This window comes from Toxorhynchites rutilus, chromosome 2 (genome assembly GCF_029784135.1).
Source record: "Toxorhynchites rutilus septentrionalis strain SRP chromosome 2, ASM2978413v1, whole genome shotgun sequence".
NCBI classification, from domain to species: domain Eukaryota; kingdom Metazoa; phylum Arthropoda; class Insecta; order Diptera; family Culicidae; genus Toxorhynchites; species Toxorhynchites rutilus.
In genome coordinates, this window is record NC_073745.1 from 4,824,534 (window position 1) to 5,085,148 (window position 260,615).

At 39.7% G+C, this 260,615-nt stretch overlaps 4 protein-coding genes across 36 annotated transcripts; all 4 read right to left on the minus strand.

Moving 5' to 3' along the window:
* Positions 1–31,275: 31,275 nt before the first annotated feature.
* On the minus strand, positions 31,276–239,899 carry LOC129766172 (plasma membrane calcium-transporting ATPase 1). 29 transcript variants are annotated; one of them, XM_055766668.1, is made up of 7 exons: positions 239,566–239,899; positions 239,378–239,487; positions 237,442–238,277; positions 182,142–182,171; positions 63,290–67,419; positions 62,984–63,082; positions 31,276–31,679 (listed from the first exon to the last, which is right to left on the minus strand). In XM_055766668.1, exons 5-7 carry the CDS (start codon positions 66,537–66,539, stop codon positions 31,642–31,644), a joined length of 3,387 nt encoding a protein of 1,128 aa, XP_055622643.1. In that variant the 5' UTR covers positions 66,540–67,419; positions 182,142–182,171; positions 237,442–238,277; positions 239,378–239,487; positions 239,566–239,899; the 3' UTR covers positions 31,276–31,641. The 29 variants fall into 29 exon arrangements, with proteins under 29 accessions (XP_055622643.1, XP_055622640.1, XP_055622626.1 ...); XM_055766665.1 differs by having other exon boundaries at positions 63,143–67,419; XM_055766667.1 differs by lacking the exon at positions 31,276–31,679 and adding an exon at positions 57,316–62,090 and having other exon boundaries at positions 63,143–67,419.
* On the minus strand, positions 183,839–184,948 carry LOC129764302 (uncharacterized). Its single transcript, XM_055763260.1, has one exon. It carries the CDS (start codon positions 184,946–184,948, stop codon positions 183,839–183,841), a length of 1,110 nt encoding a protein of 369 aa, XP_055619235.1.
* Positions 218,193–228,246, minus strand: LOC129766174 (uncharacterized). Of its 4 annotated transcripts, none has more exons than XM_055766676.1 (4): positions 222,172–228,246; positions 222,032–222,106; positions 221,810–221,977; positions 218,193–221,755 (listed from the first exon to the last, which is right to left on the minus strand). In XM_055766676.1, the coding sequence occupies exons 3-4, from the start codon at positions 221,951–221,953 to the stop codon at positions 218,426–218,428; spliced, it is 3,474 nt and encodes a 1,157-aa protein (XP_055622651.1). In that variant the 5' UTR covers positions 221,954–221,977; positions 222,032–222,106; positions 222,172–228,246; the 3' UTR covers positions 218,193–218,425. The 4 variants fall into 4 exon arrangements, with proteins under 4 accessions (XP_055622651.1, XP_055622650.1, XP_055622649.1 ...); XM_055766675.1 differs by having other exon boundaries at positions 221,810–221,980; XM_055766674.1 differs by having other exon boundaries at positions 222,032–228,246.
* A 3,449-nt stretch (positions 239,900–243,348) lies between the features above and the next one.
* On the minus strand, positions 243,349–244,341 carry LOC129771270 (nuclear pore complex protein Nup98-Nup96-like). 2 transcript variants are annotated; one of them, XM_055774757.1, is made up of 3 exons: positions 244,221–244,341; positions 244,041–244,153; positions 243,349–243,969 (listed from the first exon to the last, which is right to left on the minus strand). In XM_055774757.1, exons 2-3 carry the CDS (start codon positions 244,044–244,046, stop codon positions 243,694–243,696), a joined length of 282 nt encoding a protein of 93 aa, XP_055630732.1. In that variant the 5' UTR covers positions 244,047–244,153; positions 244,221–244,341; the 3' UTR covers positions 243,349–243,693. The 2 variants fall into 2 exon arrangements, with proteins under 2 accessions (XP_055630732.1, XP_055630733.1); XM_055774758.1 differs by having other exon boundaries at positions 244,217–244,299.
* Between the last annotated feature and the right edge of the window lie 16,274 nt (positions 244,342–260,615).

Here is a 260,615-nt window from a genome sequence, read left to right on the forward strand (position 1 = left end):
CAACAGAAACCACCGCTTATAAAATGTGTAGTAGGCTATAAATATTGTGGCGCGGTATTGTATTTCAAAACAAGAATTAACCGGGCAAACGTATCGCCCCAGGCAAACGTAACGCCCCGGGCAGACGTATACCGTCCGACGCTCGCTAGAGCTCGGTCGGACATTGCTAAAGGATCGTATCCTATGTTTCAAACTAACCGGGCAATCAGTGGATCCCAGGTTTGCGTGCGAGACACCGCCGCTTCCGACGGCGGGTCGGCGGTGGACTCGGATTGCGTCATCTTGGCGGCATGGGCCGCCTCGATTCCTTATCCTCGCCAAATGGGGACTTCGTCCCCATTACATTGTCCTCAGAATAAATTTCGAAAAACGAGAACAAGAGAATAAATTTATAATAGAAATGTGAGGCACATGATGTTTTTCCCGCGCCAAATATTTCTAGCCTACTACACTTTTTCTAAGCGGTTGTTTCTGTTGCAGTTGTTTACTGTGGCGATTTATTCCGGTCACCGTTGATCTCGTGACGTGACGACAGGTTCCGCATTGAGGTGTCTGCGTCGAAGATCTCTTGGGCCACGCAGCGAAGCCGTTGCATACGAAAGAGAGCATCTATCACAGATTTGTAGTAGGAAGTAGAGTTAGGGCAGATAGAATCAAATCTTCTAGGGGTGTTGACATTGGCGGGTCCGAAGCTGGCCTACTGCGATTCCGTCACCCCTCCGTCACTGGAGAAAAAAGGGGGCTTAATTTGTGGGAAAGTAACCATCGTCTTTGTTGTTGATTAATTTTGCACCTGGGTGAGTAAGTTTCTACCGGCGTTTTGGTATATATTCACTAGGTAATAATTTTTTTTTTTCCCTCTAAGGATTCATTATTCTGTCATGTTATTTTAGTTCCTTTATACACTAATTGCTCTTTACTAGACTGTATAGATCTTCTGCGGTTCGCCATCCCTCTGCCACTGGCTCTATTATACTGATTTTACTAGGTATTACCATTTTGGTTTATTTTCTGCGCTTAAATTAGAATGTCATCTCATTACTTTACTTTGGTATTTATAACACGAAACTTGCTCCAGTTTTCCTTCCACTATTTCCTTAAAGTTCTTCGATTTCAATAAACGCTGTATATTCCTACATATTAATCTGTAATTACGATGTTTGTCTCTAACTTTACTTGACTTTATTTTGTTTTGTTTTTTTTTTCACAATATCTTAAATAAATATTTTACCACCGTAATTTTTATTTTCGCTAACTTTGCTCCACTCGCAAAGGGATGTTTCGATTTTTTTGGTTGTTTTGGTTTCTTCTTGAAATGGTAACAGTAAAAATATCTTTCCCTTAGTGTAAAAATGTGTGTTCTTTTTTTTTTGTTATTGCGTAAATATCTCGACCACCGTGTTTATTTTTTTTTGGTTTAGATTTGTTGTTTATTAAATATACGTTTTTATGTTACAAGAAATCGCTTCCGCGTCGCGCTCTACTCAGCGTTTTCGCATTACGGTTTTTTTTTCTCTCTCTTTTAAGTGCTTGGTCATATTAGCGCGTATTTTTGATTATTTTATTTTCGCTTCCTACTCACTATTGGCGAGATTATTAGATAGTTTTTTTTTTATTTTTTTGTCCATTGAACAGAAACGTAAACACACTAACTGGATTGTGGTTTGGTTTGCTGTCCGGGGGAATGGCTAACACGTGTATGACGGTTGTGGGTCTTACCGGGCATTGCAGCGTTCTGTTCGGATTCTGTGCAACCACCGTTGGAACCACTATTTTCTGAACTGTGGGAGTCATGCCCATGCTTAAGTCAAGTGACGAGATCATTTTGGAGAAGTGATAATAAAATTCTCCGTATTGTTTGAAAGTAAGAACTGGAACTGATACCTTCACTGATGTGTTCTACAAAAAGTACTTTGATTTTTTTTTTTGTGATTTTGAAGGTTTGTAACTTTGTGGGAAACGGTCGTATTTAAATTGAAAACGCAAAACGAACTAAACATTAAATCTCACAAAAACTAGTTTTGTGACTTTCTTTTTAATTTTCTATGCAACGTTTATCAAGAGACCAGAAGAAATATTCGTAGGCAATACGGTAACATAATTCCTAAAACACTACTATCTTATTAACATATCAATTTAAGTTCAACGTTCATAGTTTGTGTGTTTCATCACCCTTTGAGGCGACTGATGGATTCATAGGCTGATGCACCGTGGTTTTCCTGAATACATACAGATGTGAAACTTCTACTCACTACAACAGTGAAGTTTTTACAGCATAAGGGTCATTAAATCTCGAGCTTCCCATTGATCAACATGGGGCAACAATTGATTCCGTCCAAAAGTGCACCGAACAAGATTGCGTATTGCAAAAAGAGAATCTAATGAAGTGAACCACTCTTGCTTTATTCCAGATGTGGTCCAAAATGACAGATCGTTATTTCAAATATCCGTCTGTCAGTGGAAAAACACCACGTCATTTGCCCATATTAGTGCTGCCTAAAAAATTCACCCAATTTAAAATTGGTATTGGCTTATTTTGTCCAGTATTGCGCTCCCAGTGGTCGGTACTGAAGTCTTTGACAGCAGTTTGTTAGCAAAATTTGCAAAAATTGTGAAAAAAGTTGGAGTTTTCTCAAAACCCTGCGATGAAAACCAAAAAGACTGAATTGATTCTGCACAAAAGTTATGAAAATCTGTTATCGTCGCGTACAAGGACCGTAAATGAGTTGAAAATGCTCAACATCACCTTCTGAGGAATGCTAAAACGTTTCAAAGAACGATCGTCTGCTTCAAGGTTTCAATCGAGGCTACGAAGCGGTACAGTTGACTGGAAACTGTGTCAGAACTTCAAACAGGTTCCAGGGTAGTGGTATTTTTTTGGTAGTCACGAGTCACGATGATGTTCCTAGGAAACATAAATTTGTTTTATTTGTGTTTTTTGCGGGCAAGTTTACCGGTAAGCTGAAAAACTGCACCTGTGATCAGAAGACGCCAGTTTTCATCACAATCAACAATATGAACGGAGAGTTATACATCAATGAATGCCTGAAAACACGTGTATTATCGTCAAGTTTTGGTCGGATTTGACGATTTGCCACTACACCGAGAAAGAACTGAACCCCCAAACCGCCCGAAATTCCGCCCAATCGAAATCAATTGGGGTATCATGCTACTTCAATTGCCTAATATTGGGAAAAAGCGCCCGATGAGGTTGACCAGCGGCTTGTTCCAAAGTTGAAGGCAAGTATCAAGCTCAAAGTTCGGATTTTCATTTGAGAGAGTTGAAAATGGCACCAAATACGAAACTGATTCTAAATTGGCACTGCTTTATCAGGTTCCAACCAAGATGAATCGGAGTAACACACCGGATGAGCTCAAACGCTTAAATAACTCTGCCGCAATTTTGAAAGTTTAATATGTTTAATGGTAAACATAACACAATATTCTTTTACATAGATTGTGCGATTTGTGCAATACGACCCTTGCAACCGTTTCATCTTTTTCTTTACGCAAAACTTATATCTTCTAATATAGTGCAGTAGAGACTCGATAATCCACGCTCGCAAATTCCATTTCAATTCTATAGACCTTCCTGATATTTGTCAGCAAGGTGTTACTTTTTTATTTTGTTCATGGTTTTCACACTTGTCTTTACAAAAGGATAGTTTAATAATTTCGTTATCAGTAAAATACAATGCCGAATTTTTTTTTCTGTTTATACCTCATTTTTAGTTCTTTATCGCGTTATTTGTGATTTCGTTTTCCGATGTGATCTTGCCACTCAATTCTGCAGATACTCGGGGTTCTACTGTACTTATCACATCAAAATACCACTCAAATTACTGAGAGAATGGAAAATATTAGACATCATTTGAACAACTCGACAACCAAATGTTTTGACGTAGAACCACGTCTTTCAGGAAGGGTGCCAAATCAGAAAGCAGGTCACGTTTTTATGAAATAAAGTTAACGTAAATAACTACTTTCACTGTGAGTGAATTCTCATGATTTGCATACCAATCGAATCGGACATTCTCTGAGATTCGTTTGATATGCTATACATTACAATTTGCTAATCTCTAAACGGTTTAAATTCATGAAAACTGGAAGAACTTCCTTTTTCCCCATACATTTGTTCTGCCGATTTGTGTGCTAACCCTTCCCGTATTTCGAATACTTATAACTCGAACACTTATTAACAGACCGGAAAGATGTTTGCATCACTTGATAGGAAATATTTCTACGCGTCTATCACAATTAATAAAATGTTATTTTTCATGAGATGAACAATTGAATAACTGTCAAATGGTCAGCGTTATCTAAACGCCCTAACTGTCAAGTTTTGATTGGCCCGATTTACGGTTTCCCCAACACAGACTTCATGCAAGTCGGGGGTATTTTTTTTCCCACCGAAATGTGTTTCCCTACGAATGATTTCAAAACTAAGATGCCTGAGGGGAATCCGCTTTGCAAATATACATGCAAGTCGGGGGTATTTTTGTTCCCACTGAGCTGTGTTTCCCTAACACGGACTTCAAAATTAATGTGTGTGGGGGTATTTTTTGGTGTTGAGTACTTTTGTTCTCGCTTGTCGTTGTGCAGTACGGAATATGTTTCCCTAAAACGTACTTTTCAACTGAGAAGACTGGGAAAATTGTCATTTCAGATACTAGAGGTGAATGAGCGTTCGCGGTTCATGAACTACGTAAACATGAGATGTGAAATAATTTCAGAGGGAAATGTTAAATACAATGATTGTTTGACAATTCTTCCGTTCACATATTTTGGTAGTCCCAGGCATCATCTCAAACGTAAAAGGACGTTCATCAAATTTATTTGTCACGAAGAACATAATAAATATTACCAAAATTTCGACGCATTCTTAAATAATATTTGAAATAGTAAACAAGTGGATTGCATAATATAATTGCGTAGTTCTATGTCGAAAATATACGGTCGTGTCCTAGATACAACCCCTTACAATTTCTCGTTACTGTTCTTGAATTATGTTCTGCCATTGATAAACCAGTCAAACAGAACATTACAAACTGAAACATCTGAAATCACTCAAGTTCTGAGAGAAACTAGAAAACTGCATCATTAATCGAAAGATATATGCCAAGAACAATAAATAAAGTGAATGAAACAATTTGCTGTCATTTTTATGTGGAGCTTGTGAAGCACATTGTGGAGCGGTTGATTCAAAAATGATGTTTCGAAAAATGCTGCATTGATGGCCGTTGCAAGAATTCAAGAGTTTTTTTTTCGAAAAATTTGAATCGATAGGAGCTGGAAAACGAATTCCAAAAGTTGAAAACAAAGATATTATGCAAAGCCGTAGGAAATGAATGTAACTGAAAAAAAAAACTTATCCGGTTAACTTATATGTAAGTAAGATAAGGAACAAAAAGCTGTCCATATCCAGTTTGCAATCAGTTTGATCATTGTAATTTTGGCGCTACCTTTTCATTCTTATTTTTTTTCAGTTCTCATGTTTATCAGAAATAGGGAAAAAGGGGGGAATTTGGACCACTTAAGCAAATCGCCTAATTTTTCCAAACCAACACGGTCTAAATAAAAAATGTCACCTTGAACTCTGAGCTACACTTGTTTTCTCTAAATCAATAATGTTTAATCATTATAAGAAGCTTTAAACTACCAAATGTATCATAAAATAAAAGACATGATTTTTGGAGAATTTTGATGCGGGGTGATTTGGACCACTGTGTGTTTCATCGAAAAAACATACTTATGTTTCTGTAAAGTATTTTGGGATAATGTTACAATCAGTAACAGTATTCTGGGATCGATACCAGATGCCTTGGCCAGATTCTAGACCAGAAAAATTGTATTGAGACCATCTCGAATTCTGTATGGATCGAGCATTTTCAAACCCATTCGATGCTTGGTCGAAGAAAATCCGTTCTTGATGGCCTGTGTTGCTCTTTCAAGCTCCTCCTTCTTCCAACGTTGTTTGCCATCCTCTTTTTGTAATTCAGCGGCATCTGGAATCAATTAGACCAAAGAAAAGCCTCAAACCTGTAGGACCAATTCACCCCACAGAAACGTGTCCATGTCACCCCACACAGCATGCAAAAAATAAAATGCAATTAAGGTGAAGGTGGAAGCTAGCCACAAATGGCTGCCACAATGGCGCTCATTTCATTCATCTCCCTCCCTCACCTCTCGCCCGAAAATCAATAATTTTGCGAAACAGTGTTAAGAAAATGATCGTTTTCGCACACTTCCCATCAAGTAATATCAACCAAACTCTAATCGATTACTCACAAGATATTAAATTTTCATCTGCTTTCGCACCGTATAGTGAAGAACGTCGGAAAACTCGAGCAAATGCTCTGAAAGTTAAATTTTCGTTTTTCAATCTTCTGCAATGGTTTTGTTTGTATTGGTGGAAGCATCGTTATTTTTTCGACACTGATGCCAAACAACATCATCGAAACAGCTATAAAAACCACTCAATAAAATGTTATTCCGGAGTCATAGCGTCCCATGTCATGAAAATCAATAGAATAAATTGTGTTGATATCAATACAATTATTATTTTTACGTTTAATGGGTCTATAATGTAAGTTTTAGCAACTTTAACATTGGGTAAGAAAATTGTATTGCAGAGCTCGGAACACTGCCACGGCTGCCTATCCTTTCAAAAACAGTAAACGGAAAAGTATTAAATTCAATCTAAATGCCTCGGCCAACGAAGAGAAGGGTTAAGGCTTTCCAACGTGAATATGTGAAAACAATACGATCAACGAAGGAAAATATTAAGGAATTATCAACAGCGAGTTACTATGTGGAAGAACTTGTTAATACCAAAAGTGCCCCAATTCGCATGTGTTATAAACTTGCTCATGTTACGCTCGCGTATAATCAGAATCATATGCAAATGCACCTTCTATATATATATTTATATTTGCAATTGTTCATCACAACATATCGTTCATACATTTTACTTTAGTATTGAATTGTTATTTGTTTTTTTTTCAAATGTATTCAAAGACTCGTGTCAATGAAGCGCCACACAGTCTGATAAGTGAATTGATCTATTTACGTGTGCTTTGCTCTTCTCTCACAAACACTATTACCCCATTTTTACACGAGGGTTTACCTATACTACTACAATGGCTAGCTTCCACCTTCACCTTAATTCCATTTATTGTTATCAAACTGACTGTTTCGCTGCATCAAATTGTTCCTCTTCTGTAGACGAAAAGAACTTTACCGCACAATACACAAAAAGTTCGATAATCAGCGGGGGAAACCTTAAAACCACGATCGGAAAACTCACATTTTTTGACAATCAAAGTGCTCGTTGTGTTCATGCTACCGTTTCCTTCCACCTGTCGAATTATACCAACGTTTTTTTACGTTAGGTACACAGGGTTCAACAATAAAAGGAGATGACATTATAAAAAATCCAACTTGAGTCGTACTTTTTGAGATAAAGGGGTATTCCAATGTCCTGGAAAAAAAGGTAATGAAGATGGTCGAGTTTCGAGTGACATAGCATGCGCTGCCATAACTATTTCGCAAATAGTGACGTCAGTCGTTGTGATTATCTTTGATTGTCCACCGCATTCATGCAAAAATGCTATTTTCAGGAAGTAATTTATCAATTAAAAACGTATATTTTTGTAGAGCTCCCGTTGAATGTGAGGCTAATGTGACAGCGTGGAGTGAATATTTGTGAAACCCCGTCGAAAAAGACGGATAAAAATGATATTTCCATGTGGCATTTTCACTCCCCCACGTTCATAGAAACAAACAAAGTTTCATTATTTTACCGTTATGAAGTTAATGTTTCGAAGGCTCTCAATGTCGGTGTGTATGTTGTGAGATAATAATCGCCAATTAATCAAAATTTCACCGAAAATGTTACTGCTTTCGAGAACTAAGCATACGACTGCTCTCTGAACCTTTTTACCCCATGAATATTTGAAATATGCCAAGATACCATTATCATCTGTTAAAAAACAACCAGTTGAATGATTTCATGAGAATTTTGGCTCAAATTATCATGCAACCGTGAGTACTTTCCACATTGTTTTGTTTCTTCCATATGCATTCCATATTGAATGCAAATAATTACAACACGATATTTTGCTTGCCAATACCGATACACTTCGCCTACTGCTCCACCTCTATATGTACCTCATTGGGGGTAGTCCAAATCACCACGTATATCCAACTCACCCCGTGTTACCTTATATCCTAATAGAGATATTAGGCCGTATGAATAAAAACAAACTTCACCTTTACTTTACTTCATTCGAGCAGTCGAGCAGTGAGATTAAGTTTTTACTACGTTTGGTATGAATAAAAGAAACAACAAAGTATTTACTTTTCGATAATGGATGTTTAGCTGATTTCGTATGAATAAAACAGCATTCATCAAGTATTTACTTCGTTATTATCAAGTATGCTCATGAGCATACTTTGGATCTGAAAACACTATCATTCGTTTTGATGTCATATCCGATTAATGTTTAATGCTGCTATCTTGCGCTTGAAGTTGAACAAGTTAACGATCCGCATTGATGGCATTGAGCTTCGTTTACTAATTTAGGGGAGCGTTTTACGTTTTTAAATTTTAATTATGAATGAAAAATAACCTTTCCGTACCAATTTGGCATTCAGTTTAAATGAAAAACACTTTTGTTTGCAGGTGGTGAAAAAATCTTGTGCGAATATTGTTTTTGAAGACAACTTTATATTATAGTGAAAAGTTTCAATAATGATGTTGGAAACGTATAGACAAAGGGTTAAATAAAAGTCGAAAAAAAGTGTTTTATTCAAGTTTTAACATTTGAAAACTGGCTTCGTGTCTTCTAATATGATAGGTATTACACTAACGAGATAGGGACCCAAACTATGGTCCCTAATTGAAAGTCGCCACCAGACGTCGACACTATTCCTTTTTCATCGCGAATTCACGCTTTGTCCAAAAAAAAAAAAAAAACGTTTTGAAACGAAACCTAAACAATCAGCTGATAGATGTTTGACAAAGTAAACACTATGTTCGAATTCGAAAATCAAATTAGTAAAGTAAACCTTCATTCATACGGATTCGAGTAAATACTAGGAAAGTTTACTTTACTTGGAAACGGGCAGAATAAGTAAATACTTTTTTTTATTCATACGACCTATTGAAGCAGTGTGGCGTGAACCTACACTCTTAGAAAAAAATGGTATATATGTCGTATTTTTGGATAGATACTACCAATTGGTAGTCATTTTTTTGGCAGATGAATTATCCGTACATATTACGCGATAAAAATTGTAAACAAATGTCAAACCGGCAGTATAAGCCGTCGGTTCGTCGTTAGTTTAACATATACTCTAAACATATTTGAAGATGTTTGAAAATAATTTGCCCTTATATATTGTTGCATTCCACAGAGTTACTAATACCGTGTACTAATCATTGGTAAGGATGTGTATTGCACCTGACAATCATTTTACATACGGTTGGTAATATTTGCATTACCAAAGATTTGGTAGCTTCTTTTACCAAGGATTTTTATGGGTGTAGTAACCTTTCATTGCACCTCAATGAAGCAGATTATACACTACAGCATATCGGGGCTTATTTCCGTATACACCTCACGGTGAAAACGAAATGAACGGCACGTCATTAAACTTCGTTTTACAAGTTATTGAAGCATTAAAGACAATAATTAGAGATGAAACGGATATCCGGCCTATCCGGCCTATGTTAGCTACCCAGCCGGATACCGGATATTAGAAAAAAAAATCAATAATTTCTCGTTAATACCAGATGGATTATAACAAAATAGTTCATCAACATCATTCATACATAATACAGAACTAGGTTTGATTACTGAAATGCGAGATTTTTTTTCAAAATTGAATTAATGTCAACTCAAAACATTAATTTATTAACAGTATTACATTTATTAGTAATTTATTAACAACACTCAGAATTAAACAGTGGTAAATTATGATGGAGTCATAATAAATTTTCAGCAGTTGATGGTAACAACCGATTTCGCTTTGCTTCGTACACCTGGCCAACTTCAGCAAACTATAACAGGTGGTGGTACTGGATCTGGATGTTAGGATCGTGATATCGATCGATTCGAAATGTTTACATATAACAGTCATTTTCCTTAGCAACGGGATTTTTTTTCCCTGAACGCGACCCTTACTTTTATTTTAATTTGCCACTTCGTTGAACGCGGTCTCAAAAGGTGTCGTGAGCTTCGCATGTACCGTTTGATTCAGTTACATCTCTTTCGATTCGTTTAATAGGTATTGGAGACGGCGATGAGCTGTTACTCTCAGAAGATACATCGTGACATATTATGGCATCTGATTTTCTGTCGGTATGTTTCCATCTCGAGATCCAAAAGGGTTGCAATAAAATAAATTGGATCTTCTTCCAAGGAATTAAAATGATTTACCAATCCAGCGTTTGAAGGAAATGTTATCCTTTATTTGGTTCATGCAGTTTCTCCCAGCTTCGTGTTCGCTAATAAAGAACCGGCCGAATATCCGACCTCGAAGCATGCCGGATAACCGGTGAATGAGATTAGTCTGCCTTGTCAAAAACTAACTTCGCATCCAGATGTCGACACCGTACCGTTGCTATCGCGGATACACGTCATTCCGTTTTCACCGTGAAGTGTATACGGAGTAAGGCTCATCTTCAGCATGGAGGCAAATCAAAGATTCAACACCCAATGGGTAATGTAACGTTGAGTCGCTTTAAAGGTGTAGAAAAATGTGGAACTGACAGGAAAACTTCACAGGAAAAAAAGTCAGAGTGGTTAACGAATCCACAGCTAAGATTACCCTCAAAGGAGAAAAATTGCTCTGTTGTCGTGTTATATTCCATAAGCGAAAATGACACTTGCGTGAGGAAGTAATTGTCATTAAGCTGCCGATAGGCACAGCAAATTATGTGTACACGTGTCACAAGCGAAAGCATTGTACAGGGTGGGCCAGTTAAAGTGGAAGCATCTGGCAACCCCATAACTTTTGACAGAGATGTCAGATTAACAAATGTCATACCGCGTTGGAAGCGTCATTTCAGTACAATTTTAACCATGGAACAATACACACCTAAACAACGCGCTGAAATTGTTCAGCTGTACATTCAAAATAACTTCTCAATTGTGTTAACTAAACGTGCGTGGAAAAATAAAAATAAAGTTAAAACATCGCCTGGAGACAACACTATACGTCGATTTTATGCCAAATTTATATCGTCTGGTAGTGTTGGTAATGCCAGTCATCTGTCCAGACAACGACCAAGACGTTTCGACGAGAATATTGATGCCGTGCGAGCCAGTGTTGCAGAGACTCCATCGACATCAGGTCGCCATCGTTCGCAAGAGTTAGGCATCTTTTTATTGCCATTTGTTCGTGAAAATGAATTGGACAATTACTGGTTCCAACAGGACGGCGCTACATGCCATACAGCGGCTGCCACGACCAAATTATTGCGCGAAATGTTCCCCGGAAGATTAATATCGAAAAACGGCGATTATGACTGGCCACCGAGATCACCTGATTTGATGCCTCCTGACTTTTTTTTTATGGGGATATTTAAAATCCAAGGTATACACTGGTGAACCAAGGACCCTGGCTGCGCTGAAAGACAATATCCGACAAGAAATTGCTGCCATATCGGCCGAAACATTGGGCAAAGTGATGGAAAATGCCGAAAAAAGGGCACATTTTGCGGTCAAGGCCAGAGGCGGTCATTTACGAGATATCATGATCAAAAAGTAGTTAGAACAAATCTCCTTGGACCAAAATAAATGAATTTCAAAATTTTTTTTTTAAATTCCACTTCTTTACTTTGCTATTGCAAAAACAAATCCTTCCACTTTAAATGGCCCACCCTGTAGAATCGTAGTAAATTATACGATTCAATGTTTCGCGTTCGAAATCTTTTCATTCTGGGAAATGAAGTGATTTTTGTCTGCTATTTTTCATTGAATGCAGCATGATGGTTGATAATCAGACAAGTTGTTTGCTGTGGAAAGTAAAGTCTGCCATAAGTGTTACCAACCTGAAAAATCGCTGCCTGATTTGATTTATGACTGGCAGTCATATGAACAGAAATGTTTGTGGAGCAGCCATTTCTGGACGATTATGACATATTCTATAAACTATGAGCTATGAGCCTCAACAAACACATTGAGCATCACATTTGACACATTAGTGATTTTGTTTTGGCATCGTATACATTTGTTGTGTGGAAATGAATGATTTTGTGCCAAACAATCGTCATCTTTCATTCGAAAAAAAAAAACGGTTTATGAAGCGCATCGAGGGTTCCAAAAAGTTTAGGAAGATGCTGCTCCGAGTGGAACAATTTGCCGATAATAAAACATTATTACATTACAGGAATCCAAGAAAATGAAGGCATGGGCCAAGAAAATCAAGTCAAGTCCTGCTTCTACGATGTCGGCTCGATCAAATAGTCCCACTGTGTGAACATCGGACCGATTCTGTTGACGGCAACTTCTGATAGATTTCCAGTTCCTCTCGTAAATATTGGCCCTTGAAGCTAGACTATGTGAGGAGAGGTTATTCCAGTACTCTTTGGTTAGTCGTTCAGGGCGATGAACGAGTCGATTCTGGTTACTATGTGGTAATATTCCTATACAATATACAATATACAAGTATTCCTTGAAGATGTAACAGAAAAAAATCATATTGAATAGAGAGATAAGGGGAATATCTGCTGGAAATACGTAACAGAAATGAGTTGTGATTCGCGATCGATTTGAAAACTCTCGGAAAACTTGCTATAAAGTGAGTGGAAGCTTTGTCTACATGCGTCAATTTATGAAGTCTAAGGCCGCGGTGACCAGAGATGCTAACCTTCCTGATTTTTCAGGATTTCCCAGACTTTTTAGCACGCTCCCTGATATCCTGACGAACACTCAATTTATCTTGATTTTTCTGAAATGATCCTGATATTTGTACTCTTTACATTATTTGTAATAAATATACTGGTTTCCATGCCAAAGTTTTCTGTCATGATAGTTCTCCGGTTCGCACTTGTATATATCATACATTAAGTTAAATTCTCTAGACGCAAATCTGTACTTAACTTTTTTTATCTCTACCCTCAATTGTTTCATGGTTTTCCAAAATTACTTAAGAGAAAATTTTTGAATCCACAGTCAACATAAAAAGATTTTATTTATAATTTGTTCATCTGATTCAAAGTAGAATCAACTTTAATGATGGGACTATTGTAAATATATCTATAACAGTACTAAATATCATAAAAATTAGGAAAAGTTGAACAAGTCTTCCACTGCTGATATGCTTTCCTCATTTGTCGAGTAAGGATTCATTAATTTGAATTCAATGAAAATTTGAATATTGATTTCTCTGCAACTCTGCACTGTAGTGATGCTGTAGGCTTTCCGAAAAAAATAAACGATCAAAAAGTCAAGTGAAACACTAGCATTTCCGCTTATGCGAGGATTTATACCATGCTTATTAATTCTTTTACATAACCGGTTTTCGCCCGAAGGAAGATATACTCTATTTCTGGTGAGATTTGGAATGGATTCTGTCTTATGAGCTACTGCCAAGCAACCTGTTTCTCATATGTATGGCTCGCAGCAGTCTTCGACGAGGAAGCAAACATGTTCTGGGAGGATAGAATATTCAAGCTGTATGAAAGATGGCGAAAGATTGTGAAACAGAACTTTGGATTTAAAATTTAATTATAATGCTTTGATTAAAAATGATCTCTTTGTTTTTCAAAAATCGACATTTACTTTTCGGACAACCCAATTTGAGCTATCCTGATGATCCTGATTTTTATTTTCATTCTCCCTGATTTTTTAAAGTTATAGTTGGCAACCCTGGCGGTGACATTGCATCGAAGTACGCACGAAAATTTGATTGTACGATCACAGACAAAAACCCGCCTGATTTTCTCGTAAGTCAGCAGGAATAGAAATGCAATGGATATTGGCAATCGTGCTAGTCAATGGTAGAATCCTACCATGCAAATTTTACATTTGTAGCATGCTTTAACAAAAATAAGAAAAATAATTTTCTTTGGAAGCGATTTTCGATGTAATTTTCCACATCATTTCTATAAGGTTTTTGTTGCTTGAAACCGATTCAGAGGCGATAACTGTTCCCAGTGAATATCTCAGACGAAGAAAATGGTAAGAAAGGATTCTTTTCTTTCTCAATTTGATATTTTCCGCATCAGCTTACCATCGGGCAGTATGGCATACCCTCGATCGGGGCAATTTGCTCGCTTTCGGCCGTAAGCATTCTCACGAGAGAAATAGCTTGTATGTGAGGGATGCCCGATGATTTTTTCAAATATCTCTGCATGACACGAACAAATGCCTTCAAATGTAATCATAATGAACAAAAATGAGCAAATCATCACGATGTTTCTAAATCATGTTCGATAAATCACACAAACAATTGTTTTCACATACTTTGAAATGACCTCAGTATGTTTTCACAAAATGAAATGTCCTCAAAACGAAAACATGTCTTCACATCTGGCACCTATATTATGTGCTCAGAAATTGCAGGAAAACAAGAGCGCGGACTGGAGAATTAATGCACGAATACTGGGAGAACACGATCACCGGAGGAACGGTTTCTTCCCTTCGCTGGTGGGCATGAAGGGAATAGATTGATGGAATCTCTCATCCATACAAGCTGTTTCTCTGAGCTTTATAGTCTCTGGGAGAAACAACTCATGGCCATTTAACACCATATGATTGGAAATTTAGAATTTGGACGCCTTACAGAATAAAATTCGTAGCTCTTTTGTTATTCAGTATCTAAAATACAGAACGAGTACAGATGACTGAGGGTTAACTAATCTACGTACTGACGTAGTTGTTACCTTAAATTTTGAGAGCACGGTCAAGATAAACCCATTCTCGCTTAGGGGGTGCGTATTACACACTTCTCCTATAGTTGTTTCATTCTCATGATTGCACGGGTTTCGTGCAGCCACATTTTCGTAAGAAGCTGCAGGCAGTGTCACCGCGGCCTAAGCTGTATTTTGACAGGAAAGATGAAGATTCATGTATGATCAGCACTGATGTTGCTGAACACTCGTTCAAATAAGCTGCGTTTTAGAATAGACAGTAAAATATTTCGAAATTTGCTTCCTGGCAATGAATCACTCAGTCAGCAAAGACTAAAATGTCTACGATTACGAATTGTACAGCACTTCGGCACGAATTAAATCAGCATGAACACGTTTACGTTGGATTTACAACCAGATGGCGCATCGAGTAAAATGAGGATGTTTTGTTTCTTTGGTATGAAATTCGTTCAAATTTTCTAGAAAAATCAGAATTTATCTTCAAATTTCCCGGTTTCATGTATTCTTTCCACGCTGAAAAGGTTAGAAAATCATCATTTTACAGTGTGCTATGTACATTACGAGGAATGGCTTGTTATAAGTATTGTAACTTTAATTTTTTTTCAACTAGGTAAAGGATGAACAGGGCGTTTAAAATACGCTAAAAATACTGCAAATTCTTCTCGTATCGGCCCCTACATAATCAATGATATCAGCCAATTTGATGTGATATCGAATTCATCGCAGTTATCCATAGTATCAATAACCGGTATGCATCATCAAACATAAAATTTTCGAAGACTATCTATGACTTTGGTCAAAGCGCGTGTTGAAACCATCGTAAATATACAAAACTCCAAGTTTTTTTACCATATACTGACGACATACAATGGCTGAAATTAATCTAAATTGAAATAAAATGAATAATCACCACCGAAATGAATCTTGCTTTTCAGTGCGTGAAATAAACAAACACCCTCACGTTTGTGGTTCTGAGCTCTAATGTAGATGTCGCATGAGCTGATTCAGCTTTGCGTAAATTCGTCAATTCCCAGGAAATATTTTGCATCGAGCATAACTCCGCTTTACATTAGATTCACAACCAGATGGCGCAGCGAGTGAAATGATGGTGTTTTGTTTTTTTTTTTTTTTGTTTGAAATTTGTTAAAAAATCTGCATCTTTCGTTAAAATTCCCGGTTTCAAGTATTTTTTTCTACGCTAAAAAAATTAGAAAATCATCATTTTACAATGTGGTATATATATTATGAAGAATGGCTTGGTATAAGTGTTGTAACTTTTTTTCCAACTAGGTAAACGACGAGTGGCATGTGTTGCGCTAAAAATGCTGCAAATCCTTCTCGTATCGGCCTCTACATGATCAATGATATCATCTAACTTAATATGATATCGATTTCATCGCCATTACCCACAGTATTCATAACCTGTGTGCATTATCAAACTTGAAGTTTTCGAAGATTATCTATGACTTTGGTCCAATCGCGTGTTGAAACCATCGTAAATATACAAAACATCAACTTTCTTACCATATACTGACGACATTCAATGGTTGAAATGAATCTAAATTGAAAAAAAAAATAATAATCCCGATCGAATCCGAATCTAGAATAAACAAACATCATCATTTTTGTGGTTCTGAGCTCTAATGTAGGTGTCGCATGAGCTGATTAAGCTTGGCGTAAATTCGTCAAACGGTTTGATTCTGGTTGAATTCTGATCTTGCTAGGATGTCAGCAGTGCCTTTGCAATATTTTGCTATTTTGTTCACCACTTTCCATTTGAGCTGGAAAAAAAAGCTAAGCATAAAGGGTGTATTGCTGGTAGGTTCAAATTTGTTTACGCAGATGAATTTGCCCGTAAGTTGATGATTTAGCAAGGGATCTGTAGTTGTGGAGAGGAGACAAAGGTTTTCATCACTGGGGAAATAATTATTGGAAAGGTTTACAAGCAGGAGTGTCTTCAAAACAGGATTGTGCCATTCATTCGATCACACAGAGCTCCGGTGAAGTTCTGGCCTGACTTGGCAAGCTGCCATTACACCCGTGATGTTGTCAAGTGGTATAAGGTAAACTGACCGGACGTCCCGCATTTCAACAAAATGTTCCGCGTAAAGTTCCGTCCCGCGAAACGTCCAGCATTTGGCAAAAGAAACGAAAATGTCCCGCGATATCAATATATTTCAATATCACAATTTGATCATGTTGATTTTCTTCAATGGATGAACCTCAAAAAAAAAAACTTTTATTTGGTAGACTGTTCGAGAGCGCTTCCAATGCATTCAAAGATTAATACGTTGAGCTGGTTTCATCGCACCGACAGTGGACTTTAGAGAGTTTAGAGGGTGTCAACTGGAAACGACAGTCACAAAATTCCCTGATTCCCTTTTTTGTGGCTCCTATTGATCCGCAGGGACCAACGTGAGTCAGACGAAAAGTTCATCTTTGGTCCCCTAGCTCGGTCAGGGCTTAACGTTTTAAATAAGCCGGAAGAACTAGTGTATACTCGACAGGAAGAGGCAGAGTTGTTTGATGAAGTATCGTAAATGAAGCGCTGGGCGGTCCTACGGAAGTTGGCCGGAACCTGAACCATGGCCGATGAAGAGATGTATATCGGCGTGTTATTTTACCTTTTCGTGGCTTTGGTGGCCGTCTGTCTCTCTATTTTGGCCATTCGCCCAAAAGTTTTCTATTGGTCGCAGCTGGGGAATGTTGGGAAGGTTGGTGGTCTTCGCGACAATGTTTATCTCTAGCCGATCCATCCTCCAGTGATCTTTTGGCATAATGGGCTGATCCCAGATTAGGCATAAAGACCACATCACCTTCCCAACTCCGACAAGTACTTCGTACTATATATCTCCCCGTTCACCATATGACTCGGAAGAAGAGCGGCTTGGACATTCCCTTCACGTCTGTCAGAGAAGGACCTTCTTCGAGAACTTGATGTGAATGATATACTCGACGTCTTCGCTTACCGGGGGAACGTAAATTACCCGGTCCCCTGCCATTCGTTGAATTCTAGCATCAAGCACGTCTCGTCTTCCATTATGAGCACGAAACGAAGTTTTTCAATTCTTTCGCCGGAAAGAAGTTTTTCATCGGCATCTCAAGCTACTTCTTCCGGGTGATTGCCTGCTGCTCAGATACGGCCGGTCTCGTCTGACGCTTCCGCATAAAAATGTCCATTTTGGCCAGATTCTTCTCCACCGTTTGGCCGGTTGCTTCGATCTCCCGGCTTGAGGAGCGGCTAAGAGATGATATTGTAAATACCAGATAAGTATCTGGCGGACACTAAGTGCCTAAGGATGTCCAACTCCTTCGCTGTGGGGTGGAGCGTGCAGTATGGAAAAATCATAAAGTTGCATGACAGTACTGCTGATGCGAATCAACAGCTTTGAATCATTTTTGTTGTAGACTTATTAAACGTAAGATTTAAGGAAAATTTGTTCCCATAAATTATCTTTCATCGCCATCCGAAATTAGTTCATTTTTTGAATGCATACATTAACATTAAAATCGACGAAAAATGAATTGGAATTCTCGAGCATTCCATTCCGGTAATTTGAAGAAAATTGTAGAATTTGAATCGTGCTTGCCAGGCGTAAATTCTCTGATTGAGTGAGTGATTTTCGGGCGTAAACAAAATCTAAACCACCGAAAAATCACAACTGAGTGCCGATACTCAGAAAGAAATAAAACTGATCAGTTTAAACTCGCTAAACTATGGTTTATGTTCACATACCGTATATACATAACGTTTTGTTTTGCGTGTCCCGCGTTAGACCTTAGTATAAAGAGAACAAAATCGCATTCTTTGAAAAAACTATCAATCCACCAAATTGTCCCATCGAGAGATATTGGGCAATTATCGAAGGCAAACTAAAGTAATGTGGCAGAACTAGCAAAACTCTAGCTCAAATGGAAAAGTGGAGGAACAAGATAGCAAATACGGTTACCAGCAGAACAGTGCAGAAAATGGGTGGGTGGTAACACACGAAAAACTCATCCGAACAGCTGACGATTAATGTTCATGTATTTTCCCTTGAAGTTCATTGAAAAACCTACAAAATGGCATCCTTTTCTTTTTTGTACGTTATTTTTATGCTGAGAAATGTCCTACTTTGAGCGACCACATTATAACTGAAACAGACTTTAAGTGCCCGTGTACGATTTATTCGATCAATTTTATCGGTAATCATAATAGCTAGAATAGAGTAAAATTCTGTTCGACAAAAATTGTATAATCGTCCCGTTGTTCAATAGAATGGTTATGATTCCCCCGAATATATCCTCAGAAAAGATTCCACAAAACAAACAACATCCAAGAATTGAAAAAAAATTATAGGAGGTTGTGTCCAAGATACGACCGCATTGTTGCCGTAGAACTACACTGTTATGTTATATACGTCGCCATACATTGGTGGCTTGAAACTACTAGGAATATAAACACTTCTTTGCGCTCGAAAAAAGTTGCATTACTTTCTCATGCTCGAGAGAAGCGCAGCTGTCACCCTTAGTGGAGGAAGTTTTGCTACTGGCAAGCGAAACCTAATTACATACAAAATTCCAGAACGACATTTACTTCTTGGTGACTAAACAAGCGAAATAAACTCTTTTTGGTAATAACCTCGAAAACAGTAGCAATGCTTCATTATGATCAATATTAGCGCAAATGCAATCCTATTTTTTTTTCTCTCTCTCTTTATTATAGTGATTTTCAACACATTTCGGCTGGTTCGTCACTTTAACTTCCATTTTTGGAAGAATGTCGGGAGTGAGAATTAAACTCGTGATCTCTGCGTGAGAGGTATGGACGTTACCTCTCACGCAGAGATCACGAGTTCAATTCTCACTCCCGACATTCTTCCAAAAATGGAAGTTAAAGTGACGAACCAGCCGAAATGTGCTGAAAATCACTATAATAAAGAGAGAAAAAAAATAGGATTGCATTTGCGCTAATATTGATCATAATGAAGCAATATTAGCACAAATGCAATCCTAGTTGAAGGCAGTTTTGCGCCTGGTACGCGAACCCAAATAATTCCAATAAGACATTCAAGATTAGGTGCTCCCGTGGCCGAGTGGATAGCGTGCCACACTATCATGCCGGGGGTTCGGGTTCGATTCCCGTTCTGGCCGGGGTATTTTTCGTCAAAGAAAATTTTTCCGGCTTGCACTGTGGTCACGCGTATTCTAGAGCTTTGCCACTCCAGAGTACATTTAAGGCGTGTTATTCGGCATAGAAATCTCAAACAAGTATTACTAATAAAAATGACGCAAGTAATGCTACGTTGAGAAGGCAAAAGTTCCACTGGAACGTTAGAACCATCCAAGAAGAAGAAGAAGAAGACATTCTAGATGCTTGGTATTCCCCAAATAATTTTTCTGGCGCACAAACTTATCGCCTGCTTCGCCATAATGTCAGTTTAATGCATTGATGATGCATTCTCAAAGGCACCAACGAAGCTCTTATGATGACGGAAAACAAACGATGTTAACAGCTTGGAAAAAAACTGAACTATGCCACACAGCTTGTACACTGCTGTAACACCCATCGATGCGAATTCGTTGATAAGTTTGTCAAGAGCGACCGCCTTCACCACCAGCGGGGGGATCTTGATTTTGGTTGCTGCCTGGGTAACGGCGTTTACATTTTCGACAGACGCGACGAAATCGCCTACTTCGCTGTTGTTCGATGCGGCGTCACACTCGCGAAGGCTCGGTTCAGTGCGAGCGCTTTTCACTGCACCAACATCGCGTGCATCATCAGATGACGCTTGCTTCGAAATTTTATTGTCCCTGGCAATGCGATCGTTTTTAGCCTGCCTTCCTCTTCTCCTTGCTCATCACACATTACGCGAAGCGTCCAATTTATAACGCGGAAAGAAAAACTCCCGATACGAATAACGCGAAAAACGAACAGAAAAACCAAACGACGATATCCAAGTTGGATTACCACTGGTGGGGTCCAATCTTAGATCGAAGCGCAGCGAAAGCAAAGTGAACTGGATTGCTCAACAGTCCGATGCCGAATGAAAGTTTTCCTCAGCGAGATCCACTGTTTATACTCTAGGCAAGTATTCCCCTTCATTCTTCTACTTTTCCTTTGTTCACGGAGCTTTAAATCCTACGATGTCCCCTCCGTTGGTCGTCGATAAGTTGCTCGTTATTGACAACTCTGTTCGGGAAAGCACACAAATGGACAGAACAAATGTATGGGAAAATAGAAACGCTTGAAGTTTTCATGAATTCTAACCATTTACAAACCAGGGGATTCTTATGTATAGCATATTAAACAAATCTTACGGAATTTCCGATTCGTTTAGTATGTAAATCGCCAAAATCAGTTTGCGACAAAAATAGTTATTAACGTTAACTTTATTTCATAAAAACGTGACCTGTTTTCTGATTTGACACCCTTAATGAAAGACGTAGTTCTACGTCAAAAAGTTGTTCAACGTCTTCACCTATAAATCTTTGGTTGAGTTCGTGACTTCAAAGTGCGTGTGTTGAATGTTTATATTTGTTCCGTCCATGCAGAGGGAGACAAATGCTATGTTCCATCTAGAACTTTTTCTGTTTTTTTTTCTACTCAAAGTTCTGCTAGTATTTTGAACAACGCGTTTAACACGATAACTGAATTCAGTCAAAAGACTCTTTCCAATGTAAAATATTCTGAAATCGATAGGTGTTAGATGATTCATTTTTAGGAAAGTTCCCACGAAATATCTTGAAGTGGTCGATCCTTGAATGTGAACATTTAGTGAATGGATCAGATAATATTAAGATCAATTTGTATCCACTATGTATCCTTTTCACATCGATATAGCACGAGTGTTGCTCGATGTTGTAGGTGCTTACACTGTCTAATCGCAACGAGTGTGGTTCGACGAATACGTGATGGGGTTAAGATCGTAGGACCAGTTTATTAGAATATAACACAAACTGTGGAAATAAGATCAACAGTACACATTTCACTCCAGAACGGATTGTCAGTAAACAAGATAGAACAATAAAGAAAAGTCGGCCAATGGATCAACATAGTGATGGAGGCGCAATGTAGTCTGTAAGCATTGTCCGATTCAATGAACTTTCCCAGCAGCCATGGGTTTGAAGATTATCGAACTCCGACAGATAGCGCAAAGAGTTTCATTTCATCTGTCATTTTTCCGCGTACGATTCCATACCTGGCAAATGGGGATTGAATAGGAAATTCATTCTTTGAAATCCACAAAATACAACCCCGGGGAAATCAACGGAGCGTTCGATGGGCGTTTAATCGTGAAAAAAAACGTCACACTCGAAACGGTGACTAAATAGAGATACAGAAGCCAATTATTCTCTTTGAATACACACCCTCGCATTGAAGATCTACGAGTTTCGAGCTGTAAAGGGATCGTCGAGAATATAAACATATATGTATTCCAGTCATTTTGAAAGTAGTAATTAAATAGAAGGATACAAGATGTCGATTTATTATCTGCATATTTAATACACATTTTTTTTTTCAAGAACAGTACTAACTCTAAACAATACTTCTGCGCGATGTTGAACTCTGTCGTTGTCGCAGAATGTGTCTCTCTCTCTGTAAAACTTGCTATTTACAAATGATTTTTTGTTTATTCTCTCAGTTATGTTTGCTGCTTACGACTGTCGATATTGCTTATCAGTGCTGTCATCATACAGACCAGCTCGGCTGCAGACCCTTTCGTGTCGTTGCATAACAATCCACACACCTAAAATTTAGCCTTGCCTAGTTTGGAAGTGTCTGCGTTATCCGCGGCTTAGATATCATTGTCTCAACTGATCACCATGGTATCCTTTTTTTTTTTCTTTGGTTAGAATTAGAAACGATTATGATAGTTGATGAATCGATGAGTATGTAGTGTGTATGTATTCTTGATGAAACTGTCTAGCGGAAATGATTTTAGAATTTTTACTCTCTGGGCTTTGGTTTGAAAATCGTGTTGCTTTGGTGGAAACTTTTTCTAGAACAAGTACCCTAATGCAAGTATAATGAAGAACAAATATTCGAAATATTCGAATTTCCCTGTTAGCCGCTCTTCATCACATTAATCAGAACAAATAGTGGTCCCGGACGCTGTGGTTTCAATCCCCCTTTTGAAACGAGGTTAACGAAAACAGTAAACAACTCGTACACGCTTCTCCCGTACATACTTTGCCCCCTTTCCAAGCACACGGTTTGCTTCGCCCTTCCCTAGTTGCAAAGATGTGTCGCGCTCCTCCGGTAGCTACTAGAATGAGCTAAAAAGCGGTAAAACAACTCGTAGCCTCAAAGTATGAATCTTCAGAGCGTGGTGGAACGCACATCCTTGTTTGTGTTTAAACTTTAAAATTTCCCCCTTGCTTTGGTTTGCGTTTTGCCACGCTTTTTTATTTGCGCGCGCTTTCGGTTTCCCAGGTCTTCACCCACCCACCACTTTTTGTTTCCCCTTATGGTGGTTTGTTTTTCTCTTATCTCACTCCGAAATCACTCGCTATCAAATGGCTGCCCGACGACCCACCGATCGGTGCGTTTACCTGCGCTTCCACCCAAAACTTTCGTCGTCCCACATGACGACGACGCAAAGAGCGGGGCACGAAGAAGAGCGCGGGGGTTCTCGAGGAGCACGATGCTGCACGATCTCTGCTGCCTTCTTGCTTTGCCTGTCTACCATAAGCTGTCTTTTGATATTTACTAATTGCTCTTAATTTTGGATTTTTTTTTTCTTTGTTTTTGTGGTCTGCAAGGTGCTTCACCTCTACTAGGTCGTTTCAAGACTTTGTCACTTTCCATTCGTTCTTAACTATAAGGCAGAAAAACAGTACTTTAAACATTGTTTTTTTTTTGTGTATTTACTATATACGATTATTTCTAAACTCCAACGTTATTTTTTTGGTTGCTTTCTTGTTTGTCAAGGAGGAACGTAGAAGGTAAAACAATTGGACAGAGAACGAAACAGAAACAGGGCTTACTTGCGTAGGGTTTTTTTCTTCCTCTTCAATAAATACGCCGACTTAATTCCTACTAATAAATTAACGATAAATGCCGCTGCAATCATTCCTCCAATCATAATATTAGACTTAAACTCACATTGTTTTACCTGAAAACTAACGCTTTTTACTTCGTGTTTTATATCTGTCTAACTCATGATTGAACTATCATCATTTCCCTATTGTTTTGTAACATCCGCTAATATTATGTGTTTGTGTTTACAAAATAAAGAACAAACAGTACCCTGAAGCTTTCCGATTTACCGATTGCAAAGCTTTATATTAGCTGTTTTCTTCCGGATGCTCTCTCTTTCTGCATCTGTCTTGTTTGTCTGCTAGAAAATGTGGGTATCATTCCCTTCCGTATGGATTTGTAGAAAACATACAGAACCGAGGTGGAGCAGTAGTGACGGTACCAAATTGGATTGAACCGAATTGAAACGAGCAATGTTGCTTTTCGTGAACAGGCTGTCGATAATTTTCTATTGCAAGAATGTCCCAGAATGCTTCCTTGAATATATACAAAAAGAGTATCGACTTAACTATTGTGAAATGTTCTCCCGTATTCTGTTGAAAAGATTTAGTCTGTTTATATGAATTACCTTTTCAAGAGGAATCGACGACTTATCAAATATTTGCTATTATACAGTTTCGGGATCGCGTACGGTTGGATAAAACGAATTCACTCCTTCCTTCCTTGTTTGGTTTATAGAGAATTGAATCTTTTGAAGTTCATTCGTCTCTAGCCTTGAGAAGGGCCCTTGTGGAAAGAAAACTACTCCATTACTCCTCCTTCAACTGTCTTATGGAAGACAATCCATTCCCGCTCGACGCACACCGGCAACGATATTGCTCGGATGACCACCAAACGAGAAGTGATGAATTCACTCGCAACTGCTCTACATAACGTAGTGGGTATGATAGCGTCAGCATTCCAATAAAGCCCTACCAAATCCGGTTGGCTACAGAGCTGATCTAACGTTCCAAGAAACTTTTAACGTTTTTAGGCTTTTTTTGGTGGTATTCTTTACATTCAATCGTCCCGTAAAAAAAAAAAATGGCGTACACTTGGACGCAAAGAAGCTACAGATCAACCCCATTAAGGTACAGTATGGGGATTATGGATAGCGAGCAATTCGGCCGGATGATCGGAGTGGAAGTTCTCGATATATGAGGAACAATTTTTGGAGCAATTTGGTTCGCTTGATGCATCCCTTTATTTGACTTTCAAAAACATTGCAATACTCAATTCGCTGGCATTCGAGTAAGGGTGTCGTTTCGATCCGAATCAATCGAATACCGTCACGCAGAATTTCACTTTATTGCGATAGTAATAGGAATCGAATCAGTCAAGCTGTGATGTCGACCAGAACAGTAATGGATGCGTGGAAGCCTATCGAATATTGGAATAGAATCAACTGCATCATGATGATTCGTGTTGACAAACTAAATTCTAAATTCTAAATGAATACAATATATTTGAGGGGCTTGAAAGGAAAAGGGGAGCAAGTGACATGTTGAATTTTTTCTCCATCGACTCTCTCTTTTGGTCGTTAATGCAAACACATTCCTAGCTGTATTTGACATTTTGGACGATAGGAAAGAACCTCATCTATCGGTTTCTATAGTAAACTCAAATTGGAACGTTTTTGCAGCAGAGTTATTAACGAAAGAAAAAGTTGATGATGCGCGCCAGAGAAAGAAGTAGAAATTTTATTGCTAGCAATTAGCCAAATGGTTCCCACTCGAACCTTTTTCGTGGGAAGCATGTGCTGACCACGCCTTTAGAATAAACATAGAATAGTCGTTTACATAGGAACAAGAACATGAATAAAACAGAGGAGCTGGACTCTTGTCGGCCAGTCTCTAAACAGTCTTACAACGACGTCTTTCATTAAGCGCGATATTACCATATGGCGACCGTGACAGGACATGCTGAACAGTGTTGTTCGTCTGTCTGGCTATTAAACCAATCCACGAGTATTTGGCAGGCCAAGTCGTTTATGATCAAGTATAGTGCAAAAGTATCCTTATCTTTCGCAGAAATGTCGACCGTGCTAGCCCATATCGAAGTGATCCTGAACTCGCGTTCGATCACCCCGCTGTCGGATGATCCGGAAGACTTCGAGACCTTGACTCCAGGGTATTTTCTCAATCTAAGGCCGCTGAGCGCTGTCGCTCAAGTTGTGATTCAAGCACATCACCCAAATCGTCCAACACATTTGGAGTCGTTGGCATTTCGAGTATACCTGACGTCGCCACAAGAAAGGTACATGTGGCGCAAGAAGATCATCGTCAAGCTTGGACAACTTGTGGTGGTTAAAAAGAAGAACCTGCCAGTGCAGAAATGGTTACTCGGTCGTATCATCGAAACGTTCCCTGGTGCCGATGGAGCCAGAGTCGTCAACATCAAAACACAAACTGGAGTGCTCAGAAGACCTGTCTCGAAGCTGAGTTTCCTTCCAAACGACCCGACGCATAATGTTCGAAGGCACACCTTTCAACGAGTTTCAACGCTACGTGTGATCGTCGCCGGCAGAGCAATATAAAGAAGAAGGGGTAAATAAAATATATACCACTTCTCGTTTGGCGGTCCAGGAGCAACATCGTTGCCGGCGAGCGTCGAGCGGGAATTGATATTCTTTCTTAAGACAGGTTATGGAAGAGTAATGGAGTAATTTTCTTTCCACAAGGACCCTTCTTAGGGCTAGAGACGAATCAACTGCAAAAGTTTAATGTTTCTATAAACCAAACAAGGAAGGAAGGAAATATATACCATTACATGTATAGAACTGGAGCTTAGAAGAGAAAACTGTGGGCACAAATAAAATTAGTAATCAGTTGTTGTTAGTCCGTTAAGAACATTGGACGTTTATCAATTACTGATCCGAAGAAGAACAGTTTTATTCGAAGTGAATTCGCGTTTCTCGAGACCGAGCGGAAATTTAGAACCGGCCTCGGGTTCCGCCAGGTATGGAACCGGATCGTGTCTACTTTCGTACACAGAAACTGTATCTGAACTCGTTCATTTGCATTAACCAGGGGATTCACCGAAAATAGCTTGCATGAAAAGATCTCCTGCCTTCGCTACAGGCCCACGGTTTTCTGACGAGCGTCGAACGATAATGAAATGTCTTTCTCAAGACAGATAAAGGAGGCGCATGGAGAAGAGTTCTTTCCACAAGGGCCTTTAGTGCTAGAGGCAAATGAACTGAAGAAGTTTAATGCTTTTGAAAACCAAGTATAGAATGAAATGGAATCAACTTATTTACGATCGATCACTAATCTATCACTAATAATTGCCTCGCACTGTTCGGAGAACAATGTAAGCATTGGTATTGCCGACTTCGGATACGGGCTGACAATGAGCAGTTTAGACGCGATCAATTTCAAGTGAGTAGCGATCAGCATCAGTAAGGCCACCGTAGCCCTATGGGTATGTTCTAAAATCATAGGCATAACATAGGGCCTCAAACCAAGAATGCGCGGCCTAGGATAGCCTATGCCTCATTGGTATGGTGGCCAAAGACTAAGGAGACTGGCATGCGTTGCAATCACTGGAACAATGTCAAGCACACCCTCAAAGACATTGGAAGCAGAGAAAAGTGCTCTAAATATGAAGGAAAAATAAGACAGGGACAAACCTGACCACTTGAGCACCCTCAATTTGCTGAAACCCGTTGGATCATCCTAAAAGATGAACAGTGATTGGGTGGAATCTAGGACTAATTTTTACATTCCATACAGAGTGATCGAACTTCCTCGTTCAGTATGGGATGGAGGTGGTCCCAGTGTTCGTAGTGGTTCAATCATGTTCTACACTGATGGGTCGAAAATGGGTATCAGAACGGATGTTGAAGTGTATGGTCCTAGGATAAAGAACTCTATAGCTATGGGGTAGTTGACCAACAGTTTTTCAGACCGAAATAGAAAAAAATAAATCATAAGAAACTATAGACATGCATAGACATCTGCATCTTCTCAGACAGTCAAGCGGCACTTAAAGCCCTTAATACTTTCAAGTGCTCTTCAACAGATGTCCGGGAATGCCTTTTATTTATTTATTTATTTATTTATTTATTTACTAAGTCAGATAAGTTCGGTACAACTGTACTGGATTCCTGGCCATTGCGTCATAAAGGGAAATGAACAAGCAGATGAACTTGCAAGATGCGGCTCAAGCTCACCCTTCACTGGTCCGGAACCATTCTGTGGAATTTCTGATTGCGTGTTGAAGAGTGAGCTGAAGGAATGGGAAGACCGAGAAGTGCTCTGCAATTGCGGAGCTCTAACAAGATGCAGACTTGAACACATTGATAAGGCTATTCTGGAGCCCAAGGTTTGGTTTGGGCCACCGATTAGGATTATGAATTTCATCAGACAGATTCGTGCATTGGCACCAATCTCGCTATGGCCTTCAATCTAGCCCTTCATCAATGGGTAGTAGATAAGCTTGAAGCGTAATAGAAAAAAATGGGTCATACCACAATAGTGGTTGGTTCACACCAAAGAGCGAGAAAAAAAAGTGAGTAGCGATCAAGCAATCCAATGTGTTCATCAATGTTCTAATCTAAGGTATCGAAACCAGCATTCAATCGATCAGTTCTAAAATAGCGGATCCTCAGCGGACTCAGGGTAGTATTGAAGGAATGGTAACCCAAGTGCAAATAGAGAAGAAAGAAAGTTCAAAATGAAATCGATATGCTTTCTCTCAACGTGTCAGGATTGATGATCAGCGCAAGGTAATGTGCACTGAGCCACTTCAGCTAATAACAGATATTTTTAAATAACCGAACCATATATCGAGTTCAGGGAACACTACCGACAACAGAGATGAGGTAGGGTCTTGTTCTGAAATTGGTGACTGATCAACCTGCGACGACACTGATGACCGTCGTACAGAACTTCGGCAAATACGTTCCCAAGCGAGGGGGATCAGCGATTCCATGGAAGTCCTGTGTGATCAAGACTACGGGCTGTGGTGGCTAGAACGTGATACAGAATCGTTACGATGGATCAGGTTTACGTTGAAACGTTTAGGGAAATATGGAGGCACTGCGAGTGATTCACTTAGATACGCAGTTGTGCCGTTAGTCGCAATGGAGCATGGTGGTATCATGATTACTCACACAGGTAACAACTGTGTAAAACGCTTGCGCTCACTTTAGCATCATAGTAACCCATGAGTTTTCAAACTAAATTTGACAGTTGAACTGTTGAAGTTATGGCGAAAATAGGTAAAGTAACTGCGCACCATGGTTTGTGCACACTGAGAGTTCCAGCCCGTTGTGAAGGAAGTGCACATCATCGATTACTTTGAATCCGCGAGATACGCCCGTTCCGGTATCTATAATATCCTTACGCTTATGGAGAACAATGAGAGCATTGAACGGAACCCTAAAGCAGAAGACGGTCTTTGGACCGGGAGGTCGGAGCAATGAGTCAAACAATGAAAAATACCTAGCGGAGATGAACATCATCATGCGGAAACGTAAGTCAAGACAGGCAGTGTCGGAAAAGCAAGCTGTGACCCAGGCACAAAGGCAGAAAAGGATGGAGAGTGAAATTCTACCGGTGAAGCGAGCCGTCACGGTCGTCATGGACGACGAGACGTATTTAACCCTTTCAATACGGCAGTGTGCTCCGTCGAAGTGCTACCGCTGTATGCACATCGCGCTGGTGAGATCGATGTGCAGTATGACTTTCATGTCGTCTAAAGACGACGCTCGTACACACAGCTCATCGCGCGGATATCGACTATAGACGACGCTCGTAGCGAAAGGGTTCAGGTTGGATGGCAACGACTGGCAGAAAACCAACTACTTTACGTCTCCCACCAAGGGGGTAAGTTCCGACGTGAAGATGCTTCTGCGACTAACTATCAGTGAAATAGGGAACACACAGCCGCTCTTCTTCCGCTTGGGACTTGCGGTGAACGGGGAGATTTAAAGAACAAAGTGCCTGCCGGAAGTTACCGAATGTGGCGTTTTGGTCAGACATGGCCTCCATCTATTACGCGGAGAAGGAGATGAACCACTCGAAGATAGATGTTGTTCCGAAGTCCGCCAACCCTCCGAATATCCCCTGCAGCGTCCAATTGGGAATTTCTGGGGAAACCTGGAGCGGAAGATCTACTCCAACAATTTTGTGGTGAAAAGGGAAGAGGAACTAATAATTAAAGCAAGGAAAGAATCGCAAAAACATGCCAACAAGTGTGTTTTCGACAGCAATAGCGAGAGTTCTGATCAACAACCGAAAGGCCGCTCGACAGGCCATCATAAATATTTAGATGATTCCTCTGCGATTCCATTTATTTATGGGAAAAATTTCTCGGTTCTATAGAATCTTCGAAAGAGATTGCTCGGCGAACTTGGTATCATGCGAGAAGGTTAGGAGTTTTGGAGCTTTGTTTGTTGTACTTTCCATTTGGAAGTGGGTTATTCAGATATGGAGAATAACTTACTTCTAACCACAGCCTTCCAGACACTGAAATGAACCGCTTCGTTTGATAAAACCCAGGTTCTGAGCTGCTCACAGGAATGGATCGTTTTACCCATCTATAATTCAAATATCCATGACGACGGTTTCGAAAAGACTAGAATAAAATAAGGAATAGTTGATAACAGTTTAGTTCAAATTAGATCATTGTTCCAACATTGCTCATTGGAACACAAGAAGCGGAACGTAATGAGCAACCATTGACAAGTTCGATGCTCAGTTCTCAATATATAAAAATATTTCACACAATAACAATTTCCGTACGACAATTGTGATTCGCGTGAATGACGCACATGCATTCGAAAAACAAGCTTTGAAGGCATGAAATGCACAAATTGTATCGTTTCGATTGGCAAAAAAATCCCTTTTTTTTGTGTCGAAAATTGCACACTAATTCGAATCCACCTATTTGTGAATGCAAATGCTCTGATCTCTACGGCTCGTTTCAATTGGTACCACAGACTACTCTTCAAGAATTCCACACCTCTATTCTGCGAGAACTCTGTGTCTGTGTGAGTGTCACGAGTATGGGATGCATATGGAAAGAATGTGAATGTGAATGTGGGTGGCTTTGCCAATGAATAATGTAACGCGTCTCGTGCGCTACCGTCGATCGTGATTGCAGCTTATCTGTTTGTGGTTTGTGTACGCGGAAGGGTGAATACGGGGGGTTCTGTCGTAGGTAATCTCTCTTCAAACTCTTATTTTTAACCATTAGCTTGTTTGTAATACTCATTTCTGTATTCGCGTGTCGTGTACTAATTCATACTACGGCTAAACCCACTAAACGCGACTCAAAGTGATTTCTCCTGCTGCTCTCGTGTCGCTCATATCATATACACACATTTCGAATTGTCCAGCAATTTGTAGCAAGCTGTGACCTGTTTCATTTCCTTTTTTGTTCCATGTTTGTTTTGTTTTGTTGGTTTTTTTTTGCTTTGTGACTGTTTACGTTTCGAATTGTTTTCTTCCTTATTATGTGTTTTTGTTTGTTTGTTTGTTTGTTCGTCTACTCTAGATGACCTACTTCGCTGTAATACCCAACAACAGTTTCAAGGTTAGCTAAACTTCACTGAAACGAAATGCACGCTGTTTTGGTTTGATCGGGTCAGATTGCGCTTGGTATGTGTGTTTTTGTAGCTTAACTTTCCTTATTTTCTCTGTCTCTGTCTATTCTGCTTCAACTATAAGTATTGCTCTCTAAAGCACATTAGAAGGAAATTAATAAACCGCGCCGCGAGATCTTCCCTCTTCAATTGTATATTCAAAGGAATTTATACTGTTGTCGATTTTGTCCAAACCGCGAATTTCTCTGTAAAAAATTGAAGAAAGTAAATTTAAGAATTTAAGAATTTGAATTATAACATAGATGGTAGAATTTTTTTTTGTGGTTAAATTTAGAAAGTTGCTTTTTTCTCACAGAGATTAAATAATAAACACAACAGCTGGATAGAGTTTATTTTTTGTTTCATAAGAATACGCATGCAATTTTATTTCAACCGAAACAAAGTCTCATTTATTTAATCTATCATATACAAATATTTAGCGATACACAGTAGTGAACAGTGTTGAGATCGACTGTCAGAAACTTGGCGCGAGTGTTTCCACATACGATTGGGTTCTGTACAAAATGGCATTTGCGCGATCGATGAATATGTCCACTTTGGTCGGGGATTTCGTGGGGGCGGGGGCGAAATCAGCCAATCAATACGCAAATAGAAGCATCCCATTTTGTGCCCGCCAGCTTCGCTAGCATCCAGGAGCTTCCATCATTTATCCAGAGGATTCACAATGCAAAAAAAAAAATCACCGAGAAAAGAAAAACAACACAAAGAGCTTAGCGGCGAGAGGTTCATATATGATGCCAGTGGGCAACCAAATACAGGTCAACCGCATTTCGAATTGCATTTAATCGATCTGTCCCCCCCGCTGTACTTCGTCTCGCAATCAGCTATACACCTACACCTATTTTGCTTCGTTTGCTTTTCAAGAAGAGGCTTCTTCTTCCGCCGGGCAAATGATATCACAATTACATCGTGTGTTGGTATTCGACTTAGCTGGCACCGGCACACGGCTACGAGACAGTGCCAAGCCGTGCGTTGATTCAATTTTCGATACCACCGGGCACATTTATTGCATAACTTGCGGGTGTGTATGGAAACGTGGAAAACCCCTAAACAAGGACGAATGCAGGTTTGTCATTGATGCTCTCTGGTATTTAGGGCACAATGCTCTTTCAACGTCGTTGTTCGTTGAACCGAAAAGAGGTGCTACTGTTATTAACCATTCAACCAACGATTTAATTTTCAACAGCGCAAACCAGCTTCGCCACCCTATAATTTTCGAACGGGATGAACTCTATTTTGAGAAATGGAAAGTGGAATAAAGCTAGTAATAGCTCAACCTGAATGCTCGTGAATTAATTTCTTCAATAGTTAGTTATACTGAGGTTCTTTTCGAGTAGTGACGTATCTTCAATGTGAAAATTAGAATAAATTTGAGGTTCGCTCCGTGAGTCTTGCGACTTGATAACACTGGTGTGGCTAGTTAAAAACTAAACTGACCGTCCAAAACTTCGATGCTGTGCGTGTCCTGATCAGGGCTCGGCATAGCCATAGTCAACTGAGGATAGTCAGCTGCCTATCTGACTGACTATATCCGTATTCAGTTGGAAATGACTTTTAGCTTCTTCAGGCAGTTTTTCCGCCAAAACTACCAAACAGTCAGTCGGGCGTTTAGTCGCTTTCCCCCTCTACGACTGGACTATCTCATTTAATTCGTCCCAGTCAAATTGTCTTCATTGCATTTTGAAGTGACTTCCTCCAAAACGAATTTGTTCCTCTCTTTCCCATGTATCACGAATGCATGCATCGATGTTTGAGTTCAACGTGGTTTGACATTCGCTACAGGTTAGCTAGCTTTTTTTGTATCGTACACGAAAATTACTCACACGTATAAAATAGCATGCAGTGTGTGTGTGCAGTTTTGCACGCTATTTGATAATACTAACGCGAGGACCTTTATGGTATACCTGATAACTGTCTAAGTTCGTTGGTTTGAGTTCACGATTGGTAGACAATAAACCGTCCATGGGTTAACTACTTTTTTGCATCAGATATCGAGTTTTCGTTCCTCTTATAGTAAAAATATAGTTGAAAAAAAAAGATTGCGTACGTTCAATTTCGTTCGTAGTGGGGGGGGGGGTTTAGTTAAATGTGGTTTTTGAAGTCAGTTGAATGAAGAGGCAGATTTGTATTCATTAGTTGCGTCAGTTAGAATAACCACTGACAGGACCAGTTCATCAGTCATCCTCGCTAGTCAACGATAGTCAATTCAATTTCTTGTCAATTCATTTCACTTATTGTTGACGGCGACTGCCGAAGCAGTTCTAGTCGAAGCGAAGCTACTGAGAGTAGAGTCGGTCTTCATTTTTCACCTTCGAATATTTTGGGCCCTGGTACTGATAATGCAAGATCGACATGTGATATACCGTGAGATTCCATAATTTGACAATTGCTCCAAGAAAAGGATCCTATAAATTGATGTTAAAACCTTCGAAGAAATTCAAATGCCTTGTGTGACCTCTATACGGTCGATTATAAAGGGTGTGTCAAATCAAATTGCATCACTGAAAAAACGCTGTAGAAATTTAATTTTTAGGAATTATATCTACAGCTTTCGCTTATAATCAGATAAGAGTGTATAGATCACGTTGGCCACGCTTCACTGTCAATTTTTCGTAAATTTGGAAAAATGTCGTCGAACAAAAAAGAGCGTCGTGTATTAATCCTGTGCACTCATCTCGAGAATCCGGAGTTGTCACATCGGGACATCGGTAAGATGCTGGGAATCGTCCAATCCACCAGCGGACTTTCGTCAGCTGCCGGGCCTGTTGTTCTTCTCCGCAGAGGACAAATTCAGCGTTCCGGAGGAGATTCGCACGCAGAAACTATCCAAGTTTGCCAAAAAGTACATGGTGTGGCAAGCGATCTGTTCTTGCGGAAAGCGGAGCGCCCCCTTCATGATGACCGGCACGGTAAACGGGCAGGTTTACCTTAAGGAGTGCCTACAGAAGCGCTTACTACCACTATTGAAGCAGCACGAGGGCCCGACCATCTTCTGGCCGGATCTCGCTTCGTGCCACTATTCAAAGGACGTGTTGGAGTGGGACGAAGCCAACGGGGTCACCTTCGTGCCAAAGGAAATGAACCCGCCCAACGCGCCGGAGCATCGCCCAATAGAGAAATATTGGGCGATTATGAAGCAGGCCCTCCGGAAGAACCCAAAAGTTGTCAAATCGGAGGCGGACTTCAAGAGAAAATGGATTTCTGTTAAAAAAAAAAAACTACAACCTGACGTTGTACAGAACCTTATGGACGGGGTAAAGAGGAAGGTGCGAGCATACGGGCTTGGGCTCGAAGTATGAATAAAAAGAAAATGCCAAAAGTTGTTTAATAGTTTTTATTTTACTGTCTAAAATTTTCAAAAGGATCGGTCTACTGGGCGAATTTCTACAGCGTTTTTTTCCGTGATGCAATGTGATGTGACACACCCTTTAGTGAGTATTTCCTTACTTAACCTTACCCAATAAAAGTTGGTCGCATTTTGGGCACTTCCAAAGAAATGGTCGCCTGTTTTCCAGAAAAAACGCCATGTGGCAAGAATACCCTTAGAGAAGCGTGGAATGCACAATTCTGTCAGGAGTCTTAAAGCCTGTTACAGTTATAATAGTGTCGCATACAGTAGGACATTTCGCGGCCTAGAAATAAAGTACAAAACATGTAAAGAGCCAAACGTATAGGGAGTGTTGCGGGTGGGTTCAAATTCGTTTACGCAGATAAATTTGCCCGTAAGATGACGATTTGGCAAGGGATCTGTAGCTGTGGAGAGAAGACATAGGTTTTCATCACTGGTACCACAATGAATGGAAAAGATTGCAAGAAGGTGTGTCATCAGAGCAAGATTTTGTCCCTTCATTCGACCCCACAATGCTCCTGCCATAACAGCCAAGATATAGTCAAGTGGTATAAGAAGAAAAAGATCGATTTCATGGAAAAAACTATCAATCCACCAAATTGTCCGAATTTTCGTCCCATCGGAAGATATTGGGCAGTTATCAAAGACAAACTGAAGAAATGTAGCAGAGCCTTAAAAAAACAGCTACAATGGAAAAGTGGTGGAACAAGGTTAACAAATACGGTTACCAGCACTACTTTGCAGAAAATGATGGGTTGTATCACACGAAAAGCTCGAAAATTGATCCGAACAGCTGACGAATAATTTGTATTTTTGTATGTATTTTTCGTTTGAAGTTCATTAAAAACCTACAAAATAGCATTCTTGTCTTTTTGTACGTTATTTCTATGCTGAGAAATGTCCTTCTTTATACGAAACAGGTTTTAGACCAAATAAGTAAAAACGACTCAAAACGACGAATCATCCTTCATTATGACAATGCGAGCTCTAACACATGGCTCAAACAACCGCCTACGTGACCGGTGAAATCATCGATTTAAAGCAGTTCATATTTGGCATCCAAAGACTTCTTTTCGTTCCCATCAAAAACATCAAGAATACATTGCGTGGTCAACGATTCTCGATGCCAGGAGATGTGATTGAAGCGTTTAAAACACATGTTTTGGAGGCACCACTTTCAGAGTGGCATGGATGCCACAATGAATGGGTTGAGCGAATGCTAAAATATATCAATCATCACGGAGAATACTTTGAAAAACAATCAAGCCATTTTCAATGGCAAATTATCATGTTTTTCTTACTAGTCGCAAATTATACGAAGCAGTCCTCGGGTCGGATCGGTCGAGGTTTGATCAATCTTGACTCGATAGATTTACCACGAGAGGCTCGATTATAGGTTGTGAGGCTCAAGAGATTTTTACTAAGGGTTTTCTCTAAGGCCGCTGAGATTTAAAAAAATATATGAATTGAATACCAGATAGCTGCGTTTTTTAGCAATTGGTAGATTAATATTTTACCTCACTCTAAATGGAGCCATAGTAAACGGCTTGACCAGGTTCACAGTGCAGATTGACCATTTAACCCTCAGTTGGATCATGGCCTTATGCTGACAGAGAAGAGGGGCTGCTCTCCACATTGAAAGAAACCATTCTGAGCGTCTGTTTACTATATGGATGTGGCTCGAAACAACATAGGTTCCTCATGTTCCTCAGGTCGTGTTGGCGTGGGGTCCTAAACAAAACTGTGCGGGGGATTGGTGCAGCCCTGCCAGTCATCTGTTAAAAAAGTGAACATAGGAAAATTCACACAGAAATTAGAGGCACGACAATCGGGCCCTAGCATAACCGCAGAGAATCGCGGAAATTGTTCAAGATCGCACAAAGAGTACAACATTTTATCTCACATCCTCTTCCGACATGGTATGCTATGACAGATATAAAGAAACATGAACGAACGCGGCTTTCCTAAAAAAGCTGACCAGACTTATTCAGGCAATGATGAACGATGTGCGGTGTAGTGGGCGAACGTCAGATGATCGATCGAAACCGTCAGAGGTTTACAGGGGACATCGACAATGAGATGGACTCTCCTGTCTGCTTTTTAATGTGGAGCAGAAAGATTGTATGCTTTGAATGTCAGAAAACAGTCCCGCAGAGAAGGTGTTCATATAGTATCAGGTGGAGCCAAAGAGGAAAGAAGCCCAGCTAGCGAATTGATGAACAGCACTGAATCAGTTCTACACAATTTGATCGAAAAACATTCAATGGATCACATCACAACATGCGACTCGCTTCATAAACACAACGAGAACACGCCGTTTTTGCTGATGAAAAAAGAATCATTCACAACCATCATTGTTCATCATCTTCAAGCGAAAAAAAAATTTGGGTGAGCGAAACGAATCACCACTCCCAAAGCCAGTCTTACCCCAAAGAATCTCATTTCTGATTAGATTGGAGAGAAATTCTGTATGCTGAACTTCCAATAAGCAGTCAGTCGACGATTCCCAAAGAGTTCTGCTTGAAACTGCACGCATTTAAAAGCAGCGATCCAGGACAAATATCAGTCCACATGTGCACATTTTGAAAAAACCCGGCAACATGCAGTTTGGCTGGGATTTGCTACTTTGTGCTCATCAGATTGCAATCAGACTTGGCGTAGGAATATGGGAAAGATCACAAACGCTGAAAATGGAATAATCTCGGCTCCAAGACTGTACTTTGCGTTCAAGCAGAGTATCTAAAGACTAATGGTTACAATACAACGAAACCCACAATTGAGTGATTTTACAGCATGAAAATACTGGACACATCACTTACTCATTTTTTCCAGGGATATAAATATGAAACATAGATTATACTAGTAATGTAAAAGATTAAAAGCCATACCGATAGTGATTTTCATATTTTTGCCATCTGTCATCAATAGACAATTCTAAATCTAGGAAGTTTCATGCAACCACATCTGTTGTGTTGATGGATTTTAGAAATGTGGATTTTGTCCCAACCAACTACGACCTGTGGCCATCACTTATTTTTTTTGCTGGTGGGAGCTTGTGGCAAACAAGCTTTCGGCAATTCACAATGTTATGGTTGGTTCAAAAGTTAAAAAGAAAAAGAAACATTGATGTGAGGAACGAGGACGATGGAAATCACCGTTAGCCGTTTTCGAGGACATCGATGAAACTGCCAAAACGGAACGCTGTCGAAAACAATTGATCGAATCGAACCATACTCTGTTCCAAAAACGACCGGAACGCCAGAAAACGGAACACAAAGTAATTTTTAATGATGACAAGGCCTCGTCACACCGAACAAGTCCGGCCAGATAAACGGTTGAGTTACTCAGTTAGAATCAACTACTGCATGCGGCTTATTCGCCAGACCTGACTCTCACTGAGATATGCTTCGACTGTTATGAAAATGTTAGAAAATTGCTCGATGACATGTTTGGCTCAAAAAACCAATATTTTTTTTGGCGATGTATTCACGAATTGCATGACAAACGGGAAAATGCGCAGATTTCAATTGAATAAAATATTTTCAACCATTTCAGAACAATAAACGTGTATTTTTAATGGAATAATCCTGTTTCATATTTATACAGCTGGTATCGCCACATTCAATAATCTGTGCACTACAAATAATATACGAGGGTCGTTCAAAAAATAAGTTTCAGTGCCTCAGAAATCGCGGAAAAATTAAGTTAGGACAAAAAAAACTAGATGATTTTCGTAATCTACGTTTTATTTTCTATTTTTCTACATAATCGCCGTAACGTTCGAGGCATTTTTCATAACGTGGCACGAGTTTTTCTATCCCGAACGCAAAGTGCGTAGCGTCCAACTTTATGAAGTACGATGTAACTGCGTCACGAATTTCATCAGTGTTATCGAATTGTCGACCGCCGAAACCCTGTTTCATCACCGGGAGTAAGTGATAATCGCTAGGGGCGAGGTCTGGGGAGTAAGCAGGAGTTACGCGAGCAGAATGGGGCCGCACATTATCGTGGATGAGGAACACTTCTTTCGTCAATAAACCTGGCCTTTTGTTCTTAATCGCGGTTCTTAATCGGTCCAAAACTTCACAATAGTACGGTGATGAAACAGGCGTTCTCGCGGTCAACGATTCGATAACACTGAAGAAATTCGTGACGCAGTTACATCGTACTTAAAAAAAAATGGACGCTACGCATTCCGCGCTCGTGGCACGAGTTTTTCTATTCCGAGAAAAATACCTCGAACGTTACGGCGATTATGTAGAAAAATAGAAAAAAAATTGTCCTAACTTTATTTTTCTGCGATTTCTGAGGCACTGAAACTAATTTTTTGAGCGACCCTCGTACTAAAAATTAGCCAAAAACTAGGTACAGATAATGCAGACTTTTTGGAAAAATTAGGATGAAAACTTTGTTTGGAAAGAATATTTCATTTTGGCAACCCTGTCCCGACTCCTTTTTGTGAATGTGGTCGAGACATATTCGGAAACGGAGTGTCCATGGCATCGAGTTCTCAAAACGCTGCTTCCTTCGATCATTACGATTAATGGTCTTATTGAGATGTGGAAAAACGGTATCGAATCGTTAATGGAAAGAGGACAAGTTTTTGAATGAAAGATTCGTAAACTGCCCGAAAAATAACGAAAAGAGTAATCTGTAGCAAAATAATGGAATATCACCAGTGTCTAGAATAGCTACAAATTTTCAGGGGTAACGAACAAGATATTATTTCAGTGTAAATTATATACGAGGTATGTTCAAAAAGTATCACGTATTTCGAATTTTTGCGGGTTACGTATATTCGAATTTCGATTATTTAGTGGCTTTATGTTGGTACTCGTGTCTCTCACTTATGCCGACAAGTTCGACCATTTTGAATGCTCAGTTAATTGTTGACAGCTGCTTTGTTTGCCCGTGTTTTGGCTCGTCTTCGATTTTTACCTATTCCAAAAAATGGATCAAAGAACCTGTATCAAATTTTGTGTGAAAAACGAAATTACGAGGGCGGTCCGATAAGTACTTAGCCTCATCGCCCGATGGTGTCAGTATCACAGGAGAGATTACTATCGTGTAATACATTCTCGTAAACGGCTACTGTCAAAATTTCAGCCGAATCAGACTCCTAGTTTTGTTTTGACCGTGTGTGTAAGCGGGTTTTAGAAAAATGGAAAAAGAGCAATATCGGTCGGTCATTCGATTCTTGTTTTGGAAGGGAAATCGCGCAGCGAAATTAAAGAGCGCTTGGATGTTGCATACGGTGACTTGACGACCGTCAAACATTGGTTTAACGAGTTTCAACGTGGTCGCACGTCGGTTTTTGATGAGCTACGCCCAGGGGTCCCGAAAACGGCTACCACGGAGGATAACGTGAAAAAATCCACGATCTCGTATTGGCAGACCGCCAATTGAAGGTACGCGAGATAGCTGAAACAGTAGGCATCTCAAAAGACCGCGTGGGTCATATCCTGCATGAAATTTTGGGCATGAGAAAGCTGTCGGCGCGATGGGTGCCGCGTTTGCTCACTCCAGACAACAAGCGCAACCGTGAGACCACTTCAGAGCAGTGTTTGACTTTTTAAGCAATCCGAAGGAGTTTCTGCGTCGTTTCGTGACCGTCGACGGAACATGGATCCACTGGTACACACCAGATACCAATGAACAGTCGAAACAGTGGACTTCACCCCGCGAACGTGCTCCGAAGAAGGCGAAGACTGTCCTATCGGTCGGAAAGGTGATGGCCACCGTTTTCTGGGATTCACAAGGTGTGATCTACATCGACTACCTGGAGAAGGGCAAAACGATCACATGAATCTACTATGCCGAATTATTAGGCCGATTCGACGCCGAATTGCAGAAAAAACAGCCCCATTTGGCGAAGAAAAAAAGTGCTCTTCCACTATGACAACGTACCGGCTCACACCTCCACCGTCGCCACGGCCAAATTGCACTACGAACTGCTGTCCCATCCACCGTGTTCTCCAGATTTGGCCCCGTGTGACTTTGACACTTGAAAAAGTCACTCGCCTACCTTACAGAACTCGAGAAAACGTATTTTTCAGATAGACTAAAGAAGTTGAAGCATCGCAGGGTCAAGTGTATCGAGCTAAAAGGAGACTATGTTGAGAAATAAATCGCCACTTTTCCAAAAATTTAGTTTTTTTTGTAGGCTAAGTACTTATCGGACTGCCCTTGTAATTAGTTATTGGATGCATATTTTTTCGATATGTTCTTCGAGCCTATCGGTACATGGTACAATATTTCAGTCAGTTTTTTTCCATATTCGATGTTGACATTGTTTGCCACTGTTGATAGTTGAGGAGTGGCAAACAAAATAGTGTTTGTACATATTTCAAACCAAACTTTATCTGTCAAAAAGTGTCCAATAATTGACTTTCAAACAAACAGTGTACGGTCACCTTAAGATTGGACAACGAAGTGCCTAAAATATAATATGGAGTATACATTTTTTCATATCGTTTTTCGACTGCATTAACCCTTTCCCGTTGTGCTCCCGTGGCCGAGTGGTTAGCGTCATAACTAACATGCCGGGTGTTCGGGTTCGATTCCCGTTCTGGTCGGGGGAATTTTTCGTCAAAGAAATTTCCTCCGACTTGCACTGTGATCACGCGTATTCTAGAGCTTGCCACTCAGAATGCATTCAAGGCGTGTTATTTGGCATAGAAATCTCAACTAAGTACTAATAAAAATGACGCAAGTAATACTACGTTGAGACGGTGAAGTTCCTCTAGGAACGTTAGTGTCATTGAAGAAGAAGAAGAAGAAGAACCCTTTCCCGTACAACATCGAGTCCCACTCGTGATGTACTTGAATGAAATAGGCACTAGAATGCTCAGCAGAGTAGTGAAAGCACTTGATGTGTGACGTATTAAATAATACGGGAAGGGGTTAATATTATTTCTACGCTAATAACACATCTCAATTATATCCTATGTGCTCACTTCGAGAATAAGCGTATACCGGTGCAAGGTGGATGAAAATATCTTTGACAAAAAATCTCCCGGCGAGAACGGGAATCGAACCCGAAGCTCGCAACATGATAAGCAGTGTATCGAAAAGTAGTCTTAAACATTTAACACGTTATTACACACAAACGGGTGACCTTTTTTTGTCGTGTAATCAGAGCACGCTTTGTTTACATGTCAAAAATCGAAATACAAGTCATTTAGTCGCGGTCAAAAAGTTGTTCTCGTAATTGATTTGCAAACTAAAATGAAACTTCTGCACAATTTGTGCACCGAAAAGGGTGTTACACATTATGCCAAATCAACTCTACAATGGTTTTCGGAAAACAACATCATGTTCGTCGAAGAAGACCTCAACCCACCTAACTGTCCCCAGCTGCGGCCAATTGAACGTTACTGGGTAATTGTCAAGGCCAGGTTCAAGATGGAAGGTACAGTGTCTAAAAATATGTCAGAGTTCAAGAAGAATTGGTCTGCAGCTTCCAGAGAGTGCCCAATGACTACTGTGCAGAATTTGATGAGTGGAGTTAAATCTTTTCATTGCTATGTAAACTTAATATTCTTTAATAAAATTCACATTTGTAGAAACTTTCTGAACGTTTGATGTACGTTTAGTAGTTTAAGACAACTTTTCGATACACTCATTAAGTGTGTTGCTAACAATATAGCCACGAAAGCCGCCACGTTCACGTTATAAACTATTCGAACTCGATGGAAGAAGTATAAGAAAATTGGAAATAAAACATGACAAGAAACAAAGTAGGAATCTCCTAAATCTAGGGTCTTCTTTGTTCGCTGCTTTGTTAGATCATTTGACCATAATGAGTCGTCTCAAGTTCATTCGAGATATTTATTTACTAAAGTTTACCTTTATTCCTTTAATAGTAAATAATTCAATTTGAATATCTCCTCCTGGAATGACTCTGATGTTCCTAGAGAACTCGTGTAGAGAACAAGACGGTTGTGTTTGGAGCAAGGGAGAGAGACTGTGACCTGTATATACAGGAGCAATTTCGATATGCTATTTTGTGTATATACTTCTCCGCTAAAATGATAATAAATTGAATTTTCCCAATCAATGCAAGAGTATAAATCAGGAGGATACTTCAGCGAATTATCACCCTGCGTCTCCATAGACTGTCGTTACGGAGGAGTTCCAACCTGAAAGAAAAATCCGGTGGAGACACATTATACACCCAAACACAATTGCCAATTGTGGTGAACACCATTCGAAGGTAGTATTTACAGACGACCACAAGTTTCGTTTTTATTCATTTTTGTCATCTTAACACTGTTCGGGTTTCTGTACAATTAAATTATAATTATCAAGAGCTTTACACAAAAACTAATATTTGCCTGGTGGTGGTAAGTGGTAAGTACAGTAATGGGAAAACCGAAAATAAATTTAGAAAAAATAAATTCCACGACAATATATTCATCAACACTAAAATAGTTCAACTAGTATATGTACTCCAATGCAACCGAAGGGAGGAAGTGGAAGAAGAAGAAGAAGAAGTAGATAACACTGACGTTAACACAAAGTTTCATCAGGCGGTAAGTGTAGCGACTATTCAACAAAACCGAGGTGTCGATGTGTGAGTGTTTGTAGCTAAATGAACAAAAGATAAACAATAAAAAACCAGATGTAGAGTATGCAAAAATTTGGCTAATTCTGGAGAAAACAGAACAACTAAATAATCATCAGAACACAAGGCAAAACAATAACGTGTTACACAGAACGGTACAATATCAGGAAACTTCAAATTTCACTGTCCGAATTTTTTTTTTACTTTCTCTCACTTTTTTTTTTTTGATTCGCTTCGATATATATTTTTTTGTCGCTGTTGTTGTTGCTTTTCTTTAATCTTTAATCAAACTTAAAAAATGAAATGAAAACAAAGACAATCTGCGGGACTCTTTGGGGGTTGGTTTGGTGGTTGTTATTACTGCTGTTGCTATTTTAATAAGTCCGATCCGAGGAGTGGGCGGTGGGTTTTCTATTGCGGGAAAAGCACTCTAAACTAACTAAGCGACAAAACGGCAAAATTAATGCTAGCAAACGCCACACACGGACAGAGGACACATCCTTATCAGGTAATTGTACCAGATTATGATAGAGAAATAAAAAGTTGCATCGGTTGCAGAAAAAAATAGATAAATAAACAAAACCAACAACAGATCATTTACTGAGAGCACTCCCAACTGAGAAATTCGGCAAATTTGTTTGTAACACGGTGTGAACTCTCACACAATTGGAAATGCTCTAACGGTTACGATATTCCATTCGTGTTACAGATTAGTTAATCCAAATTAATCACATTCCTTTCCGGTGGTGGGGGTAGTAGATATAGTGGTGGGATGGTCTCGAGAGCTAGGTAGCAATCAATCGCAACGGTACTCTAACGCGTTAGTTCGCTCGGTCTTTTGCTACTCAAATTAAACGGCTGTTCAAATCAGTGCCTACACTGACGCCAAGAAATGAGTAAACAAAAAAAAAAGGATTTCATGTTATGAACATAATAAATCGGCCAGCAATAATAGATATGGACGGGCAACACAGCGTGTGTACAGAAATCTAACGAAAACTAACAACGTACCAGTAACAATTAAACAACATCATTCGAAAGGAACAAGCATATGGAGGAATTATGTTATTTGTGGGGGTGGCCCGGGTCGGATGAGTGTAGAAATGGAGAAGAGAAGGGTTGTGTTGTGAGGTCTCCAACTATCAGACAGATCTCTATTTTGTGTGACATCGGACAAATCGAAGAAGGACTACCAGAGAGGTTTGCAAAGTGCGCCAGATGAGTCGCTACTATTGTTGTTTGTTGTAGCTTGTTTAGTTGCTGTTTGTGTGCGTGCAGATGTGTTGGTGATTGTGTCGCAATTGTATCCTGCTCATTTGATTTATCGAAGAGCATAGGGCGGACACATTCCGTCGACATAATCTGTGAAACAAGTAAATTTGGACTATTTGCGTCCGTCTTGTCTTTTCTTTGTTTCTCTCATTGCACACTACATTGTTTTTACATAATTCTAGATAATGTTGCTGCTACTGTTTGCTATATATTGTTTTGTATTTATTGCTATGGCCTAAGACAGCTGAAGCTTCTCGGATAATATACACAACTTCTAGTCATAGCCAAGGATGCAGTGAAAACACTAACGTTTCGATTATTTGGATGATGCAACCGAAAGGCTGGCTCCGGTTGTTTTATGAAGTTCAATGATGCGAATGAAGAGAAATGACAATGGATGGGACGGCAAAACGAGAGAGAGAGAGAGAGCGGAAAATGTTCTACAATGAAGGTCGAATTGAAAATACAGCTAAGTAATCACAATTAGGTTATGTCTAAATATATAGAATATATAGTATGCATATGGACATGACAGCAAAATACTAAACAGCGCTCGGAGCGTGAGGCTGCCACTTCTAATAACAATAAAACAAGTAGTATGCACTAGTGAACCAGGAACAGAGAAGAGGATGATGAAACCAAAAGGACTCTAAAGTGAAGGATGACAATATAATGGGCTGCATTATGGTGGTGTGAGACATGGGTGGTATTCACAACTTGGTGACAATTTTCTCGGTACGATATACTCATTTGTTTTTTTTTACTTTTTACTTCAAAGTTGTTCTTTTTTCAATTGGCGCAAACTTCTAGGTATTAAGGTGACACATGGTGATCGGTATTACTATGCCGTTAAAAAGGTGGATAAGGCTGTTACTCAGTGTGCTAGAGACTGTACCGACTTGGCTGCTGTTACTAAACTTTCCTAGAGGCACTGAACTAACTTTACTCTGCATGAAACACACTAAATGACGACTGACATTCGAGAATACGGTTCATATTACTTGTTTGACTTTTTGCTACATAACAGAAAAAAAAACTTCTAGATTAGGGTTCAATCTAGTAAAATTCAACATAAACGAAACGGGGAAGTTTTAAAGAGTGAAACACAATCAATAGTATAAAACAGGAGAAAGCGTTAACTAAAGAAGGAGAGGAACAGCAACTTTTCGTTTATGATGTCAGTTAGTCAGTATGACCAGGAACGATTCGATGTAAATTTCATGCTGTTTCATATTTATGTGGGGTATGGTATGTGTTTGTAAATTGTGTGTTTTCGTTATGTCTCTGTTATTTTTATCTTTTTTTTTCTTTCTAATAAATCAAATAAATTACGAGAGCAAAAAAATTTGGAAGTCTTTTTCTTTTTTCTGAGAAAAATTGTTTGGAGAAAATCTATCAGAAAAATTTACTACCCTTGATCAACAAGCATAATAATCTTGCAATCTCTTGCTTCCTGCCATTATTGTAAGGATGATCTGGAAACAATCAATATCACATGTGAAGCAATATAAATGAATCCACCAAACTACCCTAAAATTTGCCCTATCGAAACATTCTGAAAGGGTTACACATGAAACCAGCGGGCAGTGTTGAAGAATTGGCCTAAATTGGTAAAAATGGTTAGAAAAGCCTTTGTGCAGAAGCTTATGCACAGAGAGAAGATAATCCGCCTACTGTACGAAAATAATGCAACTTGAAATAATTTATAATTATGGAGTATTTTTGAGGAAAAAAATCATCGAAAAATCGGTTTCTTTTATTTAAGAAAGAATAAAGGATGTCCCACATCAAACTGCATCATGGAGAAAACGCTGTAGAAAATTACCCATTGGATGTTTTCTCTTGAAAATTTTGGTAGAAATAATTTAGAGTGCATTGTTTACACTGTATTTTTATCGCTGTCAGTTTTTCGAAAATTGGAGAAAATGGCGTCACCAGAAAAGCAACGTCGCGAATTGATTTCGCGCAAGCACCTGGAAAATCCTCAACTCTCATCGAGGCATCGGAAAACAACTCGGAATTGTGCATCGATCGTAAGGAAAAATGCGGTCAGAATGGATGTTCTATTAGTGATCAGGACACTAGTTTGATGTCCTGGAGGTAGTAGGGAAGCAGAAACTTTCAAAGTTTGCCAAGAAATACATGATTTGGCAAGTGATCTGTTCATGTGGTAAACGGAGTGCGCCGTTCGTGACTACCGGGACTGTGGACGGGCAGATCTACCTCAAGAAGTGTCTACAGAAGCTTCTGCTTTTTCTGTTAAAGCAACACGAGGGCCCGCTTCTGGCCGGATCTAAAGGGTGTGTCACATCAAATTGCATCACGGAAAAAACGCTGTAGAAATTTAATTTTTAGGAATTATATCTTCAGCTTTCGCTTATAATCAGATAAGAGTGTATAGATCACGTTGGCCATGCTTCACTGTCAATTTTTCGTAAATTTGGAAAAATGTCGTCGAACGAAAAAGAGCGTCGTGAATTAATCCTGTGCACTCATTTCGAGAATCCGGAGTTGTCACATCGGGACATCGGTAAGATGCTGGGAATCGTCCAATCCACGGTCAGCAGAGTACTAAAACGATACTTCGAGAACCTAACCATCGACCGGAAGGTGAAGAACGGCAAAAATGGATGCTCCGTCAGTGAAAAAGATCACAAGCGCGTAGTTAAGCAGTTTAGACGTGATCCGAGAAGTTCGGTCCGGGATGTCGCCAATAAGCTGAATTTGTCAAGTTCATTCGTCCAGCGGACCAAGCAGCGGGAGGGCCTGCGTACATACAAGGTTCAGAAGGCTCCTAACCGCGACGAAAGGCAAAACATGGTGGGGAAGACGCGAGCCCGGAAGCTGTACACCGAAATGCTGACGAAGCCGCATTGCCTGGTAATGGACGACGAAACCTACGTCAAAGCGGACTTTCGTCAGCTGCCGGGCCTGTTGTTCTTCTCCGCAGAGGACAAATTCAGCGTTCCGGAGGAGATTCGCAAGCAGAAACTATCCAAGTTTGCCAAAAAGTACATGGTGTGGCAAGCGATCTGCTCTTGCGGAAAGCGGAGCGCCCCCTTCGTGATGACCGGCACGGTAAACGGGCAGGTTTACCTTGAGGAGTGCCTACAGAAGCGCTTACTACCACTATTGAAGCAGCACGAGGGCCCGACCATCTTCTGGCCGGATCTCGCTTCGTGCCACTATTCAAATGACGTGTTGGAGTGGTACGAAGCCAACGGGGTCACCTTCGTGCCAAAGGAAATGAACCCGCCAAACGCCCCGGAGCTTCGCCCAATAGAGAAATATTGGGCGATTATGAAGCAGGCCCTCCGGAAGAACCCAAAAGTTGTCAAATCGGAGGCGGACTTCAAGAGAAAATGGATTTCTGTTCAAAAAAAACTACAATCTGACGTTGTACAGAACCTTATGGACGGGGTAAAGAGGAAGGTGCGAGCATACGGGCTTGGGCTCGAAGTATGAATAAAAAGAAAATGCCAAAAGTTGTTTAATAGTTTTTATTTTTACTGTCTAAAATTTTCAAAAGGATCGGTCTACTGGGAGAATTTCTACAGCGTTTTTTCCGTGATGCAATTTGATGTGACACACCCTTTAGCTTCGGCCATTATCCAAAGGATGTCCTGGAGTGGTACGAATCAACGTTGTCTCTTTCGTACCCAAGAACAAAAGTACCCTTCTAAAAGTCGTTTAGGTTCACGGCTTAGAGGATCATTTGGGTGAATCGGCGGTTTGCAGCAAAACAACACTTCTATCCACGTTGTACGACAAACCAATACCTGTTTTACCGAAATGGACATCACTTGACTGGTCACACTTGTAATCCGATCGAGGATGTCGAGACCAAATCTCTATCAATACTCCATGAAAATTTGTAAACAACTAAGAAACAAGGAGAATATTATCCAACTCAGAAAATTTTTACTTCTACTGCCATGATTTGAGATGCGTCTAATCGAATGCTTCGGATTATTTTTAATTTTTGGCGTTTTTGAATTCTGTCAACTGAACTCATTTCGAAGAAATTATGTTGTTTAGTTGATTGTTATGAATGATTATCTGGGATGACAGTCAAATTTCAATTCGTCTTGGAAAACATGTGAAAAAAAATGGACGCCCATTCTCGTCGCATCGAATGAGAATGCGATACGAAATTGGGATATCGCTTCATCAAATTTTGTCAAATTTCACTATTTTAGCAATATACTGCGGAAAATTCATTTAAACGCAAGCTAATTTTTGTTAGAAGTCCTAGTTTAGACCTAAAATCATTCAATTTGAAAGTTGCGTACGAGGTATGTTCAAAAAGTATCGCCAATTTTGAATTTTCGCGAATTTTTCGAATTTTCATTAATTAGTGGCGTTATGTTGGTACTCATGTCTTCCGTGGAGGCAATCTGGCGTAGTGGTAACATCCATACCTCTCACGCAGAGATCACGAGTTCAATTCTCACTCCCGACATTCTTCCAAAAATGAAAGTAAAAGTGACGAACCAGCCGAAATGTGTTGAAAGTCACTATAATAGAGAAGCAAAAAAATCGAGGGGTTGTATCCGAGATACGACCGCTTAGGACGTAGGACTACACAATCTTTTTTTTTAATTTTTGTTGGTTCATCATTTCGGATATCATTTGCATACGAAGCAATCCGCCAGAAACGCCCGGATTTTTGTGGAAGAACAAAAATTGGCTTTTGCACCACGATAACGCCCCTGCTCAAACATCGTTGCTTGTGCGCGACTTTTTGGCCAAAAATAACACACTTATGATGCCACCGTATTCCCCAGATCTGGCCCCCTGTGAGTTTTTCTTGTTCCAGAAACTGAAGAGGCCCATGAAAGAACGACGCTACTATTGACGAGATAAAGACGGCATCGAAGGAGGAGCTGAACAAGATAAAAAATGATTTTCGAAGTACTTCGAAGATTGGAAAAAAACGTTGGCACAAGTGTATATCTTATGGGGATTACTTTGAAGGGGACAAAATAGATATTCATGAATAAATAAATTTTTTTTTTTTAAAACACAAAATTCGCGATTACTGCGATCACACCTCGTATTACTGCGATCAAATAAATTTTGTTTAGAATTTTTTTCAATCAAGTCCAATCAACGTAACGCCAACGCCTTGCAATCATGACTGAGATGAAATTTCAAGCAGGTACCCATATTTGTAGGTTTTTGTGATTACAATACTTTGTTGTTGTTGAATTGTTGAATTATAGAGACTTGAAACTTCTTCAGTTCATTCGATTCTATCAATAGTTTGCTTTTAGGCATAGATATCGTAGACATTTTATTACTCGAATGAAGTGATAATAATGTCACTGTCGCATTTGATGTGATTTACAAGGTTAAGGGGAAACTATCACAATCGTTACCCAAGATATCTACTCAAAATTAGAAGCTCAAATGTAAAACTTCAATCGATCTAGGTCAATTCCCTATTTTGAAGCCATCGTTGGTGAACTGCGAAATCAAATCATAGCTATGGAATCAATTGTTTGTACACCTGAAATTAATTTTTAGTACATGTTTTGGCATCCTGATTTATTACTTTAAATGAGCTTAAAAATCACAGAAAATGTGCTGCTCTCCCATACTAGTACAGCATTTGTATAATATTAGGCCGTCAAAAAAGTCCTGCGGTATTTCCGCGAGGTGTCGTTGCAAGCGCGTATTTCTAGTTGTATTCATTGTATCGAGTCATACTATAGCTTGTTGGAAAGGTATTTTTGCGCGCTATAATATAGTCTTTGACAGTGTTTTGTTTGGTTAAGTCGTTCGTGAGTTATAGTGTCGCAAATATGGAGCAAAATAAAGAGAAAATCCGACATATTTTACAGTACTACTATGACAAAGGCAAAAATGCATCTCAAGCTGCCAATAAAATTTGTGCAGTTTATGTACCCGATACAGTTTCCATTTCCACCGCACAACGATGGTTTCAACGTTTTCGTTCTGGTGTAGAGGTCGTCGAAGATGCGCCACGCTCCGGAAGGCCTGTCGTCGAAAATTGCGACAAAATCGCTGAATTAGCCGAGAAAGACCGGCATAGTAGCAGCCGTAGCATCGGCCAAGAGCTGGGGATAAGTCATCAAACCGTTATTAAACATTTGAAGAAGCTTGGATTCACAAAGAAGCTCGATGTATGGGTGCCACACACGTTGACGCAAAAAAACATCTTTGACCGTATCGACGCATGTGAATCGCTGCTGAATCGCAACAAAATCGACCCGTTTCTGAAGCGGATGGTGACTGGCGATGAAAAGTGGGTCACTTACGACAACGTGAAGCGCAAACGGTCGTGGTCGAAGCCCGCTGAAGCGGCTCAGACGGTGGCCAAGCCTTCATTAACGGCCAGGAAGGTTCTGCTGTGTGTTTGGTGTGATTATCAAGGAATAATCTATTATGAGCTGCTTCCCTATGGCCAAACGCTCAATTCGGACCTGTACTGCCAACAACTGGACCGCTTGAAGGTAGCACTCATGAAGAAGAGGCCATCTTTGATAAACAGAGGCCGCATTGTCTTCCATCAGGACAACGCCAGGCCACACACTTCTTTGGTGACGCGCCAGAAGCTCCGGGAGCTCGGATGGGAGGTTCTTTTGCATCCGCCGTATAGTCCGGACCTTGCACCAAGTGACTACCACCTGTTTTTGTCCATGGCGAACGAGCTAGGTAGTCAGAAGTTAGCCACAAAAGAGGCCTGTGAAAATTGGCTATCCGAGTTTTTTGCCAATAAGGAAGCGAGCTTCTATAACAGGGGTATTATGAAGTGGGCATCTCGTTGGGAACAAGTCATCGAACAAAACGGCGCATATTTGACTTAAAACAGATGATTGTAACTAATTTCATGAACAAATTAAAATTCAAAAAAAATACCGCAGGACTTTTTTGACAGCCTAATAAATATATGCCGGAGCTACACTCTGTCCAACTTCTATAAGACCAGGTGGTAATCTTGCTGCTTTGTGCCATTATAAATAAGCAATGCTTCAACTTATATTCTAGTGTGTTGGTATTGGTGAATACCATACACTACATGATTTTCATATGTGTGTGTGCAAGCGCTGAGCATAAAACAAAGGTTTTGTATTTTTCTAGTGTCAAGTTTCTATAAGACCAGTTACATTTTTCCGTTGTTTTAGTTGTTTTGATCAATAAATCTGGAAAAAGCCGAAGGGAAAAGTGCTCACGAAGAGAAAAGAAAGACAAATCGGTGTATTTCACCGAGAAAATGTTGGTACCGTCATCCGGGGGCTAATTGATCACCGGGGTGAAATTGATCAAGCGTATGACTGAAAACAAACATAAATTTTCAGAGGTATTATGCAATTTAATTTTAATTTTTTTGAATCTGACATGTTCAATAATTATCTGAAGGTTCTTTTTGTTAATGGCTCTCAACGAATTACTCATTTTATTCTATTGTATATTTATCTATTGTAAAGAAACATATTTTCAACACATCAAAACAATATTTATAGACGCTAAACCTATTAATTCACTTCTAGCCGATACTTGATGAGTTGAATAAGTAATCAAATACTTATAATTACAATTCAAACAAGTGAGAAAAAACTATTTTACAAAAAAGCACCACGAATAACCAGAACCGAATCCCATCATGCGATATATCGAACGTCTTGGTTCATTAAAACTAGCTCATTTGTGTCCATTTCAAGGGTTTTTGGCCACCTGAGGATAACCCGAATGGTTTCCGGATGACCTGCAGATCAGTGCTTTAAACGAGTTATGGAAAGACATGACCACACCTTTAGGTAGATTGAATCAGGGTTTGTATCCTCAAACCCTTGAATTAGCATTTTAATGACTTCAGGTGAAGGAATAATTGATCTCCTATACATTTCTGTGCATATGACACTAGAAAATCCTGAAAAACATAGATTGATCAATTTTACCCCGCAGCTACATTTTGAAATTTTCCGCTAAAAATTTTCCAAATCAACGCCTCAATATATTTTTGAACAAAATTTTCCATAACGTTTTGTGGCCTTAGCACCAGTACTGATTTTAAAAATAGTTTGGAATAAATCTAACAAAAACACTCGGGAATATTCACATTTTTCAGAAAATTGTGATCAATTTGCCCCCGGTTTACGGAATCAGAGAAATTTCTTGTCGGACTGGACGATCTCATCAAGTTCAAGCTCAATTATTTGACGAATGCTCAAGGATACGGTAAAAAAAGAGAGCTCCACGTAAATCGAAGCTCTCTGACCGGGATAAGCGGAAAAAAGTTAGAACAGATTCGAATACCTCAAAATTCCTTATGCAAATAAAGCAATATTTCAATTTCAATGTTACTCGGGTGACAATTCGTCAAGTTTTGGTAAAAAATCCTCACATAAAGAGGGTTTAAAAGGTTAAAGCTCCTCATCTTATATCATCTCACATCGGAAGACGTCTGAGTTTTGCCAGAGCTCACATGAACCGACAGTGGGACATGTTATGTTGTGACAAAGAATTCTTCCGATATGGTACATTTGCTATATACCATAAAGAAAAATTCTTCAATGTATAGGTTATCTTCACTGACGAAAAAAAGTTCAATTAGGATGGTCTTGATGGTTTCAACGGGTACGTGACGTGACGTGATTTACGGAAGAAGGAACTGTATTTTTCAACCAGGAATTTTAGTGGAGCCTCGTGCATGGTTTGGGCGGGATTCTGTGCAACCGGAAGGCTCAAGACAGCTTTCATACCATTCAAGGATTACATACATGTTCTGGAATCCTCTTTACTACCGTTTTTGCGTAGATATCGTCACAAAAAAAATCACATTCCACCAAATAATACTACAATATCAGCGAGGAAACTAAGATAATGATTAACGACCAAAAATTTAATTTTTTGGACTGGTCGGCTCACTCTAGGTTTGAATCCTGTTGAAAATCTAAGGAGGATCCTTGTACGCAGAATCTACACTGAGGAGAAACGGTACACCACGATTGACGAGCTCAAGGTCGCAATTTCGGAAACATGGGAAAATATCGAGAAAATTCGTTCAGCAGCATTTGGTAAATAGTATTCCAACACGAATTTTCCAGGTTATTAGCCGAAATGGCAAGGTTGCCAATTATTGACATGTAAATCAGCCGATCGTTTTGAATATTCCATTGATAATTCTTATGAATTTTGAAGTGGTCTTATAGAAACTGGACAGATGAAATTATCATATTTAAGCACAATAAATAAGCAAACAACTCTTTTGATCGCAATTGAAGTTAAATATACTTTATTCTAAGTATTCAACAATGTATGAATGTATCTTGTTGAAATTCTAACTGCTTGTGTTGCAACGAAATAAAATCAGGGTGGTCTTATAGAAGTTGGACAGAGCGTATAAAAGAGCAATATGAGCGAGCGAAGCAAGAGACATTACAAGTATGCACGCATTAAAGTTTTTCGTATACTTTGCCACGTACATGGCCCAGACCGAAAAGGATATAAGTTCATGTTTTTGTTCTCCTTTTTACTCTTAGAAAACACTTTCCAATTTATTTTTTTAATGTGGTGTAATTATCACGCATTTATGGAACAACCAGCCACTGGTATTGTTGCATAAATGAGAATAGCTTAATCGTGTAAGACAGCCTTGCATTCCAACCGGTCTTGGTTCAATCCCCGCTTGATATCGTTTGGATTTTTTTGGGTACAAGCCCAAGCTGACGTTCAGTCTGAACGAAAGAAAAGTCTGCTTCCATACACACAAACATTGAAAAACTTTTAAAAAGAGTTCTCTTATTTGCTCATTTCACTCTTCAGCACACGAAAAAGCATTTTTTGTGCCGAAAAAGATATGTTTTCTGCCAAAGCTTGTTTGGGTGTAGTTCATCCAGCTTGAACTGGACGAAATTACCGTCATAAAACGTGGCCGACTACGATTTATACGATTGAGCCCTTTTATGGAAAATCAGCAACTAGATACAGGTACACATAGGTACACAGATTTTTTTTTAAACAAACCTCAAAGCAATGAGAAATTATGCAGGTATCTCGAATGCTGTTATGAATCAATAAAAGATCATCTTTGTTATTTTACACGAATTAGCAAAATGGGTCTCTATTCAACTGTTCTGTTCTGTTCTTATTTTGAAGGTCGTATTCCGAAGGTCGTTCGTCCCTATTTCTATTCAACGCACTCGACTACTGTTCATGACTATTTTTTATCCTGCTCGCTGACTGAAAAAGTCAGCATTAGAAGAAAATTCTCATCGGGCTGGTCTCTCAAAAATATCAAATCGAATCGTATGAACATACTCGTCAAAGAACTTCAAAGAAAAGGCTTTCCGCATATCGAGAGACCGTGACCGTGTCATTTCCAGAAGATTGCAATCTAGCGTAAGAAAGTCTCATACACTGCGTTTAACTGATCAAAACCCTATCAAGAGCTTACGAGGAGTGATCTCACGAATAGTAGACGCAGCTTACAAGCAGTATGAATGAGTTGAAGAGCTTAAACGAGCAGTATCCTCTGCGTAGAACGAGATACACACTACAATATGGCGCAACTTGGTCAAAACCACCCCGAATGGGTTATTTGATCTGATTGAGCACTAAAGATGACCTATGATTTAGAAACTTTTTGAAATTCATGTGAAATTGACGTTAATTTAGTAAAGGAGTGAGAGTTTTTCCATCTGGTTCTATAGTTATGAAACAGTAGAATTTTAATTTTTTGAATGTTTCACGCCTGAACACAAAAATGAAGTTCAATTGACCAGTCTTTTAAATGAAAATAGTTATTATATCCTACACTATATACTTCAATTCAACCGACTTCTTACATATCTCTGGAAACTCAGAGAAAATGAGTGGTTCTATAGTTGTGAAACGCAGTGTAGTAAAATTTCATTTTGTGCTTCACTAGAATTCATTCTTCCTCACCGAGTAAATCACTGCAACTGGAATTAAAATTGGCTAGATACGCTGAGGAATTCTCGTTACACAGTATTTTCACCACCTGAACCTAACCCTGCCTAAATCCCTGATGATCTGTAACGCACGTAACGATTGTGGGAGACGAACCCGGAATCGCGAGACGTTTCAAGGCGGACGCTAAGGGGGGTGACGACAGCCACCCGATTGAAAAGATTCTGATGCGTTAACAATGAATCACGGCGGTGTCGTCAGGAGGCGCTATACGACGCGAAAAAAAGTCTGTCTTGCTTCCCATGAAACATAATCCGTTCAAAATTGGCTTCTCTCAGTGCATTGGACAATACGAAAAACACAAACAATCACGCGTCCTCTAAACCTGAACAATATTTATTTTCCATAGATCACGACCTTCTGCCCTAAAACGCCGACGGGTCTCCTCTTTTTTTTTTTTTTTTAAATAAAAAAGGCTTTTGTTTAATATTAACTCTCTCGTTTATTCAAACTTAACGATAACAGAAACAATAACACAACCCCAACAGCTACAGTATCGAAACAAAAGAAGATGGGACGTTGGATAAACATCCGAGTGATATAATTTTGATTACCTTCTGGCCCTCTTCGATTATTCACCTAACGAACGAAATTTATTCGGCTCTATCTTTTTTTTTACCGAGTTCCTGTTTCAAGTTTCCCTGGGTAACCGGCGAACACTAGCTCTAGCGCAAGGAGTAAGGGAGGGCAAGAGTGATGAGTCAAGGGAAGCACGCGATCGCAACACGTGTGTGTGGGCTACACGAAAAAGCGTAGCATAATATCACATGTTCCTCGACATCCCATCCGTTTCTATCTAATCTATGTGTGTGTATGTGTGAATATATGAAAGTATATTCAATATCGTCCTGCCGCTCGTCCTACATGATTCACATTCACCCTCCGAGGGGGTGGGGGGGGGTGGTATGGGTGATAATTTTTTCTGTGTGTTTTGTTGTGTAGATCCGAAAACGCACACAACGGAGGTGCGGTGATAGGAAGAGAGCAGTGGAGGGGGGTGGTAGTTGGGTGTTGGCTCATACGGGTTGGGTTACTGGCAACTATTTGCGTAGCTGAGTGGGAAAGTGATGGTGGGTGCTTTCAAAAGTTAGAAGAAAACATAAAGGTTGGTTGGTTGGGCTATTGGAACACATTACATGCAAAAATACATCCTAGCTTCCAATCGCAAAGATAGCTTCATCGTAATCATCGTCGGGCTTGATGGTCACACAGGTGGTCACTCTCAACATTTGCTTTCATTTTCTGTATTGATTAAAACGGAGGGGGGATGGGCCGGTTCACTCGAAACTGGTTTTGGCTCAAAGGTTGGTCTATTTTTACTAACGTTCCTCCTAAAACTAGTGTTCTCGTCGAGAAAACTAAAGAACGAGGTGTTCAGTTACAACCAAAGGTAAAATAAACAATGGAAAGATATATATGTATAAAAAACGAAAAAGCATACAGGAAGGAAAATGAAAACTATCCGTTTGTCATTTTGAAAACACATTTTCATTCAATCGGTTAGGTGTCAGAATAAAATTATCGATGAGAAACAAACATCATTCGAAGGCAACAACAGAAATTATTAAAAAATGCTTCACGAGCATGGCAAAACAGGGTATTGGGGGAGCCGTTCTTGTTAGTACACTTTGGGTCACTTACGACTAAATGGTTAAAACAAATCAAACTGTATTGGTTTTATGTTTATCTAGTAGTAGTGAAGTACTCTACTTGATCCTTTTATTAAACGTCGTTAATCACTTAGTGGCGAAAAGGTAAAATATTACAAATAAATAAAAAATAACAACAGTTATATCCTCTGTGCTCCTCTTACTTATCTTCTCGGTTTTATCTCTAAATGTAAACTTCTTTAATTGTAGGTAATAGCTAACATCTTTTATCAATTAACTTTTATCATCTAATACGCAAATATGCCTTAACACGAATTAAGTTGGTCAACGTTTTTTGTTTTGTTTTAACTTGTATTTAGTTCACTTTTATGGCGCGCGATTCAGAATTAGATCGCGTCGTGTATTGGTTCGTGTCTTTGATTCTCTCAAATCTATGTGTTGGGGCTTTGGGAGGGGTAGGGGATAACATTCCCCACTGCTGGACGCGGCCATTTCTACAAAACAAAAGAGCTGATTTTACGCCCGCTCAAAATACTCGAGAAGGTGCTCTTGGTTCGCTGTTAGTATGACGATTTGTTCTATTACATGTTGTCCTCCTAAGCTCCTGAATATGTGTATGAGACGTAAGCAAAGGTTATGTCGCTTGGAAAAGCTAAACGAAACGCGACTAAACACGGGTTAATGGTTCGAATTTTTTTTTGCGATGAACTGGGATATAGAGGTCGTCTTTCGATGGGTGGATGTACAACAAAACAGGGGTAGAGTTTTCAGAAAAAAAATGCTGAAATACTCACTTTGACGGCGGCTTGCGGTTTGGAATTTCGAAAATGCAAATATAAAGCTCACACATTCACCGACTGAATAACAAACATGAATGCAATCGGGTTGCTGCGATTGATGAGCTTTCGATTTCAAACCCGTTTGTCAAGGTTTCAATTCTGTTTCATCAGGAGAAAACAAAAACTTCCTCTTTGGAAATGGGTGTTTCTTCTTCTGTTTTGTTTTAGGGGTTTTTAAGGTTTCTAGTCTAGAAATTTGAAAAAAAAATCGATTTTTTTTTCTTCATATTTATGAAGTTCAGACATGAAAGCATATACATTAGAAACGGCTTTTCGAGATTATTCACCGAGTTTAGCCATATCAGTGATGCGGTGTCTAATCTAGTATGTCCTTGACAACAAAGTTTGTGAACGAAGAGAAAGTGAACCACGATGTCGAAATGGAAAACAACACCAGCATGAAGGCCGTAGCAAAGGGTACTGTCGTGTTGAATAGCGACGATTGGTACATTCCGACCTCTGCGTTCCAGTAGAGGTTCAATCGCTGGATGGAAGCCGTTATTTTATGACATGTTTGAACGACGCGATTTGTTTTTTGAAGCACAAAAACCAAGAAGGTGGGGCGTTCGAATCGTTCAAGGCCAGGATATTCTTCTCCAGTTTGGTAGAATGGCGTCGAATCAAGTGGAAGTAAGCAGCAAAATCCAACACTGTCGGTACGCGATCTCGCCAAAAAGTACCGTGTATAGTGTGTGCAAATCGTTTGACCAGCGCTTAATTGTGGATCGAAAGGTTTGAAGCGGAACAAATCGAAAAGTATGCTCCCGACAGATGGACCGAAAGGTACAAAAAATGAAGCAGAGGCATGGATTGAAGGCGCACAAAGTAAAAAAGGTACCCAATCGTGATGATAAGCAAAATTTCACTGCAAAAAGCCGTGCTAAGGTGCTCTACACCCAGTTTTTACAAAAATGATGACATTCTTGCTGCTGTAAAAAAGCGCTATCTGTCGCAGACTTTGAATTTATTAAATTCTCGGCATAGTACGATAAAATTCACGGTCGAAAAGGAGTCGGATGGAAAACTCCCTTTCTTGGATCTAATGATCACAAGAAAAGAGGACAACACTCTGAAATTTGGCGTTTACCAAAAGCCGACCTCCACGGATCGGTACATAACATCCGACTCCAACCATTTTGGACCACAGAAGCAAGCCGCCTTCCATTCAATGTCCCACCGCCTATTTAACGTTCCAATGGAAAAAGCCAAATTCGAAGCAGAAAGGAACAAAATCCACGAGGCTGCCTTTCTGAACGGTTATAACGAAGGGTTCATAAATAAGATCCTCCGGAAACATGAGAGAAAGAAACACCGCTAAAACGCAACCACGCTTCAGTCACAAAAAGAGGACATACAAAGAATTAGTCTCCCGCTTTTCCCGAAAGTGACGAATGCCATTCGAGGGATACAGAATAAACACGGCTTTCAGAGCGTCCATAGGCTGAACGATCTCCTGTGTTCCCCCAAGGACAAGATCCCGTCGGATGAAAAGTCCGCTATCTACGAGATACCGTGCATATCTTGCCCGGCTGTGTATATTGGCCAAACCCGTCGGAAGCTGAAAGTGCGATTGAGAGAGCACAGAAACGCCGTGGAAAATAAGCGACCTAACGAATCGAGTGTGGCAGCTCACTCTACGGGACTGAATCATCAAATTGCCTGGGACAACGCGAAACTCAAGAAGTGTGTCAGAAAGGCTTCCCATCTTAATGCATGGGAATCCATGTTCATTCACACTGCTGAGTCGCCACTAATGAATGAATTTGAAGCTCCGATTACATCATCTTTATTCAAGTTGACGAAACAGAACATCCAATAACCTGACTTCTCTTCGATGCGTACTACACCAGTACATAGCTGTTTTTCTTTTTGTTGGAATTCAGTCGGACATCGTCCTGAAGATGGCCAGCATCGAGCCCGAAACCGGTCGACTAAAAAGGTAAATTTAACATCCTTTTTACGTTTGTAAGAACAATAAGTGTTGTGTCCTGCCGCGCCCCGCGTATAGTGTTGTGCACCATAATGGACGATGAAACTTATGTTCTCGAAGACTTCAAACAGCTTCCGGGTCTCGCTTTTTATGCTGCAATGCGAAGGAATTCCGTAGCCGAGTGTATCCGGAGCAAGAAGCAGTCTAAATTCCCCAAAAATTGCTTGGTTTGGCAGGCCATATGCAGTTGGGGCCGAAAATCCAAATCTTTCGTCTCTACCGGCACTATCAACAAAGATGTCTCCGAGAATGAATGTCTCCAGAAGCGTTCTTCCTGGTATACAGCCTTCAGAATGCAACGCAGTGCTGATGTGCAACAAGTTTTCCTCACTCAATTGAACTTTCACTCGTTGTCTATACAGTCAACCCTCCTATAACGCGGTACTCTTATAGCGCGGTTCCCGTTCAAGAACGTCCCATCAGTTCTTTCCGTGCACCCAATGCATGATTTTAACTTGATATGTTTATATAAACATTCAAGTTTATCTCTTTGCCGTTTGCGACATCGGTTTCAGGCTAGAGGCTGCAATATGTGCTGCAAAATTAGCTGTCATTGCCAATCCTATCAAGCTACTCGGTGAGCTCAAGGCAGATCTATGGAAAAAGATGGTTTATTTTTTTTATCATTTCCTTTTATGATCTCTTCGGTTCAATAAAAATTTTTTTTTCATTTTTTTCAAATTCGCGGTACGAATGAGGCATTTTGTACTCATTCCGTTTTATTATAGCGCGGTACGCACTCTCCGCGTTATAGAAGGGTTGACTGTACATGCGCTCTGGCGAATAAACACGCACCGAAACATAAATAATATGTTTCCTACACTGCTTGCTTCAAGGTTTACACCATGTTCGCGTACCGTTGTTATATTCCTTCTTTCTAAACCGCGCTTGAATCTGGTTTGTCTGCTTTGCTTTCTCTGTTAATTTGTTCTTCTTCACACAAGCGCATACGGTTGGTATGGATCCAGCGCTGTTGTTTTTATGCTTGGCTTAGAACGACCGATGACAAAATGGGGCACCATTTTGCGATGTGAGCCTCATCGCAAGGGTAAACTTCAAAGTTCACCAATTACTCATGCAGACCAAATAAGTAATGCTAATTTGTTTGATAATTTGACGATATACATATAAATAAAATAGAATTGTTTCATGGATTACACTTCTAGCAAATTTGTTTTATTCCAAAATTGAGGTGTCCAGATTTTGTCTGGACACCTAAAAAAAAATGAATAATGGAATAATGGATAGTATAAATATTCATTGTTTTATTTGTTCATAGCTCGAAAAAAAACTTCGAAACTCGTGCCTCTACACTAGAATATCTCCTTAAGAGGCTTCAAACTTTGTAGTGCAGTTCATTCGCATCTAAAAAAATTATGCCAGAGTAAAAAAAAAATAAGAAAAAATCGATAAAAACAAAACGCGTTGACGTTCAATTCTGTTTATCCATTTATTCATCAACGCAATTTGAACAGTGGATCATATAAAAGGTCATATTCTATCTCGAATTGAGATTTGAGCTACAACAATAGTGTTTAATGAGCTTACATCGATTTGATAACAACAAAATTCAGAGATTCATTGGATCTTGAAACAATTCTTTATCTTAATCATTCAAAAATTAGTCTGATAATTCCGCAACCTAAGTTTTGAAACGCTCATTCCAAGCCACATTCGCGTCCGGATAAATATTTTCAAGCTTCTTTTTAATCTCTCACAAATCCACCCTTCGTTTCCTCTATTTCCAAGCTCATCTGTTGGTTTCCCGAATTATCAATAAGTTGTTTATTCGCGTGCCGAAATTTCCCGCATCCAAATTGAATATAATGAACTCGCATCCATCGCATCTCCAAGGCGGACTCCCTCCTCTCCCTCTCTCTCATGTGTTTGTGTATGTGTCTTTTATGTTTGCGTGTAGGAGCGCGCTATGTGTTTGAGTGTCTTTTTGTGTGTGTTGTGTTTCTCATCCTACACAGCCTAGCCTAGTTTTTCAAGCTGATGTCTTCCGCTCCTAAAATACGGGTGAGAAACAATCGACAAAAAAACAACAGGAAAGAAAGAAAAACAAATTAAAGACTTACTATCTCAACTAATTCAAGGAAAAAAAAAAGACTAACACAAGTGGTTAAACGTAGGAATTAAACAACTATAAGTTAATCGCTCGCTTAGGCTTCAACAAAATGGGTTCTTGCTTGCTTACACAATTGTTAAAATCAGCATCGTCATATCAACACACGCACACACAATCAAAAAACAAATGGTAAGAGTACAGTAGTAGTAGTAGTGGTGGTGGTAATTGTAATAGTAGTAGTAGTATTAATTAATTGTAGAAGGGGTGGCGGTTAACATAACTAAACAGAGAAACGAAATACGGTGTGAAATAATCAAAGACTACGCTTCTGTTCTGTTGGTTTACTAATCATCTTGGTTGGCTGAGGGTTGACGGGACGGGAAAATTAAAACTGCACAGCGACGAACATATACGGAATGAAAACGTAAACGTAAATGTACGCAGAGATATCGAAAAATGTGTAACGAAGATGTAATGAAACACAATGAAAAAAAAGTAAACACAAAGAAACAGATGTCAGAAAAAAAATCAACCGAATAATGCACGAGTCTCAAAATTCAACGAAGTTACGTAAAAGAACAAAGAAATGCTTAATCAATCAATCAAAGTAATATGTACTTGCTAGAGTATATGCTTGCTTTTGCAATTCAATTGTTTGCGATTTTGTCAGAAAAAACGTTATAAAAAAAATTTCCGTTTAGTTTGAAGTTCCTATATTGTTTTTTTTTTTTTTGTTCAATCGAATACGAATTTCCAAATATATAGAATACATATGCGTGTGTGGTAATATATAAATCAAATTTATATACTGTATTCTACTTTATTGTTTATACCTATAATATGCTGATTATTATGAAGTCTTTGATCTTCATCAATATACTTAAGATCGCCAACATTAGTACCTATTAGCCGGCCGGTTGGGATGTTGGAACCTGGTGGATATAAGAGATTTGAGAGACCTTGACTAGTCATTGTACCACTCGTGCTCATGCCTCCGGGATGACTGCGTGAACTTCTAAGACTATGCAAGCTATGAATGGAACGACGTTCTTCTAAATCTTCTAATGTGGATCGAAATGCACGTACAACACGAAGCTGGGTCTGCAGCCTGGTAAGGCCACGGATCCATAATATCTGACCTGCACGGGGTTTTTTGTCATTATCCATCGAGTCGTAGCGCTCCTCGCCGAGTCGCATCGCTTCGGCATACTCGGCGTCGCCACGGCCCCAGGCCATCTTCTTGGGCATCTTGCGGGTGGGGATGGACGTGACCACCTGGCCCCAGATTAGCGTACCCAGGCCAAAGAACACGCTCCACAACCACTGTTCGACGTTGAGCGCCTTGGTTGAGAACGCCACCTTACCGAACTGGATGATGAAGATTTGCGACACCAGCGTGACGATCCAGATGCTGTAGAAGATTGGATTCGTGAACAGACCTTCGAAAATGTTCCGTTGGCCGTGAATTTTGCGAGCGTTCAGCTCATTAAACAGTGTCATAAATACAAATACGTTGAATATGATGGTGAAATGCTGTGTCGAATCGGAATTCAGCGGTTGACCCCGGCCCGACTCAATGTCGAGGAATCTGTCGCCCACAAACAGAAAGCCGAACACGATCAGCAGCTGGTAGACGGCCTGGCCCAGGATATTCTTCATCATTGTGCGTGAAATCAGTGGTTTCGTTCGACCGTACGGCTTACGCAACAACAGATCCGCCGTTGGCATTTCGGTGGCCAGCGCAAGCGAAGCCAACGTGTCCATGATCAAATTCATCCACAACATTTGTACGGCCTTGAGAGGGGAATCCTGAACGGCGCAAGCACCGATGAAAGCAACAATCACAGCCACCACATTCACCGTCAGCTGGAACTGCAAAAACTTGGCAATCGAATCGTACACATTGCGGCCCCACATAACGGCTTTCACGATACTGCTGAAATTGTCATCGGTTAGAATAATATCGGAAGCTTCCTTCGCCACATCGGTGCCGGCAATTCCCATAGCGAATCCAACGTCAGCCTTCTTCAGCGCAGGTCCGTCGTTTGTTCCATCGCCCGTTACGGCCACCACCTCCCGATTGTCGGTTACCTTACTGTCAATAATACCTTTCACCAGGTTGTACTTATCCGTAGGCGACGATCTGGCCAACACTCGCAGCTTCGGCCATACCTTATCCAGCAGGTGCTGCTGGATGTCCCCGTTGCTGTCACGAATGCGTCGGTTGAACTCCTTACCCTCGAGAACCAGGAAGTCATCTTGGGGTCGAATGATGCCACACTTGGTGGCGATCGACCGCGCCGTGTTGATGTTGTCTCCGGTAACCATTCGCACCGTAATTCCCGCCCGTTGACACTTTCGGATGGCGTCCGGTACCTCCGGCCGGACAGGATCTTCGATACCAACGACACACAAGCACGTCAGATTGCACACAATGTTTTCCTCGTCGTCCCAGTTCGGTTCCCCCTCGCAGTGCACCTGATTGATCTCCGCCTTGCCAGGAACAAAGTCTCGGAACGCAATACAAATCGTTCGCAGGCCGTCGCACGCCATCGGTTCGATCACTTGATGCAGCAATCGCTCTTGCATGTCCCGGGTAAACTTCTCCAGCACACCATCCTGACCGTAGATGAACGAACACTTCTTCAGAACAATCTCCGAGGCACCCTTGCTGTACACGCGATAGCCACCGGCCGGACGTGGGATAACGGTACTCATGCTCTTTCGGACCGAGTTAAAGGTGTACACCCGTGTGAACGAATCCTCCGGATGAACATCCCGGATCGCTTGGTAGCTCTTTCCCAAGCCCTGCACGAAGCCAAGCAGCGCACACTCCGTTTTGTTGCCAACCTGCTGCAGTGGATCGCCCGGATTGACGCCCGGCATCAAACATGTCGTATAGGCCGAATTGAGCGAAATTCCTTCGACGACGGCTTCGCCCACTATGTGCGGTATGTCGGAGTATTTCGGCGTAACTTTGCACAGTTTCTCACAGATGTACGACTGAACCACGGTCATTCGGTTGGTTGTCAGCGTTCCGGTCTTGTCCGAACAGATGGCAGTGGCATTTCCCATCGTTTCGCAAGCATCCAAATGTCGCACAAGATTATTGTCCTTCATCATTTTCTTCACCGAGTAGGCAAGCGACAGAGTGACCGCCAACGGGAGACCTTCGGGCACGGCCACAACCAACACGGTAACACCGATGATGAAATGCTTCACCAGGTTGTTGGCATACGAGTTGCGCCATGGTTTCTGTTCGATGACAAAGGTTTGGATGCAGAACTGGATGATCAGGATGATGACGGTCAGCACCGCAATGGTGGAACCAGCGTAACCAATCTGGATGGCTAGTTTGGTGAGTTTAGCCTGGAGGACGGATTTTTCCTTTCCGTGGCTACCGCCACCGCCTCCGCCGCCTCCCTTCGCGTCCGCATCATCCGAAGTGATCGAATCAACCGTTGCTTGAGACTTCAGTCCCGGATGGTGGCTGTTGTTGGTAATCTCGTCCCCGTCTTTCAGTTTCTTCGCCTTTTTGGCGTCCTTTTTCTTCTGCTTGGCAGCCGCTTCATGCTCATCTACGGCAGCTCCCAGCAGCGTGAAAATGATACCAGCTTGCGAGTTGACACCGACCGCCGTTACCACCATTTTGCCGCTACCTTCCATCACGTGAGTTCCGGAGAGAACCATCGGATCCGTAGACTCATTCTTCTTCACATGATCCGACTCGCCCGTCAGCGAGGATTCGTCAATCTTCAGATCATTGCTCTGGATGAGTATACCGTCGGCCGGCAGCAGATCACCGTACTTGATCTGACAGATGTCTCCCACCACAATCTCACCGATGTTTATCTGAACCGCATCGCCGCCTCGTATGACAGAAAACTTGTGCTCGCCCTCGATCCGTGACTGCAGCCCTCGGAACTGTTTCTCCTTCGAGTAATCGTTGAAGGCCGTCACAACCACGACCACAAACACCGAAACCAGGATGGCGAGACCTTCGATCCATGCGTAGTGCTCCTCTTCCTCCTCGAGGGGTTCCTCTTCGTCCGCCGGCTGGTAGAACGATAACAGTAACGATATGATGGCAGCAATTTCCAGAATGATTAGCGTCACGTCCTGAAGCGCTTCCCACACCAGCGTGAGGAACGACTTCGGTGGTTTGGGGGGAATCGTATTCGAACCGAAGGTCTCTCGCCGATGCTCGATGTCCGCTTTCGAGCCGCTCAGACCATCGTTCGCGGAGGTGTACAGCTTCCGGCAGATCTCGTGCACCCCGCCGTACTCGTTCACCATCGCCACCCCTTCCCGGCCCCGGTGCTCCATGATCTCGCGCAGATTCTTCAGCGTGATCTGATACTGCGCCGGTCGCCCGTCTATCGTCGCCATTTTTGCTAAGTTATTTTATTTGCTAGACTCGATTTAACCTAATGAATAATCTGTTTTTTTTTTCTCTGTTCAAGAACTCCGTGTTTCCTTTTCTTAAAGCGTGAGGGGGCGCGCGTTAGTAAATCTTGTTTACGAATTCCTTAACAAACTAATCGTCTTCTCTCTCGCACACTATTTTAGCGTTATGCAGTAGTAGTGGTAGTAGTAATAGTAGTTGTGATAATATTTCAGTGAGTGTCAAATGTAGTTTTCTGTTGTGGGGCTTTTGGTAATATTCTCCTTCCGCCTTTTCGCCTCGCTCTCTTCTCCTCGGTTAATCCTAGGGTTTCGCTGCTATCGCGCGTATCGAAGGTGGCCCGTGTTTCGCGCCTCGCACGAGCACACGCTCCCAGACACACACACAAACACGCGCGCGCACAAACACCAGCGGAGGCTACTGCAGTTGTCCTTCCTGCCGCCGCTGTTGCTGCTGCTGCTGTTGCTTCGTCGAACAACAACTCACAACAACAAATGGTCACTTCTAACTAGCTGCCATTGTTCTCGGTTTTCTCGGTCGTATTTTTCGTTAGCAAATCATTAACACCACCACCACCACACCACAGGATGAAGCACCACCGTCTCTGCGCGGACACTATAACAGCATTTCACTCTCCGTTCCTGTGTTGTCCCAACGGGTTTTGTTGCTCTTTTGGGGGATGATCGATTTGCCGAATCGTCTTTTCTATTGGAGAAACGCAGCTTTTTCCGTCGCCGCCACCGCTCGCACCGGAACCGCCCGATGACCCCGGTTATTGTTTCGATTTGTCGGACAACTCTCGGATGTTGCTCTCGTGGTGCTCTTCCACATGTAAAACACGGATCGGTCGATTAATTTTGGTTTCTGGAAATGAGACGGAGAGGAAGAAAAATTGTTAGATCGCTTGAATATAAACAGTCGTATATAAAACGGGATTGAGTCACAATCGTCGATCAAAGCAAACATCGTGTACATCTAAAATCATAGGGGGTAAGACCGGCAACCCTTGAATTCTACAATAAACCTTCAATTAACTATGTTTTTGAACACGGTACATGTTAGTGATTATTATTTTAGACGTTTTAAATCACATCGAACCCACCGTGATCCGTCAAACGTCAAAATATTAATGAAAACGAACGCGTGTGCCGTTGTTGCACTACCGGATGTAATTTTTCGGTAGTGGAGTTCAACCTTTTATTCTTGAACGAGATTTCAAATCCTTTTCGTTGTTTGTTAACTGTTAACGTTATCCCCTGCACTGTTAACTGTCACTGAGATACGACTTGTGGTAAGTTGAAGCAATAAATTAATAGAAACAAATATGTGCTGTTGGGGTAAGATCGTCACCCTTTAAGTGGGGTATGCCCGGCATGATTTGCGGTTAGTTGAAGACTATCGAGCCATATTTTTCATCTATTTCAGATGCTTCGCAGCGACCAAAGGAAATCGAATCGTGGGAGTTGGAGAACCAGGAGAACCTTACGCATGCAGAAGAGGCTATCGCTGGTGGAGTTTCTGTTATAGTGCTTCCAAGACTTTTGTAATACCCAGGATTACATTACAGGATCACGTTTGGGGAAGGTGGTAAAATCGAAACTAGGACCAATAAAGTCCATATTTATGGCGGAACAGGAAGCTGAGCTAATACAGCACCTACTTGATCCAGAAAACCGATTTTATGGCATCGCGAAGGTTTACGTACGGAAGCAATCTCTGGTAAACAAACTAGGATTTCACTTCGAAAGATGTTTCCCAGAAGTGTACTTTCTCTTTTCTCCGTGGACCGTAAAACTTCATCTGCAATTGGTCATTCTATCTTACTAAGGCGGAAAATCAGACTTCTTCATTCCAGAAATAAACTTTCCAGGTGTCAGTTCTTCAACCCGAAGTGTTTTAGTGAGGTTGAACGGTTGAAACAGTAGCTTCTCCAGATCGATCGCTTTGTTCCACTGATTCTCGGTTAGGGAAGTATTCTCATTATCCAGATCACTGATGAAACTTCCAAGTTAAATCAATTGTTGAATCGTGAGATATGTACTCCCTCAGCGAGTAGCCTGATCTTAAACTGCTTCTTTCCCTGCTCTTTTTCTATGAATTATATCCGTTTTCGGGGTTCTAGCAGCTATAGTAACTTGCCTCAATTTGCTAATCAAGGTAGTATCAGAACGATCATTCAGTCCGGCACGAATCGTCAACTGAGTGTGTGAATGGGGCAACGTATGTGGAAGATCTTGAACATATCGGCAACTTTATCTATTACTGTATCAAATTAATTTCAACGAATTCAAATCGGATTTGCGCAAGTCCACTTTTCCACCACAATCACAATTAAACTGATGCTTTGGTTTTGAAGATAAATTCCAAGTTTTTATGCCATTTCCCCGTTTAAAGCCATGAAAGATGAAAAGCTGGTTGTGACAAAAATTTCTGAGGGATACTGTTTTCCACGACCATATCCACAATCTTTTTCTGGCGCATTTCAGCAGTCATGCCAACCGCTATCATTTCGTTTATAAAGAACGTAAAAAGCTTTGGTTGACCAACACGAAGACGTGTTGAGAAGGATGAATATCCCTTCGGACCGTGTACTTAATGCCGACGGCTGTTTCCAATGTATGTCAATGTTAAAAGATTTGCAGAATGCATCTGATCGTTTGTGTTCCATTCCAAACAGTTACCAATGAGAAGACTGCTGTCCGCAAAGGCACATGGGACGGAAGTGTTCAAATATAAAAAAAAAACATTTTAAACGGGATTTTTTTCTTCAAACGGCCACCATTTTTTCAAAAAACATGTTTTTGACTTGTCCAAGGTTCATGCTATAGCTGTTCGATTTGTTTGTTTCAGATAACCAGAAGGGCTGGAATGGTGTGCGCCATGGAACATTTTTTTTCGGAGATCGATAGAACGTCCGAAATTCGTGCCTCTACACTAGAATGCTCTTTTAAAAAAGTGCATCCTTAAAATAAGGTTCACAATGAAAACGGCTACGAATTCTTTCTGCCACTATTATGATGTAGAACTACGTCTTTCATATCTATACTGGGGTGTCGGAGCAACAAGATTTTGAGCGTTATTACCCCCTAACCAACTGAACGAAATGGTATGATAACCACTTCATTCGAAAAATAAAAACTTGTTTCAATAGTTCAAAAATTGCTTTGAAATCATAACAATCTAACTCATTGACGATGCTTGCTTTTGTGGTTATGGGAATGTGTTCCCGAACACGGACGTGAAATCAATGCGCTTAAGGAAATGGTCATAGCAGATACATACAAGCTGAGTACTTTTGTACTCGATTGAATTTTTGATGAACGGAATATATGTTCCCGAACACGGGCGCATAATCAAGGCGCTTCGGTTCTTTTCAGGACCACCAACAAGTTCAAAGGAGTTGAATTCCATGTGTATCTCTGTATAAATGAATCCATATTTTTACTCATTCATTCACACACTAACAAGAACAAAATTTCAGTGTTTTTAAAAATATTGATCATTTATTCATTGGGAATTAAGAGACGAATGAGTCCCTTAAAAATAAGAACAGAACATTATTGAGAATTGATTCAGATGGAACTTCAAACAAAAAGTTACCATTCAACGTGCAAATAAGCAAAGGAAAAATACACCGAAGACAACAATCCATACTCATTTTGAGTTTTTTATCATTTAAAATATGCAAATATACTTTTTAATCTCATCTTACATATTACAGTCAACGCTCCCTAACTCCCTTGCATGGCACCTTTGATTTATTTTATATACATTCTTCTCTCCATAACTCGATACTTCCCTAACTCAATGTCCCTTGGATATCGAATTAGCGAGAGCTGACTGTACATGAAAATTCTTGCAAATTCAAAAGTTAGTTGGCTGTAAAAATTATCTACATAGTGCGTGGTACAAATGTTTTTGTTGTTTTGGACAGGAAAAAACAACTCAAAATCTAATTCCGAAGAAACTGAAGAAGCAGAAGCAGTATCTTGAGTCTAATTTCAGTTTCGCAGTAGAAGCTGTAGGCTCAAAGGTGCTGACGTCGACGCTACTAAACATTTCGGTGTACCCGAATGGAACACTGCATTTTCGAATCAGTTCAAAGTGGTCCGGAAAAATACGCCGTATGTTGGATCAAAGAGATAGACCTGCTTCGACGCCAATATGCAATGTATAAGCCTCTCATAATCTAGCTACTACGTCCACGCAACAATCTTCAAGTGATGGTGATCCCAGCCTCTCACGTCACATACGGTCTGCTGCATCGGTAATTGGTGCTAATAATAACACAACAATGGAAGCCTCATATCAGTGATACCGCTGTGTATGGTCCAACTGTGAACATTCGAACAATAGGAATATTCTTACGCCGAAAAATGCGAAAAAAATAGAGTAAGATAAAAATGTACACGAATAAATTCGACTCTGTTACAGCTGATTGCTAAGTGCTAAAAGTGAGCTCACTAAAAAATAAACAGATGGAATAAATAAAAAACCTCTGACAATCGACCACTTTGGAAGTGCACTGGAAAAAGCAATTAAAACCGGTGTAAAATCATCCGAGCAGGTTTCAGAAAATGTGGACTTATTCCATTTGATGATGATGCCGTTGTTTGCAAGGATATCTGTTGTCCAATCAGCGTCACATAGTTTCATAGTCCCAGTTGCTCCAAGAGAAACAAGCATACAAGATGTTCCAAAAAAAACAAGAAACAAGCACAGATACGTGATCGGCATTGTTGCCATCTGCTCCTCGACTAAGTTCTACTCATCGAACACTGTCAGCTTCCTCATATGTACGAGATTTTTTTACTGATGCCACCATCTTCAATTTGTTCTCAAGCTCCAACCGAATCGCCTCTGTAAGATGCTTTGTTTACATCGAATTCTATGTTTGTGCCATCAGTTTCTGAAGTTCTGGATTCTACATTCATACCTCACCATTCCGGCAGGAGTTGTCACCAATTCCAGATTCTCCGTCAATCGTAGTCAAAATATCAATTTCCAATGATCCTCCGAACTTGGATTCATCAATACTGGAACAATCAACAATTGATGGGCCGGCAAGAAGCCATCGCAATGAGAGCAGTTGTAAAAGCAAACATCGGAAAATAGAAGCAAGAGCGGAAAATGTTATTGGAGCAACGACGGATCATGAAGACAGCTGGAAACGAGTTGAAGAATGAGCAGAGGGAAGGATGGACAAAATGAAGACTTGAGAATGACGATGCATCCAGGAAGACAAGTGGAAACCGGAGCAGATTCACCATTAATTATTCGACAAGAAACGTGTTCTTTGGAGAAGAAGGAATAAAAAGCCAAAAATTGGAAGGGAAATCAGAAAAATGTTTTCAGACAAATGATCAAAAATTGTTTAGAATTGAGATAGTTCCTATGAATTTTCTGGGTTATCATTTCAAATAAAATTTCCTTTCTCGTTTGATCCATGACAGCGCGGTTCGCGCTCAAACGAAACCCATCCCAGGTTCCACCATTCACCGAAGGCCTCCCAATCCATGGTGGGATAGCCAATGTTCAAAGCTTTATGTAGAAAAATCGAATGCATTTAAAGCTTTTCGGAAACGAGGAACCATTGACAATTTTCAAACGTATTTAGACCTTGAAAATCAATTTAAAAACTTGATCAAAGGTAAAAAACGTGCTTATTGGCGAAATTTCGTGGGAGGTTTGTCACGAGAAACGTCAATGAAAAAATTATGGAAAGTGGCTCGAAACATGAGAAATCGCTCTTCATCGAATGAAAGCGAGGAACATTCACATCGATGGATTTTTAATTTTGCGCGAAAGGTTTGTCCCGATTTCGCTCCCGTGCAAAGAATTGTTCGAGATATACCACAAGATAGGTGCGATCTTGATTCCGAGTTTTCGATGGTAGAATTCTCTCTTGCTCTGCTTTCATGTAACAATTCTGCTCCGGGATCGGATAGAATTAAGTTCAACTTGCTGAAAAACCTCCCTGATGTGGCGAAACATCGCTTGTTGAACTTATTCAATCGGTTTCTGGAGAATAATATTGTTCCAGATGATTGGAGACAAGTACGAGTTATAGCTATTCAAAAACCCGGAAAACCCGCGTCCGACTTCAATTCGTACCGCCCAATAGCAATGCTGTCTTGTATACGGAAATTGTTGGGGAAAATGATCTTGTTTCGCCTTGATCGATGGGTTGAAACGAATGGCCTACTCTCAGATACACAATATGGGTTCCGCAGGGGCAAGGGGACGAATGATTGTCTTGCGTTGCTTTCTTCAGAAATTCAAATGGCTTACGCCGAAAAAAAACAAATGGCTTCAGTATTCTTGGACATAAAGGGGGCCTTTGATTCTGTTTCAATAGAGGTTTTGTCAGACAAATTACACTCTCGGGGTCTGCCGCCTCTATTGAATAATATGTTATATAACTTGCTTTGTGAGAAACATTTGAATTTTTCTCACGGGGATTCGACAGTAAGTCGGGTCTCCTACATGGGACTCCCCCAGGGCTCATGTTTAAGCCCCCTTTTGTACAACTTCTATGTAAGCGACATCGACAATTGCCTTACACAAAATTGCAGCCTAAGACAACTTGCAGATGATGGAGTGGTGTCTGTCGTAGGATCAAACGAATCCGACCTGCAAGGACCCTTACAAGATACTTTGAACAATTTTTCAACCTGGGCCATTGGGCTAGGGATCGAATTCTCCACGGAGAAAACAGAGATGGTGGTTTTTTCTAGGAAGCATAGACCAGCAAAACCAAAGCTTCAACTTTTGGGTAAACCGATCACTCATACTATGTCTTTCAAGTATCTTGGGGTCTGGTTCGACTCCAAATGTACTTGGGGGGCCCATATTAGGTATCTGAGTAAAAAATGTCAACAAAGAATAAACTTTCTCCGTACAATTACCGGCACCTGGTGGGGAGCCGATCCCGAAGATCTTATAATGTTGTATCGAACAACTATTCTCTCAGTGATTGAGTATGGCAGTTTCTGTTTTCAATCAGCTGCCAAAACACACCTCATTAAACTCGAGCGAATTCAGTATCTTTGTCTCCGTATCGCGTTGGAATGTATGCCCTCAACGCATACCATGAGCCTCAAGGTTTTGGCAGGCGTACTCCCACTAAAAGATCGCTTCAATTTAATATCTCTTCGGTTCCTCATCCGGTGTAAGGTTATGAACCCATTGGTGATCGGAAATTTTGAGCAGCTGATCGAGCTAAATTTTCACTCCGGATTCATGAGTTCATATCATGAATTCATCTCCATGCAGGTTGATCCTTCTTCGAAAATTCCCAACCGTGTTTGTTTTCCTGACTATATCAATTCCTCTGTACATTTTGATCTGTTCATGAAGAAGAAAATCCATGGAATTCCAGATTATCATCGATCGGGGATCGTTCCTACGATCTTCAATGCAAAGTATGGGCGTGTCAATTGTGATAATATGTACTTTACTGATGGGTCCTCTATGAATGATTCCACAGGATTTGGAGTGTTCAACGAAATTTTTAGCACCTCCCACAGTCTTCAGAATCCTTGCTCAGTGTATATTGCTGAATTGGCAGCAATTCATTGGGCTCTGGACAGCGTCGCCTCACGACCTGTTGAACACTATTACATTGTAACGGATAGTCTTAGCTCTGTCGAAGCTATTCGTTCAGTGAGGCCGGAAAAGCACTCGCCGTACTTCCTTGAGAGAATACGAGAAATTTTGAGTGCTTTATCCAGACGCTGTTATGTCATTACCTTTGTCTGGGTCCCTTCACATTGCTCAATTCCGGGTAATGAGAGGGCTGACTCATTAGCAAAGGTAGGTGCGATTGAAGGCGACATTTACCAGCGTCAAATCGCCTTCAATGAATTTTTTTCTTTAGTCCGTAAAAATACCTTCGCTAACTGGCAACGCAAATGGAACGAAGATGAATTGGGCCGGTGGTTTCACTCGATTATCCCTAAGGTTAGCCTCAAACCGTGGTTCAAAAGTCTGGACTTGAGTCGGGACTTTATTCGCACCTTCTCCCGACTCATGTCCAATTACTGTTCGTTAGATGCGCTTCTCTTTCGTTTCAATCTTGCCAGCATCAATCTCTGCGTCTGTGGTCAAGGTTATCACGACATCGAGCATGTTGTTTGGTCGTGCGACGTGTATCTTGTCGCCAGATCGAATTTAGAAAACTCCCTTCGGGCCCGAGGAAGACAGCCCAATGTGCCGGTGAGAGATGTGTTGGCTCGGTAGGACCTTGATTACCCAAATATACGTTTTCCTTAAAGCTATCGATCTTCGTGTGTGATTGTACCTATGTCCTTATACCCTCCTTTTCATCCATTGCGAGCGATTGGCCCCCTTGGTATAAACAGCAAAATAAGTTGAAATGTAAATATACAATAGATATACGAATAGATTTAAGAATCGAGTGTGATCATCAACATTGTAACAATTCCCTTATATCCCATCCCTTTCCTGAAAGAATATTTCACCCTCTAAACTCGAGTAAACCGCGAGTAATCGGTTTTCCACCTTACTAACCATAGTGTTAGGAAAATTATTTATGTATAGTTTTAAAACATATATTTCAGAATTCGGCTCCTTTAAACTAATGTAACTGAGCCTGTAAAAATAAACGATTTATATAAAAAAAAAATTTCAAATAAATGAAACAAAGTATATAATAAGAGAAATCAGTAACCAGGAATGACTTTTCCGATTACATCTCTATGTACGAGTTTTACTGCTCCAGCATTATATTTCAGATAGCGGCGCGAATAGTTTGTATTCCTACAAACATAAATATTTTCATATATAGAAATGGTGATTCGTGAGGTTATAAATGTAATTATAACCTCACAAATATTGGTATTTTCTATATCTGTAATAAATCGTATATTCGTATGACAATAGTCGTATAAGACAAATACATCAATGGTATATTTATCCAAACTAGTTAGGCGCATAATATACCACCAAAAATTTGGGATATTTGATAATGTATATGCGCTAGTTATGCGATATGATGTTTGCTGGCTAGAGTGTGCCATTGGCGATTGACATAATGCGGTTTGTGAATCGTTTACTCTTTTTAGCACCTCGCTTCGACAATTATTCGGCTATAATTAGCAGCGAGTGGAGTTATTACCCATTATGTTACGGGTGCTGAGCGAAGCTGGGAGCACTTGGAGTTGGAAAAAGTGTGTCATAGCAAAAACGCCGGAGAGTGTCCGGTGAATTTCGACAGATGCAATCAAATAATAGCGCATAATTGCGAAAGCGAAGTTACCCCGAGTTTATTTGTGGTCTATAATTACCAACGAAACGGACAAAAAAACTACTTCGATATCTAAAATTAATGCTTATTGTGTTTCTTTTGATCTACCATGGCGAGTTTCAGTACCAGTATTTTCATCAGCCTTGACATGAGAATGAAAAACCAAAGAACACATTTGATCTTTTTTTTTTTTGCAGTACGAATATTCGCAATTAGGAACAAATTTCATTATCCAAGAAAATGCCCTATTTTTTATTCCCAACGGTTTGCACGCTGTCTCTCGTGTTTGTGGGCGGTTTCAGACTCCTGTTATATGTATGCTAATATGCCGATTTTCGCACAGAGTAGCTCTTTTGCCAGAACACAAAAGCAGGTTTTGTGCGTCTGCCCCCTCTCGCTCTTTTCCTCTTTTGTAGGTTTGTACTCCTTTGATCTCTCTCTCGTAATACATCCACCTGCAAAATGTGTTCCGAATTTTCATTCCCTTCGTCAGTGGAGCTTAAAACTCACCCTGCGCGCTTCTCTCGCTCGCTCACACCATCCCACGTTTAAGCAGCTTCAAGTAGAGATCCGACGCCCACCTGGCACCCACCCATATCACTTTCAATGCATTAGGAGGAATGTATACACTGAGCAAACACTGAAACAGAGCACTATACGCGTAGTACTTGTTACTAATGGGGTTTCAATATCACAATCATTCACTTAACTAATCTCATTGATGAAACTTAAAAATAGTCAACACATACACCGCCAGCTGATCGATCACATCGGCATTAATCGGCATTGAGTTGTCGAATTGATGAATTACCTTCCACTTTCCGTACTGACGCGGGCGGACTGACCGAGTGACGGGGTCACAAACGGATATGGATGGGCGAGGAGTTATGCCACCAAGAATGCCGACACGATACTACTGTTGGGAGAGACAAAAGAACTCAGACGGACCTGCGATTGCTTATCGTAAGTGTGCACCGATGGTACAAAAACTGGAAATCCTCACCCGGTTTTATTTATAATGTGTCATGTACCCGCCATCGCCACCGACCACCGGCTGCCCTCCCGCTGTCCAGATAACAGAAACCCTCGGTATCGGGGGCAAAGGGAGACACGGATGAAAATATACTGCAATGTGTAATACAATAATAGGCTAGCACAAGCTGGTCGTATAGTTCGGGCTGCATCAGCAACACTGCCGCAACTGATAGTGTTATCGGGGTAGGTCCTTATCAGTCGCCTCCTTCGCCCGTTTTTGACAACAACTATATGTGCGATATTTTATCTCATTCTGCCGGTTTACATTGTGGAGCGGGGGAACACGGAATAGTAATACTCTACATCATTCACTGTTCTTCCTCTTCTTTCTTTCGGTTGTTTTACGACTCACGATGATGATGCTTCTCCCAGCGCGGTACATCCGTCTGGCGTGTTGTCGGAGGATTCTTATTATAAGATTTTTGGCAAACATTTACTTGCCATCTTTGGTCATACAAAAGAACCGAATCGGACGAGAAAAACAGTATCTTGGGCTGTTGTGCAATTTAGCTGCAAATAAGCACAATAACGAACCCCATTCATGAAATATCTCTGCCGGTATAATAATAATAATATCCTAGACAACAGGTTGTATTCAAATCGTTGTATTCATCATTCCAAGTGTCACCACTTTGTTTGAATTTTTTCTGTCATAAAGGGTGTGTCACATCAAATTGCATCACGGAAAAAACGCTGTAGAAATTCGTCCAGTAGACCGATCCTTTTGAAAATTTTAGACAGTAAAATAAAAACTATTAAACAACTTTTGGCATTTTCTTTTTATTCATACTTCGAGCCCAAGCCCGTATGCTCGCACCTTCCTCTTTACCCCGTCCATAAGGTTCTATACAACGTCAGGTTGTAGTTTTTTTTTTAACAGAAATCCATTTTCTCTTGAAGTCCGCCTCCGATTTGACAACTTTTGGGTTCTTCCGGAGGGCCTGCTTCATAATCGCCCAATATTTCTCTATTGGGCGAAGCTCCGGCGCGTTGGGCGGGTTCATTTCCTTTGGCACGAAGGTGACCCCGTTGGCTTCGTACCACTCCAACACGTCATTTGAATAGTGGCACGAAGCGAGATCCGGCCAGAAGATGGTCGGGCCCTCGTGCTGCTTCAATAGTGGTAGTAAGCGCTTCTGTAGGCACTCCTTAAGGTAAACCTGCCCGTTTACCGTGCCGGTCATCACGAAGGGAGCGCTCCGCTTTCCGCAAGAGCAGATCGCTTGCCACACCATGTACTTTTTGGCAAACTTGGATAGTTTCTTGGACAGCTTCCGGGCTCGCGTCTTCCCCACCATGTTTTGCCTTTCGTCGCGGTTAGGAGCCTTCTGAACCTTGTATGTACGCAGGCCCTCCCGCTGCTTGATCCGCTGGACGAATGAACTTGACAAATTCAGCTTATTGGCGACATCCCGGACCGAACTTCTCGGATCACGTCTAAACTGCTTAACTACGCGCTTGTGATCTTTTTCACTGACGGAGCATCCATTTTTGCCGTTCTTCACCTTCCGGTCGATGGTTAGGTTCTCGAAGTATCGTTTTAGTACTCTGCTGACCGTGGATTGGACGATTCCCAGCATCTTACCGATGTCCCGATGTGACAACTCCGGATTCTCGAAATGAGTGCACAGGATTAATTCACGACGCTCTTTTTCGTTCGACGACATTTTTCCAAATTTACGATAAATTGACAGTGAAGCGTGGCCAACGTGATCTATACACTCTTATCTGATTATAAGCGAAAGCTGAAGATATAATTCCTAAAAATTAAATTTCTACAGCGTTTTTTCAGTGATGCAATTTGATTTGACACACCCTTTATTTTTATTTTTCCTTTGAATTTTAACCCTCCTGTACTCGCGCGCAAAATTATAACTCGTGTACTCGCGCAAGATGTCTCAGGCTGTACGTGTCTCCGTAATATTGCTATCGACGAATTTCATGCCAACTCGACTGGCCGTTGGTAGCACCTTCTCAGATAGCAGTGAAACTTTGTAGGTGTAAAGACATGGGCCATTTAAGCAACTTTGCATACTTGAAATATTCGAAAAATAATTAGACAACTTTTTGGAAAAAGCCGAATTTTTTTTTCTTGAATTTTTACAAAAATTTATAACTTAACTATGATACCTACAAAATTCATGTAAAAGAATGAAATGTAGGAAATTGTTTACGAAAAAATACCAAAAATTTTTTCAAAAAAAATTTCATCAAAAAAAGTTATTTTTAAAATTAAAATTCATTTTTCTCAAAAACGTATTTTTTTAAAATTCCCAAAAATATATATATGAATAGCCCTTAAAATTTCCAAGAAAGTCGTCCATACACCGGAAGATGGGTACTTTTACAGAGAAAAAGTTTTTCTAACAACTAACAACATTTCATCCTTTTGCATAAATTTTGTAGGTATCATAGTTTTTAAGTTATTAAGCTTAAATGACCCATGTCTTTACACCCACAACGTTTCACTACTATCTGAGATGGTGCGACGACGAGTTGGCATGAAATTCGTCTATCGTGTATTTTAGGCGTTATTGGTATTTATTTCAAGAAAAAGATATAATTGAATGAAAAAACTCCCGAAACTATGCTTTCTTCATCTTCGTTCAATTTCAATAGTGAGTTGACTCAGGCTTCTCAAAATAAAATGATTGACATTCGGTCTGTGAGATTTTTTTTTCTCAACATTTTCTCGCTAATGTAAAAAAAAATGATACAATCTTCTCATATTAGGATTCATTAAGGCAACACAATGTAAACACAATTTAAGAAATAACAGTTTATTTTCCAGCGAGTACGGGTTCCTACTAAGCGGGTACTGTTCCCTTAGGGAACATTCAATTCAATAAATTCAAGTTAATTGAACTGTAAAAGCAATCCAAACGTGATTCTGATGGACCTTGAATATTCAAGGATAAAAACGATTTAAAAAAAATCCACATCTTTAAGAACCAGATTGTACGTCAGCCAACTAATACCATATTTAGTCATAGAGTCATTTGAATCAGAAATTTTAAGAATACAATTGAAACTTACTCCAAAGTTTCTCTTTATATTTGTACTTGCACGCCCTACACATACAAACTGGACGTCAAACATCGTGGTATGCGTGCGTTCTTCGATCTCTGATTAGGTATCGGTTAAGCTGTGTATACATAGGCGCTATGAACCCCATCTTGTAACGATTTCTCTTCAAACGCGTTTTGGCATAAAGGACGTTTTCCACGTTTTCGATTTCAGAACAAGATGCAATTCATCGGAGAAGAATTGTTGACAACAGCTATCGATCGACGTATTCACGTTTTATCTGCGTGTAAAACTCAACTATATCAAAAAATTTGATCTAGAATGTTGATATCGAAAATATCTATCAGCCGTTTCTTCACATCATTCAAAAAATGTTGTCCTAGCGATCAAAAATGATGCATCATCGATCAATTGCTGTATATTTGATTTAGCGCCACGTACTTACAGAGTTACAATTTCATGACCCAAGTCTCAGAAACAAGAACGTGTGGCAACTGTCGCGATGTTTAAATGCGAGAAGACGGCGAAGCAGATCTAAGAGCTGCTCAAGATGCGTTCTTAATCTTGTTCCGTACACTACAAAGAAACAGCTGATGTAGAAGATAGACCCAGAGAGGGAAGTCCGAGGTCGGTACGGCTGCACAATGTCATCCATGTTGCTCGTGAACTCGTTCGCTGCAATCCTCTTCGATACTTTCGGCTTGGTGTATATGAGCGTTGTTTGAGCCATTAATTGAAACAAATACGATAAACGATGCAAATAAACTCATAAAACGGTTTAAAAGCTACGGCCACCGTTGCATCTTTTTTTTTCTGATGGAAAAATCTTCACGTTTGAAGCTGATGAAAAGTCCCTCGTGTCGCAAAATAGATGCAAGCTACCAAAAATACATAAAACATCGAGATCTGGATCAAAAAAAAATTGGACGAAAATCGACCTTCTGGGACTCGACCATCATTGTCTGAGTGCAGTGAAAGTATGGAAAACATAATTATTAAATTTGAAGAACCGACCATGTACATTTTGTTTATTGGCCCAAAAAACGTACTTATGCAAAATTTCAGCTCAATCCGACATGATTTAGGCGTGCCTCAAAGTACTCGGCCATTTTTGGCCAAAATTTTTTTTTTCCGAGATAACACCATATCTCGATGTTTCATACAATTTGAAGATATTTGGCATCAAAATATATTTTTTTAAAACCTCGATTTCTACATGTGGCGTTATTTTTCCCTGAATTTTTAAGAGCATATGCGAGACACTAAAATAATTTCTGCATTATTATTTTTATTTTCCTGAAATCCATTATTTTATTGTATTCGTGATTTTCAATTGTAAGATTAAAATAAAAAAAATAATAAAAATTTTGATTTTTTAAGTGTTCTTCTCATTAATCCGAATGATCTTTCCCCAAGTCAAATTTAGCTTAAAGGAATAATTTATCCTAAATTGAAGTATATTACTGTTATCACATATTTCACATAAAGATTGCAAGTGTCAGAAGTGTCTTTTATCTTCAATCATCAAGGGCCAATGCTTCTTGACGATGTTTACTTTCCTCACCTGCTCAATTTCTCTTTCGGATGAATTGAAACTGAATGTTGACTCATGATGTTGTTTTCAAAGTTACAATATAGAGCTAGTATGAATAATCGATTGTACTCGAAACGATAGGGGTGAGAGATATCAAATGTGTTTCTTTGACGTTTATGGACAGTCGAACTCCCGCAGCGTCCATCAAATTTTGATTTGGCACTGAGTATACAGTCGCGGAAGAGGTGAGGACCCAAGCGTGATGGTAAAGCTATGTGTACATCTGTTAGACATGCACTTTGATATATAACTTGTTATTACTTAATCGTAGCGCCCGTATACACTGGAGCATGCATGATTGATATTGTGAATATTTATGCATTATGAAATTAGGGTAGATCTACAGTCAACTTAAGTTAATTCACACTAGTGAGAAATTGATTAATGTTTACGTCTAGTCTACTGAATAAATTTTCTCTATCGTAGATATTGTTCATTTGTTTCATTGTTCACTATCAATTTCACCACATTTTATGCTCATCTGATTAGAACTGTCTTAGTAAAATATTCAGTTCATCAACTTTCTCGACTAAGATTAAGATTATCTTTGCAATCTTTTTTAAAAAAATGAGTGGGCGTACCAAAATCGAACGAGACAGATTCAAAAAAGCGCATTATTACACAAGTAGTCTGGTTAGATCCATGAAGAGTGCGATGAAAACTCGGATACATCAGATACCGCTGTCTCAGCATCCTAATTAAAACGGAAGTCAACAAGCGTTATGAAATTGGGACTCTTAACGTGTATCATGTGCCTCCGTGTCTCGGTTCAAGACCATGCAATTGATGCTGGTCTCTAGATCCGTCACTTGAGGTACTCTGTAAAAAATCATATTGTCGATGTTGTAATTGAAAATTATTGGATTCAAGGAAGGATATAAAGAACCTGACATTTTTCTATGCTCACAACAAGTAAAGAACAACACCAATGAACAATCGTTCGGCCACGGAGCCCAATACTGATGATTAGTAATAACTGTTAGGTTAATTGTCCTGGCAACGTCCTTCCAACTGCTAAGGAAAGGGAAGGAATGTTAGATCGACATTTACTTAAGAGAGATGCAGAGAACTGTACGACCTTTCATAAATATATCGGGAATTTATTAATGTGTTAGTAAGAAAGGTAAGCCATAGGATACACTCAGCCGGTGTTACTGGCTGTATTGATTTTCAGTGCTGACTAGCTGACCCGGCAAACCTCGTCCCGCGCCCAAAATTTATTTTGAGTTATCACATCCACGTTTTCTTACTAAGCGCACATTCATGGGTCCAATCGCAGAACTGTTCATTGATTGATCTTCTAATCTACCCTTTAAAATGTATGTTTTACTATGAAATTTCAATACTTCTACCAACTCGACATTACCCCCCTTCACCCTTTGAGAGAGGGGAGGGTTCTCGAAGTATCATAAGAATCTTCCTCGGCCCCAAAAACCCCTTCATACCAATTTTCATGTCTTTCGGTTCAGTAGTTTCCGAGTCCATAAGAATCAGACAGACAGATAGAAAGAAATCCGTTTTTACATATATAGATAGAATATAAAGGGTGTGTCACATCAAATTGCATCACGGAAAAAACGCTGTAGAAATTTAATTTTTAGGAATTATATCTTCAGCTTTCGCTTATAATCAGATAAGAGTGTATAGATCACGTTGGCCATGATTCACTGTCAATTTTGCGTAAATTTGGAAAAATGTCGTCGAACGAAAAAGAGCGTCGTGAATTAATCCTGTGCACTCATTTCGAGAATCCGGAGTTGTCACATCGGGACATCGGTAAGATGCTGGGAATCGTCCAATCCACGGTCAGCAGAGTACTAAAACGATACTTCGAGAACCTAACCATCGACCGGAAGGTGAAGATCGGCAAAAATGGATGCTCCGTCAGTGAAAAAGATCACAAGCGCGTAGTTAAGCAGTTTAGACGTGATCCGAGAAGTTCGGTCCGGGATGTCGCCAATAAGCTGAATTTGTCAAGTTCATTCGTCCAGCGGACCACGCAGCGGGAGGGCCTGCGTACATACAAGGTTCAGAAGGCTCCTAACCGCGACGAAAGGCAAAACATGGTGGGGAAGACGCGAGCCCGGAAGCTGTACACCGAAATGCTGACGAAGCCGCATTGCCTGGTAATGGACGACGAAACCTACGTCAAAGCGGACTTTCGTCAGCGGCCGGGCCTGTTGTTCTTCTCCGCAGAGGACAAATTCAGCGTTCCGGAGGAGATTCGCAAGCAGAAACTATCCAAGTTTGCCAAAAAGTACATGGTGTGGCAAGTGATCTGCTCTTGCGGAAAGCGAAGCGCCCCCTTCGTGATGACCGGCACGGTAAACGGGCAGGTTTACCTTAAGGAGTGCCTACAGAGGCGCTTACTACCACTATTGAAGCAGCACGAGGGCCCGACTATCTTCTGGCCGGATCTCGCTTCGTGCCACTATTCAAAGGACGTGTTGGAGTGGTACGAAGCCAACGGGGTCACCTTCGTGCCAAAGGAAATGAACCCGCCCAACGCGCCGGAGCTTCGCCCAATAGAGAAATATTGGGCGATTATGAAGCAGGCCCTCCGGAAGAACCCAAAAGTTGTCAAATCATAGGCGGACTTCAAGAGAAAATGGATTTCTGTTCAAAAAAAACTACAACCTGACGTTGTAGAGAACCTTATGGACGGGGTAAAGAGGAAGGTGCGAGCATACGGGCTTGGGCTCGAAGTATGAATAAAAAGAAAATGCCAAAAGTTGTTTAATAGTTTTTATTTTACTGTTTAAAATTTTCAAAAGTATCGGTCTACTGGGCGAATTTCCACAGCGTTTTTTCCGTGATGCAATTTGATGTGACACACCCTTTAGATAGATAGATAACAAAGGATACGAATGGTACGAAAAAACTAGTTCGTAAAAAGATTAAACGAACGGTCTTTAATACAAAAGGGTAGTTAGCCATACGAACTTATTACTGATTACGAGCGAACTGTTTGGGAACGAATGATGTGCAGCTGAACTGAATACATGTGCAAAGCAGATTGCGTTGTTCGGAACGGATGAATATAACGAGAACGGTTGAAGAAAACTATAAAAGATACCGATATTGTCATTCACAAGAAAAATGCATGTAACATGTAACACATTTGCCGATAGCGAGCACTTATCAGATTCAAAGAAGAGCAGGTAACTTGGAAGATTCGGAAAAATCAAATGAACTAAAGGCGAGCGTTTTATCGATAAGGATTTTTATGGAGATGTTCATAAATCGATACAAGAAAGCCAGAGAATGTCGATTGTTTCGTTATAATGTTAGAATATCTATCTGAATTTCTTTTCAAAAGTTTACTATTAATTATTACTGATTCCGGATTCTTTCTACCACTAAAACTCTTGCAATTCGTTTGAAGTTCAGTTAAATACATACTACAAATAGTTTTTCTAGAGCCACCATTTAAAGAATTTTTTCCCATCTGTTCATTTTAGGCTCATTAGCATTTTAGCTGTAACAGAGCCATTTTTTTTCTAATCGTGTACATGTCACATGGCTACCATATCTCTAATTAGAAATTTTTCGGCGTAAGAGTATTCCTTGTATACCATTGCATATGGTACATTTACATAGTAGCCATTTAGGCGTAAGAGTATTCTTTCTGTTCCATTATCCAGTTAGACCACCGGACAGCGGAGACAGTTGATATGATCATTGTTGAGTTATTAATAGAACAGCAGCCCGATGTGCCTTGCAGAGCAGAGCAGTTGTATGGATGAATTGATCTTATTTCGACCGTGGATCGATCTCCATCGCTGATGATTGTTGCGTGGACGTTGTTATTCTGTAACAACACAAAGATAGTGAATGAGGGCCCTGAGTTTTTAACTCACTATCGATCGCTCACTAAGCGAACGCGCAACCAATGCGGCTACGGAGACCCCCGCATTTGAAGAATTGAATGAGTTAAATTTACAGATTTCTGAACAATTACAAAAACTTCTCGGAGTCCTACGTCTAGTTTCCGTCCGTGCCTCTAGGCTCAGACCTTTCTATCTTTTTTTTTCACAAAAACTGACTCCTCCGCGTTCGGGACATTTGTTTCTCATTTTACAGTGTAAAACACAGGGACACGGGTTTTCACGGGGCTTGCTTGAATTTTACTGCGTTTAGTACATTTTTCTTGCGAGTTGTATTCCTACCGATACAAATTGCATACTTTTATTTCGCAATCCCTTATCGATACTTTCACCGCATGAATGCTTAAACGGTGCCCCGCATCAAATTGCATCACGAAAAAAAACGCTGTAGGAAATCACCCATTGATACCCATTCTCTTGAAATTTGGGTAGAAGCAGTTTAGAGTGTATTGTTTACACTGTATTTTTATCGCTATCAGTTTTGCGAAAATTGGCGTCACCCGAAAAGCAACGTCGCGAATTGATTTAGCGCAAGCACCTGAAAAATCCTCAACTTTCTCATCGGAACAACGAAAACGACTCGGAATCGTGCAGTCGACGGTGAATCGTGTGATTAAACGTTACTTCGAAACTCTGAGAATCGAACGGAAGGAGAAGTGCCGTCAAAATGGGTGTTCTATAAGTGATCAGGATCACAAGCGTGTCGTGAAAGGGTTTAAGCAAAATCCCAATCCTTCGATCAGAGATGTGGCCAAGAAGTTGAATCTGTCCAAGTCTTTCGTACAGAGAGCCAAGAACCGGGAAGGACTGCAGTGGAGAGGGCTGCAGATTGTGACGAATGGTAAAATACGGTGGGAAAGTCACGGACCCCTTCAAAATTTGCCAAGAAGTACATGATTTGGCAAGGGATCTGCTGGCAAACGAAGTGTGCCGTTCATGACTACCGGGCAGATCTAGGTAATTTTCTATATGCTTTTTTACCGTAATGCCAATTTTATGTGGGACACCCTTTATCCATTCCGCCTTCGCTAATTTTCTCATTGATATAGCATCAGGTCACAATGGATTTTTATCTTTTTATCTCTTATTGTGTCAATAATACGAGAAATAGAAACAGCTGTCAAAACAAGCTATAGTCTTTTTCAGGTTTGTGAGAATATTATTTTTCGCGATATTTTTTTCCGGTCCTCGAAACCTTTTTCGATCAAGGAAAAGCCCACCGTCACTCCCGCCCGTTTGAACGGGAAGTAAGGCAATATAAGGATCACATTTAAATTCTATTATCTAAGATTTATGGTGTTTTCACGGAACATGATTGGGGTAGAAGATTAGCGAAAATCTAAAAGTGAGAACAAAGGTCCCACTGAAAGTTGTTCCAGATTTTGTCACCCTCATTTGGAAAAGTTCTGCCCAAAACCGTCACAATAAAAACACTGTCCAACGGAACAGGCAACAATGACAATGTAGTTTGGGTACACTTATGGGTACACAGCATATTTTCGTGAAAACAGAAATGATTCTCTCTCTGTGGTTTTCGATGCATCATACCCCCTCGCGCGTTGTTTCCGCTATTTTCAACGTGGCACTTTAACTCGTTAGTCGTGAATGTTGTCAGAGAACAAAAAAAAGAAGAAAAAAATGCCGCTGCCGAGTGACATTGTGTCACTCAAACAAAATCGGAACGAATGAATTACGACCATGACATCCCCCGTGTTTTGTCCTCAACAAAAATTCGATGTGGTGAGCAATGGGGACCGACCTTTGGTTGTCATAATGACACGCTGTTGTTCCGTTGGACGAATCGGCACCATTCGACGAGCTGATTAGCTTGAGTATATTAGGCATTTTGTCATAAATGAAGTTTGCATGAAAAGAAGCGAGAATGTTAGGAGAACATAAACATCATGAAACGCTCGAAGGCGCAAAAACACGTCAATCCCTTCAAGTATGCGCGACATTCATGGTGCGACCTGCTTTTCAATGGAAATATGTGCATTGCATTTCAATCGATTTCGTGATTTCTTCAACCGGTTGCAGAGTAAGCAGCCAGCTATAACACGTGCGTTTACACAAATAGCGAGGGAATGCTCAGATAAGAAGCGGACAAATGCAGAATGCATACAATTGCTCTCGATAAAGCTTTGGCAGAAATCCTTCCAACGATAACGGCTTTTATGAACCAACGTCAACTTCATCATCATATCCGTTATCTTTACAATTATGCGGACAATTGGGCGATAAAATGCCATCGCAGACCAATTTTGGGATATGCCGAAAAATGTCACGAAAATGTCGTTAGATACCTGATCGTGTGAAACAGCGAACTTGTGTATTTGCTTATTTTCTGCACACTCCGCCGAGCGTTGTGATATATCCATAAAATCGTCGGCTTTTCGTGCTGATAAGACAAGACGTGCGACGCTCAACGGAAGACGGCAAATTGTACTCTGTACACACAACAGAGTGAACCACCGCAAGAGGTTCTGATTCGAAGGTTAGTAGTGGTCACCCGCGCTAGGGAACCAACAAATAATTACGACACTGACATGTCCCAATATAATCCCAGCCAGCTTACGATAAAATGATGAGACGAGCGTGTGGTGAATACGCATTTCGTCGTGTTTCCGAGATACCTCTCGCTTCCCATATATTTCATCTTCCCGCGCGCCGCCCCGCGAGTGATGATAATACGCATGCTACAAGGTGATGACGAAGATCATTTGAGTTGGATTATCAGCATCCAGCGGCCAGGGAGAGAGGTGAGGAAATCACCGTTGAATTATGACAGCTTGAGGATCACTTACATCTCGTTCTATTCTTGATGAATCCAGAACTCCCATCGGATCGAAAGCGCAAAGCCACCCCATGGGACGGTTCAGCTGAACAGTAGCGGTACAAATGTGTTACAACAGCGTACAATTTCGTAGGTCTTCCACGAGCAACCGATGGTAATAGACACAATCCCAACAGCAGAAGTAGCAGTGATGCGAGATCACAGATGACACAAGTGTCGTTTGTTTTTTGGTTCGTACAGACTCCCCCAAGCGGAACCAACCAGACAGAGCAGCAGCAGCCGCAACGGGTTGTGACATCAGCTCCGAAATATTCCCCAATACCTTTACGCGTTGTTTTACGTATTTTTTTATGGCGCTATGGGTGCTCGCGGTATGTTTCATTTTGAGAAATCTATCAATTAGTGGTGCTAATTCGGTTCGCTGGATGTGCGCGTGTGCGCGGTTTTTTTCCTACTTCTTCAATATCTCCGTTGAACGATCGTCGGGGTTGGTGAATAACGCATAAAACCCGCGGAAAGACGTGTGAAAAACAAACCACCTGCGCGCGCGTGGACACTGTATGAGGTAAGATAATACACATCAGACGACCCAAATAGATCTCTCGTCGAAAAATGAGTTGAACCTTGTGTTTTCCGCAGTAACTTTAAACAGGAACAAATTGCCACCAAGAGCATGTTCCAGGAATACATTTGCGGTTATTAACACTTTACGGACCGCTCACGAGTTTTCTCGTTTTCGCGTTCCTTATTTACGAACTTGTGCGAAATTAGCGGAAAAAAGTTTTTGTTGCATACAAGTTTCTGTTCAACTCTACAATTTGTTCTTTGACACCCAACTTGTATCTTTCTTCATTTGGCTGCAATTTTTTTTTTTTTATTAATCCGTTTATTTTTACAGGCTCAGTTACATAAGTTTAATGGAGCCAAACTCTTAACTATATTTCAACTAGCATATATCAACATGTTGTTTCCTTAATTCTATGGTTAATGAAATAGGAAACCGATTACTCGCGGTCGACTCGAGTTTAGAAGGGTGACACATTTTCATTAGGAAAAGGATGGGATGTAAGGAGATGTGTGTTTACACTCGCACTCACATTCACATTCACATTCTCATTCACACTGAGACTTCACACTCAATTCTTAAAACTATCCTTACATCTAATATGTATTTACAATATAACTTATTCTAATGTTAGTAGGAAGGGAACCGATAGCTCGCGAAGGACGAAAAGGAGGGGAAAAGGATGTATAAACAATCACACTCGAAGATCGATAGCTTTAAGGAAAACATATATTTGGGACATGTAATCAAGGTCTAACCGAGCCAACACATCTCTCACCGGCACATTGGACTGCTTTCCTCCAGCCCGAAGGGAGTTTTCTAAATTCGATCTGGCGACAAGTTACAACTCGCACGACCAAACAACGTGTTCGATATCGTGGTAACCATGGCCACAACCGCAGAGATTGCTGTCGGCAAGATTAAAACGAAAAAGCAGCGCGTCTAACGAACAGTGATTGGACATGAGTCGGGAGAAGGTGCGAATAAAGTCCCGACTCAATTCCAGACTTTTGAACCACGGATTGAGGCTAACCTTAGGGATAATTGAGTGGAGCCACCGGCCCAATTCATCTTCGTTCCATTTGCGTTGCCAGTTAACGATGGTATTTTTACGAACTAAAGAATAAAATTCATTGAAGGCGATTTGACGCTGATAAATTTCGCCTTCAATTGCACCTACCTTTGCTAATGAGTCAGCCCTCTCATTACCCGGAATTGAGCAATGTGAAGGGACCCAGACAAAGGTAATGACATAACAGCGTCTGGATAAAGCACTCAAAATTTCTCGTATTCTCTCAAGGAAGTACGGCGAGTGCTTTTCCGGCCTCACTGAACGGATAGCTTCGACAGAGCTAAGACTATCCGTTACAATGTGATAGTGTTCAACAGGTCGTGAGGCGACGCTGTCCAGCGCCCAGTGTATTGCTGCCAATTCAGCAATATACACTGAGCAAGGATACTGAAGACTGTGTGAGGTGCTAAAAAATTTGTTGAACACTCCAAATCCTGTGGACTCATTCATAGAGGACCCATCAGTAAAGTACATATTATCACAATTGACACGCCCATACTTTGCTTCGAAAATCGTAGGAACGATCCCCGATCGATGATAATCTGGAATTCCATGGATATCCTGCATCATGGACAGATCAAAATGCACAGAGGAATTGATGTAGTCAGGAAAACAAACACGGTTGGGAATATACGAAGAAGGATCAACCTGCATGGAGACGAATTCATGATATGAGCTCATGAATCCAGAATGAAAATTTAGCTCGATCAGCTGCTCAAAATTTCCGATCACCAATGGGTTCATAACCTTACACCGAATGAAGAACCGAAGAGATAATAAATTGAAGCGATCTTTTAGTGGGAGTGCGCCTGCCAAAACCTCGAGACTCATGGTATGCGTTGAGGGCATACATCCCAACGCAATACGGAGACAAAGATACTGAATTCGCTCGAGTTTAATGAGGTGTGTTTTGGCAGCTGATTGAAAACAGAAACTGCCATACTCCATCACTGAGAGAATAGTTGTTCGATACAACATTATAAGATCTTCGGGATGGGCTCCCCACCAGGTGCCTGTAATTGTACGGAGAAAGTTTATTCTTTGTTGGCATTTTTTACTCAGATACCTAATATGGGCCCCCCAAGTACATTTGGAGTCGAACCAGACCCCAAGATACTTGAATGACATAGCATGAGTGATCGGTTTACCCAAAAGTTGAAGCTTTGGTTTTGCTGGTCTATGCTTCCTAGAAAAAACCACCATCTCTGTTTTCTCCGTGGAGAATTCGATCCCTAGTCCAATGGCCCAGGTTGAAAAATTGTTCAAAGTATCTTGTAAGGGTCCTTGCAGTTCGGATTCGTTTGATCCTACGACAGACACCACTCCATCATCTGCAAGTTGTCTTAGGTTGCAATTTTGTGTAAGGCAATTGTCGATGTCGCTTACATAGAAGTTGTACAAAAGGGGGCTTAAACATGAGCCCTGGGGGAGTCCCATGTAGGAGACCCGACTTACTGTCGAATCCCCGTGAGAAAAATTCAAATGTTTCTCACAAAGCAAGTTATATAACATATTATTCAATAGAGGCGGCAGACCCCGAGAGTGTAATTTGTCTGACAGGACCTCTATTGAAACAGAATCAAAGGCCCCCTTTATGTCCAAGAATACTGAAGCCATTTGTTTTTTTTCGGCGTAAGCCAATTGAATTTCTGAAGAAAGCAACGCAAGACAATCATTCGTCCCCTTGCCCCTGCGGAACCCATATTGTGTATCTGAGAGTAGGCCATTCGTTTCAACCCATCGATCAAGGCGAAACAAGATCATTTTCTCCAACAATTTCCGTATACAAGACAGCATTGCTATTGGGCGGTACGAATTGAAGTCGGACGCGGGTTTTCCGGGTTTTTGAATAGCTATAACTCGTACTTGTCTCCAATCATCTGGAACAATATTGTGCTCCAGAAACCGATTGAATAAGTTCAACAAGCGATGTTTCGCCACATCAGGGAGATTTTTCAGCAAGTTGAACTTAATTCTATCCGATCCCGGAGCAGAATTGTTACATGAAAGGAGAGCAAGAGAGAATTCTACCATCGAAAACTCGGAATCAAGATCGCACCTATCTTGTGGTATATCTCGAACAAATTTTTGCACAGGAGCTGAATCAGGACAAACCTTTCGTGCAAAATTAAAGATCCATCGATGTGAATATTCCTCGCTTTCATTGGATGAAGAGCGATTTCTCATGTTTCGAGCCACTTTCCATAATTTTTTCATTGACGTTTCTCGTGACAAACCTCCCACGAAATTTCGCCAATAAGCACGTTTTTTCCCTTTGATCAAATTTTTGAACTGATTCTCAAGGGCTAAATACGTTTGAAAATTTTCAGGAGTACCACGTTTCCGAAAAGCTTTAAATGCATTCGATTTTTCTACATAAAGCTTGGAACATTGGCTATCCCACCATAGATTGGGAGGCCTTCGGCGAATAGTGGAACCTGGGATGGGTTTCGTTTGAGCGCGAACTGCGCTGTCATAGATCAAACGAGAAAGGAAGTTATACTCCTCCAATGGAGGTAAACCATCTCTGGAATTGATGGCTAGAGTAATCGCGTCCGCATATTTTTTCCAGTCAATGTGTCTTGTGAGGTCATATGCCATGTTTATAGATTCAGAAGAATTCGACCCAATGGTGATGGAAATTTTGATTGGCAAGTGATCACTACCGTTGGGGTCCTGGATTACATCCCACTTGCAATCTAACGATAGTGAATTCGAGCAAAGCGAGAGGTCAAGAGCACTTGGGTTAGCAGGAGGTTTAGGTACACGTGTTGTTTCCCCAGTGTTCAAAACGGTCATATTGAAGCTGTTACAAAGGTCATATATCAACAATGAACGATTGTCGTCGTACTGTTCCCCCCAGGCAGTTCCGTGAGAGTTGAAGTCTCCCAAGATCAATCGTGGCTCAGGAAGGAGTGAGCACATGTCAACAAGTTGCTTGCGGCTAACCGCAGCTCTCGGAGGCCAATACAAGCTGACAATACAGAGGTCTTTGCCTCTGATGTTTGCATGACAAGCAACAGCTTCAATCCCTCCAATAGGTGGAAGGTCAATTCGAAAAAATGAGTGGCACTTATTGATCCCCAATAGCACCCCTCCGTATCTGTCATCACGGTCCAAGCGTACAATATTGAAATCATGGAAAGAGAGATCATCTCGCGAAGAAAGCCAAGTTTCGGACAGAGCAAAAACATCACAATTGAACTTATGAATTAAAAATTTGAATGTATCCAATTTAGGGATAAGACTACGACAATTCCACTGTAAAACAGTGATATCTCCGACCTCTCTATTTGAATTAGACATCAAGAGAGATAATCATTGAAAGGAGGGGCCATGTTTGCATCAATTGTTGCAAAATTGTCTTTAATACTGGAAGCATTGAAATGACAATGGTTCTGATGGAGTCGGAAACGTTAAAACACTTGAAGATTTGATCCAAAAGGTCAGACAACTTTATATATCCCGATTGGGAAGTTGAGCTGGACGGAAAAATAGGGACAGTTGGGGTTTTTGATGTCCCCTCGAGTGCTGGGTCGTTCGAAGGTGAACTATTCCCACGGAAGCCAGGAGGAACCTGATTTTGCTTGTCCGCTGCACTCGTTTTTTTAGGCAAGCTAACAGGGGATATCACCGGAGGGACTTGTGATTGAATTTTGGGAGTGGTCACATTTTTGCGCCGGGGATTCCCTTGGGAAATAAACGGTGTACCCCCGTGAGCTGTGTCCGCTTCCATTTCGTCAACTGGCAACGTGGAAAAGATATTGTGTGAGGAGATTGGATGTTGTTGTTGGGCCTGTGGAGAAGCGCCCTTTAAAATTTCCGCAAAAGTGCGTTTCGAGCGTTCCTTTAAAGAGCGCTTCTGTTTCTCCCAGCGACTCTTGTAATTTTCACAAGCTGAGAGCTCATGTGGGGTCCCCCCGCAATATGGACACTTATGCTCAGTCGCACTGCAGGATTTGCCCACATGTTGCTCTCCGCAAGTGGCACAGCGCTCCTTGTTGGCGCAGTAGTCTGCTGTGTGACCAACTGACTTGCATTTGTTGCAAGTCATGGGCTTTGGCACGAAGAGACGCAGCGGAAGCCTCAATTTGTCCACCATAACGTAGTCAGGGAGGGCGGAACCAGCAAAAGTTACTCGAAACGAGTCGGACGGCGTGAATTTTGTTTTTCCCTCTTCCTGGGACACTTTTCCTAATTGATGGCAGTCCAAAATTTTAACTTTCGTCAAAGGGAGCTTTTTAAATCTGCCATCTCCCTCTTTTATTAATGCGCTCGTCAGACCCGTTTCTGTGATCACCCCCGAAATTTCTACGTTATGGCAGGGCACATAGACGCGATATTCTAGTACGAACCTATTGTCGACAACAATCTCGTTAGCTTGCTTCCGATCAGCCACGACAACACGCAGTTTGTTCGGTCGAACCTTTCTAATTTCGACCACGGAGGAATAATTTTTTGTCAGATCTTTCATGATCTGAATGACGTTGAGCGATTTCCCGTTGGGTTTTGGCCGGAAGAAAACAACCCATGGGCCAGATCCAGATGCATCTTCTGGATAGACCTTGACACGCGGAGAGGTGACAACTGAGGGGGAGGACGAGGTCGATTGTTGAGCGGAAGCGGGAACAGTTGGGCTGGGAGGCAAGTTCGGGAGATAATCGGAAGCGGGAGCGGGAGATTGAGGGGGCGAAGTGGAAAAGTTTGCCAATTTTCTTGAAGGGGGCTTGTTGAGGTTGATTAACTCTTCCTCTGAAAAGACATCGTCTGAGGGGGGAACGCGTTTAAGCGACTTCCCAGTAGTTAGTGAGGAGGAAACATCAGATTCAATGTCCATATCAAGAGGATCGCACTCTGCCATTATGGCAGATATACAATTATACTTTTTCTTTTTTTTTTAAATCCTTAACCTAATATATATATAAACTAAAATACTTGAAGCGCACGGTGCGGATGATTTGTAACGGTGCTCCAATCGAACCACGTGATGATCGCTTGGCACAACAGCAATGGTGTATCGCACCACAATACGATGACGAGGAACGGCACACGCTCACAGCGCCCGCAGTGGAGGACTTCTCCCTCCCGCTGGTTGTGATTACTTATCACTTCACTCTCGCAATAAAGAAAACACCGTTAGAGCGACACAATCACTTCAGCGAAACCGATAACGGTATTGTTCCAACACAATAACGGACACGAACAACTTTGCGTCCGGCGGCTTCGGACTGCGCGAGCTGACTGATTTGGCTGCAATATCGATATAAACAATTCCTATTGAAAATTCAAGCAAAATCTTCAAAAATCAAGATTTTTACCCCACTGTACATATAATAGCCATTTAAATTTCAGCTTAACGTTGAAAGTTTATATTTTTGCTTGAAATAAGTCATATTTGAAATAGATTTTTTTTTTCAAACTGTATATAATCGAGTCCAAAATTGTATATAATCGAATCACATATAATCGAGTCCGAACTGTATACAGAAAATCAAGAAAAGTTGTTTGAATAGAGTTGTAGAAGTTATTCGATAGAGAAATATTTTATCTATCTTCCAGCCACAATTTCATTAATCCAAAACACATTCTCAAGATTGTACTTATTCGATATAGAATAGTTTTATCTATCTTTAGAAAAAAATTCATCGGTCAGAAAAGAGTCTCTGAAAAGTTATAGCCCAAAACCTATTCAATTTGTATGGGGAAAATTGATTAATTCAAAGAAAATTTAAAAAAGTTATTTGAAAGGACCCAAAACACATTTTTGAGTAAACACTCATTGGATAGAGAATATTTTTATCCATCTTCAGCCAAATTTTCGTTGACCGGGAAAAGAGTTTGAGAAAAGTTATGGGCCAAAATGTACACAAGTTGTAGGAGGGAAATTAATGAATTTAACGAAAATGGAAATAGTACTTTATCACACTCGCCTGCTTTTATGCTCGAAATGCTTTTAATATCAACGAAATATCAACGCATGAAGATGGGATATAAACCACTTTAAATCATAATTTACAAGTATAGGGAAACTTCGATATAACGTACCCTCGATATAACGCCACTCGATATAACGTACACATTATCAAAGTCCAAAGGAATAATTTTTCAAGTATTGTTTTTCTGAAAGAACAACAAATCATATGTATTTTGATACTAAAGCTTGTTTTGTATTTTTAACCAATCCCGAAGTACAACTGTTTTGTTATTCCGGATTCTAAATGAATCAAATTTTAATCAACAGTACGAAGGGAAACATCATGAGAAAGGTTGACTTCGTCTTCTATTTGATTTTATTCATTTAACTTGCTCAAACAGCAACACAATAAAGTAATATAAGCTTCGTTTCTGAGTTCTTTATTATACTTCGATATAACGTACAATTCGATATAACGTACAATTCGATACAACGTACAATTTTGAAAGTAAAATGTACGTTATATCGAAGTTACCCTGTATTCACACGGAATATTTTTCCGAGAAATTTGTATCTCGATGTATGTAAATTAGGGTGACAATGGATGTATGGAAAAAAATTCATCATCGAATTTCAAAAACCGATCATGTACAATTTGTTTATTGGCCCAAAAAAACGACCTGTGCAATGTTTCAGCTCAATCGAACATGTTTTAGGGGTGCCTCATTGCGCCCAAAGTTTTGATTTTTTGATCCCCGAAAATCTTCCAAGGGGGGAGGAGTAAAGGAAATTTGGAAAACCGATTTTTTTTTTCGATGACAAATAACTTAGAAATGCATGAAACGTCAGCGTGTTTTTGACACATATTTGACCTCATCTGCATTATACTACTCCAGGATGGATTTTGCATAGTGACAAGAGGCCAAATCTGGCCAAAAAAACGCTGGAGAGTCGTGGCTTCTTATGAATGGTAGCAACCGCTTCTGTAGACATCCCTTCTCGTAGACATCTTTGTTGATAGTGCCGGTAGAGACGAAAGATTTGGATTTTCGGTCACAACTGCATATGGCCTGCCAAACCAAGTACTTTTTGGGGAATTTAGACTGCTGCTTGGTCCGGAGACACTCGGCTACGGCATTCCTTCGCATTGCAGTATAAAAAGCGAGACCCGGAAGCTGTTTGAAGTCTTCGAGAACATAAGTTTCATCGTCCATCATGGCGCATGAACATTTTTGCAAAAACTCGGTGTAGAGCACCTTAGCACGGCTTTTTGAAGTGAACTTTTGCTTATCATTACGATTGGGCACCTTTTTCACTTTGTATGCCTTCAGTCCATGCCTCTGCCTCACTTTTAGTACATATGATTTTGATTTTCCAACCTTTCGAGCCACATTTCTAACTGAAAGGTTGGGATGTTTCTCAATAATGGCAACCACCTTTCGATCCATCTGTCGAGAGCATACTTTTCGGTTTTTCCCGCTTCCAACCTTCCGATCCACAGTTAAGCGCTAGTCAAACGAGTTGCACACACTAAACACGGTACTCTTCGGCAGTTTTAGCTTTTAGGCGAGTTCTCGTACCGACAGTGTTGGATTTCGCTGCCGTTCGCGCAAAATGCGTTTGCGTACTTCCACTTGATTCGACGCCTTTTTACCAAACTGAAGAAGAATGTAAACATATTGGACATCGAAATAAAGAGGGTTTAAGCTGTCATGTAAGTGAAATATTTCATTGATTAGTGAAATACTTCATAAACTATACTGATAGGAAATTGTCCGAAATTTAACGTGGACAGGCTCTATTAAATATTTTCGTGCCGCATAGTTCTCGAAGTTTTCTGAAAAAAAAAACAAAAATATCAGAAACCACATACGAACATACTTATATATAAATAAAAACAGTACACTGGAGTCGCTTTTTACGCGGCGGATACGTGCCGCGTAAATTCCTAAATCCGCGTAAAAATAAACCGAGTAATTTTCAAAATCCGTGTAAAAGTCTAACAAACAGTGACCTATTAGTTTGAAATGTAACCCATATTCTAACAACTGATTACCTGAATTTTTTTGCATGCTACAATTCTGCTATCTGCATCTTCTTTTATTTTTCAGCTACTAATCAGTGTTACAATACTATATTATTTCAGGAAAAGTCCCATCAATTAGCACATTGATTTTTACGATGTTGATGCGTGCCGCGTAAAAAAAACCGCGTAAATTCCGAAATCTGCGTGAAAAAAAAACCGCGTAAATTCCAAAAGCCGCGTAAAATAAAACCACGCCAAAATGGACTTCAGTGTACTGAGTTTCAAAATTGTAAAAAAAATATCTAAATTTATATATTTTTGTACCGTGCAACATTGTTAAAATTCTGAAAAAAAATCACAGATATCTATAAAAGGCGTAGGAACACATTTTTTTTTTTTAAAATTCGTTTATTTTTACAGGCTCAGTTACATAAGTTTAAAGGAGCCGAAATCTTAAATATATTTTTAAAACTATATATATGAACAATTTTCTTAAATCTATGGTTAGTAATGTGGGAAACCGATTACTCGCGGTGGACTCGAGATTAAAAGGGTGACATATTTTTCTCAGGAAAAGGATGGGGTATAAGGAAATTATTACAATGTTGATAATCACACACACTCAATTCTTAAATCTATTCGTACATCTGTTGTGAATTTACATTTCATTCTCCTGTTTATAGCAAGCGGACCAATTACTCACAAAGGAAGAAATGGAGGGTATAAGGATATAAGGATAATCACACACGAACATCGATAGATTTAAGGAAAACATATATTTGGGACATGTAATCAAGGTCTAACCGAGCCAACACATCTCTCACCGGCACATTGGGCTGCCTTCCTCTAGCCCGAAGGGAGTTCTCTAAATTCGATCTGGCAACAAGATACACCTCACACGACCAAACAACGTGTTCGATGTCGTGGTAACCTCGGCCACAAACGCAGATATTGCTGCCGGCCAGATTGAAACGAAAGAGTAGCGCGTCTAACGAACAGTGATTGGACATGAGTCGGGAGAAGGTGCGAATAAAGTCCCGACTCAAGTCCAGACTTTTGAACCATGGTTTGAGGCTAACCTTAGGGATAATCGAGTGAAGCCACCGGCCTAGGAACACATATAAATACGAATTAGAGTAGTACTGAATCTCAAAATCCTAAAAAAAATCAATATTTAAGATTTTTTTTGTACTTCAATTTTTTAGGAATTTGTTTTTTGATTATATTTCTCGATATATCATAGTAAGATGCACTTTCATTATTATATTATTATATTTTTATCTTGAAGCTATTGAGAACGGCGTGCTAAAAATTGAAAGGTACGTTTTTTACCATAGATTCTATGGTGAATTACATAGAGATTCGAAAAATAGTCAAAATTTCTATACAATATTTTCTATAGAACTGGTGATTTGGTTTGGGGGCTTTACTTATTGGGGGGTTTACTTCCAGCCAGACGCTTGCCCCCGTACAACTCGAGAACGTTTTGGCCAATAACTTTTCTCATACCCTTTTCTGACCACTGAAAATTTGGCTAGAGATAGATAGAAATATTATCTATCGAATGAGTATTATCTCTAAAATGTGTTTTGGGTTCTTTCAAATAACTTTTTTCAATTAAATTTCAAATAACTTTGAATTTATTAATTTCCCTCCTACAACTTGTGTACATTTTGGCCCATTACTTTTCTCAGACCTTTCTTCGGCCAACGAATATTTGGCTGAAAATGAATACAAATATTCTCTATCCAATGAGCATTATCTCAAAAATGTGTCCTTTCAAATAACTTTTTTTTAATTCTATTTAAAATAATGAATTTCTCCCATACAACTTGGCCTATAACTTTTCTCAGACCCTTCTCCTATTAACACTTTGACGTCCGCCCGTTTCGTAAAAAAATATTCGCTTGGCGCCACCAGTGCTGATTCGAATTACTTTGCTTATCGCCGATCGTTCTTTGCATTATCAGGAAATTGTAAATTGTTAAATTTTACTAATCTCATCATTAGTTTTTATAACTTCTCAACGCTGTTCCCCTACTTTCATGAAATTTCGAAGATATACATACGTAAATATTACAAACCTGTCCATATTCCTCCCACCATATGTCCATGCGAGTAATCTTCGAAAAAATGTTCTATGTTTTAGTAAAAACATTGAAAAACATTCGGCCGATTAATTCGAAAAACAGTATATTGAAATGCAAGAAACTGCATTTAGGTTTGGAGAAACATGAGTTTCGAAAGACATAATTGAAGTTCTTTTTAATACGCCCGTATTTCCCCACCTCCCCTACTTATAAAAACATAAAACTTGTTGGCGTGTGTAAGTTATTGTTACCTAAATGCAACCCCAACAGAATGCAAACAATACTAAAGTCCTGTCGCCGACCACTGAGATACTATGCGCATGTAATCACTGTGTTGTCGCCGGACGCCAAAGTGTTAATAAAATTGTGGCTGGAAGATTGGTAAAATATTTCTCTATCGAATACCTTCGATAACTCTATTCGAACAACTTTTTTTGATTTTCAAAATTCTGTATATTTCCCTATATTGACCCATGCTCACGTTTCAGTTTATAACTTTTCTCAGTCACGATCAAGAAAAAAATAAATTCTGTGGAAGGATGAATGATTCAATTCTCTATCTAATGAGCATGGTTTTGAAGGTTGTTACTTGATAAACAATCAATTTATTTCAACTGAAATAAATAATTATTCATTAAATCCCACCAGACGTTGAACAGAAACTTGCACGCAACAAAAACTTTCATCCGCTAACTTCACACAAGTCAAAACGAGCGGTCCCAGTCGTATGTCTTACAGATTTCTTTCCGGTTCTTAATGTGTTAAATTTATTCAGAAATACTCATCGTAAGGTGGGCTTTCTCGGAAGGTATGATTTGTCTGCAAGCGAGGAGTTCCATACGGAGGAAATGAACCAACACGAATGGGGCGACTTTGGGTAAAACCAGTTCACGAATTGATTCCTCCCCACTAACCTTCCAATCGGACGACGCTTTGGCATTATGAGACTCCGTGAAAAATTGCCCTACCATGAATACTGAATGAGGTAGCACATTTGAAGTGAAATTAATAAGTTTTCCAGCGCACCCTTCTTCTTCAATCGTCTTCTCTGCCTTTTGCTTTTCTCGGCTTTTCATCGGCGCCACCCACTGTCAAGAGCAATGGCAGTCTTTCAACGAATATCCTGCCATTCACGGGCTCGAATTTCGGCCACCAAGGTATATAGTGTTTCCTCCCGCAGCCTTGAGAAAGTTATTTTTCCGGCGCACGTGATAGAAACACTTCCAGTTCGGTTAAATGATGCTTATCAGCAGCAGCAGCAGCAGCAGCAGCAGCAGCAGCAGCACGCATAGCCTCCCCCGAACAACAACAGTGGGAAGGGGAATGAACCCGTAAAAACAGGTTAGGAGGCGTTCAAGGTCACCACCATGCGCTGACGACGCGTTTCCTTTTCGATCGAATTCGGGGTGTCCGCTCTGGGCTGTTCGTAATGGATCCGTCTTTCCTTTCTCAACGGTTTTAGCATTCAGGCGCCACGTGTGAGATTCTCGTTCGCTTGAGTATTCCACCCCGATTTACATAAGTTTGTGAATAATAATTTTCGCTAAAAATAACACTCCGTATTGAAGCGAAAGAGAGTATACAACAATAATTTTAACATTTTCCGGAATGGAGAGGAGACGATAATGAATACATTGACGAGGTTGAAGAGAGACAACAAAGGGTCCAACCAACAATGGCATTAGTGAAACTCAAAATAGCAGAAAATTGTTTTGATAATACATAAGATAACATAATTTTATGTGAGTTGTGTATTTATGAAAACCCAACAAGCTTTTTCTTCATTTCTCCTGCTCCGTTATATAATATGAACGAATCACAATGCGTGTATGATCTGCTAGCTGGTTTCTGCAAATCAACGTTACGATGTAACGTATGTAACGTGAAAAAAATAAATAGTCATTTGCACGTTGTTCCAGCGTATTCGGATAAATATTAGATAATTAGATCCGATGTACTGGGATTGGTGCAGGCATATCCCTACACTGCAAATATGACCCCTTATGATCGAGATTTTGACAGCACCTATTCAGTTCATAAATAACAGCCGGCTGCTTCGCGGTTGATTTGCCATCAATGTTGTTACTAAACACAACGTTACCCATGATAACTGTTAATTATTTTGACGTTTGTTTTGCGACAAGGTAAGGTTGTCACATTTGCTTTCGTTCAAGATCGTTAAAACATCTAAACACACTCACAATACATTAGTTATGCTTTGTTTAAAAACCAAAATATTCACTAGAAATGATTTATATGGCAGAACAACGGTTCCCGGGTCAGCTAGTTTTTTCATATAATCGATTATGGGATAATCATTAGAGCATGTTACAATAATCAATTCATTTGATTCATTGACAAATTTAAAAAATTCGCGATGAACGATGGAAAAAGACGTTTTTTTTTTGTTCAAAATTGCCTGTTTGTCGAATGTTACGTTTATAACAAATTTGTTTAGGAAATGTTTATAGAATCTTTTACACCTAGTACGGTAGATTTGCCTTGGTACTCAATTTTCAATAGCGAAATCTGTGGAGGCGATCTGACCTAGTGGTAACATCCATACTTCTCACGCTGAAGTTCACGAGTTCAATTCTCACTCCATTCTTCCTAAAATGGAAGTAAAAGTGATGAACCAGCCAAAAGTGTTGAAAGTCACTATAATACAGATAAAAAAAAAATAGAAAATGGCGACATCTCAGATAACATAAACAATATTTCTGAGAGTCCTGAGTAAAGTGTTTCAAAAATTCGGAATGGCATATCAAATTCACCGTAACGATGATATTTGTGGATTTTATCAATGCTGTCCTTCTATATTTTTATCAATCGAAAAATTAACCGACATCTCTACTTCTGGCTCGGTTCGTCTCTATTATACACCAAAAGATGGTGAAAAGTAATCATCAATTTTCTTCTTATCAAAAAAAATACAACTTTCCTTTGCTTGTTTGTATCAGGGCTTCAAATTCATTCATCATTCATCAATACCGCCTTTCCATGCCATACTGATATAGCGGTTCTCATATTTTCGTGAAAAGTGGTGTTTTTTGTTCTTTATCGCAAAACATTAGACACGTATTTTTTTTATTTTTCATTAGGATGACTATTTCCAATTTTTTCCTCATTTTTCCAAAAATAACTTTTTTCGAAAATTCATAACCTTTGAACTGCTGGACAGATTCAGATGATCGACATATCAAATTGAAGCCAATTAATCATTCTTTTTATTACACTTGCAAAAGAAATCGGATTTTGTTTTCGTAAATTTTGATTGCTTTTGTTTTTTGTTGTCTCACAAACCGAAATATAACCATCAGCGAATTGAATTTTGAGTTTTAAACAACTCAGAATGCTTATTATCGAAGCCGCTAAAATTACATCCACATGTATGATTTTCGGTTTTTGTTTCCCTTTCCCACTTTTGATCAGTATTCATTGCCATAGGGTGCTCCCTTGGCCGAGTGGTTAGCGTCATAACTAACATGCCGGGTGTTTGGGTTCGATTCCCGTTCTGGTCGGCGGAATTTTCAAAGAAATTTCCTCCGATTTGCACCGTGATCACGCGTATTCTAGAGCTTGTCACTCAGAATGCATTCAAGGTGTGTTATTTGGCATAGAAATCTCAACTAAGTACTAATAAAAATGATGCAAGTAATACTACGTTGAGACGGCGAAGTTCCTCTAGGAAAGTTTAGTGCCATTTAAGAAGAAGAAGAAGAAGAAGGGTGGTTTAAATACTATAGAATAACATGTAGAAAGTATTCTCATTAACAGAAATCTGATATTCAAAATGTAACTATACAAATCAACCACCTGTCAATATTACTCCCACTGTTCGCATTACCCGCCCTTCCCCTATTTGTATTTCACCTACTGTGTAATGGGTGTGTCACATCAAATTGCATCACGGAAAAAACGCTGTAGAAATTTAATTTTTAGGAATTATATCTTCAGCTTTCGCTTATAATCAGATAAGAGTGTATAGATCACGTTGGCCATGATTCACTGTCATTTTTTCGTAAATTTGGAAAAATGTCGTCGAACGAAAAAGAGGGTCGTGAATTAATCCTGCGCACTCATTTCGAGAATCCGGAGTTGTCACATCGGGACATCGGTAAGATGCTGGGAATCGTCCAATCCACGGTCAGCAGAGTACTAAAACGATACTTCGAGAACCTAACCATCGACCGGAAGGTGAAGAACGGCAAAAATGGATGCTCCGTCAGTGAAAAAGATCACAAGCGCGTAGTTAAGCAGTTTAGACGTGATCCGAGAAGTTCGGTCCAGGATGTCGCCAATAAGCTGAATTTGTCAAGTTCATTCGTCCAGCGGACCAAGCAGCGGGATGGCCTGCGTACATACAAGGTTCAGAAGGCTCCTAACCGCGACGAAAGGCAAAACATGGTGGGGAAGACGCGAGCCCGGAAGCTGTACACCGAAATGCTGACGAAGCCGCATTGCCTGGTAATGGACGACGAAACCTACGTCAAAGCGGACTTTCGTCAGCTGCCGGGCCTGTTGTTCTTCTCCGCAGAGGACAAATTCAGCGTTCCGGAGGAGATTCGCAAGCAGAAACTATCCAAGTTTGCCAAAAAGTACATGGTGTGGCAAGCGATCTGCTCTTGCGGAAAGCGGAGCGCCCCCTTCGTGATGACCGGCACGGTAAACGGGCAGGTTTACCTTAAGGAGTGCCTACAGAAGCGCTTACTACCACTAATGAAGCAGCACGAGGGCCCGACCATCTTCTGGCCGGATCTCGCTTCGTGCCACTATTCACAGGACGTGTTGGAGTGGTACGAAGCCAACGGGGTCACCTTCGTGCCAAAGGAAATGAACCCGCCCAACGCGCCGGAGCTTCGCCCAATAGAGAAATATTGGGCGATTATGAAGCAGGCCCTCCGGAAGAACCCAAAAGTTGTCAAATCGGAGGCGGACTTCAAGAGAAAATGGATTTCTGTTAAAAAAAAACTACAACCTGACGTTGTACAGAACCTTATGGACGGGGTAAAGAGGAAGGTGCGAGCATACGGGCTTGGGCTCGAAGTATGAATAAAAAGAAAATGCCAAAAGTTGTTTAATAGTTTTTATTTTACTGTCTAAAATTTTCAAAAGGATCGGTCTACTGGGCGAATTTCTACAGCGTTTTTTTCCGTGATGCAATTTGATGTGACACACCCTTTAGAAAGGATGTGCGAATTTTTTTTCGCCTCAAAATGCATTTTCAGAATATGCGCGATGCAAGTATAATGCAGAAAATTATTAAATAGGACGTACCGTCGCCATACGATAAGGTAGAGAGTGTTTGTGTATGATTGAATCATACAATGATAGTAATGGAACCAGTAAATAACCGCCTTTGGCTGCAACAAAATTCAAGAAGATATGTATATTGAGTACGCTACGTACATATTGTATTGTACTCGCGAGAACACGAATGAATTAAATGAAATCATGAATCAACAAAATTCAACCACTTTTTACAAAACCACGCAAACCCATCGGTTCCTCTGAGGGTCACCGAAACATTCTACTAAAGAGTTATTTTAAAATTGCATTCTAAATAATATCTACTTCTTCAAAGACACTAACGTTACTAGAGGAACTTCGTCGTCTCAACGTAGTATTACTTGCGTCTTTTTTATAAGTACAGTATTCTTTCTCTAACTGGGCTGGAAATTCAATCCAATCAACGAATTCCACTCGCAAAACTTGAAAATGAATATGAAGCCTATTAGTTATATATAAATAGACTGCGAAATTTCTCTCTCTGGTCGCCAGCTAGATGACTAAATTGGTGACTTTTTCCGTTTAATCATTTAATTTTCATGCATTCTCACATAATTTGCGGGTTAGGATTGGCTCCAAAGTGCAGCGCATTTCAAGCCGGATGTGAAAAAGATATTTTCCAGCGGCGAGAGATGTGTTCTTCGGTTGAAAACTGAAGGTGAAAATTTTTTCCGCATCGATCGCAACCAATCTGAATTCTGTCTCTTTCAGTTTTTTTTTCTATTTTTGAAGTGTGGAGACCGAAATTCTGATTGTTCTTTTTTTCGAAATGCTCACACTTTTTTAAATTAAATATCCAAAAATTTAGAAACGTTTTTGACGTAGGACTACGTCTAACCGGAAGATATAGGGGGTGAAATGGAAATCTAGGCACTGAACAAGTAGGAAAAAATGCAAGATTTGGAACGCTTATAACTCGAGCATTTCTCAATAGATCGCAAAGGTTTTTGCATCAATTGATAGGAAATATATCTACGCATCTATCATAACGAATAACATTTCATTTTTCTTGAGATGAATAATTGAATAATTGTGAAATATCAAGCATTGTCCAAATGCACTATGTGCCCATTTTTGATTGGTCCATTTTGTGCTCCTCAAATCGTACCGACCAAAACGGGCAACCAGAGCAGCAGCGAAATAGAATGAAGCACGATAGGAAAGGAAGAAGAAAAAAAATGAACGAAACATTGGTCGCAGTTTCACACATGCGTAATTCTCGAGCCAGCCAGTCAGCTTAAAAATCCCCGCTCCGCTGCCGTAACGATCATTCTCATCCAAACCGTACACCACATCGGTTCGCATCACAACACATCAACAAACCAACCCAAGCACCCATGTCTGGACATGGCAAAGGAGGAAAAGTGAAGGGAAAGGCAAAATCCCGCTCGAACCGTGTTGATCTGGAGTTCCCCGCAAGGGTAGCTAGGCCGAGCGCGTTAGTACCAGTGCACCAGTTCACCTAGCCGGCGTTATATAGTTTCGGCCGCCGAAGTGATCGAGTTAGCTGGCGAAGCTGCTCGCGACGATAAGAAAACCCGCATTCGGAACAGAACACATTCGGTTCGGTGGACAACAAGACAACAGGCAGTTGTGGCGAGTGGCAAACGCAGTCGCAAAACGGCAGCTGGTAGCAGAAGAAAAAAGTTTGTTCTTTATACAAACTGCTTTGGTGGCAAATCCAGAACAAGGCGGCATCGAGGGCGTTCGAAATGGTTTTTTTCAAAACCACGAGTACTAAGTTTTCTAAATTGGAACCATTCCATAAAACACGGCGCTTATCAGGGCCATTAAACCTTTCAAAAAAGAGTTTACGAAATACAGTTCAATGCTTTCCAAAATAATATCCAATATAATAATAAAACACAAATTGATTTTTTCATAATTTGTTTGCCAGGATCTGATGAGTATGTGAATTTGGCAGTTGTTCTGAGCTTATTGATAATTGGGGACTTTCCTGATTATTCAATTTTCACCAATTCTTAAATTGTTTCCAGATTGAAAGTACAGTAATTTACAATTAGTTCGACATTTAGCTAATTGGACGGACATGTAATGCGACTTATTTAGTTGAACATTTTTGTAAACATAGAGATCCAAATTATGACCCCACATTGAAAGTCGACACTGAACCACTGTCACGCAAATGTTCAATTACAGGTTAAAATTACCTCCAATCCGATACTGAGTGGTGGTAATGCGACGTGCCATTGAATGTAATTTACTGTAAAATATGTCACAAGCTGGATGGGAAGAAATCTTCCAACTGTGAAAGCTGTGGCGAGTGGAAAATGCAATCGCTAAACAGAAAGGTTTAGCCGAACAAGATGGGGATATCGAGTGATAACAAAACAATAAACTCTTTAGATTGAAGATAATTTTCTGATCCTGAAAAGGACCCTTTTTAGCCTGCATGTGAATCCAACGAGCGAACAAATCGTAATGAATGTATTTTTTTGCCATCGCTCCCTTTTAACGCTCATTCGTTCGTCTCGTTGGACTCGCCCCTCTGGCTGAGTCTGCCGATTTGTCTCTATCCTGTGAGTGTGTACCGCTAGAGTATAAAACACGCGGACCCCAAACAAAATCTTATTTTCTTTCAAACCGTTAACCCGTGTGGTTGTACGGCATCGGCATCGTGGACGTAACAAAGGAGGACAAGTTAAGGGAAAGGCAAACCCCCTTATTCTACGCGGCGAATGACGTGAGATGGCTCAAGTGACTGCATTCCCGTAGGCGAATGACGTAACTATAGTTCGTCACTAGGTGAGATTTGAAGTCGTATCCTCATTTGTTATCGACTCGAGCGTCAAATAGGAGCTAAAAAGTAAAGTGGCTTCCAGAATAAAGTAGTAAACTTTGAAATCACTCGCCGCGCGGAATAAAGGGGAAAGTCTCACTCGAACCGTGCAGGTCTCCAGTTCCCTGTTGGTCGCATTCACTGATTGCTCCGCAAGGGTAACTAGGCCGAACGGATTGGTGCCGGAGCACCAGTATACCTAACAGCGATTATAGAGTTTCGGCCGTCGGAGTGCTCGAGTTGGCTTGCAAAGCTGCTCACGACAATCAGAAAACCCGCATCAAGAACAGAGCAGCTTCGGTTCGGCGCTCATCAAGGCAACAATTAGTTTCAGTGAGTGGCAAAGTGTTTCTCCGGCACGTCGCATTAAATGTAATTTACTGAACAATATGTCACAAGCTGGATGGGAAGAAATTTTCCAACTGTGAAAGCTGTGGCGAGTGGCAAACGCAATAGCTAAACAGGAAGGTTTAACCGAACAAGATGGGAATATCGAGTGATAACAAAAACACAACACCAAAGGTTCTTTTCAGAACTATCAACATGTTCATAAAGAGTAAACAGTAAACTAATCCATTTTTCAGGTAGATAGATAGGTATTCACGTAGGAGGAGAAAATAAAACAATATATTTAACAAAAGCTGTCCCCTTTGTATAGACCTACGTCACTCCGGTTATGTCCCCGACATTACCCACCCGTCTTTTTTTTCCTTGTTTTTAAGATTTTTTTTAATTAGGTCCTGATTTTCCTCAGAACAACTATACATATATCTCATTAGGTCAATGAAACTGTACTGGACCAACAGAGACGCATGCCGGGGCAAAACAGAACTGCGATAAATACAGGGCGGGCTCCATTATAAACAGACTCGAGTTTCTTTTCACTGTATATAATCGAATCATGTATATGATCGAGTCAAAACAAATTTATTTTTATTCGTTTTTCGTTTCTTGAATATGAAAGGAGAGTTTGATTTCTGATTCATCCCCTAAAAGTCAGAAAACACCTTTCTCACATGAAAAAAAAACGAATTAATCCAGATAGACGATCATATTAGAGAACCTTTTTTTTTTGTTTCGGACTCTGTTGCCTCTACATTCAGAGGTACGCTTCTTCTTCTTCTTCAATGGCACTAACGTTCCTAGAGGAACTTCGCCGTCTCAACGTAGTATTACTTGCGTCATTTTTATTAGTACTTAGTTGAGATTTCTATGCCAAATAACACGCCTTGAATGCATTCTGAGTGGCAAGCTCTAGAATACGCGTGATCACAGTGCAAGTCGGAGGAAATTTCTTTGACGAAAAATTCCCCCCACCAGAACGGGAATCGAACCCGAACACCCGGCATGTTAGTTATGACGCTAACCACTCGGCCAGGGGAGCACAAGGTACGCTACGGAAGACGATTATGTTGCTTCCATTTGAATGATGAGAAAATTTTGTACAGGATATAATTGTTCGGTGTTAAGTCGGAGCGGACCAAGTCGCAAAATAGAAAAAATCGAGTTATTGATTGCATTATGTTAAGCATTTTGTAAACTACATATCATATTTATCAAATTTGGAAAATCACGCGTAAAGGAGGAATAACTTATCGAAATTATTTTGAACGCTCAATAAAAACCCCTTATAGCACCGAACTTCAAACTCGTTTTTCTCGAAATCATAAAAATGTTACATGGCCCAGTCTGACTTAACACCGACCAATTGTGGAACATATAAATTAGTGGATTCATATAACATTTTGGAAGTGAAGCGTAGAAGGTTTGTTTAATAAAATATGATCGTCTATCACCTCCTGAGGGGTTCTGGATGAATTTATTTTTTTCATGTGAGAAGTTTTTTCTGACTTTAAGGGGATCAATCAAAAATAATGTTTTTTTTTTGTTATATTCAAAGAACGAAAAATATATGCACAAAAAACGAATAAAAAAATATTTTATATTCTCGATTATATCTCAATTATATACAGTGAAAAGAAATCCGAGACTGTATATAATCGAGTCCGATTGCGCATTTGCGATTTCTATTCCAGTAGTGGCGAATGAGCTGAAAAGTTTGAAGCCTTTATAATTCAATGCATCATCTTCTGTTCCAGTCTTGCTCTAGCCAGCTGAGATTTAGTTTTAAAATTTTCAAATGGACTTTTTGTTGCTATTTGTTGCTGTTCGAATCGTTCACGCCACCCAGTGCAAGCACCTGAAGAAAGTTATTTAGTGAAACCTTACACAACAATTATTTTCATAAGAGTTCTCTATATATCAGTACCATTGTGATACCAATGCACAATGCACAATGATCCAGGAGATGCATTTGAGTGGAAATTAGCATTTAGAGCTCTACAGTTATTCTCTAGACAAAAACTGTCTTAGACAAAGTTGTTACTCATGATAGAGCTTTTATGTTGTCAAAAATAGGGTGACCAAAATTGTCGATGAAATAAAAAATCTAACTTTCTTATCTTTATAGATAGTGGTAAACATAGTTCGACAATGTTGTAGCTCCAATTATTTGAGACATCTTTGTAGAACAAAGTTTTTTTCTATCTTTTAAAATAATCGATTTAACGCTTTTTTCTAAGTTGCATTAGGGTGACCATGAAAAAAACATGTTTTTTCTGCTTTAACTTTTACATTTCAAATTCTACATCAAAACTGTCTTCGTACGACTTTTAGAGCTTATCAATACCAACATTTTGCGATGCAAAACTTGTCTATATCTTAACACAACTTTAACAACTTTGTATAAGACAGTTTTTGTCTAAACAATAAATATCTCCCACAAAGTTGTTTTTAGCGCCTTCTATCTGGGTTGCATTAGGGTAACTATGAAAAAGCGGTTTTTTTTTACTCTAACTTTTATATTTAAAATTCTACATCAAAATGATCTCCGTACGATTTTTAGAGCTTATCAATTCCAATATCCAATCCTGCACGAAGTTATTGATGGGTTTTCATCTAAAAACTCATGATTTCAATTTTAATTTACTCAAACACAAAAAATAACATATTTTTGAAATTTACATATTATATAGAGTGAAATCTGTTTTTTCAAATTCCGTCAACAAACATTTTTTATGTTTGCCCCAGAAAGAATGACAAACAAATGAAAAGAGCGTGTTTTTAGGGAAGAAATATCAATAACTTTGAGTAAAGTTGAGATATTGACAAGTTCTGCATCGAAAAATGTTTGTATTAGTATGCTCTAAAAGTCTTTCGAAGACAATTTGCATGTAAAATTTGAAATATAACAGTTAGAGCAAAAAAACAGTTTTTTTTTCATGGTGACCCTAACGTAACTTAGAAAAAAGGCTTTATATCGGTTATTTCAAGAGATAGAGAAAAACTTTGTTCTACAAAGATGTCTCAAATAAATGGAGCTACAACATTGTCGGACTATGTTTACCTCTATCTATGAAGATAAGAAAGTTAGATCTTTTATTTCATCGATAATTTTGGTCACCCTATTTTTGACAACATAAAAACGAGCCCTCTATCATGAGTAACAACTTTGTCTAAGACAGTTTTTGTCTAGAGAATAACTGTCAAGCTCTAAATGCTAGTTTCCACTTAAATGCATCTCCTGGATCATTGTGCAATGATAGCTAAGCACCATTCATCATCATACAAAAGCGAAAACAGAATGACCTGCAGCGCAATAAAATATGCGCTTGTCACTCGTTTTTTCGGCCGCTATGTGGATCGGTCATGCTCAATGAACATTGTACCGGAAAAGAACCAAACAATGAGTCCACAGGAACAATTTACTGCCAGTTTCCAGGGACTGACGCGGGTCTGAACATGAAGATTAGAGTAAAGGAAACAGACAGTGGTAACCGTACTTCTGAGGAAAGGACAAGGTGAAAAATAAGGCTCCGATCACGACTAGCTACAAAGTCTCTAACAGGAAAGTTCCATTATTTTCCTAGTGCCCTGAGTAATTCGGGTGCGCCCTAGCAAAATAAAAATCGTACAAGACCTGTCCACACGCTCGATGTCATGATAGCTCTCACCACAGAACGCAAATATTTCAACAAACCCAATATAAATAAAGTGATTAAACATAAGAATGGGCGTGTGGAGGCGATCTGGCGTAGTGGTAACATCCATGCCTCTCACGCTAAAGGTCACGAGTTCAATTCTCACACCCGACATTCTTCCAAAAATGGAAGTAAAAAGTGACGAACCAGCCAAATGAGTTGAAAATCACTATAATACAGATAAAAAAAAAAAAAAAAAGAATGGGCGTTACGCAAAAAAAGTCTATTCAATCCAATGTGCTACATGACCGTAAAACAGTTGAAATTTCACGCATGCCGCATCACTATTCAATCGAATATCAATTAACTCGAAACGCCTGTTTATCGACATCGATTTTATATCATCTGTCAGTCAATCAACCCCTGACTTCGGTATTGATGGGCCGAGTTACGAGGTTACTTTTTGGGTGGTTGAAGTTGACAGAAATGCCAAGTTCGTCTAGCATGTACAATGCATAAACATTCTCTGTACGCATTCAAGACATGGTTGAGCGAAAAAAAAGCATTATTGGGTTGTATCAATATTTATTTGTTCTCCACTCGATCTCGAAACATAAACACTTTTCCGATTTGTTCAACGCGATGACCACGCTGCAATCCAGTTGCTAGGAATGTAAGCAATTTTCACATTTGTTCGATAAAAGTTTTTCACAAAGCTAATTGCCCCAATCCACCTCGTCAGTAGACAGCAACGCAACAAATTACTAACTCTCAAAACAACGAAAAATCATCTCGCATACATGGGGCAAAGCAAACAACTCAGGCGGCAATTTTCTCTAAATAAAGCTTCCAAGGAAACCTTCATCAGTGTGTGCACGACGACGACGATCACCCATTTGGACCAATCCAAAAACAGTCATCGGTTTACGCCATCATCCGTCAGACTGCAGACACAACGCCACAAATCACACAAAACCACCACAAGATACCTCCGCCTGAGCAAAAGGTCCAAACACAAATTCATGCACACCGCCGAATCTATCTCCGACTGACGTCACACCACTTGCAATGATCTTAGCAGAACTATTTGCAAAATGTCTCAACCACCGGCTAAACAGCGCTAAATAAGTCTCACACCGAGGAGTCATTTTTTACTGTAAGCACTTACATATTTTCGCAGTAGGCAGTAGGAGGAGCAGCGGCAGCACACGCGAAGTAGAACCTTTTTCAGCAAACACAACCCAGACTACAACGGAGGCCGAGCAAGACCAAGAGGAACCGTATCTGTCAGTAGTCGGCGACCAATTTCGGTTCCTAGCGTCATTTACGTCAATGGGTAGCTGCTACCACACCATTCACTGCGCTGAAATGCTGCTGCCATTCGCTGCTTACTTTCAACTGGTTTTTCGTAGTTTGTGGCATACACGTTAGAGGGAGAAAAAATAAAGTAAGCCGGTGCTGATTGCGCTCAGCATTTCAAGTGCGCGATGTGTGGATGGGTTGATGAAGGTAGGCAGAGAAGGAAGAGGAGGAGGCCCAGAATGACCGAGCGCGAAACAAGCGAGCTACTAAATAGCTAAGCGTTTTAATTGCAATTCAAAGAATTCCTCTTCTGACTTCGAACCGGTTTGTATCATATGCACATTGCTTCTGAAACAAAATCGTTCTCGGCACACGATAGTGCTAGAAAAACCGTTGAAATACACGCCGAGGAGAGAAATATGTATAGCCAGCAGGTCCGCCACCTTCCTTTATGGATGGTAGCATCGATCGAAACGGGAGAGGGTAGTATGCACAGTGGAGGAATGTTGTCGTTGAGCTGGTCATGGTTCGGGGAAAGGCGCATCTATCCGTAACATCACGTACCACCGCCACTCTCCCCACCGACCGAATGATAATAACCGCTCGAGTGGAACTTTGAAAAATGCTCCGAAATGGAAAGTAAATAGGCGAAAATATCATAATCATCATTTCGCACGCCGCTGACTGAGCTACGAATTTATCTTCAGGAATAGATCCCGCCGCCGGTTTGCTTGCGTCAGTATCCATTGGCATTTATCATCACAAAACAGCATGGTTCTCCCTGGAAGTCCACAAAATGGTGCGTCATATCCATTCTACACAATGCGGGAAAGGTGACGCAAAATTGTTTTCGGTTTGTCTGATATTTTAGTCATAGAAAACTTAAGGTTTTGTAAGTTAATTAGTCAGCATCAGCAGCATCGCACACGCCGCCACTGACAAATAACAGCAGACGAATTGTGGGGGCTGACACTATTTGTTCTGCATGTAAATAATACGCCATGAAATTTCAAACCGCAGTTCGGTGCAGTAAAATTCGACAATTTGATAATAACAAACAGTATTCTATCAATAGGGAAAATAAAATGAACAATCCATGTTTACATCGTATAAATCCGCCTCCACCACAATGGGAATTCGGAATACCGCAGTAATGTTTTTTTGTTTATGTATTATAAATGTTTGAGGAAAGAATGTGAATTTGTCAAACCAGCGTCATTTGGAACCATTGACCAGCGTTCAACGCGGTGTTGTAATTTTTTCCTAAAAAATATGAAAAATGAAAGGGACGTTTCGACACAACACATTTTCTACACCGAATCTAATAAGATTCAACACAAATGTTAACATTACCATATAACAGTACTCAAGAAGTTCGTAGTGTGATTCTTTGTAGGTTCGTTTTTTGATCTTTTATGTTTAACAGCTTACGCGCGATTCGTGCCATGTCAAAGTAAAAAATGCTCAATTGGTTTCCCATTACATCATAGAAAGAATCAAGTCCTATCAATATTTACAGATCATTGAACTTTACTATCAAAATCTGTGATATACGGGAAACTTGCGTCGCACACTTGAACTATTTCATTGTGTTTAACGACAAAACTTATTTCTGGTTGATCTTCTGGTAGGCACAGCACAAGAACTACTAGCAACCAGAAAAATATACTGTTCAGTACGATATACGAATACATTCTGTCAAATATAACGGGTCATTTATTAACACAAGAGCTACCGACAGTTTTTATATAACTATTTTATCATACCGATAATTTTGACCAGTATGATTTTGGTAGTCAAAATATAAAAATTTCAAAGGAAAAAAACTATATTCAGAAAGAGTCATAGTATTATTATAAAATCTATATATATATATGAAAATGTATTTCTGTGTGTCTGTCTCCTCTGTCCCCTGTCGACACTCCTCCCCCCTCTCTAAAGGGGGGCTCCCATACAAATGAAACACAAGTTTCTACATTACTCGAGAAATAATCAAGCAAATGAAACGAAATTTGGCATGTGGAAGTTCTAGGGTGCAATAAATGATTCTATATGGTGGTTAGATACTCCTCCCTCCTCTCTTAGGGGGGGGGTGTCTGCCATACAAATGAAGCACAAATTTCTACATTACTCGAGAACTAATCAAGCAAATAGATTCAAATTTGGCATATGGAGGTTTTTAAGAGAGGGAGAGGGGAGTGCTGAGGGTGCTCGAGAACTAATGAAACAAATGGAATCAAACTATGCTAAGTTTCGATTAACGTATGCAACGTCCGTCTCAACGTATGCATTAATTAGCGTCATTTATTAATACTTAGTTGAGACTTCTTAAACCAAATAACACGCCTTGAATGTGTTCCGAGGGGCCAGCTCTAGAATACGCATGACCACAGTGCAAGTCGAAGAAAATTTCTTTTACGAAAAATCCCCGGCCAGAACGGGAATCGAACCCGAACACCCGGCATGATAATGTGAGACGCTAACCACTCGGCCACGGGTGCACAAACGCTCCCATACAAATGAAACACAAATTTATGCATAACTCGAGAACTAATCAAGCAAATTGAGCCAAATTTTGGATGTGAGGATTTTTAGATACAATAAATGTTTCTATGATGGTATGATACTCCTTCCTCCTCTGGAAAGGAGAGGGGTCCCATAAAAATAATGCACATATTCCAACCAAACATGACAATTGAAAAATTTCGGAAAGTTCTGAGGGAATATGGGAAAATTCGAAAAATTCTATTCGCATGTGTTCTACAATTACATATTGACAATTGTTTTTAGTCCATTTGATGTTTGCGGTAACGAAATTGATCTTCGTTCGAAAGTGGAAATGGATTTTAATATCGTCTTCTATCCATATAAATAAAAATGGATCGCCGAATGTGTTGATAAAAGCAAAACTCGAGAAAGGGGCTGTCCGATTTAGGGCTGTCTTCATTCTATCACATTTTCTTGAGTTTTGGTAGAAGTACTGGAACTTTATAGTAAAAAATAATTTTAAAGGATAGATTAGAAGATCAATCAATGAACAGTTCAGATTGGACCCATGAACGTGCGCTTAGTAAGAAAACGTGGATGTGATAACGAAAAATAAATTTTGGGGGGCGAAGTTTGCCGGGTAAGCTAGTATCAAATAAAATTTCATCATAAAATCTTGTGAACAAATGATACAACTTGTCATTTTGACCGGTCGATAGTTCTAGTGTTAAGGAGTTGTCAAATTTTTATACTAAAACTCAGGTTTTTTAGATATTGAGTTCAAAGGGTCTGGCCGGGCAAGGGAGTAAAAAGTGACCCCACACCAAATCACCAGCTGTATGGCAAATATTGTATAGAATATCAAATAAGGAATTTTGGCGGTGTTTTTTTTTTGAACCCCTATTATGTGGTTTTGCATAGGGTCTATGGTGAAAAACGTACTTTTTCGTTTATTTCACACAATCCTCAAGAGCATCGAGATAAAAATTTGAAAAAAATACTGAATGTGCATCTTAACACGGTATATCAAGAAAAATTATCAAAAAAAATTTATCAAATATTGGAGCACTAAATAATATTGAAATTTTGAAAAAAAAAATTTTTGGATTTAGAGATTTAGTACTACTTTAATACATATTTAAATGTGTTCCTACGGCTATTCTAGATATGTGTGATTTTTTTTTCAGTGTTGCGCGGTACAAAAAATTATTTTTTTTGTTTCCAAAGGGTCTGGCTGTGTAAGGGAGTAAAAAGTGCCCCCAAACCAAATCAGCACCTGTATGGAAAATATTGTATAGGGTACTAAATAAAACATTTTGGCAGTAGTACCATATATTTTAGTCCTTATATGATACACCATAGGATCTATGGTGAAGAATGCACCTTTTAGTTTTTTTTCACGCCATTCTCAATAGCTTTGAGACAAAAATAAGAAAAAATACTGAAGGTACATCTTACTAAAGTGTATCGATAAATATCTCCAGACAATTTTTCCATAAAAAAAATCTAATAATAAAAAATATAAATATGCGGTGCCAAAAAAATTATATTTCGAAATTTTGAGAAAAAAATATTACTTTGAGACCCACTTCTGCTCTTATTTTTATTTAAATGCGTTCGTATGTGTCTTTTTTTCTACATGTGGCGTAATTTTTTCCTGAATTTTTAAGAGCATTGCGAGACACAAAAATAATTTTCTTCATCGTCTGCATTATTATTTTTATTTTCTTGAAATCGTTTATTTTATTGTATTCGTGGTTTTCAATTGTAAGATTATAACTAAAAAATAATAAAAAATTGCATTTTTTTAAGTGTTGTTCTCATTAATCCGAATGATCTTTTCACAAGGACTTGATTTTTTCTCACAGAACTCTGTCATATTGCTGACTTTTATGAATTTGAAAAACTATCTAAATCCAATGTAAAGATAATCTCATATATTTTAAGATACGAGAAAGAAGATCTTTGTACAACACAATGCTCTAAATATACCGACAAAATTTATACATATGAAAAACAAAATTTAAATAAATATTAGAGCAGTACTGGGTCTCTAAATTCAAAATAAATTAAAAATGCCCAAAGGCCAAAAACATATTTTTTTCGCGTAATCCTCTTAAAAATTCAAGGAAAAATTACGCTACATGTGGAAAAAGCAACACCTACGAACGCATTTAAATAAAAATTAGAGCAAAAGTGAGTCTCAAAGTATTTTTTTATAAAAATATTTTTTTTCAAAATTTCGAAATGCCTGAAAATATATATAATCTTTTTTGTACCGCGAAAAACACTCTAAAAAGTCTGAAAAAAAACACATATACCTAAAATAGACTTAGGAAGAAATTTGAATACAAACTAGAGTAGTACTGAATCTCAAAATAAAAAAAATAATTTAAACTAAAAACAAAAATTAATTAAATTTTTTTTTGCATTTGATTTTTTGATGAAAAAATTGTTTCAAAATATTGAGAATGGCGTGAAAAAAACGAAAGGTGCATTTTCACCATAGATCCTATGCTGTACCATATATGAACTCAAATATATGGTACTACTGTCAAAATTTAATTTTTAGTACCCTATACAATATTTTCCATCCAGCTGTTGGTTTGGTTTGGGGGCACTTTTTACTCCCTTACCCAGCCAGACTCTTTGGAAATAAAAAAAAAATTGTACCGCGCAACACTGAAAAAATCGCATATATCTGCTATTGTCAATGTGTGTTTTTGAATGAAAAAATGAAAACTGGTTTATTTTTAAATATTCCAACATCGTTGGACGTATCCGGAACAAAAATCGGACGGTGAAAAACGTAAAAAAAACGCGAAAAATCAAAATTATGTCACTACCACAAACAAACATATGTAAGAGAGAAGCGGGGGAGTACAAATATCGCAGGCGTGAAGTGTTTTCCTTTGCACGCCAGCCACACGCCAAAATCACGCTCACGACACTTCAGCCTAGTGTGAACACATCGGTAAGAGCACACACGATTAATCGTAATTATCACACGCCCCGCCCAAGTCACGCTGACGCTGCAGTGAGAACAAGGCCTAATAATAGGCAAAATGTGTTGCAGCTTAGAACGCTGCAAATATGGAGAGAAAGAATAGCCAACACCGGCGACTGCGAGATGCATATTGGCGAGAAGGAGACGAGAAATATGACACGCGGAGAAAATATTTAGGAATCTAGCAGTTCATCGAAATGTGTCACCCCGTCTTCAGAATGCAGTATAGAATAAACTTCTTGAGCAAATTGAATTCTTAGATAAGAGATTTGCTTGGATTCTTTTTTGGCACTAGAGTCATCAACTAGATCCGATGAGGCCTACTGGAAAATGTTAACCGATTTACCAAATTACGAGTACCAGACCATATCATGGAGAATAATCGTTTTAAGCTGTACTGAGCTAGTACTCTTTTTTGATCTCTACACCCAAAATTGATTTTTAGCTCATGTTTTGTCATCCCGATTTATGACATTAAATGAGACATAACATAACAGAAAATGCCATGACTCACAAATACTGGTAAGCATTTGTATAATATACATGGTACAGCAATATAAGATTAATACGAGCGAACGAAACAAAAGACAAATAAGCTTTCCGCATACTTTGCCACATACACGGCCCAGACCGTGATAGATATTGTTCACCTTCATGCGCTCCTTTTTAACTCTTAGAAAACACTTCCCAGATTCATTATATAATCAGGTGCAATATTATACCGTATTTGCTGAACAACTGCTGATGCATCATTAGCCATGTGGATAGCGTGGTCGTGTGAAATAGCTTTGCATTCCAGCCGGCCTTGGTTCTACCCCCATTGGCGTCGTATGGATTTTTTTTTTTGACGCAATCCCAAATGAAATGAGAAAAGAAAACAGAAAGAGATGTCTGCTCGCATACATACAAACCATTTTTAAGCTTTTAAAACAGCTTATTATTTGCGCATTTGACTCTCCAGCACATGAAATGGCATCATCTCTGCCAAAGATGAAATGTTTTCTGTCAACGCTAGTTTGGGTGTAGATGCCGACTGAATATCATGGTTTTTGACAAGAGTAAATGGTTTTTATATTGAATCATAATGTGCAGGTAAAAATTGTTCCGGAGACACATTACTGCTGGAAGATCGCATACAAAACCGAATCACATCTGATTTCTAGAGAAGACCGACATAGATAGGGGTTAGAATTGACTGAGATTTTCTCATGATTGTAATTTAGGAAACAATATACGATCCGATAACCTATTCCATCAGCCCAAAAAACGCAAAATTGTACCAACTATTAAGATTCTACGAAGGCGCGTATAAAATTTATCCCAGTTATCCAAGTTAAACCTGATTTCTCTAATTGCATAGTGTCTCACAAAACGAAAAATTTTCAATGTGTGCATAATATCAAATGAATTTACCTAATTTGTGGGTGTAATTCCAAAGTCAATTTCAACCAACCTGAAAAAAGGAGAAAAATAGAACGATTAGATTCGGAAATATTAATCAACACTCAAGGAGAATGTGTACAATACTATAAATTTATATTTATATATAACCACATCGTATCAAATTCTAACCATTTCGCTAACGATCTCTCCCACCATGCTCCATAGACGATAGAGTAGGTGTGGCCCGTCACGATTGCAGCGGTAATGCGCTCGTAAACTCTATGGCGAAAACCACTTTCGTCTTCGTCATCACTAATGCAGTGCACTTCACTTTGCAAATTCGAAACTGGAAATAAAGCACCAAAATGGCCCTATATATACGTTCTATATATACGACCACATCCCTAGGGCGAGGGCACCCGGGAATTGGTGGTGTTGTAAGAGCCTTACATTACCGCACACAAGTACTTAACAATGCAACTAACTATTATTGTTTTTTTCTTTGCTAACAAAATAAACCTAATTCTAGATTCTATACACGCCAGAGTTTGGTCGACTACCCATTGTTGGTCCGAGAGGGGCACCGAAGCCAAACATTAGACAATACTGGAGCGAAAACACTATCATCATCATCATCATCATCGTCATCATCATCTTTAGTGCTCATTCGCCGCTGCTGCTGCTACCCCAGGGCACAACTCCCACGCCAAAAAGGTGCTGTTGTCTCTCGCCGCGTCCACCCATCGGCCATAATCAGCCCAGCCCATTCAGTGGGCTGGTGACCTAAACAACGTGTGGAGCGATGCATTATTCAGCTTATTTCACAATTTTAGTACTCTGTGAGCTGGCAGGCGAAACAATGGGCGATGCGAGATATTTGTGTGTCTTCGGATGAGAGCTAATTGTGAGTATGCACGGAACTTGACCATTGTTGAATTGTAACAGTTCGAATCTAGATTTAAATTGAGTAGAACATTTGCGTTTGCAAATAAAAAAAAACGGTTGAACTTTTAAACTCTAGTTGATGATCGTTCTAGTCGCGTCTTTCAATTAAGTTGACGAAGTGATCACTACTTCACTGGTGACTCTAAATTCTAGGTGTTCAAGCTCGTCTAGCTCGGAAAGAATTTTTGAGTCCAAAACGAGTAACCTCACATTCATAAAACACATTTTAGAATTGTTTCTATGGAACACGATTGTCCAATGAATGTTTCTCTGGTTCCACGCGATTAATACATTAGTTTTTAAAATGAATAACACTCCTCTGCAAATCCATGACGTAACTCCCGCTAATTTAAGCCATGCAATCTTCGATCCACCAAGGTAAACACTTCAGCGCCATCATCGCTCTGGCAACAACAGCTTCTTATGACTCCAGCGCGGCAGGAATTTTGGTATTCATCAGCAAAGTACTCTCGTTTCTCATCAGCGGCAGTGGAATTCCTTCAAACATGGGAGGGACACACCCAGAAGCAGGAAATATTTGCATCGGTTGACACAGGGCACACTCATTAATATTACAACTACAATGTTTCGTGAAAACAACCAGTAGCAAGTAGGGCTGGGCGTCAAAAAAGCTTTCGCAAATGTGGGCGTTTTGTTTGGCAGGTATGCAGATTGCTTTTTGTTCTATATTTTTTATTATTTTTAGCAAAGGTCACCTAGGCCGAACGTATGAATGCGCTAACGAAGCGGGTAATAATACGTCAACGAGAGGTTATCGACACATTGCTAATTTTAGAGTCACCGGTGTTAGGATTTCACAAAGGACCTTGCGACCCTGCAATGAACTGCGAGGGCGGAGGGGTTGTGCTGGACGTTTACTTCACGACGTACAGAAAGGATTTGGTTGTAGTGATTCCAGGGCTTATGACTACATTGGAAGTTTCATGAACATTAACGAAGCGCCCGCATCACTCCGACTCGATTGGAGTGGTAATCTAGCGGAAATGGATAATGGATTCGTTCAACTTCATGGATCGGATAGTTGACGCCAAGTTGGATGCATTCAAACCGTATCTCATTTACAATTTTATTAATTTTTTCTTCATGAACTCCCCAGAAACACGTTTCAGGTTCTTCTTTTTTTTTTTTTAATTTAATCCAAAATATATATTTTATTAAGGCTCATATGGCGTCAGCCTAACGGGGCCGGGAGTTCAATATTTTGACAATATTTGCTTAGACTATGTTAGTAATATGTAACCGATTACTCGCGGTTGACTCGAGGTTAGTATTACAAGTGTTCTCATAATTGGTATGTCGCAGTCTTCGATGCTCTGTACGTGTGCCCGACACGGGATACTTCCTATTGGGATGCAGCTGACCATTAATCAGCAACGCCCCCCTAGTCTGTACCCCATATCTAGCGTGGTGCGTCTTTCTCGACTCGAGGAATCCAGGATAGAATGGTCACTAGCCGGCGCAATCATCAGTTCGTGTAGAGTTGTCATGAGCGGTACAACCTTTGGCTCTTGTTGAATCATCAGTGGACTGCACAACCTTTGGCCCGTGCATCTGTAAAGAGTGTGTGTATGTATTGCCGCGACTAAGTAAAAGTTTATCGAACGGATAGGAGGGATATGAAACGGGGACACAACGAAGGAAACATCATTAAACGTTGACATCGGCGTTTCTGAGGAACAGGTATAGATGAAGCAGAAGATCAGGATCCCGGCTACCTAAGATGTCCCGGACGGGGATATCCGATTGTCTGCCTTGTGCTCTCAGTGCTCTAGAGAGCTGAGAGCGAGCAGCATGGAACCGGATACACGACCAGACAACATGCTCGATGTCGTGGTAGCCATCGCCACAATCACAAAGATTGTTTGCTGCGAGCCCAATGCGATAGAGATGCGCGTTTAGGTTGTAGTGATTGGACATAAGCCGAGATATCACGCGAATGAAATCACGACCTACATTCAATCCCTTGAACCATGCCCTCGTCGAGACCTTAGGGATAATCGTGTGTAACCAACGACCGAACTCATCACCACTCCACATGCGCTGCCAACTTACGAGCGTATACTGACGAGGAATGTGGAAAAATTCATTATAAGCAATTTGCCTTTCAAAAAGTGTGCCTTCTAAAGCGCCCACCTTAGCTAGCGAGTCCGCTTTCTCATTCCCCGGAATCGAGCAATGAGAGGGAACCCATGCTAAGGTAATCTTGAATAATTTTTCGACCAAAACACTCAATAGATGTCTTATTCTTGTTAGGAAATAAGATGAGCGTTTATCAACTTTCATTGAGCGAATTGCCTCTATTGAGCTGAGACTGTCTGAAAAAATAAAATAGTGGTCGATGGGCAATGTTTCAATGATCCCTAATGCGTAATATATCGCACCCAGTTCAGCGACATACACGGAACAAGGATCTTTGAGTTTGAAAGAGGCACTGGAATTTTCATTGAAGATGCCGAAGCCAGTGGACTCGTTTATGAATGAACCGTCAGTAAAGAACATTTTATCAGATCCAACTTTCCCATATTCTGCCGAAAATATCGGCGGAATAGAATCGGAGCGTAGGTGATCTGGGATTCCATGGATTTTTTGTCGCATGGACAGATCAAAAATGACAGAGGAATTGCAGAAGTATGGGAAGCAAACTTGGTTGGAGATGCCTGGTGAAGGGTGCACGTCGTGGGTAAGGTACTCATGGTATATAGACATAAAACTTGACTGAGGAGTCAGTTGGAGTAGATTTTCGAAGTTATCAATCACCAATGGATTCATGATCTTGCAACGGATGAGAAATCTGTAGGATAATTCTGTGAACCGAAGAGTAAGCGGGGGTACTCCTGCCAAAACTTCGAGACTCATAGTATGTGTCGAATGCAAACACCCCATGGCTATACGCAAGCAACGATATTGTATCCTCTCCAGCTTGAGAATATGAATCCTGGCAGCTGATCGGAAGCAAAAACTGCCATATTCTAACACTGATAATATCGTTGTTTTGTACAACTGAATGAGGTCTCCTGGATGGGCACCCCACCATGTTCCGGTAATTGTTTGGAGAAAATTGATTCTTTGCTGGCATTTCTGTTTCAAATACGCAATGTGTCTCCCCCAGGTACACTTAGAATCAAAATATACACCCAGGTATTTGAAAAACATAGAGTGTTGGATCGTTTTGCCGGATAGGTGAAGCTGGAATTGGGCGGGTTCGTGCTTCCTAGAAAAAACGACCATTTCAGTTTTCTCCGTAGAGAATTCGATACCCAGCTTGAGGGCCCACGTGAACAGATTGTTCAGGGTATCTTGCAACGACTTTTGCAGAACGACGGGATTAGTACCCGTGATGGAAATAACTCCATCGTCTGCAAGTTGTCTCAGCGTGCAGTCTCTAGTTAGACAATCATCCATATCATTGACGTAAAAACTGTACAAGAGGGGACTTAGGCAGGAGCCTTGTGGTAGGCCCATAAAACTGTAACGAGAAGATTTCGAGCTGCCATGAGAGAAAATCATGTGCTTTTCTGACAGTAAATTGTACAGGAAATTGTTAAGAATTGGTGAAAGTCCACGATTATGAAGTTTCTCTGAGAGAATTTCCATGGAAACTGAATCAAATGCCCCTTTGATATCGAGAAAAACGGAAGCCATTTGTTCTTTGCGAGCAAATGCGATTTGGATTTCAGAAGATAGCAGCGCGAGACAATCATTTGTCCCTCTACCTCGGCGGAAGCCAAACTGCGTATTTGACAGCAAATTGTTCGTTTCGACCCACTTGTCCAAACGAAGTAGAATCATTTTCTCTAACAATTTACGAATACAGGATAACATTGCAATCGGCCTATACGAGTTGTGATCGCAAGCCGGCTTGTTGGGTTTCCGTATGGCTATCACTCTCACTTGTCTCCAGTCATGCGGGACAATATTCAGCTCCAGAAACTTGTTGAACAAGTTCAGCAAACGCTGTTTTGCCAAGTCGGGAAGATTCTTCAACAAGTTGAATTTAATCTTGTCCGACCCCGGAGCTGAATTGTTACATGAGAGAAGGGCAATTGAGAATTCCACCATCGAAAAATTCTCATAATCGCTTTGAAGTGGAATGTCGCGTACGACGTTTTGTGCAGGAACGGTGTCGGGGCAAACCTTCCTTGCAAAGTTAAAAATCCAACGGTCAGAGTATTCCTCACTTTCGTTTGTATGGTTCCAGCCACGCATTTTCCTAGCCGTATTCCAAAGAGTGCTCATAGCGGTCTCCCTTGACAAACCAGGTTTCAGGTTCTTATCGGAGAAAAATCTAGTCAGTCAAACGATTACACAACATGGCAAGCATCGATAAAGACATTTGTCGCAGCGATAAAAACCTTCACGTATATAAATATTTTTTCAACGGGAATCACTGTGTTTTATCGATAATTACGAAACGCTTGTAAGCTTTCGACTGTTCGATGCACTCCATCCTGTGGTGACGAGTACGTGAGTCGAATTTTCAACACGACGAAAGAAGTGAAATCCACCTGGGCTGTTTTGCAAAGAAACCGTTGAGTGCAATTTTCAACGTGTCTATAAAAATAATAATGCACATTATCGTCATCATCTTCTCACAGACAGCTAATGATATTGTGTTTACCTCATTTTCTGCAACGGTTCAACAACAAGTGGACCGCAATCAGATACAATGCAGAGCCAAAACATATGCTCCCCATTAGCCGGGATTATACCAGAGAAGCACGTGGCATCGTTCCGGAATAATTGATTGCTGATAAAAATTCTAAAAACACATTACATCGAGTCCATTTTCAATATCCATCAGAGTGCGGTCTGTCTCTCATTGGTGCACCAATGTGTAAACACAAACACTCAATTTATAATTTTCGCGCGTAAATGTACTTTATATGCAGCAGTAGCAGCAGTGCATCGATAAAGGGTGTGTCACATCAAATTGCATCACGGAAAAAACGCTGTAGAAATTTAATTTTTAGGAATTATATCTTCAGCTTTCGCTTATAATCAGATAAGAGTGTATAGATCACGTTGGCCATGCTTCACTGTCAATTTTTCGTAAATTTGGAAAAATGTCGTCGAACGAAAAAGAGCGTCGTGAATTAATCCTGAGCACTCATTTCGAGAATCCGGAGTTTTCACATCGGGACATCGGTAAGATGCTGGGAATCGTCCAATCCACGGTCAGCAGAGTACTAAAACGATACTTCGAGAACCTAACCATCGACCGAAAGGTGAAGAACGGCAAAAATGGATGCTCCGTCAGTGAAAAAGATCACAAGCGCGTAGTTAAGCAGTTTAGACGTGATCCGAGAAGTTCGGTCCGGGATGTCGCCAATAAGCTGAATTTGTCAAGTTCATTCGTCCAGCGGACCAAGCAGCGGGAGGGCCTGCGCACATGCAAGGTTCAGAAGGCTCCTAACCGCGACGGAAGGCAAAACATGGTGGGGAAGACGCGAGCCCGGAAGCTGTACACCGAAATGCTGACGAAGCCGCATTGCCTGGTAATGGACGAAGAAACCTACGTCAAAGCGGACTTTCGTCAGCTGCCGGGCCTGTTGTTCTTCTCCGCAGAGGACAAATTCAGCGTTCCGGAGGAGATTCGCAAGCAGAAACTATCCAAGTTTGCCAAAAAGTACAAGGTGTGACAAGCGATCTGCTCTTGCGGAAAGCGGAGCGCCCCCTTCGTGATGACCGGCACGGTAAACGGGCAGGTTTACCTTAAGGAGTGCCTACAGAAGCGCTTACTACCACTATTGAAGCAGCACGAGGGCCCGACCATCCTCTGGCCGGATCTCGCTTCGTGCCACTATTCAAAGGACGTGTTGGAGTGGTACGAAACCAACGGGGTCACCTTCGTGCCAAAGGAAATGAACCCGCCCAACGCGCCGGAGCTTCGCCCAATAGAGAACTATTGGGCGATTATGAAGCAGGCCCTCCGGAAGAACCCAACAGTTGTCAAATCGGAGGCGGACTTCAAGAGAAAATGGATTTCTGTTCAAAAAAAACTACAACCTGACGTTGTACAGAAAGAGGGGTAAAGAGGAAGGTGCGAGCATACGGGCTTGGGCTCGAAGTATGAATAAAAAGAAAATGCCAAAAGTTGTTCAATAGTTTCTATTTTACTGTCTAAAATTTTCAAAAGGATCGGTCTACTGGGCGAATTTCTACAGCGTTTTTTCCGTGATGCAATTTGATGTGACACACCCTTTACGATCCAACAAACGTGGGACGCTTATTTAGAGCGCTGTTGGGGGTAACCGATGGAGGTACTGCAGTACAGCACTCCAATCGAATCCTACCTCTCCACTGCTGCTTTCATCGCTTGTGTTTAGGCAGAAGCAGGATAAAACTGCAATCGATTTCCCACAGCTCAGCAGTTAAGCGCTTCATTTGCGCGAAGATTGCACCGCCTTCGCGTTCGTTCGACACATGATGAGAATTTTGGCTCTCGGATGAGGTGCGGAACGCAGAATGAATACAGATGCGCAAACCTTTCACCCTCATTCGAATTTATCATTTGTTCACATTTCATCGATATTTTTGCGTTGAGATTAGTGTGAATGTTGGAAAATAGAGTCTACGGCGGTATATAAATTTTTATTCTCAATCAGACATCGAGTTTCGAATGTCACAAAATGACTGTGAGTAACAGGCCTCAGGAAAATCTAGGTACAACAAAATTGAATGTGGCGTCCGATATTTAACTTAATTTATTATTTATTATTATTATTGATAGGGAGGCACTCCTAGTTCAGTACCGAACAACGAGTGTTCCTTCAATTCATGTCTAGTAAACATTATGAGGATCACGATGTAAAACATTTGCCTAGCTCAATTCATGGTAGTTTGTTCGTAAATATATCGAGATAATAGCAGTGACTCGAATTTAGAAACTAAAATATGAGTACCATATTCCAGGTTTGTCCAGTTTCTATATAAAGGGTGTGTCACATCAAATTGCATCACGGAAAAAATGCTGTAGAAATTTAATTTTTAGGAATTATATTTTCAGCTTTCGCTTATAATCAGATAAGAGTGTATAGATCACGTTGACCATGCTTCACTGTCAATTTTTCGTAAATTTGGAAAAATGTCGTCGAACGAAAAAGAGCGTCGTGAATTAATCCTGTGCACTCATTTCGAGAATCCGGAGTTGTCACATCGGGACATCGGTAAGATGCTGGGAATCGTCCAATCCACGGTCAGCAGAGTACTAAAACGATACTTCGAGAACCTAACCATCGACCGGAAGGTGAAGAACGGCAAAAATGGATGCTCCGTCAGTGAAAAAGATCACAAGCGCGTAGTTAAGCAGCTTAGACGTGATCCGAGAAGTTCGGTCCGGGATGTCGCCAATAAGCTGAATTTGTCAAGTTCATTCGTCCAGCGGACCAAGCAGCGGGAGGGCCTGCGTACATACAAGGTTCAGAAGGCTCCTAACCGCGACGAAAGGCAAAACATGGTGGGGAAGACGCGAGCCCGGAAGCTGTACACCGAAATGCTGACGAAGCCGCATTGCCTGGTAATGGACGACGAAACCTACGTCAAAGCGGACTTTCGTCAGCTGCCGGGCCTGCTGTTCTTCTCCGTAGAGGACAAATTCAGCGTTCCGGAGGAGATTCGCAAGCAGAAACTATCCAAGTTTGCCAAAAAGTACATGGTGTGGCAAGCGATCTGCTCTTGCGGAAAGCGGAGCGCCCCCTTCGTGATGACCGGCACGGTAAACGGGCAGGTTTACCTTAAGGAGTGCCTACAGAAGCGCTTACTACCACTATTGAAGCAGCACGAGGGCCCGACCATCTTCTGGCCGGATCTCGCTTCGTGCCACTATTCAAAGGACGTGTTGGAGTGGTACGAAGCCAACGGGGTCACCTTCGTGCCAAAGGAAATGAACCCGCCCAACGCGCCGGAGCTTCGCCCAATAGAGAAATATTGGGCGATTATGAAGCAGGCCCTCCGGAAGAACCCAAAAGTTGTCAAATCAGAGGCGGACTTCAAGACAAAATGGATTTCTGTTCAAAAAAAACTACAACCTGACGTTGTACAGAACCTTATGGACGGGGTAAAGAGGAAGGTGCGAGCATACGGGCTTGGGCTCGAAGTATGAATAAAAAGAAAATGCCAAAAGTTGTTTAATAGTTTTTATTTTACTGTCTAAAATTTTCAAAAGGATCGGTCTACTGGGCGAATTTCTACAGCGTTTTTTCCGTGATGCAATTTGATGTGACACACCCTTTATTCAATTGCATTCTATCTATAATGTTCATGGATGGAGTAACAAGAATATAATGAAATCTGGTTAAAGCTTTTTTAATGTTCTAATTCAGCACACCTTTGTCAAATCAGATATTCGAATGTTTCAAAACATATAAATAAAATTGTCTTTTTCATGATTTACAGTAGTTTTATAATATATTTTTACGGAATCACATGTTTTAAAGGATTATAAAATAAACCATCTATTGGTGTCAATACGTCCCTCATTCGAGCTAACTTTTATTCGATCACCAGATGATTATTTCGCATCTTTTCTGGATTATAACACTTACAAATATTGTAAACATCATGCTTGCACACCATTTGTATCAGATTTACATAGCTAAACCATTAAATAACCGCATTTAGAAGAACTCAATTCTGATCCTGAGTTGTCCAATTCAATAATGTCATTTTGTCCACATGATTCCTATGGCAACCGCTTGGTGCGCTGCAGTTTGTTTATTGTGTCCTTCGCACATAGCAGAAATAAACTTTCTCTATGTTGAGTCAATATGATAACAGTAAACTAAAGCAATGATAAATGCAACATCTACTTGAGAATTCGAATGTTTTCATTCAAAAATGGTGATTTCTAAAGCTGGACAAACCATGATCAGAGGTGGTCAAACCATGATCATAATTCCTCTTTGAGGAAAATCGTTGAAAAACATAAAAATTTGAATAATTCCAACGCCTTATGGTAGTATTAGCAACTAGAGACTTAGAGCTTTTCGCAAACCCAAACTCGTATCGATTATATGTGATTTTCATAAATAAAAATCGATTTGCATTTACTAGTTGCGTAAAAACACCCCAAATCGGACAAACCAAGATGATCACCATTGCATCACCTAAATCAACAAATTAACAAATAAAAGATCAATCCAAGAATGCTTCTAGTGGTTTTTGTTTTGGCGTAGGTCTACGACTTTCAATTCTGTACCCGGGTGTAAGTTCAAAGTTCCGGAAACGAGAGCATTACGTTGGAGCGATTAAGCTTCTCAGATTCACCTTCCCAGATTCTGCGATTCAGATTCAGCATTATTCATATGCAGACCTTTTTACATTTAGCATTCCTCAGATTCAGCCTTTTCCAGAACAAGCTTTTTTCAAATTCATCCCTTTTATAAACTATTCTTTCTTCAGATACGGCGTTTTGCGGATTCAGCCCTTTTTATGTTCATCCGTTTTCAAATTTATTATGTGTATAAAAAATTCAGTTTATTTCAGATTCTGCCTTTTTCAGAGTTAGCTTATTCAGAGTCAGTCTTTTTAAGATGCAGCCTTTCAGATTCAAATTCAGCCTTTCTTACATTCAACCTTTTTTAAATTTATCCATTTTCAGATTCATCCTTTTTCGGATTCAGCCATTTCCGAATTCATCTTTTTTATATTCTTCCTTTCTCAAATTTTGCCCTTTTAATATCCAGAACAAGTTTTACAGATTTAATTATTTTCAGAGCCAGCCTTCGTCAGAGTTAGCTTAATCCTTTCAGGTGGAGCCTTTTGGAGCTTTTCCAGCTGTTCAGATTGAGCCTATAAGATTCAGTTTTTCGTTCAACCTTTTTCAACGAAAACATTTTTCAGAACCAAATTTTTTTCGGAAACAGCCTTTTTTAGAGCCAATGTTTTTTTTTAGATTGAGCCTATAAGAACCAGCTTTGTAAAATCAGCCTTTTTCAGAGTCAACTTTTTTTTCCAGAATCAACCTTTTCAGAGTTAGCCTTTTCTAGACTCAGTCTTTTTCGAAGTAATTCTTTTTCAAAATCAACCAGATCCAGACCTTTTTAAAATACGGCCTTTTTAGATGCAGAATTTTCCAGAATCAGCCATTTCCAGATTCCGCCTTTTTCAAATTCAGCCTTTCTTAGGTCTTTCAGGTTAAGCCTTTTAGATCCAGCTGTCCAGATACAGCATTTAAGATCCAGCCTTCCGGATTAAGCCTTACAGCTTATGCCTTTAAATCTAAACCTTTAAGACTCAGCAATTCATCCTCTCAGACTAAGGCCTTCAGATTAAGCTTTCCACCTTAAGCCTTTCAGATTAAGCCCGCAGGATTCCACCTTTCAGTCAGCTTTTCAGGCTCAGCCTTTCAGTTAGATCGTTCAGATCAGTTCTTACAGTTCAGGTCATTCAGATTAGGTCTTCCATATTAGGCCTTTCAGCTTAAGCCTTGCAGATTGAGCCTCTCATTTTAAGCTTTTCAGATAAGGCCTTTTAGATTCAGCCATTCAGACACAGCTTTATAGATTCAACCTTTTAGAATAAGCCGTCTAAATCAAACCATCAAGATTTTGCCTGTCAGATTAAGCCTTTTCGAATAGGCTTTTCAGATTAAACTTGTCAGATTCAATGTTGAAACATAAAAAACACAAAAAAAACTTTTAGTCAAAAACACACAGAACATTTGACATGATTGTTTTCTTGTTTGTTCAGTAGACTACAAAATAGTATTACATTATTTTCTATAATGATGAGCCATACATCTAATGCCTTCAAAGCTAAGTTACCAATTTGTGTACACATCACTGTCGACGTATCAATGGAAACAAACAAAACAGATAAAATTTGTTTTGACTCGATTATATACAGTGAAAGAGAAAGCGGAGACGGTATATAATGGGGTCCGCTCTGTATTTATAATTCAAACACACTTTTGAGTATAATTTAGAAGGCCATGAATATTCTATACGAAAATTTATTAGCACGAGCAGTCTGTGCTGCCCCAACCGTACCATCAAAAGCGAATAAATAACGTAGCGACGAGATCCAATTCATCGATCGAGAATATAAAATATGTCACTTGCAAGTTTTTTTTCTAGTATCTAGCCAGCAAGCAGCCAACAAAATATGTTAAGTTCGAGAGTCAATTTAAAAATTTTAGGTACTTTTTGACAAGTGAGACAAAGTGAGACAAAGAAGCGCCCGTAGTGTCGAGAATAATGCTGCCGCTAGCGCATTGAGGAAATCAGTCTCCCACACGTCGTTCTCAAGCGTTGGGGATCTCTGTGTCGTCGCTGTGGCGAATTATGCGAAAAGATCTTGGCCTACATGCTACCAAGATCAAATTGATGCAAGAACTGAAGCCGCTTGACCACCAGAAGGGTCGTATGTTCGTGAATTGGGCTGAGCAACAACTTGGAAAAGATCCGGATTTTCATCGAAAAAGATAATTGCGAAGCGATGAGGCTCATTTCTGGCTGTATGAACTCGTCAATAAACAAAATATGCGTTATTGGTCAGGCAGCAATTCACTCGTACTTCATGAGTCACCATTGCATCACGAAAAAATTACGGTTTGATGTGGTTTAAGGTCCGGCGGCGTCATTGGGCCGTACTTGTTCCGTGATGATCAAGACCGGCCCGTTACTGTGAATAGGAGTCGCTACCGCTCAATGATAACCGAATATTTTTGGACCGAATTGGCTGATATGAACTTGGACAATATGTGGTTTCAAGAGGATGGCGCCACAAGCCAAACAGCAAATTTAACAATCGATTCATTGAAAACCAAGTTTGGTGAGTGTGTTATCTCACGGAATGGCCTAGTCAATTGGCCGCCTCGGTCGTGCAATTTGACACCGTTAGACTATTTCCTGTGGGGCTACATCAAGTATATGGTCTATGCCAACAAGCCAGCGACGATTGATGAACTTCGTACGAATATCGAACATGAAATTGCAGCAGTATCGGCCGATTTATGCTTGAAAACCGTCGAAAATTGGGTTCAGCGTGTGGACTTCTGCAAGCGTGCCCGTGATGGCCATGCAAAAGAAATCGAGTTCCATACACAATGGCATCAAATGTACTTTCACATGAATAAAGAATTTCATTGATATTCCAAACCATTTTTGTTTTATTTAAAAAAAAACTATTTATCTTATTGAAAAATCCGATATTTCGAATCGATCGAAATACAGAATAGGGATGTATATTTCGGTATGAGTTAACATAGAGGCAATATTAGGTATGCTAAAACTGTATTTCCCCTGCTCCCCTAGGAGAATAGTAAACGTTCTATCATTTGTAGTTATTGCGGATGTAACTTTTTGAGGAATAAACGCATGACAAACATTTTTCTTTTTGAAATAAAGAACAATCAATGCCCAATGTTCCAGGAGATGTATTTAGGTGGAAATTAGCATTTAGAGCTCGACAGTTATTCTCTAGACAAAAACTGTCTTCGACAAAGTTGTTACATATAATAGAGCGCTCATTTTTATGTTATTAAAAATAGGGTGACCAAAATTATCGATGAAATAAAAAATCTAACTTTCTTATCTTTGTAGATAGAGGTAAATATAGTTCGACAATATTGTAGTCCCAGTTATTTGAAACACCTTTGTAGAACAAAGTTTTTTTTCTATCTCTTGAAATAGCCGATATAGCGCCTTTTTTCTAAGTTACGTTAGGGTCACCATGAAAAAAACTGTTTTTTTGCTCTAACTTTTATGTTTCAAATTCTACATACAAACTGTCTTCGAAAGACTTTTTGAACATACTAATACAAACATTTTGCGACACAGAACTTGTCAATATCTCAACTTCACTCAAAGTAATTGATATTTCTTCCCAAAAAATACGCTCTCTTCAATTTCTTGCCATTCTTTCTGGGGTAAACATAAAAAAATGTTTGTTGACGGAATTTGAAAGAACAAATTTCACTCTATATAATATGTGATTTTCAAAGATATATTTATTTTTTTTTGTATTTGAGTAAATTAAAATTAAAATCATGAGTTTTTGGGTGAAAACCCATCAATAACTTTGAGCAGGATTAAGATATTGACAAATTCTGCATCGCAAAATGTAAGCTCTAAAAGTCGTACGAAAACAATTTTGATGTAGAATTTTAAATATAAATCAAAGACTTATAGAGCTTATCAAGACCAACATTTTGCGGTGCAGAACTTGTCAATATCTTAATCCTACTCAAAGTTATTGATGGGTTTTCACCCAAAAACTCATGATTTCAATTTTAATTTACTCAAACACGAAAAATAACATAGTTTTCAAAATCACACATCATGTAGAGTGAACTCTGTTCTATCAAATGCCGCCAATAAACTTTGTTTATGTTTGCCCCAGAAAGAATGGCAAGTAATTGAAGAGAGCGTATTTTTTGGGAAGAAATATCAATCACTTTGAGTGCAATTGATATATTGACAAGTTCTGCATCGCAAAATGTTTGTATCAGTATGTTCTTTCGAAGACAGTTTGTATGTAGAATTTGAAATATAAAAGTTAGAGCAAAAAAAAACAGTTTTTTTTAATGGTGATCCCAACACAAATTAGGAAAAAGGCGGTTATTTGAAGAGATATAAAAAAACTTAGTTCTACAAAAATGTTTTTAATAACTGGGACTACAACATTGGCAAACTATGTTTATCTCTATTTATGGAGATAAGAAAGTTAGATTTTTTATTTCATCGAAAATGTTGGTCGCCCTATTTTTGGCAACATGAAAATGAGCGCCCTATCATATGTAACAACTTTGTCGAAGACAGTTTTTGTCTAGAGAATAACTGTCGAGCTCTAAAAGGTAATTTCCACTTAAATGTATCTCATGGATCATTGTGCAATGGGGTGATACGGACAGCTGCCAGTGGAAGTAAGACGGACAGTGAAAAGTTTTTGATACATCTGTTTATTCTATTACTAACGATTGCCTATCGTGTCTATAAACGGGAATCAAATCGTCAAGTGCAAACATCACTTGACTGGTTTCGGAGATATGGAATAAACATGATGGATTAGGTTGATTGTTTCAATTCTTCAACATTTAACGAACACTAGAAATGATTTCATAGCGGAATGGAATGACAGTATATGGAACTGCCAAAAATTTCATTCATCCATGTTTTGGAAAACATAAGTTTTTTACAAATATCAGTTGAAGCTGTCTGTTTTTCCCCTTGCTCCCCTAGGAGAATAGCAAACGTTCTATCAATTGTAATTATTACGGATGTAACTTTTTGAGGAATAAATGCATGATAAAAATTTTTCTTTTCGAAATAAAGAACAATTAATGTAAAAAATACGAATCCAGCCAGATAAAAATAAGTTTCAAACTGAATTATTCGGAGGATCCCACCACCCAAAGCAACGAAAACATGAACCAATTGCCGCACGGAAAGCGGGCAGAATATAACAGCAACTGACCCGAAATACCTCAAGCCAACTTTTAATCTGCCAACCTCTTGCAGTGAATAATAAATATTTCCGACCTTTCTCTCCTCTTGAAAATAAACACAATCATCCCCTCCGACTTACGAGCAAGGCGGTGGCGAGGTTCCGTAACAATTTTAATCTAATGTTCGCGAGCACATCTCATCGCAAAACTCCGGCAAAAAGCAAACTTTTAGAGTAACGCATTTTACGCAGGTAAGTTGATTACCTGCAGTTGCCTCTCTCCAGCCAGCAACTAGCGCGTTTGTTCGAGGGACCGGAGTTGCCTCTGCTGAACTCGGTTGTTAGCGAATGAATTACGCTCGGGGCGTAATGGGTTCACGCTTTCGGAGACCCTTTTCCTTCCGATGCCATAACAGAGACGAACAGGTATACCCAGGTACAGTGTTTTTGTGCCAGGTATACCCATAAAAGGCAGCCTCGCGGAACGCAATGGCACATCACTACAACAATAATAGGGTTGGGGATGACGTTGAAAGAGTAGAGTAGTAATTAAACTGAAATTTAAATCGGAAGAAAATGAACCATCGTGTTGGGCAGACGAATAAACACATCGTACGACCATTTGTGACCGCGTGTTAAAACGTTGTCCATGGCGGTGAAACGCTAGCCCAGGTCATTACATTCCATAGTCGTCTACATATTTGTGTATCTGTTTGTGTGTGGGTACTTCTTCGCGCCAATATCGGAAAGTCAGACCAGGCCAGCCGCACTTTTCATTATAAATCAAGTCATGTTTATGCCATTCGGCCTGTTTATACCTCCATGTGTATATATTTTCGGTTTGGCTTCGTGTTGTGCGGCGGCCAAATTAGAAAGAAAGCACAGCTCTGCTGGCGGAGATTCTCTAGGGCAGAACACCAGACAAGACCGGACAGGACCAGAAAAGAGTGTGCAGAGCTGGCGAAGAGCGAATAAGCTTGGACTAAACTGAACCGAGAAACACAGTCGCACAAGGAACAGATGGTAGAAAAATGGATGGCAATAATAACGAGAAAACGATAAAATAAAAATACGTTTTATGTGTGTCCTTCTTGTTCACACAACTGGGTTTTGTGTCCGCCTATCTTCCGCGCCATACCTGCCGGGAAAAGCGTCTGTCGGTGTGCTATATTCTGGCAGAGATTCATTCCTGGCCAGCATTTGCCCGCTCGCTTGTCGGTGGTGAAATGAGTGGGAATTCCAGCTCTGGCTTGATTTTCATTATTCTCGAAAGATATTTCGACGAACGATACGACCACCCCGACCACCACCGGCGCTTGTATACCCTCTCGGCGTTATCGTCATCGCAAACGAAAACCTGGCGGTAGATTCCCACATAGGCGCAGTGTATAAACTCGGTTGAGTTTAAAAATAGCACATGTATCCGAGACTTCGCCTCTGGGTCCTACTTCTAGGGGGCCCCTTCACCCCAACGCGATCGGTCGGCTCAAGTGATGTGTAGAAAATTTTCTATTCACTTTGGCAGCTGATGTTGGATAGTGAATTTTTCCCGGCTACGACCTTACCGTCTACCTCGCCACTCGCCGTCAACCGCTCGCTAGTGGTTAATTTATTCGAGGAAGGATTCCCCCCTGTTTAGATATCTGTCTCCTCAGCTCTCAACGATCGTTCAAACGAATCTTGATGGGTTGAATGAAAGAGGGCCATAGTTGCTTGCTTTGCTAGTGCTGGCGGTGAATAAATTTTCCATTGTCTTGGATTACCAAGGATTACGGTTAATGATGGTTGAACTTTCAAATCTAAAATATGGTGGAGTGTATACAAGCGTGTACTCCCGGCGGCTTGTTGGTATATTTACAAAGGGATTTCTGTACACAATGGTACATTTTTGACCGCAGGATGATGGACCACAATCTAGAAGGACAGGTTATTGTCGCCGGTGGTAGCATTTGTGCAATCAGAGCGCTACTTCCATGATGAGATTGTTTGAAATGACACAACGAGAACTCTGTGGTCGATATCTTTTTGGAATGAAAGCTTATTTCTGAAATCGCTAATTCATTAAGAACCCGCGGCGTGTGTCTGCGTGTCGCGGTCGTGAATTGTTTTGGATACCCGCAGTAATTTATGACGATATATTTCCTTGACAAACAGCCGTTGACGGTTATCTATCTTTAGGTCACAACCAAACGCCGTAAACACATTTCGTCTCGTTCTCCTGAAATCCAACTCGTACGGGACGGGTTTTCATTGAAAAGACGCTACCACTATCCAGAAATAGAAAAGACAAACAGGACAACGAAAATATATATATATATATATATATATATATATATATATATATATATATATATATATATATATATATATATATATATATATATATATATATATATATATATATATATATATATATATATATATATATATATATATATATATATATATATATATATATATATATATATATATATATATATATATATATATATATATATATATATATATATATATATATATATATATATATATATATATATATATATATATTGTATCGCGTCACCCTTCTCCGATGGCTTGGCATGCGGCGTTTTGCGAAAAAGCATCCATTTTGTTTGGGTTATCAGCATGGCTGCTCCACAAAGTATTTGAGTCGATATTTGGAATATCTTCGCCAGGATTCGTACGATTCCTCCCGTTGCGCTGCGCTTTAAATTAAAGATACAAGCTAAGACAACAACGTTTCTCTGTTGAGTACATCAAAATTCTCAGTCTCAGCTGTTTATAAGCTAAATATGTACTTCGATGGTGGAACATTAGCATTAGCATTAGCATTAGCATTGAGCAAGTTGCACAATATCGTAGCTGGTACGAATTCAGAATTGTTGAGTTAAAAACTAGCCTCCATCCGTTGCTGATGATTGGTAATATCTCTTAGATGAAGGCATGTTTTCTCCAACAGTTAAGAACTGTCCTGGCCACGTCCTTGCAACTGCTAAGGAAAGGGAAGGAATGTTAGTTCAACATTTACTTAAGAGAGATGCAGAGAACTCTACGAGTATAACTATAACTACAACTACAACTATAACTATAACTATAACTATAACTATAACTATAACTATAACTATAACTATAACTATAACTATAACTATAACTATAACTATAACTATAACTATAACTATAACTATAACTATAACTATAACTATAACTATAACTATAACTATAACTATAACTATAACTATAACTATAACTATAACTATAACTATAACTATAACTATAACTATAACTATAACTATAACTATAACTATAACTATAACTATAACTATAACTATAACTATAACTATAACTATAACTATAACTATAACTATAACTATAACTATAACTATAACTATAACTATAACTATAACTATAACTATAACTATAACTATAACTATAACTATAACTATAACTATAACTATAACTATAACTATAACTATAACTATAACTATAACTATAACTATAACTATAACTATAACTATAACTATAACTATAACTATAACTATAACTATAACTATAACTATAACTATAACTATAACTATAACTATAACTATAACTATAACTATAACTATAACTATAACTATAACTATAACTATAACTATAACTATAACTATAACTATAACTATAACTATAACTATAACTATAACTATAACTATAACTATAACTATAACTATAACTATAACTATAACTATAACTATAACTATAACTATAACTATAACTATAACTATAACTATAACTATAACTATAACTATAACTATAACTATAACTATAACTATAACTATAACTATAACTATAACTATAACTATAACTATAACTATAACTATAACTATAACTATAACTATAACTATAACTATAACTATAACTATAACTATAACTATAACTATAACTATAACTATAACTATAACTATAACTATAACTATAACTATAACTATAACTATAACTATAACTATAACTATAACTATAACTATAACTATAACTATAACTATAACTATAACTATAACTAACGCCGTGGAGTTGCCGGCCTAGAATAGCACTTCGGGTCTTGGTCCCTGTCCCTGTCGTAAGAGGCGGCTAATCGGGTGACAACGCGAGTAAGGGCGCGGTAAAGCCTATGGAGATTGCACGGGGGAAATACCGTGAGCAGGAGCAATGGAAGGAGTGCTAAGCACATCAGGATCGACGCCAGTAAGATCCTGATTACAACAAACTGGTTATTATATGGAAAACGGACATGATATGGAAACGAGTGAGATTTGACGCTAAAGGCTGACATTCGTGCCATCCTGCTCCCTCAGTAAGGAAGGGTGAAACCTTCCTGAAATGGCGTGTGGGTCAATGGCGCGATTGCCCCCGTCCCGATAAAATCCTTGGCAGGCCTTCGGGTACGTTCGATGCTCGTCTAGGCTCAGGCACTAGGTACTAGGCATCAGATGTCACATTCCTGACTTGCGCTGATCTGGCTCTGAACACGGTCCCCATGAAGGACCGTGTCAACCCTTTGCATGGCCTCACTGCTTGCATAGATAACCATGGGATCACAAAAAAGCGACTATGTACAACGAGCGGAGATAGCGGCCCGAAGTGGGGACCCAACAAAATATGAATTTACAAACAAATTCCACAGAATTCGAGAGCGAAATTGAAGAGGTAGGCATCTTTGCCAGAAGGGGTCAAGTGATGAGATCACCAATATTGACCCAATCTCCAGCACAAAAACCGAAATCCATCGACGTTCAACTACACCATGAAAAATCGAAGCTGAGTGAAGCCAAGAGAGCATGCGAGGAACTTTACGAATATATCAAGACTCGCAGTAATGTACACGCCGTGATAAGAAACCTCACGATAAAAATCAAATCAGCGCTTGCAGCAGCTGATCGTGAGCAGCAATCCTGGAGAGCTAGAGCAGAGAAGGCGGAGAACGCACTGAACGAGGCTGCGCAGAGTAGACCGAAGGAAGCGGTTTCGACCCCAATGAGAGATTCTACCCCATTAACCACAAAACGAAGAAGGCAAACCCCAGAAGAAAAAAGACAAGTAAAGAAACAGAAAGATGCCTGCGAAGGTACTAGTAGAGAAAATAGTGACAACAACCAAAATCCTAACGAGTGGCAGAAAGTTGAGAAAAAAACAAAAGGAGAGAAAGCGAAAGAGAAGCCGAAACCCCGAAAAGAGAGGCAGAAACCAGATGCTCTGATTGTTTCAGCAGCAGGCGCTACAACCTACGCTGATATCCTGAAGAAAGTGAAAGGCGATCCTACCTTGAAAAATCTGGGTGAGAATGTGGCTAAAGTGAGGCGCACCCAGAACGGTGATATGTTGTTCGAGTTGAAAGGAGATCCGACGATTAAGAGCTCAGCCTATAAAGATCTGGTAGAGAAATCGCTAGGGGAAACGGCAAAAGTTAGAGCACTATCACAAGAAACCGTGATCGAATGTAGAAATCTGGATGAAATCACGACGGTAGACGAACTGAGAGAAGCCTTGAATGGCCAGTTCGAGCTGACAGACACTTCCCTATCAATACGCCTGAGGAAGGCTTTCGGAGGTACGCAAATGGCTACGATAAGACTGCCAAGGAGGGCAGCAACTAAGATTCTGGAGGTTGGCAAGGTGAAAGTAGGGTGGACAATATGCCCCCTTAAAGTTGTCCAACGAATTGTAAGGTGCTTTAACTGCTTGAGCTTCGGTCATCTCGCGACAAAGTGCAATGGCCCCGATAGATCGAAGCTTTGCCTAAGATGCGGCGGAACGGAACATGTAGCTAAAGACTGTAGCAGGCCACCGAAATGTATGCTCTGCAATGCTGAAGAAAGGAATGACCACTTTACAGGAGGCCCAAGATGCCCGGTCTTCAAAGAGGCACTGGTTGACAGAAGAAAATGGAAGTAATCCAAATCAACCTTAACCACTGTGACACGGCACAACAATTGCTTTGGCAAGCCGTAGTGGAAACGAAGTGCGACCTAGCAATCATAGCCGAACCGTACAGGGTGCCCCCCGATGACAGAAACTGGCTGGCCGATAAGGCGGGACTGTCAGCTATAATGACTACGGGAAAATATCCCATTCAAGAAAAGATATCCAGGGCACATGAGGGGTTCGTGATTGCCAAAATCAATGGAGTCTTTGTGTGCAGCTGCTACGCACCCCCGAGGTGGACGATAGAACAATTTGACCTGATGCTCGACAAGTTAACAGAAGAGCTCATTGGTCGAAAGCCCCTCGTCATCGGCGGAGACTTCAACGCCTGGGCAGTGGAGTGGGGGAGTAGACTCACCAATACGAGAGGTTTTGATCTAATAGAAGCTCTTGCGAAACTAGAAGTGAAACTAGCCAACGAAGGCACAACCAGCACTTTCCACAGGAATGGTCGAGAATCGATCATCGACGTCACTTTCTGTAGTCCGATGCTAGCGGTGAATATGAATTGGAGGGTGTGCGACGACTACACTCACAGTGATCACCAAGCCATTAGATATAATCTCGGCAGTCGAAAGTCATCATCAACTCGAAGGCCAAGGCCCAGAGAACGGAGGTGGAAGATTAAGAATTTTGACAAAGATCTCTTCATCGAAGCACTTCGTGTACAAACTCCGCCCAACATGAATGCAAGCGAACTGACCGATACTGTGACAAGAGCCTGTGACACTGCCATGCCACGAATGCTACAACCAAAAAACGTACGCCAATCAGTTTACTGGTGGAGCGAAGAGATTAACTCTCTACGCGCTAGCTGTCTTCGAGCTAGGCGGAGCATGCAAAGAGCTAGGTCTCCCGCAGACAGAGAAGAACGCAGGGAAGCACTTAGAGTGGCGAAATCTTCACTAAAGCGTGAAATCAGGCTCAACAAGAGACGATGTTTTAAAGAACTCTGCCATGACGTTGATGCAAACCCTTGGGGAAACGCGTATAGAGTTGTGATGGCAAAAATCAAAGGCCCATCGACCCTTACCGAACAGTGTTCGGAAAGGATAAATAGCATTATTGATGGGCTCTTCCCGCAGCATGCACCGACGAGTTGGCCACGTCCACCATACAGCCAAGAACGAGAAGGAGTCGAAATAGTAACCACGGAAGAACTATTAGCTGCAGCAAAAAGATTGAAGGGAAATAAATCCCCAGGCCCTGACGGAATACCCAATGTGGCGTTAAAAGCGGCCATACAAGCGTACCCGAATATGTTCAGAGAAACTCTGCAAAATTGTCTGAATGAAGGAGTCTTCCCCGATATATGGAAGAGGCAGAAACTCATACTACTGCCGAAGCCGGGGAAAACACCAGGAGAGCCGTCATCATACAGGCCTATTTGTCTTCTAGATACACTTGGTAAGCTGCTGGAGAGAATTATACTAAACAGGCTGACGAAGTGTACAGAGAGCGAACATGGACTCTCATCGTCGCAGTTCGGGTTCCGGAAGGGTAGATCGACTGTGGATGCTATTATGCGCGTCATCGAAATAGCCGAGAAAGCTCTGACACAAAAAATACGGGGCGACCGGTTCTGCGCCGTAGTAACAGTGGACGTAAAAAACGCGTTCAATAGTGCCAGCTGGGAAGCCATTGCAAAGGCGTTACACAGGATGTTGGTACCGAACTACCTGTGCGCGATCCTGAAGAGTTACTTTGAGAACAGAATCCTGCTCTACAACGCAGGAAAGGCAGAAAAAGTGTTCAATATAACTGCAGGTGTCCCCCAGGGCTCCATTCTGGGCCCAACTCTTTGGAACGGGATGTACGATGGAGTGTTAAAGCTAAAATTGCCAAAAGGCGTCAACATCATTGGGTTCGCAGATGACATCTCTCTAACAGTAACGGGCGAGACACTGGAGGAGGTGGAAATGCTGGCTACCGAGGCGATAAGAACGATAGAGAGCTGGATGCTCGAGGCAAAACTGCAGATAGCGCATCACAAGACGGAAATTATACTGGTCAGCAACTGCAGGGCTGTACAAAGAGCGGAAATCACAGTGGGGGACCACACCATTACCTCCAAACGGGAACTTAAGTACTTGGGTGTGATCATAGACGACCGACTTAACTTCAGGAGTCATGTCAGCTACGCCTGCAAGAAGGCGGCAAAGGCCATAACGGCGATAGCCAGAATCATGCCGAATAATGACTGGAATAGTAGCAGTAAAAGGCGACTTCTGGCTTGCGTATCCACATCGATACTCAGATATGCTGGTCCAGCCTGGGTGGCAGCGATCAACAATAAACAAAACAGAACGCTGCTGAACAGAACCTACAGAGCTATGGCGATGAGAGTAGCGAGTGCATATAGGACCATATCCATGGAAGCTGTATGTGTCATAGCGGGAATGATTCCCATCGATATTGTTCTGGCGGAAGACAATGCGTGCTATAAAGAGCGTGCTTCAACTGGACGGAATACCAGAGATGCTCGAAAACGAGCAAGAAGTGACTCGTTGAGGAAGTGGCAGCAAGAGTGGAACAACACCTCAAAAGGAAGATGGACCCACAGGCTGATTCCAGACATAACCAAGTGGATTACCAGAAATCACGGAGAAACGAACTTCCAGCTGACGCAGTTCCTGTCAGGTCATGGTTGCTTTCGGGAATATCTCCACAGATTCGGACATGCGAATTCGCCCCACTGCCCCCAGTGTGCACACATAGTGGAAACTCCGTTCCACGTAGTGTTCGAATGTCCTCGATTCGTCCAAGAACGTTCTGAAATGCTCGCATCTGATGTCGAAATCAACGAGAGTAATGTGACCCAAAAAATGTGCCGCGACGAGAGTACGTGGAATGCAGTAACAAAAGCGATTACGCTGATAATGTCAGAGCTTCAACGCAAATGGAGAGAAGACCAGAGAATGGCCCAATGAAATGAGTGCGTGAGCACTGCCTCCCCCTGAAGTAATACCAATGGGTGGTTCCGGGGGGGAAAAAAGGCACAGCGCATAGGAGGTGGTTTTAGTGAGTAAGAATCTCACACTACCCAGTCAACATGACGACTGGGTGTCTATGAAGATCTCCACCTTCTTCACAAAAAAAAACAGAACGCAGGACTGAAACAGCACGAGCATGCAGATACGTGCATTCCGCAGAGCCTAGTCCCCCTTTGGCATTCAGAAGCCCGGGGGCAGGTGAAAATTCTGGCTAGGTTCGCCTAGTTAAGAAGTGAGATAAGTCTGCCAAAAAAAAAAAACTATAACTATAACTATAACTATAACTATAACTATAACTATAACTATAACTATAACTATAACTATAACTATAACTATAACTATAACTATAACTATAACTATAACTATAACTATAACTATAACTATAACTATAACTATAACTATAACTATAACTATAACTATAACTATAACTATAACTATAACTATAACTATAACTATAACTATAACTATAACTATAACTATAACTATAACTATAACTATAACTATAACTATAACTATAACTATAACTATAACTATAACTATAACTATAACTATAACTATAACTATAACTATAACTATAACTATAACTATAACTATAACTATAACTATAACTATAACTATAACTATAACTATAACTATAACTATAACTATAACTATAACTATAACTATAACTATAACTATAACTATAACTATAACTATAACTATAACTATAACTATAACTGTAACTATAACTATAACTATAACTATAACTATAACTATAACTATAACTATAACTGTAACTATAACTATAACTATAACTATAACTATAACTATAACTATAACTATAACTAAAATGTACTCCAGACTTCCGAATTTCGTCTCGTGAATTGCTGTGTAAGAAGAATTGGTTTGTTAAATTTTGATATAATTTTTGTTGATAAAGGGGTAAACCTGTGGGAGTGACATTGCTCTAGTATTCTCTTCTCCCATAGACACAAACCTCAATACCTAATCATTTCAACGAACATTTAGTTTTATAATATAGAACGATCTCACCAAATAATTTCACGAGTGCAGAATTACATCCCCTCGATGCTACCTAAGCAGGCGTTGAATATGCCACGCACACAAGGCTACACACAGTTGTCGCTTGAAGCAGGAAAAAAAACTTCGACAGCTTGATGCTTTTTCCAAAATGCCCCACACTTGTACTGCACTCGAATCGAACCATACACAGAAGCTGCCACACACTCAACTCTCAGTGATATTATCACGCTCAGAGCATATCATACACAGACGTTCGACGAAACATGAAGGCAGAGAGGCACGCTCGCTTTGTGCACAATCAATTATCACTCACACAGTACACAAGAGGAAGAGAGAATTAGAACACATACACTCGAATCAAAAATGCAACGCGTACCATTTTCTCTATCGAGGAAACATATTCCGGAAACAGACTTTTTCCATCACTTTTTTATCACAGAACTGCTTCCCTTCCATAGAAGTTAACCTTCCGGTGATAAGGAGCGTGATAATATTACATCTGATTACAAATTGAAGTTGCAAATTGTTTTCTAATTTTACTCCTAGAAAACACTTTCCAGCATAAAGGAGAACCATATCCTTCCATATGTACTTCGATGGTGGAACAATATCAATAATAAATAATAATTCTCGTATTGATTCCAGAGAACTTTTGGATCTAGTAACAAGGTGTTCGAGAACAAAGTTTGTCGACAAACCCATAAACCGAGTGTACATGACATCCAATATATTTCTGCAAATCTAAACGGGTGACTGCGAGGACGTGGCTGACCTAGTCGTGATATATTGGAAGTTCGATTCAGCGAAACTTGCACAACGACAAAAACGTTACGTTCCTCAGCAGTTGTGGAAATTCATAAGCATTTTATCTCTTATTTCTTTTTCGATACACACACTCCGGAGTAACAAGTTTATTTGCTGTTTGTGATTCATGAGAATGAATGAATTCAATCGTTTACTCGCGAGACTATTTTTGCTATTCTGATCATCAGTAACATTGGTGTTCAAATAATCAGAGGCGACGCGTGACCAAGTGAGCTACCTGTTCAATCAACAATGGAGTGTGTGTTTTCCATCGTTTACATCGGCTTCGTTCAGCAGAAAACTTTGAACCGCAAATATCATTTTACGCAAGGCAGCGCAATAGTAGTAGTGATCGCTTCACACATAACTGTTTGCCCTGTTGCACTTGAAGGTGCAAAGAAGTGTTTGAATGACGGCGGGTTCAGATGAAAGGTTTGAACCCGGTAGTCATTATTGCATATTTCGTAGTGTTGTGTTGTGTGATGTAGTCAAGTGTAGCTATCAGATTACGTTCTTCACGGTGGAAAAGTTTCACCCGAACAGAAAATAAAATAAGTATATACGGGATAGTATGGAAATTACAAATAAATTCCCTTATATAATTCCTCATCCATGCCACAAATGTGAAATAATAAAAAAAAAACATTTTTTTTCTGATATTGTCTGCCTGTCCTATGAACAGTTTGAACAGGCGGATGAGACACCACTGCAAATAATACTGAACATCGGTTTTTGGTGGACTGTAATCGACTGTAACTCGACAATTCTGCTCTGACATTTTCTTATGCTCGCGAGTAGAATTCCGTGAGCGAATTTACCATTATATTGCTCGCTTTGCTCGCAAATAGAACTATGCGAATAACCTCGCATGTGCATGAACCACGATGAGCTAAATTCATGTTCTATTTTCCTGGAAGAGGAAGAGCTGACTAAATAAACAGACTTGTGAACGTGGAGGATGTCGATAAATTAGGTTCGCGAGTGTACTTGAGGACTTGAGGAATATAAAAATAAAATAATAAAATAATAAAAATTCAGATTTCGATTTTCCATCTTGCTCAAGTGGATTAAGAGCCATAATCAAGCAGTACATTTTTCAACTATGTGAATATATTATAACTACATAATCAATAATTTAAGTCTAATTAGCTAAAACTACAGAACAATATAAAAAAATATCCCTTGATTGCATCGTCGGTATTATCCTAGTCTGGAACAGTGCCCGTGGTGGGTCGTAACAACTACATCGCCAGGTGATGTAGCATCGGCATCTTTTGGTAGTGAGTGCCTCCTCGCTATGTTTATAGCTACTGTAATGATCTTATCTCAACGGGTGTAAATAAGATTATCAACTGCCTTGTAATTAACCCCCCAGTTTCAAAACATGTTCTACACTATTGTATTGATTTGTTTATTTGGGGCGTGATGAACAAATCATGTAACGTTGAAAATTATAAGTTTTTTTCTCTTCCTTTTCCTTTTCCTCTTTTCTCTTCTCATCTTTTCCATTTACCTTTTTCTTTTTTCTTTTTCTCTTTCTCTAGAACATCTATGCAATATATCAAGAATTGGACTAGTTTGAAGCACTCAGAATTTATCATGTTTTCATTACATGTTCGCTTTTGAGATTTTCAATTGCCATTTTTACGCGAGGTGGTGCATTAGTAGTGGTGATCGCTTCATACTTACGCAGTCAGTTTGCCCTGTCGCACTTGAAGATACAGAAAAGTGTTCGAATGACGGCGGGTAAACCCGACAGTCATTAGTGTTCATTTCGTAGTGATGATGATTGATTGAATGATTCCATCTTCATATTTAGATTGTAATTACTAATTCATATCTTAGAAACTGTACCCATTATCCAGCTGTTTTTGCTATAAATAAACATTTTGAATGCATAGCTGTTGTAAATCAGGATATACAATTCATGTTTCCTATTAGAGTATTTTTTAATGCGTTTATTTGTCGTTTGGTCATCAAAAAACATTCACACAATGTTTTTAACTCCGTTTCAAAATAAAAATTACACTTATTTATCATTCCAACTATCAACTGAGGTGATATGAATTAACAACAATATCAATATCACAGTTTTTCATTCGCTGGTATGCCGGAGAAGATTATCTGAATGAAGAACACGTCATCTGCCAGTTAGAATTCTTGTCAGTAATCATCAATTTGATTGCACAACTGCATTCAAATCTCCATATAACCGTAGAGTAGCCGTATACTTTACCGGAAGTATTGTGGTAACATATAAACCTGATCAAATGCTGATTTCAATGTTTATTGGTTACCTGGGAATACACCATAGTGAATCCCAAGTTCAAGATCCCACGATTCTTTCAGATTCAAAATATCTGATCTTGGCTGACAAATCCTGAATTAGGATTTATGTTCAATATCAATTTCAAAAACTTGCCTTTTTACTTCTTTGGATATGACAATAATGTTTTCTTCTATAGCATTTCAAGGTAAACCACACCTATACAAAATTGACAAATGTTTGATAAGTCATCCCGATGTTAAAATTAATTATAAAGTCCATGACAATCTCGATCGGTGTGGTTGTAAAACCGGATGGCTCTCTGACTAAACAACGAGCAAATTGTTTGTCCACGCCGAGAGTGACATCATACACCGGTTTCGAGCTTTCTGAATCCTAGAGTCCCCAATTCAATTTGCTCGTCCAATACCTTGTCGCCAAACAGCACCACCAGCAGCAGCAGTAGGAACAGCAGCAAAATTTCCTCCCACAACACGACGGGACTGCGCCTGTACACTACCTGAGGACATGACCACAGTGTTATGATTCACAGAAACGACCAGCAATAAACCGCTGTCGAATGCTTCCGATAAGGGGCAATTCATTTCCCGAATTGTTGTGTTTACGTTCCTCGAAGCGATAATTGACCTCCGTCTCTGTGTAGAGATGTGCCTGGATCCTCGCCGCCTCGCCAGGCACCAGGCTCCCTTGCTCTTCCTCCTGTCTCATTTCGGTGTAATAACTATGGTGATAAGAGTTTAGTGCCGCCCACGTCACTGATATGGAACGACTGCCGCCTACCGTTGTCGCCACCAGGCCCAGAAATGGCATGGAAAACGGACAAACTTCTATTGACCTTTCCGTTTGTTGCTTTTATGTGACGATGAGAAGTGAATGTGTTTTGCGGGGAACTCTCATGATGAGACACACACATACCAGCAGCAGCAGTCATCGCCGATCGCCATCATTATTGGTATGTGTCATAGACGTTTCCTTCTGTTTCCTCTGCACAGTGGCACTGAGGGTGTGTGTAGGTAGACTTATTATACCATCCGTCCCCAGATGGTACGCTTCAATCAACGCGCCACTGTCGTTTTGGATTCCCGGATTGGACAGACCACACCGTTGGTTGTGGCCACGCTATCGAAACCCAAATGAAATAAACATTAATGAAGAGGCGAATGTTTGAAATTCCCGGAGACAGCGGGGGCATACTCAGAGTTGATTTTTTTTTTATTTCGAGATCACAACATAACCACGGATCAAAATTACAATATCTGTGTGGAATCGAATTTTCCACAGTTACGACAATTGTTACTCAAAAACGCAACTCAAATACCCTTGAAAAGTTGACGGCAAGCAAACAAAGCCGCACACAAGGCTGCCGTCGGAACCGAGACAAAATCACACTGAATCCGTTACTAGAGTCAGTTTGGCAATGTTCGAAATTGATTTGTGACTAAATCTCACGATCAACAACAGAAACATCGCAACATTGGAGATCAGATATGCGGTGCACATGGTGATTAATCTGTAGCGTGGAAACGCGACACAGCAGATTTTTTCTCCATAACTGTATTTGGAAATCTGTTTGAGTCTAATTTCCATTATTTTGCGTCTCTCTTTGTGTGTTCTTTGGCAATTCGGAGTGCTATTAAATCTTGTTTCGGTGAACAAATATGAAAAAAACGATTGAATGCTGTCATCACGCAGACTCTGCGAAGAAGATATTTCTTGTAATCAAATAATAAATTCCATAAATACATGAGAAGTCGTCGTTCCCACTACAGGTGATGGTTTGATTATTCTTTACAAAAATACTAGTACCCAGATTTAGGTACGGAAAAGTTTATATTTTCTGTTAAATTTGCCTCTCGAAGCTAAATATTTTTTTGCGCAGTTGATCATCAAGATAGCCTGTAGAGCGTGGAACACTACTTCAGGTCGTTCAATGTTTTCTGCTTAAGTTGTTGTATCGAGCTAGCTTCTAAAATTCACTTAAACTTATTTTATTGAATTTTCAAGTATTAGTTTGGGGGGAAAACTGCAAATCAACAAAGAGAGTATTCGGCACATTTTACAGTTTTTCTTTAATAAAGGCGAAAATGCAAGCCAGGTACTAAAATTGTGAATGTTGTTTATGGTGCCGATACTGTAACAGCTAAGTAATATTTTTGACGTAGGACTACGTCTTTCATTTCTATACCGGGGTGTAAAACCAAAGTTTCGAGAACGAAAGCGTTACGCCGGAGACCGAGATTTTGAGCGTAAATAGCTCTTAAACAACTGAACGAAATGGTATGATAAACACTTCATTTGAAAGATAAAATGTCTACGCGTCATATACTTGTTACTTTTTCATCCAAAAACTTGTTTCAATAGTCTTAAAATTGCTTTCAAAACAGGCTATTGAAATCACCAATCGGTATATAAGCGAGCGCCGCTCGTAAACCCACTCAGTTATGATTGAACAGCGATTGGAGCATGTTGTCGCTGTTGTTGTGAAGCTAATTTCGTTTATCATGAAAGCGCTGATGAACGGTGTCACCAAGAGCCTGTTTGTGCACCTAAGGCCAAAAGGGAATCCATCAGGAGGAGAGTGATGCCACGGTTCCGCTTGAAACATCGGAGCAGCCGCCACACACACACACACACACATACACGCGCGGAATTCTCGTTGCTGAAAAATAATCTGCCAGTTCCCCTGGGAATTGAAAAATACATTCATGCGAAATAGTTTATTTTAATGTTTTCTATCCATATAACACTGCAACCAAATACATTTGGTTTTGTTATTTTTCAATCAATCGCAATTAACAGGAAAGATTCTGAATATTTTTTTCCCCATCAGTGTAAATTTTCGTATCCAATGTTGGATGCATAACATGAAAAACGGAAAATGTTTTACATCGCGAAAATCAAGTCATTTTCGAGCGATTATTTGCTTTCTACTCATATAATGCTTCGACCAAATACATTTCGTTTTGGATTTTTTCAATCAAGTGCGATCAACGTAAGACCACGTCTTTATTAGAGGTGCAATGAATTTTTAGGAATTCCCGCTCTACGCGCACTGGCAAACAATGTTTACTCAACAATTTCTCAAACTAGAAATGGGTGTTGTGAGAAAGGATTAGCGAACGCGAAAACGACAAACGGGAGAAAGATACGTTTGGAGGTTGAAGGAAATTGGCAGAAAACTTCTTCATTCTATCATTCAAATAATGTGATTCATACCACATCGTTTTGCCAGAAAGAGATTATTAATGTTCAAAGGAGGAATCGAGTCCTCCGAGGAAATTACCCAGCGCAAATTAGAGTCGACTATCGATTGCGGCATTCGTACACAAATAATTTCATAATGCAGTTTCTCCAAAGTGATTTCTTCGGATATATTCACTACATCATGTCATGTATTTCATATTCTTCATTAAGAAATCCATATCCATGACACCTATCGGTAACGAATTATTATCGAAACCACGATTTTCGCTAAATGCTCCTTTCAAACGGTAAACAGTTTCATCAAAGTGATTTCATGAAATTCGCATGAAATTCGTCGCTATCAGAAGTCGACCGAATTGCTGATCCGCAAGCTACCTTTGCAGCATTTGGTTCGTGGAATTGCTTAGGACTTCAGAACCGACTTGCGCTTCCAAAGTTCCGCGGTTATGACGCTGCAGGAGGCTTATTCGAAGATACCAATTTGTGTGCTATCCATGCAAAACGCATCACATCATGCCCAAGGACATCCAGCTGGCCCATCGTATCCGAGGAGAGCGTGCTATATTAGCTTAGCATATAATCAACAGCCCTTTTCAGGGCTCCAAATATGATGGATTAGAGTTCAGAAAAGTTTTTTACAGGCCGAACTGAAAGGAGCATTTAGCGAAAATCGTGGTTTCGATAATAATTCGTTACCGATAGGTGCCATGGAAATGGATTTCTTAATGAAGAATATGAAATACATGACATGATGTAGTGAATATATCCCCATATCGAAGAAATCACTTTGATGAAACTGTTTACCGTTTGTCGTTTTTAATTGTTGGGAAAGGGCATTATTTCTGCTGACTAAATTCCAAGAAAAAATCCATTCCTTCTTCAAGCGTGATTCATTCTGCTTCGGATCAACGGAACAGTATGATAATCATTTCATACAAAAGATAAAATGTCCAAGAGTTATATGATTGCTATTTATTGAGTCGAAAAATTGTTTCAATAGCTTAATGATAGCTTCGAAAACAGGTTATTGAAATCATTCGTTTCCGTATGTAGCGCGCCCACTTGGAAACCCATTAATCTTATTGGAATGTGAGATGGGGAAGCTCATACTTACGTCTATGCATTATGCTGTACACTACAGACTTTTTTTCTCCGTACTGATTAAGAAGCCGACCGAACTATCGGTCGACAAGTCAGTCTGCAGTCGGCGAGGGCTCTTAATTTCGTTTTTGCAGGCCGAACCGAAAAAATTTCAGTCGAGTTAACTCTTTTTTACAGTAATGCTTTTGAATCCGGACACTTTGCATTACATTCAATATCATACCACAGCCATAACATTTTTTTCATGTTGAATTTATGCGATTAATAGTTGCTAATATAGTTACTGATAGTTTCTTGATAGTTACTAATCAATCGCATTAATTCAACATGCAGAAAATGTTGTGGCTGCGGTATGGTATTAAATGTAACGCAAAGTGTCCGGATTCAAATACATTACTGTATACTTACTTCGATGTTATTCGTTTCTCTCTCAGGGTAAGCAACGAAGGGTGGGGTTTAGATTCTATACTTTTATGGTTTATAAAATGACGCTTCCTTTGCTTTCGTTCATTTCTTACTCTACTCTCGCACCGTGACGACTCGTTTGTTTGGGACCAAGCAGATAGCTAGTTAGTCTTTCAGTGGTAAGGCACACGAAAGCAGCTCGGATAAGCGCACCAGCCGCAGGATAGGTGAAGAAGCCACATCGCTATCGACCGGGAACTTTGCGTGAAATTCATCACTATCGGAAGTCGACCGAATTGCTGATCCGCAAGCTACCTTTGCAGCTTTTGGATCGTGGAATTGCTCAGGACTTCAAAACAGACTTGCGCTTCCAAAGTTCCGCGGTTATGACGCTGCAGGAGGCTTATTCGAAGTTACAAATTTGTGTGCTATCCACGCAAAACGCGTCACATCATGCCCAAGGACATTCAGCTGGCCCATCGAATCCAAGGAAAGGGTGCTATATTAGCTTAGCATATAATCAACGGCCCTTTTCAGGGCTCCAAATTTGATGGATTAGAGTTTAGAAAAGTTTTTTGCAGGCCAAACTGAAACGAGAATTTTCGTTTGGATGCCATACAGCATCGAGAAAATTCCGGAAAGATCTAATCGTTGCTGAAAAATAATCTGCCAGTTCACTGGGAATTGAAGAATACATCCATGCGAAAGAGTTTATTTTAATGTTTTCAAATTATATGGCGAACACAGCGACCAAATACATTTGATTTCTTAATTTTTCAATCAAGTGTAATTAGCTGGAAAGCTTCTGAAGATTATTCTTTCCCATCGGTAGGATATTTTCGTATCCAATATTGGATGCATAACATGAAAAACGGAAAATGTTTCGTATCGCGAAAATTATATAATTTTCAATCGATTATTGCTCAGTCGCCGAAATTTTCATACTCAGAGAGTTCATTCTCCTCTAATTTGCCTTCCAAATTGCCATCGTAAACCACACCTTCTCTCGATTCAATCACGCACGAAAAGCATACTGAAATGATATTCAACATCGTTACTGAACGAGCTGAACGGCGAGGGATCGAGGGATTCATTACCTGGCCTGACCTGACCTGAAATGCAATCAGTTTGTTTTAACTGTGAGGGAGCGCAGAAAAGCCGATGCTGATACTCTCGTGACCAAGAGAGTATCAGCATCGAAATACGGTTCCTCGGGAAGACATAGAAGCAGCCGCCACACCCACACACATACACGCGCGCAACTCTTTTCATTTGCTGGTTATCGAGAGGAAACCTGGAAAGAAACGATCGTTGCTGAAAAATTCCATTGCCAGTTCCCCTTGGAATTGAAAATTACATTGAAGCGAGTTTATTTTAATGTTTTCTATCCATATAATACTGCGACCACATACATTTGGTTTTGTGATTTGTCAATCAAGTGCAGTTAACAGGAAAGCTTCTGAAGATTATTCTTCAGAACAAGGTTTTTTGTATCCAATATTGGATGCATAAAACCTTGAGTCTTCAAAGTAACACTCTCGTTTTTGAAGTCACCCAAATATTTATTTATTCATTCATTCAGGATGGAATTAGATTCAACTTCAAACAAATGATCTCTAAATCAACGATAGTCCTACGTCACCCTTGCGGTTATACCATAGATATAACCCACTTCCTGTTTTTTTTGTAATTTAATTCTCTATTGGCAGAGTAGTCACACTTTAGGGGGTCCTCCGTAGCCACATTGGTTGCGCGTTCGCTTAGTAAGCGATCGATCGTGAGTTCAAAACTCAGGGCCCCCATTGACCATCTTTGTGTTGTTACAGAATAGCTACGTCCACGCAACAATCATCAGCGATGGAAATCGATCCACGGTCGAAATAAGATCGATTCATCCATACAACTGCTCTGCTCTGCAAGACACATCGGGCTGCTGTTCTATAAATAACTCAACAATGATCAATCAACTGTCTTCGCTGTCCCGTCTTACTGGATAATGGGAAGAACAGAAGGAAATCTCTTACGCCTAAATGGCTACTGTGTAAATATGTACCATTTGCAATGGTATAGCAGGGAATACTCTAACGCCGAAAAATGGCAACTGTGTAATGTGCTAATTATAGATATGATAAATATGTGACATGTACACGATTAAAATTCGGCTCTGTTACAGCTAAAATGCTAATGAGCCTAAAATAAACAAAAGGGATAAAAAAAAGAGTAGTCACACTTCTTGATTAGACGAACCTACCCAAAATATTCAACATGTCAACTCGTTGTAAGCTGCGTTGACCAAACGGATGGCACCGGGTTGATTGGCCATCCGGAAAATTTCATCAACGGCTTGATGCCAGACGTACCGCCTACAGTTTCTTGTCGGCATTATCCTGTCCTGGATGGATAACATGTCGACTTCTATCATTGAAGAGAGTTCACCACAGATTAGATGCGGTCTCGTCGACATGTGGGCACCATGCACTGCCTTCTGGTTCCAAGCTGTAATTTTCTTCTCAACTGTCTGCAGATAGGCATTGAGTTGGTACTCCGCTTGCGCCAAGTGCGGAGCGCTGTATCCTCTGTCAGCGGCGCAGACATCCGGGTATAGCGCGTTTAAATTGTCGCGTTCAGTCGTTGCAGTTGTCGTACCTGGGCAACACACAGTCCAGATATGTCGACGATTTCAAGTCTTTACGTGGTAGTGGTGCATTCCGGCCTCTTTGAATGCTTTCCTCATCCTCATCTCAAGATATTCTAGGTCAGTTTTGCTCCATTTGACTACTTCAAAACTGAAGGCCAACAGGGGAACCACGAATGCGTTGATCGAGCGTACATTGCTCCCCGCGTTGAGGAAAGTCCTCAGGACACAGTTCACTCGACTCGGAGAACTTGTCTCTCAGCTCCGCCTTGATGTCGGAGTGGCAAATCCCGGTGAGCTGTCGGAATCCAAGATCCCAACTCTAAGGTAAAGAGGCGTGCTCCACCGCCTCTCCAATACCTGAACGAGAAACGAGGCAGGTACGGAGTCATAAGTCTACCTATAGTCGATATAAGCCTTACTAAGGTTCCGCTGACTATATGAGGTCTATTCAAAAAGTATCGCGACTTTCGAATTTACGCGGGTTACGTATATTCGATTCTAGATGTTTTTATGGCATTATGTTGTAACTCATGCCTCTCACTTATGCTGACAAGTACGGCTATTTTGAATGTTCAGTTAATTTTTGACAACTGTTTTACTTACACGTGTATTGGTTCATCTTCGATTTTAGCTTATTGCCTATCTCTAGAGAAATCCCTTCGTAGTGCTGAAGCAAAATCGCTATGGCCATGGAAACGCTTAATAGAACGGGATAGAGTGAACTACTCTACAAGAGCTGTTCTTAAAGAATCACGATTTTTGTATACCCACGGATTACTTATATTCGATTTCAGTTGTTGACGTGCTCGGGCTTCCGGCACGCTTTGCATCGTTTACATCTTTTCGACCCTCCAAAAACATTTTTTTTCGAACTCCGATAAACGTTGTTTCGCTCCAAGGTAGATTCACCGGATGTCACAATCAACATTAGGAATGTGTTCACGCACAGCAGGCCGCACGACCACATCGACTTGGTAACATAATTTCGCCGATCTGCAGCTTCTTTTGTACGGCATCAGCCTTCCAAATGCGGCGCGCTTTTTTCGGATCTGCTTGTCATGGATGTCCACATCCAATAATTGATATTGGGATCTGAAGAAAATCGGTTACTAGAGTTTTTCGTAAATGAAGACCAAAACCAAGCTACCTTTAGAATGGCACCAAATTCCACAATAATTTTTTTTTATTGTTTACAATTAAGTTTATCTGACATAAATTGTCTTAATAAACACCCGCCACTCAACCGAAGTTTAATCTTCTTATTTTACGTAGAAATTCATTTGTGGAGACATTAAAATCAAACGCGGATTCGACAGATGTAAACACACGAACACGAATATCCGTACCGAGTACGATGGAAACTCGGTTGCATCAGGGACCGCTGTCTCAGCATCCTGCTTGATGCACGAAAGTTAAGCAGCGATAGAAGGTGAGGGCAGTAGACTGATCCGGCGAGTAGTTTGCAAACATAAAGAGCCTGTTGCGTATTGCGTCTCCGTTCGAGCGTTTCAAGACCAAGCAGTTGACATCGATCTGGATACGCTGGAAGGTTCAAAGCATCGTGCCATGGTAGATTTCGCAGCGCCATACGTATGAACTTTTTTTTAACTCGCTTTATCCTTAGATTCCACGTTACATAGTTTGGTGCACATACAATTGGAGCATTTCCCAGAATTGGTCGTACGATGGAGCAATATAACACCTTCATGCAGTGTGGGCCTGCAAAATCCTTAGCAATTTTAGAGATGACGCCGAGTTGACGATTCGCCTTCGAAATTATTGGTGCATAATGTGAGTTGAAAGAAACCTTTGAGTTCAATACAACACCAAGATCCGTCACCTGATTCATTCTGTTAAGAATCGCATTATCAACCTGGTAATTGAAAATGATCGGGTCCAACGAACGATGGAAGGTCATAACATGACATTTTGCGATGTTGATGACAAATTTATTCTTACGACACCAATGAACAAACGTATTCAGCATTCTTTGTAGATGAAGACACTCTTGGACGCAGTCCACTACAACATAGATCTTTAGGTTGTCAGCATATACAAGTTTACATCTATGACACAGTGAAGACGTAGCATCATTGAAAAATATCACGAACAATAGCGGTCCCAGGTTGCTTCCTTGAGGGACACCGGTCGTATTAGTGAATGGCAGTGTTTGGATTTCGATCAAAATCGAATGATACACAATGTGTAAACAATGCAAGTAAACTCTCACGAACATATAACCAAATATGAGAGGATCATTCAGATACTTGTATGAATGTCAGTAATCACTTGTGTAACATTTAGTGATTAAACTAAGAGAGGAACGAAGACTGTTGATTGCATATCCGATCTGTATCAAACATCGCATACCATTTTCGAAGCCTGCATACAAGTTTGAACCGCATATATCGTCCCATTTTACTATAGCGAAACCCACTGCACAGAAAAGTGCAAAGCAATAAATGATGCAAGAAAAATTACGTCATCATTCAGTCACCATTTGCGGAGAGCAGCGAATGGGAAAAGAGATAAAACGCGAGAGATTTTGCTTCTCACTGGAGCGGTGTTGCTAGTAAAACTATGCGGTCTATATGAATATACATATTTCAGGGGATAGCGGCGTAAAAAATGGAAAATATAATCTAGCTACCCTCCCTGAGCCTCTATCGAGCTAAATAATCATATAGTTTGCACTCTCTGAGACTTAAAAATCAGGATCTGCTACATTAGCTGAATATGAATCTTTCGCTTTGCGTGGTCCGTACGATCCTGCTGTTTCATGATGCATGGAGAGGTCGATATGCATATGTTAGAGGCAAAGAAGAAAATAAGGTTTCTGACCAAAAGCGTATATGATAGCTTTGCTTGCATGCTGGTGTGCAATAAAGTGCGAGCCGATGCAGAGTTGTCTCGTTCTCTTTGTGTCGTGATTTGCAACATATAACAACAAAAGAATACCGCTGGGGGAAATGTTTCCTGAAAGATCATATTTGAACGAACGAAAGCGATTTTTTCAATGAGTGGATCTTTGCCAAATGGTGAACGGTGATGAAATGCATGTTCCGTGCCTAACGTGCAGCGTTCTGCCAATTGAGTATGATGAATGCCATGATACTAGTCTGTGAGAGGCTCCTAATCGAGATATGTGATCTATTAAGTCACATGCTGCTTTTAGATCCGTACAAATAACATCAACCTGGACTTTTCTTTCCATTTCCACCAAACAGGTGGTAGTTAAATCCAGCAAATTGGTAGTTACTGCCAGGGATGAATCCATGTTGATCAAATGAAATATGGATCTTCGTGGGTCGTAGAATTTGATAGCTGACTATTATTTCAAAATGTTTAGATGCTGCAGAGAGGCTGGTTATCTCACGATAATTTTAAACATCACGTCTATCGCCACTTGCGTGCACAGGAAACATAGAAGACGTTCTCCAACACACAGGAAACTCCCCTCTCTCGAATGAACGATTCAAAATGAACGCTAGAACTTCGGCTATTGCTCTTGCACAGTGACGAAAAACAACAGCGGGTATACCATCTGGACCAGGAGCATAGGAACCCTTCAGCTTTTTGGACACTTCGATAATTATTGCGGGAGATATTTCGAACGTGTCAATAGAATAGCTACTGCATCTAGTGGAACATTCGATGCAGCATTTTCTGCCTCTCTATCGGATGTTGGCACTGTTTGAAAAACTGAGGCGAAGTGCTTCGCAAAGAAATCACACGCTTCTGCTTCGTTTTCAGATTCTTTCCCATCAAAAACCGCATTCATCGGAACTGACTTGTTTTTTCGTTTGCTGTTTACGAAGCTCCAGAATGGTCTTGGATTCCGGCGAAGTCCAAACTGCACCCTTAGCACGTGTGACTTATAAAGACAGGTTTTCCTTTCACAGTAACGTTCGAAGTTAACCATTGCAATATAACATTAGAGAAGTTCAACCCAATGCTGTGAACATCCTATTCATCATAAACACAATTCCAGTCTAGACTAGATAGGTGATGAAAAAGTTCGTCATAGTCGATTTTACGGTAATTGAGTGCCCTGTAGTCGTTGATCATTTCCAAAAGTGGGCAAGGGTGTGCATAGGAATCCTGCGACCGTGTAAACTACCGTATAACTACCCTCAGACGTGAAAACCAGATCGAGAAATCGATCCAAGTTATTCTGCTGTGCATTGGCTTGGTTGAGGTTCAGGAAATCCATTCCGTCGATTAATGCCGAGGCAGCTGGGTTAAAAAAAGACGCGTTTTCTGGACGTATGCCATCTCCATTTTCTGACCACCTAATGCGCGGTTGATTGTAGTCTCCACATATAACTACAGTGTCATCTCGAGTAGCGATGTTACAGAGCTCACGAACGGTAGCGATGTGCTCTTCGATAATGGCAATCATGCGGCTTTTATCAGGCGCAATGTAAACGTTGCACAATAAAACCCGACGACCTCGTATATTGGCTGAAACGTGTGTCGATGCGTGAACATCCGGGTCGGCTATTAACACACCACCAAAGCAACGGTTGTCGCTATTTAATGAGCTTCGGTCACATTGAAAAACATTAAATGATGTACCAAAAATTTGCAAGGAGTTGATGCTATCGTCCAGTCCTGTATCCGTAAGCATGATTACATCGTAATTGCTTACGATGGAATCCAGATAGATGTCGTCCAATTTTGTCCTCAATCCTCTCACGTTTTGATAATATATCAAACTGGTGCAAATGGCAGAAGTAGAAGCGTGCTGCAACACAGTATGAGTGAGTGTAGGGGTAAAAGGAATCGAGCAATAATACTCGCCTGTAATGGGAACCCGAGGGTTCCCACCGTCCATGGAAATACGCGTTAAATGATTTTCAATGCTGCACTGCAATTTCCGGCGGTGTGACGGATGTCGGTGTCAGGTTTATGACGGGAGATAGCCGAAATTTTTTGGTGGATAGCTCTTCGAATTCGCAGAACAATATACCTTCTGAAATAGATGGCTTAAGAGCATTTGATTTTAAAGCCGGGTCCAGACCAACTTTAAATGAGATGAAGGTCATCTTGCTGATGTCAGCACCTTTAGTCAATAATTTTATGACATCTGAATCCTTTTTTAGCTCAAGATTTCCTGGTACCATTGCAGATAATTGTTCATTGGTTACATCGGGTCTTATGTGGGACAGGTAGAGCCAGAATTTGTTTGCTGGTTTGTCAATAACAGGAACGAATACCACGTTATTCCCTATTGGTTTAGATCCGGACTGGCATTCAGACGTGTTTTGCGAAAAATCAGATTCACGAAGTCGTTGGACGGGGCGAATAGGTTCCATTATAGGCCTTTGCCTAACTGCCGGTGACAGAGTGGAAGTGGTAGGTTTTGACGACAATTGTTTTATTTCTATCTGCATGTTGTTAATTGCTGCCGTGAGAGATGCGAGCGGAGATTGTTCATCCGATCTTCGTGATAGAACGAAGATGGAAATTCTCAATAATTCGGCACAGTCATCGCACATCCAGAATAGGTTTTTCCGATGCGATGTGAAGTAGCTCTTAAGGGTACGCGACACACCGGAGCGACCAGAGCATGCCATATGGAAAATACGACCACAGTATCCACGACAAGCCACAAATTCTATGCAATTATTTACTTGACTGCATTCAGCACAATCTTTCTCCATACTCATCTTCGCAGTTGACTCAGTTTGCCTTCAAATAACAACACACACGGCAAACAGCAAAAACAGTGGCACAAAGAGACGAGGGTTTGTACTTATTGATCAACAATAGACCCGTAGAGTTGAACAGAAGATCAATGAAGCTGCACAGCGACTGGAAAAGTTTTAGCGACAAATTCCGCAACAATATTACGTTTAACGATAAGGACTACACTATATTCACACTCAGTCAACAAATTATTAGTTTATGGTCAATAAATATTAAAATTGTACCTATAAAACATATTCAAAAACGTTAAAAACAAGGAGCTCGAAAACGACACGGCTGGTGATCAATTATTTTTAGACATAAAATTTTAGTTTCGCCAATCCTGCAGATGCTTATTTTCGGAAATTTTTATACGGAGTAATTCTACCTTTAGGGTACGATATAAATTCTCCAGATCTTGTATATTCCCATCATAGAACCCTGGAAACGCCTCTGACACAACGAATTTTATCCTTATGAAACAAATCAATTACAATAAATTGTAAATGCTTCTATGATCAGCAGCACCAAGCGATATTGCGGCGTGAAAGTCGTCGTTTACCTTAATGTTGCTTCGTTCAAATGTAAGAAATTCCACACGCGGAAAAAATCTGTACCAATATGTACTTTTTGACGAATATCTGTACTCTGTACCGTACAGGATCTGTACCAAAAATAGCGAAAAAACTGTACCTTTCCAGAGAATTCTGTACGTGTGGCAACACTGGTGATGACTACTGTGTACAAACCTTTCATCTGAACCCGCCGTTATTCAAACACTTTTCTACATTTCCAAGTACGACAGGGCAAACGCATTCAGCTGTGCAAAAGTTGATAGTTGTTGAATGGAATAAGGGTTTGCCATGAGGTATGCTGTACACAGAGAACAAACACGGTTTTATCAGACACGGCAAGAGCCGACAAATACATGACATATTTATATTGTGAAATAAAAATATATCAATATAATTTCGTAGTTCAACGTCGAAAATGCGGTCATGTCCTAGATACAACTCCTTACAATTTTTTTAAATATTTTTAATTCATTTTCATGTTTTCTCATTCATGATTCTCGAATTCAGATTTTTTCGGATCTTTTCCATGAACTCTTCTACATCCTAACTGCTGTTGTGAAAACCTGCACCATGAAAACATATTGCTCCTAAACGGCGCCAATCGTGCTATTTTTATGCATTTTAGATAGTTTATGTTAATCGTGGTTAGTATTTACAAATTTTACAATCTACTTAAGCTTAACAAAATCCGATGCCTCAAAAAATTGTAGAATATCACTTGATCTGACTAGCGAACTAAACTCCACCTGTAAATATATGTTCGTCAAAGGCCGTTTCGTTTCACATTAACAGTTTAGCTTTACGACGACGAAAGGAAAATTTCCGCCACCGCAAATGCAAAAATGTTAACGCTTCTATATCTCGGTTGGTCGCACCTTCAAATGAATTTGACATGCTGATGAGAATGCTCTGAAAAGGTAGGTATTTTCACACGAGAATCGCTTCACGCTGACTGAAAATCGTGTTGATCGAAATTTTGAGGTAGTATAAATAATCATTGGTTATCAAATCGACGTCGTTTCGCGGCTGCTGTGTTCGTTCGCATCGTCGTCATATCGTCACATATGAAATGAAAACGATTTTCATTTGTAACATTCTGCAAACATACACACATCCACAAACACCTCAACGGCGGCACAAATAGTAGTTCGGAGGGATAGAAGCGGAGGAACAGTGTGATCCCGCGTCGTCCGACAGACGCTTTCCAAAGCAAACACGGGAGGCCATATTCTGCCAGAAAATCTACCGCTCGAATGAGATTGGATGGACATCGCATCGGTGGACCAGCGCAGAGCGCGTTGGTATTATTTTTATCGCGACACAATGTTTATCCGATAAAGCTATATTTCACTGTCGATTTAACGACATTTCATGCCGATCCTGACAAATGCGGGCACGGATTGGCACGGGCAAAACATTTTCAATTATAGTTTCTAATTCAAACAATAAGTCAACCCGCGAGCTTTGCTATAAACATACACACGCTGTATATCGATCTGTCGGATTTTATCCAATTTCTTGCCGCCGCCGTCTCTGCGTCGCTTCAATCGGTCAAGGAAATCTCCGTCCGATGGCAATTACGTCACCGAGACTCGGTCAGGTCTTAGTGTCACGTGGGACAAATTTCAGATTTCAGATCCGAGGGGTTGTGACGGTAGTGGTGGTGGCAGAAAAAGGGGGAGGCGTGGGAGAAGGACGAGAAGGATTGTAAATAATTGCGGATTGTGAAGGCCAATAAGCGTTGCGGAGGGCAATAATAAGCTAAAGAAAGAAGAAAAGAAAATGACACTCAAGATGCTTGTGGAATAGTGTGTTAGCTTGGTCGGTCGGTTTCATTTTGTGTCGGAGGATAATTATCCAACATGCACACAAATCGTCCGACACTCCAAAGCGGGACACAAACTTATCGGATGCCAACCGACCGATGAAGATATCATGCCAAAATCAAATCAACGCGTTAGGTGCGGTGGCGGAGCGCCACTTGTCCTCCGTTAGAGGACAGCACAGCACGAGGGGCGGGGGTGCGAGAGAAGAAGAACATTCGCTTGCTCATCATTATTTATAATTCAACACCCGTTTCTCGCTGTGTTCGAACCGTATATCACCGGTCCGTTGTTCCTGCCGTCCAGTCCCTCCTACTCTGTGCCTGCACCATCCGAGATTATTCCGGCGGCTGTCGGCGATTTCGTCCCGTTCTAGCTCACGTGTTTTGGCAGGCCACTTCAAGAACGACTCGCCGTCGTTCGAACTTTGTATGCCAACGAAGAGATACCTCCGCGCGGCGGGTGCTTTTGGAGAGACGTGCAGTATTGAGTGATTTTTCATTAGAAGCAATCAACAAACGCATTGAAACGCCGCCACCCGCCCGGTTTTTTGTAACTTCAGTAGTTGTGTTGTGCTGCTGTTGGCTTTTTGCACTCACCGATGTTGCAGAAGACCTATATTTTTATCGTGGTTTATTAAATTCCGATTCGGCCTTGGAACTGGGTCAGCTAATTAGGGTCCACAGTTGCATCAATAACGCAAAACTGTGGGATCCGTTGCCAGAAGGTGTCACCCACCCGCTCTTGCGCACCTGGTTGTTGTGTGTTGAAGGACGGTGTTGGATCAATCTGCTCTTTTTTGATAGGAATTGCAACGCTTCTTGTATTCTCTATACTTGTTTTTCTTCGTATTTTTTTTGTAAATCGAACTAGAGTATTAAATTTCTAAACCTATGCCTGCGATTCGCAATATGTTCTAATTCAGAATATATCATCTGCGTCTAAAATCTAAATCCAATACTGTGTCTACAATCTGAATCTAATCATCTTAAATTAAAAATCAGGAAACTAATATCTGAAAGTCGGAGTTTGTGATCCAGAACATGAAATCTGGATCCTAAAACTGACACGATATAGTGGATTGGGAACATTCCAAGTTTGAATCTAGATTCTAGAAAGAACCAGGATAAGTAAGTTTGTAATCCATGGAAACTGAATTTCGAATGAATGTGGTAGCTGTTTTTTGTATGTACCAAAAAGTAAATGTTTGACCAAAAAACTTTTTCTTTAAAATCCTCATTTCATATATTCCCCCTTTGGGTGCTTTTACGGTTTTCACGAATCTCAATAAATCGAAAAATCGAAAAGAATCGAAATGATCATTTTTATTGATACTCTAAACTATACGATTTGCCTCGTATTCCGTTACTGACTATTAATGATACTAATGTTTGATTTCATTTTCATTATTCTCAAATTCGTAATCAATTTGATACAATTTTGCTTTTTATTTTCAAAAAAAAAAACAAAAAGGATTGATCATATGGGAAAATAATTTAATATTATCGCTTTTTTCCTGCCTTCCCTACCTAAAAAAAAGTTCAAGTTGAACCGACAGGTATTGGTAGTATTTTTTTTCTTTTCAAACAATGTTTTGGAAAATATAATCTGTTTTATATTGATGACTTCGAAAGAACATCTGAGAGCATCGTGATAGTTTTTATTATAGTTATACAGCGCGGACTCGATAATATACAGTTTTTGATTTTTTTTTTGTAGAACTAAAGGGTGTGTCACATCAAATTGCATCACGGAAAAAACGCTGTGGAAATTCGCCCAGTAGACCGATCCTTTTGAAAATTTTAGACAGTAAAATAAAAACTATTAAACAACTTTTGGCATTTTCTTTTTATTCATACTTCGAGCCCAAGCCCGTATGCTCGCACCTTCCTCTTTACCCCGTCCATAAGGTTCTGTACAACGTCAGGTTGTAGTTTTTTTTTGAACAGAAATCCATTTTCTCTTGAAGTCCGCCTCCGATTTGACTATTTTTGGGTTCTTCCGGAGGGCCTGCTTCACAATCGCCCAATATTTCTCTATTGGGCGAAGCTCCGGCGCGTTGGGCGGGTTCATTTCCTTTGGCACGAAGGTGACCCCGTTGGCTTCGTACCACTCCAACATGTCCTTTGAATAGTGGCACGAAGCGAGATCCGGCCAGAAGATGGTCGGGCCCTCGTGCTGCTTCAATAGTGGTAGTAAGCGCTTCTGTAGGCACTCCTTAAGGTAAACCTGCCCGTTTACCGTGCCGGTCATCACGAAGGGGGCGCTCCGCTTTCCGCAAGAGCAGATCGCTTGTCACACCATGTACTTTTTGGCAAACTTGGATAGTTTCTGCTTGCGAATCCCCTCCGGAACGCTGAATTTGTCCTCTGCGGAGAAGAACAACAGGCCCGGCAGCTGACGAAAGTCCGCTTTGACGTAGGTTTCGTCGTCCGTTACCAGGCAATGCGGCTTCGTCAGCATTTCGGTGTACAGCTTCCGGGATCGCGTCTTCCCCACCATGTTTTGCCTTTCGTCGCGGTTAGGAGCCTTCTGAACCTTGTATGTACGCAGGCCCTCCCGCTGCTTGGTCCGCTGGACGAATGAACTTGACAAATTCAGCTTATTGGCGACATCCCGGACCGAACTTCTCGGATCACGTCTAAACTGCTTAACTACGCGATCTTTTTCACTGACGGAGCATCCATTTTTGCCGTTCTTCACCTTCCGGTCGATGGTTAGGTTCTCGAAGTATCGTTTTAGTACTCTGCTGACCGTGGATCGGACGATTCCCAGCATCTTACCGATGTCCCGATGTGGCAATTCCGGATTCTCGAAATGAGTGCGCAGTAGAGATGTGCCATCCGCTCATGAGCTGTTCCGAAGAATCGACTCTTTGAAGTGAGTTGACGCGGAACAGCTCGCAAAAAAAATCAAACAGCTCTTCAGCTCACTTTGATGATGATGAAGGAGAGAAAAGAGCTGTAGAATTGAAGAGAGTGTGTGAGCTGTAAGATTCAAATGAACTGACCATCTCTCGCTCTTCGTGTTAAGACATCAGTTTAGTTTCATTTGTCCCTCGTCTTTTCAACTGTTATATTCGCGTTGACGGCATTGAGCTTTGTTTACCAGTTTAGGGGGCGCCAAAAATAATAATTGGCTCTCAGGCAGAATGAACACGTTTTTAAAATTCAAATTATTAATGAAAATTAACTTCTGTGTATCAAATGAGTATTCTATTTCAATGAAAAACACTTTGTTTGCAGGCGGTGCGAAAATCTCATAAGACTTTTTTTTTTGAAGAAAACTTTCTATTGTAATGTAAAGCCTCAGTAAAAATGTCGGAAATGTTGTACTCGCCGAGTCTGTTGTAAATAATAGTCTGGAATACGTGTTTCAAGTAATTAATAATATGGTGTGAAAAATTTCATTTGAATTTTAACATTTTCAAACTGGCTTCGTGGCTATCGAGTTTGGGACCCAAATTGAAAGTCGGCACTGACAACTGAGCTGAAGAGCTGTTCATAAAGAACAGCTCATTTAGATGAGCTGATATGATCAGAGCTGTTCATCATGATGAGCTGATTTGCACACCTCTAGTGCGCAGGATTAATTCACGACGCTCTTTTTCGTTCGACGACATTTTTCCAAATTTACGAAAAATTGACAGTGAAGCATGGCCAACGTGATCTATACACTCTTATCTGATTATAAGCGAAAGCTGAAGATATAATTCCTAAAAATTAAATTTCTACAGCGTTTTTTCCGTGATGCAATTTGATGTGACACACCCTTTACGTCTTTCAGGAAGGGTGCCAAATCAGAAAACAGGTCACGTTTTTATGAAATAAAGTTAACGTTAATAACTATTTTCACTGTAAACGAATTCTCATGATTTGCATATAAATCGAATCTGAAATTCTCTAAGATTAGTTTGATATGCTAAACATTAAGCGGACCTTACACGGTCAAATTTATTGACAATATGATGACATTTGAGAGCATAATGACAGCTGAACATGGCCGACAACGCAGAAATCCGGATTTTCTGATTTTCGGGCATCAATATCGTGACATTTCATATGGATGCATGATGTTGACGTTTTACCTCATGGACTTCCAGACTGAGTTGCCAGATATGCAAGCGCACATTTAATTTTTGTTAGTCTTTTTTGCGATTGCAATTAAAATTTATAAACCACTGAAATTGTAGGAATCGTAAATGGAAGCTTTTGGTTTGGAAAACCGATACTTTGAATAGCAAAATACGGTACTTTTCACGATACAAATCAAAACTTCAAAGTAAACTGACAATGTGATGGTGAGCGAGTGGATGAAACTTAACAACGTTTTAGGATTTTTTAAACGTTGAACTCGGTCATTCTTTGCGCTGGTGAGCGGGTTGTGTGTTTCTTCACACTCCGCTATAAAATTTGGATAATGAGAAGATCTTGGAAAAGCACAGATGAAAAAACATCATGTATTGATTCAAGCTACAGTAGAATCCCGATTATCCGCGGAATAGTCGGGCAAACTCACCGCGATTAACGAAAATCGCGGATGACCCATTAAAGGATAAAAAAATGCAAACACGAAAAGAGATGTTTCAACATAAAAACTATGTTCTATCAATACAGAAATCAATCAACTATCCATCTATAAGGTCGTGTACACCAGTGGCTAAATAATGTAAAAGTCATGACCACAACAAAAGCATGGGCCTACCACTCACTAACAAATTCCGGAAAGGCCTATTGATTTACTATCACCCGCTCGCGGATAACTGTCATAGTCTCATTTATGGAATAAAAACATTTGCTTGCAGATAAAATAACCTGCATATATTTTCGTAAACTAAAATAATCTGGCATCTCTGAAACTGAAAGGAACAGTCTGTATTTGTGAAACGAGTATTTTGATGTATTTTTGAGAAGAAAAACCGAATTCTAAAGTGTAAATTATGAATGAAAATTAACTTTTACGAATCAAATTAGTATTCTATGTGAATGCAAATCACTTTTTTCCTGATAGTGGTGAGAAAATCTCATACAAAAATTATGTCTGAAATTGACGTTATATTATAATAATACATTTTAGTAGGAATATCTGAAAATTCAGGGGAAATAGGTTAAGTTAAGTTTAGGACTACGCGCTTCAACTAATTGAATAATACCAAGTAGATATTTTCATTCGAATTTTACCAATTGAAAATGGCCTTTTAGCCTTCTAAACTGATAGAGAATAGTTCGGATCCCAAACTCAAATGTAGCCACTAGCCATCGCGGATATTTTCGTTGTCTCGGGTTGAGGGCGATATTGACCGTGTAAGGTGGAAAAATATTGATTGAGCTTAGATCAGATGTTGAAAGCCTAGCTGTCACGATATTGAAGACACTTATTGTCAATCCGGTTGATCGTGTAAGGTGCCCATTACAATTCGCTAATCTTTAAACGGTTTAAATTCATGAAAACTGGAGGAACTTCTTTTTCCCCATACATTTGTTCTGCCGATTTGTGTTCTAGCCCTACCCGTATTTCGAATGCTTATAACTCGAACATTTCTTAACAGATCGGAAAGATGTTTGCATCAAGTGATAATATTTCTGCGCGTCTATCACAAATCATAAAATATTATTTTTCATGATATGAACAATTAAATAACTGTAAAATGTCAAGCGTTATCTAAACGCCCTAACTGTTTTGATTGGCCCGATTTACGGTTTCTCCAACACAGACTTCAAAATCGATGTGGAAATCCGCTTTGCAAATATACATGCAAGTCGGGGGTATTTTTGTTCCCACCGAGCTGTGTTTCCCTAACACGGACTCCAAAATCAATGTGCCTGGGGGAATCCGCTTCATCAAAACATGCAAGTTGGGGGTAATTTTTGGTATTGAGTACTTTTGTACTCGATTTGTACTGAGAAGCCTGGGAAAATCGTCATTTCAGATACTAGAGGTGAATGAACTTGTAATTGTAACGAAGAACATATTCTATTACAAAAATTTCGATGCATTCTAAAATAATATTCGAAGTGGTAAACAAGTGAATTCCATAATATAATTTCGTAGTTCTACGTCGAAAATCTGCGGTCGTGTCCTAGATACCTCTTCAATTTTTTATTTGTTTTCTTGTATGTATTTTTCGCTTTTTGAAAATAAAAGAGGAATTTGATTTTTGATTCATTCCCTTAAAGCCAGAAAACACTTTTCTCACATGAAAAAGACGGGTGGGTAATGTCGGGGACATAACCGGAGTGACGTAGGACTATACACAGGGGACAGCTTTTGTTAAATATATATTTTAAATATATTGTTTTATTTTCTTCTCCTACGTGAATACCTACCTATCTACCTGAAAAATGGTTTAGTTTACTGTTTACTCTTTATGAATATGTTGATGGTTCTGAAAAGAACCTTTGGTGTTGTGTTTTTGTTATCACTCGATATTCCCATCTTGTTCGGTTAAACCTTCCTGTTTAGCTATTGCGTTTGCCACTCGCCACAGCTTTCACAGTTGGAAAATTTCTTCCCATCCAGCTTGTGACATGTTGTTTAGTAAATTACATTTAATGCGACGTGCCGGAGAAACACTTTGCCACTCACTGAAACTAATTGTTGCCTTGATGAGCGCCGAACCGAAGCTGCTTTGTTCTTGATGCGGGTTTTCTGATTGTCGTGAGCAGCTTTGCAAGCCAACTCGAGCACTCCGACGGCCGAAACTCTATAATCGCTGTTAGGTATACTGGTGCTCCGGCACCAATCCGTTCGGCCTAGTTACCCTTGCCGAGCAATCAGTGAATGCGACCAACAGGGAACTGGAGACTTGCACGGTTCGAGTGAGACTTTGCCTTTCCCTTAACTTGTCTTCTTTGTTACGTCCACGATGCCGATGCCGTACAACCACACGGGTTTACGGTTTGAAAGAAAATAAGATATTTTTTTGGGGTCCGCGTGTTTTATACTCTAGCGGTACACACTCACAGGATAGAGACAAATCGGCAGACTCAGCCAGAGGGGCGAGTCCAACGAGACGAACGAATGAACGTTAAAAGGGAGCGATGGCCAAAAAATACATTCATTACGATTTGTTCGCTCGTTGGATTCACATGCAGGCTAAAAAGGGTCCTTTTCAGGATCACAAAATTATCTTCAATCTAAAGAGTTTATTGTTTTGTTATCACTCGATATCCCCATCTTGTTCGGCTAAACCTTTCTGTTTAGCGATTGCATTTGCGATGACAGTGGTACAGTGTCGACTTTCAATGTGGGGTCATAATTTGGACCCCGAACTCTATGTTTACAAAAACGTCCAACTAAATATGTCGAATTACAGGTCCGTCCAATTAGCTAAATGTCGAGATAAGTGTAAATTACTGTACTTTCAATCTAGAAGCAATTTAAGAATTGGTGAAAATCAATAAGCTCAGAACAACTGCCAAATTCACATACTCATCATATCCTGGCAAACAAATTATGAAAAAATCAATTTTTGTTTTATTATTATTTTGGATATTGTTTTAGAAAGCATTGAACTGTATTTCCTAAACTCTTTTTTGGAAGGTTTAATGGCCCTGAAAAGCGCCTTGTTTTATGGAATGGTTCAAATTTAGAAAACTTAGTACTCGTGGTTTTGAAAAAAACCATTTCGAACGCCCTCGATGCCGCCTTGTTCGGGATTTGCCACCAAAGCAGTGTGTATAAAGAACAAACTTTTTTCTTCTGCTACCTGATGCCGTTTTGCGATTGCGTTTGCCATTCGCCACTCGCTGCAACTGCCTGTTGTCTTGATGTCCACCGAACCGAATGTGTTCTGTTCCGAATGCGGGTTTTCTTATCGTCGCGAGCAGCTTTACCAGCTAACCCGATCACTTCGGCGGCCGAAACTATTTAACGCCGGCTAGGTGGACTGGTGCACTGGTACTAACGCGCTCGGCCTAGCTACCCTTGCGGGGAACTCCAGATCAACACGGTTCGAGCCGGATTTTGCCTTTCCCTTCACTTTTCCTCCTTTACCATGTCCAGACATGGCTGCTTGGGTTGGTTTGTTGATGTGTTGTGATGCGAACCGATGTGGTGTACGGTTTGAATGAGAATGATCGTTACGGCAGCGGAGCGGGGATTTTTAAGCTGACTGGCTGGCTCGAGAATTACGCATGTGTGAGACTGCGACCAATTTTTCGTTCATTTTTTCCTTTTTCCTTTCCAATCGTGCTTCATTCTATTTCGCTGCTGCTCTGGTTGCCCGTTTTGGTCGGTTCGATTTGAGGAGCACAAAATGGACCAATCAAAAACACACATAGTTTATTTTGACAATGCTTGATATTTCACAATTATTCAATTATTTATCTCAAGAAAAATTAAATGTTATTCGTTATGATAGATGCGTAGATATATTTCCTATCAATTGATGCAAAAACCTTTGCGATCTATTGAGAAATGCTCGAGTTATAAGCGTTCCAAATCTTGCATTTTTTCCTACTTGTTCAGTGCCTAGATTTCCATTTCACCCCCTATATCTTCCGGTTTGACGTAGTCCTACGTCAAAAAAAAATTAATTTATTCAGATTCTCTCAGGAGGTGATAGACGATCATATTTGATGAAAAAAATCCTCCTACGCGTATGTTCGAATTTCAATAATGACAGAGTTATAGACGAATTTCATGCCAACTCGTCTTAGGTGTTCGCAGCACCATCTCGGATAGTAGTGAAACGTTGTGGGTATTAAGACATGTGCCATTCTAGCAACTTTGCATACTTGAAATATTCGAAAAAGAATTAGACTACTTTTTGAAAAAAGCCTTTTTTTCTTAATTTTTTACAAAAAATTATAATTTAAAAACTATGATACCTATAAAATTCTTGTCAAAGGACAAAATGTAGGAAATTGTTTAAATTTTCACAAAAAAATACCAAACATTTTTTGGAAAAAAATTTCGCTAACAAAAAAGTTATTTTATAAATTTATAATTTTTTCTCAAAAACGCATTTTTATAAAATTCCCAAAAATATCTATATGAATAGCCCTTACAACTTCCAACAAGTCGTCCATACATCGGAAGATGGGCACTTCTACAAGGAAAAAGTTTTTCGAACAACAACTTTTTCATGTTTTCTTTGAAAAAAATACGTTTTTCAATTTAGAAACATGTCAAACGTGAGAATTAACACACAAAAATGTTACGAGCAAAACATGATTTTTTTTTAGGAGTCTTCATACAAAAATGACTTATATTCCAAAAACTATAAAAGATAGAAAGTTGATGTCTTCGACAAAAGTTTATATTTTAACAAGGTCTAAAACTTTGTCGAAGACACTATATTGCTATCTAGACTTCAAACCAAAATTAGGGTAAGTTTTTTTCAAAGAAAACATGAAAAAATTGTTGTTCGATAAACTTTTTCCTTGTAAAAGTGCCCACCTTCCGATGTATGGACGATTTGTTGGAAATTGTAAGGGCTATGCATGTATATATTTATGAGAATTTAAAAAAAAACGTTTTTGAGAAAAATGAATTTTAATTTTTAAAATAACTTTTTTGTCAGCAAAATTTTTTTCCAAAAAATTTTTGGTATTTTTTTTGTGCAAATTTGAACAATTTCCTACATTTCACCCTTCAACAATAATTTTGTAGGTATCATAGTTTTTATATTATATTTTTTTTGCAAAAAATTTGGCTTTTTCCAAAAAGTAGTCTAATTATTTTTCGATTATTTCAAGTATGCAAAGTTGCTTAAATGGCCCATGCCTTTACACCCACAACGTTTCACTGCTATCTGAGATGGTGCTGCCAACGGCCAGTCGAGTTGGCATGAAATTCGTTTATAGATTTTTTTTATTTCGGCCTCTGTTGCCTCAAACTGGCTCTACATTGAAAAGTACGCTACGGAAGACGTTTCTGATGCTTTCATTTGATAGATGAGAAAATTTAGTACAGGATGTAGTAGTAGAACAACTATATTAGTGGATATTAACAACATTTTGGAAGTGAAAAACTTAAACGTAAATAATTTTTAATGTGTTATTATTAATTTTATCCAAAAATTTATATTAAACTAGATTGTTTCTATCAATTAAATTGAAGTTCTCTACAATTTGTTCTTTGACGCCCAACTTCTATCTTTCTTAATTTGGCTGCAACAGCGATATAAACAATTCCTGGTGAAAATTCAAGCAAAATCTTCAAAAATCACAATTTTTACCCCACTGTACATATAATAGCCTCTTAAACTTTACCTTAACCTTTTTTTTATAAATTCGTTTATTTTTACAGGCTCAGTTACATAAGTTTAAAGGAGCCGAAATCTTAAATATATTTTTAAAACTATATATATGAACAATTTTCTTAAATCTATGGTTAGTAATGTGGGAAACCGATTACTCGCGGTGGACTCGAGATTAAAAGGGTGACATATTTTTCTCAGGAAAAGGATGGGGTATAAGGAAATTATTACAATGTTGATAATCACACACACTCAATTCTTAAATCTATTCGTACATCTGTTGTGAATTTACATTTCATTCTCCTGTTTATAGCAAGCGGACCAATTACTCACAAAGGAAGAAATGGAGGGTATAAGGATATAAGGATAATCACACACGAGCATCGATAGATTTAAGGAAAACATATATTTGGGACATGTAATCAAGGTCTAACCGAGCCAACACATCTCTCACCGGCACATTGGGCTGCCTTCCTCTAGCCCGAAGGGAGTTCTCTAAATTCGATCTGGCAACAAGATACACCTCACACGACCAAACAACGTGTTCGATGTCGTGGTAACCTCGGCCACAAACGCAGATATTGCTGCCGGCCAGATTGAAACGAAAGAGTAGCGCGTCTAACGAACAGTGATTGGACATGAGTCGGGAGAAGGTGCGAATAAAGTCCCGACTCAAGTCCAGACTTTTGAACATACCTTAACCTTAACGTTGAAAGGTTACATTTCTTCGTAAAATAAGAAAAAATCCAAACTGTATATAATCGTGTCCAAAATTGTATATAATCGAATCACATATAATCGAGTCTGTAATAATCGAGTCAGACCTCTATTGATATAAAATATTAGTTTTACATTTATTTCCAAGATGACTATTTTCTAGTTTATTGAAAACACAATTGAACTCGTATTAGAAACCGCTTAGAAACAGTATGGAAGAACATCTTTGAAGCTCCTGGATGGAAGAATCTAATTTGGCCCACAACGCGCTTCCGCCTGAGTGCGCCTGGTGTAAAGCAATCAAAATCCATGACATTTCATGATCCGGTGCATCCTTTGTTCTTACTTTTATTGCGTTTAGTTATTTCAGAGTAATAAATGGGTAGTGCTTCTATTTGCATTACAAAATGCAATTCATTCACCTCATCGTCCCAACACAAAGAGACCATTACGCGAATAACATCTCCCGACAGAACAATGTTCATCAAAATTATATACATCGTCAAACAAACAAAACGAAAAATTATTTATTTATTTACGGCACATACTTCATTCATAAATGGATTATAGGAATTTGTTTGTTTTTATGTTTAAACATTCTGTCACCAATCGAATTCTTCGTTCAACAAACATTTACCCGCATCACCGGCCTATGAAACCGAACTAGCAGCCAATCCTTAGGGCAACCACACGTTCAAGTATCTGCTAAACTCGTTGAAATTCCTTCGACGATCCGATTTGTTGTCATTAAAACTACTTCATCGTCGGTGTTGCTGATGAACGGTCTCAACTGGATTATTAAAAATGCACAATCGAATGCCCATATGGCGATTATCGCTGCTACACAGTATGAAGTATGAGAAGTGAGTCAGCGCAGCCATACCATCATCGATGACACGTTAAACTCGCGATATTCGATCATATGGGAACGCGTCACGCTGCGGCGCAAAAAAAAAAATAAGGGAGTGTTCGTATAAATAGCGAACGCTTACACAGAGAGATCACAGATCGACCCGGTCTCACCTCGTCTCATACTCAGTCAGCATGATTACACCCAAACCAAATACGAAAAACAACACAACGAATATCGATACACGTTATGAAGACATAGCATGACGATCGGAAGGAGGGAGGAGTTGATGAATCCCTCCACGCCGGTACTGAATGACTCACAATCAATGCTGCCGTTGCCGTTGCCTTCGTCATCGCGTTAAGGAAGTAATAATAATTCCAAGAAGAAATAAAAATAATCTCATTATCAACTCGTTCGACTGCGAGGAGTATGCCGCGAGTTACATTAAAACTATGATGGAAAACGATCGAACTTCGTCACTCGCAAGCTATTTCGTCGGTCGTCGCATCCGACTGTGGCTGCCGCCGCCGCCAGTCGTTTCGTTGTGAGGTTTACATTTTCTCAATAGTAATACTCCGACGACATGAGCGGTAAATGGGGCGGCGGCAGTGTCAGTGGGGAGTGCTTACTCACAATTTGCAACACGGTGTGAAAGGCTGACTCTGGTGAGAAATTCAACCATTTGTCGACGTCACTCGAATCGAGTATTATAATTTCATATTATTGGCTGAGGATATAGGGAATTGTTTCCCTCAACCTGATAAGCACCTGTGCTGGTTGCCCTTTCCGTGACGTAAGTTGACGATTATTTATACCACCACTCGAGTGTACCATATTCAAAATGGGAACAATAACAATAATCAATTATTATCGGCGGTTGCACTAAACATGGAGGAAACTGTTGACACGAGGAATTTGGCATTGAGAACAGAGTAGTAATGATATTATAGCGCCGAATTTATAGCGCGTTGCTGTAAACACAGATTAAACTTAGCGCACACCAGTTCTAATTAATCCTCCCAACCATAAGACTAATTTATTCAACCATGCGTGCCCGCAGTAAATAAATAAATTACCAACTGTTCCCGCAAGATTAATAACTGTTTATCCCGCTACATGGCATAACAATTCGAGTTTTCTTCAATTGCCGATTGACGACCACCCCCTCGTTGGTATGGTCCGGTATCGAATCTGGGAAGCAACATTTTAATGTCTCAAGTGTGTGCGTTTTGGAGCGGATTTTTAATATCGAACCCCACTTGTTTCAGGCCTCGTAAATAATAGCCACGAATGGTTTGCGCTGTGCTGCAGTCGATGCCCCGCGCGTATCAAACGAGATTTATGCCCATCTGCTGAAGGATATTTACATTCGATGGATGTGAATATACGATTTTTTCCCAGCTGGGTGGATGAAAAAGTAGATGTTGTGAGAGATTATAATCGGAAAACTGCTAACTGACATTCATGCAGAGAATTAAAAACAAACCAAGTGAAGAAGAAGGCCTAAGTACCGTGTGCTCAAGAACAAGGGCAAACCGAAGGAAGTTGGAAAAGCAGACGCAATTAAAGTTATTACGGTCAATCCCGGCAGCACAGCGAACCCGGTTAGGTTGGGACCATTCAATGCTGAGCCCTCGCAGAGCCGATCTTTCCTACTAAGATCTTTGCTGGAATCAGGGAGGCCGACATGGGATACACAACGTCAATCAGATTTATACAGTGGATGGAAGCCAACGAGGCGTTGAATGGTGAGTAAGCGTAAGCACTATCAAGCGCATCGTTTAAGTGTTGGGATTTATTTGTAAACATAGCCATTAAAGACTTCCTTCTATTTTAAACACACGCCCCAATGGCCAATACTCATTCTGGTCTAGTTCTAAAATAAAACAGGCACCTGAAAACGCGATGAGGGCTGCACTCATCGTCGCACTCTCATCTCTACTCTGATTACTGCTAGTACTGTTTGGAAAATCAACTACATGGCGCTATCGTGCGCAATAATCTGGAAAATTCTGGCGTATTACATGTTTTTACGAGCCGGCTTAATTCTCTTGGGTACAGAGAAGGAATGTGAGCGAGAGGAACACAAACTAGGAATTTCCGTTTGGAAAGTCGTGACTCGGAAATAATTGAACAAATCAACGTAAAATTTCAATAAAAAACAGAAAGTGGGTTATATCTATGGTATAACCGCAATTGTAACGTAGGACTATCGTTGATTCAGTGATCCTTTGTTTGAAGTTAAATCTGAAACCATGCTGAATGAATGAATAAATGAATATTTGGGGGACTTCGAAAACGAGAGCGTTACGTTGGAAGTACAAGGTTTTATGCATCCAATATTGGATACGAAAATATCCTACTGATGGGGATGAATAATCTTCAGAAGCTATCCTGCTAATTGCGATTGATTGAAAAATCACAAAACCTAATGTATTTGGTCACAGTGTTACATGGATAGAAAACATTCAAATAAACTCTTTCACATGAATGTATTTTTAAATTCCCAGAGGAACTGGCAGATTATTTTCAGTAACGATTAGAAATTTGCACATTTTCCTCGATACTGGAAGCCCACCAGTGGTTAATGCTAACTCGATAACCATCTGTTAATAGAACTTGATTGAAACATATTTGGTCACAGTGTTACATGGATAGAAAACATTCAAATAAACTCTTTCACATGAATGTATTTTTAAATTCCCAGAGGAACTGGCAGATTATTTTCAGTAACGATTAGAAATTTGCACATTTTCCTCGATACTGGAAGCCCACCAGTGGTTAATGCTAACTCGATAACCATCTGTTAATAGAACTTGATTGAAACATATTTGGTCACAGTGTTACATGGATAGAAAACATTCAAATAAACTCTTTCACATGAATGTATTTTTAAATTCCCAAAGGAACTGGCAGATTATTTTCCGGATCAGCATCCTCAGCAACGATGTTGTCTTGTCGATGTCCTCACGAAAAATGAATGCGTCTCACCACCAGAATATCGCTTAAGTATGCTTTTTGTGCGGGATTGAATCGAGAGAAGGCGTGGTTTACGATGGCAATTTGGAAGGCAAACTAGAGGGGAATGAACTCTCTGAGCTCGGAACTTTCGGCGACTGAGCAATAATCGATTGCGGGCGCATACAATATTGGATACGGAAATATCCTACTGATGGGGAAGAATAATCTTCAGAAGCTATCCTGTTAATTGCGATTGATTGAAAAATCACAAAACCAAATGTATTTTGTCACAGTGTTACATGGATAGAAAACATTAAAATAAACTCTTTCTCATGAAGTATTTTTAAATTCCCAGAGGAACTGGCAGATTATTTTCAGTAACGATTAGATATTTGCACATTTTCCTCGATACTGGAAGCCCACCAGTGGTTAATGCTAACTCGATAACCATCTGTTAATAGCACTTGATTGAAACATATTTGGTCACAGTGTTACATGGATAGAAAACATTCAAATAAACTCTTTCACATGAATGTATTTTTAAATTCCTAGAGGAACTGGCAGATTATTTTCCGGATCTTTCTCGATGCTGAATGGCATCCAAACGGAAAGAATTCCGCGTGTGTATGTGTGTGTGTGTGTGTAGCGGCTGCTTCGAGATCTTCCCGGGGAACCGTTTGTGGCATCACTATCCTCCTGATGGATTCATGTCTGGCCTAAGGTGCACAAACAGGCTCTTGGTGACACCGTTCATCCGCGCTTTCATGATAAACGAAGAGCTTCACCACAACAGCGACAACATGCTCCAATCGCTGTTCAATTAGAACTGAGTGGATTTCCGAGCGGCGCTCGCTTATATACCGATTGGTGATTTCAATAGCCTGTTTTGAAAGCAATTTTAATACTATTGAAACAAGTTTTTGGATCAAAAAGTAACAAGTATAGAACGCGTAGACATTTTATCGTTCGAATGAAGTGTTTATCATTCCATTTCGTTCAGTTGTTTAGGAGCTATTAACGCTCAAAATCTCGGTCTCCGGCGTAACGCTTTCGTTTTCGAAACTTTGATTTTACACCCCAGTATAGAAATGAAAAACGTAGTCCTACGTCAAAATGACGCTGGCTGAAATAAACGGAAGAGGTAAAAAATTCATTTTAATTTTGACGTAGGACTACGTCTTTCAGGAAGGGTGCCAAATCAGAAAACAGGTCACTTTTTTATGAAATAAAGTTAACGTTAATCACTATTTTCCATATCAATCAAATCCATACCATTTCCATACCAATCGAATCTGAAATTCTCTAAGATTTGTTTGATATGCTATACATCATAATTCGCTAATCTCTAAATGGCTTAAATTCATGAAAACTGGAAGAATTTCCTTTTTCCCCTACATTTGTTCTGCCGATTTGTGTGCTAACCCTACCCGTATTTCGAATAGATCGGAAAGATGTTTGCATCAATTGATAGGAAATATTTCTACGTTTCTATCACAATTAATAAAATGTTATTTCTCATGAGATGAACAATTGAATAACTGTAAAATGTCAAGGGTTATCTGAACGCCCTAACTGCTATGTTTTGATTGGCCCGATTCACGGTTTCCCCAACACAGACTTCAAAATCGATATACCTGAGGAAATCCGCTTCGCAAATATACATGCAAGTCGGGGGTATTGTTGCCCTAACACTTCACTTCAAAATCAATGTGCTTGGGGGAATCCGCTTTGTCAAAACCATTCCTTGTGTGGACACCGACTGGACAACATCGTTGCTGGACGAGCAGGACGACGAGGGATCCTTTCTCAAGGCAATAAGGGTGAATTTGAAAACATGCAAGTGGGGAGTATTTTTGTTCCCACCGAGCCGTGTTTCCCTAACACGGACATCAAAATTAATGTGAAACCTGCTTTGCAAATACACGCAAGTCGGGGGTTATTGTTGGTGTTGTGTACTTTTGTACTCGCTTGTCGTTGTGCAGACCGGAATATGTTTGGAATGAAACCACAGTTGCGAGTGAGCGGATATCATTCATGGCTAATGCTGATTTCAAACACATATACACACACAGCTCGATATAAGAAGAGGAAGCCCTCTGTATCAAAGTGTGCATAAAAAAATGCATACGGGAAATTTTTGTGCTAGTGCGGACATGGAAGAGTATCCAGAATTTCAGAATATAGATATATACTGCATTTATTTAGATACAACATATATTTCATGGAAGTATGCTTTCAAATCCCCCTAGGTAAACCTTACTGTTGCATGTTGAGGAGTTCGATTCCACCTCAAGCGAAATATAGGGGCAAAAGTGTATATAGTTTATGATCGATATCTGAGTGGGAATGAGAAATTCTGGTTCGGTTTAGCAGCGCTGTTCAATCGTAAATGTAATATATTAATATATTATATATTTAATATGTAAAACTACAGTCTGGTAGCGATAACCATATTATTCTCTATCAGTTTACCAGGCCAGGCCTACCAGTTTGAAATTGTTTGAATTTCAAATGAAAATTTTTACTACTGAAGTAGTAACAATAAAACAAATAAAAAGTTATTTTAAAAATTTCGATGCATTCTAAAATAATATTCGAAGTGGTAAACAATTGGATTGCATAATATAATTGCGTAGTTCTACGTCGAAAATGTGGTCGTGTCCTAGATACAACCGCTTGCGATTTTTTTTGGAAAACGGCCCAGGACAATCCTTTTTGGTGAAATGAAATTGTAGGGATTTTTAATTGAATAGTTACGAACGTCTTTTCGCATGCGAAATAAAATACTTTGATGGTGATAATGATGACATTCTTCTGCTTCCCAAATTAAAAAAAAATTGCAGCACGAAGAAACGAAACTGAAGAAAACTTTTGCGTTTCAGTATACGAAGAGAATATTCTGATTTCATTTTACCGCGATAGACTAAAATCCTTCAATAAAAAATGACGCTGGCTGAATTAAACAGAACAAGTAAAAAAATCATTTTAATTTTTATAATCGATAAGTACAAGCTCTGATTGCGAGCATTATTCATACAACAGAGAATCGAAATCCCTCGACAGTTTTCATGACTTGTCTCGATAACATTGCTCAAACAAAATTTGTGAACTGGAAACATTGAAGTGGTTTTCCACAGTGCAGTTTTTCACTTATAAAAGCATCAGAACATCCACTCCGACTTCTTCCGAGGGCAATCGTATGACTGTAACTTTGAAGGCCCATCTGAATGTTTGAAAAAAAAACAATTTCCCAGATTCTAGCAGAAGTTACAAGAGGTCCGAAGACATCAAAAAAGAGGAAGATGACACAACGATTTGAAACCACCGAAAATCTTAATAGAGAGCTCCATTAAAAATATAATATAGGGCAAAATCATTCTTGCGTCAATTAGTGCAAACAAATGATTTTAGAAAAAAAATGCAACAGCAGCAATATGTTTGTCCATAAATGTATATTGCATATTGTCAGAAAACATACCTGGGCAGTTTGTATCCGAAGCGCAGTATCCTGAAAAAGAAAAACAATAAAATACAGTTAGTCGAATGTCGTATAAGTATAATGTTTATATTTGCTTAATAATCTTTTTGAAATTGAAATTTACATATTCTTCTTCTTATCGTTCATAGACGGGCTTTACCAACGCCAACGTCCCTTGATGCCAAGTAATGCGCCCTCGGTTCCCGGAATAAATCGCCACAGAAAACGACTGCAACAGAAACCACCGCTTATAAAATGTGTAGTAGGCTATAAATATTGTGGCGCGGTATTGTATTTCAAAACAAGAATTAACCGGGCAAACGTATCGCCCCAGGCAAACGTAACGCCCCGGGCAGACGTATACCGTCCGACGCTCGCTAGAGCTCGGTCGGACATTGCTAAAGGATCGTATCCTATGTTTCAAACTAACCGGGCAATCAGTGGATCCCAGGTTTGCGTGCGAGACACCGCCGCTTCCGACGGCGGGTCGGCGGTGGACTCGGATTGCGTCATCTTGGCGGCATGGGCCGCCTCGATTCCTTATCCTCGCCAAATGGGGACTTCGTCCCCATTACATTGTCCTCAGAATAAATTTCGAAAAACGAGAACAAGAGAATAAATTTATAATAGAAATGTGAGGCACATGATGTTTTTCCCGCGCCAAATATTTCTAGCCTACTACACTTTTTCTAAGCGGTTGTTTCTGTTGCAGTTGTTTACTGTGGCGATTTATTCCGGTCACCTGCGCCCTCATTTTATTTGAAAAAACATTTATTAATTCTTATGATCGAGAACCATCTGGCCCTGATAACCACAGAATACACACGCACAATAAACTAATGTTCATGGATGAATTGCTATGTATTACTTCATATTCACAAATTCAAGATCCCTGAATTTTAGGTTGAATTCTTGTTACTGACATGGTTGGTTGGGTTCTCAGTTTGTTGTTTCCAGCTCAATCGTCATCGTGCGTTCGAACAGTGAGGAGCACGCGTTCGCCTGCCGATATCTCATTGTTCTTATGTGCTATAATGTAGGCCCGTTGGAGTTTGTCTCGGACCGGATATCAACTGTCACATAGGTCACTGCGCTTAGACGAGCGAATAGACAAAGATCTGTAGTCTCTCGACCCACCAGACCACCAGACCAGACAAAATTTCAGTTCACTTTGTCTCCAAGTTCCAAAAAACATACTGTTGTCGCACACCCTACGTTGTGTTTTAGATTACAGATTTCGTTGCGTGCGTGTAGGAATGGTAGCAGTCAGGACCAAGGTTTACTGAACCATAATCGCAGCATTTGAATGCTACCACGGTATATCGGAACAAGTACACTGGATACTATTTCACAGACATAAATTCTGAACACACATTTAGATTCACAAACAACTTAAATTTATTGTACTACGTTACTACATTTATTAGTGTTCAGCACGATACTTCCAGCAAGAATGGCTAGGATATTTTATTTTACTAAGCTAAGTATTCTACTACCATACTGCAGTTCATGGTGAACTGACCGACAATTAATGAGGAATAGTAAGGCATTGTCGGAGTTGTCGGATTGCTACCAACAATCTACACTTAGAACTAATACGATCAACCATACCCGTCGCCTTGAATAGTTACATTCAACAAAAACAAACAACAATCTCTTGTTTACTTGTCTGTCTGAAGGACATTCAAAGCTCGCTTCTATCTATCTAAAACCATGTTGCTGATGCAGTTGAACGAATCTGCCACAGGAGTTTCCATAGCATATGGCAGCAGGCATATTTTAGAGACAGGTCGTGTAATAAGTCCTCTTGCGGTCTGCAGCGAAACGACTCTAGTGATTCCATCGGAGCCGGGATGAGTTGACACTATGCGAGCCAAAGGCCAGCGAATTGGAGGTTGCAGGTCATCGATGAGTATAACTAGTTTACCAGGTATAATTTGATTGTTACGTCCACGGCATTTGGTATCTTTTTGAAGTTCTTGAAGATATTCTCGTTGCCAGTGTTTCCAAAACTTTTGTGTATGCAGTTGGAGACTTTGGTATTGATCGAGTTTATTCATCGGTAGGTGGCTGAGATCTGGGTCGGGCAGTGTATTCATCGAAGTTCCGATTAGGAAGTGAGCAGGAGTGAGCGCAGCTAAGTCATCTGGCTCTTCAGTCATCGGCAATAGCGGTCGAGAGTTCATTTGAGACTCTATTTGCGTGAGCACCGTACACATATTCTCGAAGGAAATACGGGTGGATCCAAGTTGGCGAAATAAGTGTTTTTTCGCAACCTTCACTGCCGCTTCCCACAAACCGCCAAAGTTCGGCGCCCTAGGGGGAATAAGATGCCAGGTGATGTTTTCATCGGCACAGGCGGAACTAATTCTTTGTTGTTCTTCCGCATTTTGTAGCAAGTAGAACAATTCCTTTAGTTGGTCGCCGACAAAATTCTTACCATTATCCGAATGCAAGTGAGACGGGCGACCGCGTCTGGCAACAAATCTTCGCAGACAACCGATAAATGCTTGGGTTGACAAATCTCCAACCAGTTCAAGGTGAACCGCTTTCGTGGTGAAGCATATAAAGACGCATATATAAGCCTTTGCAGGGGCAGCGCGTCTGTGCATGGGTTTCAGGTACAGCGGTCCGGCGTAATCTATTCCGGTAACGTTAAATGGTCTACTTGACATTATTCTCTGGGCAGGCAGCTGGCCAATTTGTTGTTCAAGAGGTATAGGGTTTAGACGGGTACAACGGAAGCAGTTACGGACAGTACTCCGGGCGAGTCTACGGCCTTGTAGTGGCCAGTACTCTTCTCTCATTGCGGTTAGAAGCAAACGCCCGCCGCCATGAAGGGTTTTGATGTGGAAGTGTTGTGCTAACAATCGTGTTAATGGGTGAAAGGCAGGTAATATGGCTGGATGCATGGCTTGAAAAGGCAAGTCTGACATGTTCAAACGTCCACCCACTCTCAACACTCTCTCTGAATCCAGGAAGGGGCTCATTTTACGTATACTGGACTTTTTTGGTAATGGCATATTTTTCATCAAACTATCTATTTCGGCACGGAATGAATCATGTTGAGCGAGGCAAATTAGTAAAGCTTTTGCTTTCAGCAACTCAGGAACGGTAAGTGACAGGCAATTTGGTTTGGATGGTGATCGATCAGTCCGAGACTTTGCGCGAACATTATTTACGAACCGGATACAGTAGCTGATTACATGAAGAAGTCGGTTATATGAAGACCAGCGTAAGAACCAAGGATGAACAGACGGTGAAGTTTGTATGGTCGCAACAATATTTCTCATTTCCAATTGGTTTTCAGCTACATTCGGCGGGTTAGAAATCGGCCACTCATTTGGTGGAAGTGACAACCAGCATGGTCCGTGAGTCCACAATCGGCTTTTAAGAAAATCTTCTACCAGCATTCCTCGTGACACTAAGTCAGCAGGATTCTCTATCCCAGATACATGATTCCAATGATCACCGTGTGTGAAGTGCTGGATCTCCGAAACTCGGTTGGCTACAAATGTTTTCCAGACATTAGGGGGTGATTGCAGCCACTGCAGAGTAACAGCTGAATCCGACCAAAAGTAGGATTTAGTCACGTCGGGATCAATAGCGGTTTTTATGCAGTTGTGCAAGTGGGCAGCGAGAACTGCTGCGCATAGTTCTAGTCGGGCCAAACTAAGTCGTTTTAACGGGGCTACTATGGATTTGGAGGCTAGCAACTGCACCTTCACTTTACCTTTATTGTCCTCAGAGCGAGCGTAAGTACATGCACCGTATGCAGATTCAGATGCATCGGCGAACGTGTGAAGTTGAATCACTGAATTCGGAAGAAAAGCGTATCGGTCTACTTGATAGTCGGAAATGCGGGGTAGTTGTTTATAATATTTCCTCCACCTTTCGCTCATGGATTCAGGTACAGGTTCGTCCCATTCACAGGTGAGTAACCACAACTCTTGCATCATAATTTTAGCTTTGACGATGATGGTAGCAATGAGTCCTAATGGGTCGAACAGTTTTGCAATTGATGATAATATTGATCGTTTTGTGGTTGGCTGATCGGTTTCATATACGTGAGATGAAAATCGCAGAAAGTCGTTTTCGGGTTCCCAGCTTATACCCAATGTTTTTATAGTTTCATTTGGATGAAAATGCAAAGCGGATTGAGTCCCAATGGCGTCTTTATCTAGTCCTTGCAGTACCTCCAGTCGACTGGATGACCATTTGCGTAGCACAAAACCTCCTCTAGCAAGCAATTCCGTTAATTCTTTTCGTAATTGGATAGCCTTTTCGATAGTTTCAGCACCACCGATAAAATCGTCCATATAAAAATTATTACGTAATGCTGGACCTCCTAGAGGATACGATTTCCCTTCATCAGTTGCTAGTTGTACAAGAGTTCTTGTGGCGAGGAAGGAAGACGGTGCTAACCCGATGTTAGCGTTTGGAGTTCATAGGGTTGTATTGGAGCTTGGGTAGAAAATCGCCAATAAATTCGTTGGAAGCGGGTGTCATCCGGATGCACCAGTATTTGCCGATACATCTTGGCGATGTCAGCAACAAGAGTAATCTGGTGTTTTCGGAAGCGCAGTACAAGCGTGATCAACTCATCTTGGATAACAGGTCCCACACAAAGAGAGTCATTAAGCGAAAATCCAGTGGAACATTTGGCTGATCCGTCGAACACGACTCGTAGTTTAGTTGTTGAGCTTGTCTCTTTTATAACCGGATGGTGAGGCAGGTAAAAATGCTTATTATTTTCGTCGCTACTCTTGACTAGTTTCATATGACCAAGAGAGATATACTCACGCATAAATTCGTGATATTCTTTCTTAATTTCTGGATTTCGTTCCAATTTTTTTTCCAAAAGTTCGAATCGTCGAAAGGCATTTTGCTTTGATTCACCTAGCATGATTTCAAAGTCTGGTCGCTTAGGAAGACGAACCATATAGCGCCCATCGTTGTTTCTCGTTACAGTAGATTGATATAGTGTCTCACATTGTCTTTCTTCAATGGAATAGTTATCTTTAACGACTAACTCTTCAGTTTTCCAGAAACGCTCGATGCTCGATGCTCGATCCAGAAGAGGCTGCTACCGCTACGACGCTATAACTCGAGACTGTGGAGTATTGCGATGGCGAAGCAGAACAATCTGAACCTGCTACAATCCAACCAAAAACGCTGTCTATCAACAATGGTAGCTTTTCCTTCAAGTGAATTCGAGCTGCACCAGGGAAGAAGGAATAAAAATGCTTAGCTCCTAGGACGAGATCAATCGGTTGACATTTGTTGAAAGAAGGGTCGGCGAGAAAAAGATCAGTAGGAATCTTCCAACCAGTTGTTTCTACATGATGCGCTGGCAAATCAGCGGTGACATGATCCTTCACAAGAAAATCAATTCCACAAGAGAAGCCTTCTTTTCTTGACCTTACTTCTGCAAAAATTGACTCCCGGATTACTTGGGAAAGTTGGCCTGCGCCTTGTACGGTTATATTCACGTTGTTTCGTTTCAAATTAAAAATTCTTGCCATGCGATCTGTCATAAGGTTTGGCTGTGAAGCACTATCTAAAAGAGCACGCGCTAGATGTTCTTGTCCATATGCGTCAACAATTTGTACTACGGCGGTGAGTAGGAAAACATTTTCGAAAGGTTGCTGGAGTGATACACTTGTTTCGAAACTTGGCAAACTCTTGGTGGCAGCGACCGAAGTTTGACTTTGAATTTCCTCTAACTCTCTAAATTGACTAGTTTCGGGTGGCGCTGGGCCGTACGAAATGTCGGTTACATTACTAGCCACAAGGGCATTGTTTGCAGAATGCAGAAGCAGTTGCGAGCAATGTGATCTCTACGTAAACAGTTGTGACAAAGTCGCTTCGACATGACCAGCTGCTGTCGCTCAGTAACAGAAAAACGGTAGAATTTTGGACACTCTATCAATGGATGTGGTTGATCACATGCTGGACATTGATTGTTCGAATCCGTTGTAGAGGTGTATGATGACAAGCGAAGATGCGGAAGTTTTCTCGTTGATTGGCCGGATGTATTGAAACTTGTGGATGCAGTGTTATGGTTCACCGATATAGATTCGAGGACACGAGTTCTACGTTGCAAGAACACAATCAAGCTTTCGTAATCTGGATTATCTGTTTTCGATGCATGATCTTCCCAAGCCTTTAGCGAATCGTCAGGTAAGCGTGTGCATAACAGGTGTTCAAGTATAGCGCTCCAAGCATTTGTTGGTTCACCTAGCTGATGCAATGTTTTGACATGACGATCAAATTCATCCACCAATCCGTGGAGCGTAGCTGCCGTTTCCCTTTTAATGCCTTGAATATCAAACAGAGCTTGCAAATGTCGTTTCTTCAAAAGGTACTCATTTGCGTATCGATCTTTTAATGTTTGCCAAGCTAATTCGTAGTTTGCAGAGCTAATAGCAATGGACTCAATAGACAGAGCAGCCTCTCCTTTGACAGCTGCTTTCAGATAGTGAAATTTTTGAATTGGTGGAACTTCAGAATTGGAATGTATTAATGCCAAGAAGGTATCATGAAACGTAAGCCATTGCATGTAATCCCCATCAAATTCAGGGAGCGTTATTGTCGGTAATTTTATGCCAGAGAGAGTGGAGTTTGTGTATGTTGGTTGAGGTGGACGAGCATCAGTGACTAACGAAGAAAGCTTGGAAGCTAAATTTGCCTTTATTATGAAGAGTCGAGGTTCAAAATTAGCCCGAATTTTCTCCTGCATTTTCCTACCTTCATCAGTTGTCTCTATCTCTTCCAACTGATCTTGTGTACTTTCGAGATCGTCCCACAATTTTTCCAGCCGCTCAAGACGCACATGTAGCTGTATTTGATCCCGCTGTGAGTCGAACTCGGCCAGAAAGTTCTCTGCCCGACCCAGACTAGCTAGAAGCGATGTTCTCCGTGAGATCAGTTGATTGATTTCTCCTGCAGTACTCATGATAAAACGCGAACGGAGGTCAATGTCGATTGAAATTTCTATTCCAAGGAAAATTGAGCATTGAAATTAAAAATGCTGTAAGATGCAACCTTCGGTGTATCCTTGTTCCGTTTATGAATGATAGAAAGGTGCTCCTCTACTTGTGAAGGCTCCGGAGTAATCAGGCGGCGAAGAAATATGCGTGCAAATATAGAAAAGGTATCTAACTCATACCTGTGGAACTATCAGCAGATATTGGACAGGTAATTACCTGCTATAACAATTCAAAATGCCTTGCATACAATAAACTGCTTTAAGTTGGTGGTGGCACTGAATATGCTGCATTCAATTTGAGTTTCCAGTGATGGCGTCCTTGGTTTAATGGATAATGATGTATTGAAACATAGCCAATGATGGCATCAATCAATTGTGTGATATTAACTGAATAACACAATTGTCGTGATCCGTCTGCGATGTGGAAATCCTGGTCACGGCACCAAAATTTTATGTTGTCGCACACCCTACGTTGTGTTTTAGATTACAGATTTCGTTGCGTGCGTGTAGGAATGGTAGCAGTCAGGACCAGGGTTTACTGAACCATAATCGCAGCATTTGAATGCTACCACGGTATATCGGAACAAGTACACTGGAGACTATTTCACAGACATAAATTCTGAACACACATTTAGATTCACAAACAACTTAAATTTATTGTACTACGTTACTACATTTATTAGTGTTCAGCACGATACTTCCAGCAAGAATGGCTAGGATATTTTATTTTACTAAGCTAAGTATTCTACTACCATACTGCAGTTCATGGTGAACTGACCGACAATTAATGAGGAATAGTAAGGCATTGTCGGAGTTGTCGGATTGCTACCAACAATCTACACTTAGAACTAATACGATCAACCACATACAGAAAAACGGGTTTGTATGAACAAAATTCACAAATTCATCAGTGATCCTGAACACAACACTGCACGCTATTTTATATGTGTGAGTAACTTTCGTGTACGATACAAAAAATCTAGCTCACCTGTAGTATATGTCAAACCACGTTGAACTCAAACACCGATACATGTATATGTGCGACATGAGAGAGAAACAAATTCATTTTAGTCACTTCAATACGCAATGAAGTCCATTTGACGGGGAAGAATAAAATGATATAGTCGAGTCGTAGAGTGAGATAGCAACTAAACGCCCGAATGTATGTTGAATAATGTTGAATTTATTCATAGTCTCGTGACTATCCTTAGTTGAATATGACTTTGCCGAACCTTTGTTCGCACCATGCTGCAAATTTTCACGCAAAATACAAGTAATGCTACGCCTGGAAATTGTCTTTTCGAATGCTAGACGCATTTGTTCGCGAAGAAGATTGCATTGGAGATAGGCAAAAGGTTCATATCAGTGAGCGGCTCAGAGCCGTCCGCTCAATGAAAATATTCGGCTCAATTGGGCAGCTCGACGGCTCTTTTCAAGCAGCGGTTTTTTCGGATATCATTAATGCAGAGAATAGTAAAAATACTGCTTTACTAAAGGTTTTCACTGATATAGGGTTGGGGAAAAAGAAATGCCGTATTTCTGATCGAAATTTGACGCTTTATTTAACATACTTAAAATTATCCAATTTAAGTCAAATATGCGTCGTTTTGTTCGCAAACGTTGCCATTTAGATGGCAACTTCATTATCACCCCTTTATAAAACCCCCCCTCCTTATTTGCAAAAAACTCAGACAGACAGTTTTCGCAAGCCTTATTTGAGGCCAACTTAGTATCACCAAGAGCGTTTTGCATAAACCGGAAGAGAATATAATCACTTGGAGCCAGGTCCGGACTATACGGTGGATGCAATAGGACATCCCATCCGAGCTCCCGTAGCTTCTGGCGGGTCATCAAAGATGTGTGAGGCCGAGCGTTGTCCTGGTGGAAACAATTCGGTCTAAAAATTTTTTTTGCGTCAACTCGTGTGGCACCCATACATCCAGTTTTTTTTTTGGAATTCAATCTTCTGCAAATGATTCCAAACGGTTTTATGGTCTATACCCAGTTTCTGGCCAATCGAGCGAGTGCTCACATGCCGGTCTACTTGAATGATTTCAACGATTTTATCGGTTTCCACGACGATTGGCCTACCAGTACGGGGTGTATCTTCGACAGCCACTACATCAGAACGAAATCGATCAAACCAACGCTGTGCTGTGCGAATTGTTACAGTATCGGGTCCATAAACTACACGAATTTTTTCGGACGCCTTCGTTGCAGTTTTTCCTCGCAGGTAGTAAAAACGTAAAATATGGCGAATTTCTTACTTGGTGGACTCCATCTTTGACGCGCTATAACTTGAGACTGAAAAGGACAATCACAACACTGTCAAAACGGCACTTGTAGCACAGATTTTCGTCTTTACAAGCCGTATAGTATGAGTGTTGGCATATAATGACAATATACGACATTTCTTTTTTCCCAACCCAATATTTACGTTATAGCAAAACATCACATGTGAATCTAATCTCGGACATTTTCTATCATAACTATCATTCTATCGACGCAAGCTGGCTGAACTGTGAGTTTTCAAGAGAATCAGACAATGAAATCAAGTGCTTCGTAATTGGAATACAGTGATTGAAAATCATAACATGTATATGGATATAAACATGTTGTGTTTTGTATGTAGTTTTAGCGAGTTCAACTCCAAAATTGCCGATCAAACTAATAGATGTAAGTCTGTGCCTAATAACTGATGCCGTTCACTTAGCCGATCCGCAAGCTCATCATCCCATTAAAACTAATTTACTATTGCAAAATCTTTCCTCGCATGGGCTTCAATAATAAGTCCCCGTAATTCATCTACCAATGATTTTTCTTCGTTCAAATTAATAAATATTGGGTAATATTGAATTGTTTGGAATAATCATGCCGATTTTTAAGAAAAAATCGAAGGAAAAATACTAAGGCATACTTTTTTTTCTATGTGCACCGTTTTGTTTCACAATCTTTCGTCATTCTTCATGCAACTTGCAGAATTCATCATCGCAGAACTTCTTTGTTTTCTCGTCAAAAAACTGTGTCCAATTTGTAGAAATTCTTTTTTTTTATCCCATTTCTTTATTTATTTAGACTCATTAGCATTTTATCGTGTACATGTCACATGTTTTTGTCGAATCTATAAATAGCGCATTACACAGTTGCCATATTAGGCGTAAGAGTATTCCTTTTATACCATTGCATATGGTACATTACACGATAGCCTTTAAGGCGTAAAAGAATTCTATCTGGTCTTCCATTGTCCAGCTAGACCATCTAACAGCGGGGACAGTTGATATGATCATTGTTGTGTTATTAATAGAACAACAGCCCGATGTTTCTTGCAGAACAGAGCAGTTGTAAGGATGAATCGATCTTATTTCGACCGTGGATCGATCTCCATCGCTGATAATTGTTGCGTGGACGTAGTTATTCTGTTACATCACAAAGATAATCAATTTTTGACCTTCAATATTTTTGTTGGGGTCTAAACAAGTGATAAGCAAAATAAAAGCGATATCTGATGATAGCGGGTAAACTATCACATCCTAGTCAAACTCTAAAAATTTTTAGCGGGCTTTCAAAGAAACATGAGGTTTGACATTATTCTGGAAGAGGACGCCTTGGCCAATTCTGAACGTTTGTTCTAGATTAACGATTTTGTTTCGTTTAGTTACGAATATTGTTTGTTGAAATTTATCGATTGGCTTCATTTCGTTCACCTCAAAGTTTTTTTTTCCGCTCAACATTGTTGTAAAGGGTAATATTTTTCTTCGCCTCACACTATTTGCTTCAAACTGCGAGTTTTCATTGCATTTATGAAGCGAGTTGTTGATGGAGATACGTTCCATTTAATGTTTTCGGTCAAAAGGTGTAGAACTCATACGTTGTAGTGGTTCGTAATCAAGTTTCACCAGGTGCTCACGAAAACAGATACATAGATAGGAAGACTTCTCTAAAGATAGGTCCCCGTGAATGAATTTGTTGTGCGAGTTCTTGAATAACATAAACGAAGCATTTAGAGCGAAAACTGAATCGAAACATCGAGAACAATGTCGTATATTTTTATTATTACAACATTCCAACATGCTTTGGTGGCCTCTGAATCATGCCGATAATAGCGTCCCAATTCTGATGGATAATGATAACGCAAGATTCTTTAAAATCGATGAAAAAAATCGATCGCTCTCAGCTCATATGCGATACTTTCTGAATACAAATTAGATTCACAGAATTTCAACGATATGAAGAAATGTGGAATTTCCACCGCGCAGTACTATCAGACAGCAGAGATAAATATAAATTTTCTTGCAATGCAAAATATGTTCTATATATTGTTGAATGCAGATATATTTTTTTTTTCAAAATATTTATTAGTGTCCACGTGGTAACACTAACGAGCTTGAGACCCCAAATATTAAATTGAAATGCAATTGAAAGTCGCCACTGTTCCACTGTCATCGTAAATTGATGAGTGAGTGCAAAAAAAGATAGATTCGAAAACAATCAAAAGAAACACTACAGTCAAAGTTCAAAACTAGGGTTAGAAGAAAAAGCACAAGATTGAGGTTAAGTTCGACCCAGTGATCTTTAACCAGAAACCGTGTCCCCATGTGTCTCAATTAATCGCAATTAATTGTCAATCGGATGATTTTCTATCAGCGATTTTATGGTCAGGGAGAATTTTCAAGTTTACCTAAAAAAAACGTATTTTCTAGAGGTTCTAGAAGAAAAGATCCTCAAATATTTTTTCACAGTAATGTTCGCGGGAGGCGATCTGGCGTAGTGGTAACATCCATACCTCTCACGCAGAGATCACGATTTCAATTCTCACTCCCGACATTCTTCCAAAAATGGAAGTAAAAGTGACGAACCAGCCGAAATGTGTTGAAAGTCACTATAATAAAGAAAAAAAAAAAAAAAAAAAAAGTCATGTTCGCGTGATGCGAAACGTTATTTGGTTTATTTCCCCATTTTATGAACTACAAATAAAAACCATACGAAGCTTCGACGAAAGTAAGTAAATAAAATGGGTAAAAAACAGGAAGTGGGTTATATCTATGGTATAACCGCAAGGGTGACGTAGGACTATCGTTGATTTAGAGATCATTTGTTTGAAGTTGAATCTAAATCCATCCTGAATGAATGAATAAATAAATATTTGGGTGACTTCAAAAACGAGAGTGTTACTTTGAAGACTCAAGGTTTTATGCATCCAATATTGGATACAAAAAACCTTGTTCTGAAGAATAATCTTCAGAAGCTTTCCTGTTAACTGCACTTGATTGACAAATCACAAAACCAAATGTATGTGGTCGCAGTATTATATGGATAGAAAACATTAAAATAAACTCGCTTGAATGTAATTTTCAATTCCAAGGGGAACTGGCAGATTATTTTTCAGCAACGATCATTTCTTTCCAGGTTTCCTCTCGATAACCAGCAAACGAAAAGAGTTGCGCGCGTGTATGTGTGTGTGTGTGGCGGCTGCTTCTATGTCTTCCCGAGGAACCGTATTTCGATGCTGATACTCTCTTGGTCACCTTCCCTTCTCCTTCTGAACGATCGGCTTTTCTGCGCTCCCTCACAGTTAAAACAAACTGATTGCATTTCAGGTCAGGTCAAGCCAGGTAATGAATACCTCGATCCCTCGCCGTTCAGCTCGTTCAGTAACGATGTTGTCTTGCCGATGTCCTCAGGCGTCGTGCACAAATTACGTAATGCAAAAATCCGGATTTTGAACCTCACCCCCCTTTCGTAACGCAATTTCCTATCTCTAATAAACAGAAAGTAACGCAACATCTAACCCCTCCCCTCTTATCACGTTACGTAATTTGTGCACGACGCCTCACGAAAAATGAATCGGTTTCACCACCACAATATCATTTCAGTATGCTTTTCGTGCGTGATTGAATCGAGAGAAGGTGTGGTTTACGATGGCAATTTGGAAGGCAAACTAGAGGAGAATGAACTCTCTGAGTATGAAAATTTCGGCGACTGAGCAATAATCGATTGAAAATTATATAATTTTGGCGATACGAAACATTTTCCGTTTTTCATGTTATGCATCCATTATTGGATACGAAAATATCCTACTGATGGGAAAGAATAATCTTCAGAGGCTCTCCAGCTAATTACACTTGATTGAAAAATTACGAAATCAAATGTATTTGGTCGCTGTGTTCGCCATATAATTTGAAAACATTAAAATAAACTCTTTCGCATGGATGTATTCTTCAATTCCCAGGGAACTGGCAGATTATTTTTCAGCAACGATTAGATCTTTCCGGAATTTTCTCGATGCTGTATGGCATCCAAACGAAAATTCTTGTTTTAGTTTGGCCTGTAAAAAACTTTTCTAAACTCTAATCCATCAAATTTGGAGCCCTGAAAAGGGCCGTTGATTATATGCTAAGCTAATATAGCACCCTCTCCTTGGATTCGACGGGCCAGCTGAATGTCCTCGGGCATGATGTGACGCGTTTTACGTGGATAGCACACAAATTTGTACCTTTGAATAAGCCTCCTGCAGCGTCATAACCGCGGAATTTTGGAAGCGCAAGTCGGTTTTGAAGTCCTGAGCAATTCCACGATCCAAAAGCTACAAAGGTAGCTTGCGGATTAGCAATTCGGTCGACTTCCGATAGCGATGAATTTCACGCAAAGTTCCCGGTCGATAGCGATGTGGCTTCTTCACCTATCCTGCGGCTGGTGCGCTTATCCGAGCTACTTTCGTGTGCCTTACCACTGAAAGACTAACCTGCTATCTGCTTGGTCCCAAACAAACGAGTCGTCACGGTGCGAGAGTAGAGTAAGAAATGAACGAAAGCAAAGGAAGCGTCATTTTATAACCTGTTTTCGAAGCTATCATTAAGCTATTGAAACAATTTTCCGACTCAATAAATAGCAATCATATAACTCTTGGCCATTTTATCTTTTGTATGAAATGATTATCACTGTTCCGTTGATCCGAAGCAGAATGAAAAGAAGTCATTCGGTGGTAAGGCACACGAAGTCAGCTCGGATTAGCGCACCAGTAGCAGGATAGGTGGAGAAGCCACATCGCTATCGACCGGGAACTTTGCGTGAAATTCATCGCTATCAGAAGTCGACCGAATTGCTGATCCGCAAGCTACCTTTGCAGCATTTGGATCGTGGAATTGCTCAGGACTTCAAAACCGACTTGCGCTTCCAAAGTTCCGCGGCTATGACGCTGCAGGAGGCTTATTCGAAGATACCAATTTGTGTGCTTTCCATGCAAAACGCGTCACATCATGCCCAAGGACATCCAGCTGGCCCATCGCATCCGAGGAGAGCGTGCTATATTAGCTTAGTATATAATCAACGGCCCTTTTCAGGGCTCCAAATTTGATGGATTAGAGTACAGAAAAGTTTTTTACAGGCCGAACTGAAAGGAGCATTTAGCGAAAATCGTGGTTTCGATAATAATTCGTTACCGATAGGTGCCATGGATATGGATTTCTTAATGAAGAATATGAAATACATGACATGATGTAGTGAATATATCCGAAGAAATCACTTTGGTGAAACTGCATTATAAAATTATTTGTGTACGAATGCCGCAATCGATAGTCGACTCTAATTTGCGCTGGGTAATTTCCTCGGAGGACTCGATTCCTCCTTTGAACATTAATAATCTCTTTCTGGCAAAACGATGTGGTATGAATCACATTATTTGAATGATAGAATGAAGAAGTTTTCTGCCTTTCCTTCAACCTCCAAACGTATCTTTCTCCCGTTTGTCGTTTTCGCGTTCGCTAATCCTTTCTCACAACACCCATTTCTCGTTTGAGAAATTGTTGAGTAAACATTGTTTGCCAGTGCGCGTAGAGCGGGAATTCCTAAAGATTCATTGCACCTCTAATAAAGACGTGGTCTTACGTTGATCGCACTTGATTGAAAAAATCCAAAACGAAATGTATTTGGTCGAAGCATTATATGAGTAGAAAACAAATAATCGCTCGAAAATGACTCGATTTTCGCGATGTGAAACATTTTCCGTTTTTCATGTTATGCATCCAATATTGGATACGAAAATTTCCACTGATGGGGAAAAAAATATTCAGAAGCTTTCCTGTTAATTGCGATTGATTGAAAAATAACAAAACCAAATGTATTTGATTGCAGTGTTATATGGATAGAAAACATTAAAATAAACTCTTTCGCATGAATGTATTTTTAAATTCCCAGGGGAACTGGCAGATTATTTTTCAGCAACGATGATAGCAACGAGAATTCCGCGCGTGTATGTGTGTGTGTGTGGCGGCTGCTCCGATGTTTCAAGCGGAACCGTGGCATCACTCTCCTCCTGATGGATTCCCTTTTGGCCTTAGGTGCACAAACAGGCTCTTGGTGACACCGTTCATCAGCGTTTTCATGATAAACGAAATTAGCTCCACAACAACAGCGACAACATGCTCCAATCGCTGTTCAATCATAACTGAGTGGGTTTACGAGCGGCGCTCGCTTATATACCGATTGGTGATTTCAAAAGCCTGTTTTGAAAGCAATTTTAAGACTATTGAAACAAGTTTTTGGATGAAAAAGTAACAAGTATATGACGCGTAGACATTTTATCTTTCAAATGAAGTGTTTATCATACCATTTCGTTCAGTTGTTTAAGAGCTATTAACGCTCAAAATCTCGGTCTCCAGCGTAACGCTTTCGTTCTCGAAACTTTGGTTTTACACCCCGGTATAGAAATGAAAGACGTAGTCCTACGTCAAAACTAATTTTACATAAATCGAAGCAAATCTACTTGGCAACCCTGATACAAGCAAGTTGCGAGGATTCTCGTACCTGAGTGAGAGAATATAAATGATCTCGCTACGGATAAAGTGAAGTCAGTATCGACAAGGCTACTTTTTTGAATAGTTGAATATTGAAAATTATTCCGGATCGTTTTACTACTCAGCTCAGCTCAGAGCTGAGTAGTCATACCCCTTACCTTCAAGAAAAACAGGAAGTGGGTTATATCTATGGTATAACCGCAAGGGTGACGTAGGACTATCGTTGATTTAGAGATCATTTATTTGAAGTTGAATCTAAATCCATTCTGAATGAATGAATAAATGAATATTTGGGGGACTTCGAAAACGAGAGCGTTACGTTGGAGGCACAAGGTTTTATGCATCCAATAGAGTATACGAAAAACCTTGTTCTGAAGAATAATCTTCAGAAGCTTTCATGCTAACTGTACTCGATTGACAAATCACAAACCCAAATGTATTATATGGATATTTTATGGATAGAAAACATTAAAATAAACTCTTTCGCTTGAATGTAATTTTCAATTCCAAGGGGAACTGGCAGATTTTCCAGCAACGATTAGATATTTCCACATTTTCCTCGATACTGGAAGCCCACCAGTGGTTAATGCCAACTCGATAACCACCTGTTAATAGCACTTGGTTGAAACATATTTGGTCACAGTGTTACATGGATAGAAAACATTCAAATAAACTCTTTCACATGAATGTATTTTTAAATTCCCAGAGGAACTGGCAGATTATTTTCCGGATCTTTCTCGATGCTGAATGGCATCCAAACGGAAAGAATTCCGTGCGTGTATGTGTGTGTGTGTAGCGGCTGTTTCGATGGTCACCTTCTCTTCTCCTGAAGGATCGGCTTCTCTGTGCTCCCTCACAGTTTCAAACAAACTGCTTGCGTTTCAGGGCAGATCTCGATCCTTCGCCGTCCAGCATCCTCAGCAACGATGTTGTCTTGTCGATGTCCTCACGAAAAATGAATGCGTCTCACCACCAGAGTATCGCTTAAGTATGCTTTTTGTGCGTGATTGAATCGAGAGAAGGCGTGGTTTACGATGGCAATTTGGAAGGCAAACTAGAGGGGAATGAACTCTCTGAGCTCGGAACTTTCGGCGACTGAGCAATAATCGATTTCGGGCGCATACAATATTGGAAACGGAAATATCCTACTGATGAGGAAGAATAATCTTCAGAAGCTATCCTGTTAATTGCGATTGATTGAAAAATCACAAAACCAAATGTATTTGGTCACATTGATAGAAAACATTCAAATAAACTCTTTCACATGAATGTATTTTTAAATTCCCAGAGGAACTGGCAGATTATTTTCCAGCAATGATTAGATCTTTCCGGAACTTTCTCGATGCTGAATAGCATCCAAACGGAAAGAATTCTGCGCGTGTATGTGTCGATCCTTCGCCGTCCACCTCCTCCAGCACGTTAGGCAACGATGTCGTCTTGTCGATGTCCTCACGAAAAATGAATGTGTCTCACCACCAGAATATCGCTTAACTATGCTTTTTGTGTGTGATTGAATCGAGAGAAGGTGTGGTTTACGATGGCAATTTGGAAGGCAAACTAGAGGGGAATGAATTCTCTGAGCTCGAAACTTTCGGCGACTGAGCAATAATCGATTGCGTACGCATACAATATTGGATACGGAAATATCCTACTGATGGGGAAGAATAATCTTCAGAAGCTTTCCTGCTAATTACACTTGGTTGAAAAATTACAAAATCAAATGTATTTGATCGCTGTGTTATATGGTTAGAAAACATTAAAATAAACTCTTTCACATGAATGTATTTTTAAATTCCCAGAGGAACTGGCAGATTATTTTCCAGAAATGATTAGATCTTTCCGGAACTTTCTCGATGCTGCATGGCATCCAAACGAAAAGAAATCCGCGCGTGTATGTGTGTGTGTAGCGATGTCTTCCCGGGGAACCGTTTGTGGCATCGCTCTCCTCCTGATGGATTCCCTTCTGGCCTAAGGTGCACAAACAGGCTCTTGGTGACACCGTTCATCCGCGCTTTCATGATAAACGAAGAGCTTCACCACAACAGCGACAACATGCTCCAATCGCTGTTCAATTAGAACTGAGTGGGTTTACGAGCGGCGCTCGCTTATATACCGATTGGTGATTTCAATAGCCTGTTTTGAAAGCAATTTTAAGACTATTGAAACAAGTTTTTGGATCAAAAAGTAACAAGTATATAACGCGTAGACATTTTATCTTTCGAATGAAGTGTTTATCATACCATTTCGTTCAGTTGTTTAGGAGCTATTAACGCTCAAAATCTCGGTCTCCGGCGTAACGCTTTCGTTTTCGAAACTTTAATTTTACACCCCGGTATAGAAATGAAAGACGTAGTCCTAAGTCAAAAAGTTGATATACCGAAAAAAGTGTAAAAACAAAAATTAATATTTTTTTTCTAAAGAATCGCAAGAAGTTTGTATTAACATTTCTATGAGAAACAGAGAACAACAATTCTAAGGAGCTCCAGAGCCAGACTTGCTTCCGAACATAGCACGAACAATATTTCCAGAGAAATATATACGTATACTTCCCCTACCTCTTTGCATCTTTTGAATCCATTGAATTTCTGTGTCAGTGATTGAATCACGCTACAAAATATGTATTCGACAAATCTGAAGCAAAGGAATGCAATACTTTCCGACTACGAAATTTTCATGGGAATGAAAATGTTTCTTTGAATTTTCTCTCGACACTCAGACGGATTCAGATTGTCAATTGTCAGGCATTTCCATTTGAACCGCTGACTCGGAAAATTCTTGAATCAATTTCGAGGAGTGCCCGTTGGATCAGCCCTCGCAAACCGTAACGTTTTGAAAGTTAAAAATGATTCTTGCTAGAATCTCGTAATGTATCATCGACCATTGTGGAGAAGAAAATATCGCGCCGTAACGCTAAACTCATCCGCGGTCATGTTGGGGGAAGTGCCCATCGAGAAAAAAAAACATCCCTTCTTCCACAAAAAAATAAATAAAAGCTTTTTCCTTCGACGACATAATCTGATTGCGAAAGCAAAGCGAAGACCAAGAGGCGGCGTCACTTGATCCGTCGTCATTCTTATGTTAACAAGAGAAGCATCAAACATGGAAATGCTTAAGAAGGGATGCTGCTGTGTTCCACTCGGTATTATTGATTTTTTTTATATCTGTATGCTAGTAATTCAGGCGCCGGCAGAGTGCCGGCTCCAGTCCTCCGCGCTCCCAACTTCCTTGCTTGCTCTCGGGATATGAGAAGATCACTACTATTCAGCAGCTCGAAAAATGATGCATGCTCTGAAGGCCATTCCGTGAATTTATATGAAACAGAAGTTGTTACACACGAAAGAAAAATTGATTCTGATACGGACGGAATCACTGAAGCGAGTTTCGATCCATCAATCAGTTTTACCATTAATTATTTCATTTCGCATTTGTTTTCAAGAATCTGATTCTGATTATTGGTAGCAGAGAACTTTTTTTTCGTTCGTTCGAGCTACAATTCATCAGATTAATTTTCCACGAAGAAAGAAAATCAATTCTCAGTCTCTCGGTTGTTATGTAACTCAAAGCGAATCACAACGCCGAATTCGCCAGCGGAAATCTGTGCGCAGAGATCATTATGTAATTAACATTTATTCCTCGTTCTAATTCCGTTTGACGGTTTTCGGGGCAAAACGCGAAATCTCATCAGTATCGAATCTCATCCACAAGCCATTGCGGGAAACGCTTGAGTGATCGTTTGTCGGCCGCCAGCCGCGGCGCTCTTCCTCTGTTCTCGCGTTCGAAACCAACCAACAGAAGAAAAAAATCGCTTCATTTCTCGCGAAGAATGCCACTGACAGCAGCAGCGAGAGTAAAGTTTGCAAAATCGAAAGTCATGATGGAGAGATTTGGTGGAGATGCGGTTTGTACGCGTGTGTGTGTGAAGAGTGAGTCGAACGGAAGCGCGAGCAAAATCAAAAGTGGCCAACCGAACCGTATTCTGTGCTCTGCATATTTGTGGGACAGAATAGACAGGGGCGAAATACGCAGACTTGAGACGACGGCGGCTGCCTGTAAACATAACATCAAATGAAATCTAAATTGATTGAAGCCAGCTGATCGTTTAGTATTTACGTTTGACATTTAATTCATCACCACCATCACCTCTAACGAGTAGACTGAGTTCTTCCGTCCAACTCCTGACATCGAGGATTGGCTACGAGGATTTCCCGTCTCGTTTGGAGGAAAAATAAAACAAAGAAAATCTTAAAAGATGACTTCGTGTATGAACGCAGACGTTAATAGTTAAAACAGAACTCCGAGGTGCGCAAATATTTTCCAATGTGGAATTTGTCATTGCCGTTGCGTAAAAATATCTTTTTGCTTCCAGCTGATTTACATCCGGTGTCCTCGAGTCGTGCAGTTAAACTTGTAATCAATGCGGCTGAATAGAGATAAAGTGTGTCGCATAATGACTCTGTCATGTGAGAGATGCCAGCACCTAGTCTATATAATCTAGTATTGCAACTGGCTATCGACTGTAAATGACCATTACTGCCCTTCTACGCATAGCTGTCCCATGTTCCAAAATCAGCAACTGAGAAAAATGCAATCAATGTTTTCTACCTTATTTGTCTACCAGAAGCTTTAAACTGTTCAGTTTAGCAATACATCGGGTTTATTAGAAGCTGTTTATTATCAAGCTTGATTACAGTTTAAAAAAACATGGTGGAACAGTTATGCCTAGAATATCAACATGGGACAATCGAGCTTCATGTTGTTTTCCTAAATACTGGGAAAAAAAAACAATAAGTTTTTTATGTTATTCCGAAAGTTTATGCATAAAAACACCGTTTTATGAAGAAGTGAGTGATCTGCAACACCTTTGCAAAATATACATGTCATTTTTATTAGGCACTAGCTGACCCGGCAAACTTCGTCCCGCCCAAAATTTATTTTTCGTTATCACATTCACGTTTTCTTACTAAGCGCACGTTCATAGGTCCAATCGCAGAGCTGTTCATTGATTGATTTTCTAATCTACCCTTTAAAATCACCTTTTACTATCAAATTCCTAGTACTTCTACCAAAACTCGTCATTATAGTATCAGATTATTTACAGACACAATTCTCGTTCAAGATTTTTCACTAACTTGCAAATAACATCTTTTCCGTTACATGGAATAGATGTTTGATACAGAAAATATGATAGAATAGAGACAGGCCTAAATCGGACGATTCCTTTCTCGAGTTTTGCTCTTATCAACACATTCGGCGATCCATTTTTATTTATATAGATAGAAGGCGATATAGGAATGCGTTTTATCACATTAAAACTCATTTCCACTTTCGAACGAAGATCAATTTCGTTAGCGCAAACATCAAATGGACTAAAAACGCTTGTCAATCTGTAGAGGAACTGGTACAAATTCGGTTACCCATTTTGTTTTTTTTTTTTGGACTTAGCTCTTGACCAATGCTCGGAATTTCTTCATATTACGTCAGCTTATGAAGGGATCTATTGCGGACATTTCCCCGCAAATCGATTTCAAAAATCTTGATTTGGCTCGGAGCTTTGAGCATAGAAGTAAAACAACTCAAATTCGAGTACCCGAGATGCCTGGGTATAGATTTGGCACCCCATTTTTTTATTTTTTCAAATTAAAAGAATCGTCCTGAAATCACTGAAAAAAGTATTTTTTGACATTTTCATACAAAATAGAAGTAAAGTACACTATCTTACGTAAATTAACTCAACTTTGACGAAAAAGCATGCAATTTAACAAAACAAAGAGGAACAAAAAAACGATTTTTTTTCAAGAAAAAGTGAACAAATTTCATCTCGATTTATTAAAAACGTAAAAACGTAAAAAGTAAAACGAATCAACAGCCTTCACAAAAGTCGCAAGCGTAGCTGCTGCATGAGCATGCAATACTTAGCATAGTGTATCATCAACACTATGTTTACATTGGGGTGCCAAATTACCCGCATACCGAATTTTCACTTTGGAATGAAATCTATGAAATTTGTGATTAAAATCTCAATACACTTACTCGAATGCGTTGGAAAACATCAATTTCTTGATCCAAATCAGCTTTAATATTTAAAATCGGCTCACTATTCAATTTTCAACGATTTTTCAAAAGACGCACATGAAAAATTTTCAAGATTTCAGATTTCAAGAACAACAAAATTTGATTTTTTTTTAAAACACACAGATATTTTGGGCTTTTGACATCTGACGTTTGTTACTACATTGATAGAACACTTTTTTTTCGGCTTATTACCGCCGGAGATCCGGGTGGGTACCAAATTACCCACGGGGTACCGAATTTGTACAAGTTCCTCTAATTGTAGAACATATGCGAATTGAATTTTCCCATTTCCTTTCCGAGTTTTCCGAAAATTTTCAATTGTCATGTTTGGTTGGAATATGTTAGGTTGAAATATGTGTATTATTTTCATGGTACCCCCTCTCTTTTCCAGAGGAGGAAGGGGTGTCATACTATGATAGAAAAGTTTCTCGTACATAAAAACCCTCATATCCCAAATTTGGCACCATTTGCTTGATCAGTTCTCGAGTTATGCAGAAGTTTGTGTTTCATTTGTATAGCAATCCCCTTGCACTTGGAGAGGGGATAGGTGTGTCGAATCACCATAGAAACATTTATTCCTCCCTAAAACCTCCATATGCAAATTTTGGTTCAATTAGCCTTACTAATTCTCGAGGGAGGGGGGAGGAAGGAGGAGTGTCAAACCATCATAGAAACATTTATTGCCTCCTAAAACCTCCATATACCAAATTTGCTTCTGTTTGCTTAGTTCTTAGTTCTTGAGTTATGTAGAAATTCAGGCTTCATTTGTATGGTATTTTTATTGCACCCTAAAATCTCCATGTGCCTAATTTAGTTTCATTTGCTTGATTAATTCTCGAGTAATGCAGAAATTTGTGTTTCATTTATATGGCAGCCCCCCCTTAGAGAGGGATGAGGGGTCTCGAACTATCATAAGAACCTTCATGTCGATTGGTTCAGTAATAGTAGTAGTAGAATCAGACAGTCAGACGGACAGAAATCCCAGAAATGACAGAAATGAGCATTTCCATTTTAGGGTGGTCCGCAAAATCCATTTTTCGCATTTTTGCCAAAAATTACTTTTTTCAAAAATTCATAACTTTTGAACCACTGGACCAATTCAGATGTTCGACATATTAAATAAAAGCCAATTAGCTGGTCGTTTTTGGAAAAATACTAAAGTTGCAGAAAATTTGAATTATGTTTTCGTTATTATTGATTGTATTTGTTTTTTTTTGTTTTCATAGTCTCGGGACCAAAGGCGCTATATTTTTCTATATTTTTTCTGGAAATCTGAGGATTTTTCAAATAAAATATCTCCAAACCAGGGAATCGTTTTTTTCGTTTTTGAGTTATGATTTTTCAAAGTTAACCGATGGTTCAAAAAATCATTTTTCCCTATTTTCCGTGAATGACTTTTTTCAAAAATTTATTACTTTTGAACTGCTGGACCGATTTAAATAAACGACGTATCAAACTAAAGCCTACTAGCTAGCCTGTTTAAAAAAAAATGACGCACTTGCCAATTAATTGAATTATAGTCACATACATCCAGTCTAGTCGCATATAAATATTGAACGAAAATCAAAAACATGTTAAATTTGAAAAATCATAACATAAAAACGAAAAAAAACACCTCTCTGGTATTTGGATATATTATGTAAAAAATACGGGTGGGTAATGTCGGGGACATAACCGGAGTGACGTAGGACTATACAAAGGGGACAGCTTTTGTTAAATATATATTTTAAATATATTGTTTTATTTTCTTCTCCTACGTGAATACCTACCTATCTACCTGAAAAATTGATTAGTTTACTGTTTACTCTTTATGAATATGTTGATGGTTCTGAAAAGAACCTTTGGTGTTGTGTTTTTGTTATCACTCGATATTCCCATCTTGTTCGGTTAAACCTTCCTGTTTAGCTATTGCGTTTGCCACTCGCCACAGCTTTCACAGTTAGAAAATTTCTTCCCATCCAGCTTGTGACATATTTTACAGTAAATTACATTCAATGGCACGTCGCATTACCACCACTCAGTATCGGATTGGAGGTAATTTTAACCTGTAATTGAACATTTGCGATGACAGTGGTACAGTGTCGACTTTCAATGTGGGGTTATAATTTAGACCCCGAACTCTATGTTTACAAAAATGTCCAACTAAATATGTCGCATTACAGGTCCGTCCAATTAGCTAAATGTCGAGATAAGTGTAAATTACTGTACTTTCAATCTAGAAGCAATTTAAGAATTGGTGAAAATCAATAAGCTCAGAACACTGCCAAATTCACATACTCATCATATCCTGGCAAACAAATTATGAAAAAATCAATTTGTGTTTTATTATTATTTTGGATATTGTTTTAGAAAGCATTGAACTGAATTTCCTAAACTCTTTTTTGGAAGGTTTAATGGCCCTGAAAAGCGCCTTGTTTTATGGAATGGTTCCAATTTAGAAAACTTAGTACTCGTGGTTTTGAAAAAAACCATTTCGAAAGCCCTCGATGCCGCCTTGTTCTGGATTTGCCACCAAAGCAGTTTGTATAAAGAACAAACTTTTTTCTTCTGCTACCTGATGTCGTTTTGCGATTGCGTTTGCCACTCGCCACTCGCTGCAACTGCCTGTTGTCTTGATGTCCACCGAACCGAATGTGTTCTGTTCCGAATGCGGGTTTTCTTATCGTCGCGGCAGCTTTGCCAGCTAACTCGATCACTTCGGCGGCCGAAACTATATAACGCCGGCTAGGTGGACTGGTGCACTGGTACTAACGCGCTCGGCCTAGCTACCCTTGCGGGGAACTCCAGATCAACACGGTTCGAGCGGGATTTTGCCTTTCCCTTCACTTTTCCTCCTTTACCATGTCCAGACATGGCTGCTTGGGTTGGTTTGTTGATGTGTTGTTATGCGAACCGATGTGGTGTACGGTTTGAATGAGAATGATCGTTACGGCAGCGGAGCGGGGATTTTTAAGCTGACTGGCTGGCTCGAGAATTACGCATGTGTGAGACTACGACCAATGTTTCGTTCATTTTTTTCTTTTTCCTTTCCAATCGTGCTTCATTCTATTTCGCTGCTGCTCTGGTTGCCCGTTTTGGTCGGTACGATTTGAGGAGCACAAAATGGACCAATCAAAAATGGGCACATAGTGCATTTGGACAATGCTTGATATTTCACAATTATTCAATCATTTATCTCAAGAAAAATGAAATGTTATTCGTTATGATAGATGCGTAGATATATTTCCTATCAATTGATGCAAAAACCTTTGCGATCTATTGAGAAATGCTCGAGTTATAAGCGTTCCAAATCTTGCATTTTTTCCTACTTGTTCAGTGCCTAGATTTCCATTTCACCCCCTATATCTTCCGGTTAGACGTAGTCCTACGTCAAAAACCTCAGCTTTCAGGAAAAAATATAAAACAATATGGCGCCCTTGGTCCCGAAACGATGTAAGCTATAAAAAACATATATAATCAATAATTACGAAAACAAAATTGTTTTTTATTCAGAATGTAATATTTTTTGAAACAAGACTAGCTAGCTCATTGGCTTTAATATGATATGTCGATCATCTGAATCGGTCCAGTAAAGGGTGTGTCACATCAAATTGCATCACGGAAAAAACGCTGTAGAAATTTAATTTTTAGGAATTATATCTTCAGCTTTCGCTTATAATCAGATAAGAGTGTATAGATCACGTTGGCCATGCTTCACTGTCAATTTTTCGTAAATTTGGAAAAATGTCGTCGAACGAAAAAGAGCGTCGTGAGTTAATCCTGTGCACTCATTTCGAGAATCCGGAGTTGTCACATCGGGACATCGGTAAAATGCTGGGAATCGTCCAATCCACGGTCAGCAGAGTACTAAAACGATACTTCGAGAACCTAACCATCGACCGGAAGGTGAAGAACGGCAAAAATGGATGCTCCGTCAGTGGAAAAGATCACAAGCGCGTAGTTAAGCAGTTTAGACGTGATCCGAGAAGTTCGGTCCGGGATGTCGCCAATAAGCTGAATTTGTCAAGTTCATTCGTCCAGCGGACCAAGCAGCGGGAGGGCCTGCGTACATACAAGGTTCAGAAGGCTCCTAACCGCGACGAAAGGCAAAACATGGTGGGAAAGACGCGAGCCCGGAAGCTGTACACCGAAATGCTGACGAAGCCGCATTGCCTGGTAATGGACGACGAAACCTACGTCAAAGCGGACTTTCGTCAGCTGCCGGGCCTGTTGTTCTTCTCCGCAGAGAACAAATTCAGCGTTCCGGAGGAGATTCGCAAGCAGAAACTATCCAAGTTTGCCAAAAAGTATATGGTGTGGCAAGCGATCTGCTCTTGCGGAAAGCGGAGCGCCCCCTTCGTGATGACCGGCACGGTAAAGGGCAGGTTTACCTTAAGGAGTGCCTACAGAAGCGCTTACTACCACTATTGAAGCAGCACGAGGGCCCGACCATCTTCTGGCCGGATCTCGCTTCGTGCCACTATTCAAAGGACGTGTTGGAGTGGGACGAAGCCAACGGGGTCACCTTCGTGCCAAAGGAAATGAACCCGCCCAACGCGCCGGAGCTTCGCCCAATAGAGAAATATTGGGCGATTATGAAGCAGGCCCTCCGGAAGAACCCAAAAGTTGTCAAATCGGAGGCGGACTTCAAGAGGAAATGGATTTCTTTTCAAAAAAAACTACAACCTGACGTTGTACAGAACCTTATGGACGGGGTAAAGAGGAAGGTGCGAGAATACGGGCTTGGGCTCGAAGTATGAATAAAAAGAAAATGCCAAAAGTTGTTTAATAGTTTTTATTTTACTGTCTAAAATTTTCAAAAGGATCGGTCTACTGGGCGAATTTCTACAGCGTTTTTTCCGTGATGCAATTTGATGTGACACACCCTTTAGATAAAAAGTTATAATTTTTCGTAGTGGAAAAAATGGGGAAAAATGATTTTTCGGACCATCGGTTAATTTTGAAAAATCATAACTCAAAAACGAAAAAAAACGCCTCTCTGGTTTCGACATATGTTATGTGAAAAAAACCTTAGCTTTCCGGAAAAAAAAATTAAAAAATATAACGCCTTTGGTCCCGAGACTACGAAAACAATAAAAAACGAATACAATCAATAATAACCAGAGCAGAATTTAAATTTTCTGCGGTTATATTTATTTTTCAGAAAAGACCAGGTGATTGGCTTTAATTTGATATGTCGATCATCTGAATCGGTGTAGTAGTTCAAAAGTTATGAATTTTTGAAAGAAGTAATTTTTGGATTAAAGAGGAAAAAGTTTATTTTCCGGACAACCTTTGAATGGAAATGGTCACTTAGAGTGCCAATGGATGTATGGGAAAAAAGTGACCTTCAAATTTTCAAAACGAACTTGATTAAAAATGTTGATTCCCACGAAAAACTACCCTATGCAAAATATCAGCTCAATCGGACTTCACCGAAAAATCACCCAAAGGAAGAGTAAAGGAAATCGGGGGTTTCGATTTCTTTTTTTTTTTTTTTTTTTTGATGCCAAATGTCTGCAAATTGCATGAAACGTCGAGATTTGGTGTCATCTCGAAAAAAATTTTTGGTCAAAAATCGACACTCTGGGACTTTTTTTCGGAATACGAGACTAAAAGTATGGCTTTAAGTGACAATAAAAATAGTTATCTCGATTTTTCGTTCGGAACTTGTTCGGAAATGTTGATTTGCACGATAATATACCCTATGCAAAATATTAGCTCATTCGGACTTCATTTACTATTGTCACAGATGTCAAAATTTAAGTTTTCTGAAAATCGAAAAATCACCCAAGGGAGATAACAGTAAATCTCGACGTTTCATGCGATTTTAAGACATTTGGCATAGAAAACTTTTTTATGAAAACCCCGATTTCCCTTACTTCCCCCTTGGGTATTGGATATATTATCGTGCAAATCAATGCGATAACCAGTGGCGTCTCGTCCATATGTGCACCTCGTACACGGCACAACCTAATATTTAAAAAGAAAGAAAAGAAATGAAATGCTCCTACTCTGCTATGCACAGACTAGAGCTCAAAAAAGAAACGTCTGGAAAGTATGAAAAACATACGGCTCTCTCAGTCCACGCACTGTGCAGAATTACGTATATTGGTTTCTATTCTGTACCATATATTCTATGCTCTCCCCAGTCAGTGCACATTGATTAGTGCACAACAATTACGTATATCTACATACTGATTAATAAAATTGTGTTGAAGCTTCGGGTAACTAACGATTTCGTGCAGTGGACAAGAGAAGAGAATGGTGGTTGGTTGATTCAGATCTCCTCATCGATAGTCTCTCTCGATTCTCTCGCAACCCGAGTTTAGACAACCAGATTCAGATCCACAATCGGCGCGCTTTGCGTAAGATGCTTTTATATAGCGGCTCTCTGAAAGCTTGCTTGACGCAGATGATTTATGCGTCATCGACATCATTCTCTGTGCACTTTTACGGTGAACAGATAGAGCGGCGCTCACACGCTCTAGTAAATTGCCAATGTATTAGCGTATGTATCGTACATATTAGGCTGTCAAAAAAGTCGTGCGGAATTTTTTTGAATTTTCATTTGTTCATAAAATAAGTTACAATCATCTGTTATAAGTCAAATATGCGCCGTTTTGTTCGATGACTTGTTCCCAACGAGATGCCAACTTCATAATACCCCTGTTATAGAAGCTCGCTTCCTTATTGGCAAAAAACTCGGATAGCCAATTTTCACAGTGTGTGTGTGGCCTGGCGTTGTCCTGATGGATGACAAGCCGGCCTCTGTTTATCAAAGATGGCCTCTTCTTCATGAGTGCTACCTTCAAGCGGTCCAGTTGTTGGCAGTACAGGTCCGAATGGAGCGTTTGGCCATAGGGAAGCAGCTCATAATAGATTATTCCTTGACAATCCCACCAAACACACAGCAGAACCTTCCTGCCCGTTAATGAGGGCTTGGCCACCGTCTGAGCCGCTTCAGCGGACTTCGACCACGACCGTTTGCGCTTCACGTTGTCGTAAGTGACGCACTTTTCATCGCCAGTCACCATCCGCTTCAGAAACGGGTCGATTTTGTTGCGATTCAGCAGCGATTCACATGCGTCGATACGGTCAAAGATGTTTTTTTGCGTCAACGTGTGTGGCACCCATACATCGAGCTTCTTTGTGAATCCAAGCTTCTTCAAATGGTTAATAACGGTTTGATGACTTATCCCCAGCTCTTGGCCGATGCTACGGCTGCTACTATGCCGGTCTTTCTCGGCTAATTCAGCGATTTTGTCGCAATTTTCGACGACAGGCCTTCCGGAGCGTGGCGCATCTTCGACGACCTCTACACCAGAACGAAAACGTTGAAACCATCGTTGTGCGGTGGAAATGGAAACTGTATCGGGTCCATAAAACTGCACAAATTTTATTGGCAGCTTGAGATGCAATTTTGCCTTTGTCATAGTAGTACTGTAAAATATTTCGGATTTTCTCTTTATTTTGCTCCATATTTGCGACACTATAACTCACGAACGACTTAACCAAACAAAACACTGTCAAGGACTATATCATACCTTTCCAACAAGCTATAGTATGACTCGATACAATGAATACAACTAGAACTATGCGCTTACAACGACACCTCGCGGAAATACCGCAGGACTTTTTTGACAGCCTAATATTTCGCTTTGTACGTGAGGAGATCCACGCTTTAGATTCGCAGTCGGATTGGCGCACTCCAGATGACAAAATTTCATCCAGTTTTTTTTCGGTGTGCCAATTGAGATTCGCGATAAATCGTCACAAGCCACACTGTTGGGCAGTATATCGTCGATGTGTTTTTGAAAAGGCCGTTTGCGAAAAGAACTGTGGAAGAGAAATAACATTTTGCGAAAATGGATTTTCCGCGGCCAGAACTGGACAAGTTAAAAACGACTTGTGCTAGAAACGGTAAAATAGTTACACGGAACTTTGATGCTACAGCTCACGACGCGAAGTGGCTTTGTGGTTCAGTGACAAGAGTAAAGCTATTTTGTTGGCCTTATTTGCTGTTACAGAGCCCAGCAGAAAACAGTGTAGAGATACTTTTATTTTTATTTTTTTTTGACGTAGAACTACGTCTTTCATTAAGGGTGCCAAATCAGAAAACAGGTCACGTTTTTATGAAATAAAGTTAACGTTAATAACTATTTTTGCCGCGAACAGATTTTGGTGATTTACATAGTAAACGAATCGGAAATTCCCTAAGATTTGTTTAATATGCTATACATTAGAATCTCCTGGTTTGTTAATGGTTAAAATACATGAAAACTTTAAGCGTTTCCATTTTCCCATACATTTGTTCTGTCCATTTGTGTGCTTTCCCGAACAGAGCTGTCAATAACGAGCAACTTATCGACGAGCAGCGAAGGGGAAATCGTAGGATTTAAAGTATCCGTGAACGAAGGAAAAGAAGAACGATGAAGGGGAATACTTGCCTAGAGTATAAACAGTGGATCTCACTGAGGCAAACTTTCATTCGGCATCGGACTGTTGAGCAATCCAGTTCTCTTTGTTCTTTGATGCGCTTCGATCTAATAGCGAATTCGTTTTTGTTCAGTTTCAACCCCAGTGCCGCACTAACTGCTGTCGAAACGTTTTTTTATTCACTCAGTTTCGCACTAGTTCGCCCCGAAAGCTGTTAGTTTCGCACTGAGATGTTTCACGGGTTGGCACTCGGGTTCACCAATACAACTATACTGAACTGTCAAGTTCCGAGTATTGTTTTGGAAAATCTAAAAATAGAGACTATGAAAATGGAAAACCTGCTGCTCTTGCTTTTGTATTATTTGAATCGTAATCCAATTCGGATTCTGATTTTGAAGAGTATATTCGTGTAGACGGCATTAAGCTCCGTGTGCTTTCATTGGGAGGCGATAATTATTATGGATATTCAGGAGGAATAAACATGCTCTCAAAATCAAAATTTACTATTTACTTTAACGTATCGAATATTTATTTTATGTGATGAAATAAGAGGGTTTTTTTCCGATATCGCAGAAACATTGAACGAAAACTGTGTCTAATGATGATTTTATATTATAATAGTAATTATTTGTGGAACAAACAGGAAATGCATCGACAAATGGTTAAGTGAGTGTCAGGACTACATTGTGTTAGGTAATCAAACAATATGAAGTAAAAATTTTCATTCAAACTTTAATATTTTTACACTGCACTTGGCCCTTCTGATCTTATAGAGAATACTTTACCTCCCAAGCACTAATATCTCCACCAGACGTCGACACTGTACATTTGTCGTCGCAAATATAAACAAATCAGACTATATAACGCACACCAACAAACCACCGCATTCGTGAAACTGAAAAGGTTTATTTTATTACAGAGTCAGTGTGGCACTGACTCAGTTTTAAAAACGAATTCGCTATAAGATTGGACCCCACCAGTGGTAATCCAACTTGAATATCGTCGTGTGGTTTTTTCAGTTCGTTTTCGGCGTTATTCGTATCGTGTATTTTTCTTTCCGCGTCATAAATTGGACGCTTCGCGTAGTATGTGATGAGCAAGAAGAAGAAGGAAGGCTGCCTCGAGCACTGCAAAGAGCGAACGCATTGCCAGGGGCAATCAAATTTCGAGGCAAGCGTCATCTAGTGAAGCACGCGATGTTGGTGCAGTGAAAAGCGCTCGCACCAAGCCTTCGCGAGTGACACCGCATCGAACAACAGCGAAGTAGGCGACTTCGGCGTGTCGGTTGACCCACTGGTGGTGAAGGCGGTCGCTATTGACAAACTCATCAGCGAATTCGCATCGATGGGTTTTACAGCAGAGTCGAGCTGTGTGACATAATTCCAAGCAACATTAACATTGTTTGTTTTGTTTTGTTGGTGTCTTTGAAATTGCATGAATGCATTAAACTGACGTTATGGCGAAGCAGGCATTAAGGTTGTGTGCCAAAAAATCATTTGGGGAATACCAAGCATCTTGAATGTCTTACTGGAATGTTATAAGTTATTTGGGTTCGCGTGTCAGTCGCAAAACTGCCATTAACAAGGATTGCGCTAATCTTGATCCTAATAAAGCAATGCTACTATTTTCGAGGTTGTTGATATTAACAAAAAGAGTTTATTTCGCTTGTCTAGATACCAACAAAGTAAATGTCGTTCTGGAATGTTGTATGTGATTAGGTTTCGTTTGCCAGTAGAAAAATTTCCTCCACTAAGGGTGGCAACTGCGCTTATCTCGAGCATGAGAAAGTAATGCAACTTGTTTCGAGGCCAGTGATATAAACAGAATCGTTTCTTTTGAGAATAACGTAAAATGATGAGAAGCGTTTATATTCCTAGTAGTTAGATATATTGATGTAGTTATGAGATGTGGAATAATGGTGCTGGTGCAACATGTATATAATCGACTATAGCCGAGTCTATATCAATCGCGAAAAAGGCCACCGGAATAGCGTTCAACGTAAATTTTCAATACATTGACATGAAATTAATTGCGACATATGATCAGCTAGTGTATTGTTCTGCGAGGGCAAGAATGAATCATCAATCAATTATCGTCAACTAATTCTACAATGAAAAAACATTTCAGAGATTATTCTACTAAGCAGTTGGTTCTAAAATTTCACAGCACTATAGAATAATATCCGAAGGTATAAACAAGCGACTTATAAAAAAAACAGCTTAGTTGTACGTTAACAATGCGGTCGTATCTTGAACACAACCTCCTATAATTTTTAAATTTTCATTAAAAGATACATTCATCTGACATAAGTCTTAATGAACTATACAGAGTAGGATATGCAGATTCGAATCATCCATCTTTCGCTATAAATACTCATTCAGCTACCAAAGAGCACACCAACAACAACATGACATGCCGCACGTTTGAGAAAACTTGCATTGAAGATGCGTTAGATCATGCTAATGAAATCGGAACAAACAAGTATAATTCAATTGTGAAGAAAAACAGAGAAGGCATGAAAATTCTCATTGAATTAGTTTGTCTTCTCAGTTCACATGGGCTGAGCTTCCGAGGTCACGATGAAAGCATAACGTCTGTAAATAGAGGAAACTATAAGGACATGTGTAACTTTTTGGCTACGAAAGATATGTCGGTTTCCGTCTTCATAAATACCACGGTAGTATTTTCTGGAACATCGGAATAAATTCAGAATGAGTAAAGTTTACTGCATTAATTTGGCGTATCACACGCTAAGCTGGTTGCGCAAACATATGATGGAGCTCGAGAGATGTCAGGAGATAAAGGAGAAATCCAGGCGACCGCAAAGAAGTCGTTTCCAAACGCTAATCATATTCATTGTAAGACGCATGTTCTCAATATTGTCTTTCTGCATTCTTGCACGAATAATTCAAAAACAAGGAAACGTTTTTCTTCCCTCTCTTCGTTGGCACCATTCTTTATCCAAAGCCCAAAGTGCGATTACGAGTTGAAGAAATTTATGCCGCAGAAGATCCAGAACTTTGTGCAGAGTCAAGTGGGCCTACAGCTCTGGGATGATTAACATAGTTGAAACACATAATAAAGAAATTTCTACTTTTCTGGAAGAAATGTATTTAGGTGACACAAAGTGGGATGGTGATACGATTTCACCCGCATCAGGGCTGCAAGGATACATGCTGGATTTTGATACAATTTTCTTCATTTACCAACATTCTGTACCATACACTACAACAACGAGAACTATAATTTTGACAAAGTGAAATTAAGAAATGAGCTTCGAGTGTTCTATAGGAAGCCAGAATTTGCCGAGAAGAAAATACCGGAGATTATGAAAACACTGATCGGTAGCAATCTTGACGATATTTTTCCGGAAATTGATTTATTCGCAAAGCTAGTACTTACGCTTCCTCCAACCACAGCATCGGTCAAACCAAGGTTTTTTAGTTCTTCGTAGACTGAAAACCTACTTATGATCAACGATGGGAGAGGAGCGACTGAAAAAGCTTATGATTTTTGCTGTTGAGAACAAATCGCTTCTTGAGCTTCAACATCAGGAGCAATTTATTGGAAAACCTTTTTGCGACTGATTTGCGATTTAAATTTCATTACCGTATCACGAGAAGAAATTTAATTGAAAAGATAATTTGTCTCTGAAAACAAGACTCTTATATTATGTTTAAGAAACATTCTATCGTACTCCATTACGCATCTAAACTTATGCAATGTAATATTGAATTTATATAAATCTACTACGCACGATTATGAAAAATAGCTCAAAATAAGAATTATACTCAGAAATGTTTGAAATATGAGGAAACACGAAACATACATAGTTCAGTCAATCCGCTAAAATTCTTAGATAAAAAAACAATATTCGAGCACTAATTAGCCCCTTTCTTTTGCAATGTTGAGCAGAAATTTATCATATTTTGGGTTTCGCTGGTTCACCGTGTAGGTGCACAACTAGTCAATTTACTCACGAGACGCCACTGGCGATAACAAACAATAAAAACAAATCAGGCTATATAATGCACACCAACAAACCGCGTGAAACTGAAAACGTTCTCTTCTTCTTCTTCTTTTTTGGTTTAAGAGGGTTTAAACTTTTCAGTTCATTCGCCTCTTGTGAAAACGTTTTTTTTATTACAGAGTCAGTTTGGAACTGACTCAGTTTCAAAAACGAATTCGCTGTAGGTTGAAACTGAGTGAATAGAAAAACGTTTTGACAGCAGTTAGTTTGGCACTGGGGTTGACACTGAACAAAAACGAAATCGCTATTAATTGATCAGAATAGGAAAGAAACACAGAAAAAAAAAGTCCTACGTGTCAGGAAAATCAATGAAATTGAAAATGTGAATCGATATGACAAACAGACCGCTTCTTTAAATGGCATTGTGAACACTCAAGAACAATTCGCAATATGTTTGCGTATTAACAATAAAAAATGGGTGGGTTATATCTATGATATAACCGCAAGGTTGACGTGGGACTACATTAGCTTATCAATCATTTGTTTGTATTGGTTAAATTTTTTATACAATGAAACAATTCCCGAAGGCACTCAGGCACTCTGTTCCGATTTTGACATGTATATCGAACGCATATTGTTTAATCAATAGGCGTTATCGCTGCAAATGGTTAACAACATTTTGCCTAATCATCAAATGGTATGCGTAGAAATTCAGTGAGCGGAAGATATGAAGATATATCGTTCAATACAATAATGAATAACCGAGCCAAAGCGTTGTGTTTGTACCCGCTTTTGTAATCCGTGCTAGGAAAACACATTTCGGAGTGCAAAAAAAATGCGGGTGCAGAGATACCATGTGGGTGAAGATACCAATAAAAAGATACCAATAACTTTTAATTACAACTGACATTTTTTGTAGCCGATGATAAGACAGTTTTATCATTTAAATTAGAAGCACACCATCCTACGAGAATATTCTGAGATGGTGGAGTGTTGGAATTGACCTATCTGGTCATGGGAACCATTTGAAATTTCAAGAAATTCACGAAAATGGACAAGTCCTAAGGCTAATATTTTTCGGAGGCGATAGAATGTCAATTTTATCATTTGAATTAGAAGCATACTATCCTCCGAGAATATTCTGAGATGGTGGAATGTTGGAATTGACCCATCTGGTCATGGGAACCATTTTAAATTTCAAGAAATTTACGATAATGGACAAGTCCTAAGGCTAATATTTTTCGGAGGCGATAGAATGTCAATTTTATCATTTGAATTAGAAGCATACCATCCTCCGAGAATATTCTGAGATGGTGGAATGTTGGAATTGACCCATCTGGTCATGGGAACCATTTTAAATTTCAAGAAATTTACGATAATGGACAAGTCCTAAGGCTAATATTTTTTGGAGGCGATAGAATGTCGATTTTATCATTTGAATTAGAAGCATACTATCCTCCGAGAATATTCTGAGATGGTGGAGTGTTGGAATTGACCCATCTGATCATGGGAACCATTTTAAATTTCAAGAAATTTACGATAATGGACAAGTCCTAAGGCTAATATTTTTTGGAGGCGATAGAATGTCGATTTTATCATTTGAATTAGAAGCATACCATCCTACGAGAATATTCTGAGATGGTGGAATGTTGGAATTGACCCATCTGGTCATGGGAACCATTTAAAATTTCAAGAAATTTACGATAATGGACAAGTCCTAAGGCTAATATTTTTTGGAGGCGATAGAATGTCAATTTTATCATTTGAATTAGAAGCATACTATCCTCCGAAAATATTTTGAGATGGTGGAGTGTTGGAATTGACCTATCTGATCATAGGAACCATTTAAAATTTAAAAAAAAATCCACGCGAATGGTTGAGGTTTATGGCAACTATTTTTTGTAGCCGATGGAATGACAATTTTTTCATTTTTGACTTAGACGACAGGATTCTATCTCGTTTCTGAAAGGACTCAAACTGGACAAATAAAAATACTTCAAGTTAAAAGGTAATATAAAAATTTATTGATGAGACTTAAAAATTATATCATTTTAATTTTCGAACATATTTCACATTGTTTTGTAGATGGAATTTTTAGCACCATATTTGGGGCGCATCTACTGCAACACCTCCGTCCACATGATTGACATGACAAAATTAGTGATTTCAAGCTGCTGCAGTATAAACAAATTTTTATTACTGCTGTATTTAGGAGTTTTATTTTGATTTGTTTCCTCTCAGAATCCATGTTTCCTAGCCCGGTCAACGGTTTCTTCAAAAGGAAGTTTTGTGCATATTTAGCTACATATACACCACAGTTGTAGTCGTCGTTTTGCTTGTCGTGCGCAATATTTTTCGAGCCGCTTTGCCAATTGGTTGAATCAAATGGTTGATTTTTAAGTCTCCGAATAGAGCTTACTGCCTTCAAAAATTCTTCTTGTACGTCCTTCAAATATGGGGATGCTGTTTCGAGAGGATCTAAATAAAAAGTTTCTCTATTCATAAAATCAGCAATGAAGAGAACCCAATGGTTCCCTCTTCCAACTTGCTTGGTGGGTGCTTGCCCAGCTCTAACATTCAAAGGAACCACCCATACTCCCGATGTATTGGTTAGAACTGGTAAAACATAATCTCGTTTCCTATCCAATACTTCTTTTAGTTGAGTTGTATCAAACAAGTTTCTCGACATGTAAGTTGATACCAATTTTACGCTTTCGACCTCACATTCTTTTATGGCCACTGCAATTATCGCATCTAAGGTTTCTCCATCCATATATGTATGTGCATCGAGCGTTTGAAGCATTTCTGAGCTTACAATCATACTACTTACTCCTATGCTCTCATATTCTGAAGGAAACTCACCGAAATACCATTTGGTGGTAACTGGAAATTCAAATCCTTTGTCAATGAAATGATGAATAGAGGACAGATTACAGGTAGTTTCTAAATCTTCTTCTAATGATCTTTTTCTGTTGTTATCACTGTTTTCCTTTGAATCTGGGTGCTTCTGTGTTGATTGTTCAAGTTGTGTGTTTAAGCTGTTAGTTTCCTGCTTCTTTTTCTTCTTGAACAAGTGGGTTGAAGCATCTTTTTGAAAGTATGGACTATGCCATTCGTCCTCTATGTCTTCTACGTTTCCGACAAATCTGTCATATTCTGCGATTCTATCATCTTGACGTTTTTTAGCATTACTTATTCCTTTATCAGTAGCGTATATATCTTCAATGTCAAAGTCGGAAAAGTGGAACAGAGATTCAATATACGATTGTAGTTTTCGAAGAAAATGTGTTATTCTTTCGTAGAGCTGACCTTTCATAACATTGTGTTTCAATGTTCGGAAGAAGCTTTCAACCCTTGCGTTTGAAATAGTATCCGGATTCGAGTCAATTTGAGATACTATTATATTTGACCACAAACAAACCACAGGCATGTATTTTTTCAAGGCGACATCTTCCAAGAATCCTTTGAAATACAGTGGGTTCTGTGATCCTTGGCTGAGATCATCTATTTGTTTTAATGTTGTTTCAAATGTTTCTTTTAACAACGCATAAAAAGGCGATCCCAAGAAGATTTTGTCCTCATCTTTTTTTAGAATTTCTGGTTCACCGATGCCAGTATAATCAAATTTACCAGCGCTTTCTGAATCGAAGCTTGTTCTATCATTAATTTTTGCATCTAGTTCTTTTAGTGATGTCTCAAGCATTCGGTTCTCATTTGCAGATCCAAAAATGCATGTCATAATGATAAACAGATCGATTAAGTCCACTAAGTTTGTAGCACGTACAGCCAATCGCATACAGTCCATGAACTTATGTTTTATGTTGATTGGAGCAGATTTCAAGTCCTTAGAAACTACATTCATGAAATGACTGTAGCATAAATGAATGATAGTGAAATTGAGATTGAGTTCTCTTATGCAAACTTTATAACAATCTCGGATATACTCTGGTAGTGTATGGTGTTGATTATTAAGAGCCCGTATCAATCCACCAATCAGTGACCAGCTCCAATCAACACTAACAATTCTCGCTATTTTATTCAATTTATTCATAGAGCTGCCTGACTCGTACGAAGCACGAAATATATTCAACCAATTGTGGAAGTCTACTGTTTTTTGGCTTTCAGTCACAAAGGTTGTTACGGGTACACTAAAATTTGACCGGTAATTGTATGCGACCAAAACATATATTTGAACACGCTTCTCAGCTTTTGAATATCGTACAACCGATCCAGTACCATCCATGTAGAAAATAGGACTGTAAGTCTTGTTTTTTCTCAGCTCTTTGAACATTTTTGTATTAAAACAAATTACACCAAAGGGCTTTCTAAACACATTTTTGATATAAGATCCGTTATCCTCAGACATTTTTATCAAATCTTGAAAATCATCAATATCCCTGTTAAGCTTCGATTTAGCTTCACTGCTAATTTTTTTCAATACATTTTTGCTGACAATGTCTACCTTCTCGAATGGTTCCCTTTTTTTCTTTTCGTTGATCAACTTAGTTCGTAATTCAAGTGGTTTTTGGAGCTGCAGTTTTTTCATATTTATGTTTCTTTTTACTCCTTTGCAATATGCCGCTTTCAGGTTTTCCCCGTGTATCAGGGTCATAGCGACATTAACATAGACATCGACTTTATATATGTTATCACCATCCGTAACAGAAACAATTTTGAAACGATAAGATCTGCAGGTCTTGTGAGCGCAGACACCATAAAATAGCCAGCCAGATTTGTTGCAATTATGAGAATTTATATTGATTATACAATAGATATTGAATTCTTCATATTTGATTTTTAACAAATCTTCTAAGGCCACTATAAAAGGCCTTCTATGCTTTTGTTGCTTATATTTAGCATCGCCAACCTTGGTTTTGCTTTGCATTATATTATGTTGATCATAATGTTTACACATTTCAATGTTCTTCTTGTTGATGTAAAAAGAACACTCGTAAATTGAAGCACCACTATAAAGTCTTTTTGTGGCAGTTGCCCCACATTCCGCAACCTTGACATTGTATTTGATCCTGTTACTGTTGCCTTTTTCTTTTATCTCTTTTCGTAGGTTTTCAAAGTCCGTTGTATTGAACACAAGTTCAGTTACATCTACATCACTGCTATAAGTAGTATCTTGTGATTTGGTCGATCCTTCAAGATCATTGGTATCAAATGAAACAATCGAGTCTTGCATGTCGTTCGTTGATCTCTCTTGCATTTGACTTACTGATGTTTCAAAAATGCGACATTCAATTTCTGGAGCATTAAGTTCCATTCCTTTCTTACATACTTTTGCAGGAAACTCGACGGATAATGATTTTATTTCGACACGCGATAAATCTGTTCCTTTCAATAAAAATCCGAATGGAGGTTGCTGAAGAATAATACATATTAATACATGAATAATTAATTGGAAATGTCATCTTACTTCGTTATCTTTTCCCGTATTATCAACGCCGTCAAAAGTAGTACTTTGAGAGTCGGCCAATTCCTCGAAATCGTTTGTGTCAAATGATACAAATGATAATGTTCTTGTTTCGACACGTGAAGGAGATGAGTTTGTTTCGGACATATGATCTGTTTTATTTAATAAAAGCTGCTAAATAACAACTAAACATACATGAATTAATAAATAGAAATGTCATCTTACTTCATGAACTCCAACGCAGTCTTGTGGCAAGCAGGCACTTTCATTCTCAAAAGAACATTCTTTGAAATTATCGATCTATAAAAATTTGAAGTTACTGTATGGCGTGACTATTTCAAAGCAATTTGATATTTTACACTTACGTTATGACTTTCAGCGGCAATTGAATGTTCAATATTCTGCGGAAATGATTTCACATTGAAAATTTCAAAATAGTTTTATTAATTTCAGGAAGCTTATAACAATTATAAGGGTTCTCACCTTTCGTTCTGCACGATACTTCTTATATGTTGGATTACAAGCGAAGTTATTCCTAACTTTTTTTAAGTTAGGTGCGCATTTTTCGTTTAATCCCATTTCTACAAGAATTTCTTTCAGATTCTTAGAATTCAATTCGAATAGCTCATCCAACTCTTCTCTAGCGATCAAATCATTCGCTGCATCCCAACAATTCTGCAAAGTAATCTCAGGAGCAAACCGTTTTACGGATTTTCGATGTTTCATTAGAAGGCTTTTGATTACCTTCATACTAGGATAGTTCGTTTTATCTAATCCCATACGCTCCAAAATTACTTGCATGTTCTTAAAATTTAACTTGAAATCATATTCTAGGCACTTGGTTGAAATTAAACTGTTAACCGCTTCTAAACACATCTCTAAATTAATTTTATAAGAGGATGCCATCTTCACAGTACACATTTCTCAATCCTTATAGTACTCCGGTTGGAAAGGGTCTGACTAAATTTACTGTAGGAAAAAACGACACTAGTTTTCAAAGTCCAAATTTTCACTATAACTTTCTCTAATGGTTTCTAAATACACGTGGTGAATAAAAACTTATAAAGATGGATCATATGCTGCTCTGCTACTTTTATACTCCCTGAAATTGGTGGGGTGTTTGTCCTGTCGGCTTCGCTCGGTTAGCTCGGGTGATATTAGTTTGTTGTGTTGATACTGCTTTCATCTCACTTTCGCACGTCTCTCGGTGATGCGATTGAATGAAAAGGATAGAAATTGTTTCGGCTGGTGTACGGAAAATTAGTGTTCCAAACGAAATGGATCGTCGTGGAATGGATCATGTTCTGCTCTGGTGGGGTATTTGTCCTGTCGGCTTCGCTCGGATAGCTCGGGTGATATTCGTTTGTTGTGTTGATACTGCTTTCATCTCACTTTCGCACGTCTCTGGGTGATGCAATGGAATGACAGGTCATGTCGCAACACGTATGCGCTCGCTCCGCGTGGCGCAAACAGTAGATATTATCGTCTATTACTGCTATTAATCACCTAATATTATTCTATACACTAACTTAACGAACCAAAAAAATAAACACCCTTATTCTTGTTTTCGAACGAACACAAAACGTTCGAAAGAATGCCTCATTCGTATCCTTGGTTTCGTACGAAAGAAATCTATCCGTTCGAACATTCGAACATCGTTCGTTCGAACGAATTGCCCTATCCTCGTTTTCGTACGAAAGTGTTTTTTCATCGGTCAGTCAAACGACACTTTTGAGTAGCGAATCAGATGAAGCGTAGAAGAAAATTTAATCGATGTTTACGTTTTTGTGGTTTATTCAGACGCATAAAATACTCAAATTGATTTTCTCTAATGTTTATTTTAATTAGGGTGGGAAATTTCTATAGAAGCAGATAAAAAATATATAGACATGATTTCTTGATCTGTCGATATTTTCAATTTCGCTGCCGGAGAAAATCGTTTGGTCGTCGAGGATTAAATGAATTGCTGCTCGTTTGTGTTGAACAGGTGAACAATAATGGCTTGAGAGTTTTTAACCTGTCCTCAATTACCATCGCCAAGGTTCGAGCCATACAAATTAATAGTTTAGTTAAACGTTTTGTTTCTGAAAAAAATAATACGTGAAAATTGATGATAATTACTTAGTAGAATATCGACATGCTGAAATTTAAACTGCTTAGCCGGATGATTTTCAATTTTTATCCGTTGAATCCATTCCACGTACCGTGTTTCATCCCTTTTGATTATGAAATGATATTCCTGGTCGACATCTCTTCTTATAATAGGAAACAACGGAAATTATGTGACTGTTGGATTTCGCGTTATGATCATAGGCTTTAGTATCACTAACGCAAATTTCTCCATATTTTCATACCAATTCGTTCAACTTTTCAGACCCATTTATCATTGGGTTCTGGTGGAAACATTCAGAAGCTCTTTTAATAATACATTTAAAGAACATGTAGCAATAGTTTCTATTCATGTTTTTAAAAAGTGAACTCAGGGGTATGAATGCCACACAGAAAAAAGCGCAATTTTTATTATGAATTAATTTTGTCGTAATAAAATTTTTACTGAAGTCATAGATTAATACAAACTGAACCTACCTCAATTTCCATGCATTCGTCGGATTCCAGCTGTATTCCACTTTCAATATCATCACAACTCATCGCAATCGTTTCATTGCCGAACGAAAATTCGCCACGGCGCAACTCCGCCACCGAATATTTTCATTACGATTCGGCGCTAGAGTACGTGCTCCCGTGGCCGAGTGGTTAGCGTCCCACACTATCATGCCGGGGGTTCGGGTTCGATTCCCGTTCTGGTCGGGGGATTTTTCGTGAAAGAAAATTCTTCCGGCTTGCACTGTGGTCACGCGTATTCTAGAGCTTGCCCCTCCAGAGTACATTCAAGGCGTGTTATTCGGCATAGAAATCTCAACCAAGCACTACTAATAAAAATGACGCAAGTAATGCTGCGTTGAGAAGGCAAAAGTTTCACTGGAACGGTAGTGCCATCCAAGAAGAAGAAGAAGCTAGAGTACACAACTTCACTTTGGTGACTTAAGATAATAGCGCTGACTTAGTATTTTTTTTATTTTGCGCTTTTTTATGTCGAAATATTTTTCAGTGTTGATCTTAACGCCTACAGAAAATGTATAGCAGACCAGGAGACAGACACTTCTGTCGTCAAAAATTTCGGCGGTCGACGCCATATTTGAAAATGTCGACGCCGGTTTTTTTCAACAAGAAAAATGGGGCCAACGGCGACCGCCGCTAGCTTATTTTTCTAGTTGACTCGATCGGCTACGGATGTTTTTAGTTCATTCAAGTCTGTTCAGAAGATCGGGACTATCCTGTACCGCCTAGTATGGAAACGACCCCGTGTTAACACTAGATTTACCAGCTATTTATATATACCTATTTCTACCAGCACCAGTCAAAATGACTGGTGTATAAGAAAAAATGAATATTGTGGTTCCAGTCTGTACTATTACTTATCAAATGGCGAAAATAAGTTGAACAATATTAATTGTGATAGATAAATGGACTAATAGACATTGTCAAATAACAAAACACTTAATTGTTTACAGTTTGTTGCTCACAATAGATTTTGCAGTGTATACACTTTCTACATAGACTTTTTTTGCATTTATTGCAAATATTTGTAGTCTTATTGTTATTAAAATATTCTATTTGACACCATTTGCGTACAGAAACAGTGCCATTTGTAGTTGGTATATCAGCTTCGTGTGGTATTTGCCTTGAAGTCTGATATTCTGAAGCAAGTTCTTTTGCTAATTGAAACAGAAAGTCTTCTCGTGAGATATTTTCTCCTGTTATGTTTTGTTCAATATCCAGCTATTTCTTCCGGCTGAAACTAAATTATTGAAAAACAGTTGAAGTGGTCACCTTCTGGAACCTGATTTCCATTCGATCAGTGACATCGACGCCAAAATATGTCTGGTTGCCAATAGAAGCGCGTATCGTTCCAAGCAACGAAGTATTTTGAGATCTTAATTTTAACGCCAAAGGAATACTTGTAAAAAATATCAGTTTTACGCTCCTTCATGGTATACGGTTCAAGAAATTTCATTACGACAAATTTGCATAGGGGGATTGATGCATTTCGAGTCTCGCTTTTTCCTAAATAAGGAAAGCCATTTATCACATATTTCGTCTCTACATCAGACGCCAATTAGAATTTTATGCTAAATTTATGGGGTTTGTTTGGAAAATACTGAGTAAATCTGCATCTGGCCTCCGATGGAAAAAGTTGCTTATCCCCGGTAATATAAGTTCATCCCCTGTTTGAAGCTATTTCCTTCGTACGCCCCACGCGCGCACAATATTGCAAGAGATGCCTTCAATTTTTCTTGTGTAATTGTCCACTTTTTTCCAAAACTCGAGAGGCTTCTAACTCTGTACAAATTCGTATATGTTCCAAAATATGGTTATCAATCAGTAATTGGAACGCACTACTTAGATTCCCGTTCATAATATTTCTTTCAGCATGTGCTGTTGGACCGTGTACATCTTTGAAATTACTATGAACTAGTAATCTACCAGCAACACCTCCTTCTTCAATTCTCGTTCAAATAGTTCCGTCTAAAGCAATTTCAGTTTGCTGATTTGGTACGCTTGATTGGAATTTTTACGCAACCACTGTCGCTTGGCTCATCTATATTGTCATCATCAGGAATTTCCTCATCACTACTCTCGATAATAGCACTGTTATCATCACTTCCTTGAGAATCAATTTTTCTATCTAACAAATCATCGCCGCTGTCGTATAATTCACTTTCCACATCTGAACATTCCAGAGGTATGCTGGTTGCATTTTCTAAATATGCAGAACATTTTCAGGGGCTGACAATTGCTGTCAAAATATGTTGAAATTAAAACGCTCTCATACATTTATTCATAGAAACATGCACCAGTCAGTTTGACTGGTACTGGTTTAAATGTCAATAACAAAAAAATATATTTGTTAGTAATAAATATTAAGTAACATTAAGTTTATAAAATGTTTTTTCTACTTATAGCTACAAAAGTCATAACATCATTTCGGAAAGCAAATGTAATATGTCGTAGGAATTTTAAATTGAAATTGCACGACCAGTCAAAATGACTGGTCTGGTAAATCTAGTGTTAAATAAGTTGCAAGTGGTTGCTCACGGAAGTTACGAAGGCTAAATTCGCGTTCAGTGGATTCAGTAGTAGATGTATATGTATGACAGAAGTGGAGAAAAAGGAATGAAAATGAACAATCGATCATTACCAGAAGTGATGACAACGCGGTTAGATCCAGGAAAAAATCAATACAGTTTTTTTTTATATAATTACGCCTAATTGATCTACTGATTGTAGGACGTATTCTATTCATTTAAAGTGAATACTCACGGGAAAAAGTATGGCGAAATAAGATTTAAATTAATAACAATTTGCAGAACAAGATATTTTTCTCTAGGCTCAATCTGAGAGGAGAACTTGAATTCCATTACTCAGTGGGTTAGGTATTACCTCTGACTACCAAGGAGTCGCAAAGAAAACCCTATTGTAAGATTTATATCACTTGAAAGCATACGTTTACTTATAATAAAAATACTTCAGCTTCAAGTCGTCTGAACGAGACTGATCTGAGGAGGTTTCTTATTCAGAAAATCGGAACAAAGTCGAATGATTAATATCACTCGATAATAGTCGATTTCAACTTTTTTTTCGTAAATTTAAGCCGGGAGTCTCGAGTCATGGTTAAGAAGTGTTCTCGATGCATCGATTTCGCGAACTGAAAATTAATATCGACTAGCATTTCCGAAAATACTAGACTATCCCATGTTGTAGGTTGCTCAACCGATCAAAAATTCGTTTCCTCATATATTTTCTCAAATATTCTTAATTTTTTAAGCACTTTTTTGTGAGAATATGATGAGATTTTACAATAAAACATGAAACAATATTTTGGAATGGGTTAATCACGTTTTGGAATCGGCGCCTATCCGGCTCGACTAAGAAAATCTAGAACTGGACTATAATATTGATCGGCTAAATTTTAGAGAAACTTAGTTTATTCGACCCAAAAAATTATTTTCTTTTTGAATATTTTTTCATTGACCGATGTAATATTTGGTCCAGAGATGTAAGCTGATTTACATTTAAGCCGCGATTCATTAGCCATCGAAGCAAATTAATTGGTCGACTTAAGCTGACTTTCTTGTTATGAACGATCAATTTTTGAAGCCGCCATTCAAATTCAAAAACGATTATTTTAGCAGTAGATGCCGGTTTGATGACTAATGGAAAGACTCGTGTGTCTAATTAAAATGAAAAAAATGTCATTCCATCGCCTCCAAAAAATATCAGCCTTAGGACTTGTCCATTTTTGTGAATTTCTTGAAATTTCAAATGGTTCCCATGACCAGATGAGTCAATTCCAACACTCCACCATCTCAAAATATTCTCATAGGATGGTATGCTTCTAATTCAAATGATAAAATCGAAATTCTATCGCCTCCAAAAAATATTAGCCTTAGGACTTGTTCATTGTCGTAAATTTCTTGAAATTTAAAATGGTTCCCATGACCAGATGGGTCAATTCCAACACTCCACCATCTCAGAATATTCTCGTAGGATGGTATGCTTCTAATTCAAATGATAAAATCGACATTCTATCGCCTCCAAAAAATATTAGCCTTAGGACTTGTTCATTGTCGTAAATTTCTTGAAATTTAAAATGGTTCCCATGACCAGATGGGTCAATTCCAACACTCCACCATCTCAGAATATTCTCGTAGGATGGTATGCTTCTAATTCAAATGATAAAATCGACATTCTATCGCCTCCAAAAAATATTAGCCTTAGGACTTGTCCATTATCGTAAATTTCTTGAAATTTAAAATGGTTCCCATGACCAGATGGGTCAATTCCAACACTCCACCATCTCAAAATATTCTCGGAGGATAGTATGCTTCTAATTCAAATGATAAAATTGACATTCTATCGCCTCCGAAAAATATTAGCCTTAGGACTTGTCCATTATCGTAAATTTCTTGAAATTTAAAATGGTTCCCATGACCAGATGGGTCAATTCCAACACTCCACCATCTCAGAATATTCTCGTAGGATGGTATGCTTCTAATTCAAATGATAAAATCGACATTCTATCGCCTCCAAAAAATATTAGCTTTAGGACTTGTCCATTATCGTAAATTTCTTGAAATTTCAAATGGTTCCCATGACCAGATGGGTCAATTCCAACACTCCACCATCTCAGAATATTCTCGTAGGATGGTATGCTTCTAATTCAAATGATAAAATCGACATTCTATCGCCTCCAAAAAATATTAGCCTTAGGACTTGTCCATTTTCGTGAATTTCTTGAAATTTCAAATTATTCCCATGACCAGATGGGTCAATTCCAACACTCCACCATCTCAGAATATTCTCGTAGGATGGTATGCTTCTAATTCAAATGATAAAATCGACATTCTATCGCCTCCAAAAAATATTAGCCTTAGGACTTGTCCATTATCGTAAATTTCTTGAAATTTCAAATGGTTCCCATGACCAGATGGGTCAATTCCAACACTCCATCATCTCAGAATATTCTCGGAGGATGGTATGCTTCTAATTCAAATGATAAAATCGACATTCTATCGCCTCCAAAAAATATTAGCTTTAGGACTTGTCCATTATCGTAAATTTCTTGAAATTTCAAATGGTTCCCATGACCAGATGGGTCAATTCCAACATTCCACCATCTCAGAATATTCTCGGAGGATAGTATGCTTCTAATTCAAATGATAAAATTGACATTCTATCGCCTCCGAAAAATATTAGCCTTAGGACTTGTCCATTTTCGTGAATTTCTTGAAATTTCAAATGGTTCCCATGACCAGATAGGTCAATTCCAACACTCCACCATTTCAGAATATTCTCGTAGGATGGTGTGCTTCTAATTTAAATGATAAAACTGTCTTATCATCGGCTACAAAAAATGTCAGTTGTAATTAAAAGTTATTGGTATCTTTTTATTGGTATCTTCACCCACATAGAGATACCCCCGACTAGCATGAATCGAAAACTTCACCTTCTCCTTTTTATACTATAAAGGATTTAAACTTAAAAAGTTCATTCGTCTCTAGTGTCTGCACGATTTTCCCAGGTTCCCAAGTTTAGGAGACCGTGTTAAGGAAACATATTTTAATTTGCACAAAGGCAAGCGAGTACAAAAGTACTCGAAGCTTGCATTTATTTGCAGAGCCGATTTTCCCCAGACATTTTGGTTTTGAAGTCTGTGTTAAGCAAACACATTTCAGTCGGAACAAGAGTGCCACTGACTTGCATGAATTTACAATGCCAATTTCCTCAGACACCTTGGTTCTGAAGTCTGTGTTGGGGAAACACATTACAATCGGAACAAAAATTCCCCCGACTTTCATGTATTTGCAATGTCGATTCCCCCACGCTACATGGATTTGAACTCTGTGTTAGGGAAACACATTTCAGTCGGACCAAAAATGCCCCCGACTTACATGTATTTGGAATGCCAATTTCCATCACGCTCCTTGGATTTAAAGTCTGTGTTAGGGAAACACATTTCAGTCGGAACAAAAATACCCCCGACTTTCATGTATTTGCAATGCTGATTTACCCAAGGCTGCTTGGGTTTGATGGCTGTGTTAGGGAAATCGTAGATCGGGCCAATCAAAATGAGGCAGTTATGCCGTTTAGATAACGCTTAAAATTTTACAGTTATTCAATTGTTTATCTAATGAAAAATAACATTTTATTGATTGCGATAGAAGCGTAGAAATATTCCCTATCAATTGATGCAAACATCTTTCCGATCCAGTAAGAAATGTTCGAGTTATAAGCATACAGAATCTTTCATTTTTTCCTGCATGTTCTGTGTTTAGGTTTTCATTTTACCCCCCATATACTCCGGTTAGACGTAGTCCCACGTCAAAAGGCTCAAAATAATTAATTATGTGAAGAATTGTTCGAAAAAATTGACACAAAACATAAATCATTTGTTGATTTTGCTAGATTTTTAATTGAGTCTCCACTCAGATTGGCTTCATTTGAAGCGATAACTCTCTTCCAACGAACGAGCCAAGCATCAATATAAGGGTGTGTCACATCAAATTGCATCACGGAAAAAAAGCTGTAGAAATTCGCCCAGTAGACCGATCCTTTTGAAAATTTTAGACAGTAAAATAAAAACTATTAAACAACTTTTGGCATTTTCTTTTTATTCATACTTCGATCCCAAGCCCGTATGCTCGCACCTTCCTCTTTACCCCGTCCATAAGGTTCTGTACAACGTCAGGTTCTAGTTTTTTTGACGTAGGATTACGTCTTTCGGGAACATATTGGGGTACAAATTGAAAACCGAAAATCGAGCACATCGTGAAAATTGTCCAATTTCAAACGCTTATTGCTCAGTCATTTCATGATGGATTGATGAGATATTTGCGTTAATCAATTTCGGCACTCCATAACAATTTTTTACATTGAATCGAATAATATATGTCATGGAACTAACTAACGAATAATTAGAAAATCTCAACCCCTATCCTAACGTAAATACCCACTTCTGATTGGTCGAAATTGACGACACATGCGGCGGCTCATGTACTTACAATTATTGGTCAGTTATTTCCTGGTGGATTTACGAGATAATTGCATCAATCGATCTGAGCACTCCATAACAATCCATCACAATTGTTAAAATTATATATCATATGAAACTAACTAGCAAACAATCAAAAAAAATTTCAAACGGAAATACCTCGTTCTGATTGGTCGAAATTGAATATACGGAGAAATCGGCACATCAAAGTAGAGGGAACTTTTGCTCCCACCAAAGTGTATTCCCTAACAGAGACATCAAAACCAAGCTGCCTGGGGGAAATCGGCATGCATCGGAATACATGAAAGTAGGGGGGCTTTTGTTGTGAATACCCTCGTGGTCGATAGTTTAACTAACGACGCGCACAAATGGATAGTGCTTATTGTAACTAGCGTGGGCATTCCTGATTGCATACTTGCTGGCGAATTAGTAGGGAGCGATGAATGAGTGTTTTTTTTTATGTTCGTTCCAATAAGAATCTTTCGATGGATTAAGGTGAAGGTGGAAGCTAGCCATTGTAGTAGTATAGGTAAACCCTCGTGTAAAAATGGGGTAATAGTGTTTGTGAGAGAAGAGCAAAGCACACGTAAATAGATCAATTCACTTATCAGACTGTGTGGCGCTTCATTGACACGAGTCTTTGAATACATTTGAAAAAAAAAAACAAATAATTCAATACTAAAGTAAAATGTATGAACGATATGTTCCGATGAACAATTGCAAATATAAATATATATATAGAAGGTGCATTTGCATATGATTCTGATTATACGCGAGCGTAACATGAGCAAATGTATAACACATGCGAATTGGGGCACTTTTGGTATTAACAAGTTCTTCCGCATAGTAACTCGATGTTGATAATTCCTTAATATTTTCATTCGTTGATCGTATTGTTTTCACATATTCACGTTGGAAAGCCTTAACCCTTCTCTTCGTTGGCCGAGGCATTTAGATTGAATGTAATACTTTTCCGTTTACTGTTTTTGAAAGCATAGGCAGCCGTGGCAGTGTTCCGAGCTCTGCAATACAATTTTCTTACCCAATGTTAAAGTTGCTAAAACTTACATTATAGACCCATTAAACGTAAAAATAATAATTGTATTGATATCAACACAATTTTATTCTATTGATTTTCATGACATGGGACGCTATGACTCCGGAATAACATTTTATTGAGTGGTTTTATAGCTGTTTCGATGATGTTGTTTGGCATCAGTGTCGAAAAAATAACGATGCTTCCACCAATACAAACAAAACCATTGCAGAAGATTGAAAAACGAAAATTTAACTTTCAGAGCACTTGCTCGAGTTTTCCGACGTTCTTCACTATACGGTGCGAAAGCAGATGAAAATTTAATATCTTGTGAGTAATCGATTAGAGTTTGGTTGATATTACTTGATGGGAAGTGTGCGAAAACGATCATTTTCTTCACACTGTTTCGCAAAATTATTGATTTTCGGGCGAGAGGTGAGGGAGGGAGATGAAAGAAATGAGCGCCATTGTGGCAGCCATTTGTGGCTAGCTTCCACCTTCACCTTAATTGAAGAATGATATTTCAATGAACTGAATGGAACCTATGTGTGATAGAATATAAATAAACTTTAAATTTGGAACTTTTATGTAGGTAGCTTCGTGAAAGTTCATATCAATGACCGATATTATTGTCCAATTGAAATTCGCATTGAGGCATGTAGCATCGTGTTCCGTTGGGTTTAAAGCGAAAATTTCAAATATATTTTCAATATAATAAAACAACACTTTTGACGTGGGACTACGTCTAACCGGAATATTGGGGAAATCGGCATTGTAAATACATGGAAGTAGGGGGATTTTAGTTCTCACCGATATATATTCCCTAACACAGACTTCAAAACCAAGCAGCGTTGGAGAAATCGGCATTGCAAATACATGAAAGTAGGGGGTATTTTTGCTCCGACTGAAATGTGTTTCCCTAACACAGACTTCTAATCCATGGAGCGTGTGGAAATTGGCAAGGTGTCTGGAGAAATCGGCTTTGCAAATAAATGCAAAATGCGAGCACTTTTATACTCGCTTGCCTTTGTACAGTCTAGAATATGTTTCCTTAACACGGTCTTCTAGACTTAAGAACCTGGGAAAATCGTGCAGATACTAGAGACGGATGAACATTCAAGTTTAAAGCATATGTAATATAAAAAGTAGAAATTGAAGTTGTTGATTCATGCAAGCCGGGGATACTTCTGCACCCGCATGTTTTGTTTTGCACTCCAAAAAGCGTTCTCCTAACACGGATTACAAAAGCGGTTACGAACACAACGCTTTGGCTCGGTTATTCAAGGTTGCATTGAAGGATATGCCCTCATATCCTCTACTCACTGAATTTCTACGCATGATGATTAGGCAAAATGTTGATAACCGTTTGCTGGGATAACTGGGATATTGATTTAACAATATGCGTTCGACGTACATGTCAAAATCGAAACTGGGTCCCTGAAGCTCATCAAATCCAGCAAATTCGCGATTCGAGAAGTACGTAAACTTGAGAGATGCAAACTTCAGAGGGAAATGTAAAATAAAATAATCGTTTGATAATTCTTCCGTTCCACATTCTTTGTGTGGACACCAACTGGACAACATCGTTGCTGGACGAGCTGGACGGCGAGGGATCGAGTGCCTTTCTCAAGGCAAGAGGGTGGAGGTGGTAGCGCTGGAGTAGAGTAGAGTAGAGTTTTCAAAGGGCCTTTCTCAATGCTAGAGACGAGTGAACTGCAAAAGTTCAAAGTCTCTATAATACAAGACCTTCCTTCCTTCTTCCGTTCATATTTTTTGTCCTAGGAATCATACCAAACGTAAAAGGACTGTCATTAAATTTAAATGTAGCGGAGAACATAATCTATCACAATGTATGAATTGACCTTACATGGCATTTATTCAGTTTTTTTACTCACACAACAATTAAATTGAATTCAGTTGAATTCGGAAATTGTTTCATTCAATCAAAAACTCAATCAATACAAACAAATGATTGCTAAACTAAGGAAGTTCCACGTCAACCTTGCGGTTATATCATAGCTATAACCCACCCATTTTATTTTTTTCTGGTGAGAAAACTTGATAATTGTGTTCGATAATGATAATTATCTTATATTACATTGATGAGTTTTTTCTTTATTTCATCCATACATAACACAGGAGCCATCTCGTCCAGGGCCACAGAGCGCGGCTTTCATCATATCTCATTCCACTTATGCATCTCCTATCGTGATACGCACCATCAAATGACTAATCACCATCTTTCTATCATTATCACTCGGTTATGGACATTGGTGGAGTGAACCAAGAATACCTAACAACCAGACAAAACGGCCACCAAGAGATTAACAATGTAATTCTTCAAACATATCCAAAATCAGCATGATGTAACAGATAACCCAACGGAATCCTACGTCAACTTTGCGGTCGTGTCTCGGACACAACCCTCCTGTGACTTTTTTTTAACAGAAATCCATTTTCTCTTGAAGTCCGCCTCCGATTTGACAACTTTTGGGTTCTTCCGGAGGGCCTGCTTCATAATCGCCCAATATTTCTCTATTGGGCGAAGCTCCGGCGCGTTGGGCGGGTTCATTTCCTTTGGCACGAAGGTGACCCCGTTGGCTTCGTACCACTCCAACACGTCCTTTGAATAGTGGCACGGAGCGAGATCCGGCCAGAAGATGGTCGGGCCCTCGTGCTGCTTCAATAGTGGTAGTAAGCGCTTCTGTAGGCACTCCTTTAGGTAAACCTGCCCGTTTACCGTGCCGGTCATCACGAAGGGGGCGCTCCGCTTTCCGCTAGAGCAGATCGCTTGCCACACCATGTGCTTTTTGGCAAACTTGGATAGTTTCTGCTTGCGAATCTCCTCCGGAACGCTGAATTTGTCCTCTGCGGAGAAGAACAACAGGCCCGGCAGCTGACGAAAGTCCGCTTTGACGTAGGTTTCGTCGTCCATTACCAGGCAATGCGGCTTCGTCAGCATTTCGGTGTACAGCTTCCGGGCTCGCGTCTTCCCCACCATGTTTTCCCTTTCGTCGCGGTTAGGAGCCTTCTGAACCTTGTATGTACGCAGGCCCTCCCGCTGCTTGGTCCGCTGGACGAATGAACTTGACAAATTCAGCTTATTGGCGACATCCCGGACCGAACTTCTCGGATCACGTCTAAACTGCTTAACTACGCGCTTGTGATCTTTTTCACTGACGGAGCATCCATTTTTGCCGTTCTTCACCTTCCGGTCGATGGTTAGGTTCTCGAAGTATCGTTTTAGTACTCTGCTGACCGTGGATTGGACGATTCCCAGCATCTTACCGATGTCCCAATGTGACAACTTCGGATTCTCGAAATGAGTGCACAGGATTAATTCACGACGCTCTTTTTCGTTCGACATTTCTCCAAATTTAAGAAAAATTGACAGTGAAGCATGGCCAACGTGATCTATACACTCTTTATCTGATTATAAGCGAAAGCTGAAGATATAATTCCTAAACATTAAATTTCTACAGCGTTTTTTCCGTGATGCAATTTGATGTGACACACCCTTTACTCTTCTTGAAGACACATTAGCTCGAAGTCCTTCAGCGAACCTGTCCGGGTCCGTTCAAGTAGGTTAAAATGGGTTCCTCGAAGTGGAGGCACGTGGCATTTATGTTTGGAGAGGCGTCACGAAAAAAAAAAGTTACACGAAGATCAAATTTGGCGTTCGATGCTATGCTTGACGTGTATTTTCCAAAAATGGTGACATCTTTGTGGCATCAATTTCAAAGTGTTGACCTTGTTTCAAAAGATGCTCGGTCTTCGAAGTCACTAATAGAAAAAAATACTTGGAAGAGAGAGAGTTACAATCCTATGTTTTCTGGCAGAATATATATCATATCGTTAGAGACATGTTGTGAAAAAAAAACCAAATAGTAGAGAGGACAACACACAGCTAGCTTCACTAGCTACCGAGCCTCGTTTTATTAGAATAGTAATTCCTTAGGTCCATAACTTACGGTCGTTCACGGACGTTAATCTAACAGATAACGATCAAAAACCCGTACCGTGCCAAACACCTATTGGGACATCTCCGTTTCTTTTTCCCCAACCCAAAAGCCTTGGATCCTCTAGAAAGCACACTGACGTAATCCTTCTTCGCCTGCCAAAGAACGGTCATTTATTAGTATTCGTTGGGACTATTCTTTCCCACACATTCCTGCGACAGATATCGTAGAACGGAAGGACGACAGCTTCAATGACATAAGACTCAGAAGTAGAAAAAAGTTCCAAGTTTCCCCTCTCTCAGAATCATCATGCATTTGGATCAAGTATGCATCTGATTCACCGCAAGCAGCCGAGAAGTGGGGCGTACCTTTGGTGTAATTCCCATTTTCAGTACACTCTTCATAGTAAAATCTATCACTGGAGGAGCTATTACGATGCCCGTTAGCCAATACTAGAGACCCCACGCATTCACACACCGACAAACTGTGTTCCGTCCACCCCGCGTCCAACTATCGCACTAATCCCACCCACAGTGTGGTGCTGCCGCTCTTTGAGCTCTTTGAAGGGAAAAAAAGAACGTGTCACACGCGAACGTTTTTTATGGGGGGGGGAGATGAGGTGGTATAGCTGGCAAAGAAAATCGACAGGAGAGCTCCCGAATGGAATAATAGGTGGATGGGGCGAAACTATTGTGGCGGCAGAGTCCGCGGAGAAAATCGATTTTTCAATAATTATGTAAAATCTGCACTATGTGTGTTCCTCTTCTGGTTGTTTGCTGGGTGGGCGGCGGAACAACGACGACGAACGAGTAAGCGAGAGAACAGTGGAGAGCGCTCTACTCTACTGACTGGCGGCGGCTGAGCACAAGAGAATGGGGACACAGAACTGACTGACACACTTGAGAAAGCAACCATCTCCTTCGACAGCCTTCAGCGAATCCATCGGACCACCGTTTAGGAGCTAAGGATGAGTGCTTGAAGGTTTTCCTCCAAGAAGTAGTTTGCAAGTGGATTACTAAGTGCTTACCTTGGTATCTGCTGACCTGGAGCTGAGTAAGCGTGGAACTGTGTTTCTGTTTTTTCACTGTGTTCTAATCCATTAACGGAGCAGAGGAGAAAGATGCTGGTCCTATTTTTCCTCGGTCGATTTTCCGCTCACTGCTACTGCTGCCTCCTTCTTGTACGCGAGATACGCGTGTGTATTTCCCAACCAACAGCTCTCACGGCTTTGGGGCTCTCAGTTTTTAACGCTCTCTCTCGGGTGCTCTATTTTTCGAGGATTCATAAACTTTCTCTCAGACCACATTGGTTTGATCCTTTCCTTGTGGCGGAATCACTCAAAACTTTTCCTCTTCTTGTCCGGTTGCTGCTGCTGCTACTGATGCTGCTGTTGTTGTTGTTGGCATTCCACAATAGTCCAAACCAATTAGCCACCATTTGGGGCTTCATTGATTCAAAAATGAACCATTCACCAGGCAGTTCAAGATTGTCTTTTTCGTACCATCAGAGCAAAAAATGTGACGAATATTTTTGTATTTGAACGGCGAAAGACACACACGCAGTCACCCAGAAGTGATGTGAGTGTAGAAATCAGGAGCGCATCCAATGTCGACCGATGTGAGGGAAAATTCACTCTGCAGAAGATGTTGGGAGAGTGAAAATATAACAACTTATTACATAATTTTCTTCGAAATCAACCACGGACACAGACACTATGGTTTTTCAACGTTTTTCTTATGCTTTATCTTGCTTCTTCCCTGATGTTTTTCATTTGGTCGGATAATTCATTTAGTTTTAACACTGTTGGGGCTCTCTAATCACTCATGCACCGATGACAATTGCAGGCAACAAGAAACTAAAATCCTAGAAAGCAAATGAAAAAAAAAAGATCACAATACGAACGATTTCCAACTTTTCACTGGCAAATATCCATCATTTAACGGAAGCCCAAAATAGGCACACGCATTGTTAACACAGGTGGACTTTTTTCCGAGTGAAAATTTTCCCAACCGCGTAACAATTGAACTAAAATGCGTTAAAAAAAAAGAATCTCAGTACTATATCACACATCAACAGTCGCGGGTCCGGCCAGTATATTCCAAGCAGCCAAACGAGAGCTCTAAGGGGAGTTTTTCGTTTTTTTCCTCCTAAAGGGGAACGTGAGCCATTAACTCATTTATTGATCACTGAAAAAATGCATACACACATGCAGAAGTGTCAATGGAGAAGTAGGAGAAAAAACACTTTACACACAATTTTCCTCAACGCGGCACTGGACAGTAACCACAATTGCTAGCACCGAAAGTGACCCGGAACAGTTCTCAGTAGGCCTATTAGTTTGCGTACGGAACAGCACTTTTTTCAAGCGTTTTACTTTCTTTCTGAAAAAATTTGTCAGCACCACCACCAGGTCGAGAAAGGAGAAAATATTTTCCTCCTCGTACGCTCAATGCCAATGGACAGAACTCGACTGCGAATGGTTTTCCTTTTTTCTCGTACTCTACCAGTAGCTGGTGGAAAATTTGATCTCCTGCACTCTCCACCTCTCCCAAATTTTCCGGCTCTCGCTGACTCTCACTCGCTCGATGGCGCTCGCGGAAAATCCTTACTGAAATAAAATGAAAAACCATCTCATCCTATTTTCTCCCTTTTCCGTGCGATAGTTTCTTCTCCCACACTGTTTACATATTGTTCTTCCACTCCCAACACACAAGCGAGCGAAATGTCAAAATGACAACATGCTTTACGTCAAAGCCACACAGCTACCCGCGTGTTGATTTCTACTTCTCTCCTGCACAGTGTAGTGTGAGTCTCTTTTGTTTTTATCGCCGCCACGGGCGAGACTGTAACGGATATAGTATTCCTATTCTATTTTTGCGCTTTGGTTTTTTCAACCACCGAATCAGAAACTCGAACGAATAAAAAAAAAGTTAAAATACCACTTTCTCGCGGAAATTACCCACACATTACGCTGAACACTGAACAGCACAAACATTCAGCTGAAATTCTTGCACACCTTTTCTCCGATAATTGACCGTTGTGCCGCTCGGCATCCGAGAATGCACTTACACACCTGCAAGCGAAATTTAGTGCGATAAGTTTAGAAATTCCACTGTTCCGCTATGATGGAAGGAAAAAAAAGCAGACTTACCAAAGCACGGCACAATCGTTAGAAAAAAAAAGAAAGATCGCCTAAGCTACTTCGATGGATTCGACACAAAATTCACGAATAAAACGTTTCGACAACAAGGAATCAAGTCGACAGCAAAACAGCAAAGTACTGCTGCTGGAATCAAACGCGTGAGGTTGATTTCGCCAAAGAGTGTTACCAAATTCAGCACCAATCGCGATAACAAACCAGCATCTTCTTCACCACACACAGCTACCGAACTCTTGTGCAAAGCCTAATATTAAATAAGTACACGCCACGCCGAGCGAACGGAATACAATGACGTCTGGTGCCGTCGGTCATGCAAAATTCAGTGCGACGGCCGCTTTTGGTTTTCCAATTGGAAAAATGTGAGAGCACGAAGATGAGGTGGAAGAAGAAGACGTACTGACAGATTTTTTTTTATGAAGCGGGCACTCATGAGCAGTGGTGCCAGATGTTGTTTCATGTTTACACTTTTCCAAATCTTGGGATTTTGGATTATGTCATTCCAGTACAAGTTCGCTTATTGGGTAATTAATTAATTGCATTTGCTAATTGAGGAGTATCGTCAAGTGTTTGTTTTGCCTTTGCTTTCATTCGTTAAAGCAACACGTGCTGTGAGCAGCTGCATCGTGAGCTTCATTAGTACTGCCGTTTTACTCTCGCGAAACCAAAGTTATACAGAAGATTAAAGACCGATTTAGACGATGCCAGTCAGCGCTCTAGTTGAAGTATCCAGTGAACAGAGAACAGACACTCTGTTCAAGTTACTTGTACCAGTGTCGAACAAGTAATTGGCCTTTAACTTGAACAGAGTGTCTGTTCTCTATTCACTGGAGATACTTCAACTAGAGCGCTGACTGGCATCGTCTAAATCAGCCTTTACTTGTTCGATGCTGGTACAAGTAACTTGGACAGAGTGTCTGTTCTCTGTTCACTGGATACCTCAACTAGAGCGCTGACTGGCATCGTCTAAATCAGCCTTAAGATAGGAAACTGTTTCCAACTAAACACTCAGAAAAAACAAGGTGTTGGCGCATCTTCTATTGGCTGTTTTGTGCAGAACAAAGTGTCTAGGGGCTGTCCACATACCACGTTGACAACTTTACGGTTGTCCACGGTGGGGGAGGGGGGGGGGTTTAGATACTATCCACGTGGACACGATTCATATTTTTTAAATTATGCGCTTTATTTTCAAGAATTATCGAACTTTCCGCCCGCTCTTTGAATCCAGTGTTTATAAAAGAAGGCTTGAGCTACCTGAGTGCGGCAAAAATATTTTTCCATATGGTTGAACTTCTTCCCTGAAATGTGTGTTTTGAAAGTCATCCACATGAATTGAGAGCAATCGATTTATTTCCATTGGTAGGAGAGAATCATGCATTCCACTAGGATGAAGGCACAATCGAAAAATCTTACAATTCTATAACAATTCTATAAGGAAATTAGAGGAACAAAGTGTGAAGATGTAAAATTTAAGTGATTGTTGAAATGCTGTAACTTCATGAAAAATCTGAAGAGAACGATGATTACCTTGCTGTACACGCATTACATCCGAGCACCCCTTCCCTAGTGAGTAATCGTTGATTCAATTGATATTCTTCTTCTTCTTCAATGGCACTAACGTTCCTAGAGGAACTTCGCCGTCTCAACGTAGTATTACTTGCGTCATTTTTATTAGTACTTAGTTGAGATTTCTATGCCAAATAACACGCCTTGAATGCATTCTGAGTGGCAAGCTCTAGAATACGCGTGATCACAGTGCAAGTCGGAGGAAATTTCTTTGACGAAAAATTCCCCCGACCAGAACGGGAATCGAACCCGAACACCCGGCATGTTAGTTATGATGCTAACCACTCGGCCACGGGTGCACTGATTCAATTGATATACCCCTAGGTAAATAGCGTGTGCTCTCATTCGATAAAGCACTTTTCCCAACTACAGTTCATTCAATCGTTTATCCTAAAATACAAGTTTTTTTTTTATCCCATTTATTTATTTAAGGCTCATTAGCATTTCAGCTGTAACAGAGCCGAATTTTAATCGTGTACATGTCACATGGTTATCATATCTATAATTAGCACATTACACAGTTGCCGTTCGCCAGTATTTCTCCTATACCATTACATTTGGTACATTCACACAGTAGCCATTTAGGCGTAAGAGTATTCTGTCTGTTCTTCCATTATCCAATTGGACCACCGGACAGCGGAGACAGTTGATTGATCATTGTTGAGTTATTTATAGAACAGCAGCCCGATGTGTCTTGTAGAGCAGAGCAGTTGTATGGATGAATCGATCGTATTTCGACCGTGGATCGATCTCCATCGCTGATGATTGTTGCGTGGACGAAGCTATTCTGTAACAACACAAAGATGGTCAATGAGGGTCCTGAGTTTTGAGAACTCACGATCGATCGCTTACTAAGCGAACGCGCAACCAATGTGGCTACGGAGACCCCCTAAAATACAAGTTATCAAGTGTAAACTCGCGTGTTTTATTTCACCGTGATCAATCTGAAACTGGTTCCCTGGTCCGCCGTGTTAGGGCGATTACACATTATCCGGTTTCTGCCGGACCGGTTTCAAAAAGCGCCGCTGGGTTTGGACGGATAACCGGATAACAATGTGAAAGAGACCTCGCGCTATACAAAACCGTACATCTTTCACATACACATACATGCATTTGTTCATACAGTGGTTTGACAGGTGAACATTGCTGCAAATATTTCTGCTACATACAACTGATTGCTGTTAGGTGGCTGGCTCAATTCGACAGCCCACAATTTCCAGCTGCCAACATTGTATGGGGAAATTATTTTCCCCACCACAAGTTGCTATCGGCGAACAAAAACTCGAACTGCACTCCACGCAATGTCGAAAGTAAATACAAAACGGCGGAACAACCGGCACAAACATCAAAGAATCCTTCTCTTCATTCAAAATACAGTTCTGGTAGAACTACATATATTCACATGAAAACACTAGGTATATAAAACTTATATTCATAATGTACAGTTTCACAACATTACAACTTGTATTCATTTAACAAAACATCAGATAAAATATTTAATTTATTGTTGATTCCATAGTGAACGATTCGGAAGTATCTGCTCGGCAGAATAATAAAATCATTTCCGCTTACGCTTTGCTGAACGCATATCTGTGCGATGTTCTCGATCGCTATCGGCAGCGGTGAACTCCCCAATTCCCTTGCGCATCTTTCGCTTCCCAATCGCATATGAGTGAGCGAAGATCAAGCATCTGTACCTTGTTCTTATTACCTGTGGTACAGCTGCACCGAGCTGATCGAACCCGTGTTTTCTGAATTCCCACCATTGTTTGTGAGCACCCTCTCATGATGTGCCTTTTGGGGATGGGTCATGAACAAATTGCATATGAAAAATCTTGAAACCACAGCTGCTGCTGCAACCACGAGCCTGCTCAAATTTGCGTTTCTTGGAAAGTACATATGAATGTCGAAGTTTGGCACGGCCAAAGTGAGTGCAGGCCTCGCAGGCGCACATCAGGACGGTGTTTTTAACGATAAGTGCCGTCAGAGCGGTCAAAGGTGTAATAAACCTTTCCGCCCCATTTCAAAATACGTTCGCAAACCTTTTCCGTAATTTGCAGAGCGCACACGTTCATCTTAGGCGCATCTCGTTTTACAATGATTATCACAACGACGGCAACGTAAATTTGCAATGATAAATGAACATGAAAAACTTACTGGACAAAAGACTTGGCTGTCATCAACAGTATTACAAAAACTAACTTTTGTCCAGTTGCTGTGTACTCATTCACTCACTAATTTATTTTATTTCTAATCATACACAAACAGCATGATTTATTTCACACGCTCTGTTGCCACATACTTTTTTAACAGTCTCAGATAGTTAGATAAAAATGAACAATTTTTTATGAGCCAATTATAATAACATTGCCTAACAAGCCAGGGGCACTACTTATTCATATGTATTATCTGTTCACTTCCTGTGATCATCTTGAAATTTGCGTACGAAAGGATGTGTACCCATCCATTTATTCTAGAGTGTTTTTTTTTGTTTCAGCATTGTAGTAATAATGCTTTGCGATTAAAATTACATCATACATTTCTTTCAAACGCTATTCATCGCTGCTTCCGCGGATCCTCGTCCAGAAACGCGCTCAGCCGCAATTTCTCGAGGACGTATTCCTGGGGCAGAAGCAGCTTCTCGAGCGCATTTTGCATCAACGCATAGCGGATGTCCAATAGCTGGGTGATTGCGTTCTGACAGAGTCGATGCTTCAGCGTCGGGCAGGGAAACATCTTGATCACCGAGCACAGATCGGTCAGTTTGGTCTTGAATTCCTCGAGCCAAGCTTTAACCACCTCTTCGTCGATCGCGTTCCGGGTCAGGTTGAACTGTATGAAATACCGAATAAGAATATTAGAAGAGAAACTATTTTGGTGTGTTCAAGTTAACAAACACTCACCTTCATATTCAGCTGGATGAAGTCGCTCGAAATCTGCCCCTTGATGGAACAGTTGAAAATTTGTTTGACATTCTAGAACTCGTTCAGTATCGAATTTAAATGATGGAAGTTTTCTGTGAGCAAAACAAAAACAGAAGTTAATCAATGAATTATGAATAATTTGTCGCTGACATTACCCACCGTTGAACACAATCCATGGCAAAACACTCCATGATGACCTCGTGCGCCTGTGACCATTGCTTCGCTTTGAGCAGAAATTTATTTTCGGCATCCATATCACTTGCAACTTTTGAAATGATTTCAAAATAAACAAACGTCAATAGCACACACATACTAATACATGGGACGAAAAATTGCCTGAATCGTGCTAATACTCACAGACATGACAAACAACTGTCAATTCGCGTTGATGGTATTTAGTTTCGTGTTTTGCTTTTGGGAAGTGACAGTAAAAATAAATTTTTAGGTGCAATTAACACATATACAAAATAAAAATTATGAATGAAAATAAACATTTTTTGTAATAAATATATTTTATGTAATATAGCAATACGTTCTTTCGCAAGTAGTGAAAAAACCCTGAACAAGAATTGTGTTTGATACTGATTTCATATTATAATTATAAGTTTTGGTGAAAACATCAAGAACGTTATACAAACATAATTAAGTAAGAATCAGTTCCACGTGTTTTGAGTAATCAAATAATTTGAAGTGAAAATTTTCATTCAAAGCTTGAACAACTTAAAACTGCCTTATGGTCTGAGAATGTTATAGAGAATTATTTGCTTTCCCAAACTGATGTCTCCACCAGATGTCGATACAATACTACTGTCATCGCGTATAATGCTTGTCCGGTCACCGGAAATTGCAGTCGCAGTAGACCGCTGCATCACGGCGCCGTAAAGAGATTGGTACGGTTGAAATTTGCCATTTGGGTTTCAGACCGATCCGGCAGAAACCGGATAATGTGTAATCGGCCTTATGCTCAGAGATGAACCGGCTACAGACAAACTATTTGCAATAATTTGTAATTCCATGCAAATCAATCAAATCCGAAGATATATATTCCCGCAAATCTGGCATCTCTGCTCATGAGTGCCTTCGTATGCACTGAAAGAGAAACGAACAACTAAGCACCGAGAATGGTATCCACCAAGATGAATATATATTGTGGGGATACTCATACGGGCTGTGATGAGTGTTTTGAAATTTACTGCCGACATGAAATAAATTTCTGCAAAGATGAAGCGGTTCAAGTTAACTCAATTTTTAAATCATATATCACCTTTTATTGCCTGAATAAATGAGTTGGTCTCTTTAGAATTCTCAATGAATTTATTAGAGATTATTGTAATAAAACTATTAGAGTTAAGTAGACCTACAGACGATCGCAAAATTGAGTATACACCTCGTGCTGCTTTTATTATTTTTGAGTTTTTCGGGGTTGAAAAGTAAATAATTAAATGCAACTTATATTCATCGTAAAATCGATCCATCGACATGAGAGTTAATGTAATGATAAAAAAATGGTCACATTTCTACTTTATGTTTAAAATACAAACATAAAATCTCCAATTAAGACGTGACAAAATTGAGTGTACTGTTCAAGCTTTTCTTAAAAAGAAAATTGAAATCAGTTCAGAAATGTTAACAGATAACATAAAACTATCCCCTAGTATTTGATATGCCCCTCCTTTGCGTCCAGCATTTCCTGCAAGCGCCGAGGCAAAATTTCTGGTCACTGTAGACGGAAGTACCTCCCAGATCTCTGTTATCGTAGTTTTGGGTTCCACTTCATTCCCTGGATTTTTATTCTTCAGATGGTTCATGTTTTCCCATCATAGATACACAATAGTGTTCAAATCCGGTGATTGAGGAGGTGTTTTGAGTTGATCAAGACATTATAGAGCAGGCATTCCCGCACGATAAGGTCGGTTTGGTTCGGGTCATTATTCTGTCGAAAGTAGTGACGAGTGATACCAAATCTCTGAACGGGATACTGCAGGTTAGGTTTCAAGAAGATCAATTAAGCCATCTTATCCATCGCCAAATTGATAAACTCTATGGCTCCAGTTACAGTAGCCAACAATGTACTATACATCAACTGACTACTGTCGCCTTGTTTTGCTGTGAAAACCAAATGCTGAACCTGGAGCACTGATCCTGGTTTCCTCCGCCCCATCTGTCTTCCATCCGGTTCAAGGAGATTGACGTTCGGCTTATCCGTTTCGGAGATCTTGTTCCAGAACTCCTTAGGTCTGTCTACATATGCCTTAGTCGTTTTTTCACCTTTGAGATGAAATAATGTTCGCGGCCAACGCGACATCTCAGATTGTCCCTGTATGCTACTCTCCGGACAGTGTCTGCGCAATGAAGCCGACCACTTCGGTAGTCAATTTAGGAATGTTTGTTTTTGGGTTCTATCGTAATGTTCGCACAATTACCCGTTTGGATCCGTTTGCGTCCTCTACCAGGGAGATTTTCCATGGTTCCTTCGTATTTCCACTTGTTTCTGATTTTCTTTACTGTAGAGTGGGTTCTTGCGACAGCAACTGCTATTTCCCGCAATGTTTTTCCTCGACAAGTTTTCCTTATTATGATTGTAAGTGTAACAATATTTCTTTCCTTCTTGTTACTTGCCTTTTTGATAAAAACTTTTTCAAGTATCAACTAAAAACAAAAATCAACACTGCCCAAGCAGTGGTTTGGTGTTGACGTCAAACACTGACGAAAAAAAAAGTACGCTAATTCACAAAGGGGCTGTCCACATACCACGTGGACAGAAAAAGCATGATTTTAGACACCCCCCTCCCCCTCCGTGGACAAGCGTGGACATTCCTTATACCCCTCTCCCTGTTGTCCACGTGGACGTTCCTCCAGTTTTGAGGAAAAAATCAAGAAATTCTATTTTTTCCGCTTAAATTTCATTTCAAGATTGTTTCTATTTTTATTGATAAAAATTATAGCCTTACCAATGGTAGCGAACATTGTCCGGGAGCTCATTATTTTCTTCCGAATTCCATTCACATTATCTCAATATCCATTTCAAAATATCGATTGTGAGCTTATTCTCGAGTATTTTTATTAAAGCTGGCTGGCTGTTTGAGTTTTCAAAAAATCAGACAATGAAATCAAGCACTTTGTTTGAAAACAGAATTTTATCGTCTAAACATCAATGACTTTCGCTATTACAGGTTCGGTAGTGCCTGATGGCTATAATGAACCTAGCAAAAACAAAATATCTGCAGTATGGGTTGACCTACAACCCTTATTTGTTAAATCATGCCAAATATTGTCCTGAAAAATTCGTGTCAATTCTAAGGAAAAAACCAAAAGCATATTTTTGTAGACATACATCTTTTCGATCATAGATGCACCGTTTTTTCCTGAATATTTCAGCATCCTTCATGCAACATGAGAATTCCGTCCTCTCAGAACTTATGCTATGCAGTAAGTCGAAGTTCTTACAAGAATCTTACCACTCCTATACTCGCGCATTGGTCTGTCAGACCGAGAAATCAATTATTCGTTCATTTCTCAGAAAATATCAACACTACGACTTTAAGATTCTCTCTAGCTTCGTCATTCGTCGTTCGTCATCGTTTAGCGTATCCACTTTCGGTCTGACACACCGACGCGAGTATAGGAGTAACTTTTTTGGACAAGTGCCTTTTTTCATATTCTAGAATATTGTTGAATGAAATGTATAAATTAATGTTAGTGGCGTGGAATATTTATTGAATATAATGCATAAGATCATTACCCGACTATTCTTATTTGATTTCAGTCCCTTTTGTAACTGGGTTGAACGGATCCATATATTAACTATTCGACGATATATTCGTCGTTAGATTCATGCGTTCAAAAGCAAAATATAAATGTTTGACTTTCGTATATTTATTTGCTTAATTAATTTGTTAATAGTCATACATATACACACTTGTGAAAGAATTTCACTTGTGGAAAAATTGTAAACAGTAAACTATAAACTAAACGGTGACTTATGGTAATTTTGAACAGTTACAGTTTCGGCGATATTTTGACGTAGGACTACGTCTAACCGGAAGATATAGGGGGTGAAATGGAAATCTAGGTACTGAACAAGTAGGAAAAAATGCAAGATTTGGAACGCTTATAACTCGAGCATTTCACAATAGATCGCAAAGGTTTTTGCATCTATTGATAGGAAATATATCTACGCATCTATCATAATAAATAACATTTCATTTTTCTTGAGATAAATAATTGAATAATTGTGAAATATCAAGCATTGTCCAAATGCACTATGTGCCCATTTTTGATTGGTCCATTTTGTGCTCCTCAAATCGAACCGACCAAAACGGGCAACCAGAGCAGCAGCGAAATAGAATGAAGCACGATTGGAAAGGAAAAAGAAAAAAAAGGAACGAAACATTGGTCGCAGTCTCACACATGCGTAATTCTCGAGCCAGCCAGTCAGCTTAAAAATCCCCTCTCCGCTGCCGTAACGATCTTTTTTTTCAGCCACATTCTTTGTGTGGACACCGACTGGACAACATCGTTGCTGGACGGGCTGGACGGCGAGGGATCGAGTGCCTTTCTCAAGGCAAGAGGGTGGAGGTGGTAGCGCTGGAGTAGAATAGAGTAGAGTTTTCAAAGGGCCTTTCTCAAGGCTAGAGACGAATGAACTGCAAAAGTTTAAAGTCTCTATAATACAATACCTTCCTTCCTTCCGTAACGATCATTCTCATCCAAACCGTACACCACATCGGTTCGCATCACAACACATCAACAAACCAACCCAAGCAGCCATGTCTGGACATGGTGAAGGAGGAAAAGTGAAGGGAAAGGCAAAATCCCGCTCGAACCGTGTTCGTCTGGAGTTCCCCGCAAGGGTAGCTAGGCCGAGCGCGTTAGTACCAGTGCACCAGTCCACCTAGCCGGCGTTATATAGTTTCGGCCGCCGAAGTGATCGAGTTAGCTGGCAAAGCTGCTCGCGACGATAAGAAAACCCGCATTCAGAACAGACCACATTCGGTTCGGTGGACATCAAGACAACAGAACAGGCAGTTGCAGCAAGTGGCGAGTGGCAAACGCAATCGCAAAACGACAGCAGGTAGCAGAAGAAAAAAGTTTGTTCTTTATACAATCTGCTTTGGTGGCAAAACCAGAACAAGGCGGCATCGAGGACGTTCGAAATGGTTTTTTTTAAAACCACGAGTACTAAGTTTTTTAAATTGGAACCATTCCATAAAACACGGCGCTTATCAGGGCCATTAAACCTTTCAAAAAAGAGTTTACGAAATACAGTTCAATGCTTTCTAAAATAATATCCAAAATAATAATAAAACACAAATTGATTTTTTCATAATTTGTTTGCCAGGATCTGATGAGTATGTGAATTTGGCAGTTGTTCTGAGCTTATTGATAGTTGGGGACTTTCCTGAAAATTCAATTTTCACCAATTCTTAAATTGTTTCCAGATTGAAAGTACAGTAATTTACAATTAGTTCGACATTTAGCTAATAGGACGGACATGTAATGCGACATATTTAGTTGGACATTTTTGTAAACATAGAGATCCAAATTATGACCCCACATTGAAAGTCGACACTGTACCACTGTCAACGCAAATGTTCAATTACAGGTTAAAATCGCCTCCAATGCGACACTGAGTGGTGTTTCGGCACGTCGCATTGAATGTAATTTACTGTACAACATGTCACAAAGCTGGATGGGAAGAAATTTTCCACCTGTGAAAGCTGTGGCGAGTGACAACAAATCGCTAAACAGAAAGGTTTAGCCGAACAAGATGGGGATATCGAGTGAAAAGTGAGTGAGTGCATGTGAATCCAACGAGCGAACAAATCGTAATGAATGTATTTTTCTTTCTTTCTTTCTTTGTTTTTAAGAGGCTTTAAACTTTGAAGTTCATTCGCCTCTAGCCCAGTGGAGAGCCACAATAAAACCAGCCCAGAGGGGACTGTCGAAAGGGAAACCAAAAAACGCAAAAACACAACACCAAAGGTTCTTTTCAGAACCACCAACATGTTCATAAAGAGTAAACAGTACACTAATCCATTTTTCAGGTAGATAGGTAGGTATTGACATAGGAGAAGAAAATAAAACAATATATTTGAAATATATATTTAACAAGAGCTGTCCCCTTTGTATAGTCCTACGTCACTCCGGTTATGTCCCCGACATTACCCACCCGTCTTTTTTTATAATGGACAATATCAACAATAAAACAAGAAAAAGAAAAGGAAGTTCCTAGAAATCATTTCATATCATCTTTTTATGCCCATCTATAAAAAGACATTAATTCTTAGTTTACCAAGGATACAGAGACGAAGAATATGCAAACTTCATATTCCAGAACCTTTATCATCTGGTAATTATCTGGAAGGTCGTTATACATTCTTCTCTTTGATAAAAGACCCGAAAAATACGCAACAACTGCATGAAATGTAAAAAATATGTTTGTTTCGAGTATGCAGTTATGCTATGTTCTGATCCTTACTCCAATGAAACCACAATCGATTAATACGTTTTTATGTTATTTTATAACTCTTTATACTTCCATTAATTATATTCAGTTGCTTACTTTTGATTAATAACAGTGAAAAATTTGAATTTCGTTATTTGTGTTGGAGTATCGAAAATTACTCTGTTTTGAGGAGGCTGAATTAGAAGACTATTAAAACATAAAAAAGACGAAGGAAACATATTTTTTTGAGTTTTTTCATTCAATCATACCTTCTTCTTCAAACAAATGTCAATGACGCCTGAAAAATACACAATGTCAACATTACAGAGAAGTTCAATTTTCGGTCTGTGACACCGTGCGCGAGTATACGTGTTATGATTTTGCACGCGAGTGCAGGAGGGTTAACAGTTAATAATCTGAAGATGCAAGATCTGGGGTGGCAGTGCGCAACGAAACGAGTAACTCGTTTCGAGAAAAGTCGAACTCAAATAGAATTGGTTTTAGTATTATGTATCTTTTTCAAGTTAATATTTTCAGTGTACTTGATTTGGAGCAAAATTTGTCTCGTAGAGAAATGTAAAATTTTTGGTTCGTAAATAAAGCTAAGTCAAAGTGGGCGAAACGAACAAAAATCACTCGTTTCGAAATGCGCAATGTCACCCCTGGTGTATAAGGTGGGTGGAGTTTTAGAAGTGCCCTATAAACGTTCTGGATCGCTGATTTTCATACGTTCAGCTAGAAGCAGTACTTTTCGGAATTCATCGAAAGTAGTTGCTTGGTAGAAGCTCATGATACAGATTTTCCCTACCAGACCCAGTCATAACTTTCTTCAAGCGAAAACCTGCTTCGGTGTTCCATTCACTTGCTAAAATTTTTTTAACTCAACATTCTTGTGAATGATTTGCCCTTTACAATTCGCTACAAATATGTATTTTCGTGGTGTTTATGAAACGAATCGCAGATTGAGATAAGTCCCTTCAAGTGTTTTTCGGTAAAATAAATCCTTATTTGAACCCCCTCACAAATCCGGTCGGATTTGAAATAAGCACAATGTTGCGTTCTTTAAGAGGGTATTCTAGTCTAGAATTTTTTTTTATCCCATTTATTTATTTATCAGGCTCATTAGCATTTTATCTGTAACAGAGCCGCGTTTTTATCGTGTACATGTGCATATAATTATGTTTCTATAAATTGTAAATTACACAGTAGTAGAGTAGCCATTTAGGCGTAAGGGTATTCTATCTGTTCTTCCATTGTTCAGCAGACCGGACAGCGGAGACAGTTTTTTTTTTATTAAATCGTTTATTTTTACAGGCTCAGTTACAAAAGTTTAAAGGAGCCAAACTCCTATTTGTATAGTTACAAGTATATATAAACATTTTTTATTAATTCTAATGTTAATGAAGTAGAGAACCGATTACTCGAGGCTTACTCGAGTTTAGAAGGGTGACATTTTGTTTCAGGAAAAGGATGGGATATAAGGATATGTTGACAATGTTCACACTCACATTCGCACTCACATTCATCATACTCAATTCTTAAGCCTATCTAATATCTAACATGTATTTACATTTCACCTTATTCTATTGTTAGTAAGAAGGGATTTGATTTTTCGCGAAGGAAAAAGAAAAGGAGAATATAAGGATATAAAGACAATCACACACGAAGATCGATAGCTTTTAGGAAGACATATATTTGGGACATGTAATCAAGGTCTAACCGAGCCAACACATCTCTCACCGGCACATTGGGCTGCCTTCCTCTAGCCCGAAGAGAGTTTTCTAAATTCGATCTGGCAACAAGATACTCCTCGCACGACCAAACAACGTGTTCGATGTCGTGGTAACCTTGGCCACAAGCACAGATATTGCCATCGGCAAGATTAAAACGAAAGAATAGCGCGTCTAACGAACAGTGATTGGACATGAGTCGGGAGAAGGTGCGAATAAAGTCCCGACTCAAGTCCAGACTTTTGAACCACGGTTTGAGGCTAACCTTAGGGATAATCGAGTGAAACCACCGGCCCAATTCATCTTCGTTCCATTTGCGTTGCCAGTTAGCGATGGTATTTTTGCGGACTAAAGAATAAAATTCATTGAAGGCGATTTGACGCTGATAAATATCGCCTTCAATTGCACCTACCTTTGCCAATGAGTCAGCCCTCTCATTACCCGGAATTGAGCAATGTGAGGGGACCCAGACAAAGGTAATGACATAACAGCGTCTGGATAAAGCACTCAAAATTTCTCGTATTCTCTCAAGGAAGTACGGCGAGTGCTTTTCCGGCCTCACTGAACGGATAGCTTCGACAGAGCTAAGACTATCCGTTACAATGTAATAGTGTTCAACAGGTCGTGAGGCGACGCTGTCCAGCGCCCAATGTATTGCTGCCAATTCAGCAATATACACAGAGCAAGGATTAGCGGAGACAGTTGAAATCGATCATTGTTGGGTTATTTATAGAACAGCAGCCCGATGTTTCTTGCAGAGCAGAGCAGTTGTATGGATGAATCGATCTTTGTTCCACCGTGGATCGATCTCCATAGCTGATGATGGTTGCATGGACGTAGTTATTCTATAACAACACAAAGATGGTCAATTGAGGGCCCTGAGTTTGAACTCACGACCGATCGCTTATTAAGCGAACGCGAAACCAAGTGGCTACGAAGACCCCCCGTAGTCTAGAAAATTGAAAAAAAACATTTTTTTTTCTTCATATTTCTCTAATTCAGACATTTAAGAATAAACCATAGAAGAGACCTTACGAAAATCTCATTATTTACCAAGTTATAGCCATTTTAGTGATGCGTGATGCGGCCATAGCAATTAACTTCAAACGAGTTTTTCTTGAAACATGTTTACACGGCTTACACGAAATCTCAAGTTCTACTTATTCGATCTATGTTTATATGAATACAATCTGTATCTCTCTATCGCATGAACCTATAAAAAATTATAATTTCGTAACTTTACTATTTTAAAAAAATCAAGAAACTTAAAAAAATGCAACATCATTTTTTTTCTTCAAATTTCCGCCATTTTGTCAAAAAACACGTTTTTGACTTGTTCGAGGTTGCGAGGTGCGATAGTGGCGATAGTGGCATCTTTACTGGTTCAGAAGCTGTTCGATTTGTTTGTTTCAGATAACCAGAAGAATTGGAATCGTGTACGCCATGGCACAACTTTTTTTTGAACCCCCTCACTTGATCAGCTTCTAATTATGGATTACCAGACATATCCATAATTTTCCGTTCAATTTTTGTTTTATTATTGAAAGATACATAAACAAATAGTGATATAATGGATGGTACAAATAATCTTTGTTTTACTTTTTCGGAGCTCGAAGAAACGTCCGAAATTCGTGTCTCTATCCCCCTTAATCTGATCGCGTCAAATCCTATCGGATTGTGCAAATGTTGCAACCTTGAAATGCACAATGCAAAAGTTTATTTCGTTCGGATTGCGATATGTCAAATCCGATCGGGTTCCGTAATATGGGTTAATATGTAGTCCATGCATTGTCGCATGCATGTTTTTCGTGATGTTTCGTTTCTCATGAACGGTGATTTTCGACATCTGTAGCGAATCTACTAATTCATGGGCATCAAGGATTAATCTTTTCTTTTAATTAATCAGCAGTAGCAGCATGGACTTTCCAGACAACTCAAAAGAAGCGTATTACAAAAATTACCAGACATCAATGAAGAACAACATCATTGCAAGAAATAGATCTCCAGAGATACGGTCCGTACACTCATGGAAGAATTTGTTGTTCGTTTCAATGTTCAGAAATCCTTGAGAGTTCTCGAAAAAAAACAAACAGTTTTGTCATCAAGAGCAAAAGCTGAATTCAACCCGCACTTAAGTCGTGATTTTTAATACTACAAAAATACAACATTCTTTGTGTTATTGGATGTCTTTATCCTGACGGATTTAATAGCCCTCTATTACCGATTGATATAAATTGATGGATCCTAGTTCATGTGCATTACCTTCAGAATATACATTTCAGGAAAGTGGCTCAGTCATATGAAAAAAAATGGATGTTTGACCGAGCAGCACTCTCAGGCAGTTCAGTATTTTTATTGATAAATACTGAGTACTCAGGGCGGGCGTGAAGTTCAAAAAATCGTGTAAATAAATGATGATGGTCCCACCTCATTCTCCTACAAATACAAAACAGATCTCATTCAATTTTGACTATCAACCTGAATGTTTTACTTTAAAAAGTACTTAACGTGTCCACGTGGACATTATCAAAACCCCCTCCCTCCTCACCGTGGACAAGCGTGGACATTTTCGTAACCCCTACCCCCCCTAAAGTTGTCCACGTGGTATGTGGACAGCCCCAAAGATCTTACTAAAGGGTTAATTTGTTTGGATAAATTTAAGGTGTACACTAAATTTTGCAATGCTTAGCATAGAGATTGTGTTCATTTTTTTTGGGGATAAATAATTAGCAACAAATTTTTCACAAAATTTTCTTGCGCACATAGTTAGTTAAGTGTGTATGTTATTAATATGCACCAGAAAATTCAAAATATTTTGTACAAAATAAATGGAGAGTATCGACAAGTAGTATGTGTAGTAGTAGTAGTAGTAGAATTATTTAGTAGAATTGTTTTGTCACAATCTGGACTCAAAAGTCATATTTAAGTTACCAATGTGCGTTTTATTCTTCACTAGCTGACCCGGCAAACTTCGTCCCGCTCAAAATTTGTTTTTTCTTATCAATACCACCAAACATTCACGTTTTCTTACTAAGCGCAAGTTAATGAGTCCAATCGCAGAACTGTTCTTTGATTGATCTTCTAATTTACCCCGTTGAATTTACCTTTTACTAAAAAATTATAGGCGGTTGTGTCCAAGATACGACCGCATTGTTGACGTAGAAATACGCTGTTATTTTATATAAGTCGCTTTCTACCTTATTACCTTCGGATATTATTCTATAATGCTGTGAAATTTCAAAAAACAACTGCTCAGTAGAATAATCCCTGAAATGTTTTTTGTCATTGTAGAACCAGTTGACGATAATTGATTGATTTGTCGCCATTTATTTCATGTCAATGCATTGAAAATTTACCTCGAACGCTATTCCGATGGCCTTTCTCGCAATTGATATAGACTCGGCTACAATCGATTATATACATGTTGCACCAGCACCATTATTCCACATCTCATAACTACATCAATATATCTTTGGCACCGCATGGAAGCAACAACAATGACAACACTTGCAAGTATCAAATATCATGCTACATGTTTTTTTAGTATTGCCTCAAAGGAATCGCACCTCTACGCATCGTTCGTACAACGTAAACCAAGCACCAAACAAGCGTTCGCCATAGCATGCATACAGAGCCATACATTGGTGGCTTGAAACTACTAGGAATATAAACACTTCTCATCATTTTGTGCTATTCTCAAAAGAAACGCTTCTGTTAATATTACTGGCCTCGAAAAAAGTTGCATTACTTTCTCAAGCTCAAGAGGAGCGCAGCTGTCACTCTTAGTGGAGGAAGTTTTGCTACTGGCAAGCGAAACCTAATCACATACAAAATTCCAGAACGACATTTACTTTCTTGGTGACAACCTCGAAAACAGTAGCAATGCTTCATTATGATCAATATTAGGTCAAATGCAATCCTAGTTGAAGGCAGTTTTGCGACTGGCACGCGAACCCAAATAACTTATAACATTCCAGTAAGACATTCAAGATACTTGGTATTCCCCAAATATTTTTTTGGCGCATAACCTTAACGCCTGTTTCGCCATAATGTCAGTTTAATGCATCAATGCATTCTCAAAGGCACCAACGAAGCCCTTATGATGACGGAAAAGATACAATGTAAACTGCTTGGAAAAAGACTGAATTATGCCACACAGCTTGTACTCTGCTGTAATACCCATCGATGCGAATTCGCTGATGAGTTTGTCAAGAGCGACCCTTCACCACCAGCGGGGGGAGATTTTGGTTGCTGCCTGGGTAACAGCGTTTACATTTTCGACGCTTAAAGTTTTTATGAATTTTAACCATTTACAAACCAGGAGATTCTAATGTATAGCATATTAAACAATTCTTACGGAATTTCCGATTCGTTTAGTATGTAAATCGTCAAAATCCGTTCACAGCAAAAATAGTTATTAACGTTAACTTTATTTCATAAAAACGTGACCTGTTTTCTGATTTGGCACCCTTAATGAAAGACGTAGTTCTACGTAAAAAAAATCCGAGTCCTTCTACTAAAACTCATCATTTTAATATCACATTATTTTCAGACACAATTCTCGTTCAAGATTTTTCAACCACTTGCAAATAACATGTTTCTCCGTTACATGGAGTAAATGTTTGATACAGAAAATATGATAGAATAAAGACAGAACCCCCTCCCTTTCTCCCCTTAGAGAGGGGAGAGGAGTGTCGAACCACCTTAGAAATGTTTCTTCCCCATAAAACCTCCACATGCCAAATTTAATTCCGTTTGCTTGGTTAGTTCTTGAATTATGCGGAAATGCATGCTTCATTTGTATGGCAGTACCACACCGCCCCCCCCCTTTACAGAGAGAGGAGAGGAGTGTCTACCCAGCAAACATTAAATCGCATAACAAGCGTATATATAACATCATATGCCCTAAAATTTGGTTTGCATATAATGCGCCTAACTGGCATATGCATGCAAAAGTGGAGGCCATATACATACATGGCAAATGCTTACCGAATTTGTTTGGATGAATATGCAACTTAGACCGGCTATAATAACGACTTTTGCCATACTCATATACGATTTATTACAGACATAGGAATAAAACAAATGGCGCAAAATATTTTCGTGAAATGTTTATTATAGCCTCACGAATCGCCATTTTGACGTAGGACTACGTCTTTCATTTCTATATCGGGGTGTAAAATCAAAGTTTCGAAAACGAAAGCGTTACGCCGGAGACCGAGATTTTGAGCGTTTTATAGCTCCTAAACAACTGAACGAAATGGTATGATAAACACTTCATTCGAAAGATAAAATGTCTACGCGTTCTATACTTGTTACTTTCTGATCCAAAAACTTGTTTCAATAATCTTAAAATTGCTTTCAAGACAGGGTATTGAAATCACCAATCGGTATATAAGCGAGCGCCGCTCGGAAATCCACTCAGTTCAAATTGAACAGCGGTTGGAGCATGTTGTCGCTGTTGTGGGGAAGCTCTTCGTTTATCATGAAAGCGCGGATGAACGGTGTCACCAAGAGCCTGTTTGTGCACCTTAGGCCAGAAGGGAATCCATCAGGAGGAGAGTGATGCCATAAACGGTTCCCCGGGAAGATCTCGAAGCAGCCGCTACACATACACGCGCGGAATTCTTTCCGTTTGGATGCCATTCAGCATCGAGAAAGATCCGGAAAATAATCTGCCAGTTCCTCTGGGAATTTAAAAATACATTCATGTGAAAGAGTTTATATGGATGTTTTCTATCCATGTAACACTGTGACCAAATACATTTGGTTTTGTGATTTTTCAATCAATCGCAATTAACAGGATAGCTTCTGAAAATTATTCTTCCCCATCAGTAGGGTATTTCCGTATCCAATATTGGAAGCATAAAACCTTGTGCCTCCAACGTAACGCTCTCGTTTTCGAAGTCCCCCAAATATTCATTCATTTAGAATGAATTCAGATTCAACTTCAAACAAATGATCTCTAAATCAACGATAGTCCTACGTCATCCTTGCGGTTATACCATAGATATAACCCACTTCCTGTTTTTTATATGAGTATTTATGTTTGTAGAAATAATAATTGTTTGATTGACTTGTGTTGGGAGTGGAATATTAATGTTTGAAATGTTTGATGTTTGGTGAAAACTGCTCCGATGTGGGTTCGAACTCCGGTCGTCTGGATTATCATCCACCAGCTATCTCGCGCGGCTATCTGAAATTTAATTCAACAGCGGTTAATACTTTCGAGTGCATCAGCATTTCATTGACATTTCAATATGATGTAATATGTTCTTTATTAGGATCTAATATGATTCACTGTTTCATGATTTTCTTCAGCATGCAACACGATTCACTACAGTACTGAATCGATTTAAGTTATACGCTTATACGACACACAAACTGCATCAGCGTAATATACGCATATGATGCGGCTTAAATATATTTTACGACAATGTGCATCATTAAATTGATGTTTATTATACCGAATTGCGACTTAATTTGATAATGGTACTTATAATCGAGTTTCTACATTTAACTAACTAACGAATAATTAGAAAATCTCAACCCCTATCCTAACGTAAATACCCACTTCTGATTGGTCGAAATTGACGACACATGCGGCGGCTCATGTACTTACAATTATTGGTCAGTTATTTCCTGGTGGATTTACGAGATAATTGCATCAATCGATCTGAGCACTCCATAACAATCCTTCACAATTGATAAAATTATATATCATATGAAACTAACTAGCAAACAATCAAAAAAAATTCAAACGGAAATACCTCGTTCTGATTGGTCGAAATTGAATATACGGAGAAATCGGCACATCAAAGTAGAGGGAACTTTTGCTCCCACCAAAGTGTATTCCCTAACAGAGACATCAAAACCAAGCTGCCTGGGGGAAATCGGCATGCATCGGAATACATGAAAGTAGGGGGGCTTTTGTTGTGAATACCCTCGTGGTCGATAGTTTAACTAACGACGCGCACAAATGGATAGTGCTTATTGTAACTAGCGTGGGCATTCCTGATTGCATACTTGCTGGCGAATTAGTAGGGAGCGATGAATGGGTTGTTCGTTCCAATAAGAATCTTTCGATGGATTAATTGAAGAATGACATTTCAATGAACTGAATAGAACCTATGTGTGATAGAATATAAATAAACTTTAAATTTGGAACTTTTATGTAGGTTGCTTCGTGAAATTTCATATCAATGACCGATATTATTGTCCAATTGAAATTCGCATTGAGGCATGTAGCATCGTGTTCCGTTGGGTTTAAAGCGAAAATTTCAAATATATTTTCTCTATAATAAAACAACACTTTTTTTCTGGTGAGAAAACTTGATAATTGTGTTCGATAATGATAATTATCTTATATTACATTGATGAGTTTTTTCTTTATTTCATCCATACATAACACAGGAGCCATCTCGTCCAGGGCCACAGAGCGCTGCTTTCATCATATCTTATTCCACTTAGGCATCTCCTATCGTGATACGCACCATCAAATGACTAATCACCATCTTTCTATCATTATCACTCGGTTATGGACATTGGTGGAGTGAACCAAGAATACCTAACAACCAGACAAAACGGCCCTTTTCAGGGCCACCAAGAGATTAACAATGTAATTCTTCAAACATATCCAAAATCAGCATGATGTAACAGATAACCCAACGGAATCCTACGTCAACTTTGCGGTCGTGTCTCGGACACAACCCTCCTGTGACTTTTTTAGTCGAGCTCGGCTTCTGGAATATGAAAACAAACGAGACGAGCGCTCGTCTGCTCGTCTCGTTTTCTAGGGCCCATAATCGGTAAAAATCTGACAACACTACTCATTATCGTTTGTGTTTGACGTTTGCTTAGCGTGAGCTCGTAAAATTTACCCGTTCATCAATACTTAAATTTCTCCCGTGTTTCATCAGTTTTCATCATTGTTAACAGTTTACTGTGATCGCTTGGTAAGTGTTTCGCAGTTGACTATAAAATATAATCATGTGTAATGAAATTTTCGTCCAAAAAATTACAAAATAAAGTGTCCTAAATTTGAATTCAATCTGTCCGAAACTTGATTCAGTGTCCGAAGTTTGATTCTAATTCGCTTCATTTGAAAAACATTTTATTCGATGATTTTTTTATGTTTTCAATCAAATAGGTACCAAAGTAGAAAGCTTTTAAGCATATTGAACTAATTTATTCAAACTATCAACCAAATATTACCTGTGCATAAAGTTTAGATCTGTTCTGCATCATATGCCTTGAGTGTCCGAAATATGATTCAGAACGGAAACTGAAACCTAGAATTAAACAGTCTCGAAATACTTTTTTTCAGCACAATGAATCAGTTTGTTCGTTTTTGTTGCCAAACCGAGCTTCCGTCGT

Bases quoted from the DNA above. Each gene is read 5' to 3' on its own strand.
- LOC129766174 (XM_055766676.1), bottom strand. From the start codon at position 221,953: ATGTCCGAAACAAACTCATCTCCTTCACGTGTCGAAACAAGAACATTA. The intron at 221,756-221,809 runs GTAAGATGACAT...ATTATTCTTCAG, and splicing joins ATACGGGAAAAGATAACGAA to CAACCTCCATTCGGATTTTT.
- LOC129764302 (XM_055763260.1), bottom strand. From the start codon at position 184,948: ATGAGAGAAGAGTACTGGCCACTACAAGGCCGTAGACTCGCCCGGAGT.
- LOC129766172 (XM_055766648.1), bottom strand. From the start codon at position 66,539: ATGGCGACGATAGACGGGCGACCGGCGCAGTATCAGATCACGCTGAAG. The intron at 31,680-62,983 runs GTATAAACAATA...AATTTTTTACAG, and splicing joins TAATAATCAGCATATTATAG to AGAAATTCGCGGTTTGGACA.